The sequence below is a fragment of the Vulpes vulpes genome, chromosome 10 (assembly GCF_048418805.1).
Source record: "Vulpes vulpes isolate BD-2025 chromosome 10, VulVul3, whole genome shotgun sequence".
Classification (NCBI taxonomy): Eukaryota; Metazoa; Chordata; class Mammalia; order Carnivora; family Canidae; genus Vulpes; species Vulpes vulpes.
In genome coordinates, this window is record NC_132789.1 from 74,709,744 (window position 1) to 74,998,101 (window position 288,358).

Below are 288,358 nucleotides of genomic sequence, written 5' to 3' on the forward strand. Positions count from 1 at the left end.
TCCATGTATGGCTCTTCTTTCTGCTTGCTATTTTGTTCTGCATATACATTTATAACAGCCAACACTGAAATGATAGAATGTAATGGTCTCTCTCCAAGGTACTGGCTAATAATAAATTGAAATCTTTCCTCTTGTTTGTTTTAAAGAGTTGTTGAATAAAAAATTTAAAAAAAAATCCAAAAAAAAAAAAAATCTTTAGGGATCCCTGGGTGGCGCAGCGGTTTGGCGCCTGCCTTTGGCCCAGGGCGTGATCCTGGAGACCCGGGATCGAATCCCACGTCAGGCTCCCGGTGCATGGAGCCTGCTTCTCCCTCTGCCTGTGTCTCTGCCTCTCTCTCTCTCTCTGTGTGTGACTATCATAAATAAATAAAAAATTAAAAAAAAAATCCAAAAATAAAGAGTTGTTGTTTCAAGGTCACCTTTTTACTTAGTGTTCTCACTCACTGTCTTCTTGGCAGCCCCGAATTCCATCTCCAGGATTATTTGGACTTTCCTAAATATAGCAACTAAAAGCTTAATTATTGATACAGCATGGGGTCTTTAGAATCCCACCCCAGAACTAACTTCCAGTCTCTCGTTCTGATTGGCCAGTGCCCTAGCTATATAGTTGTTAAGTATTTCGAATTTCACCCCATTTTATTCCTCTGCAATTTATATAGAATATAGGCTCACAATCCTTTATCCATGGTTCCAAAATTAGAAAAGAACTAAAAACCAACTTTTCTTTTTCTTTCTTTCTTTCTTTCTTTCTTTCTTTCTTTCTTTCTTTCTTTCTTTCTTTCTTTCTTTTCTTTCTTTCTTTCTCTTTCTTTCTGTCTTTCTTTTTCTTTCTTTCTTTCTTTCTTTCTTTCTTTCTTTCTTTCTTTCTTTCTTTCTTTCATCTTTTTTCTTCTCTTTCTCCCTCCCTTCCTTTCTTTCAGTAAACTCACAAATCTTAACCTGAACTGATATATGGACTCTGCAATCTTTGTTATCTTATTTAGTGTTACACTAATATGTTTTGTCATAAAACTGTTAGCAAATTTATCATAAGCACTGTGTCAGACTGTATTGGGAATAAATTATGGAATAAAATTATATACATTGTTTAAAATCTTTAAAAAAAAAAAAAGGCGGGGGGGATCCCTGGGTGGCTCAGTGGTTTAGTGCCTGCCTTTGGCCCAGGGCATGATCCTGGAGTCCCGGGATCGAGTCCCATGTTGGGCTCCCTGCGTGGAGCCTGCTTCTCCCTCTGCCTGTGTCTCTGCCTCTCTCTCTCTCTCTCTCTCTCATGAATAAATAAATAAAATCTTAAAAAAAAAAATTATATACATTGTCCGATATTTCTGAAGTTCAAAAGAAATTTTGAATTCTTAAAACATACCTGGCTCCCAAGATTTTCTGATAAGAGATGTATTAATTCTCAGGCTGGTACCTTGGATTTAAACCCTACTCCTGCTATTTAAATTGTGTGATATTGATCAATTTAGTCAACCTCTCTTTAATTCAGAATCCTCATCTAGAACACGGAGTAGCTAACAGGATTCCATAACAAATACACGGAAATTGCTTACAACAGTGCCCGTCTCCTGGTAAGCACTCATTTATTGGTAACTTTTATTTTAAAATTTTTGTTGTTTTTATTTGAGAGTGAAGTGTGTGCTTCCAGCTTTATTCTTGTACCTAGTATGCAGTGGGGACTCCATCAGAGTTAATGGGTAACTGCATGAATGAATGACTCCATTTGCGCCAAGTAGTGAGTTTATCCCTTTCTTGTTTTTCCTCAGAATAACAGGTTAAACAGGTTAAAAGCTTGTTTCATTTTTCATACTTCTTACATACCTCAACTCAATCTGGCCTTTTTCTTCCTGTCTGAAGCTCTTTGCCTTCCCATTTTTTCCATCCTTGGATATATGCTTTTCTATCTTTTATATGTGCCTTTAATCAGTCACACACTTTTTTTTTAAAGTCAGCTCCACACCCAGTGTGGAGCCCAATGAGGGGCTCGAACTTAAGACCATGAACTTGAGACCTGAGCTGAGATCAGGAGTCAGACACCTAACTGATAGAGCCACTCAGGCATCCCAATCTCACATTTCTGAAGTGTATACTGTAAAGCAGTATTGCTTCCTTCAAATTTTCCTTGATCTCCCTCACCCTCCCTCTTCTTTTTATTTTTCCTCTGACTCCTCTTCCCCTTCTTCTTCTTCTCTTTCTTCTTGTCCTTGTCCTTCTTCCTCTTCTTCCTTCCCTCCCCATCCTCTCCACCTCCTATTCTTTCTTCTTCAGAATTGAGGTTTGGGCACCTGGGTGGCTCAGTGGTTGAGCATCTGCCTCTGGCTCAGGTCATGATCCCAGGGTCCTGGGACCAAGTCCCACATCGGATTCCCCACAGGGAGCCTTCTTCTCCCTGTGTCTGTGTCTCTGCCTCTCTCTGGGTGTCTCTCATGAATAAATAAAATCTCTAAAAAAAAAAAAAAAAGAATTGAGGTTCTAAGAATTCCTCATCATCCTGGAGACACCTTCCCTCTGGTGCTCCTCCTAGAGCCCAGAGTCCTCTCTGTATTTCCCTGGAGCTTTTTGAAATCTGTAAACACAGAGTACACATTTCTCTTCTGTGGCTTTTACCAATCAAAAAGAAATAGGATCTTCCTAGGATCCTATGATTTTAACCTCCAAAACATTATCTTTGGTACTTAGGGTTCATTTTTGGTTTCCAGCAAAACACATAATGATCTCAATACATCTCAATACATTTTGCTTTTAAAGAATTTGATGTTTCCTAATGGGTCAAAATGAAGCTTAGAGAATCTGTCCTCATCCCTGCTTATTGTATCATCTGAGAAGTGAAATTGTTGTGAAGATTGACTAGAAGTTATCAGATTGTTCTGCTTGGAGTAGAAGGAGACTTTCCAAACAAGTTCAGATCATTGGAGTTACTCATTGTCATCATCATATCTTTCCTCTGTAGTTACTTATTTTACAAATTGTCTTTTCCAGCAAGACACCCCAATGGCATTATTCCTCTTGTTCCTTTCTTCTTCTGCCTACCAGGTTCTTTGTACCTACAGGTTCATGCAATTCTCTACTGGTATCCTCTGTCTCGACATATTGTATTTTGTTTCCACCTCTTCCATTAAATGTATTTATTTTGAGCAAAGTATACCTTTTCATCATCATAATCTAATTATGACTGCTATCATTTCAATCATCAGAAATACTTTAGAATCATACGTGCTTTTTTTGTTGTTGAATGTCCCATTTCAATTTATTGTCCAAATACTGCTCATTGATAATCTGTGTATTGGAAGGTACATTTACTATTTGTGACATATTTCCCATTCCTTAAGAACTCAAGTACCCCTTGCCTGTCATTCACTAGTAAGCCTACATAGCTTCTCTGCATTTTGGGGTCTTTTTCTTTCACCTAAGTTATTATATCAACCTTAGGATCTGATTGGAACCTCTTTAAGAACATTCTTTCTAGAACACACTATTCTCTACCAAGAGTTGTTTATTCAGGAAATGTTTACCATGTTCCAGAAAAGCAACCAAGTCCTTGACCTCATACACCTCCCAGGTCCTTAACCCCCTGTTGCCAGTGGCCTATTTGTCCACTTATCTCAGTTATGTATTCTTATGTCATTACCCTTGACACTGATGGAAACTATACTCCCTGAGTGTGATATCTCAACTTCAGATATTTCATTTCACACTTCTGTCTCATATCCTTTCATCTGAGTTCTTTATTCAATTTCAACCTTGTCAAGACCTATAATTCATTGTCATTCAATCCCTAGCCATTATCATTCCTGAAAAGAGAGAGAGGCTTCTCTTCCCTACTTCCCAAAATAGGACTCCATAGTCCATTATTATAACCATGACCTAGCAAATGCTCCCAGTTCGTTTTATCTAATTCTCTTTGGTGTTTTCTCTTGGCAAAGACCCAGGCTGGTACCTTCTCAAATCAAGCAGATCAAGTTTGTTGGGGAAAAAAAATCAAATATGCATTCAGAATTTTTCTTCATTTTAAATTCAAAATCATAAACCTCAGACTTGCCTGAAAACCCTTCTATATTTATCTAGTAAGCTCATTTTTTTTTTACCCCATCAATGACAAAGACTGTCTCTATGACCAAATTCTGAGCAGCCTCCTCAAAGCCCTTTTGTGACTAGGCCCCAACCTTGGACTTTGTCCTTGGCTCACTTAGTCCAGTTTTAGCAAGAATCCTACTGAGTCATTCAGTGAAAATCTATGACCCTTGGTATTTGATTATCCTTGATACTTGATCAAATCCTTCAGCCCAGCCCCACTCTTGATATCTTATCACCTTGGACTGCATTCAACAAAAATCCTGTCAAGTTTAGATAGAATCCTCTTCACCCTTGATGTTTTCCTCTTAGAAATTTTCCATCCACTGACCACCCTCCTGCTCCTTGGCTATGAATCCCCACTTGGTCCTTATTGTATTCTGAGGTGAGCTGATCTCTCTTCCCTATTGCAAAAACAAATTGGAGTAATCCCTCTCAAAGAAAGTCTTCCTTACCATCTTTAACAAGTGTAATGAATAAATTTTTAACATAAGATGACATATTTTACTTTCTTTTTAAATTTTTCCATCATCTCTTCTCCTTTTGCTCTTAGCTGATTATCTTGACTTACTTCACTTAGAATAGAGAAGCGCTTGGCCAGTCAAGAATTCCTTCTCCTCCTCACCACCAAATCTACACTCATATCTGCTGCTTCACCCAGCTTCTCTTTCTTCTCCCATGTTTTAAGGGTTATTAGGATGGAAAAGACCCTTTTCCTAGAAAAGAGGAGTCCCTCCATTGATGCTATAAACCCCATCTCCCTTCTTGCTTTGTCAAAGACTTAAGTTCCTCTCTCATTCTCTTTCTCCTCAATCAGTGAACACTTTATTGAATGGATTAATCTCATCATTGTTAGCATACTCCAGAATCTTCCATATTGAAAAAAAGAAATCTCCCTTGACCTCATCTCCTCCCTTACAGCTACTGTACCATATACTTTCTTTTATGACACAACTTCTTGGAGATTTATCTAAACAGAGATCTCCACTTCCTTACCTCCCAGTCATCTCTCAGTCCATTCCAGCATAGCCTCTGCCTCCAACAATCCATAATGTCACCAGTGAACACTTGATTAAAAATACTCTTTTATGACTTGTCTCATCTGACCTCTTAGCAATATTCTGCACAGTTGACCATACCCTTCTTTCTTAAATAGCCTTTTTCCTTAGCTTCTGAGGTACCACAGTCTCTTTGGTTTTCCCCTCACCTCTTTGGTTGTTTCTCACTTCTTCCTTTTGTCATACCTTGACATGCTGATGTGTCTCAGATCTAGTGTAGGACTTGTTTTCTTCTTTCTGTACAGACTTTTCCCAGGTGATCCTTTTTGTTTCCCCCCTGGGAAAGAAGGAAATGTCTTTAAATACTATCTGTAATCTGATAACTCACAAATTTATGTTCCCAACCCAGACTATATCTTCATGGCATCTATAGATGTCTAATATCTCACATGTCTAGAACTGAACTTTTGCTTTTCCCACCCCATCATATATTTCTCTTCCTTTGTATTTCCCGTTTACAATGACCTGGGAATTGTTGGTTCCTCTTCTGACTCACCACCCACAGCCTATCTATCCTCACATGCTGACAATTGTACCTCCACTACCTACTCAAATCTATCTTCATCTGCTCATCTTGACAGAACTCCCTAGTCCAGACCATCAGCATGTCTTTACTGGGTCTCTGTAGTTATCTTTTAATTTATTTTCTTGTTTTTACATTTGTGTTGTTCTAGTCTATTTTATACATGGCATCCAGAATGATCTTAAAAAATAAAATTTCAGAGTGTCATTAATTTGTTTAAAACCCTTCAGTGATACTCTATTCTGCTTAGAACTAAATTAACGTCAACCACAGGCTGTGCCCCCCTAAACAACTGGTGAGACACCATCACCCTCACTCACCTTGCTGCTTCTTTTACTTTTTTCAAGCATGGAATGATCTTGCTGTGTCTGGGAACACTCCTCCCACATAGCCTGTATATGGCAGCTTCATTCTTCAGGTTTCAGACTACAGAAGTCCTTTTTAGAGATACTATCATTTTCATTAGTATAATTTATATTCTATTTGCTCTCTACTTCTTTTTTGGCTCCCTAATTTCTTCCCAGACTAGAAGCTCCATAAAGGCAAGGATAGTGTCTCTTGTTCACAAGTGGAGGTACACTCAGTATCTATCAAAGTGTCTGGTATGTGATGTGTTTAATAAGAATTTGTTTAACAAACAAACAAAAGACAGAAACAGACCCATAAATACAGAAAACAAATTGATAGTTGCCAGAGGGAGGGAGATGGGGGAATGGCCAAATGGGTGAAGGGAAGTGAGACATACAGGCTTCCAGTTATGGAGTGAGTAAGTCATGGGAATAAAAGGCACAGCATAGGGAATATAGTCAATGCTGTTTAACAGTGTTGTATGGTGACAGATGGCAGCTATACTTATGAGCATAGCAGAACGTATAGAGATGTTGAATCACTATGTTTTACACCTGAAACTCGTGTAATATTATGTGTCAACTATACATAAGAGAAAGAAAGAAAGGAAGGAAGAAAGAAAGAAAGAAAGAAAGAAAGAAAGAAAGAAAAGAAAGCAAGCACAAAAAAAAAAAAAAGAATATGTCCAATGACTGAATGTGTACATTCTAGTAGACAAGGTCTCTGGTGCTTCTTTGACTCTCATTTTAGTCTCTGTGAGGTTCAGAAGTACGAGTCTGAAGATTGGTATGCCAATTCTACGTTAATTATTACTTTGTGTCTTCTTAAACTCAACTATGACCTTAAACAAAATAAGTCAAGAGAATTTCTATTCCTTGACCCTCAAAGAGCTTAACTAAAATAGTGTTTGTTTACCATGTCTACATACCCCAGTATCTCTTGGAATTTTTACCATTTTTTATCAATTTATATTTTTCTCCTTCAAAACTCACTTTACAGCTTATTTTCTCTGATGAAAGTGAGATGAAAAGGAGAAGAAGAAATCTTATTATGGCACATAATTTTGTTCACACTGAATAAAAATTCAGAAATAGCTAGCCTATTTAGGCTATATGTTCTTTGGAAATTAAAAAAAAAAGCATGGGGATGGGATGAAATATGTGTTGTAATAACCATAGGGTCAAGCCCATAGATCTATATATCTTCTAGAAATTCAAAGATTTTATTATGAAATATATAAGAATATATTATATCTTAAGTACTTTCATAGGAATGTCCTTTTTTCTAAAATGACCATTATTTTTACATTTCATGCCATTTTTAATAGCTTATTATATATAAATAGAACATGAACTTTAGTGGTAATTGGCAATGGTGTTATTTTTGTCACAATCTTAAAAAACACATTCAGAGCTAAAAGTTTACTTGTAAAACATCTACAGCATCGTGACAAGAATTCAATATATTTGATAAGTAATTAGAACACAGACATTTCTCTTAGGATTATAGCAGCCTATGACCAGGATTATTCAGGTGCCAACATTATTAACTAACATGAGAGTCAAAAGAAAAATCAGTGCAACAGTTAACATTTAAATGCTCAGTGTTCATAGGGAGAAGAAGTACCTAAAACAAATGTAGAATTGACTTGAGAACAGAACCTCACTTTGTGAAGCCCTAGATAGACATGCGTGTGTTTCTTCCATAAATTTTGACTATTTTGCTATGGACAGCCTGGATTAATTGAAAAATGCAGTGTACTTTTTCCTAACATGAAAAAAAGAATTGAATCAGCTGAGAGAGATGAAGTAGAAGAATAAACACGGAAATAAACATTGTAGCCAAAAGTGAAGTAACTAAAGTGAAAATGTTTTCGTAAATGAACTTTTGTGTTTAACAAGCCCAGACACTGGGAACAGTGTAAGCTATATTAAACCCTTTTATGAGAGGATTATGTTTTGTATGATGAGTGTTTTAATATAAGTATGGTACACAGCATAAAATACTACTACATTTAACTCTAAGTAATTACGAGAATTCAGGCAAAATTATTTTCTCCTGTGCTTTCACACTGATGCAGAAAAAAAAAAATTCTCCTGGAACCTTTCACCAACATGTCTCTGTTTCAATTATTTTTGGCAGTATATATTGCGTCGCTGCCTCAGCTACCTTTTATATCGACAGTTGGTAGCACAAGCCTTTTAACGCACAAAGGGTAGCAGCTCTTCAGCCAATCTGTGATAAAAGGAAAAAAATGAAATCACTATGGAAACTGCAGGAAGGATCTAAAAGCTCTCTTTATAAAGTAAACGTCTGATGTTTGTGACTGCAGGGGTAAAAAATTCATAAATCTGTATGATGCTATCATTTCTGATTTGTTATCACTGCAAATGCCAACTCGAAGCAGCCTGACCTTAGCTTCATTAAGTGCCGGCTATTCAGAAATAGTTACTATTCAGCAGGAGGAAGACGTGGTCTGCGGAGAGGTCAGGGGTTTAAGGGGATAGTGTGGGACTGAGCGAAGAAACTAATTTGCTTAGAATGTCTCCTTTCTTTTCTTATTTAATTGTCGTTTTCTTTTAAATCACAGTGATTTGATGGAATCAGGCACACCGAGTTGTTCTGCTCTGTGTTTTATTTTGATTTGTTTTTTGTCCAGGAATGGACACATCTCAAACCCAAATTCAACTTAGAAAAACTCTGTCTTTTGATTTTGAATGGAAAAAAAAAAAGCTAACCACTTCCTTCCATTCTAAAAGCCAATAAATATCAGGGAGAAGCCGTTCTCACTTCAGTACCCTGGACCCCCAGGAGGAAAAAATGCAGGAAATTGTGGCTACCCAGGCAACTGATGAATCTGATCTGACCACAGGCAGCAGCAGACACCTGTGTCACGGAGGAAGTTTCAGAGCATCTCGTCAGTTCTCAGAAGTTCAGTGACTCTTAAAAGATAGTTGACTGGCTGTTGAGATGGGGAGCTTGTTATGTGATGACAATTTACCTGTGGAGCAGGGACTATGGGAGGAAGAGGATGTTGAAAAATTCTCAAACGTGAAAGTCTACAAATTCAAATGGTTTTGATTGAGAGGAAGACGAAGATTCAAGTAAGTAGACCAGTTTCAGCATTGCATATGCTACTACGCTTATTTCTCCAGTGTTTACAACTGAATTCTTCATTAGTGAGATTTTTCAGGCAAGAAAACTCTGGCTTTTTTTTTTTTTTTAAGTTTATGGCAACTTTGCTACAGTTATAATGCATTGAAATGTCAAAGATTGATGTGCATGGTAATTGATTTCCTAGCGTCATGCTGTATTTAGACAATTATAAACATTGCTAATCTAATGTTTCAAGGTACTTATGAACAATTAGTGATTCTGCACTAGCATCTCAAATGCACTTTTGATGATAATAATATACTGAGATAGGTTCTATAAATCCTAGAGGGGCTGTTGTGTAAATGATGATTAGAGAAAAAAAATCAAAAGTTTTTTGTTGTTGTTGTTGTTTGTTTATTTTTCCCAGTGAAATGATGAAGACTTCGAAAATAAAAACACAAGTATTCTGGTTGTGAGCATGCACAAATTGAGCACAATTAGCAGGGAGGATACATTGCTTCGTAGTGATATACATGCTTAAAATGAGGGAATAGGCCATCCACCGTCAAACTTTATGGAACTTCTACAACCACTCGTGACTAACTTGGCTGTTCATGCAGCTGTTCTGATTTCCACAATGCTTTCTCCCATGCTGGAAGAGTGTTAAGGGTCAGGGATACATAATCAAATGGAATTGTGTGTTTGGGCTCCCAAACATAAATACATGCATACTTTCATTTGGAAATATTTAAATGTCTCATACATATTGACTACACTGATGCTTTTTGTGCATCTAATGAAAACCAATTATCTGTGGAGAAAACTTGACTGGGTGGAAGGAAATTAAATCGGTTTTTAAAGACTTTCTTAAACAGCAGTAGCTAGGGAAAGCTCTAATAGCATTTTAGCTCAGGATTATAATGACTTTGCTGTATCAATAAATCATATCTTATCCTGACTTTCATCAAAAGAGTGGGATGAGGAAGACTGCAACATGATGGAAGAGAGAAGAGAAGAAGAGCACTTTCAGCTGGAGCTTGGCATGTGTTAGGCCACTCTCCCCATCCCTGTGAAGTTCTGGAAACAGCTGTTGGAGAAGAAGTCAGGTAGGTTTAATTCCCTCAAAGAATGGGATACAGGATAACATATGTCTGCTAACAAAAACTTCCAAATTGTAATTCTTCAGGGAAATAACTCATGTTCTGGAAGAGTCTGTGATTTTTTTAAAATGCTGTACAGGGAAATCTTTACCAACTTTTCTGCCCAGTTCCCTTCTGGGAGTTTCCCAATTTGTATGAAATGCTTTTATGTTGAATATCAACTCTCATCAATCAGCTCCATGTCTCCCCGCCCCCCTTTTTTTTCCGTTTTTGCTGTAAGTCTGAGACCACTCAAGAGGACATTTATGGAACCATGGAAAACATATTGTTTCATTTACACGTGCAACAATGCAAATTCTTGCCCTTTGTGATTATTCAAAATATTAACATTCTGTTCTCCCTTTGTGGGTTCTCAGAGTTGACTTCCAGCAGCTATTGTAGAACAGGAAGGCGGAATGCTCCACTGTTACCTCAGAATATCTGATTGCTTACTAACGGGTGAGTAAAATATGTCATTGAGTTTTTCTGAAACCAAACTTTTAACTCGTTTACACTGTATGTCAGAAAGTTGATCATGTGAACTCTGTGAAGTATATACATTATAGCATTACAGGGAGGGTGTTGTTAGGGGTCAGTGCTTACTTTTCCTCCTATTCATCATCAAATGGCGGAATATTAAAATGTTGCAGGTGTTTGGGTGATGTAAAGTAGTCCCTTATATCTTCCATTAGATTTTCACTGACTTTTCAGAACAAGGCTCTCAGAAGTAGTGTTTCACTCAGTGGATTAAATGGAAATGTAAGTAGCGTTTACCCCATCCTGGGTCTAAAGTATTGAAAGCTTTAGCTTTTATATTTCATGATGTATTTTCTAATTAACCAGGTTTTATGATCAGATTTTTAAACCTTCAGGTTGGAATGTAATCATACTAATACGTTCCCCGCAGAAACTGCACCTCTCTCGTACGTCTCTCTCCAACTCTCAAGAAATTCAAGTTCTGTGGAATAAGTCACCAGGGAATATTTTCATGGCATTAAACACCCATCATCAAAAGCAGGTCTTGGAAGTTGTTTTTAGTTTTGTATTATTTTCTTTCTATTAGAAATACTTTGTAACACGCCATTCATTTCCAATTGACAACCATCGGAAATCTCCATTCCTTATGAGCTTTCACTCTGCACCAGAATTCACTCTCTAATCTCGAATCGACCAACTGAGATAAGACAAAAACTTTTAATTAGAATTTTAATATGTAATCCAAGCCATTTATAGGTCATGCACACAGGTGATCTTCAATGTATTTAATAACTGTGTGGAGAACTTAGATAATGTTTAATTTGGTGCAGAGACTATTTTTAACTTTGCTGGAGTCGGGTTACCTGCAATGTTCCCGGAGAGTCTCTTAGAAGTTTTATCAGCGTGAGGTTTATTGTGTGAATGAGTAACTGAAGGTGTCTGTAGCAAGTCCTGGGGGTAAATTATAAAAATTGAAATTTTATTTAACACAAAGAAGGTATTCTGTTTTTCTTCCACATTTCTCCTGGAAAATCTGACTTCATGTCTCTCAGTTCAAGCTATGTGGATGAAAAGAGATAAATATAAATGCCCAGCAGAGTACCAAGGGAATTAGCCTACCCCCTTGTTATTATTAATGAGTGGTGCCCCTACCCTCATGTGTTTATTTCGTAAAAACCCAGCACGTGAAACAGTTGTTTTTTTTTTTCCTCTTTCAAGAAATAGTTGGCACTTTATGTTGGACTTCTGCTTGACATGAATTATTTGGCAAATTGGGGACTGAAGTGTGAATTACAAACTTGGGGCTGTGTAAAAGGTTTCAGGGATGTTCTAGAGACATCCGAGTAGGATGTCAAAAAAACTTTATTGAGAAAAAAAATTACCTTTACTTCTACTCATGAAACAACAAAAAAATGTATACTTTGCACAAATGCTGATATCCATTTATAACACACACATAGACTTTGCAGGAGTGTGTCCTCTGTTTTTTATTTACATGTGCACATGAGTCTCATTAACGTTGAATACCCTCTGCACATGCCTCCAGAAAATAATGGACCCCGACTGTGAGAACTGTCTGTATTCAGACATGTTAAGAGCTGAATATTTAAAATCTGTTTGGCACACGAAGCTTGGTTTTCTGAAGACAACAGAAGTTGGACAGAAAGATCAAAGGGAAAAAAAAAAAAAAAAGAAAAACCACCGTAAAAGATAATGACATCTGGATGGGGCCTGGGTAATGCTCTAATTAAATGTACTTACACCTAAGTCTTATCACATGCTCAGGAGTGAGAGCTTAGATGCCCCTTTTAAACTGCAGCTTTAGAGGCAGTCCTGAGAGCCTCGCATGGGAGCTGTCACCTCTTGTGATCCAGCTGTTCTACGTGTGGACCTATAATCTATCATCCTTTCGTCCATTGAATGGGCTTCTGCTATTTTGCTGTTAAGATAGCCATGATAAAAATAGGTTACCCCTTAAGCCTGCAAAGATATGCATGTTCTATGAAACAGGTTTGAAAAAAATTCTGTCTATCCCACTTAGGAAAAAAAATTAAAGCTACAAGATTGTCTTGTTGCTGCTGCTCACAGGTGAAGGTGAAACCTTGTATACTTTTCTCCCTGTTCAGGTATAAAGTCATTTGACATCCTTGCCCTTCTGAGCATGATAGAACCTCTCCCCAAGTACGAAACACAAAGTGGACTTTTCAAAAGTCACTGAATCAAGCAGTTTTAACTTCTAAAAGAGTTTCTGAAGTCTTTATTAATTGCACAGTGTTTTTGTTAAATTAGCATGACTTGAACTGGTTTCAGAATTCTGGGATTTAGGACAAGAAAAAGGAGACTGTCTTTTATAAGTCTTTTTTCTTTCTTTCTTTTTTAATGGAGTTTTGAAACATCGTGATGCAACCTCTTATTAGGATTTTTTTAATAAATAAAATAAACCCTAGATATTTAGAAGCAGCTGGGCAGTGCATAGATACATACTGCATATCTCATTACTATTAACAGCCATGCATGGTTAAACCTCCTCCTATTGCGTTGACTATTTACCCTCTGGCTTTGGAAAGTGATGCTTGAGTGTGGGTTTTACAAAGGAATTTCACAACCACTTTATAGACTGCAACACACCTACAAAGTCAGAATATGCACAGTGTTTCTTAGGTATATGGTAACAATTAATGAAATTGGTGTTCATTCTGGAAAAAAAAAGTCTGAAGTGTTTGTGTGTTTTAAGTCTTTGGGGGGAGTGTAAGTCCATCTCTTATTTTAACTCAATGAGAAGCTACTTTTCCTTTTTTCTTTTTCTTTTTCTCTTGTTTTTCTATGTTCTGTCTTCTAACAGTGCCAAACAGTCAAATACAAGGTATTTTGCCTTCTTCCATGCCTTAGAAGAAAATTAATTAATATACAAAGGTGAAAGTTAGAAACCTACTGTAATCCAGAAAGGTCCAAGAATTTCAACAATCGTATATACCCTCTGGATCTCAGAACCCATCAGGGATAATGTAGAAGAAGTTATTTTTCTCTGAGCTCCCTTGATTTAATATTACTGCCTTAGACATAATTTAAATACTGATAATTTAAATACTGTTGGGGTATTGGGGAAAGCGGATTTGGGGGGGAAGGGGGAGCACCGCTTGCAAAAGCAGTGAGGTCTAGAAACACAGAGTTCAAAAGATTCCAGCCCCTAGGAAAACAGGTCTGCCAAGGTAGCTTTTTGAGTGGAATATGGTCAATGTGCCACACCCCTATGCAAAAGATTGGAACCCCTTTGGCTAAGGTAACCTTATTCGTGCTCTGAAGTATATGTATTTATATTCAGGGGGCTTTGAGCAGCCCCAATTTCTGCCTTCCTTTTAAAATGGGCTGTGCTATTCATCTTGGATGTCAAGATTTTCTTTCCCTTGCTAAGTCTTTCCCGTTTAATCTAAATGTTTCATTTCCTCCCCGAAAAAATAAGATATAAGATATTTGCCTTACATTCAGCATTTCAATCACAGGAGTGAAAAGTCCCTCTTTGTAAAAGATACGGGATTAGCGCCTGCCAGGAGTTCATCTGCATCATCTCCATTTATTTCTCCTGGGTGATGAGAAGACCTTTGCATTTGGCCAAAAAGCGCTAGTAAATAAGGAGTTAAAACGAAGGCAGGCTCACTGGTTTGCTGAGATCTGTCAGAGTCTGACTGGCTGGCTACATATCTGTCTCTGGAACAATAGGTACCTGTATTCTGCACGGACTGCTGGGCAGCCCTGACACTCTGGAGAGGGTCTGCCTCTGTCTGCGCTCTCCTGGTGAGATTCCCCAATGACAGCTCCACTTTTCAGTGGAGGAGGAAAAAAAAAAAAATCTGTCTACTCTCTTGATGAAGGACAGAGCTTTGATCATTTTTATTCAGGCTTGTCTTGGCCGGAGGTTTTAGGTTCTTAGTCTCAAGTCAGCAGCTCTCTCTCTCTCTCTCTCTCTCTCTCTCTCTCTCCCTCTCTCTCTGACACACACACAAGCACGCGCGCGCGCGCGCGCACACACACACACACACACACACACACACACACACACTCCCTCCCTCTCCCTTACTCTCTCTCCCTCCCTTATTTCCCCTCGTAGGTTCTGTGCAGGCAGAGGAGTGCCACAGCTGCACCTGAGGCACAGAACCATCAACATAGTGAAGCCAGTTTCCACGATGGCGAGAGGGGGCACTGGAGGTGACAGCGAGGACAAGGACCCAAGGACCATCCTTCCGACAAGTTTTAGGTAAGAAAACGTGGATGCCCTGATGCTGGCGGGTTTCTTTTCTTTTTTTTTTTTTTCATCCTTGTGGCTGAGAGAGACGCTGAGACAGAAAGCGACTCTCAATAGGAAAATATTTTCAAGAGGCTATATCCTCTGTGCTGTCACTTGCCTGCAAACCTGTGTTCTCGGGGCTTTGTGTTAGGAGAATCTCTGGAGGTGAGGTGTGAGCAGGGCTGGTCGGAAGGGTGAGCTGCTTTTTATGTCTGTCTGGTGACATTTATCATGCTGTTTAAATTCGTATCTGGAAAAAAATCCTGTTTGATGATAGTTAGCAATGTTTTGTGCAACGTAGAGCATATGGTCGTTTGGAATTCAAGTGATGCTCTTTCATTCTTAATTTGAAATTATTTTTATACTCAACTGTACTGAGGTCAGAGAGTTTTAAAAATTAATGAGATTCCCTGTGGAGTTCAAATAGTAACGTCTACGTGAGCTGACACAAAAAGATAAGATAGAGCTGGTATATTTTTAACATAGATTTAACTGTCTTAATTGAACATGCTCTATTTGAAATGCAGGAATGGTACAATAGTTTATGGAAACCTAAGTCTTTAGGGATATTAGCCCTGAAAAAGAAATTTTTTTTAATGACCTGGAGAAATTTTGTGAAAACTAGACTGTAGAAGATGAATATATTGTGTGGAGATATTGCTGAAACTTAAAAGACACGATTGTCCTGGCAATAGAGAATACCTTATACTTTCGAGGAAATGACAAAAAAATGAATGAACCACATGCTAAAAAAAAAAAAAAAATCTGCAAGCGTGCTTTCATCTTAAGTAATATATAAGAATTCAGGAGATATTTAGGGTGAAAAACTGCTGGCACGAACAATGAGGCAAGTGTACCCACAGATGAGAATTCTTTGTCACAAAAATGAATCCGGGGCACGGATTTAGGAGGTTAAGTGATTTCTACATTCTCAGTGCCCCACAGAAGGGGCGACTCCAGACATTTAAAAATGTCCTGCAAACTTTTCATTTCCCACAATTTAAAAACATTGTTTATGTTCTTGATACAACACATTGTTTAAATGAAGGGGATTGAAAAGCAGTCTGAGTATACAGTAATCGGGCTAAAGATGCTTTTTATCCCAAGTTCCCCATTTACAAGACCCATTCTGAGCTTCCTGTGATATATTGTCATGTAAATACTGTGCAGCCAGGGAAAGCAGTACTATGGAGATTCAATTTACTTTGAAAGTTGTTCATTATGGCAGGGATGAATGTTATTTATTTGATGTGATTCAAAGGCTGGAAATGACTTTTTCATTGTGGCGCCTTTTGTAATGGGTGCAGGGTGATCTAATCTTTTTAATTTTGGCTTTCACACCAGTGGAGATGAAAAGAGATCTGAACTCATTTATCGGTTGCTAGGTCCTTCTGGAGACCCAGGTCCTGTTTTGGTTGCTATGGCCAGTCTGACCTCAATCTCTGTGGTTTTGGGGACTTAAGGAGTCTTTTTTTTTTTTTTTAAATTGAGGAGCATGTACCCTGATTTATATCCAAAATTGTGGCTGAACGTCTTTGTCTGTGAGTGATAAATGGTGCCGGACAATTCATCAGTTCTTACAAGTAAACACCGCTGTCCCACTAAAAATATGTTTTGTTCTGAGTTAATGGTATGGAACAAGGCAGCCTCCGCAAACAGCTATCTTTTATTGCAGAGGGACCTCTGAAACTTAGAGCAAAGTGGGGGAAATTGGCGTGTCTTTTCATGTGCATTAGCATCTCGCTGGTGCCTGGGGTGAGGCTGCCTTAGGTGGATGGGGACAGAGGGGAAACCTTCCCTTCTCTTACCTCCCGGGCACTTGGGGCCGCCGGAGGAGCAGGCCCTGCCCCGACGCCCTCCGGGAGGGGGTGCCCCGCCGGCTCGGCCTCCGCTTCCCCAGGGCCCGGAGCGGGGGCACAAGTGGGCAGACGTGCTGCGGCTCTGGCACCTTCGCTCTTGCGCTGGTTCTTTGAGGCAAACTTGTATCCAACGTTGGCGACTGCCCGGGGCCGTGCTGCTGCTGTGCCCCTTAATGGTCCCTGGCCGGCCTCGCGTTCTAGAACCTCGTTAGGGCGGGCGCCGCGCTGATTAGCAGGCTGTGGAGGCTGCAGCCCGGCTTAGCAGATGAGCCCCCGTGCGTTGGCCGGTCCCTTACTAAGTGCTTAATTGATGCTGCAGGGAGCATACAGTCTGCTCATCAGACGCTGCTCACAGAATAGGTATCAGGATGAGGCGTTTATTGCTTATAAGCGCTGTCAGCTTCTTTTCCGAGACACTGCAGCCCTGTAGTGTAGTTTTTTTATTTCCTCTTTTCATAGTAATATGCTAATGGTTTTTATTCTAAATCGGCCAGAACTGAGTATCTTCGGGAGATATGGGCTCCAAAAGAAGTGGCATCCTCCTCGAATGGAAAGGTAAAAATTAAACATTTTTCTTTAAGTGCCATTGTCAACCCATTCCATGTACTTGCCAGTAGCATTGGAAAACTGCTTCCTAAATAAAACGAAAATGTAAGCCATTCTTTCTAGCTGTGAAAGGTTTGGGGAAGAGACTGTCTTAGGGAATTCTATTGTGAGTCATTTTCTGAAGATTGTCCAGCCTTTGTTAACAAAATGCAACCAGGTACTTGATATGTTTCCTTCCAGCCTTGGAAACGGGCAGATTTTGTTTTTGTTTTTGTTTTTTCTTGAGAGGACATTATCATTTGGGGGATCCATAAAAGTGATGTTTGTTTTATGTAGATTTTATTCCTAAAGCTGGTAAATTAGAACAGGGATTGGGTGACATCGAAGGTCTCCCAGCTTGACAATCCCTCAAAGAGCACTAGTTTTTCAGAAACAAGGCATGAGATGCCTTTATTGCTGTTAATTGCGCTTCTTCCAGTGTTCAGCTCCTTTGAGTGGAGCAGCACTTTAAAAGTTCTATGCTCTGTGGTACCGTTAATAATTGTGGCTGGAAGTCATTTTCCAAAAACTGATTTTTTGAAGGCATTTTTTAAATTGCTACTCTCACGCTTTATGAAGACTGGGGTTTCGCAAAGCTCAGTGCTGACTCCTTGACTTGGGTTTCTTACTTAAGGTCTCCTTGAAGGTAATACTTTATATGAGTGGCTAATTTCACAAGAAATGTTTAATTCTAGGTATCCGGAGGCCGATATTCCCCAGTCTGTGGTATGTATGTATGTGTGTATGTGGACATATCTTAATATAAAATGTCTTATAAATTTTACATTGTGTTTTGCCTTGCTGTTATTTCAGAGGATTTAAGTGAATGTAGATAGCGCTCAATTTCCTGAAATGATTAAATTCAGTCTCTGAAGGATCTGGGGGAAAGGCCTGTAATGACATTTTGATGACTTTCATTTTAAGGAATAATAGAAATTGAGTAAAATATTTTAATAGCTGTTCTCTAATATCTCATTGCAAATACAATGTTTTTATTGCTCATTCTAGCTTACTGTTTTCTGGTGATAATAATGTTGGCTGGTAATTGTTTCTTACACAGAAATCATTTTATCCTTACGTAAAAGTTATTTCAGAAAAGTCTTCATGCATTTATCTCAGCTGAAACAACTGCATTGAAGTCTTGAGATAAACCAGTGAGTATTTCCAGATTCCTCCCATTTTAATTTGGGACTTCCTTACAAGAATTAAGTGTATCTTAAAGGGAGGAATATTGCAAATGATAGTTGGTGGTGTAAAGAGGGAAAACAAAGAGGCAAGTCAGGGAAAGGCTGCGAAGACAGAAAGAATCAATATTGTGCACTGTCACAGAACTGACTTCGCTTCGAGATGTCATGTGTCTTTTAAATTTAAAAATGGACTAAGAAATCAAATATGTGTATGTGAATATGCAGTTGTATCTGTCTGTACTGAATAGGTAAATGCATGTATAGAAACTTAAGGTAATTGCAGCGAATGTTACCAGGAACATCTTTGCACCTCAATTCTTTCGGGAGATGTAGACACAAGTAAAGTTAATCATGTAGCTTTTAAAGAATCAAATCTTTTGGGAACTGGAGTTGTGACATATTAGATCAATTTTCATGTAAGTCAGAATGAAAATCTTAAATCAGTTTTTCTGTGCAAGTTACACAGAGCCATTAGCTTCCAAACTGCGTTGTTTTAAACACTAATTAGAAAAATTTGTATGCAATTGAACTTGATTGTCATGAATATTTCCAGTCAGAATACCATATTATTGCTGGATCAACATACCATCGGTGTAATTTTTTAGAAAAGTGAAATTAAGTTCTGATATCTGCTTATTCTCCTCTCCTAATATGTTTGCTAGATTTCCCCAAGTTTACTTTCTTTTGGTCATTAATACTCCCTTCCAGATGCCAGTGTTGCAGAGTAATTGATTACTCTTAGTTTCTCTCTGCCCACTCTAATTTTGGTTTCTGTCTTTTTGGTGTGCCATTATTCTTATCTGTCATCGAGACAGTTATATTGGCTTTGAAGCTATTTGTGTGACCTGTCTGTGTTTAGGGGGTGGAAAACTGATTTCATTAGAAATTGTGGATAAAGTGCTGAAAGATTTGAGTTGCCTTTGGGATGTGCCAGGGCTTGCTATTGGGATATAGCATTTCCTAAGGGGTAGCAAGGCATTTGCATAATTCAATAAAATCTTTCCTTCAAGCTACCTTAGTTTATTTTCCACGGAGTGGCAAACCTCAGAGTTATAGTGAATATCATCTAGAAAACTTACAATTAAAAAAACCTGGTGGGGAAGGGACCCTTTTGGATAGCTGTTGAAGGTGTCACTTCAGGTTACTCGTCTAGCCTGTTGGCAAGGATACATTGTAAAGTTTTACCGACTGGCATTTTGTGTTTAATCACCTCTGTGATCCAAGAGCAGAATTTAATTTGCATTACCATCAGTTGGGTACTTTTTGTTTAAAGGATCCCAGAATGATTTCAGAAAATAGAAGTTGTGCTAAAACCTTAATTATACACTCTAGCACTCACTGATAATTAATTGAAGCATTGAAAACGTTGTTTAGATTTTTAAATGTGAAAATTGTAGTTTTCTTCGTGGTCTTTATAATCTTTTTTTTTTTTTCTATCAAGAGATGGCTTGTGTAGAATCAATGGTGCTATGTCTTTCTAAAGTTGATAGACTTTATGACCCTACACCCTGCGGTGAACAGAACTGTTTCACATTTTTAATAACATCTCTGAGCCATAATTTATGTTCTTAATGTTGCTTGGCATTATTTAAGCACAACATAGTTGTGATTTATAAATCTTTGAAAGTCCTGTATTTTTCTGACAATTGAATTCACAGTCCAAATGGAAAGACTGAAATACACCATAAGGCCAGGAATTTCCTTAAAGAAAGAAAGACAAGGTAGCAAGCACACCATGGTCAGGAACATATGGCGTACAGTTAATTATCACAATCTCAAGGGTTTTAACATAGTTTACTGCAGGCATCTTTGAAAATATTGGATTTTCGGGATATGTTTGAAGAAGGATTTGATTTGTTAGAAATTTGAAACATGGAAATCAAATAAATTATTTTTTAAATGTTCTCCCATAGGATTTAGAAAATATTCTTTCATTCATTCCACAGACATTTATTCAGTGCCTACCCTGTGCCAGACGCTGTTCTTGTGGCTCCTAATATGCACCATTAATTCAATATTCATTATTTGTCCGATTTTGCAGATTATAGGAATCTCGCCAGTTAGTCATACACTATCAGCTAATCACATGACAATCCAATATTATTTTGGAACTTGTACTTCACTTGCCTCTTAAGGGCTTAAAATATGTTCTAGGCATATACACCAATTTAGAAGATTCTATTGGCAAAGCAGTCGGAATGTGTTATAAGAAGTTACCGTGTTGATGTGTATTTAGAACTGTGGTCTAAAATCATCCTTTCCCCCTCACTATTTAGGCCCATGATGCAGCAAATACTAACTTGGTTCTTTTACATTTACTTCCTTTCATGCTGCTTATAACTATTTTAAGGGACTTCTAATTCTAATTATTAATGGTCAACGTTTATTTTCTGCATGCCAGTCAATGTACTAAGCCTCCCACCTAGGTTTTCTTGTCTAATCCTTTCAGTTACATTATGAGAAAGGTAGTACTGGTGTCCCTGCTTGTGGAAGAGGAAACCAAGGTTTTGAGAAGTTAACTCCCTCAAGGTCACAGAGCCAGCAAAGCAGCTGAGATGACTTAAAACCCGTGTTTCGGGCTCTATTCATTCTTCCCCGTCATTCAACAAGTATTATTGAGCTTTTATGATGTCCTAGGCCTCCTCGAGATGTTTAGAATAGAGCAGTGGATATAACAGGCAAGGCTCTGCCCTTAGAATAGGAGCATGCAGCCACCTTGATGCTTTCATTCTCTCATTTCCCTTTGCATCTGCAGATTCCCCAGAGCCAGTAGGGTAAAACATTGGAATGTCAAACCCTCTTTAGACCTCTCACTATTTGGCTTTGGTCTTTCTTTCCAACTGCATTATTACCTATTTCTAAATAGGAATTTGCTAAACCAGAAGACTAATCTACTCATTGCCCCCCATGAACTTTGCCTTGTGTTTTGTCTTACAGTTCTTGCCCCAAAACACTTTTGTCATCGTTCTCTCAGCACTTCCCGTCCTTCTGTGTCTGGGCCAAAGCCCATGGTGCCAATAAAGTCTGTCTTGGAAATGAAATCCTAAAGTTCTCTTATCTGCATCGATCATTTGACATGTGATGTGTGTGACAACCAAAGTGATTTGAGGCTAGGTAAGATTTCACAAATTCCCTCTGTCCTGGCTGCTTTAATGCTCGAATGTAGGACCAGGTGGTATGTTGGCAAAGAGTTCAGGGAACCAGTAGTAAAATAAGAGAAGAAGGTAGAAGAGGAAGAGGCCTGGAAAGCTTGGAAACAAGAGCTCCACAGCCTAGCACAGTGCCTGGCATAGAATATGCAGTTAATATAAGTTTGAGGCCAGGAAAAGGAAAAGAGAAGCACAAAGCGGGGAGAGATTGACAACAAGAGGAAACATAGCAGGGAAGGATAATATCATATTCCTAAATGTATAACCCCAGTCCAAGATCTTTAAATATTTAATTAGTCTCAGAGATCCCATTAAGAAATGTGTATTTCTTACACACATAATAATCTTACTTTCATATATGTTTTTGCCTTTTCTAGGAATAATCTGTCACTCTTATCAACATCAATACATTAGGTGTAGAATGAACTTTCTGGTGTTTCTAAGAGAAGGTGCAATGTGGGTTTATGTTTATCAACACTCTTCAGGCCCAGGGTGCAGCAGACTCTAAACTGGTTGTTTTTTTTTATGTTTCTCTATATCCTGGGACATTATTTAGTATCACAGAAGTTGCTGACCACCCCTCCCCAAAAAGAGACATTCTCTTAACCATCATAAAATTTTATTGGTTAATACTTTATGTTAGATTTTTTTTTTCCAACAAAAGCTAAATTCAGCATTCAAAATCCTAATGGATCTCTTCCTCTATCAACAAGCAGCACTTGTGGTTAATTTTACTTACATTTTTACTCAGTTGTAGTAAAAAAAAATGCAGCTTTGACATCTCAAAAAAAATTACACATCTGTATTTTGTGTGGGTTCTCAAATCAAGTGCATAAGGTAGAAATTTTATTTTGTAGGAAATCCAGGTACATATTTCTCAAAGCAATTCCTATACCTGAGCTCTGCTGTGGAGCTCTTTTACTATCAGAGCCATGACTTATATACATAGTCACGACTATAGGGCTTACTTCAAGGAGGTATTACTAACTAATACATAATATATAATCTAATGTGTATTAATTTCCCCAGGTAAAGCAACCTAGAAAGGTAAAGCAGGCCCCTGGAACCAGTGATCATGATAGCCCGTGTGTACCGTCTAATGTATATGGGAGTGCTCTGCTGACACAGCCCCGTTCTCTGGGAATCCCTATTTGCTAGTTGAAAGGAGTGAGGATGAAGCTTTGGCCATGAGGAGCTACATGCTGCTTTTAGGAAACAAGGAGTGTTCTGCAGTCTGTATTGTAATAGTAGCAGTTGAACAGCCCATGAGAGTTCCAAAAAGTGAAAATGTGCTCCAAGTACTCATCACATGCTGTGTTGGTGTCAGTGAAATGCTGAGGATGAGCTTGTCTCCCCTTGAACCCTAACTTTCTGTGGTCCTTTCATTTTAACGCTAATTTCAGGCATGAACCTTGGCACTTAGCTACAGTGTGTAATTGTTGGTATCTTGCTGCCACCTGGGTGCACAATGGTGAACAATATTTAGCCCCTGTGATCTGCCACACCACATGCAGTTGGAAAGGGAAATGTTTAATCAGCCAGTTTTTTCCACGCAGCCCCAATCAGTTGAGTTGGTTGTGAAGATTCTGTTTTCTCTGAATTAACTGTGTGTTTTGTCACTGCAAAATGAAAACCTTTGGCTCCTTCTCAAATTCATATCCTGCAAAACAGTGGACATGGCTTATCCATTTGAATGTACAAACAAAAAGAAGTTATTTTCAATGTATGCTAAATTAATAACTTGTTTTGGTCAAAAGATTTTTTTTTAAGTTCATTGAGTCCTCTGTTTTGTTCGCTTGCTATGGGTATAGCATATGAAAGGCTGTGAGTGACGCACAAATAATGGCATTCCACTTTTAGGCATCCCGTATGATGAGGCTGTTGATCTTTAAAATAAATTCCATTTGGTGACATATGCAAAACTAGTTTCACATTAGCTTTTAATTTAAATTTTTAAATAAATAACAAAAATGATATGACTTTCAAGTGACCAGGAAGCCACCTAGGAAGTGTGTACTTACATAATGGAAACAGGAAATACACGTGGCTTCCCATCAGACATTGTGCTTATAATCAGTCCAGAGAAATAGTTTTGACAGGTAGAAAAATGGGATAAGAATAGGATTATTTCTATAAACAGGCAGCATATCATCCTAGAGATCAAGATCTATTTTTTAAGCCTCGTGCTTTCCAAGTGCTGTCAAAATTTGAATCCAGAGCTTAGTCCTCATTTTGCTTTAATCCTGCTAATTCAGTGCAGTACAATAGAATCCACTCTAACCTACGTCAATTCATTGGATTTCTGATATTTATGAATACCTTAACCTCTTTCAATCAGTTATCTCTTCAATAGTATTTATTTCTTGGCTAGGTGAGTACAATAAATAGGAAATGTCAGCATATAGGGCAAGGAAGTTCTGATCTATAATATTTTAAAGAGTTCAGAATTTCTGCATAGTTTGGGGGCTTTATTTTTTCCATTCTAAGTTGAGTTAAAGTTGGTACAGTATATGACCTCTCTAAAATGGTATCTTTTTTGCTTGAAAATCAAGATTATTGTTATAAATTTGGGAAGACTTCAAATCATTTATTTACTCAAATATTCAATTGGCTTTTTCCCCCTTAATTATCTTGTCTGACCAATTTGCTAAAGGCACTGAGGAGGATTTTATAAAGGCAAAAATACAATGTTTCCCTCATCAATTATTGTATAATTGGAGAGAGAAAATAAATTTTAAAGAATTAATTGGATAATATAATAAAATGACTTTTAACAATCTTACTTCAGTTCTATGAAGGAAGAAGCTATGCCCTCACAGGTAGAAAGCAGTATTAACAATCAAATAGATGGCTTTTTGCTTCAGAATATTGTTTCAGACTATTCGTTGTAAGAATAGTCATGAGAATGTTTACAATAGAGGCTAACTCTTGAAAGTGATTTTTACCATTTTTAATCGATCTCATCAGCAAAAGGAAGATTTTCATTTTGTAAAGACTTAAAAAAAAATAACTGTGTTACATGGTTAGTAATTCACCATCCAAAACCTGCAAATACTTTACTAAAGGTTTATAATAAACTATGTATGTGTGGGGGAGGGATGGGGTTTACCTTTGCCTTCATTGTACTTCATGATACTCTTAAAATTTGGACACAAATGAAAATTGAAAAGTTTTTTGAAATGCTTAAACTTCCTCCTGCTATCTTGAGAAGACTAACTAACATATTCTGTGCGATGGAAAACTTCTCAAATCTGTCTTTAACAGCATCCCAGGTGTGTCAAGCCCTGCCAAGAGCATTGTTCTCTGGCAGAAATACTACACCATTCACCCACGTAGCTAAAAACACCATTCCAAACAACACCTAACAGTAGGCAAAGAGCTTTGGGATTTTTTCAGTCTTCGTTCTTATCACCATTATACAGTTTTAGGATTTTAAGGAGAAACAACTTTGTATTCACTTGTCATTTACCAGGGAAGCCAAAGATTGGCCACCCAAAAAAATGTTAAGGTTTTTTTTTTTCAAAGGTTGTATTTATTTATTCATGAGAGACACGGAGAGAGAGAGGCAGAGACATAGGCAGAGGGAGAAGCAGGCTCCATGCAGGAAACCCGATGTGGGACTCGATCCTGGAACCCCAGGATCACATCCTGAGCTGAAGACGATGCTCAACCACTGAGCCACCCAGGTGCCCCAAAATGTTAAAACTTTAATCAAAAAACCTTGAAGTTTTGCCCCTAGTTAGGCTAAGACCTCAGTATTGAAAAGTTCAGAAATAATTTAATTATTCTTTGTTTTTATCTTGTGGAGTTTATATTTTATAGATGTAGGGAGAAGAGCCTTCTCCCTAGAATACTATCTGCCTTCTCTACTCAGGGGAGGTAAGAATTGGAGGCAAGTGAGCACCCTATTCCCTCCAAACACCCCCTGTGGATGGGGTAGGGCATTCAGTAAGTGAGGAGGACAAATGCCCTAATGTGATGGAAATGGGCAGGGTGCAGCAAAGGACTGCCTCCCCTGAATATCCTGTTAGGTGAGTGGACTTAGTTTAGACATGTTAGAGGCAGCTTTGGGCAGAAAGATATTTAATGAGCCCCACTCAGAACAGAGGAGCTTCGTCTCTAAGAGGTGGCAGCTCATGGTTCCCCAGGTCTTTGGGAAGCAGGGCTCACCATCCACCTGTCTAAACAGATAAGGAGAGCAAAGACACTACCCGCCTTCTCTCTGTGACTTGTGAGTGCCTTTGGTATTCTCAGGTCAGGGACTCCTCTCACTGCTGGCTACTCTAAGCTGCGTTTCATTTTTGACAGCCATTTGCAGATGGCACTTTCAGACTGCATGGAACACAAAAGGTGTGGTTGAGAAATTCTTCAGTGAGATTTTCCCTGCCTATTCATCCCGCACCCAGTAGTAGGTGATTTGGAACATACATTTAGAGACTTAAATACATTCTATCTATCTCTACCTTTAAAGCTACACATTAGGGGCCCTTGGGTGGCTCAATGGTTGAGTGTCTGCCTTCAGCTCAGGGCCTGGTCCCGGGGTCCTGGGATCGAGTCCCACATTGGGCTCCCCACAGGGAGCCTGCTTCTCCCTCTGCCTATGTCTCTGCCTGTCTCTCTGTGTCTCATGAATAAATAAATAAAATCTTTTAAAAATAATAAAACTACACATTAAAAAGAAAACTACATATTTAGCCTCACAGCATTTGCAGAGAAATGAAGCAAACAAAAAAACCTCAAGAAGGTGAAAGCATTCTACATTGGGGCATATGATAAGTGGCTAAATTTGTGAATCAGAAAAGAGCAAAGACAATATTTAGGAACAGAGATCAAGTTTTTGTTGAATTTAGATTCATCTATGCTCAGTTTCACTTGCTAGATCATGATGTCCATTGTCTTCTTAAAATTTAGTTTTAGTGCCATACCTTGAAAACGAAGTCTGTTTCAGCATAGCATCCTCATCTTGTGTCCACTGTTTCTGGGGATGACACCTCTCTAGTACCCCTCCAGGTGCTCATTCATGACAACATAACCTTGGCATAACTTGCTCATTGTCATCCAGGTCTTTACCCCAGAAAAGTAGCCAGAGTATTTTGATGATAATGCTTGGCAAATACCAATTCTTATGCTTCATCTTGAAATATTTAAACGTGAAATCAATATTACAGTGCTGTATCACTGTCCAGGAGCTCAAAGCTTTTTTTCTTGCACCTATGGTGAATCCCTATATCTTGTCAATAATTGACTGTTAGCTTTTCAGGTTCATAGTCATTTTTTAGGCTATCTTGCCTGGTCATGTCATTTTTATGTTTGAGCTTAGCACTCTGTGATTATGAGGTTCTTGGGTGTTTTTTGAAAGTCTAATATTCTAATAATCTGATAGTTGAGCATACACATTAAAGAGAGGGTTATGACAACTCAGACTTCCTTAAATCATCCAGATGGCATTCGGAGCATCTTCTCAGTCACTGTGCCCTGTTTTTGTTCATTTTAGGGCCCTAAGTTAAGAAGCAGCCTTCAAGGCAGGAAATGATAGTCTCTGGAATCAGACTGAATTTGATTCAAAATCCAAGACATTAAAAAACAAAAAACAAAAACAACCCAAGACGTACTGTTATTACCTTGGACCAATTGTTCAGCATCTTTGAAACACAGTTTTTCCCCCTGCAAAATAGGGAGTATAATACCCACCTTACTAACATTTCTTGACCATTTGCTACATGCTAGGCATCTTACTCACATGGGCTATAAGGCAAGTACATTATTATCCATGGTTTGCAAATTATCAAACTGAGACAGAGAGATAAGGAAAATCCACCCAAAATACACACAGTTGTTAAGTAGCGGGGCCTCTGGTTGGTTCTTTTATTTCTGTGGAATTTCTTTGTAGGAAAGGACTTGCAGGGTCAAAAGGTATGTACATAGTAAATTTAGTTAGTTTCCCAACATTGTTTGGTTTTAAGCCCTTGACTAGGAGAAGCAGTATTAAAACTGTAATTTAGATTTCACTGTGTTGCTGCATTGCAGATTGTTGCTGGTTAAGAGCGTTCTCTGTAAGTGGCCTTGGAGAGCTATATGCTATGAGAGCTGCTTTATACTTTTCTTCTTGAAGATAGTGATGATGCTCTCATCTTGATGAGCACAACTCCTTTTCAGTAAAGATTCTGGATAAATGGCTGTTGCATGGGATTGAATACTAGTCTACAAGGCAATTGTTATGTCTTAGATGAAGAGTAGATGCCTTTTCCAGAAGAGTTTGACATTCTCAGGGAAGAGTTTTATAACCTTGAAGAATTTTATGTTTGTGATTTGTATGGCTCTTGATAAAGAAAAAAGAGGAATTATTTACTAGGAGCTTAAAACTTTTGTTCTGTTGTGCTTCATCTGCTGCCCGTTCCCCATTCACAAGACACCACTAACTTTAGTTTCTCCTCCTACTTCACCTGCAGGCTCTTGAAGTCTGTGGGATGCCCAAGTGTATACAGAAACACGGAAATAGCACAGTCCCTTTGGTTAAGAATAACATGTCAGTTTTCTTTTCTTGCTTTTGTGTGCTCTCTGGAGCTTACCCATGCATGATGTTCCAGTTGACTTCAAAGGCAAGTCTGTGGTTGGATTAGCTCCACAGGACAGAAAGCAAGGTAAGAAACAGGCTTAGTGCTTTCAAGGCCCACTGGGAAGCAGATAGAGCCAAACTATGTGGTTACCAACATGATTTGTTCATTTATGTCCTTGTGGAAAAACAGGTACATTCATATAAGACTTTCTATTTTATTGTCCCTATTAAAGTCATTTTTTAAATGGTGACTGGACAGTCCTGAAAAGATTGATTTATAGCTCTATCATTCCCATACTCAGAGAGTTTAAAGTCTAACGAAAGAATATAAATATAGTAAGTTTGGTGTGAGAAAATACTTGTAAAGTAATGAAGGCAGGAGATATGCAAATAGGGTCAGTCTAGGTATTAAAACAGGAATGACCTAAAGAATGGTATGTGCTTGAGAAATTGCAACTAAGGCACATTTGCTTTCCAGATATTACCAACAAAGGTAGAGTTCTGACAGAAGGCTAGAGCCAGGCATTTCTGAAGGCAGGATGGAGAAGACCTCATCACACACTTAGGACACACTTTGGGAGGAGTTTCAGAAATGAAAGAGGGATGGCTGGATGATGTGGACATCGAGATGCCTTGCCTGGGAAGAATATGACAGATTGGAGATGGTTAAGAGACAAAGCACATAGGGCAGGATGAGGTGCCCATAGGAACTCTGAAGCTAGGAAAACCTACCAGGTAAAATGTCAGCATGGAAACCTAAGAGGAAGAGGAAGTGATGAGGTCCTCGGGAAAGGGTGGGAAGCAACCCTGGCGGTTCTGCTGTGTATTGACCACAGGCTTATTATGTATGATGTCTGGAAGCCACACAAAGGCAGATGAAGAGTCTGAACTTCAGATATCAGAAAGCCAGATAAAAAGAGGCCACAGTAATCTTTGTGGGTGATCACCAAGCCCTGGCCTGAGGCTGAAGATATGATATAAAAATGGGTAAACGTAGTGGTGAAGGAAAAAAATAAAACAAAATACCAAATGACATCCACAAAACCCAATGTCAGTGAAGGAGGGCTCAGAAACAGGAAAGGAAAAAAAAAGGAAAAAAAAGGGGGGGAAAAGGAAACAGGAAAGGGTAGAAAGGAATTAGGTGTTTGAAGGTCTTGTTTCTCTGTTGTTGAAATTATAGCTAGAGTGAGCCCAAGGATACACAGAATCCCACCAAGGCCTAAGAAAGGACCAGAAATACTTATTGCATGTTTTTTCTTCTGTCTCTGGAAGAAAGAAGGAAGAGAAGAAGATTTCTTTGCATTAGGATTTTTCCTTTTATCTCCAGGGTCCCAGAATAAACTTTAGGTAAATTTCTATCAAACTTAAAGCACTTTTTAATTTCCTCATCCCCACCCACTATTCCTCATTCTTTGAGGTCACTTTATCCAACATCGTCTAAGGAGATACTACAGAGAAACTGCTGTCTGTGTGGTAACCAAAGGCATGGACTTTGTATTAGTGAACCTTAGACTAAATCGTGACTGCAGTTATGTTCTTCTGGTGAACAGAGCAGGAACAGAAATGAATCATTTGTCTCCAGAGATTGTCATTCTGACTTTGTTTGGAGACACTGGCATGTGTACTATGACTGGAACAATCCTGCTTTGATTTGTCATCAAACACTTGTTACTGGACTTTGAAAGGGAAGGAAAATATTGTGAGATTCAAATGAGCTTTTCATTTGGAAAAAGAGAAGGCAATGTGTATAGCTCTCTTTCCTAATTATTACCAGGAGGTGTTTCTCACCCAAGATATAGGCTGTAATTTTATGACCTTGATCTTGCTCAATATTGGCTATAGTAGCCACAAAAATGTATTTTGACTTAATTTTCCTCAATCTTAGAAAATATAAAGGGGTATTGATGGTAGTTTCCCATTAGCTGGAAATTCTGGAAGAGGGAACCATTAAATGGAAGCCCCTCATTCCACAGTTAGAATAGAGGCTGAATCTTGGAGAAGGAGCCTGGGTGAGGTCACAGGGCTAGGTGGTGACAGAGCCAGGAAAAGCTCAAATCTGCTCATACCTGGGTGACCCTCTTTTTAACTATTACTTTCCAGTGTAGGAATTTCCGTGCTCTTGAAAACTAGCTGCACAGATAATTGCCATCCACCAACAGATCAGATCTTATGTGTGACGTCTCCTAAGACACCTGCACATCTATCTCAAAAGCATTAGCTAAAGTACTGTACAAGCACTCTGATAACGATAGAGCTGAAGTAGGAGGTAAAGAGATTTTTTGTTTGTTTGTTTGTTTTAGATAGTGGCTAAGAAAACAATCACTTTTTCTCGGATTTCCTCAGGACATTTCATACAAAAAATTTTGAATCCGACTCCATCATGTTCATATTGTGCTCATTAATGAGCCTGCTATCCTGAGGACCAGGGCACATCGCCTGGAAGGGTTCTCAAACTGAATGTGGTGGAACAGAAAGGATGAATGAAAGAGGAGAGGACGTTGGCACAGCCGCTGACAGAGCCACAGCTGAGTTTGCTGCGGTCGGGTTGGTGCTTTGGGACAGACGGTCGTCTGTTCAAGTGTAATCCCTTGTTCCTACTGCCTCGAGTTTCCTCCCTTCGTCCTGCTTCCAGTCCATCTTCATGCCAGCCCCTGTCTCCCCTCTCCGTCTCATTCAGACCTGTTGCCAACCTGATGTAGGTATCCTTCGTGCATTTCCTTGTCTCCCCTTGGTGGTCCCCAGCATTGGCACCTGCTCTCAGTTCACAACTGGATGAGTGGTTCCTAAATCGCTAAACCTAGGGAAGGTTTTGAGTCTCTGCTGGATCTCTCAGTGCATTTGGCCACGTGGGTCACTCTCTCCTTCTTCAAGGTCCTCTAGTTGCTTGTTCCTTCCCTGTCTCTTCTGTGGCCTTCTCTTCCCCCTTCTTCCACAGGGTTTGTCCTCAGCCTGTTGCTTCCCTCCCATCCTGTCATCCATTGTCAGGATTTACAGTTATGCATACACTTCACTGAGCTCAGATCCCCTTCCTCAAATATCCAGCTGCCTGCTGTGTCCACCAGGCGCTGTCCACCCCGGCATGCGTACAGGGCCCTCATCACTGTCCTCCTCACTCAACTCTCTCACTCGGTGCTCTTCTACATCATGTTGTGGACCCGTGGCCAGCATTTACCTAGACTAGACACCAGAGACTCCATTTTGGTTTCCTTTTCCCATTTTTGTTGCCAGGACTGGCTCTCATCTTCCATCCTAATTACGTCTTGGGTCTACTGCCCCCATGGTGGTTCAGAACTGCTGCCGCCTGGCTGTGATTTCTCTTTCTCTTGGCCACCTGCACCAGGTAAACAGCTTTGTTACCCTCAAGTGCACCCTGCACGTCCCACTAGGGCAGACCTGCCTCTCGCAGGCTTAAATTAGGCCCATGTGTTCTTGCTCTGGATCAAGTCCAGAATGGTCCCAACTTGAGTCCGAGCCTTAAATACACTACATCCTGCCTTGCTCATCTTATCTCTAACAATTTCCTGTTTTAAATTTTGCTTTCCAGACACAGACAACAGCTGGGGATTCTGCTTATGAACCCTATCATTTCTTAGCTCTTACTGTCTCCTCTGCCTCTAAGTCACTTCTGGGTTCTCTGTCCTGGCTCACTCAGAGGCTTCTTTTACCAAAAACAAATGTGTCACCTCCTCTAAGAACCCTCTTTTGTGTGCTTTGCCACCCTTCTCCCAACTGTCCTCAGCTCTACCAGTGCCCTATGCATGTTCCACTCATTGAGTGAGCTGCGTCATTTTCTAGTTGGTGCTGGTGTGAGTTCCGCAGTCCATTGACAGCTGCTAGCAACTTGTTAACAACGTATTCCTCTCAACTTAATTCAGACTGACTTCTTTGGATAAGAATGTGGTGCAGAACTGGAAAGATCTCTGTTCCACTGTTGGTAATTGAGTCAGGAAGCTCCAATGTAAGGAGCTAATATGTATGTAATTTACCTTTAATTTAATTGTACCTTCCCTTCCTTCTGAGCAGTAACTGAGTCACAGCTATACAAGTATCTTGATTTTACCTTCTCTCCCAACATCCACACCTTACCTATATTTTACCACCAAAAGAAGCTGAAATTTAAAAAGACTAAGTTTTTGGCTTACACCAAACACTTCCTCTAGTTTAGAAGTGTCACAAGACTCCATTTTCTCAATTTCCAGATCTTTCCTCTTGCTGCTTTATGGCATTGCTTCTCTGTGATTTTTTTTAAGATTTTATTTATTTATTCATGAGAGACACAGAGAGAGAGGCAGAGACACAGGCAGAGGGAGAAGCAGGCTCCCTGTGGGGAACCTGATGCGGGACTCAATCCCAGGACCCCAAGATCACGACCTTAACCAGAGGCAGACGCTCAACCACTGAGCCAACCAGCTGCCTCTATTTTCAGTGATTTTTAAAAACATTTAAAAGTAAATTTTATGACTTTTATTCACTCACATGTCTAAAACACTGATTTTTCCAGGGTAGTCAGTTACCACACCAGAAGAAAAAAACTTTAAAGCTTTATTTATCACATGCATTTTTTTCATACCAAAATGTAGCACACTGAACTTTGCCATCCCCCAAAATACTATAAATGCTATTTTCTCAGGAAAAAGAGTGAGGTTTATTTTTTGTTAATGAAGTGCCAAACAGGCCCAGCCAACTTGCTGGGCATAATTAAATTGGAGCATCTTTGGCAGTACACTATGTAGCTCCATCCATGCAAATGTTTTGCAAAAATTTAGCTTAAGCAATTTTTTTTTTTTGGACAGATTCTCTTCAGGAAGAGACATTGAGGAATTGGGGGCAGTTCTCACAATATTATAAACATTTTCAAAGACTGGTTAAATAAGCTCCATTATTTTGCTAATCACTTAATTCTGGTCTTTCTTCCTATCCTTAGCATACACATTCAGATTTCAGCCCTTGACCCATCTGGGTGTGAATGAAGTGGTAGCAAAGTTTAGATTTAAAAAACATTGTAAAGTCCCTCCATTTGTAATTTATATATTTTTTTCTACTGATGCTTTACTGTACTGTTTTTTCGCCATCTCTTTTTGTTCTTAATCGTATCAGGGAGGAGACACACGTTTCTTAAGAAATCACTTGTAGACTATCCTACGGAAACAGATTCCCAAATAAGAACATACCAAAATGGAAGACAAACAAGTACTTTACGTTTTTTTATGTATACCTTCTGATGTACACAGTGAAGGCATTGGCTCTTGTTTCTGCTTACCTCTTCTGTTATAGCTCAAAAGCAGCCATAGATGATTTGTAAGCAGATTAACTGACTGTGCTCCAAAGAAACTGTTTACACAAACAGGTGGCAGGCTGAGTTTGGCCCACTGCATGCTTTGCCAACTCCTCATGTAACTTGGAACTCCCTTGTTTTGACTTTTAAAGTCATGGACATAAAAAAGTAATGCTTCCTTTATAATGAGTAATATTTTATAATCAAAGACAAGTACATGAATTCTTCAAAGGTTAGAAAAGATTGATAATTTTTAGGATCTTTTTTTTTTTTTAAGATTTTATTTTATTCATGAAAGACACAGAGAAAGGCAGAGACATAGGAAGAGGGAGAAGCAGGCTCCAGGCAGGGAGCCTGATGTGGGACTCGATCCTAAGACCGCGAATCACACCCTGAGCCAGGGGCAGGTGCTCAACCGCTGAGCCACCCAGGTGTCCTTTTAGGATCTTTTCTATACCTGAAGTTACTGCTTGGACGGTTACACGTTTCTTGAGGGGAGAGATGCTAATTTATGTCACGCCCTAGCCATGACCGAAGTGCTGGCTTCATCATACAGGCAGATTTTCAAACAAATGAATGAGCTCTTAGGACCCTGTATGCCAACCGTTAAGGCAAGTTGATCCTATTGCAGAGTATAAGACCCAATCTTTAAGACTCTTAGTTCTTTGTGCTCCGGTGTTTCAAAGGATCCCAGCTTAAATGCACTGACCGTGATGTAGAGAATGATGCTGTGGACAGTGGGGAACACAGTGTGTGCTTCCACCTGAGCTCATATTCTGAAGCAGCTGATTGGGGGAGTGTTATATGCTAAGCCTGGATGGATAAGATTTTAATAAGTACAGTATGATTTTTTTTTTGTCCTGTGCTTTCTATCTGTCCCATTAAAACTAAGAAGGAAAACTCTCTTAGCAGAGTTTGAATATAGTCTGAGGAGCAGGATGGATTTATTATTATTTTCACCTCCTTACATTTGAGGTTATCATGGACGTAGTGTTTGGGTGGAGCTTTGGAAGACCTTGTAACAGATTAGTAACCCTATGCCAGACGAGATGCTCTTCACATCAATTAAGAATATCTGCTCTGCAGAACCCGGTGAGCAGCATGAAAAGTAGAAGCTTCAATTACCAAAGACCTGTAATTACATTCACTATTCCTTTAGTATAGGTGCCCTAATGTGTGTTTCTTTAAACTTACATTTCTTTAAAAATTAATTATAAAAATGATAGTAATCACAGTGAAATTTAAAGAGAGGAAAGGAGCCCCCCCTCCCACCTCAATTCTACTTCCCTTCTCACATAGAACATCTGGTAACAGATGGATCTTCGTCTTTTTTTTTTAAATACTTTTTCTATACATACACTTGTCTGTGTGTGTGTGAAACCTGTTTGGGACTATGTTATGTTTAATCTTCTACAAGTCCTTTCTCACCCTATGTATCATCTACCCAACTATCCTTTATCTATCTATCTATCTATCTATCTATCTATCTATCTATCTATCTATCATCTCTCTACCTATCTACCTACCTAGTGATCACTCTATGCTAGCCCATATGAATCTCCCTCATTCTATTTAGGAAAGGACTGCCCATTATGGAGCCCCATTATACTTTTCTCCCCTTCCTACTTAAGCTCTGTGCTGTGCTTACAGCAGAATTCCAAAGATAATTGTATTAGAAATTAAGGAGACAAACACAACCCATCCCATGTGGAGAAATGAGTATCTACTTTGATTAACCTAGTTTTACCTTCAATTGTTTTACGGATGGCTATTGATAGCTTTGTAGAGCTTTATAGCACTCTGCCAAATGTGTCCAAGGTTCTTCCAGTGGCATAGTTTCGTGTAACTGTGTGTGTTTATAATTATACCCATGTCTTCTCATGCATGCTCATGTACATATGCAGATTTATTTATTTCAAGGAAGCAATTCAGATGGCTAGGCTCAGAGTGGAAATCGTTGTGACATGTATCTGACTTTTGTGACAATGGCATCCTAACAGATACAATGTGCGAATGCAGAGCTTTCAGAATATTCCACCATCCTGCAATAATTGCTACATGCTTTTTAGCTGTATTAACAAGAAGTATCTCTAACCTTCTACATACAGGAATCTTTATACCTTACTATGCAGAGACAGCTATTTTTAAAATTTCCAAATTCACTTGCAGCTCTGTTCTCTGCAAGATCTTCCCATCTATTCCAACTGTGTCAAACTCTGACAAAAACAGAAGAAAATAAGAATAGACTCTACATGTCACTCATGTTGGCTGAGAGATGAGCTGAGAAAGCAAGAATTGGATGATGGAGGAATAGATATACCATCGTTGGATAAAGAATTCTTCTCTTTCGAGCTATATATAACTTCTGTTGTAAACTGAGCAAGACTATTAAGAGTAATAATTATGTCTTATACTTGTCTAGTGCCATCTAACTTACAAAGTCTTCTTCAAATTTTAAGTCATTTCATTTTTTTTTTTTTTTTTGACAGTCTCATCAGTGAATCAGGACAGAGCTTATTGTTTCCTCCCTATATCCCACCCCTGCAATTACTTCCTGCTGTTCTTTCCAAACCTGGTGCATCAGATTCAGAGAAGTGAAACTCCCACCCTTCAGCACCACCCAAAAGTCATTATGTTGGGCAACATGCTTGGTGAAATGTTAGAATGTGGAAATTTCTGTTGTAGTTAACATGCCCCTAGAGAGAAGAGGAATCACTAATACGCTCAGGTCAGATAGCTCAGAATCATTCAGGTACTTCTACTTTTTGGCAGTAGAAACCTATGATAGTATTCAAAATAGGTAGCATAGATTAATGCCTAAAATTTATTCTCACTTATATCATAGAGCCATTTGGATTCCATCCATTTCTCTAGTCAATTAGCCACTGATAATCATAATTACCACCCTTAGGTGTGGTAAGACAATGAAATGCCTCCCAAATTATTAAAAGTGTTAATTTAAATCTACTCTATATGTGGTTTCAAGCATTTTACTGCAATTAAAAATTGGTCACCTGTATATATGATATATACATAAGACTAAGTTTTGAGTAATGATAATATTTCTTTAGAAGAAAGTTCTCAGTGCTAAATAAACATGATTATGTTCTATGTGGATTTTCCCCTAGATCTGTTTGATGTCCATGGTCTTGACCTATTTCCTCATTAGTCATAGGTAATTATTTGAGAAAAAATAATGCCAAGCATTTGTATGGTGTTATATGATGGATCATGCTTTGACTGTCATATACATTATCCAATGTATTACATAAGCCTCAGAAGATGTTTTATAAAATAAGCCTCAGGGAGCATAGGTGGTTGGCTCAAAGCCATGTGACTAATAATAAGTGGTAAAGAAGAAGCCCAATTCCATCTGCCTAAGCCAAGAACTTTGTCTATCAGTCTGCAGCCATATCAGAAACCCGTCTGCCAGAATTTGCATCAGGAGGTTTCAGGGGGCCGCAGACCTCTCCACTCATAAGCCCATCTGGTGGAGTTTGTTCTGAGAGCCCGTCAGTGGAGCTAATATCAACCAACAAATCAAAGATTCAGGAAATTTGCTATAATCTTGATTATCAGTGAAAAGGGATAATGTCCCCAGTATTAGATCTTTTCCATCCATCTGAAGAGGTGCATAGGATACATCATTTTGTAGAGAGATGACTTTATTTATCCTAAGACACAACCAAGACTGATTTATTTATCCTATGACACAACCAAGACTGACACAACCAACCAAGACAGGACCCTTCACTAGCTTTTTTCCTTCTTTTTTTCTTTCTTTCTTCTTTCTTTTCTTTTCTTTTCTTTCTTTTTTTTTCTTTTCTTTTCTTTCTCCCTTCCTTCCTTCCTTCCTTCCTTCCTTCCTTCCTTCCTTCCTTTCTTTCTTTTTCTTTCTTTCTTTCTTTCTTTCTTTCTTTCTTTCTTTCTTTCTTTCTTTCTTTCTTTCTTCTTTTTTCTTTCTACCATATATGAGAATAGTAAGCCTTGACAGGAAGTATAGGTGTGGGCATTCTCCATTTACCTTGGATACAAAACAGATTTTCTGCCTTTGATGAAAATGATAGGCAGTACCCCATTCGAAGGAGAGAGTATGAAATAAGAGCTCTGGGAAAAAGATCCTGCTCCTCCGCCACCCCCCATTGTAATCAGAAACCTGTTTTTAAACAAGCTGCCCTGATACCAAGAAGTAACATAGCGAAGTCACTGCCTTGAACATGTTTATATTAAAAGCGGCATGAGAAGGTGAAGGACACCTCTAAGGAAGAAGAGCCTTTGCCATTAATAATTATCTGTAAGGAACAAACAGTGCCTGGAAGGTAGAGCCAGATTCACAGAAAGAGAAATCCAAGACATTAGGGCAGGCCTCTGCTTTTTCGTGAGATATTGCTGATGCTGAATGCATATTTCCAACCAGAGTGAAGCTGATAACAAAGCCATCCTGCGCTCATCCATTCCAGAATATTAAAGAAAAATGTCTCCCGTATTTAGGAAGCCACTTATAATTATTTCTGACATGTCAAATATACTGAGGATAGAAAGAATAGTAGAAGATTCGGGGGGAACATTTTTTAATGTGATGTCAGTCTTCAAAGAATTGAACAAGTGGCCCCAGAAATGATCGTTTCTTTAAGTATGACATTGCCACTTAATAAACCAGCAGAGAAAATATTGAAAGGAATTCTGTCAACATTCTGGAACTAGTGTAATTTTGAACAATCAAGCATAATGGCAAGATCAAGCTTGGTGTCAGGCTGTATGACTTGTAATTCTGTGAAATTATAAAACTTGTGAACAAAAGGGAATGAGAAATATGTAACTGTGGAAGGTAGGTAAAATTTCAGGAAGCTTGAGATTCCAGGTCTGTCCCCTCTGACCTTACTGATATGCACGTTGGTTTATTATATCAAAACCGCAGAGGTGAAATGATCAAGGTTTCCCAAGAAAAGAATTTCTGGTTTTGCCACAGAAAAAGATAAGTTTTGCGTTTGGAATGACTGAGAGGATCTAAAGTGTTGTCTCATTAAAATTTATGATCAGAATTAATTCAGATTCATTTTGTTAAGAACCAAAGCACCTGGGTTGAATTTGTATGGGGACTTAAAAAAAGATAATGAGGAATGACAGCAGGTCTGCAGAGTAGCCAGTTGAGGACCCCTCGTAAATCTGATCTTTTTTTTTTTTCTTTTTCTTTTTCCTTTTTCTTTTGTAAACTTTCCACTTGGCGTTTGAAGATGGTTTGGTGTTGAAGAATCAATGTTATTTGTTGGTACTTGATTTGATATGAAATAAGTAGTATCTTTTTATTTTTTTTGAAATAAGTAGAATCCTTTTTTAAATCACTCATGTTAGGGACGCCTGGGTGACTCAGTGATTGAGCATCTGCCTTTGGTTCAGGTCATGATGCCAGGGTCCTGGGAGCCCGTCTGTGTCTCTGCCTCTCTCTCTGTGTTTCTCACAAATAGATGGATAGAAATCTTTACAAAAATAAAATAAAATAAAATAAAATAAAATAAAATAAAATAAAATAAAATCACTCAAGTTAAAGGATTTTAAGACCCTAACATGTAAAAATAAGACTGCCACAGGAAAATAAGAATTTTGCTTGCTGAGGGCAATTCTGTGCCTGGTACCAGGCTCAACTGACTTAATGATGCTTGCAGATAGAAAGCCTGAGCACAGAGTGAATACCCTTCCTACAAAGTTTCTAATGGTCCATTTCCTTTGCTATGGATGGTTCATCATCTCAGGTAAGAAACCAGATTGTGCTGTTTGGCCTCTTGCTGCCCCCTATTCTCCACATCCTCTTGGTGGCAGAATGGTGAGGAGAGCATCTCTTCGTGCCCCTGTCATTTGCATGGATAATTCCCAGTGGAGGGTGTGGCATCTCTTGCAGATAGGAGTCATTGTGCATTTCCTGGCCTTTCCATTTACCTTCTAATGACTGAGTTGCTGTCAGGAAGTTTACTTCTTCTCTAACCCTTGGAGCACCTTCTCCCTCCATGACTTCTCATGCTAGAACTGTCCCTCACTTCATGATGTTTTAGACAGGTGAGTATTTCTGGGACATGCCGTGCTCATCTAGAGAACTGGAGGCTAATCATTTGCTTAAAATCTCATTTCAGAACGGAAATCAGTTGGCCTGGGTAGTTTATGAGTCCATGCCTTCTGCATGTTGATGGCAGGAAGCTTTCCCAGGCAAAGATGTAGGATTAAAAATTGAGATTTTGTGTGCTTTCTTTCTCCATTCTATTTTCTGTCTACTTTCTTTATGTCAGATGAGGCTGCACATTGGACTCTTTATTCAAAAATTCATGTCTTGACCAAGGTGCTATTTTATCCGTCCATACTTGCTTCCCCTCTGGATCGCCAAGGAATATGCCATCCCTGAGGTGCTGGGGAATGAGGCACTCTCCTCACGCCTAGCCTCCTGGGGACCAGCAAGAAGTCCCCAAGTCCCATCACAGTCCTGTGTACCCTGGGATATCCGGGCAAAAGTGTGAGTTTTACCCAGAATGGCTTCTCCATGATTCTCCTGTTAGGCCTCCAGGCTTCTGTCTGTCTGCTGTCTGTCTGTCTCTCTCTGGTGATGGGGTTCATTTTAGAACCAAGAGGAAGAAAGGTTTCAATCTGTTTCTTTTCCTTTTGTCTAACATTTACCGAATAGCTCAATTGCAAGTGCTCACTCAATGAGTCGTTTTCCTCTAGTACTTGCATTATGCTCTCTTTACAATGGAAATTTCTATTTCACGTTCCTAAGCAGCCATTTCTACATCACCCATGTGGCCTCAAAGAGTTGGGACTTACACATAAGCCCAAGCTTTTAGAATATAGAGAAAGAAAAGGACTAAAGAAAGACACAGATGAGCTGAATGCATGGACAGTTTGGCTCCTGTTGAATTGCACAATTGTTAGAATCACCTCCCCACTGTCCAGGTCACTTTCACTTCAGTAACTCTGGGCTGAAATCTGGATTGTGACATAAAGAAACAACAACAACAACAAAAAACCAATTAGGCAAGCAATCCTTTCAAGTTACTTAAAACCTTGCCATATAGAAAAATCTGCTCCTGGTGCTTGAGGTTAGGTGTCTGACAACATTGTGAGCTCTGATAACTTTCTAAGTAGTTGTGTCATATTCTGTGATTTGCCTGTGCTCTCGCAAAATAAAGTGGAATGAAATTATTTGTAGAGATCTGTCACAGTGAATTCTTAAAGCTAAATTGTCCCTGGGCTGAAAGGATTTCCTGTGACTACAACCGATTTTCCTAAAATCCCTATTAATACTTTCACACCCAAATAGCAAAAACTTTTGATTGTTACGTGCTTAGTGGCAGCTGAAGGCTAGGCTTAGTTGCAGCGACCAACTAAATGTAATAGCAACAACATGTATTTATTGAGGGCTTGCTACGAGCCATGCACTGAGTCAAACTATTTTACATAGATTAGTTTATTTAATCCTCACGACCCTGAGCAATGGTACTATTTTTATGCCCATTTTATCGATGAGGAAACTAAGGGACACCTGGGTGGCTCAGTGATTGAGCGTCTGCCTTTGGCTCAGGGTGTGATCCCCAGGTCCCAGGATGGAGTCCCGCATCAGGCTCCCTGCAGGGAACCTGCTTCTCCCTCTGTCTGTGTCTCTGCCTTTCTCTCTCTCTGTCTTTCATGAATAAATAAATAAAATCTTAAAAAAAAAAAAAATGAGGAAACTAAAGCACAGAGAGAAAAACACAACCTGTCCAGCTTGTAAAAGGTAGTGTCAGGATCTGACTTCAGTAGGTCCAATTCCATGAGGCAACGATTAGGTTCATGCTCTACTCAGAGGCCCTATTTAATTAGCAGTTTCTACCTTTGCATTTTCTTCTTTATTTGCTATTTTCCACATTCAGTAAGCATCTTCCAAGATATAAGCTTTAAAGGAGTAAACGGTACCCTTGAAATGATGATTAGCGAGGAACAGTTTTGCTTCTGAGGACATCCAACTTATTCTGAAAGGAGGAGATGCTGGCTCAATATGGAAGAAAATGCCTCCAAGGAAGAAGCAGAAAAATGAGCCAAGGGGCCAGAACAGTTCACAGAGTAAAGCTTTTAGTTCCAGGCAAATTAATTCCACTTATATAGGAAAGAAAGCACCAATTTAAAAGAATCACCTTTCGACATAAATCCTTGTCCGTAATGACAGCAGTCTGGTTAGCATGGCTGGGCAAGGAGAGAAGCCAAGTAAAAGCATAGATGGGAGCCTGTCTGGATTCAAATCCTAGCCCCACCACTTCCTACCGTGTGATCCACGGCAACTTCCTCGTTGCCTCTGACTCTGTTTTCTCTTTCAAAGGAAGATAACAGAGCTTGCCTTATAGGGTTGTTAGCGGGTAGTCAGTGAGCTCATACGGTGTTGTAGAACAGTGCCAAGCACACAGAAAGCACAAGGACCTTTGTTTGCTTTATGTCGTCCTCATGAGGTACTCAACATTGTGTGCCCAAAACATTGACAGCGGTTTTATATCCAGACATTCTTGGGGGTTTCATACAGGACAAGGAGATAATTTGATTTATCTTGGATGGACCTTGCTAAATAAAGTGATTCTTAGACAGCCCAGATTTCTTTTTCTTTCCCTTTTTTTTTTAAGATTTTATTTATTTATTCATGAGAGACAGAGAGAGAGGCAGAGACACAGGCAGAGGGAGAAACAGGCTCCGTGAAGGGAGCCCGACGTGGGACTCGATCTCAGGTCTCCAGGATCACTCCCTAAGCCGAAGGCAGGTGCCAAACCGCTGAGCCACCCAGGGATCCCAGATATATTTTAATTTCAGAATTTGAGTGGTATTTTGCAAAGTCAGTCGACTAACTTGTTGCCGTGACTCAGTCTGAAGGTGGAATTTTGCTCCCAGCAAAAAGGAGCTTTAGCCTATGAACACTTGTCAAACAGAAACAGACAGACTGGCCATGCTCTTGAAAATCGGAAAATGGGAGTAGCAAAAAAATGAGAGATCATCCTTCCTGCAGTCCAAGGAATTAGAGAAACTGAGGTTTGGACTTCGATGTAGCAAATTTATTTGGAGGTGATATTGGTAGAAGTAAAGTATGGTTCATAGATGATGGTGTGGATGGATTCCCACACATTTAAATCCTGTCTCCTGCTTTCTTTGAAGAGTTGGAATGAGTGATCTGTGACAGCCTTTAAAGGCTTCCATGGAGGTGAGGGGGGCTTCCTTCCTTCAAGGCAGTTTGGTCCAGCCCTGCTAGTTCACCCATGAGAGAAGCCTGGTAAAATTCCAAAGGTGATTAATGTTGTATCTGTTATTTCACAGGGTGGAGTGTGTTTGGGGGGATGGAGGAAGAAACCTATAATTTCATAGCTACTAATAGAATATTTCTGCTAAACATCTTTTTATTTAAAAAATTGGTGAAAAGACCTCAAAATTCGAGGTGATACAAGGGCATTGACCTGTCCCCAGAATAGAATGCACCCACAGTTGTTAATAATATCTTGTTGGCGCAGGTTGGAAGGGTATAAAATATTTCCTGCAAAATATCAATTGCCGTTTTGGCCCATTGTTCTGGGAGGTCTAAATGAAGTTTTTAATTATCTGAAGTCTGAAGGCTTTCCCCCTACAAATGTAAAGTCAGGGGTTAAAGCCTAACCTAGACCATTTAGGAAAAAGTACTGCATTTTAAAATCACGCCACCACGGTCCTGTTTGGGAAGCATACAACCTGGGTCAGACTAAATGTTGAGTCGTCAACTATTTCAATGCCCATGTTCATCATGCCTAAGAAGTATAAGTGTTCTTCTTTTTTTTTCTTTTTCTTTTTCTTTTTTTTTAAGAAAGAAGGAAAGGAAAGGAAAGGAAAGGAGAGGAGAGGAAAGGAAAGGAAAGGAAAGGAAAGAAGGAAAGGAAAGGAGCGAAATTGTGTTCATGGATAGGAAGAGTCAATACATCAACTCCTTCCGACCGGATCTGTAGAGGCAGTACGGTTGCATTAGAGTTCCCAAAGGTCCGGAACGTTAGGCGCAGGCAGACAGAGGATGGAGACCTCTGGTGTCAGAGCGCCCCAAGGAGAACGAGGAAAAGACTGACTGGTAAACTCCTAGGCCAAAGCCTGGCTTGAGAGCCAGCCCCCTAGGGGCCGCACCAAGAGCAAGGCGTATCACCTTGAGCGACAGAGGCCCGAGACGAGGGAGGAGCCGGCCCCAGGCCCGACGACCGCCACACCCTCCGTAGGGTAGAACTTCTCTTTGACAGCCGGTCATTTCCCCCGAGGGGGTGCACCGTCCCTGGAAGTACTGCAATACCAGGTCGATGCGAGGAGTGGATGGAGCAAGCTCCTATTCCATCTCCCTGCTCCAAAAATCCATTTAATATATTGTCCTCGGATAGAGGACGTATCAGATATTAAACTGATAAGAACAGATACTACACTTGATCTTAGCCAAAAGGCCGAGAAGTGGTTCTTATTTTTTTAATAGGTTCTTTGAATTATATTCTAAATGACTGCCATGTAAATAAATTAGAACAACAATCATGCCATGCTTTTTTGTCATCCTGGGTCATTTTCATCAAATGCTTAGTAATTTCATTGCACGTGTGTAATTAGGTGAAGAAGCTCCACCCGAGCATCCATGGGTCAGCTATGTAGACTCTAGCTGCCAAAGGCGCTTCTCCTTCTGAACAGAGCGCTTTGCTCAGCCAGTGTAGACATGGCCTGATAAACAATGGAACTTCTCCCTTGAGCTGGAGTTTGGATTGATCTAATTCTTTAACTCAGAAATGTGCACAGGTTTGATGAGTGTTTAAATGACTGCATTTTAGTAAAACAGGAGCTTAAATTGACAGTAATGTGAGAAATAGCATAATTTATAATGAACTTGAAAGGCAGTAGCACTCACTGTTGCTCAAGCTAATCAAGGGACTATCAAATCAAGGTTTTAATATGAGCTTAAATATATGTGGCAGGAAGGTAGTTCTTGCGGGCTTCTGTCTGTCAGTTCCAAGCACTAAACCTGTCAGAGTGCAACATGGTCGTGTCACTTTTAACCAAGATGTCACATATATTGTGAGAAACAACCTGCTTTGTGTTTTCTCCTCTAGGATTTTGCTGGGAAAAGCAAATGTAAAAGGAATTTTTTTTTTTAACACTGCATTTTTATTTTGCAGATTCTCAGGCTGATGGAGTGAGTGACAGAGTGGGTTGCCAACTCGAGTGACTCCACTCAGCGTACACAGTGGCTACGGGGGATAGATTCAGACATGCCCAAAGAAGTCTGCCCAGGGGGAGACTCATACCTTTGAGGTTTAAATCAGGTGTGTGAAGAATGCTGGAAACATGACTTTCTGGAGTTTGGTCTGGGTTGGTTTGGTTTTTTTGTTTTTGTTTTTCAAGGAAAGTGGGAAGCTTGGTGGCTCTTGCCTGTTCTTCCAACTCTTTCAGAGCCATAAAATACTTCCAAAGTGTAATGTACTCTCTCTCCTAGGGTTTGGTCTACTCTATTCCACTGCTTGAAAGGGTCATCCTATATTTTTATCAAAACTTTAGGTGTTTAAAGACATGATGTGGTTTTTCATATGCAAAAAGAGTTTTGATTTTGGAGACATTTTTAAATTGGGGATTGAGGTTTACTGATCTGTCTCTTACCATGTGTCTATTTCCTTAGAAAAAATAAGTACAATTTGTCATACACAAGTTAGCTACCACATACCTGAAGAAATTATGTGCAGATTATCTTTAAAAGTAGGTGTTGACGTTATCTTTAAAAAGTTGTTAAATAGCTCCAAAATATTGAGCAAATGTAATGTTTCTTTTGAAAATACAACCCACGTTTCCTTGCAGGATGAAGTTATGCTTAATAGCCTCTGTTTAATTCATTCAGAAACTACACGATTCTTGTTGCTATATTTTGTTAAAAAGGAAGGAGAGGCTGTTTCTACAGGTGTTACAGAAAAATCAATACTGAGCCACGGATTATTGGATCCCATAGAACCATGGAGACTTGGCAGTGAAATTCTTCCAAAGGTGAGTAGAGGCATTGATTTTCTTTCTCATGCCTGAAGAAATATGACACGAGGAACGGAGGCTAAATTTAGATTGGAAGCAAATCTCATCTGAAGCTATGCCTTTAAAAAAGTTAGTGACAATTTAAAAACAAAATTAAATGAGCAAATTGGATGAGAATTTGAGTATACAAGATTTTTCTCATGTATTTTTTCTTAGGTTCACTTTTTTTTTTCTTCATTCCTTTGAATGCTTTTGAAAAAAATTTGACTGTTTGACCAACATTTTGTCTGTAATTAAGATCCAGTGATTTCCTTGTACAATATAAAATAGCCTCAGTCTTTTTTTTTAAGATTTTATTTATTCATGAGATACACAGAGAGAGAGAGAGAGAGAGAGAGAGAGGCAGAGACACAGGCAGAGAGAGAAGCAAGCTCCATGCAGGGAACCTGATGTGGGACTTGATCCCAGGACTCCAGGATCATACCCTGGGCCAAAGGCAGGGACTAAACCCCTGAGCCACCCAGGGATCCCCTAAAACAGCCTCAGTCTTAAACCCATAACCAGGAGTGCAGTAATCCTTCAGCTCCTAAGAAAAAGCATATTATTTACACAGTTTTACTTAAAAACACATGCTCATTACGAATCTTCTTTATTTGAACTGTGTATTTTTCCAGCCAATTTGTGCCATAATTTTTAGACACATGCTTGCTTACGTGTTTACTTATTTCACAGTTTCTCCTAGATTTCAAAAAGTTGAAAAGCTATACATAACGCACTGGTGGTTGTACTGCATTACTTAGCATTCCATCCATGCAGGCAGACGGTGTTCCTAGGTTTGGAAGTATAAATCCCAGGGGAAGTGAGCTGAAGAACATTTCATGCATCACTCATCCTATTATGAGCCCTGTGCTGTTCCATCTCTCTACAAGGTAAGAGATTTATTGCGAGCTGGCTTCCGCCAGTAGAAAATGACGTATGCTAATGGCTCATGCTTCTAAGTGTATGTTTTTGGAACTCATAATGGCCAGTATAGCAATTGTTTTATAAAGAATAATTGGAAAATTTAAGTTACTCATACATGCTCTATCATGTTCATCTGTCCCCAGGTAGCATTTGGTTGCTCTGTCCTGGGAACCACAGTGTATAGTATTGTCTTTTCCTCATGTGAAGTGGGATGGTAAATTGGTCATTTTTATAATGAATTTGAGTAGAGTAGATGATCAAAGGAAGATAATTCAGGTCTTAAAGTGGAAAATTGCCCAACTACCCCTGGCTATGTCTAGGGGTAGGTGTAATTTAACTTCTAATACTTGGGATCAAAAACTGATTATGAGAAAGTTAAAATGTAAACTGCTAGTGAGTACATGGGAATGTATAGAGTTATCTTAATAGTAAGCTTTTCTTTCTGCTCTTCAGTAGAACATTCTTGGTTCTTTTTTTTTTTTTTTCTTCCTTGTCCTGAACTTTCAGACTGGCAGAAACAACAACAAAAACTGTTTATAATTTACATTCTAACTTTGGATCACCTAGCTCAAACCCTGACTCTGACTACCCAGAGAGACAAGGCTTTGAAGGAAGAAGTAGCTATTAGAAGGCCGTTTCTGCTTTATTAATAAAATCACAGGGAAAATGCGACATTCTGGATGTCCCATCTGATGAGGTAAGATTTTATCATGTCTCATAAAATGAGATTACATTTGATCTTATTTAGCATTATCCCAGCCCCAAGAAAGTTTGCATTTGTCAATTTGACATGGAAATCTGTAATATAAAGCTTTATATACACTGCCTAAACTGTAACCAATTTGAGGCATTGAAAGCTAGGCTATTTAATAATGTATTTTATTTATGTACAAATTATATTATTGTTACTGTTTTTCTGTCCTCAGCTTGGAAAATTGTAACTCAGTATATCATACAACATTCTTAAATAAAAATAAATTATGTACATTGTAATTCTTAAGGGGGGCAAAGGCACACTATTTTCTAACCTTCCAGGAGGTTTAACTTTGGAAGTGTGAACTCTTAAATGTGAACAAACCAAAGACGATGGCGTACTTGGGAAGTATTCTAAAACTAAAATGGGAAATAAAGATTTCATGGTAAGTGCCAGCCTTGTGTTTACTATTGTAATACTTTCACATATGCCTGAGAAGGAAACAAGTACCAAAGACAATGGAGCAGTGATGAAGGAACTGGACGTATGGGAAGCTCAGGTACCTGTAGATACAATACGAGGAGACACAGGTCCCTAGGCCCCTTTATTTGGTACCTATCCTGTAATCCATCAAAGTGGCCAGGTACTCACTTTCCAGTTCAAAAATATTAGTGTTTTCACCATCACTGCTCTTTCCATTATACCCAAATCCTCTCCACTACGTAAAATATATCTTATCCATGTCTGAGCAACATGAATGTAGACATCTGTCTTTGGGTTAAGCACATTGGTATGACTTTTCCTAAAATGTCGCAAAGATGAATTTCCACAGATAATTTGTAGTTTGTGAAATATCATGAATTTTTCAGGGGAAAAGTGGCAATTAATGGAAGAGTAATTATCTTCAATGTGAAAATAGTCTGGGCTGCTGACTTTGGCAAGCACAATGTCTTTGACTCATTATCATTTTCTTTGCTTGCTTTGTTGTCATTCTTTGGATTCTTTCTGGATTCATCTCTCTTTTGTTCCCCTTCAACTCCTCTATTATATTCCAGTTGGTAGTTAAAGAACAGAAACAGAGCAGTAAGACTGCATGGCTACATTTTTCCAGTGCCACCAACTGGGAGTTAAGCTGGCTAACATTTTGAAAGCCCAGCCCATTTCATTCACAGCAGGGAAGGCAGGTAAAAGCATTTCTGTATTAAAGTACACACTTTGTTTCTTCAGGTTCTTCTGGTCTAAATTCTCATGTTTGCCAGTTGGAGGGAGAAATGGAAAGGAGGTTGGGGACCAAATACCTGGGGTATTTAATCAAATACCCAGCAACTCCTATTATAGGATGCAGAAATTTCACTTTTGAGGATTAACTAGAGTGGATTTTGTCAACCCAAATGGGTGTCCCCCTCTTCCCAGCATGTTATTGGGCTACTTCCTACCACTGCCTAAATACGATGCAGTGGGAGAACTCCAAATAGCTTTAATAGTAACTCCTGGGTTAGCAGAAACTAAATAGGCAGGGTGAGAATTCCCATAAAACATAAGTATATGTGAAGTTCCTCAAAGAGTACCTTTTACCTGTGATTGTTTACTTCTATTAGAACAAGAACTTGAGAATGGATTTTACTTTGTTCTGTTCATTTGATTACTATTTCCTAAGTGGTAAGTATACACCTTCTTAAATATTTTATGAAGCTCGCTTAATCAAGCAAATATCCCAACACACATCACTGTATTGATCCTTGACCTTCTGACCTGTCACTCTGCCACACTGGATGCCTTTTTCTCATGTTCTTGAAGATGAGAGTTTAGGGAACTGATAGAGTGAGGAGAGATGTCTGCCTTCTTTCTCCGCAGCAGCAGACCGTGGTGTCATCTCATTGGAGGGGACTTCCTTGCGAGTGGTGAAATTGGGATGAATAATATCACTTCGTGTTCATGCTGAATATATATACAAGCTTAAGAGCACTATGTAAGAGTAGTCTAGGAGGGATAAACGTAGTATATATTTAAGGCAGGAGGACCAAAGTTCCAAGATGTGTTAGATTATTATGATAATATCATAGCTTATTTTATGAATAAATCAACATGCTCCCCAGCTGGTGCCCACAGGCCATATATTGAAATAAACCCTACAGATCCTCTTTCATTGGAGTTAGAGCCTTTACACGCACCACCTTACCATGGACTAGAACCCTAGTTTGTTTTATGTTTTATGAGTGTCATAATATGGATATTTCTTATCAAACAAATCAGAAGTTAATAGAAGGTGCAGTGGGAAAACTAAATAACTTTGTCTTTGAGGTTTAAGCAAAAAAGGAAAAAGAAAAAAAGAAAGAAAAGAAATAAAAAGAAAAGAAAAGAAAAAGAATGATGAAAGGCCATGGATGCCTGCACCATGAGTGTACCTGGGGTATTTTCAAGAGTATGAAGTCCCTTCCAGTTTAGCAGTTAGACAGATTCTTTAGCCAATTTGGCTTCAGCTTGACAAAGATTTCCTACTAATAAATGTCTCTTAGGGTCCATGAGGAATCTCAGATACTAATTTATTTTGTAAAGAAGTGTTCAGGATCAATACCATCAAAATATTTCACAGTTATTGTGTGCATTCCTTGACTGAAGTGACGGTGCCAAGGATCTGGCCATATCCTGTCAGGCACCCGGCACAGCTAACCTCCACTGCACTTGAGTGCACTAAATGGCCTTCTGGATGTCCAGTTGTCTGAGGTCTCGCATTTGTTCACTTATTGCTTTCTGGTTTCGAGACTCTTGCCCAGGATAGTCATGGCTGGGAGCAAGGAGTAAATGGGTAGGGGATGATTTGTGTGTGTGTTTCTTTTCTAATTTGTTAAATGAAAAAGGCTGGAGAATAAAATGTCCTTCTTTTGTTGATCATTCAAATAAGTACGTGAGATGTACTAATGGTGGTGGTGAGGAGTGAGGGAAGGAGGCAGTTCCCTTTCAGCTGCTATGGTTCTCAGAGCCCCACTACACTATCTTAATAAGCTAAAAGGAATGATGTACCATTTCTATCTAATAAGACATAAAGATAGCAGTTCCTTTAAATGGATTCATTTTTAAACATGAAAGGCAGTGGTCCATGGTCTGGGTTAAATATGTGCACTCACCTATTTGCACACATATACTTCTTGTACACATTTTTCAACCAAGTAATAAGAATGGTGGAGGGGAAACCACAAGGACTCCCTCAGGGTCTAGGGGTGTGGGTGGGACCCTAAGCAGGTACCAAAGCAAGTGCATTTTTAATTCGAAGCTTTGGGTTTTAGCTTAGAAATTGGCTCACATTTTACATTATTTCATTATATATCGTGATTGTTTTATTAAAGAAAGAGTTTTAATTTGCTTACTGTTGAGAAAATCTGATATTTGAGATGTGTGTGCCATGTTTGCCCTTCCATGATTTTTTCAAAGAACACTTACTTAGCTTCTGCTATGTGCCAGGTACTAGTTCACCCCTCTCCCCCAACACTGATGAATATCCCAGAGGCTCCTATTCGAATCTGTAAAGTACAAAATAGAGGCCCACAGGGGTGTGAAACAGATGAATTGGCAATAGATATGTGAATTGTAAATTGCCATAGCTCCTTGATCCTGGGCACATTTTTCCACCCAGGGATTTTAGTTGGTCATTGTCAGAATTTAGCAGAAAGCCCCATCAAATCTGTAAATTTTTGTTGAACTTAAAGCAATCCCTTCACGCTTTAGACGCTTTCTAAAGCTTCTTTTCTACCTCCTACCTTCCAGAGGCACAGAAAGTTATTCATTTCCCATTTCTACTTTGCACTTGCTCCACACCTAAAGATTGACACACACCCCCACCCCCATCCGCCTTCCATTTTCACTCTTACACTCCTTGGTTCCCATCTTTTCTGAAGATAAACTGCTGCATGTTCTCCTTGTTTGTCTAATTCTTGTGTACTTGGTATGTGTTAAACCAGGAGCTTAAAAACTCAGTGGATGGTGGCTCTGTCTTCTCTGCTGCAGGGTCTGCGGTATTGATTGATGCGTGTGTGTGTCTGTGTCATCCTCTGAAAACATGGCAGCTTAAGTTAATGCATAAACATAGCAGTTAAACTGGAATCGGATCGACGGGTTTGAGTTCCTGCTGTACTGCTTACTAGCTGTTTAAACAGTTCTAACCCTGCTTCCTCAGCTATAAAATGAGGAAAGTAATCATACCCACCCCCCTTGGGTTGCTGTAAAGATTACAGGAAATAATGAGTATAAAGCACAGTGCTTGGCGTATGGTAGGAGGTCAATAAACGTCAGTAACCATCTTTAGTATCGCTCCTATTTATTGCATGTCTGTGCAGCTACTCACATACCCCATATATACAATTTTTCTATATGCATTAGTCAAAGAAGGATGGCTAATCTTAGACAACATCGTGAAAAGGCAATATCCGCCTTCCGCATTGCCAGCTTTTAATGTGCCAGAAGGTGCATTTTGTCCTCGCTGCCTCTCAATGCCCAGACCCTGCCTCTCTTGCCTTTCCTGGTAAAACCTCCTTTCAAGCAATGACCTGAAATTTATCCACATAAAGGTCTAGATGACGGAGAACATTGAGGTGTTGCCCTTGTCAAGGTCACTAACCTCTTATCAAAGATCAAATACTGAGCTGATGAGATTGCAGGCATCCAGCAGCAGCCGGAGAAGTTTATTTGACAGTGTGATCTCTCCCTTGCCTTCAGGAGATCTCCCCAGAGTGGGAGTGGTTAACTGGGCCAAGGAGGAAGGTTAGTCCTCCTGTGGAAGGTGCCTGCTGGGGCTCTCCTGGGGGTTGTCTGACATCCTCAAAGGCTGCCTCTCTAAGCCTGGGGTCACTTGGGAATGTCTGTCAGCTTTTCCTTTTTTTTTTTTTTTTCCAATTATGACTGAGTTTTGAACCTAGTTATGCCTTAGACCACAAGCTGAAGTCCTTTGAGCATTTTTTCCTAATGCTCTTCTTTATGTTCGGCTATACATCCACTTTTCTCTGTGCACACCCCATCCATACTTTCGTTGTCAGTTACCTATTGTATTTCTTTCACAAAAGGCCTGTATTCATGATTTCAAGTTGTTTGCACATCAAACTATTAGGCTGAGATGTTCTCCTAAAATACTCTCTGTGTATATGTAACACTTTCTATGCACATTTTTCAGAGTTTGAAGGGCTGGATTTAAGTTTAGAGTATGCCTTCAGCAGCAGTATATGCTTAGGAAACCATTTACTTCCTCAGCCTCAGTTTGTCAGTGAAGTGGGAATAAAAGGGTCTGCCAGAGGGTTGTAACAATCAAATCAAAGCGTTCTCTAAAGTCAAAAGTAGTATAGAAGCTTCTTGGTCTTCTTTTTTACCCATCATGCCTACCTCCTCAAGCAATTTTTTTTTAATAGAGGGCATGCAGAGACACATTATGTTTAGTAATTTGTGGAAGAAGAGATCAAATTATCTCTCTTTGACATTTTTCCTCATTACCTGACATCACTCTTCGGTGCCTTCTCCTACCCCTGTCTGCTGCCTCCTGTCAGGGCTTTGTCATTGAATCAGAGATAGCCCAAAGGAGAATGTTCTCCATGAAAATAGAGGAAGAGAAACAAATGTCCACTGGTAAACAAGGAGTCCACACCAATGGGCTAGATCCACAAATAGTTTCTCAAAGGGTCCGGATCATTCTGTAGACTTTCTGTATGTGGCATGGTCAGGCCATGCCACCAGGTCACTCAGGGGTTTGGAGTAAGGCCACAAGGCATTAACATTTTCAGAATCTTCTATGCAAAAGTGAGAAATAAAAAGAAGTATTTATTGAGTATGTACTATGGGCAAGATACTTTTCAATAATAATAACAGCTAACTGAGTTTTTGCTAGACACCAAATAGGCACTGGGCTGCAAGGCTACCCAATTATCTAATCCTTACAACAACTTTGCAGCAGTGGTATTATATCCATTTTATTGTAGGGAAACAGGGCTTTGAATCAAACCACTGTTTCCTGGGTTTCCCAAGGACCCTGCGATAGAGATAGCATTAGGCACATTTTGCATATGAGGCAGTTGGGTCACAGAGAAGTTAAGTAACTTGTCCCCATGGTTCTAGGTGGAATCCCACCCAGGTCAGCCTGACCCTGCACACTATGCTGCACTGCCATTCTGAGTGCTCTCATTCTCGAAGGGGACCTTTTTTCTTCCCTCTGAACTTACAATCTGTTGTGGATTGATACTTTGGTAAAAATATAATTAAAATAAATTACTGGAAAAATAAAATTAAAAAAGACATTCAAAACACAAACTCATCTATTATTAGATTCAACAAACCTGAAAATACCCAGGTTGAAAATAAAATTAAACGCCACGTCCCCTGTTTTTGTATTTTTTTTATCTCACTAAAGTTCAGCAGCATGTCTTAACAATATACCCTCGCAAATTGAATTTTATATGGGATATGTCTATTATTGGAAGGCCTATCATCTCATAACCTACAGAACCAAGAAATCTAGACTGCTATAAATTCATTTATTTGATAATGAAGATACCACTGTGGTTCGGGTGGGTACTCTGTCTCCAGGGCACAGGCTCATTGTTACATTGATTAATAATATTATCTCCCACTGCATCGAAGTAGGCTGAAGAAATTAAAAGAAGCATGATGACACAAAGCCAGCAAAGCAAAATGGTTAGTTCCCACAGTGGTTAGTGCTCTTCTGGGCAGAGCAAGTTAGCTGAGCAACTTCCCCTTTTCAGCATTCCTGAAAGCATATTTTAAAATAGAATGGCCATGAAAAACAGCAAATGTGTATTTCCCAAGGGAGAACAGGATCTGTAGCAGGTGCCTATCTCCATCTCCATCTGCAGAAGTGTCTGCAGGAAATAGATGAGAGAAAAAAGGCTTAATAAACAGAAAATGTCAGAGACGCTATTTTTGATTTTTATTTAGCAAAATCATGTCTCAGATTTCAAGACAAAACTGTTTTTTGCCTGATTCCTGGCCCAGCCCTCCAAACACATCACTACTGTTTGAAATGCTGCATCTACACAGCATACATGTTGGTTATGGTAGATCTCACTTGGACTTTGGCTTCAAGGAAGAGATGCCACCTTAGAGGACCTGTTGGCAGCAATCATTGTGTTACCAGTGTTACAGTTTGTTAATATAGAACTTTCTCTGCATTCGGTGAAGGTAAAAACGATGGCAGAAAATAGAGGATTCTCGTTTGCCCTTATAGAGGAGCCCTTTGCTGACCGTTACATTAGCGACCATAGTTTTCTGAAATTCAGATGGAGCTCCATTCTTGTTCTTAAGCAATGCCCTGCCCTGGTATCTAATCTATTATTTAAGCTTAATATCATCATTTAAATATTGATCATTTGTTTATGGAGCACCCATAAGTGCCAGATCCTGTGGGAGACTGCTAGATCTTGGAGAAACAACTGTGGCAATTTGGTTCTACCTCCAAAGAGTTTCTATTTCTAGCCTGGTTGGGGAGGCACAAGTACAGATTTAGAACATCATAGCACCGTAATAAACGGAGGGACCGATTGACCTATCAGTGTTGAAGAAGTGATGAACTCAAGCTATGGAGTCAGAAAAGGCTTCACAAGTAGGTGACATACAATATAGAGCTGGAAAAATAAGAGTTTAAGATTTAGTAACAGTGGGGCATCTGGCTGGCTCTGTCAGTAGAGCATGTGACTCTTGATATCAGGGTCATGAGTTCAGGCCCTGTGCTGGGCTGAGCATGGGGCCTACATAAAAAAATAAAAATAAATAAAAAATAAAAAACTCAGTAATGGTAAATATAGTATTTTTGCACAGTGTGGTTTTCCTCGAACTCTTCATTCATGACCTGTTTTCTGGGGACTCTTATTTGGTCTCCCAATGGAACTGCTGTCTTTATGGAATATTTTCATATTGTTTCTCTGCTTCTCCACATCACCTTTCTGTGATTGCCTATTTCTTGGGCAATATCTAAAAGATAGAGTGGTTAAAAGCAAAATTGTATTCATGCTCACAACATCTTCCAACTGTCTTTTCCACATTAACTGTTTCCTTCTAGTTTCAAAAACTCAGCATCTGTGATCATATTTGTTCCTTCTTCCCCATGAGAAAATTCATCAGTGGTTAATGAGCTCCCTACTATTAAATAGGACTTTAGCCTTGCCTCCAGGATCTATGAGACAAGGCATACCTAAGATAGCTTTTAATTTTTAAAAAAGTAAGCAATCTCTACTCAATTTTAGCTATGGGAATCTTGACAAAATGGAGGCTTTTGTTTTAGAAAATGAAAGTGAGTAAGTAATCTTAGGGAGATTAGATGTTTAAAAACAGCTTTTTCTTTTTCTTTCTTTTTCTTTCCTCCTTTCTTTTTTTCTTTTCTTTTTTTTTTTTTTAAGAATTCCAGGGAAAAAGAATGGTACTTATAAAAAAAAAAAAAACACTTTAAAGAATGAAGATTGTAACCATGCATTGCTAACTGGCAAACCAGACATCAGCAACAAGGAAAAAAGATAATGTGGAACAGCAGGAAGAAATTGCCCAATGAACCAAATAAGCTGCCTGACAATGTTTGGTTGGAAACTAGACCCTGGGTGGAGCCACACAGAATTTAGGGTCATTGGCAAGGAATCCCACCACTATAGTCCATGTCAACTAAAGGATGAAGGTAGCATATCCCTAGATAATAAGAAAGTGGCACAAGTGAATCCCTGTATCTTATTTTTGTACACATATACACTCTATTGCCATCCAGAATCATGTAGCTCTGATCTGAATAAAGACATCTGAGCATCCAAAGAAGTTGATAGTAAGTGCTCAATAAATGTCAGTTGCTATTCATTTAAGACAGACTGATGCCATTAAAACACTATTTTTACAATCAAAACCAAAATCTTGACACCACACTGTCACATACCAGCAGAGTTCTTCTAGGGATTGGAGACACTGCAAAAAATGAGCAACTTATTCCCAAACTTGTAGCATTCATGGCTCAGATAGAAACAAAGATAGTCACCTAGAGTTGAACATGTGACAACAGGGTAAGTAGAGGGCACAATAGGTGTAACTAAGAAGGAGAGATAGCACCAGGTCGCGGGATATGTCTGAGGAAGTTTCCTCAGGCAGTGAGGTTTCAGGTGGGAATTGGAGGATCCATCGAAGCTAGCCAACAGTGAATAGAGGCTGAGATTGGGCAGAGTTTGGAGTCCCAGGATAGAATGGAGGGGGAACAGATGTTGAGCGAATGTGAGAGATAGGGCTGGATGTCATAAAAGACCTGTTGGGGGATCCCTGGGTGGCTCAGCGGTTTAGCGCCTGCCTTTGGCCCAGGGCGCGATCCTGGAGTCCCCGGATCAAGTCCCACATCAGGCTCCTTGCATGGAGCCTGCTTCTCCCTCTGCCTGTGTCTCTGCCTCTCTCTCTTCCTATGTCTATCATGAATAAATAAATAAAACCTTTTTAAAAAAAAAGACCTGTTGGCTAAAACTCAAGATACAAGAATTGGGGTATAGCTCTGGGAGCTCACAGGAGTGGGAAGACCAATTAACAGGGGACAAAAGACGTGAGACCTGGTGCCACCTCAGACACTTGCAATGGGTCAGCTTACAGGTGTCTCTTGATCTGCTACACTTTCCTTTCTTTCATGCAATATGGTGGAAAATACCTTGCCTAGCTCATAGGGTGCCTGTGTGGATTGTATTAGGAAAGTTCTTTGTTAGCAATAATCCGTATATGAAGATAAGTTTTGTTTATTAGTACTTTCCATGGCTAGGGAAACCACTGGAGGAAAGTATCTCAAAATATAAATCCATTTTGGAAGATTGAGATCCAAGATTGGGAACTCAAATGAGCCAGGCAGGTCACATTAAAATTTGAAGGGGCCTCAAGCAGAGCAATGCCAGAGAATAGTGGGGACTCTGGCAAGCTGGAGAAGGCATGCCCTGTCTGAAAATCAAAATAATGTGTTGTTATGTAAGAATATAGATCTTGCCATGCTAGGTCTTCTAATTTTAACTTCTAAATTGGTAAAGACCTTCTAACTTTAAAGCTAGAAGTTCAAATGTTTATGTGAACCTAATTGGTGACTAGTTCAGATATTCAACAATGATACTTTGTGGGTCAGTGTGAAACAGTGTCGCCTTCCATACATACACCCCAAAGAGCTGTGAATTCTGACCTGTGGACTGTGATATCACGTTCAGAGGAAAAATGGAGAGAAATACATCCCTAATCACTTGAAATCAGTATCAAGGTCATATAAGTGAGCCACATTCTTTGGTGCACAAAGACAGGATACTGGGGTAAAACACTTCATGATGTACATGGCAGTCTTTATGTTCCTTGTCACTGAACTACTACGACATTTTACTCGCTCTTTCATCTTTTTTTCCCTTCTGTAAAACCCATTATAGCCCTTTGAGTCCTGCCTGCTGACTTCTGTATTGAATATGTCACTCCCTTGCTCAAGAACTTCAAGTGGTAGCTCCCATCACATACACCCAATGAAAAATTTGATCTTAGCCTACTTTCTCTTGCTTTGTCTTCCTCTTCACTCATCCCACCTAATTCTTTCTTTCTTTGTTCTACTCGTCATTCTTTACATCTTACTAAAAGCCAGCTCTGCACCTTTTCCCATGTGCTTTGAGCCTTCTGAACCCACTTTATTGGCTGTCCATTCTTAGAATTCTTTAAAACCACAGATACACAATTGCAGAGCTTATAGGCTTTCTTCATGGACTTACAGAAATTTTCTTAATCTGATCAAGAAATGTGGGCCTTCTTAATAACTTATTATTATGGCTCTATCTTATTAAACTATATTACATTTCAAGCCAACTGAAAGATGTAAATACCTGATTAAGAATGCAAAGACACACACTTTAATGACTAGGTTTAATCCAAACTGTAATGACTACGTTTCTTAAAATACACTTCTTATTTTATCTTAGCATTTCATCACAATATTAAAATATCATCCTAAAAATATTATTAGCACAATAACGTATGTGTTTAGTGGATGTGGTATCATAAAACCTCAGCTTTTATCTTTGGCTTTTGTATTACCAATAAAGGAGGAGTCTGAGTATTGAATTCCTTTTAGAAACATGAAGAAAACGTTCTTAAAAAAATTATATGCTTTAAAAGCGGTCATTTGTATTTGTTTTTATATTTATTTTCACCATATCTTGGATTTCCTAATACTTATGGTTTCAGACTTCAATTTACTTTATATCCAGGATATAAGGATAAGGAAAATGAGTAATTTCTTCTTGCTTATTGCTCTACTGAGTTCTACCCTTTGGAAATGGAATAAATGACTCTTAGACTTGTTCTCTGTGATTGTAGAAGGAAGTGTTAAAGGAAGTAATATAAGAAGGATTACCTTCCTGGAAACCGTGGTCACCCTTATTTGAGAGCCTCTCATTTTAATCTTCGTGGTATGTTCACTTTTATTCCACTTTGCTATTGATGGCCTATGAAAGTATTTTAATTGGAAGATACTAGATTCTCATTTCTTTCTGGGATTTATACTTTGAAACGGGTGAAATTTAGTTGTCAGATGTGTGCAAATTATTCAGAGGTGTCTGAGGCAAAATCAGTGTGATGGTTTCCCTTCAGATATTCAATTAGAAAAATATTAATACCCAACTCCTGTGATTATGTTACAGGATCACGAGTGCACAGGAACAGTTAAGAATGCCCCAGTAATCAGTGAGGAATACAAATTTCAAATGAATGACTGCTTGCAAAGAATTTGGGTTTTGACAAAAGTTTAAAACAGAACTTGACAGCTGCATGGGGCTGTGTTTAGACTTCTCCTACTGTAGGGTAGCAGATGCTCAGATATGACAACAAAGACTGAAAAGGTTTATAGTGAAAACTCACAGAGAGCAACACTTGTCTTCTGCAGCAATGAATACTTTAGGCTTTTTTCTGTGAATTCCAAATGGTTTCTTTCATGAAAACCATAAATATAGGTGGTGACAATGCCCTGTATTACTCACTCTCTCATTCTTCTTCTCTATTAACAAGATGTATGTAGTTGTGGATGCATGTTGGTAATGTAGTGGATAATACATGGTCGCTTCTGTTTTTACCAAAATCACTTTTATTTTTATTCTTCTAGAGTTTTCAGTATGGTCCAAAGAAAAATTTTGGAGCTGGATTTAATTTTTGATATCACTGCCATGACAGAGTGTTTCAAACAAATTTAGGAAAACTTCCACTTGTATCATTCTTACTGCAAAAAAAAAACAAAGCAGGTCAATACTTGATTTGTAAATTTTCAAATAGGACGGAAAGAAAATATGATTAGGTCTAAATATCTGAAAAGTACTTTATTTTCTTATACATTGACAACAGGATAAGTATACAATATATTTAAGACATGAAGGTGTGAGTCATTTAAAATATGAACATAAATAAATAAATAAATAAATAAATAAATAAATCTATTTTATTATTGAAAAACTATTTTGATAGAAGTAGACATTAAGCTATTTATTTTAAGTACATTTCATGATACATTATATTCTTAATATATGTCAGATAGATAGACTGAAAATATAAACATGCATGTCCACATAAGATTTTATATTATAATTGACAGGAATATGTTAGTCTTCAGGCTATCTTGTTAACAGTCCTAATTTGTCCCATAAATATAGCTTTATAAAATGGCTTAAAAATCTACTTTCTTTATTATCTACATGTTTAGCTAATTTGTAAAGGTAGCCTTTGAGTTTAACATGATAGACATGTTGAAATTAAAATAGTGGTGTGTGGTGAGTTTCTTCCCCTACCTGAATATTTATCATTAATTTTCAGTGATTAATATAAAATATGTATCAAAAATATCAATTTTATATGTACTGACTACTGCCTATCTCCCAGGCACTGTGCCACGTTCTAGAGTTATAGAGATAAGTGAAATAACTTCTCTGTTCTAAAGGACTATACTGTGGTATCAGTGACAGGAAGATGGATAAATTGCCACACAAAAAATTAGAGAAGATTTTGTTAGTTTCAATAGCTCTGTGGGGTAACTGGAAAAGGTTTTACCTAAAAAGATGATATTCAGTCTGATTATTAACGGATGCAGAATGAAAATGTAGGGGAAATCTTTCTAGGCAGAGAACCTAGCACCTGCAAAGTTGGCCCACAATTACCATGGAAAATCAGTATGGTGAGGTTTTGGGTAGATGTACATATGAAGGAGGGGAGGTAAACAATGAATTAAAAAGATGTGATGAGGCCAGATGGTGATAAGCTTTTTTTTTTTTTTTAAGATTTTATTTATTCGTGAGAGACAGAGAGAGAGAGAGAGAGGCAGACACAGGCAGAGGGAGAAGCAGGCTCCATGCCAGGAGCCTGACGTGGGACTCGATCCCAGGTCTCCAGGATCAGGCCCTGGGCTGAAGGTGGTGCTAAACCACAGAGCCACCCAGGCTGCCTGATGATGAGCTTTGAATGCAAAGGGAATCTGAATTTTAATCTTGTAGAAAGCGACCAACCAAGGTATATGATTACACTTTTTTTTAAATGGGCTTATGATTTGAAATGCCCTGTTTTTATGATTATTTTTTAAAGATGGCTTACTCTGTCAATCATGGAAAAAGGCTAGACTCAATAAATATTTCTGAGTTAGTATCAGTAAATGTTAGTGACCAACGAATGTGATGAGGCACAGAGAGGGAAGAGTCAGGGATAGCAGCAAATTGCTCTGGGTCAGAAGACTGTAACTGATAATAATGCCATTCATATTAGTACTGAGAGTGGGATAATTTACTGGAGATGGGGTGGGAGATAAATATCAAGTTTGAAATACTTGAAAGAAATCCTAGTAGGGATCTCCAGAGGCCATGGAACTCAAAAGGAATTTTAAGGCCTTTCGAGTACCTTTACAGACAGGTGAATGTTGGCTAAATAAAAGGGGCAATATTTATGTAACAACAGAACACCTTTCTTTCTCCTCAACCTCTAATCTAAGAGAATGAGGAGAAAAGCATTGAAGAGTGCCATCGAGGGAAATTTAGCAAACTAGCTCACATTGAAAGAATGAATAGGATGGGCGAGTCTACCAAAGGAGAGAGTGAAGCAAGGGAACCTTAGGGAAGAATGACACTGTGGGAGCCAAGGCAAAAAAAAAAAAAAAGGATTTTAAGCAGAAGGGAGTCTTACTGGTGCCAGATTTCACTAAGCTGCCAAGCAGTATGAAGATTAAGCACCCAACCTTTGGTTGGAAATAAGGAAGTTTATGGTCATGTCAGAAAGACTGAATTAGTGGGAATGTAAGCCATATTACAATGGATGCAATGACGAATATGACTGGAGAAAAGTAAGAGTAATGGCAGACAGCCTACATTTTCTACACATTTGGTGTTGAAGGAAAGGAGAGGAATAGAAGGGAAGCTATAAGCAGTGGTAGGATAAAAGGACGACTTTTGAAAAAGTAAAAGAATGAAGCACATTTGTAGGAAATATGTTTATAATGAAAGAGAGAAGCAGAAGCCGAACCGATTACCTAATGCTAGAAGTTGTTAATCCATCTGAAGGAGAGACCTTAGAAAAAAAAATGTTTGCTTCTTTCCTGCTAGAGAGAAAGAAAGAAGCTAAGGATGATTATCAGCTGGTAAAATGAAGATATTTGCACCTCTTGGGATCTTTTATTCTTTAGGAAGTAGGAAGCAAGGTAGTCAGCTGAGGGTGGACAAGAGAGGAGTGGTGAAGATTTGTCAGAGCACTCATGAGGACTAGGGCAGGGAGATGCATTGAAGGAGTATCTGAAGGCATCCTTTTGTAATGGCATCAATCTTCCCAGTGGTCTAAGTTTTTTCAGCATCATTGAATAGCTTTGGAGTGAGAACAGAGAAAATCTATTAATTAATTACCCAGAGTTAGAAATTAATCCGGGGATATGACAGAAAGACAGTGGGGCAAAATATAAAAGCCTGAAAGTGATAATGCAGTGATGTAAGGTGGCAGACACTAAATAATTGAGGCTTATAACACTGCTTTTATTTTTTACTACAATCTTGGAAGTTTCAGCAGAGAAACTTAATGTATTCTAAGTCAGCTTTAAAAGAGGACAAATATTTAGACAGGAATCAGCTTCTTTTCTTTACTAGATTCATCATTGTGTAAGGTGGCACAAGTGGAAGAAACCTAGACTCATTGGCTTAATTTTCTTGAGTTTTTATAGTAAAATGAGTTCTTAGAAGGTTCATCCTTTGAATAGGATCTTAACCAGGAGACCATTATTACTTTGTCTCAACAGCTATCTTTGTAATTGCTTGAATTCTCACTTACATCCTAGTTAGTAGGAGAGAATAAAGATAGACCTTTGAGAAGGGATAATTATAAATTTATTTGTAAAGATTCTATTGTAGGCATACAGCTGATTAACTAGAGTTACTCTATTCTGTTGGTGTCTTAAGTCAGATCTTTAATTTACTGTCACAGAAATTTGAAGTCTGCCTTCAAGTATAAAAAGCTTTTTCATTAATATGTTCGCTGGGGTGTGACATAGTGAATGATATACTGAACTTGCTGGCCCGGTTCTGCTTTCAACCACTTAAATCCAGATATGTCCCTTTATAACTTAGGGCTTCAGTGTGATCAGCATGAAAGTAACTGCGCTTTTTCTCCAAGGTACAGGCTCAGAGACTGCCATCTAGGAGAAATCACCTTAAAATAAAATCCTCTTAGATGGACAGTTAAGATGGCTCTATTTTCTCTTGCTCCCTTTCCCTTTCTCCTCCCCAAATGAAGCCAGAATATTCTGGAAACGTGCAAGTAAAATCAAACATCTCCTCCTCATCCATCACTCCAGTCTGCAGCACGAGTGCCCGAACTCAATGTAGGCAGGTAGCTCTTCTGTTTCTCAGGCAACTGAGATTCATTCAGTCGTTCATCTAGTCAACAAATATCTGCTGAGGGCCTACTATGTGACAGTTACATTTCTGGATACCAGTGACATCTGTGAACTTAGACAATACTCTGTAATTCTATTTTTACCCCACCACATTCACATTTTATGCTCATGTTTATGTCTTACCCACTAGAGTATACCTACCTGAAGAAAAGGAATTGTGCCTTATTTCTTCAAATCCCCGTGATGTAGCATGATGTTTGACACATAGTGGGTGGTCAATGAAGGTTTGTTGAGTAAGTTAATTAGCATTGTTAGATCAGTTAACCTAGGGATACTTGGGTGGCTCCGTGGTAGAGCGTCTGCCTTCAGCTCAGGGTGTGGTCCCGAGGTCCCAGGATCGAGTCCCACATCAGGCTCCCTGCAGGGAACCTGCTTCTCCCTCTGCCTATGTCTCTGCCTCTCTCTCTGCGTCTCTCATGAAGAAATAAATAAAAACTTAAAAAATAAATAAATAAAACTTATTAAAAAAACCAGTTAACCTAAGCACATTTATACTCAGAGACCCAACAATGGAGGAGACATATTTCCAGAAGACTTCCAGAAGACTTAGTGTAACTTATCTCTTAAGATGTTGCCATCTGCCACATTAAATACAAAGAAGTACTTTTAATTGCTTTGTTCGGGACCTCAGAAATGAAGCAACTTTGTAATTTTGGTGAAAGTTAACAGTTAAACTTCTATGAGGAACACTTATTGAAAGTGCCAAGAATAAATGGCATTAAAAAATTCTATTCATGAAAACTACAGAGGGGCAGTTTAAGCCCGTAAAGAAAATAAGATCTTTGGTTTGCATTGTTGCCCCCTAATAAGTGATTTCTATGAGTTGCTTATTTACTTTGTAATTGAGCAAGTTATGAACTGAATTGAGCATCCACAGATTTGTTACAAATGAAGATGAACCATCATGTGTTCTTATTTAATAAGAAATTGAATTTTCAAGATAGTTAAAAAGGTCGGTACATTGTATGGTTATAATGCCATTATTCAAGCAAGTGATTATGGAGTTTGTCTCAGTAGAATGTTAGCTAGCCTATTTGGAAGGAATATTTCTGTTGAATTGGCAGTTGTTTGAATTCATTGGTCAAAATTGCCTTGATCCTTTTAGCATACAGGGAGTTGTTTCTGGACAACAGATGATACAAATTATTGTCATGTATATTCACTCTATGTGACATGATACCCACCAAAATGGCCAACAATTTTTTTAAAAAATTTCAATTTACCACTAGTTTCTTCTGGCTCATTTTCATGAGCCAGAACAAACAAGTAGAAGTACTATTTCTGTGTGTGTGTGCACAGTTTTTTTAAAAAAATTTTTTCGTGCACAGTTCTTTAAAGTTGCATTTAGAAGTTGCCTTGCCATTGTGCAAACACAGTTTATTCACACAGAGTCCAGATTGGGGTCTTGTTTCTCCCTGCCTTAAATTTTTTGTTTTCTATCTCTACCAGTTTCTTTAGTCATAGGAGTGAAAATTAAAAATATGATGTAAATTTCAAAGTTAAAATTTTCTTTTAGTATTTTAATCTCTAGTTGTTGGAGACTATAGAGGAGAAAAGGGGAAATATCTTAAGGAAAAAATGGTTTTCTACTGGGAACTTATAATAAACTCTTTGGAATGGTACTTCTCCTTATCGGGAAGATAAGATTATTAGAGAGTATCTCTAATACTCTAAATTCCTTGCCATGATTTTTCTCTTATAATAAACTCTTTGGAATGGTACTTCTCCTTATCGGGAAGATAAGATTATTAGAGAGTATCTCTAATACTCTAAATTCCTTGCCATGATTTTCTCCATCCCATCATCTTTCAATTTTATAAAACGGGGAGCATGTAATGGTGGAAAACATAGGATTTGGTCAAGAGATACCTGAATTTGGGTCTTGATCCTGGAATTTTCCTTTGGTATGAGCCAAAGCTGGTTATTAATTTTGCTATGCCTCAGTTGTCTCATGTAGGATATGATGACTATCACTTGAAGGGTAATGAAATAATGACTTAGAGCAGGATTAAAAAGTGAAGTTAATGTACAGAGGGATGTTTACTTTGCAGTTGAAAAGTATAGGATATGATAAAAACCAAATGACTTTGAATCCATCAGGCAAATTGATGGAAGCCATTGCTTTACAGTCACACTTTTTTCATGCGTAGGTACTTGCATTCAGTTTCAGCTATCGCAAAAGCCTGATCTAATCCCAGACAATATTCAACAGATACATAGTCCTATATTTGGATTTTAAAAATCAATTTCATGAGTATTGAATGGAAGGGACGTAGCTTGTTAACAATGCAATAAGCAAAGATCTAGCATCCTCAAATGGCTGTTTTACTCCTTACATTTATTCACCAAATGTTTATTGAGGCCATCCATGTGCTCAGTGCTGAAGATGGAGCAGCGTACAAAACAGACAAGAATTCCTGCCTCTATAGAGCTTCTGCTGTAATTGATCATAAATTCAACGTAAAACACATCCCGTGAAGCTACTGTGAGAAAGAAGGAATTCACTTTTATGTTGTAGTTTCCAATCACAGTAAATCAGGGCTCTAATGGATTTTATGCTTATTGAACATACTTGCTTTCTTATATTCACTCTTGATGGTACAAATTAGAAGAGATATTGATAAATTGAAGTATCTTGGGAAGAATTTTATGAATGCACCGTGAATTTTCTGAGACTGTGTGCACAGTACGTGGTTTAGTAGGAGAAATGGGTGAAGGGCCTAGATGGGTTATGTTCAGAAAAGTAAAGGGCCAGAGGAAATGATAGTTGACCTCAAGCATCTAAGGGACTGGTACAAAGGCTGACTTTATGTTGTTCCAAATACAGGACTAGAACCAAAGAGTGGCAGTTTTTTTTAAAAAGTAGATTTCAGTTCAAGACAGAAATTTCTGTTTGGAAGAGTTATTCTAAAGACAGGAGGTTGTCGGGGGCAAGCTTCCTCTTTGCTGGAGGTAACGCAATAGAAGCTAGAAGAACAGGATCAGAGGTCCGGTCCTCTCTGAGTGGGAGACTGGCAGGATGTGCTTTGGGCCCTGCAACTCGACAATGCCATTGTACTGGTCATTAACCACTGGAACCAACAACAGCCCCCCAAAAACTCCAAGCCAAACTATTTCCAATGGCAATCTCCCTACAGGTCTCTAACCTTGAAGGTTTTTTTTTTTTTTTTTAACATTTATGCAGTTCTAAAAGCATCCCTCTAATTTGGTACATTTTATAGGAAATGAGAATGAAGCCTTCCCTATTTAACAGCCACATTCAAATCTTTTCTTGATGTTTGGATTTTGCTTTCATTTTTTTTTAAATGGTGACCCCTTGGAGATTTGCCTGTCTAAATCCATTTTCTTACCAGGATTGGAGATGACAGGTTATTCTACTGCCCAAATATTAATTTCTATGGCACATCTATATATTTCATTGGCCAACCTTCTGTGAATTTTCTGGATTTCGATTATCTTGTCCTAAACTCCTGGCAAGCTAAATTTCTCTAACGGTCTTCAATTCATTGCATTAAATGCTTGTTGAGCCTTGGATGATATATTGATTTTTTTTTTCTTAGCAAAGTGACAAATACCATTTTCATGACTATAATAGAGATTGATTACATTTTATAGAACACAGAGAGAGCTGGTCTCTCTCGAGCTTACAAAAATGAAAAAATGAAAAAATCATTTGAATTAATAATGAAGTTAATGAATTCATCTGTTGCTGATGAAGTTGAAGTTTTTTTGAGAAAAAGCAAAAAGTTCTATAGCGACACAATCGCTGGGGAGCTTTTAGACCAATTTCAGTACTTTGAAGGGTCTGGTTTGTGAAAACTTTAGAAAAGTTAATAGTGATTATTCTCACATCTAAAGCTGTGACATTAACCCTGGTTACACCTGGGTGTGTTGCATGATAGTATTCACATTGAAAGACACTTTTCAATTAAGTCCAGACAAAAGCAAATCTCAAACATCAACTAAACTGGGAATATAAAGAAGTCTCTGGGGAGCAGTTTAGGTTTCTGATATGGTCTCTGTAGCCTAAATTTAAAATTGAGCCAGTTTCCTTTTCATTCTAAGCTTTTTTACAGTTAGGCTTAAACTAGAACAAATGTTAATATGTTTGTATTGCTCTGTCTTTCTGTCCAGTAGCTCTCACCTTATGACCTAAGAGGTGTTTTGGAAACAAACAGAAAACCATACACACATGTCATAAGCCTAGCACATGTAAAGGCTACCTACTGTGGTTTTTAAAATAAACAAACAAGAAAAGAAATAAAGGGTATTTTAAGGTATTGAAATAAGCTATGGTGGACCTGGGAGACATTGCTAGGAAAGATAATTGGATTACTTTGGGGGAGAGGGAACTCTAAAAAAAAAGAAAGAAAAAACAAGAAAATCAATTCATGTCTGTTTAGAGACCTTATGATTTATTTATCTTCTGTCTCCGATTTCCCAGCATCATTCCAAACACAGTATCAAGCACATAGTAGAGCTCAACCGTATTTATTAAATGAGTAAACAAGTTTTTCTGATAGTCGAAAGAAATAAAAGTCATCATAGCAAACAACACCCTTAAGCTACTAATCTGTGCCATGGAACTTTAGTATTTTTACCTCTGATGTGTGGAATTCTTACATGGCTACAAGGTGATAAGTCCGGGGTGAGGTTGAAGCAGGGAAGCTAGCATTAAGGAAGCTGAAAATAAACGCATATTCTGTGATCTGTGCTTTCATGTTTGTTATACTTAGGAGGGAAAATGACCATACCTGAGGATTTGAAAAGTACCAGAGAAATTATGGATGTTTTTGTAGCTCACCCTCTTAGTCTATGACTGTACTACACATAGTGACACTCAAACATTTGAAAAATATTTTCTAATTTGTTTCATAGGTATATGCTTTATCTCTTCTATAAGCCCCTTGTTGGTGAATTATTTTTGGTCCTTCCTAGATGTTCTCCATCAACCTGAGTGTAATTTTGAATTCAAAGTATTTCTAACTAAAAGTCCTGGGTCCTTGATCCAGATGGTGGAGAAACCTCCAGTTGTATTTATGCTTAAGTGATGAAGAAACTATTCTAACAGGAGTTGACTATGTCCTTTGGTCATACATCTAGAGACAACATTTTATATTATTTTTGTCATCTTCTTGAACTTCCTAATTTTACATGTATGGAAAAGAGTACTTTAGCTCAGGAACTTAATGTTAGATGAAGTATTCTCCCCATTTGTAAAACATGACTTTAAAAGTAATTTAAATAAAGTAAGAGCTGTAAGATTTGCTAATTGCCATCAAACTCTAGGAAATTCTTTGGGTAAATAGTTTTCTCCTTATATCTTATATGAATAGTCTTGGTAAAACTGTTCCTTTCACTGTGTCATACACAGCAAAGGATGCATTCCACTGGTGCTATTGTAATGTATGCATTCCACTGGTGCTATTAAATATAAGAAAATGTGGGGATCCCGGGGTGGCTCAGCGGTTTGGCACCTGCCTTCAGCCCAGGGCGTGATCTTGGAGTCCCAGGATCGACTCCTGCATCGGGCTTCCTGCATGGACCCTGCTTCTCCCTCTGCCTGTGTCTCTGCCTCTCTCTGTGTCTCTCATGAATAAATAAATAAAATCTTTTAAAAAAATAAAAATAAAAATAAATAAATATACGAAAATGTGATTTCATTTTATAACATACAACTATTTATATTTCATTTTTCCTTTCATATTTCTTACAATTGGAAGGAGCAGTATTCCAATTAAAACCAATTGCTAGGGGATCCCTGGGTGGCTCGGCGGTTTAGCGCTGCCTTTGGCCCAGAGCATGATCCTGGGACCCAGCATCGAGTCCCACGTCAGGCTTCCTACATGGAGCCTGCTTCTCCTTCTGCCTGTATCTCTCTCTCTCTCTCTCTCTCTATATATATATATATATATTATATATATATATGCATATATATATATATCTTATAAATAAATAAAGTCTGGGGATCCCTGGGTGGCTCAGCAGTTTAGCGCCTGCCTTTTGCCCAGGGCGCGATCCTGGAGTCCCGGGATCGAGTCCCACGTCGGGCTCCGAGTCCCACGTCGGGCTCCCAGCATGGAGCCTGCTTCTTCCTCCTCCTGTGTCTCTGACTCTCTCTCTCTCTCTCTCTCTCTCTCTGTCTATCATAAATAAATAAATAAATCTTAAAAAAATAAATAAATAAAACCAATTGCTAAAAACTTGAAAAATGAGATCTGAGAAATACATAAATCTACCCAATTGTAGAGAATTTCATGATGAAGTTATGTTTTTTTCCCATAATGTTTAAGAATTTTCTCTAAGAGTAAAAAGACATTTTCTAACTTTTAAAAAATACGTAAATTAGCTTTATGCTAATTTTTAAAAATTGTGATGTTGGTTTAGGAAAAACCCCATCTTTTACATAGTATGAAGTTGGTACATTAAGTAGCAAATTTTGGAAGCATTTTGAAAACAGATTGCTATTATACGTAAATGAAAATTAGTGTTCATATTTAGTCTTCTCATATAAGTTGATATTTTGTGGGAACCACACATATAAATCAGAAAATAAGCGAAGGTGGGCTCACGAGATGTATCTAATGAATGATCAAGCAGCATAATTATATAATTTAGGCTATAAGCTCTAATATTATGTGTATCTATTTATTTCAGACTCTCGTCTTTAAAGATGCAAATATAAAGTTTTCCTCCATCAGATGGGAAGATTGATAGATTAATTAAAATGGAAAGGCTTTTGTAAAGTAGAAGTCAATACATGAATCGTTAACGTTTCTGAATGATTTTTAAAGGCTGCAAGTCCATTAAATTTTGAGAACTAATTAATCAAAATGAAAGGAAGCTGGTTTCCCCTCTACACCATCTTTAGAAGTGACACTTCTGAAGTGTCACTTATATTCAGAAGTTTTTAAAATTCTTGTTAAGTATTTAATAGATTTTGCAAATACTAGGTTCATTTTTGTAACAACTTCAAAAATAAATATTAAGTTATTTTTTTAAGTTACAGAAGAATTTTTGCTTATTGTTTAAGGAAATAAGTGATACAGACATGTAAAAATTAGAGTGAAACCCTACCCTTTATTTCTTGTGCTATTCCTCCATCCTACTACTGTTAATGAGCTTTTTTTTAAAAAAAAAAAAAGTATTTCAGAGAGAGAGAGCACACACGAGCAGGATGAGGGGCAGAGGGAGAGGGAGAAGCCGACTCTCTGATGAGCTGGGAGCCTGAGGCAGAGCTCCATCCCAGGATCCTGAGATCATGACCTGAGTCAAAGGCAGATGCTTAACCCATTGAGCCATCCAGGTGCCCCTAGGGGCTTTTTCTATAAATAAAGAGACACACAGCCTAGGGTGTGCCTTTTTCATTGAAAATTGGATTATTCTATACATATACATATTCCTATAATTTGGTTTTTAAATTATTTATCTTGAGCATTATTCCATAACACATAGATTTTCAGAATTTGTGACTATATCTGCACCATTTTCTGTAATATTGATGTAATTATTCCATTACTGAAGCTCTTATAAATTATTTCCATCTTTTTTTCTGTAAATTAATGATTACATTATGTGTGTGTGTATGTGTGTGTGTGCGTCCATGCACTATCCATCCTTATATACTTCTGTAAGTACTTTTCTAAACTAGACTTTTAGAAGTATTTTTGTTGTTGTTAAAGAGTGTGGACATTTAAATTTTTGTTAGGCATTACCAATTGCCCCTGAATAAGTGCATAAACTTATTCATAAATAGGTATTAAATAATACCTATATAAATAAATAGATATTAATAGTCCTCTTTTCTTAGTACCTCCATCAGCACAGAATATTATTTATTGTCTTAATTTTTGGCCAATAGAATAGTATGTATAGATGTTTTTCTGATGGGTTAGACTTGTGTGAGACCTTCTGAAAATGGGTACTTAAAGGAGTGATCAGCTGTAGATTCGTGTACTTTTAAAAGGTTTTTTTAAAGGTGACAGTTATGTCTTACAGAAATAAGTTGGATTTTCAAAGTCATTTTTAAAGACATTGGAATATTAATGTGTCAGAAATTGTGGTGAGACTTAGGATTAAGGGCTTCTGCTTTTGAGAGAAATGGAAGTTGATTTTTTTTTTTTTTTTAGAGCAAAGGTGATTATTCTTACCATGCATCTAGATTAAAACAAGGACGGTCTGATCTGGGAGCGCCTGGGTGGCTCAGTTGGTTAAACGTCCAACTCTTGATTTCAGCTCAAGGTCATGATCTCAGAGTCTTGAGATTAGACCCAGGCCCCTAGGTCAGCTGTAACCTTCAGGGCAGAGTCTGCTTGAGATCTTTTCCCTCTGTCCCTCTCCCCTCCCATGCTCCTGCGAGCTTGCACTATCTAAAATAAATAAATAAAATAAATCTTAAAAAAAAAAAAAAACTTCTGATTTGACTTCTTGCTCAGTGTTTCTTCTTGTCTCAGAATCTTCCCTTCCCAAAGTCCTAGCTTATCCTTCAGTTTGCTTCTTCCAAACTACTTTAAAGGTTCCCTATTGTCTCTAAGACATTAAAAATAGTCTCATTTGTGTGTTTATTCAAAATCAAGTTTCTCATTTCTTATCTCTGAAGATTCTGATCCACAATGTCTGGATCATGAGTTTTTGATAGAAATGCAAAGTGATTTTCCAGACTACTGGTAGAGAACATGTCAGGAAAGATGGGGCGGAGTGGGGGGAACCAGCAAAGGTTCCTCATAGTTACCTTTCTTCCCTTTTTAAAAAAAAAATTTTTTTAGGGCAGCCTGGGTGGCCCAGCAGTTTAGTGCCACCTTCAGCCTAGGGTGTGATCCTGGAGACCCAGAATCAAGTCCCATGTCGGGCTCCCTGCGTGGAGCCTGCTTCTCCCTCTGCCTGTGTCTCTGCCTCTGTGTGTGTGTGTGTGTGTGTGTGTGTGTGTCTCTCATGAATAAATGAATAAAATCTTTAAAAATTTTTTTAATATTTATTTATTTATTTTAGAGAAAGAGCAGGGAGAGGCCAAGGGAGAGATTGAGAGAGGGATTCTTAAGTAGACTTCCTGCTGAGTATGGAGCCCCAATGCAGGGCTGGATCTCAGGACCCTAAGATCATGACCTGAGCCAAAACCATAAGTCAGATGGTTAACTAACTGAGCCACCCATCTGCCCCCTCTTTTCCCTTTTTAACCTCATACATATGTCTCTATATGTCTCAGCAAAATGGAATGATATATATCTCTCTCTCCAAGTGGATTCTATGTTCTTTTATCTCTGTACTTCCCCTTGAAAACCAATTTCCTCCCCTTCACCTCATCCCTCAGGTCCTAAGTCAATCCCACCTCTTAAATAAAGACCTCCAGTTCTTTATCCCACAAGGTTCCACTTCTACAGAATTTATCCATGTCACACATTTGACACCTACGGTTTAGTACTGTTTCTTATAGTTCTCTGTATCCCTCATAGCATCTTACACGTAATCCACACTGTAAAAACAGTTGGTTAGTTGGTTGGTTGAGTGAGTGATCATGTAATTAGACTACTAGGGAGCAGGTCAAAGACTGCACTTCAACCCCACGAAGCCACTTCCTGATGTTTTGCAGCTCATTGTACTCCTGAGAGACTCTTGCTCTCGCTGCAAAATTGGATTGCTTGTTTTGGTGAATTAAACAAAAACTGATGCTTACCATATATTTGGGTCTATTAATTGCATGTTTAAATCACCGTACATGCTGTGCTTGAGAAAGTTAATCCATACCAAAGGTAAAGTTTTTAAATTTTATTTGAAATCTAATGTTATAACTCCATACGATCTTTTCCCAGTAGAGCCTAAAGGCCCAGCATGCTTAGCTTAGCTTTCTTAAAAGAAAATTGTATTTATGTTCAGAATAATTTCTTATCAGTAGCTACAACATAACTTGTGGTGAAGTCATTAGAATAAATGTACCATTTGTCACGGGCCCAGGACAATAAATGCATTTGATTTCTGTGCTGTATTCTTGCTGTATGGAACTGAATTGTGTAATTTAGCATAGCTCTGAGTAGAACTTGGCCTGATGTTCATAAAAATTGGGATCTACTACTAAAAATGATAATTTCCTAGGAATGGAAAATAGAATTAGCATATATTTACCAGTGTCACTCAAAGTGGTCTCAAGAAAACCACCATTTATTGGAAAGAAATTGATCATGAGGTAGGCAGCTCCCTAATACTAATACTGTCTCATGACATAGGAAAATACACACTTGATTTTGAAAAGCAAGCATTTGATAAGTCACCTTGAAAAATGGAGGTGATTTATTAATTTGTCATTTTCCTGGACTGAAAATATCTTGACAAATAAAAAAAAGACATTCTTAGGACATATATTCCGTTTTCTTAAAACTGGCAATTTTGTAGACCATCTTTGGCCAGGCTGGTCTCCTGTATGTTTGACTGTGGAGGAGCAGGTGCGCACTTCCAAAGTGTCTTTACAAGTGTCTCAGTGGGGCTTCCCTCCCACGCCTCTGCAGGAGACAGCTCATCTGTTTAATCCTTATGTTTTAGTCAACCTTTCTTATTATGCAGACAGGGCTCTGAGGCTCAGCTGGATTTTGACTCTTTGAATGAATTGATGGGGCTCTTTGATCTTAGCTGTGTATTGCATCTGTTTCATCTTTCCTCTTAATACATAGTCTTCCAAACTCATTCTGGCTGGTGCTCTTAAAATAAATGGATAATTTTACAAATAAATGAATAAAAATTGTCATTTAAAACTCAGGTACACTCTTCACTTTCTGTTTTGAACTTTTTTTTTTTTGATCATAGCGAACTTTTTTGAAAAAAAAACACGCAAATGATTTAATCATATAACTTTGTAAAGGACCATTAGAGTTGAGAGTATTTAACCATGTGCGTATGAATGTGCATGTGCTTTTTGTAGGATTAGATTTGCACAGAAAGTAAGAATGACCAACCTTTGCAATTTAGTAAATTGTGTAGTAGCATAATATCTTATTAATAGACCATATAAGAGCAAGAGTCATACAATCTACTTAGAAAAATCTACCATGTAACTAAAAGATCCTGCTGGGAATCCTTTTCTTCTCTTTTCTTCTTTCCTTTTCTTTTTCTTTTCTTTCTTTTCCTTTTTTTTTTTTTATGAAAGTGAAAAAGGCTGAGTTACAGAGAAAATCAGTTGGAATTAGAACAAATCCATATTGAGAAATCTAAGATGTTAAAATATCATCATTTCTTTTACACAAATCTTGGAAATGAGATGTATTTGTTTTTGTGTGATGTGGAAGTGGATGATTGTTGATGGCACAGCATAGATTGTTTGCTTATCCATATAAAGGTATGATTACTTGAATGAGAAAATATCAAATTTTTATCTGAGTAACCTTTGATATTCTAACTTGGTATTTTGGAGACTTGTATTAATTCTTTTTACTTTTAATTCTCCATGAATCCTTATTTATCTTTAAGTATACCACTATCTTGTAATGATAATGTGCTGTCAAAGCTGTCAGAATAATTTCAGCAGAGAGCAAAAAGCTGGCTTTTAATTAGAGTCAGGGGCCCGTAAGAGAGTTGTGGAAAGGTCTTTCTCTGAGAGGAGAAATATTGTGATATGGCCTTCCAGTCTGTTAAACATATCTTTATCCTAACATATATAGACTACTACCTATTAGCGAATTGTTGGAAAAAACATCTTCTTTAGAAACATTTAGGGGTAAAATATATAAGGCATATGATCTTTGATCATCACTCTAAAATATTGCTGTTGTAAAAATATTCCACTCTCTTCCACTGAAAAGTATCTCTTAAGCCTCCGCATGGTACCCAACTCTGAACTAGGGAGATTTTCTTCACTATTTTTGTACTCCCCATATGGAATCTGAGAATAACTGTGCAGGAGGAAGTATGAAAGGTTACCCAATCCTTCTTCACACAGAGCTACTCCGAGACCCACTAAAGATAGCAGTACTCCCCTCTCACCAGTTTGTCTGTCTTTTACCAACTGCGGTGCTGGTGTTCTTTCTCTTTGCTTGTTTGCTTGCTTGCATTGCAATTGGACAGAAGAGATCTAGCCAGTACCCAGGCATTGACATGTGGCTTCAGTCACTCCGCTTAGGTTCCATGACTTCCTTGGCTTTAGTTTCTTATCTTATACACCTGATTGCTGACTTCCTTCTACACAATGGAAACGAAAGTGCCTATGCTTGTTGTTTATAACAATTCAGTGCTGCTTGAATTTTTTGAAAGGTACAGTTTGGCCTTTCCCACCTGAAATGGATCAACACATACCAAAATCTCATTCTGTTTCCATGCTCTTTTCATGATTTACCAGTCCTTAAAAGTTCCAGTTTATGTTAGAATAATGTCCATTTGGCTCACTGGTGTGACTCCCAGATCAATGCAGCTTACTATATTCGAATGTGTTTAAAAGATGTAAATTGCTACCTGCACATTCCCTTGAATTCATCAATTCTGACCCATAGTCATCCTTCACTTGCTTCCTTATTACTTCCTAATGGTAATTGGGTAATTCATTTAAACACCATTATTCTACCTAATTGTGAAAGGTGATTTTCTTACATTATCCTCCAGAGAAGGGAGGGAAGAAAACATTTATACTGAATGTATTGGTGGAAACATGGTCTGTTATCGGCAATTAAAATGCCCTTGTATGGGCTCTTTGACCAGGCCTTTTGTCTGTGAATGTCAAGACAACGTGGCCTCAATTCTTAAACATCCTTTGCACCCATGAACTTCCACAGAACTAGCCTTAGCTCTCAGAAGTTTTCCAAGGTTGGAAGTTTGAAGGACCCATCAGTGGACTTTGAAATCAACTGAATAGGTCATAGCAGCATTAAAAATTAATAATTTAATAATTTTAATAATATTAAAATAAAATATTATTAATACTAATACCATTAAAATAAAGAGAAGAGAATTATCAGAGCATACTGAATGCAGTAAATATTATTTCATGAACACATTTTTTTCAAAAATATTCTGAGTGTGTGTGGTACTTCAGTCTGTGGTAAATATTTTCTTACCATGGCTATCAGTTTGAAAAAAAAAAAAAAGTGAGAAAAACAAAAACAAAGCTGAGTTGAACCATATAACTCCTAGTTACCTTTTGTCTGGATGCTGCGTTTTAGAATTCAGAGTATTATTTTGCCATATTCATTTTTTTTAAGAGTTTATTTATTTATTCATGAGAGACACAGAGATTGAGAGAGAGAGGCAGAGACACAGGCAGAGGGAGAAGCAGGCTCCCTGTAGGAAGCCTGATGCAGGACTGGATCCCAGGACCTCAGGATCATTCCCTGATCCAAAGCCAAGCCACCCAGGAGTCCCTATTTTACCATATTCAAATTTTATTGTTTTTTCACCATTTATCCTCAAGGGAACTAACTTATAGCAATAGAGACGATAATGAAAGCTTAGCAAATATTTCCAGAATTGTTAAGAGTTATGCAGTATCAGCTTACTGAGGGTACAATATTCTTACTGATTAAACCATTTAGCTTTGTTCTAAAAAACTGACGTAAATGTTTAGTTACACAAGAGTACCATACAGATCACAGAAAAAAGATTTTGCTAATACCTTATTTTGTTGTTGGGTCAAACAAAATGAGTATAAACAATGACTTGGGTTGCGGTAAGAAAGGAAATAATAGTTATCACTCTTTTAAAATATCTCAAGGGTTAAGGGCATCTAGGTAGCTCAGTCAATTTAAGTGTCCAACTCTTGATCCCAGCTCAGGTGTTGATCTCAAGGTCATGAGTTCAAGCCCTGTGTTGAGCTCTACCCTGGGAGTAGAGCCTACATAAAAAAATGCCTCGAGGCATTTTCTTTTCCCTTAAATTTTTTTTCTTTTTGTAAATGGGACCCTTCCTTTATGAATGATATAATTGATTTTTCCCCTTGCTTTGTATCCAGCAGGAGTCAACATCAAGAGGAAAGTAGTTGTACTTTTATTGCACACCTACATTTTATTTGAAGACTAAGAAATGTAAATTCAGAGAAATAAGCATGAGAAAACAAATATATCAAGGTTAAAATCTTTGCCTTTTCCCTTAAAAATTTATTTTATAAATGTGCCCCTTCCTTTGTGGATGATATAATTGGGTTTTTTTTCTCCTTGCCTTGTATCCAGCAGGAGTCAACATAGAAAGGAAATGAGTTGAACTTTCATTGCACACCTGCATTTTACTTGAAGACTGAGAAATGTAAATGCAGAGAGATAAGCATGAAAGAGAGAAGTAAAAAGTATTCGTTGGTTGCACACATAAATATTGCTTAATATTCATTGCATTTATTACCAAACGTGTCATTCTTACCCTTTGTAAAGTCCAGGGTCTACATAACCTTGATACCCCAAAGCCAGCAGTGGCAGGATCCCTCCAGAGTTCAGAAATGTGGAATGTCAGGCTGAACCAGACCTACAGAATCAAAATCTGCATTTCAACAAGATCCCTAAGTGATTTACGTGATCATAAAAGTTTGAGAAGGACTGGCATAGAGGATGAGTATTACCAGTTGCTATATGAACTTGTGTTCATTTCATGAATAACATTTACTCTGGAAAAGAAAAATCAGCAAGTGGAAAGAACAGCAGTTTTTCATATCCTACTGCATCATTTGACCATCTAATGGTGTTTAAAATTAGTGATGATGACAATGATGTTGCTACTGATGAGAACACCTGGTATTAAGTGCTCCCAAGCACTGGCCATTGTGTCTTGTACATCAACTAACCCCTTTAACCATCATCTTTTCACTATGAGTTCGATACTGTTTTTTCTAGAGAGGCAGCAGAGGCCACAGGTTGTCTGAACCTGTTGTAAATCCAGGCATTCTGATGGCTGACATCTGTGATTGGCAGATGAACTTTTTAAAAGTAGGAAAGACCATCCCATATAAGGAGGCAACATGACGCATGAACAATCCCTGTGAAAATTATCAACTGGTAGTCTGGGTGGCTCAGTTGGTTAAGCGTTGGCCTTCAGCTCAGGTCCTGATCCCAGGGTTCTGGGCTCCTTGCTCAGCGGGGAGTCTGCTTCTCCCTCTTCCTCTGCCTGTCATTCCCCCTGCTTGTGCTCTTTCTCTCTTCATCAAATACATAAATAAAATATTTTTTAAAAGTTATCAATTGATATATGTTTCGATAACATTTATAATTACCAGTGAGTTCTCAAATCTGCATATTTGAAAAGACAAGAAGAGTCTTAGTTGGAAGCCCATACCAAACTTTCAGGTTATTAGTGTGGAATTTACTATATGCCAGGAGTTGCATCTTGTGCCCCATTGGACACCCTCAGCCCTGGGCATTTCTGCTGGCAACTAGAGAACCTAGCCTTGAGAGCCAACTGCCTGTCTGAAGACAAACATTTGTCCATTTGTCACATGAAGAGGACGCCTTACTTGAAATGATTTCTAGAATCATCCAGAATGTAGGAATACAGTTTGTTTCTCATATACTAAGTTAAATCCTTTATAAGGAAGACATACTTTGAGATAGGAGAGACTGCTGGAAAAAATCAACATTTTGGCATTTATTGGGTGAAGAAAATTTACGCACGCAACAAATGCTACTGAAATAGCATTGAAATGAGAATTGAAAGGAAAAGGTCCTGTTATGATGCAAACAACCAACATTGTGGGGGCGCCTGGCTGGCTCAGTGGGTAGATGTGACTCTTGACGTCCAGGCTCTGAGTCAGCCACTGGAGGTGAACCCCCCATAAGCTTATGACTCTTAACATTTCTGTATCTATACATCCATTCCATTTTTCACTTTCTGTACAGTATCCAGAAAATCACAAGAGATATTCAACACTTAATTATAAAATAGGCTTTGTATTGGATGATTTTGCCCCACAATAGGCTAATGTAAGTGTTTGGCACATGTTTAAGGTAGGTGAGGCTATGCTATGATATTTGGTAGTCGAAGTGTATTAGATGCATTTCTGACTTGTGATATTTTCGGTTTTTGATGGGTTTATCAAGACATAAAGCCATGGTAAATCGATGGAGAGAGTTCTGTTCCTGTCCTACAAGCCCCACGTTCCCTACTGAAGCAACCACTGTTAGTGATTTCTTGTATATCTTTTCGGAGATTCTCTAAATATACAAACATCGTGTACAAACTTCTATTAAATAAAACGGTAACATATGGTACACCGTCCTGCACCATTCTTCCTTCTCTTAAGATGGATCTTAGAAATAATTTCATATCAGTACTTTTTCATTCATTTTAATGGCTGCCTGGCATTCCACAGTATGAATATAACCTTCTTTAACCGGTTACCTTTGATGATTTTTGGATCATTTGCAGGCTTTTGCTTTTGCAAATAGTGGTGCAGTATGAATATGGACCTCTGTGAATATATGTATCGTGAGGTCGTCACATTCAAAGTCCTGATTTGTTCTTACTAGACAATAGTTAAGCAATAGGGAAGAAATAACCAATTAGCACAGTAGGCAGAATAATAATAATATTTGCAAACATTATTTACTATGTGGTAAGTACTTTGCAGTAGTCATTTAAGTCTTACAACTCTAATGGGGAAGTTATTATTACAATTATTATTTCATTGTTGGTTTTAGTCATTGAAGTGAGAAAACCAGGATCTAAATTTACCCAAGAAGCTTGATTGCAGGTCTCTTACTCCTATGGCAGAATTCTGTTGCTTCCCAGTGATTCCCCTGCTACTTCAGCAATGGCAGAGCCTTTATCGAATGCCTACTGTGTGCTGAGCCATTGACATATAATTTAATCTTCACAACAGTGTTACAAGGTGGTATTACTGTTTTAAACAGTTTTTTTTTAAGATTTTAAAAATTTATTTATTCATGAGAGGAAGAGAGAGAGGCAGAGACACAGGCAGAGGGAAAAGCAGGCTCCATGCAGGGAGCCTGACATGGGACTCGATCCCGGGTCTCCAAGATCATGCCCTGGGCCAAAGGCAGGCGCCAAACCGCTGAGCCACCCAGGGATCCCTAAACAGTCTTAATGAGATTTGGTAGCTTGCCCAAAGTCCCAGAGCTGATAAGTGAGGAGCCAGGAATGGAATGGAAGCAGGCTCTCTGCCTTGTGACACCACGGTGCAATAGAGAGGGGAAGTAGGCATTTGGTTCTACATCCAGTGGGCCAGAAGCAGAAATAAGACAAACATGTGTGTGAGATTTAATTAAACACATTCAAGTGACCAGAAGGCATGTTGTGAGGGCCAACAGAAGCTGGTTGGTGGTACATGGATAAAAGCATAAGTAGGATTTACTGGTCCGTGTGGATCCGTGGTGAATACTTGTCTACAATTCTCTGCAGACAGGGCATTTCCAAGTCTAGATTGCCTCGTTCTCACTGTTTCCATCTGCACAAAAGTCCACACCTGTGCATTGCATTTATATAATAACCTGTTGTGAGGTGTGGCCCTGTCATCCCTAGAGAAAGAGCAGCTTAGGCAATGCTGCTCCGAGTCAGAATTTGTGCCCACAGGGAGCAGAAATAGTCAGAATTTGTGTCCACAGGGAGCAGAGATCAGCAGGTACCATGTTGGAAAATAAAAGGAAGAGCATGAAACTCCTCCCAGTCTGTTTATCCTGTTTCCACTCCACTATTCCCAGCAGGGCTGCTGCTTGCCTGGTGTGTCCCAAGTCAGAACTGGGACACGGAGGTCTTCTAAAATAAGAGAGGTCTTATAAGTCTTATACAAAGTATAATTTGTAACTGAAGTCATGTTTATCTGTTATTATTATTATTGCCATTAGTTCTCATCCTGAGCACAGTCACCATCTGTCACCACACCAGCAAATATGACACTGTATGGCAAATACACGTCAATGAAAACCTGAGTAACATACAGAATTCTCAAATCCACGTGTTGTACATCTGAAATTATTACCGTCGTTATGATTTTATAAATCAGTTTTATCACCTAGGCCATATTTCTGTGCTAGTTTTCCGTGTTTTAGATTGTGCCGTTTAATTCAGCGACTCTTTGGTGATGTTTCATAGACAAAAATAAAAGACATTGTATGAGGACCACTTATGTGGGGCTTATAGTAAAGATACTACGATATGTAGTGAGTGCTCACCACAAGAAAGATGCAAAAGGTTTTATATGCATTATCTGAGTGAATACCAAAGCTCTATCAGGAGGCTATTATTCTTGTTGTTCCCATTTTACAGATGGGGGCTCTTTTTCAGACTTTTTGAGATTAACAATTTTAATGCTGTCAAAGCAAGTGGCTATGCAAGAATAGAACACTTTCTAGTCCCATAGAACATATTTCCTCTTTGGGCATTTTTCTTTCCAGTCTCTGTCCAGATGTACTCAGTTATCAGTATATAAACAATCCCTATTCTGCTTTTTTCATTCACTATAGTCATAAGAAGTTAATTTTCTCAGCCATCTCCATTCTCATGTAATGACTGCCTACAAGTAATTGCTGTAATTTATTTAATAATTTTCCTCTTTGGGAATATTAGATTGTTTTCATTTTCTCTTACAGATACAACGGCAACGAAAAACTCTACATAAGTGGTATATTTTCTCTTCTTTGAATTTCCTGGGAAAAAGTCTTTCAGTCAAAGAATAAAAACTTTTGACTCATTGGAACTTTCTGAGTTAGACTTGTTTTCACAGGAGCAAATAGTGAACAACATTGAAACATTTATTTTGGAATCTTAAGAAAAATTATATCTCGAACTCTTTGCAGGTCTGAATTGTTTTTTTGTTATTTTAAAGATACAATTTTGAATGAATATATGATAATTGATGTATAGTGACCAACATGAGGCCTAAAGAGTGATTTTTTTTTTTTTTTTTTTTTTGGCATTAAGTTTAAAATGGGTAAATTGGGCCTTGGGGAGGCTGATGTGTGCAACAAAAGTATTCATTCTCTGTCAATGTGCACTTCTTGAGAAGCTACCACGTGCCAGGCCACATGGTGGTCACCAAGTCTGTAATGATGAAGGTGACAGCCCATGTCCTTTCCTAACAGAGTATCACTAAAAGTCAGGTCTAAGATTTTTGTTGTTGTTGTTGTCCTTGAGACTATGCCACATGACACCCTCAGCCTCTAACATTTTTGAGTCCTTTGTTCTTTTGCTTTCATGGACCCTGACATATTTCTTAAACGCAGCCCCAGACACCAAGGGTAGAGAATATTTTATTTTCAGAAAGACATATACATAGATAAAATGTCTGAGAATTTCTGGAAGCATATGTTTCCCCTCTCATCTCTGTTGATAGGATTTAAGGAACCCTTTTATCTTCCTGGAATGAAAGTATCTTGCTCTGTAGTTTTGGGGATCCCTACATCATCTTATCCCTGTTGTATATAGCTTAGATTGCATCTAAATACATTTATCTTTTCAGCACTTCATGCTAAATAAACCAAGTGCAGGGACTTTGGACCTTCCATTACAGGAACATCCTCATGTGAAAATAAAATGTAAATTTAGGATACATACCATGATTTATTAAAATAGTGTACTGTACCTGCAGTTTTCACAGGTAGAGAACTGTTTTGGTCCCTTTTGGAAGCCAAATATGTAGGATTCCTATTTAAAATGTAATTCAAATTGCATTTTAACTTTTCACTAAATTCTTCCATCCCTGAAAGACCTACTAATTTGTTGATGAATATAATTTTGTCATTGTGTTATATATTATTCTTTTTAAAAGTCTGCAGCATAAGTGTTATTACTTCACTGATGTTGAAACATTTCAATGGGGAAAAATAATCGTTTAGTAAATATTACATTGGTTTAATGGCTAACCATGCAGATCAAACTCTTCACTGGCCAGCTGAATGTTTCACTTTAAAAAGATATTGTAATGTCATTTTATGGGAATGTTAGTATGTGTGTTACCAATATGCGTTTCAATTTCAGTAAATTCATGAACGTATATGTGTGTATATCTACCAATCACAGTTCTATATGATTTGAGTAGACTGATTTTTTTGAAGGAAAAATTTATATTAGGATGTAAAGACATCTGTCTCTTTGTCTAAAGTGGTATAAGTTACTTTTGGCTGCGATGCCCAAATCAGTTTCTCACGTTATTCTCTATACATTTGATATCAACTTCTATGTGAGGATAAGTTCCAGGAATAGGAATTTATAGAGTACTCTTCTTGATGAAAAGGAGATGGGTGGAGACAACTTCATAATGTCAGAATCCTGTTTCTGTGGGTCGACTTAAAGTTACTGAGGCATGAAGCTGGCTCTGCTGGGTGGCAGTCTGTCCATAGACATTATTACCAAGGTAATCTTGATGTGGAAAAGAAAATACAAAGGCATCTGAAAAAGGAATTCAGATAGATTTTTTTAATTCTCTTTCAATTTCTAATATCCCATATCCTTAATACTGGGGTTGAAGTACTACTCTCTGTTGCAACTTTACACATACCCTACTGTTTGAACTCAAAACCCTAGGAACTACATGTCTGAGATCTGAATGTATTCTAGGTCCCAAATCAATCTTGTCACTCCTCAGAAAGCAATGCAAGATAATAAGTAGTATTCACCTGATTGCTTTCCTGCTCGGAGACAGCTGGTGACGCGTGTCTTCCTGATAACCAGGAGTTTCAGATCTAAGGCAGGGATAAAGGGAAGCTGGGAGCTCGCAGAATCTAAATTTGACAGTCGATGGCTGAGGAGAGGGTCAGAAGGGATAGAATCTGTGACACGTATGAGAAAGGAACAAAATTTATCTGCTCTGGTTGCAATGATTAGATGTCTCTTTGTCTGGCTTTCTTACAGCGGTTGACTGATTGTACCCGCCAGCTGGCTAATATCATAATTAACAAAGTTGCTACTACATCTGCAAAGTTTAATCGAAAAATTTGCCAGTGATATGATGGCATTGTCACAAAGATCACAAGGGACACGGAGTTGACTTTTGCTCAAGGTGGAATGGCAAAGCTGTATAGGCAAGACAAGAAATTGTGAACTTGTTCAGCCAAAGGTATGATTGTTGTGGGTTGTTTTGTTTTGTTTTCATAATTCCACACCTGAGCTTTCTTATTAAGGTTTTTGTTCGGTGGCTTGTGGGTTCGTTTTTATTTTTTGTTTTGTGATGAAAATGATTCCTAAAAAGATCCATATGCATCTTGAGCATTTACAGCATATTCTCTGAAAGCTTTGTTTTTTTTTTTTTTCCAAATCTGGAAATTCAGAAATATAATAAAATGGCTTTTGATACAGAATAGAAATATAAAGCAATGTTTTGACTGTCATTGTATCTAATCTTCATCAGTTTTCAGAATAACTGTTAACAAATATCAATTGAACATTTTATATCGTGTAACATTGGATTTATTTCTCTCAACAATAAAAGCCATTTCTCTACTTTATTCTATTGTGTCAACCTCGTTATGGGAGTGAAAAAAGCAAGCATAGCTATAGAAGATGTAGAGGTTCTATTTCAGTTTTAAGAAATGCTCAAAGCAGGGGGAAGGAAGGCTGGGGTCTTGACTTTCGTCAAAGTAATTGGGTTGTTTTTTTTTTTTATAACATTTAGAAAGACTAGCATGTCTTAAAATTATGTGCTATTCCTCAATGCCAGTCTGGCCATTGACTGTCATACCTGTATTTTCTTTTCACTGTGATTTGCTTTGCTTGATTGAATATTCAGGCTCTGGGGAGTTTCCCAAATTACAGCCATCACATATTGCTAATTAATGAACTTGAATATTGATGAGGAGGAGCATGTGCCTCTGTGTATATATATATATGCCTGTGTGCTTCCTCTGAGTACAAAGACAGAGAGAGGAAGGTTTCTCAAAAAAAAAAAAAAATGCAGAAGGTAGAGTTTGGGCTGTTTATGCTGTGTCACACCACTGCTGGAATACCAAAGCAATTGATTTGCAGGGTAATTGGGACTTACACTGAGGTTCTTTACTTTCCCTCTGCAGTCATGCAGATCACTATATCATGGCAAAAATAAAGCAATGTTTTATTTATTTATTTTTACCCATGCCATTCGTTGTGTGTGTTAATAGCAGTTTTTAAACATAATGAAATAATATTTGGAAACAAGGTAATACATAACAATGCATATTTTTTTAATGCCCATTTAAACTTTCTCATGGCTTTATTCCTACTCATGGGAGACTAGATACTCTGAATATATTCATAAATATAAGAATCCAATTTCATGTTCTCAAATTTTAAAAATGGTCCATTTATGGGATCGTGAATTTTAAACCCTTTAAGTGTCCAAATAATAGAAAAATACTGTCTGTTGAAATTTTGGTTAAAATTTGACCCAACACATTTCCAATCTTCCCTAAAATTTAATGACATTGATAAGAAAAGCTGAATGTGAAGGCTTAAGATATTATTTTGTTATATTCTGGATGTTATTTTCAGAACAGAGTGTTATTCTCATGAGAGAGACTCTCTTTTTTTTCGTTTGACTTTGCATTTCTCCCCTCCTGGTAAGTGGTACATAATAGGCACTCAATATATATTTATCGAGTGAACAAATTAATGAATTTAAGTCTTTCTGCTGCTATTCAAATATGGTTAACATTTGCTTCCTCCAAATCAATAACTTTTGAACACCGTAAACATTATGGATAGAAACAAGGAGATGAATGGCATAATCACAGACAATAGGGGGGATTAAGTTCCTAAAATGATATAATGTTGTTTTAACCTAAACCTCCATAACATTTTGTGTCATTGAGATTTCCTATTGTAAGAACTCAGTTGGAGCAGCGAAGGTCTATGAGGATTAGAAAGAGCCAGGAAAGTGGTTCACAGCTGATGCACCCGTTCTTTTAAACAGGATTATCTCCTGAGATGTGTAGAAATGAACTCTTGTCAGAGTTTCAAAGGAATTAATATTTTTGGTAAAATGTGCTAATGTAAAGAGTTAGAAGATTAGTGATGCATAATGAAAGCAGTGCATTCTTTCGCATGGAAATAGGAATATAATAAATGTCCTGCAGGTGATTGGGGCTGTAGCAATTTTATTGAAGATTAAAGTTTGATTGACCTTTGTTAGGGTGATTAACCCTTCTGAAATTAAAAGCCAGAGCTGAATTATTCTGGCCAATTTAAATGCAAACATTAAGCAGGTCGTATGTCATTTAAATAATAATAATAAAAAACCCTCCTATTTTAATTTTCATTTTTGCACATCTGAATGGGATGATGCTTTGGAAAGATCATAGCTCTGGAGAGAGCATCCCAGTGGCAGGAAACATGGGATAATGTGTAGATAATTGGGAGCACGTGGAAGAGTCTCAGGCATTCCTCCCCCCATCAAAGCATCAAAACCACCACCTCGCAAAAAGCAGGGAGCCTGAAGGCAATCTCCACACACTGAAAATGCGTGCTCTCAATAGAAAAACCAATCTAGAAATATCCTGAAGAGGTTAGAAATAAATAACAGTGACATCTTTATTCTAATCCACTGGCAGCCACCTAAACTGCATATTATATCCGTGTTAAATCTGTATGATGTCTCCTGAAAATGGGGGCTTTGTGGTACGGTTGCTTATGAAGCTGTTTGTAAAAGTTGATTATTTCCAACGTTTAGAATTTCATTGCCTGTAATCTCTGAGAGTCTATAAATATATTCAGTATCTTATATGAAGTCCAAAAATATTATAAGAGGAGCAAGCTCTCGTTATTTACAAAGTCACATAATGGTTGGGTTTTATTTTTCTTTGTTAAATTTTTCAAGATGCCCTTGTGAAAAGTTGCATATTCACATCACTTCAAAAAACTGTTTCCATTTTTTCATATTGTGTTAAATTTTTTTATTACAAGGTCGGTGGTCTTTTTTAAGTCCCATCACATAATGAACACATCTTCCTTTTATGTGTCTGTGGATTATTAAAATGATAATATGAGTTCTCTTCATTCTATATGTAATTTACTTCTCTCTCTTTTCATCAAAGCATTTACTCTGAACATGTCAAGGTACAAAAGTCCCAAATATTATAGTGTAAAAATTAAGAAGCCTGAGGTGCTTTGGTTTATTTTTGCACAAGCTTTTCATGTACCTTTTTTAACAATTTTTTTCTGAAAGATAGGCTTCTACTCCAGGCCTATGAGGAAGTCAAAGATGAAAATCCTGTGATAGAGTGAGAGAGAATTCAGCTGGCAAAGTGACTCTGGCATCCTCTAAAGAGCTGGATGATACCTTGCAGCATAGATTAATAATCTGTTTGACTAAGATCTGTTTGCTATAAAGATAATTTACTAATTCTTAATCATGGGGCTAGTATTCAACCATAAGCTGTAAACAAATATGTTGTTCTGTACCTTGCCTGATAAAGTGTAGATTATCGGCTTTAGTTTAGGTACATTAAATGTCCAACTTAAAAAAAAAAATCCAGTTGTTCCATGATAATACTTGTTTTCTTGTTAGAGACACTTTGCCAAAAAGAAAGAAAGAAAGAAAGAAAAAAAAAAACCCAAATACTACTGCTAAACTAAATCTCTAAAATAAGCACTATTCATTCTTCAGCTGTAATTCAATAATCTCCTCTAATTTGATTATTCTCATTTTACCTCTCACCAGAGCTGAATGAAAATAATCGGGAGCATTAAAATTTATTGTAAATACAACATCCTAAGCATAAAAAAACGAATATGCCAACCTACTGATAATATCTTCTATGCAATGCCATTAGTTACCAGCAATCTCTCCCATAAAAGAAAATCATGGCTTGAGAGGGTGAGATTCATATTGTCTTAGCATAGAGAAAAGACGTGCTGAAAGAGCAGAGGCAAATAAGATTAGATTTTGTTAAATCCCAAATCCAATCATTTGTTTTGCTTCAGTGTATTTAGAAGACATTTTTATTTCTTTGTTGCCTTTGTTTCTGGCAATCTGTTCCCCTCTAATCCACCCAGTCCCAGACCTGACATTTTCTCTTATGGCTGTGGAATAACATTCTTTACCATTAACAAGCAAAATTAATCCATTTGGTATTTTCTTGGGCCACATATTTCAGAGTCCTTGCATTTAAAAAAATAGACTGTTCAGAGAGTGACCAGTGGTGTCATTTTATTCATTGCATATTGTGTGGTTTGTGAATCAACAATTTAATTCCACAAAAATTAAGAGTAGATGTACTATGAGCCATTTTGTGGTGCCAAACAGAGATAAGTGGCAAATGCAAGGATTTTCAAGGTTTTTAAAATCACTAATGGTCAAGAAGTTGTCTGATTTTTTCAAAATGTTACTCTCCTCAACAGACAGTACTTATAGAATAAAATTATTTGGTTAATATTGGTCAAGTGAATTTTTTTCTAGGAATTTGTTTGACAAAATAATAAAGATACTCTAAACACAATAAATGCCCTGATGCTAACTTTCCAGCTAATTGTGAAAGCTCTATAGCATTAGTTTTCAGGTGAATTGGAAGGCAACCTAATGAAGTGGCATGTGGCCTATTGATGTATTCCATGCTACTTATATTAGCACCATCTCTACATATTACTGTGGAATATGGAGAACTGCTTGATAAAATAACTTTGACTAATCTGAGTTTAGCATTAGTATTTCTGGACCTATAACTGACTAATCTGCATTGGGTTTTGACAAGAATGATTTGGCACCTTCTATGTACCAGGTATTCCCTACAACACAGGGAGGTGGGTCAATGAGCCATGTTTTATGAACCAGAAGCTGAGACTGAAGGTGGAGAGTGATTTACCTGGGTTGGGAGCTGGTGCCGTATTTCAAGGCCTTCTTCATCAGAGCTAGTATTGCCATATCCGTTTTCCACTTTGCTAAAATTGGGTGCCTGTGAGCACAGGGGTTTTAGATGAATGTAAACTCTTCCTTCACACAAAGGAATTTACTAAATTGCAGGAACTACATACAAGGGAAAAATTGGCTCTCCCTTGATTCACTCCTAAGGAACAGAAGTGCTTTAGAATGACAGATTATTCACTGGCACATCCATGCAATGAACTTCACTTATTTCAGAGACACTAAAAATTGCCCTCTGCAAATATTATTTAGTTCATTGGAAGTCAGCCATTAGGCTCTTTTTTTATCTTTAAAAATGTAAGTATTTAGCATATCTTTCATTTGAAATTCATAAATAATTCTGTTTGAGTCAAAGTCAGAGGTATCCCTGTCTTGTCTCACACAGTTTCATTGGTTGAGAAGTTTAACAACCATTGATAAATGTGCCACCATGTTTGATGATGCCTGCTCTTGAAACTGGATATAAGCACAGGGTCTGTTATATTTCTATTCCATTGGGAATTATCCAGTTGCTTATGCCAAATGAGTTTAAGGAAATATGTGGGAAAAATCTTGTTGATAAATATATATATACACAAAAATACAGGTTGTATGAGGTTACTGCAATATGAGAGAAAGATAACATGCTATTTGGCAAAAACAATTTTGGTTCTCATTTCCTGATCTATTATGAGAACAAAAGAATTAGTAGGGGTTAGACAAAAAGTAAACCTTTGCAAAATTAGGATAAGAAGTTCCAAAAGTTAAAAAAAAAAAGAAGTTCCAAAAGTTTGGAATTGACAGATCAATTTTCAGTTGGAGTCTTGGTCCACTTTTTAAAAGTTGATTCTTTTGGTCTGTGAATCTAAAGCCATCCTGTATCTGTCCACAAGGGCCTAGGAGAGTGCCTGAAACATGGAAGGTATCAAGGAAATGTTTGTTAAACTGAATTGTGACTATTACCATTAAAATAAAATTAGGGACACTGAACTCAATATTTCATTATAAAGTCCTGGGGTTTGCACTAAGAAATAAATCTAAGTTTCAAAGTCAGAAAAGAGAAAGGAGAAATTGAGATGATAGATAGATTCCCATATCTACTGTAGAATGCTTTTGAAAATGACCCAATTTTTTCCTTTTCTTTAGCTTTAACTCTAAGCCTAATTTCCTCCCACCCTGCGTTTTTAGTTACTGGTTACTGATAACTTATCAACAGCTAAACTAGTTTTTCTGAACTGACTAGAATATCTAATCAAAATTACCAGATAGGTTTCTTTTTTTAGGAAAACAAGAAAATGATTCGCAATATTTGTTTTGAAAATGAATGAAAAGGCAACTGGCAACCAGAGGGCATTGTGTAGAATAGGGGAGGGATGGGAGAGTATTTGCAGGAAAATTAGAAATTCCTATTGTGATTTTAATGGCAAATGAAAGTCCTTTGTAGCAGAGAACAGTAAAGTGTGTAAGAAAAGGAGACCTACTGAGAGCATGTTTCCCTAAGAAAGACTAAGCAAAATGGAAGAGCAAGTTTGACCAACATCTCTTCTAAGTATATAAATACTTGAGAATTCATTAACCATTTGAGTCCTGCTTGATGATGATTAAACCCTTAGGCAGATGTGAATCAACTTCACTATGTGGAAACATTGAGAGAAACATTTATGAAAAATATCCAATTTCTGAAAATACAGACCGATTAAAGTTTGAGATTTAATTTAGGGATTTTTACTCTGTCTGCATGATGTATATATTAATGATGATTTCTCTCCCCTCATTCTTCATCTTCATAAGCAAAAGGAGATTTTTTTACTTATTGACATATTACTGAAGAATCTAGCTTTTCTCCAAAATTACACATTTTTTTGCATAAATGTGCCTAATTACCTGAATTCAGTTTTGATTAGCAGTGTTAATTGATGCAGCTGTGGATGGTATCTGTTTACCTAAATTACCATGTGCAAACAGCAATATGTCTGGAAGTGAATATGCTAAACTGAAAATACTAATTAGCTAAGACAGATTGTTATTCAAGTCACATCGTGGAGCTTTCTAATGAAAGCCTAGATGTGTCAGGGTTTTATGATATTCAGACAGAAATGTCTATATTACATATGATTTCTAAATTTAATTCGTAAGAACAGATGGGATGTCAGCCAGGGTTCTTCTGCCTTATTCCTGTATTAATGTGAATATTTTACTCAACTGGTGATATATTCATATGTTTTTTTTTGTAAGAAACTCATCGTGTGCTTTGACAGTGTGCCAGCCCTGCACATCCAGACTCATCTATTTCTTGGCCAATATATTCCCAGATTACATCCACCCACTGTCCCAAAGATGAAGATAAATTAACCACCTTGCAAATTTAACCACATCAACTGGTTAATTTAATGAAGTCCAGTAGTAGAAAGGTTAGTTAGCTTCCAGTGAGTAGTATTTTAGGGATTTTTTTTGCATCCCAAATAACTAATAATAATAATAATTTGATCATGGGATTCTTAGGAATCGATGAGCTGTTTGCAGCACTAAAAGGTAAGTTCTCGTTGCCTTGATGTTGTCGCTCATCTTCAGTCACCTAAAGATGGGTAGCAAAGCCATACTTATTTTGAAGTGCCCAGTTTTAAAGTATTACAGCTGTTACTGTGTCTTTGATTCCCATTACCAGTGTCCTAAAGCATGACCTGCTTTGCTTAAAGTTTCTCTCCAAAGAAAGCATTAATCTTTTACTGTCTGCTGTGGCACTCAGCGCTCATTAATGGCAATTTAACTTAGAGGTACCCAAAGATTATAGTACAAATCCTGCACATCATATCACCAAGAATAATGGACCCATCCTCCCGTTCCCAAGAGGCTGTATAACTGTGCTTAATACATAATAAGTGTCTTCCCAAAGGCTGTGAAAATAAGGCCTCTTGACTCAAACTTAAGAGTATAAGATCCCTTATTAGATATTTTAAGATGCCATGAGCAAAATGGGGATAATTTTCATGATGCAAATTTGAACGTAATTATAGTTTGGCATATTTAATTTAGGTTTAAGAGAGAATTATAATTACCAAAAATTGAATTATTTCAATTATGCTAATTTCTATCTCCAAAGTTTTGTGTCATTTGGGTTCTCTAAGATAGGTTTAGATCCAGCAAAATTACAATGGAATCTAAGACTAAACATAAGGAATTTGTCTAAATGATTCTGTTCTCATTATTTTGGCTACAAAAACGCTAAAATACCATGAACTGACTCAGGAAACCATGTAGTCCTTGAAATAGCTTAAATCAAAGTAGAAAAACCGAACATAAGTCCTGCTTGGACCGTTGGTCTTCCATTTTCTGTATCAACACCAGTTGTAGCATATGATTGGTATTTGCTGTCTAATCAGTGACGCTCATCCCAGTATTTTTAAAATAAAATTTATGTGTAATAAAATTATGGTTATTAAAAAAGTATGCTTTTTATTCAAAGTATGCTTTGAATAATCACCTTCAGAATTTTCTCGCCTTCAATGATCATTCTAGCATTAGTCTCTTCAAAAATGCTTATTGCCAAATTCCTTTATTCTTGAAATATTTTTATTTTTGAAAACTTGAAGCATTTTATTTCCCAGTACCTTGCCACATGTTCTGTGAATAGTCTCAGGGAGTTCATTGTTAAAAAACCAAAACATGTGTGTGTGTTTAAATACATTCATAAAAATCGCCTAAATGAAGAGTTGAATATAGACACTAGAGTCTGCCAACCAGTTTGGTCGTTAGGTATATTTACTTTTTGCTGCTGTGTTCATGAAAGTGACTGCTAAATAAATGTATGTCTGCTTTCAGAGCACAGAGAAAAGAAGGAAAGTTCTCCCTGCAAAGTTCAGTCATGTCTTCTATTCCAAGTGATGTTTGGGGCACTCTTTGCTCGTCATGAGATTCCCTAGATGTTTTAGTAAAAATTTTTGTTTGTTCTTTGTCTCTTTGTGAAGAGGTGAACTTGTTTGGTGTCAGAATCTTTTCTATAATCTTGCTGACACATGTTAGCATTTCTACACAGTTACCTTAAAATAAGAAAACAGGTCAGCGATGTGAAATGTGAAATGGAATTAGTTATGGAGTTTTATCAGACATTCCAGTGAATTGTCTTTAGGCAAATCACTTAACCTCTGTGTGCAAATTAGTTAATTTTAAGAATAAATATAGCTATCTTTCTGACTTATTAAGGATTTATCACTTGTGCCCAGGGTTCAATAGATCTGTAAATGAAGTGTATGAATCTTTTCTTTGAACTCTAATTGGCATGTGGGGGGAGCAGGTCAGACTGAGTTAAAGGCTGAGAGACTTAATCCTTTGAAGAAATTTTGATTTGGTTTTATTACTTCTAAGTATTGCTAATGTATTTTAAGATTAATTTGACTCTTTGGCTGCTTCGTGTTTGCTAGTTTCTTTTCAAAAGGGTAGATTGTAGACTTCCTGAGGGATATCTTTTGCTTCTTTGTGAAACCTTCTCCTGTACCTTCATGTAGCTCTACCACAGGAGAAGTGGTATGCCCACAGTAGGAGCACTCTTACGATGTCTCGAGTGAACTGTGGGGATCAGTGAGTAAAACTCATGGTCATTAACCCCATTCATAATTCAGCAATCTAAGTTATAAGATACCATGCATTACCTGACCCAGCAATTGTAAACCCTCTAAAGATGTGTGTAAAAAAATGTTTTAAACCCCTGATTATTCTGAAAAACTTGCACATTTTTGATCACTTTATGTTTGGTCAGAGGAACCCTAACATTTTACAAAGGGTAAAGTGAATTCATTTGAATTCACTCTCAGAGAAGCATAACATATGCTATACTTGAATCAATGCAAATTTCAGATGAATAGGATTTGATTTGGTAAGCCAAGCTTTGTAAACAGGCAGACCTGAATGCAGATTTTGCCTTTGTCATTTGCCAGCAGTGTGACCTTGGGGGCATTTCTTAATTCTTTTGGGCCATAGTTTACTCATATGCAATGGAGAGATAATAATACCTACTTAGAGTGGCGCTACAGTGAATAAACCACACAGTGTGTATCAACACCTTAACACCTTAACGCCTGTCTTTGAGTTGACACTTAATAAATAGTAGATACAATTACTTTTTAAAACACAGTAGCTCTGCATCAAAAACCAACAGAGATAGAGAAGTTTTCCTAATGTGGCATTCATTAGCTCTTGAAGTCTTATGCAGTAAAGTGATTCAAATATCCCACCAGTATATATACAGGTTCATTTTGTCCCAGGGGTAGCTGTACGCATGTGTGTTTTTACACATACACGTATCATTAACATAAGATTGAAATTAAACACCTGGCTGCTCAAGGCATGTTATACACGAGCATACTTTCCTTCTTTTCTAATAATGTCTTACAGCTGTGTAATGTTTCATGGCTCAAAAATAGTTCTGTACACGTTATTATATGTAATCTTCACAGTAACGAGATGGGACAAGTGACATTACGTTCTTCTTATTTTATAAATGAGCTATGCAGGGACTTACCCAGTGTCACTTACTACTACAGCGAGGGACAGGGAAGAAATGAAGGTAGATACTCAGAGACTTTCTGGACTGTTTGGGAAAAAGAAGCTAATAATGCTGTTTCTCCACACAACATTAACAGAGTGACATCCTATGTAAATATCACTACATTTAAGTGTAGGGCCCAGGGATACCATATATTGTGAAATCCAGGATATCATCCAGGTTTTGACAGGTGGAGTGGAATTTGTTTCCCCTCAATAAACATATGTGAAGATGCTCTGACTCATTGACTTGTTCACAGTAGTTAAAGATTGTTATTTCCACCGTTACTACTAGGACTTTTGTGGAAATGAGGTGAGCTATCGTTTGAAAAGCTGGGACCAGGAATTTAGGTCTCCCTCAGGCCTGGCCAAAAGCCCAGAGGTGGAAACCTGGGATGTCTTAAGCAATTAGCACCAAGAGCCAGATTTTAGAAAAAAATCCGTTCTTCCTGCATATAAAGAGCTAGTAACAGGAAAAGGCAAATGATTCAAGGAAATAATTTCATTCAGGTGCTATTTGTTATGTTGAGTTAAAATATATCACCGATCCCACAAATATTTAACAAATGCCTTGCATTCGTGAGGTATGGCAAAACAAATGTATCATAGGAATCTAGAAAGTATAAGACACAATGCCCCAAAGACTTTGAATAACTATCCTGTCATTGTATACCTACTGTTGCAACAGGATATAGTTTAAGTGGCAGATTCTTCCTCCTTTCATCCTAAGGGTATAAAAAATACCCTTATTTTTCATTTACATATTCATTCAACAAGCATTTATTCCTCCCTGCATTGGGGGTGGAATACAAATGTGGTCTCTGAAATCAGATGGCCTGAGGTAGGGCGAATTCTCTGAGTCTTCAGCTTGCTCATCTATAAAATTCAGGTGATGATAAGATTGCTATAGAGTTGACGGTATTTGTGAGGAGTTTTCCTTTGCGTGGGGCATACACACATGCTGTCACTTCATGAAAGGGAGTGCCTCCTCCACTCAAGGGATGTAAAAGTAGTTGGGAGTGGACACACTCCTAGAGCAACCAGAGAATTCCACCTGGCATTTAAGGAAGTAGAGTCTAACATGGCCCAGACCCCTTGGGTGCTGACAGAATTTAGAAATAAGAAAGGTCCTTTAGAGAAAGGGAAACAGTAGGAAAAATGTTTTCTAAAGAACAGTGTGGTATCTAGATGTCAGCGAGGCCTTTGTTCAGTTTATGCAGCCTGATGAGCATCTCCCTGGAGACCACTGTTAATTTAGGAACCTACAACATCTGTACAGTGGAATGGGACCAGAGCCCAAACCTAAAAACACACAGAACATGATTTGCTATTCAGTGTGGTTGAATAAGGCAACATCCATCCCTGGGCTTTGATTCGTGAACCACATGGACCTAATTGACACTGGGTTGTCGCCTTTTCAGATAGCAGGCATGGTCGAGTTTTGGTGTATTTGGACTTTTTCAGGGTTCTTAGGTCCAGAAATTCCAAAGTAGATTTTTGTCATTAGCTCACCAGGCTTGTCTTAAATCCACTTAATGAGGTCAGCGGTGGAATGTCTTTTATGTTCTGTGGCCTTTATGCTGAGTCTCAGCTACTCTCAGCTGTGGCAGAGAAGTTAATGAAGTTACCACAGTGCTCGCTTGTCTGCTGCTTTTGAAAACACACCTCGTATGTGTTTGGGTATTTAAATTCTGTTTTCTAGCTTTTAGGGTTTATATCCTCGTGGTGCATTCAAGTGCTATGGAAATAAGACCAGATGGATGTGACAACCAGCCATTCGGGAAATTACATACACATTACATTTCAGAAAACCAGTGTACATATGTCTATCTGGATGCGTTCATATGCTGGATTATTTTTGTTGCAGCCAAATGGTTGAGATTTCAGTGAAGCAGTTACCTTAGAATGTCAGCCTGAGAATTCCTTTCCGAGGAAAAGCAGGGCCTGCAGGGAGCCGTTGTGTCAAATATGGTGAACATGGGGACAGAGTAAAGATCACCCTGCATTTCTCCACCTTCCTTTAGTTTTCCCCATAGTATTCATCAGTACAGACATTATATTATTAATTTCTTTATTGTCTACCCCCCCCCCATGTAAACTCTATAAGGAGAGGGAATTTTTCTGCCTTGTTTAATACTGTAGTGCTTGGCATATAATAAGCACTCTATGTATGATAACGAATAAATTGGCTATTGCTGAGATAATGAAATGGCATTTAATCTCCTTCATGCTAAAAGTCAGCTTGATGTGGACGTGATCTTTTGTCTCTGAAACTATGAACCGATTCATTGGGCGTAATGGTGGTGATGGTCATGGTCATGCCCATCACTGACATGGGGTTAGCTATGTGCCAGGTCCCGGTCTGAGCACTCACAAGGGCCTTCAGTGTAGAGGCTGTTACTCTCCCTAGTTTATGGTTGGGGAATTTGAAGCACAAAGACTCTGATGAGACAGAGCCAGGATTCGAACCCACCAGCCTGCTCTTCTACATTGCCTGTGTTGTCAGAGGTTACTTTCAGGGTTTGAAAATAAGTCATCTCAGGAACTTATCGATCCTTTTGATTAGCCAAAATCATCCCACAGCCACAGTCTGTTAATTCTGTGCTCTTCTTAAATACACTGTTGAGTGTAACCAGGGGTGCAAGGGCAATTGTTCCCATTTTACTCTAAGAGGTAGAAATCTGGAAAGGCAGTCACTTCTCTTATGCTGTAATATTCTCTCCAGTGAGTTGCCCACCTACTTGCTCTTCTGTGGAAAGGGAAAAATGATGATAAATGCTGTAAATAACTACTCTGGGTTTCTGTACTGATTAAAATATTGTGTTAACAAACCCCAAAGCATATTGTCAAGCCAATGGAAACAATGAGTATTGGGGAGTCTATCTTGGCTTACTCATACTCAGGTTTCATTCTCAGTGATGCAAATGGTGACAAATTTAGACCTGAAATTGAGACACATTAGAGAACTTTCAGCATCAAACGTGTCTGCACAATTGGGGTTGGTTAAATTAAAATTGAAGATTAGTTTCCATACCTGAGCACAGCCCTCCAAGGGTAGTATAGGCTTTGTCCCAGGTGAGGGCCAGAAGAAATGGAGAAGCCAAAATAGAATTATAAATCCCCTACACATTGGTGAAAATCACCTCTAGTCACAGAGGCAATCAGGGAGTGGACACTGCAGAGAATATAATGACTACTAAATCCTCAGAAGAATTGCACAGCTTTCAGGGATGATTTATGTAGTGGGGGGACAGTGTTCCACAGCAAGAGGGACACTTGTTGGCGGGAAATTTAATCTTGTTCATCAAGAATGGGGAATTTTGTTCCTGACCTACACATTTCCTTGAAACCTTTCCTGTTGTCCATCCACGCAGCCATGTTGTTTTACCAGCTCACTTTTCTGATACCTCTTCTCATCAGTCCAGATGTACCCAAATCATTCTTCCTATATCCCTTCTCTTGAATTTATCAGTTTCATGAAATCCCATTCAAAAATGAAATAGCCTTATTTGGGGCTAACTCTGTTGGGTTTTTTAAATATAATTTGCATTTCTATATTAGACATTCTCGGTATTACCTAATATGGTACAATATCAGTTCCTGCCCCTACTATCTAAATGAGATCATTCATGCAACATGCTTAGCAATAATAAGTATATGGTAACAAACCCCAATAAATGGCATCTGTTGTTAGGCATCTATTACCTGTAATCATATTCAAGTACATTGGAAGAAACTTGGAAAAATTCATTTTACATAAGAACTTTTGGATGAGCTAGTGATTTTTTCCCTTCTGGGTCAGATAAATAAAATCTTATGTTTCTATTAAATTGCACTCTTGGACTTTGTCATTGTACTTCCTCTATGTGCTTCCTCATACTTTCCTTTTCATATATTATGAAATCAACTGGTCTTCATGTAACAATTATAATTATCATCATCATCATCATCATCATCATCACTACTATCATCATCATCACCATGATAACTATGTCTCAACCCCCACCCCCACAATATTTAGAGTACCTACCAGTTTATAAGGCACCTCCCCTTATGTTTTCTTCTACCCAAAACCCTCCATAGTTGACATTGCAAGTACAGAGGAAACAAATCATGTTGCTAGTGTGGGACAGATCCAAGATTCTGATCCTCAGATTGCACATCACAGAGATAAATGGGAGATCCACATGAGTATCAGTGTTGCAGAGAATTTTTTTTTTGAGAATTTTTAATAATACCTGCATGTGTGTCCCACCTTCAGAGAACAAATTCTGGAAAAAGTATTTTTGAACTAATCAGTAATTGAGTCTGACCTTGACGAATGTAGACATTCTCTCCTGTATCTCTCCAGCTGGTGACTGTGGAAAGGGCTCTCAGACATTGGCTTGCAGCTGCCCCCAAGCTCTTCTTGCAGTCTGAAAAGCAAGCAAGTAATCAGGGTATAGAGCTAAGAATATTTGCTTTTTTATCAGGACTGCAATATGACAAGGCCAGAAATATAGCAGATTGTGGCATTTTTTTTAAAGACTTAATTTTTCTAGAGCACTTTACAGTTTACAACAAAATTGAGAGGGAGGTACAGAGACAACCCTGCTTCACACGTGCACAGCCACTATCAACATCACTCACTAGAATGGTATGTTACTTTTTACTGGGGATGAACCTACACTGACATATCATAATCACCCAAAGTCCATACCTTTACCTTACGGTCCACTCTTGGGGATGTACATTCTGTGGGTTTGGACAAAAATATAATTACATCTATCCATCATTCGAATATCCTACAGAATATTTGTACTGCCCTATCAATCTTCTGTGCTTTGCCTATTCACCTCTTCCCCCTCCTCACCCCACCTTTGGCAAACACCAATTTTGTTTCTGTGACCAGTTTTGTCTTTTCCAGAGCATCATACATTTGGAATCAAACAGTATACAGCCTTTCAGACTGGCTTCTTTGACTTAATAATCTGCATTTGAGTTCTCTCCATGGCTTTTCATTGCTTGGTAGCTCATTTCTTTTTAGCACTGAATAATACTCCATTATCTGGATGTACCACATTTATTTATCCATTTACCTACTTGAAGACATCTTGGTTGCTCGGGTCATGGAATTTGATGAGGAAAACATTCTAGGGATGAACAGGTCTGTTCATTAATGTGTCTGATACTGTGGTGTTACCATGACTCCATGTAAATAGGTCTAATGGCTTTAAAGCTGAAGAAGAGATAAATGAGGTGTGGATTTTTAGAAATTACTTGTGTTGTTGGATGGGATGAGAAGTGGGAATATGCCAGTTTCTTATTGAATCACCAGTTCAGGAGGTGACAAACCATTCCAGTTAACAAGAAGGACGGTCTGTGAGTGCAGTATAAAGGCTTAGTCATTGCCCGGCAAGAGGAAGTAGGAAATGGAAGAGGATGATTTAAGTAGAGCTGAAAGAGATAATGCCTAGTCATTATTATTGTTATCAACTAATCATTGTTGTTTTTCCATCATATACCCCGAATCTGAATGCTGTCTTCATCCTCCACGAGCTTATGTCTGAGGTAGATGAACTGCTATTTCTGCCGACTTGTTTTCCTATTCATTGAGAGTATTTGAAGAATATGCCTGTGTGTTGGCGGGAAATTTAATCATCACACCTCGGTTTTTAGTCAAGGAGATGTTAGTTTCAAAGTACCTTTTTGTGATTTTTGACTTTTTTGTATTTGAGATATTTGAGAATATCGACAAAACAGAAAAGGATTTTAGAGTTTGCAGGAAGACGGGCCTGCCCATTCCCTGCTAACTCACCTCAAATGGTTTTAAACTCTGAAAACAACATAGAACAAACACATCTGCACATCATTAGCATTAAAACTAGGCCCTGTAAGAAGTCAAAATTTCCTTTGGGAACAAATTGGTACAGTCTCAAATCCCTTTGAAATTGCAGAAGAGAACCTGTTTTACCTTAACCGTGATATGACTGGTAGACCGTTGAGACTACCTTCTGTATACATATGTATTTATTTGATTTGTGAAATAGGCCCTTTTCCTTCATAGCCAGAGGAGTCATTCTCAGAAAGCATGCAGGCAATAAAAATATTTTCAAATCCCAAAAGCCAAAGAAAACTAGCTTTTGGTTTATTTACCAGGGTGTGTATCTCTAAACATTTTCTCTTTTAAATTGGCCCTCAAGGGCCATAAGCCCTATTAGGCCCGAGTGGAGAAAAAAGAGAAGGATTAAAGGACATTCAGCAGGAGTGTCCTGAAAAAGATGTCTGCCTGAAGGTGTATGGTCAGTCAGGTAAGTCTAAACAGGGAAAAGTAAACATAGGATAGTCTGTGTTCATGCAAAGCAGCCAAAACATTCTCAGCAAAATGCTTATCATAAACTCAACTGGGTGACATATTTGTCAAAAAGAGATACAGGAGGGGTTTTCCCCATCCCAGTCTCATTCCTAGGTGTCAGCAGTGTGCTATGTATTGATGAGGGAATACAAAAATTCAAGAAATTAATGGCTGTTTTTTTTTTCCGGGACATATAAGCAGGTATTAGATAATAAAGGGTAAATTCAAGATCTGTGCTCCACAGAAAGAGAATGAAGTGACTTAAACCAAGTTGGAGTTTCAAATCTCTACAGAGTTCCACATTTTTTTAAAAAGTTTCCTCCCCACTTTATATGCTAAGAGACCAACACACACAACGTTTGTTAAGTAATTAGCATCAATCAAAAGTTCAAAGTTGAAAACAAATTGAGAAAAGCAAATGGTATTATTGGCAAAGGACCCGTTTTAGTGTTCTAAATGCTATATAAGCGGTCATCAACTAAATATTAAAAGAAGTGAAGGGCAGCCCGGGTGGCTCAGCAGTTTGGCACCACCTTCGGCCCAGGGCATGATCCTGGAGACTCGAGATCGAGTCCCATGTCGGGCTCCCTGCATGGAGCCTGCTTCTCCCTCTGCCTGTGTCTCTGCCTCTCTCTCTCTCCTCTCTGTGTATTCTCATGAATAAATAAATAAAATCTTAAACAAATTTTTTTAAGTAATAAAAAAATAAAAGAAATGAAATAATGTAAATAGTATCCAGATATAGAGACATTGACTGTGTTTTGACAGTCCAACAAGGGCTTTCTTCAGGAAATTTACCTGTATCAGATACTTTAAGGTATGGCTGGAGCCCAGGGACCCAGAACAAAATATTATTTTGTGGCATCTCTCCTTAATAAATGTCTTTAGACCATATACTCATCTACATACATATGAAGTGGGGATGGGAAAGGAGGCTTACCAAATCCCAGAATTTAAACATTTATGGAGTTCTCCCTGAAACTATTGATGAAGGAATGGGGCCGTCTTTATTGAGCCCCACTATATTCCAAGTGTTTATTATATAACCTCTATGTGTCACAAGTATCTGGAAATTAGACAACACCATCGCTATTTTGTAGAAAGAGAAATATGAAGCTAACTATGGGTTTTGTTTTGTTTTGTTTTACATCTTTTAAAGATTTTATTTAGTTAAGAGAGAGAGAGGAACGGAGGGAGAGGGCCAAGCGAACTCCATACTGAGCATGGAGCCTGATGCAGGACTCAATCTCAGGACCCTGAGATCATGATCTGAGCCAAAACCAAGAGTCACTTAGCCAACTGAGCCATCCAGGCACCCCTCAAACTAATTGTGTTTAACGGATTTTTCCAAGGTTACCCAGATCAGATTGTTAAGCGAGTTTTGCTTCCAAAGGCCATATTCTTCCTTTCACACCACATATGGAAGCTTACTACCTTGAGAGGCTGTACCAACTTGAAATTTAAAAATAATCAGTGGCGTTTATGGTCCATGGTTAACAAGTGCTAAGTACCATCCCCCTTTCATCTGAAGCTTCTCAGTCCTCTTGATAAGTGAATTACTGTGCCTGGCATTTCTTATGCCATCTACGGAAAGATCGAAAATTAGCTAAAGGAGGGGAGAAAGATGAGAAATAATATTGGATCTGTCCAGTTGGTGGTTGCTGTAAGATGAAGTAAAAGGAAGACACTTGTTTTCCTACTGGGTTGTTTTGTTTTGTTTTGTTTTCTGTCTATAAAGGAAAAGGGGTAGCATGGAGTAATGGTAAAGAGAGAATATTGATGTGGTGATGATGAAGAAGACAGAGCATAGGAGAACTGGTTTGTGTTATTTCTCCATCTCCCTGGCCATCCCACCCTTCCCTGAATGAGAATATTCTGTTTAGCTTTCAGGCTGAGGTTGTCATGCGAGAAGTGTATATTAATTTCATATTTTCTCATAACTTTCTTTCGAGGATAAGCGTTTTGGTTTTCTGCTGTTTATTATTTCAAAGGCATCTATATGCTAATATATCTTATGCTAATTATTTTCATGTTTTCCCCTTAGGTTATGCTTCATATCACCCACCGGGGAGGATCATCTCTCATGAAAACTTTCAAATTTGATTTTGAAAATTATTCAGAAAAATTTAAGCCACACTGTCTCCCAATATAGGAAAGAATATACTCTGGAGGTTCCTATAATTCAAAGAAAATGGACTAGGATAACATTTGGGTTCTCGTGCTACCAAAATCCTCTTGAGAAGGATAGCCAGGTACACAAAGCATTTAACATTGTGACATTGAAGTGTTGGAATAATAATTAAAATAAAAATCTAATAATGAGTTTTTAGAAATTGCTAAATTGCTATGTTTGATCCAGAGTTGAGAAAGGAAAGGCTATTTTCATTATCTTGACATCTGAGGTGTAACTGCTTCTACTGCTATAAATACTATAAATATTTTAATTGTATGTCATCATTTCTTATCATCATTGCTAGAAAGTTAATTCTAATGATATTAATGCCTGAAGCTGAGTTTCTGCTCACAGGAAGAATCCAGTAAAGGGGAATTTCATATGATAACCCAGTTTGATGTTTTCTTCCAGTATTTTTTTCTTTACAGAGATCGTTATTGTTGTTGTACTTTGAGAGTAGGTTGCAATAAAAAACAAAAAAACAAAAACACACACAACATAAGAAATTAGCCAATTAACCTATCTTAAAAAATACATTTTTCATGCATCTTCTTTGGAAGATAATTAAGGCTTAAAAAAATGACGTCTCAACATGAGTTATTAAAACTTAGATCCCTTTGGAGGGTATTTTATGTTTCTCCCTTGGTGAAGAATTAGACTCCTTGTGTCCCTGAGCACTTCAGGGGTGCAAAGGCCCCCATTTCACACTCTATTTTTTTCTGCCCTGTTCTGCACCGAGGGAAAGCAAAAGAATCACAAGCCCTGGGGCATTTAGACTCCAGACTTAGTTCATTTCACGTACCAGCCTCCTCTTCACCTGCTCCTCTCTCTACCCCTCAGTAGCTGCACCTAATCTCATTTCTAGTTTCTAAATGCTTTCACTTGGAGGACCTCAACAATGACTTCATTCTGTAAGAAGTGCAGCCCAGCTGCTGCTGTGTCTCCTCTTGGCTCCTGTTAGTACCTCTTGAGTTCCGAGACAGCTTTGTCAGCAGGAGAGTCTCCTTTCAGGGTTGGAAGAAAGGTCTCCCTCTGTGAGGGGGCCTGACAGGTAAACGAGGTTCTCCTCCAGACAGGAGGGGCTGAGAGGGTCCCTACTGCAGACAGGTGTAGACAGGTGCCTGGACAGTGTGTGCTGGGATGCCAGCTGGCATTTCAACACTTTCATAGTCATCACCTCTCACACATAGGTAGAATTGGGGCTGGGGACACATTTGGTGAATTGCTTAGGATAAATGATTGTCGGTTAAAGGTACCCTAACCGTTTGTTGGAACCTGGCTCTGTTTGGCACATCCTGTTGACATAAAAGACCTGCAGTAGTTTCTGTGCTAAGCCTTTGTGACCCATCATTCTTTTCTTCTCATCCTACTTACTTGCCTGTGACTATCACAAAATAGCTACTGCCCATCTTCCCTTTTAAAATCCTGTTCAAAGAAGGATTCGTGGAACTAACACATTCGACCTTAATGCGGCCCCAGCTAGGAAGAAATTTGCTCTTCTTGCTCTTCTCTGAACATAATTTGACAACAATTCAAATAGAAAAGCAATTTGTGTTCAGTTGGGCTCCGAAATTTATTCGGTGGAGGTGAACCTCGCCAGCCAATGAGGGAGGCTGCTGTGAAGGAGGCTCCCCTTCCTGTGCTGCATTCCATGAGGACAGGAAGGGGGTTTGTCACCAGCTGTTAGCCTGTAGCTCTGGAAGGTGGCTGCCTTGTGTGCACTGTCAGCAAATGTTTGGTGGGCGTGACTCAGCCCATCTTAGCAATGAAATCTGGTTCAACATCACTCCAGAAATGCTGGGAACTGTGAGGAGCGGCACTCCTGGGGCCTGTGAATGCTCAGGGGGCATGGTTCAAAGCACACAGCTTTGAATAATAGGGACTAGAATCAAGTAAGCCTGGAAGCTGAGTTCCACATCAGTACTTTCTAGTTTTCTGACCCAGATGAGTTTCTTGCTCTCCTTGAGCCTCATTCTCCTCATGGCTAATATGGGAAGAGAAAGAAAAAATCACCTTTATCTTACTTCAGTTAGCTGTAACGATTAAATGAGACAATGCATTTGCATGGTGCCCACACCTAGTAAATGCTCAACCAATAGTCACTAGTTCTATTATCATTATTATTGTTACTCGTAATACTACTTTTAGGATTGTTATTATTGTTGTGATTAATGATATTAATGGTTAGGAGAAATGCTTAAAATTCTTTCTCATGGAAAACTTAGGTAGTGGAAGTCAAAAGATGTGTACATTAGGTACGTTTTCCACTAGTAACACAGGGCTTATGAAATGAAGATGTGGAAAAGCTTGAGTTTTAAGTGTGATTCACTCAGAACTTCTGTACCATCATGAAGTGTCTGTAAGCATTTTCTGTGGTTAAAGCTATTATGTTGTACAAGGTGAAAAAAATGTTTTTTCAAATCCACCAATACCAATCTAACCATACCAGATATATTCAGGTAAGATAGGAAGAAGTCACTTGGAAGATGGATATTTTATCCTCCCTGCCAAGAACTCAGATGTCCAGCTAATGAGCCGGCTTTTCCACTTGTCTTGGGGGTACCTGAGATTATGCAAAGCAATTCTGTGGTTGGCTTCTTGTGTTGCTGGAAGTGGTGGCTTGTGGATGGCAGGGTATAATTTAATACTCCTGAATCTCATGAGGCCTGGCATGGATCAGAAAGAAGGTTTTCTATAAGAAAAGCCATCCTGCTGATTGTAAAGCCCTAGTGAGCAGCCAGGCCATCATCATGGAGCCAGACCATCATGTGAAAGCATGCAGTTGGGTCTGCAGGCCATTAAAAAGTTCCAGCCTCGCTGCTAAACAAGAGGAGAGTAAATAGTCTTGTGTTTGTGTCTGAAACACATGGCTCCTCATAGACAGAAAAGTCAGATGTTAATTAAACCTTCACGGGGTTAGAATGGATCATGCCATTCCAACAGTTCTGACTTCTAATTGCATGTCAAAAAACAAACAAACAAACAAACAAACAAAAAAACAAAAAAAAGACCCGCAAATGTATTTGCTAACAAAGTTCTAACTGCATGCAAGTCGCATTTAAAGTAAAATGACAAATCTTTTTTTCTTTGTATTCGGAAGGGTTCTAATCCCCACAGAGCCTTCATTAAAACAATATCTTGAGTCTATATTTATATGTTTCATTTACTTCTTATGTTTCCTGTGGATTTCCCTCTTCCTGAAGCCATTCCTCAAAGGAAATGCTGACAATAAATTAACCTGCACACCCTGGTGTGTTTTATGGTGTTTCATTTTAAATATTCACACTTGGATTAAAGTGCAGCATCCTTTACCTTTCGATGCTTACCATATAGTAGAGGCTAAATAAACAGCAATTAAGAGAGCTCACCTTAGGAAAATTGCAGCAGTACTTTCCTAGATTCTCTTTTCATCCCGTCATTCTTCTATGAAGTGGTGTGATTTCTCCTCTGATGGGCAAGATTTGGGATTGTTCACAGTCACAAGTGAGAAAACAAAATACAAGAGATTTTCATTTAGAAGATGGCCTTTCTCTTATCTAGTGGTCTTGCTTCCCAGACTGTCTGTCTGTCTCTGGAAAGCAAAGTCAATAAAAATGATTAGAGCTGGCATCTCACAAATGTACACCCTTAAACCATGAAGCAGTAATGCTGTGCAGGAAATATTTTTCTGACCTTTTCAAATTGCATCCAACTGTCTCGGGAATTTCTCAGTGACTAGAGGTAATAAGGTTCAATCCGTTTTACTGGCTGGCTTCAAATTTAGTTCCTCCGAATCTCTAACTTATCTATTCTTTGCATCTTGGCTCTGGCATCCATTCAACACAGAAATCCATGCATCTTATCTTCACCTCGACCCCCCTCAGGTTTTGCTAAAGGATCACACTGTGGCCCCTACAACCGTGACAACTCTGCACTTACTGCCCCTTGAAAAACAAAATATCAGCCTAGGAAGGTTAGTGGGCATGTTGTCTTTTCAGAAGCCCTTGTTGAATTTAATTAGCCTGTAGATCCCGTCTCTGTCACACATCTCAGTTCTTACCTATGTGATTTATGCCTCAGTAATCTTCATTATGTAAAACTTTTTCAGTGTAGCTATACCACAGACCCTCTGCAGAATAGCAAAGAGGCAAAAATATGTGAGTGTCTTTTATGTTAACTTGATTTTTTTCTTTCCTGTGAGTCCAAATGCAATGGACATGTTCCCCTCCAACACCCTCCCACCCCCCCTATCCCCCCGCACCCCCCGTGAGGATGGGAGTCATCCAAGTGTGACGTGCTAGAAGGCAGCTGGGCGGCCCCATTCTTCACCATGTTCCCTGGAGGAGAACAGAAAACAGAAGCTGGGGACACATTTCTTGACCTCCTGAAAGTGGTGGATGTCAGGAAGCCTTGACAAGGAGTTAAAAAGCTTGTCTTACTTTCCATATCAAGAGCATCTCTGTGCTGAATGTGATTCTGGGGAAGACACCCGTGTTCCCTCATTTGTAGGACACACCAAATCCCACACGCACCATGTCTCCTTGCTCCCGTCCATCGCCTTCACACTGCCTGGCGCAGCGGTGATTAGAATCTGGGCTGGAAGTTCCTGTGGCCCGCGCAGCTTGGAGCCTCTTTCTGGAGCCTCTCTGTTTGTGGGCAAACAGCCATCAGCAGGAAGAAATCCTTTTGAAGTTGCCGTTCTAAGAGTCTGTGTTTGCTTGTGTGGTAATTGTCAAGTCTGATCATCGTAAGATATTTGGCTTTATAGAAATGAGATTATTTCAAACAACTCTATTCAGAAAATAGGTTTAGAAGGAAGAGGTTGGAAAGCAGGCCATTTTTTTTTTTCACTCACCGCGATGTATTTTTAAAAGAAAGTGAGTGTACTTGTGCAAAAGTTCATCTTCATAATACAGCCTAGTTTTTTTTCATTTTAGAAAACAAAAGTACTGGAGTTGCTGAAAGTTAAATGGAATCATGCAAAATGTGTTTCAGAATATGAGTGGCTTTGGGGCACCTGGCCGGCTCGGTCGGTTAAGCATCTAACTCTTGATCTCAACTCAGGTCTCGATCTTGGGGTCATGAGTTTAAAGCCTGTGTTGGGATCCACGCTGGGAGTGGAACCTACCAAAAAGAAAAGAAGAGAAAAGAAAAAAGGATATGAGTGTTTTTTGAAGTTGCTGTTTTGTCTTATGAAATTCAACCCATCCTGATAATAGATGTTGACCTTGAAAGGGACATTAGGGCGGTTGTCCCTTTATAACCCTGAGTGTGACTGCCTGGTATTTTGTTTCAGAAAGATGAGGTATTTGGGCAGTTTGGTAAGATCAGACTTACCCACTATTTGCGGTGTTTTCGCACCAGCTGGGGTAGAGTGAAGATTTCCAGGTGAGGCCCTAGAGCAGGGTCTGTTCCCTGACAGGTGGCGTTCCCAATAGGTTATTCATGCAGGTGTGTATATGCCTGTGCACATGTGCACAACCAGGTGTGGGGCATGCAAGGTGTGCACACTAACTTGAAATTGGGCTTGGGGGACAACACTCTGGTTCAAAACCAGATGGATTCTAAGTTCTCCCCGGGGACCCCATGTCTTAGTGAATGGCAGACTTGGCTATGCCCACGATCCCTCTCAGAACAGGGGCCAGCTTGGCCTCTGGGGCTGGATTATTACACATCTGGCACCTCCTCTCTCCCATTTCTACCTGCAGGTCCTGGAGGTAAAACAAAATCAGTGTCCAGCCCTTCCACTGCAAGCGTGAAGTGATTTGAATTGGGCGGAAGAAAGAAATGAGGCAGAGCAGGGGTCCATTTGTCATGGGTTAGTTTTGCCAGGTGTTCTTAGAGTTTGGAGCATGATAGGGGACTGAATCAGGAATTTCCAGGTAGAGAGGCACAATGGGGATGAGAAGCCCAATGAGTGACAACCCTGAATGCTAATGGTTGTTCCTTCTTGGGTAAGTGCTGTTTACGGGGTGCATCCTATGTAGCTCAGAACCACACACATCATCCTCTGAGAAGCCCAGTGAGACAGGCCCAACTAGCCTCAGTTTACTGGGTCACAAAGTGATGCCTTAAAAGGGTTGCAGCTGAGTCTGCTTCTAAGCGGCAGGGGCGTTGAGTTACGAGAATTGTATTTGTGTAGAAAGAATGGGAATGACTCACTTGGACCCCACAGGCTTCTGACATTTCCTCTTCCTCTTTTCCCTTCTTCTGTCACTTCCTTCTTTCTTGCTTGGCTTCTCCCCTTTTTCTTTTCTGAAAGAGAGAACGGAAGGAGACCAGATTGTTGGAGCACCCTCCCGCTGTGTCTCAGGCCACGGGGCAGGCATTCCTCTCTGCTTAGTCATAGGGTTACTTTCTGTAGAGCTACGGACTTAGTGGTTTTGAAAGTTGAGTGAGGGCCAAGGGTTCTGCCTCGAGTGGCACATATTACCTTCACCAGAGGCAGTTTTTATTACCTGAGAACAATCATACAGACAGCGGAGGATGGTGACTGTATGCTGCCCTGACAAGTTCACGTTCAGCCCGGCCTAATCTGTCTGTCATCTGGGTTCATGATTTACCAGGGTCAGGGAATGGATTGAGGGAAGCAGAGGCACAAAGATATTTTTGTGAGTCATCCAGCAGAACCGATTTCCGCAAAGATTATGCTTCTAAATCAGGACTGAACTCCTTCAATTAAGGTCCCTTTTCTTCTTCTATTTGCCTCACATATCAATATTACAGAAATAAACATCCCTGATTGCCGAAGCAGGCTTGTCATTGTGGCCGTGGCTCAATGGAGATGTCGATGCCCGAGGATTCAATTTCACTCTTACCGAGATAACTAATATACTCCAATTTGTTTCTCAGTGAAGGGGCCTGGTTATTTATTCCAGGTAAACTGGGCTGCTTCTGTTGCCACAGCATCTAGTAGTCACCGAGACTGAGGCTGGCGTCCTGATGGGCCTCCTTTGTTCCCAGGCTTATCGGAAGACAGGAAATGGATGCAAAGCTTTGGCAGGAGAGTGGACTCTCAACAGCCCTGTCACCACCGTTAACTGCAAATATACCTCTTGCTAGAGTGGGTGCCCTGAAAAATCGGGGCTGCATCTTGCTTGTAATAAGTATCTCCCTTTAAAAATTTCAGACGGAGCTGCATAGGAGAGGCAGCATGGCTTTAGATGCAAAGATGATTTCAAGGCACCTCTCTCTCTCTCCCTCTCTCTCTCTCTCTCTCTCTCATATGCATGTGATCCCAGCACAGAGTTCTTCCATGACAGCATTTATGTTTACACAGGTCCCCCTCGATTGCCCACTATCATCCTTCCTGGAAATAAACTCAAAATGACCTAAACAAGGAGAAATTGTTCCAAAACTGTCTGCCACACACAGTTCATCTCCAGCACATTGCTTTCCATTACTGCTGAAGGAAGGGAGCCGATGACATCGGCTTTACATCCGTGGATTTAGTGGTGGGCACCTGCCTGTGCTTCCTGACAGCCTGGCCATCCCCGCTCGCTGTCTGGGCTGCGGCAGTGTTTATTCTCCCCTAATTGGAACCCCACTGATGCCCCGTGGGAAGGCCTCCTGTTGGCTAGGTGACACATCCATATAGATGTAGGCCATAGCCACTGTGGGCCACGGTAGTGCTGTCCTCAGGAATATCAACGTCGGGGTCAAAATTAAAGCAACATCGAGGCTAATGGAGTTTCTGGACTGCTTCTTGATATTATTAGGAGCTCCCCCATTTTTCTCAGTGTTTATCTTTGGAGTTAAAGCAATGTCAGCAGAAATTCTCATCGGAGAGGCTTTATCGCAGCGTTTCCTCTCCTGTTTAATTCTTCAGCGCACTGCTTCCAGAAGCAAGGGATGACTGATAAAATTACCGACTAGCACACGTAATGAACAAGCAAACGAGAAACACATGAGGTTAGGGCACTCTGTGGAAATGTTACCCTCTCATTATGTCTTCTTCCTTTTTAAGTGAATGGGTATAAGGAGATCAGCTTTATGCTGATGCCTGGGAAGCTTAATTTTGTTTAAAATTACATTAATTAGAATGAAATGAACGAGTAAATCCCCTTTATCTTAACTTTCAGTGTCGGAACAGGACTCGTCACCTTGGACGTCGGAGGGCCCCTTCATTGTCTCTGTTTGTGGTTACAGCGTTTGCCTATTCCTTGTGCTATTTCTATTTTTGTCATTGGAGTCCATGAAGACTTAATCATCAGCCCTCTCTAATTTTCCGGAAAGAAAAAAGAAAAAGGAAATATGTTGATTTATTGAACTGGCTGCAGAAAGAAGAAGAGGAAGAAGAAGGAGAAGGAGAAGAAGATCAATCTGCCATTGTGGGTTAATAGTAGGGAACAAAACACATTCATAATTAGAAGAGAAAAGGACTTTCCTCGTCCATTCCAATTTATAACAAAAAGCCCCTCGCCAAAGTGTCTTAGAAAATAATGCATTCAGACTGAGTCGAATTACCGCCTAGCAGATTCTATTTATCTGTAGCTTAAAAAGCAGCTGCGTTTTTGTAAAAAGCAATGAATGTGGCAGTCCTACTTAAAGGTGGAAGAAAAAGAACACCCCTTGTTTTGTAATAAGGGGATTTTCAATTTAAAAGAGCGAGCGAGCCCGTTGTGCGGAGAGCGGTTATTACATTCACTGTATTCTATCTCGCCCACCAGGAGGCTAATAACGTGCGGCCGGGAAGGAGGCCGCGCTCCCAGGGTTATCTCGCCGCCTCAGATGCCGGGAAGCCCAAGGAGCCCAGTCGCTTCTGGACGACGTTCAGCAAGGCCGCAGTGATCCCTGCGCGGAGAAGAGCCTGCCTGCTCTTTTCCAAGGTAAACCGCCCATTTCCTCCGTCGGCTGCATGGTTCGGTCCGAGAATATGTTTCTGTGAAGATCTCTATAAAGTTTGCCTCCGAAAACATCGTTTTAGGTGCTGGACACCCCCGCCTGGCCGAGCCCGGGCCCCAAGGAGGTGCCAGGCTCACTTCGCATCACGGGAAACGAACTGCCCAGGAGTCCGCGGAAGATGGGCGAGCGGAGCCCGTGCTGCCCGGTGCGGGTCGGGCTCCACGCCGGGACGGCTGCAGCCCACGGAGGCTTCGCTTAGGATAATCACGTTCTCTCCTAGGAGCCCGCGGCCCGCGCCGGGGCTCGCCGAAGGGCGCTCGCAGCAGCGCCGGCAGGTGCACAGGTTCCCGGTTGTTACTTCCCGTGCCTAACCCTACGTTCGCAAATAGGCAGAAGGCGATTCGGGCGGTCGCTCTGTGTGTCTGTGTGTCCCGCTGTGAGTGCACGTCCACTCCCGTGTCTGTGTACGTCTGTGCCCCCGTTCCTGTCTTCAATCCCTCGTGCACGTCCCTCCCCCCGGTCGGTTGGTCCGTCGGTCGGTCGGTCGGGGAGGTTTGGCCAGCCAGCGCCTGCTCAGATGTGGTCCCAGGCTCTCATTTGATTTTTGGCCCGGGACAAAAGGAACGTGTCACATCGTGATGAATGGTCAATCTGAATTTTCAATTCATCTGAAAGGAGGAGGGGGAGGAGGATATGAGCCTGCTGATGAGACGAACCTTTTCCCTTTGGGAAGAGCAGGATTCAAATTAAACATCACTTTCAGTGTGAAATGAGTCTGGAGGCTTCTTGTCTCCGCCCCCCCCCCCCCCCCCTTAACTCCTTGGTGGCCACTCCTTCGGAGAGGACCCTTCGTGGCCAGGTCCATCCCCAGTAGGCCTCAGCTCCTCTTCTTTTGTTTTATTTTCTCTCAAGACTGGGTCCAAGAAACTAAGAAACACACACACACACACACACACACACACACAGTGGATGTCTTACTATTTTAAAAGTGATATGATTTTCCCCAAGATGTGTTATTCCCTTGCGTCCCAAACTAATGTTTCCAACAAGTACAAATAAACCAACAAACCAATAAGTCAATATGTAAATAATGTCCTTCTTTTAAGCATAATTTTGCCAGGAAGGAGGAGGAAGAGGGAGAGCAAGGGATCCTTTACAAAGACCCTTTAAGTGCCCTGTGCTGTAGGCCAGGCTCTGCTAGCCCGGTGACCCCCAGAGGAAGGACAACAACCAGAAACCTCGAGTCCCAGGATTGTCCTATCGACCTGCAGCAGGTTTGGCTTCAAGTCAAGCCTCTGCGGGGACACCTGGAAACTACCCTTCAGTACATGCTGGTCCAAGGCCTCAGGCCCAAGCTTGTAGAAAGAACCCGCTGACCATGACAGTGCTAGGTGGCTTGCCCACCTGTGCACGGTCCGGATGCCGCAGTCTGGCATCTTCCATCCATGCTCTTCCTGCAGTTTGGTGGCTTGTAGGGAAAGGGAAAGCCTAGAAAAGGCTAAGAGACAGGCTTGTTCGTCCTGTATCTTTTCAAAAGGAAGATGTCGGGGCTTTTTCATCCCTCTTCCTACAGGAAAAGAGGTGTGGCAGGGGAGGGGAGGCAGCTGGAGTGGGCTGTGGCAGGGGAGGGGAGGCAGCTGGGTGGGTGAGGCAGGGGAGGGGAGGCAGCTGGGGGCAGAGGTAGAGGTGGAGTGGGGGAGGGGTGGAAGGTGGAGGCACATGAGCAGCTGTGTTTATTTTAATACATATCATTTAACCCTCACCTAAAAACAAATTGGAGAGGTTTGGGAGTGCATTAATCTGGACCCAATTAGCATGTCTTTCTCCTTCAAAAGTGCAACCTGAGATTAATGAATATAAAGTAGAGTTTCAGATGCAGTGCTTACATCATTTGCATGTTTCATGCATGATAATTGAATTTATGTATGCACTTCCTTTCATTTAACTATTTCCAGTCTCCTCCCTGTGATTCACATACACCAAGATTTCATTACAGTAACCTCCAGGTGGAAATAGCTTGCCTAGACTTTACCCCTCACGAGAAACTCGGGTTCTTGTTTCTTTTATTTGACTTTGAATAATACAATATTAAAAAAAAGAAAAAGAAAAAGAAAAGGGCAGTGCTTATTAGTCTGGGACATTGTTTTAGGAGTTGGTAAATAGGCATTCCAGGCTTAGTTTGGAAAGGCCAGCGAATCCATCGGAACTTAGGGCATTGAGTTATTAGTGGTCACAGGGAACTAGTTTCAGTGTGGTCACTTAAAAGTGCATCAACAACTCCAAGAGCAGTGTCACTTTAATGCAGCATAAAGAATGTTCTGGGGCCCTGGGCCTGAGTTATTTAGATCACTGAGAGCTGTAGTACACCGGATTGTTTCTGGCATAGATATTGGCTTCTACAGATGGGGGGGGGGGGGGGTTGTCAGCCTCCATGGAGGTCTGCAGATGAGCTTTTAGTACTCATGGTCTCTTAGCAAGCTGTAGGGTTTCTCTCTCTCTCTCTCTCTCTCTCTCTCTCTCTTTCTCTCTTCTTTTTTGTTATTTAGGTGTAGAAGGCTTAATGCTGACTTAGGCTAAGCAGGTGCTAAGGTCCCCCCTCTGTCCACCTGCTCCAGAATGAAAGGTCTGAAAGCTGGCAGTGGGCATGTAAGAAAGCTTCCCGAGGAAGAAAGTGAAGCAAGAGGCTTGAATGAAATCCCCTGGTTTCGGTTCGTATCAGTGATTTGTCTGTCTTCCGTCTTTCCTCCTGTGTTTCCAAGTCCAATGTCAAAGTGATGAGCTTTTCTCCAGGAATTCTTCCCAGTGTCCTTTGTTTTCGGTGAATTCAATGGTTGAGTGTTGTTGAGTGTCTCTGGTCTTGTTTCCTGGTCCTTGTAGCTAAGAATGTCGTTGAAGGATAACACCTTGTTAATTTGTGATGTCACAATTTAAGTGTGCTTCCTGTCACTTATGTGTAGTTTAAAATGTTCCTTAATGTAGCATGAAATGATTGGTTAGCTTTGAAATGGTTGTGAAGTCATGTGAAGAAAATAAGTTTTGCATCCGACCAAGATAAATTCACTCTAGTGCTTTATGGCTTTTTATTCCTATGTGATAGTAATAAAGTCTCATGTAGGGATGGAAGCCATGAAATACATTGTGAAAAATCATCAACTAAGAAGGGGCCATCAGGATAGAAAACGTTAGCCTGTGCAGCTGTGAATGTGATGGAGCACTGACTTAGCGTCTAGCTCTGCTACATGCTTGGTGTTTGAGTCTCTTTATCCTTGGGTTTATGACAGCTAAGGAATCTAGGTTATGAGAGTTGATTCATCTTCGTGATCATCGATTGACATGCACATTTGGGGTTGCATGTTTCTGTTTATCATACATTTTTCTCCGTCTTCGATGAACCAGTGCACCCTAGGAGAACTGTTGATAGCCTGCCAGCCTGGTAGGTAGTGGTCAGTCCTCCTATGGCTTCTTTCTCCTGTGGGTCTTTATTCTGAAACAAAGAAGAAATAGTCAAATCAGACTTGCCCTCTTGGAAATGTGGTCCAGATTGCTCTACTCCCAAGCTCCAAAAAAGGTATACGTTTCATGGGCTAGATCGACACCGCCTCAGATGCAGCAGTCCGCTAAGGCCTGTCCGGCGTCCAGGTGTAGTGCGGTAGAGAAGCACCTGCTGTCAGAGGAAAGGAGAAGGGCTATGGGGTGGCGTTGGGTTCTCCTCTCTCAGCCCCTTCAACTTTGAGCCCTGGGGCAAGTTATTTAACCTCTGTGAACCTCTTGTAGTATGCCTCGCAGGGCCGCTGTAAGGATTAACTGAAGTCACACACACAGGACCTAGTAGCACATTATTGAACGTGTTGCAAAAAAGGCCCATGAGATATAAGTTGTTCTGTTTTCCCCCCTTTCTTTCCTCTCCCTTTCCCCTCTCTCCCTATCTCACATCCTCTCTTCCCTTTAGACATTGGTCTAAAAATAGTATCTCTGAGAGAGAAAACAGTTCTTCTAGAATGTCGAGTTGCACCTCCTTTCCATATGTGGCTTAAATGTCTCGGTTGGATTCATAGTTTCCTTTCTTCTCTTCTTTCTTTCTTTCTTTCTTTCTTTCTTTCTTTCTTTCTTTCTTTCTTTCTTTCTTTCCTTCTTTCTTTCTTTCTTTCTTTCTTTCTTTCTTTCTTTCTTTCTTCTTTTTCTTTCTTTCTTTCTTTCTTTTTTTTAAATGAACCGTTTTAATGTTCATGACTGACTTATTTCACTGTTCCTTTTTTTCTGTATATATATTTTTCCTCGAACTGTTTTAATTCTGACTGTTGACCTATACCCCTTTTTACTGGTGTTCTGTATTTTTTTCAATGAGAATTCTAATAAAGATTATTTTTGTAATCTTTTGCCTCTCTGTTTCCTCCACACAATGGGATTTTAGCTTGTGCTCTGAAAATGTCTGGGCTGCCCCAGTAAGATAAATGCTGCCTTTTCTGCAGAAACTGCCCACTGGCAAGGCTGAACCATAGCCTCCCTACATTTGCATATCAATGCACTTGGGGAATTTGTCAGTTCAGTTGTAACTTTGGTGCTGGTTTAACTTCTAAACACAGAGGAGTTATCATTTGACTTTATCACTAAGGTCTATGGAATACTTGTGAATGAAGAAAAGCACCACACAAGTACACAAATGCTGAAACTTTAAAAAAAAATTACACAATGGTATAAGTGTACTGCTGTAAAAAATAGAAGATAGTGAAAGTCAGTGACCCCATATCTGTATCCAGGGTTATTTTATTATAATTAAATTTATTTATCTACTTATTTATTAAGATTTGTTTAGAGAGAGAGATTGTGTGTGTGTTGGCGGGAGGGGCAGAGGGAGAGAATCTCAAGCAGGCTCCCTGCTGACCTTGCAGCCCTACATGGGGCTCAGGCTCATGACCCATGAGATCATGACCTGAGCTGAAACCAAGAGTTGGCTGCTTGACTGACTGAGCCACCCAGGTGCCCCTATTTATTAATTTATTTTTAGAAAAGGAGGAGTGGCAGTGGGAGAGGAAGAGAGAGGATTTTAAGCAGGCTCCATGCCCAGCGCAGACCCCTCCATGGAGCTTGATCTCATGACCCCAAGATCATGATCTGAGCCAAAATCAGGAGTCTCATGCTTAACTGACTGAACCACCCACGCGCCCCGAATTTATTCTTTAAACCTCATGCTTACCTCTACGTATCCAGAACCCCGTCATGTCCCTGATGCTTAGAGACATTAGGTAACTCTTCAGATGTTTGTGAATAAATGAATGAGAAAGAAAGGAAGGAGGAAGATGGAAGCAAATACAGAAGTAGAAAGCCATATCACCTTAAGAAGTTTATTGTACAGTTAGGGAAATAGAGAATAGCTGACACACATACACAGTTAAAGGTGAACTGCAAGAAGGAGAGCTTAATTCTGTAGGGGGGTCAACATTACTAGTCATTCAAGATGGCATGTAGTGAACGGTGTATCCAGAATTACGATAGGGATCCAGAGCAGGAAAAGTTCCCTAGAATCAGGGTAAGATCCATGTGAGGGTTGAAAACAGCCAGATTTTCATGGGCAAGAGTCAAGGATTTAAATATCAATTCATCAAGGAATTTATGAGAAGCTCAAATGAGTGGTTCTTGGAAAATTTTTCTGGCCTATAAAGTATTCTACCCCGGAGAACATATTTACTTCTAAATATCTTCACAAGGACTGTTAAAAGCAGATCGTAGATTTAATGGACACACTTGCTTAGATGAATTAATCACTGCTGAGTCTCAGTGGGCTGCAATTAGTATCACCCATGGGGGCACGATGAGTCCAAGTTACCAGCATGCCCGTGATTTCCAGGATGGACATGTATTCGCTCAGTTTCTCCCCTCCTTTATTCTTGTATTGAAACTCTAGTACTTGCTGGAATTATGAGGCCTCTTGTGCATTAGTGGCTGCCTTTGAGAAGGGCTCAGCATCCCCCAACAGCTCTGGATAGTGAGCCTGCCACTGGCCTCTTCAGGGTTATTGGTTGGCAGTAAATCTCTTCGTATGCCAGGGTAAAGTGCATATAGGTATGTTGGCCAGTGGAACAGAATGCTGCAGTAAAAAGGGATCTCACTCCTCAAGTGAATGAGTCCATCTCCGTCTTGCCAGTGGTCATGGCGCAAGTGGAAGATGCGAGCTTTCACCACCAACATCACCTTACTCTACAGAGGATAGCATGCACGGAATCTGGGATTGGGCAGGTTGAGAAAAGTCAGATTGTCTTACACATTCAAATCCCAAAATGCTACAATTATTGGAATTGTGAGTCTCCCAGAGAAGATGAAATAAAGAGTTCAGAATCCTTCTCTCATTTTTCGGATGGTCCCAGGTACTCTGAAGCCATGGTTCAAATAGCAGAGCCTGATCTTTTTGTCACAGTTTGGGTCTCACCAAGGAGATGATGTGTCCTCTGAAGTGTCTTTGCCCGAGTGGGAATGGTTTCAGTCTGGCCCACACACTCACTTGCCTACCGTTAGCACCACAGTCACTCCCATGGGTGTGTAAGGCATGACTTGGGGGGAGATCCAACCAATAGCTCTGGATCACAGTGGGGTCTACATGGACCAGAGCCCTGAATCTCAGTGAGCACCATAACATGACCCTCTTGGTCATGAGCTTCAGATAGTCATGACCATCTCCAAACCCATTCTTGGAATCAGATTTCCCAAGGGTAGCTATGCCAGAAAGAGCTGCCCCAGACCCTGTTATTCTAGATTAGATTGGATTAGATTGGATCTGAAACATTGATAGTCCAAGGGTGGAGTGGAATGGGATTTAAGAAAATCTCTTATGATTTTACCGAATGGCTCTTCTCCTCACAACCTTTTCATAAAGCAGACACCAAGACATATGATGATCTGGGGATGCAGGCCACTGATGCCAGGCCCCTCTTACCTTTCTTTCCACCTTCGGTCCTTATCAAGAATATAACATAAATTGGTTGTTTTAAGATAATAATATCAGCCATGTTTCATTCTTTCATTCCATCGGGGTTTTTTTCCCTCTTTTATGTGTTTAATTAGGCACTAAGAATAAATGCTTTCTAGCCAAGAGATTTATAAATATTCTGGGAGTATGTTTTAGTAGAGAATATGTAAGCAACATACTGGTCACCTAAAATTAGTTTACAAAAGAAAGGCTCAAAATATATTGATGACTTAATTCCTTGCTTAATTAAGTTCAAAGTCTTGGCTATCACCCACAAGGCCCATATGGCCTATACTCACCCCCACTTTCTAGTCTCATCTCCTGTCCATCATTCATCCAGTCCAGCCCCAATGACTTTGAGGTATTTCATGAATGTACCGAGTTGCTTCTACTTCACAGTCCCTTTACCCTTATTCATCTTTCTCCACAGATGACACTTTTCATCATCTGATGTACTACATATTTACCTGCTTTTAAAATATTGATTGATTATTTTTTCACACTAGAAAATCAGCTCCAGGAGGCCAGGACCACTTTACCCTCAGAGCCTAGAATTGTACATAGCAGGCACTCAAATATTTGTTGAGTGAAGTAACACTTAATCTGGCACTTCCTGGCATCTCTGTGTTAAGATAGTGGCATCATATATCACAACAAGAAAGAATCACTAATATTTCTCACTATTTGAATTAACCATGCTTTAAGCATTATATTCTTGTAAGACATATGGCTTTGTTTTTCCAGTTTTCCCCTGTTAGAGTACTGTGACGTGCATTTTCACCTATCACTTTTATGCCAATTCTTACTTAAGATAAATTTCTTAATTGTGGAATGACTGTAGTTTATGGGCATTTTTATAGTCCCTCGTATATATTCCCAAATTGCTTTCCAGGCATGATGTACCAGTCCACATTCCTATTAGAAAGGAGATGTCAGAAACTTACAGCTTGAGACTTCTTAAAATTGGTATTAATGCTGTTTCACCAAGTTAACTATATCCCCTTGCTCTTTTGGTGTCTTTTGCCTATTCTTTCCCGGAGTATCAAACTGTGCTATTTCCTTTTTCAACTTTAATTTCTATGATCAGATGAATTATTTTAGAAATGGAAGTCAAAAGTCATATTCTTTAATTCCCCTATTCTACATATGAGGAAATGAAGTTCCAAGATCATTCTGCTGGTTGCAAGCAAGGCTAGCAAGTCTAGGACTGAGGGACTCAGCACTGCACTCACATCAACACCTGAAAGTATTTAAAAACCATGAGTCAGCTAGTAGGAATCAGAGTACACCATGCTCTTACCTATGAGAGCCTACCTGTTCCTTATTAAAATGAATGTCAGAATGTCCACAAGAGAATCTCTTGATGTTGAGAGATTAGCTATATTTGTAGTGCGTAGGATGTAACTCTTAAGTTGAACTACCTGTTCCACTTGCTGTGTTAACTTGTCCTGGAATCTTTTATTTGTCTTAGTCTCTCTTGCACAATCTGGCTCCTTCTCATTTATCTTCTTTCTGAATTTCATAAAGTTACAATCCAACCAAGAAACTAGTAGCATTCATTCTACTTCTTTAAATACAAGTAAAAATAATTAGATTGCTGGTCTTTTTAACAAAGAAAAAGATTGTGTGCTTCTCTGAAGCTAGCACAAAATTGTCATTTGGAGATTTTGTGGGAATGACTATTCAAATCAGCATATACATTTGTAAAAACCTATACACCTTTGAAGACATCTGTCTTCATGGATAAACACACATGGTCTCCCATTTCTCAGTAGAGAAATGTACACTAATGAAAAACTTTGGAATCCTATATTGCCTTTCCTTTGAAATCCTCAAAACTGGCCCCACATATTTTTTCTCCCATGTATATGCTTTCATAAGATTTCAGATAAGGTGTTCACACCTCATTCATAAGTTGAATTGTTACGAGAATGCCATAGCTAAAGATCAGACAGTGGTTAACATCCATGGTAAACAAGAACAATGAACAAAGCTCTATTTCCCGACAGATCTTGAGGGGTGAATCAGTTGATAGCTTAAATAGGACACTGCGACCTGATAAAAAGCATTAGTATACAAATATATGTATTACCCTGGGTACCTACACTAAATTCAGGAAGTCTGAAATTCCAAATGGCTTATGGAGAATACACTGTTATTTACCGATAGGCTTTAATGGCTCTAAAGAAAATGTAAGAGCCCAGGTGAAGTAAATAACTCAATTGACGGGAGATCTCCCAAGGGAACTAGCATGACTGAGTTGAACAGTTGTTCACCATAGTTGTATGGGGCAGATGTGTACATATGGGTGAATCCCTTTGTTTCAGGGGAACAGATTTGTTAAAGGGCAGGAAGTAGTGAGGCTCACCTGAAAGAAACCAGGCTGTGCAAACAATATACATGATTTTGCAACTTTTTTTACTTTGAATATGTATTTTCTAGTTGTGGCCCCTTCTTACGAGATTGTAGAAAATAATTTCAGTAAATATTTTTTCTCAGTTTTATCAAATCCAAATCTTTAAAGCCAGGTGTACCCTCAACATCTGTTAGCGGGTCTACCCTCTCAAGTCTAGAAATAGCCTTCTCTTAAGACACCGATGGCCTCTTCCCTCCTCACTTCATTTCTATACTCTGTCCTTCTCCGAGGTGCCTAGGAACTAAGAAAACAGTAGTCCACCAACAACCTGTCTTCCAACCATGTCTTCAATGTACATCATCTTGATTAATCCTCTCAACAATCTCACCAGGAAGAGTTTATCCTCATTTCTATTTTTCATGTTTGGAAACTGAGAGACGGAAAATTGTGATTCACCAGGCTGCTTCTCACAGGATTCTCGTTATCCCCCCAGTGTCAGTCCTCAGACCTGGGGCATGACTCCTACTAGGTGTGCTAGTTATTAACATACTGTCTCTTAGCTCCAAACCCACCTTCTGTGTTTTGTATATAGTGATACAACATGATTCTCTTACTCTTACTTCTTAGAGGTTTGAGATGGGAATGAGTGTCCAATACCACCACCACACCACCTCTACACACACACACACACACACACACACACTCACCCATTTCCTTATTTCCTCTAATGGCTAACTTGCCCAGGAAAGAGAGGCCTTGGGACCCCCAATCACAGCTCCCATAGCTGATTTTTTTCTGTCTGCTGTTGGCCAAAATTTTCCTGTAATTCTAGCTTAAAGATCAGAATGATGCTAGAAAAAGCAGGGATGGCCCTATAGGGGCAGAATGTCCTCTGAGTACCTGAGTGGTAATCTTCCTGCCTCCCACAAGGGAAACAAAGCGTCAAGGATCATTAGGCCCTCTTGGGGACATTTTCTAGACCTTCCCCACTTTCTTGTGCAAATAGTGCGATTGTGGGAGGGTCTATATCCTAATTCTACTAGAGCAGGTGACAGCAAGAAGAAAGAAGTAGGTATTTCAAAGTGACCCAGCCATCCTTTTGCAACATCTGCAAGCTTTTGATAATAGAATACAGAGCATGCTGTCAATAACAGTTGGAGAACATGAGAGTAGAATTACAGTCAGAGTTCCCATCGCTGCCCCTGGCTAGATGCGTGACCATGAGACATTCATTTCCTCTCTTGATGCTGAAATTCTTCATCTGAAATCTGGGTATAATTTCCATCCTTCTCATTTCAAGTTGTTTTGAAGCTCAGCTCCAGCTATGCATGAGCAGAAATGCCTTGGTGAACTACGTGCTTTGGAAACGTAGCATCTCGAGGGTTGTTAAGTTGGAAATTAACACAAAATGGCAAAAACATAATTTCACTTGAAACTTAATGTGGAGATTTTAAGTTCATTCACTGGTTCACGTGCCAAGCCCTGTGCCAGGGGCTGGGGATAGTGCCAAGAACAAGACAGGCACAGTTCTCAGTGGAGACTAATGGCAGGGGGGATGACCCAGACTGAACAAGTGATCAGTAGGATAAGTGCTATGAGAACGCCTGCCCAGGGTTGGATGGATACATGGATGTGTCCTTGGGGGAATCAGAGAAGGCCTCCTAGAGAAGCGATATTTAATCCTGGTTTCAGAGGTGAGAGGCCACAACTTCCTAAATAGCATAAAACTAGAGTACACAAATACTGATACTCTCCCATTATGATGATTTCCACATCTTAACTAAAGATTCAAGTCATTCCTTTTACTCTCACACAGACACACACATAAAATTAAAAGGAATTCTTAGGCTAAAGATAACTTTACAAAAAAAATTTCCCATTCTGACCCTCTTTGGCCAGCTGTACAGGGTTCAGTGTCTCCCTGAACCACAATTGGGAGGTGCACCTCCATTTCTCCTGATACATACAACTGGGAACCATCTCTCCACTTCTCTGAGGGGATAAAAGTACATTTTCCTATCACCACATAAACATATCAGGGGCTTCCCTCTGAGGGTTAAAACCAAATCAACTTAAACTTAAATCAATTTAAAAACAAATGAACTTGATGAAAGGGGAACCCTCTTACACTGTTGGTGGGAATGCAAGCTGGTGCAGCTACTCTGGAAAATAGTATGGAGGCTCCTCAAGAAGTTAAAAATAGGGCTACCCTATGACCCAGCAATGTACTACTAGATATCTACCCCAAAGATACAAATATAGGGGCACTTGCACCCCAATGTTCATAGCAGCAATATCCACAATAGCCAAACTGGAAAGAGCCCATATGTCCACTGACGGATGAATGGATAAAGAAGTTGTGGTATATATACATTGGAATATTCCTCAGCCATCAGAAAGGACGGATACTTACCATTTACATTGATGTGGTTGGAACTGGAGGGTATTATGCTCAGCAAATTAAGTCAGTTAGAGAAAGATAATTATCATATGGTTCCACTCCTCTGTGGAATATAAGAAACAGCACAGAGGATCATAGAGGAAGGGAGGGAAACCTGAATGGGAGTCATCAGAGAGGGAGACAAACCATGAGAGACTCTTAAGTCTAGGAAGCAAACTGAGGGTCTCTGGAGGGGAGGGGATAAGAGCATGGGGTAATTGGGTGATGGGCATTAAGGAGGGCACATGATGTGATGAGCACTGGGTCTTTTATGCAACTGATGAATTATGAACTCTACTTCTGAAACTAATGGTGCACTATATGTTGGCTAATTGAATTTAAATTAAAACAATTTAAATAAATAAAATAGTGCCTGAAACATAGGAAAGATACAAGTGGAGGCCAATGTTACTATGACCACAATCGCCATTTTCTTTGCCTCCCCTCCTGCTTGCTTCCAGTTTACTTCAGTTTGCTTAAACCTCATGACTCATAGCCATAAACAGCTCTTAAGTTCACCAGTAGCTTCTATGTAGCTGGATCTGAAGAACTATTTCATTTCTCATTTTACTGACCTCTCCATGGCCAGCTACCCTGTTGATCAGTACCTTTTAAAAATCAGTACCTTTTTAAAACCTCTCTTCTGTTGACCTTATGAGACAACATTTTCCTATTTTTCTTCATATGTCTCTGGCTATGGTTCATTTCCTTTGCTGGCTTTTCCATCTCTGCCCATACACTTAATATAAAGTTATTCCGGATTTAGGCCTGGCTCTTTTTCTCCTCTCCCCTTAAGTAAGTCTTTTTAAGCCCATGGCTTCAATAACTTCTTCCCAGATGACATATATTCATATATGTCACTACCTCCTAGACACCTCCACTAGGATGTTACAAAGGTATGTCACTTGCAATATGTTCAAAACATATCCGTTATCTCCTGCCCTGAACCTGGGACTCCTCTAATTTCCTATGTCAGCAAATAATATCCATTGCATAAAGTAGAAATCCAGGAATAATCCTTGATTCAGTTTTCATTCCGTTTTTAAACGATTTCAAGTTGTATGTCACATGTATCTGTTGAATACGTCCACTTGCCTTTGTCCCCACAGCCACGACTCAAGGTCAATGTCCTCTCTGTTCTGTAGTCTCTTTGGCCTCCAGCCTCAGTGCAGCCAGATATGGTTCTTCAAATTCAAGTCTCACATGTCAACTTGCTCTCTTGCTTAAAATCCTTTAAGGGTTTTCCACTTGCTGTTATAATAAATAACAGTCATTACCATGCCTTCCAAGGTACTGTGGGGTCTGGACCCTGTCTACCTCTCCCACCTCGTATCTCCAGTTGACCTGTGCACTCTGTTCACTGTTTACATCAGTCCCTCAGTCTTTCAAACATGATAGTTCTTTTGCACCTCTTTACACTGATGGCTGTCTCCGTCTGGAAGCTTCTCCAAGCTTGCCACTCCACCTTCTTGTTTCCAGGGAAGGACTCCTATTCAACCTCCAGATTCTTCTCCTACCCTATGCCACCTTCCCAACTTCCCAGTCTAGATCAGTTTCATCTGTTATACATTCCCACCAGTGTTTCTTTTTCTCAAGAGATTTGACTCAGTTTGTAATTATTTACTAGGTAATTAATGCTCTTATTTCCAAAGATAATTTAGGCTCCATAATAGAAAGGCCTGTTTTTGGCCTCGCCCCTGTTTTTCCCCAGCACTTACATAGGAGGGCCTATTATATGGACGGAACTAACATTTGTTGAATACTTGAATGAATGTTTTCCCGCCCTAGCTTAAATTATCAGAATATTTCATGCTTTTTTTCAAAACTCCCAAATCTTCTCCAGATTGTGATCTTACCACATTCCAAGAAAGACTTGAAGATTATAATTGAATTTTTGGCTAAAACATAGCAACAATTCCTTTTTTAATAGATGTGGCTTTCCTATAAACGTGAGATTCATTTAAGCAGAAGTTGAAAGAATTTGTGTAAACATCCTCAAATCAAGTATACAAGATTCAAATAGGATCGCAGCTGCAATTAATTTGAAACCTAAATTGCATTTTTACATCAACAAAGTTACAGAAAAAAGAGTCATTAAGTAATTGCTATTGTGACATAGATTCATGCTATAGTTGAAATACTTTGCACAGTTGTAATCTCAAACTACCTTGAGGTTTGCCACATTCTTTAATTTTCTGATTGATTAAATGGATTATTTGACATTTTGGCAGATCGTAGAAATTGCTGAATAACAAAGACTCCTTTCATTCCTCATTATTTGCTCTCTCTGAGCTTAATGCAAATTCTTTAGAAACAATGGTGTGATATTTCCTTTTCTATAATTTTATTTCAGTGTTGTAGTTTTACTGATAACAGTAGCAATTCCTACACAAAAATTTCACATCATTAACTTAGCATTCTCTGTAATTAAAATGTAATGCAGGGATCCCTGGGTGGCGCAGCGGTTTGGCGCCTGCCTTTGGCCCAGGGCGCGATCCTGGAGACCCGGGATCGAATCCCACATCAGGCTCCCGGTGCATGGAGCCTGCTTCTCCCTCTGCCTGTGTCTCTGCCTCTCTCTCTCTTTCTGTGACTATCATAAATAAATAAAAAAAATAAAAAAATAAAAAAAATAAAAAAATAAAATGTAATGCATAATGAGATATGAACTTCATATCACTTTCAGACTTTTTTATTCTTGCCATTGTACAGAGGAGTTAAAAAAAAAAAAAAACAACGAACCGACTGATGATGGAAAATTTCTTCAGTTTTGGCTGCCAATGCATCCTTTGGGAAGCTAGGTATTTCCAGGTGGCCGGTTAAATGATGGTTTGGACAGTGTTTACATTGACTGGACTGGCCAGAGGAGGGCTTTTTTGTTCCAAGTTCATTTTTTTCTAGTCTATTCAGTTAGTACTGGTTATATAAATATTGCATTATTTCCCCTCATTCACTGGGACACCCACAGGCCTTCCTTTACAACCTACATCCAACTTTTGACTTGTGTAAGGTTCCCTGGGTAGACTCTCTAATTAGATTATCGTGCCTTCTCCAGGAGAGAACATATTTGTTATGGGGCTGATGGCCCAGATAGGCTACCCCAAACAAGCATTCACTGGGTTCCTACTAAGTGATAGGAGCTGTGCTAGTCTTAGAAATAGACACTGAAGAGACGATGACTTGTCTTTAGCACAAGATACTCAGACTCAAGTGGGGAAAGCAATTACGACATATAAATAACTGCTATATTGGAGGATTTAACCATCCCTTACCCAGACTTGGCAAGCAGGGAAGCCTTGTCAAGGAAGTAACATCTCAGCTAAGATTTGAAGGATAAGTAGGAGGAAGCCTCGTGCAGAGGAGTGCAGGGGAAATGTACAGCATTCAGAATGAAGCAGCAACATATGTTCAGTGTGGAAACATCATCCACCTTGACAAGATTCAAGATCGACAATCAATTCCAATCCAGTACATCCCAAGCGCAGGCTATAGAAGAGGTGGCTTTAAAAGAGGTGATTCCTGTAGACATGACGGGTGTGTCAAATATGGAACTCTATGTTATCTTTGTATGCAGTCAAGAGCCACTGAAGATTCAGAGACAGGGAAGGCTATGATCAGCTTTGATTCTCAGGAAGATCTCTCTGGTGCTTGAGTGGGAGGAAAAGATAAGATGGAGGCAGGGGAACCCAATAAGAGGCTGAAGCAGGAGACAGTGTTTATCAGGACCTGAAGTATGTGATAGCAATGGAAGAGACAACGGGGGACAGATGAGAAAGCCACTTAGGAGTATTAGGCAGGAGTTTTCAACCATTGAATACAGGTGGGGAAGGAGGAACAGGGTTGAGGACAATGCTTAGGCTTTCCTGGGCTCCTGCGTGGATGGCATTACATTCCATGAGATTACACATGCTTCCTGTTGGTAGGACTAATTAAAAATAGCTGGACACACACCTGGATTCTGGGAACTTTAAGCAGAAGTGATCCATAGCATTCCTTAGCTGGAAACTTTCCTCTCGTGCGAGAGGTTTGAGACTGTGGCCTTTTCCACCACAGGGAGTCTTCTGTTAGGTGGCCTTTTATGTTCTCGTGCTACCCTCCTCCATGGGTTTCTCTCTTTTATACCACATAGCAGACTGTGCTGCAGTTGTCTCTTTACTTAACCCTTTCCCCTGCTAGACTGTGAGTACCTTTTGAGCAGGGACCGTGTCTTAGGAATTATTACTCAGACATCCATGAACTCTACAGTGTGCTCAGCATTCATAGTGTGTACTATGTGTCAGGCACCAATTCACTGCAGACTCAGGACCTTCCATAGTGCCTGGGACATAGGAGACCCTTAATGAATGCTTGAGGAATTGAATTCAGCCCAACATTTGATTCAGTTGGCTACTCTTCAAAGATTTTTGCTCCAATGTGAGCAAATCTCAGAGTGTAAGTTCTGCACAGACAGTTTGGTTGAGACTAGCCTTTCTACTCGTGGAGTCTGAGGACCAATAGCATTAGCATTACCTGGGAGCTTGTTAGAAATACAGAATCTCAGTGCCACCCCCTACTACCCCCTCCCCCCACAACACACACATTTACTGAATCATAATCTCTGTTGTAACAAGGGCCCCAGGAAAACTGCGTGCATGGTAAGGTTTGAGAAACCTGCCTCTGGAGAGTCAGTGTGCATTGCTTTAGTCCACAGATGAGTAGTGTGCAAACAGTGTGCAAACCCAGCATCCCCTGATTATGCCTCCTACATTCCAGTCTAAACTCATCTTTCTTCTCCACTCTGCCCCCACCAAACTTCAGTCACAAAGGGGCAAGTTTTCCCCCTCTCTTGTTTTATCAATCTGTTACCCATCTGGTCTGGCTGCACTGTGGCAATACCCTATATAACAAGTCGTAGTGCCTACCGTTTTTCCAGAATAATAGTGAATAACCATGGGTGCTTTGCAATTAAGTTCAGTATGTATTTAAATCCTGAGTCTGTCACTGACTAGTGGACCCATTTTCTCATCAGTAAAATGAGGGTGACAGTAGTATCCACATCATAGGATCATGGTGAGGAATACATGAGGTATTGAGTACCTGGCTTAGTAATTGACACACAGAACTTGTTACATGGAGCTGCAATGATTCCTCTCATGCAAATCCTTTCAACTTTTCAGTAGCTATTTAATGACACTTATTGAAGACCTTTGATGTGTAAAGCCTTGGAGCATGGAGGTTGCAAAGATCTACACCATAAGTCCAGTGAAGGAGATAAAATAACAAATAAATTACTGTACTGAAAGGGAGCATCTACTGAGTGCCCCACGTATGATCGGTTGCTCTAGGTCAGTGGTCCCTAATGTGGCTTTTATAAAATACTGATGCCAGGACCTCCCCCTAGAAACTTTGATTTAATTGACCTATTTGGCACCTGGTATTTTTTAAGTACACCCTGGATGGTTCTATGTGCAGCAGGTTTCAGACCACAGACAGGAAATCCAATGAGAAGAAATCACTTCTAGATGAGATCCTTGAAGAAATCTTATAGAAGGGGTTAGTTATCTGGAGGGCATGGCATGGTATTTTTTAAAAAAGATTTTATTTATATATTCATGAGAGACACAAGGAGAGAGAGAGAGAGAGAGAGAGAGAGAGAGAGAGAGAGAGGCAGAGACACAGGCAGAGGGAGAAGCAGGCTCCATGCAGGGAGCCAGACGTGGGACTTGATCCTGGGGCTCCAGGATCACGCCCTGGGCTGAAGGCGGCGCTAAACTGCTGAGCCACCTGGGCTGCCCTGGTATGATATTTTCTAAGCTTAATTAAGAATCATACTTTTTGTTATAAAAACTTAAAATGGTGAAGACTGTTTTTTTTAAAAAGCAAAATATCCACACCAAACCCCATCATTCTTTTTATTGTGTAAAGTTGTCTCCCTTCTTTTGTCCATATGCATATGTATGTGTCATACTGAAAGAGAACTATTCAATAGAAATATAATGTGAGCCTGAAATTCAAGCCACATATGTAATTTTAAATTTCCCAAGATCTGTATTATAAAAATTTGAAGAATATAGGTAAAAATAGTTTTAGTAATGTATTTCATTTTACCTAATAATGCAAATATTGTCATTCCAACATGTAATCAATATAAAATTAAATAAGATATAATTTGTTCTTTTTGCACACTAAATATTCAAAATCCAGTGTGTATTTTACAGTTAATACAAATCTTAATTCAGACTAGCCTCATTTCAAGAGCTCAATAGCCATACGCAGCTGGTGGCTACCATGTTGAACAGTATAGTTCTAAAAAGTCTGATTTAAATAAGACATGGAAGCAATTCAGAATTAGTGGATATTTTGTAACTATTATTATTATTTTTGTAGTTATTGCTGATATAGAGATCTGGTTCAGGACAAATCTCATAGAGTCAGACCACATTGGGAATTTACCTCAAATACTGGGTTAAGGTATTTTAATTTGATTTAATGGTCATGAGAAAGGACAGGCAATTCCTAATAAGAACATTAATTTAGCTGGAATATGTTAGGTGAATTGGAAGAAAGGCCAGTTGGAGGTGAGAAGGGCAATTAGAAGTCCAAGGGAGAGCTAATTATGTCATGGATTCCAGCCAAGGCAGGGGAAATGGAAAGAAAGAAATAAATAGGGTAATGTTCACAAAGACATGGTGATGGATTCCATTTGGGATTAGAGTAGAGAATAGAGTCGATGATGACTCCTTGACAGATCAGAAAGTCAAAGGGAAGAGTTTATTTAGGGGGTACCAGAGTGATTCTGTTCAATTTTAGTGTTGTTGAACTTGAGATGACTTCCTGATCCAAATGTCTAACTGGTGATGATTGGAACATGGGCTTGGAGTTTACAAGAATGAGGAGTGAAACCACAGAAGAGAGTGGAAAGCATAACAGAGGAGTGCTGTAGGGCAATAGGAACGCTATCTTTAAACACCTAAAGAACTGGTGTCTGGGAAATGGGCGCCAATGTGACTCTGCAAAGCAAAAGCAGCATCAGTCGGGAAAGTCATAGAGAGGCAGAGTTTAGCTTCAGATGAAAATAACACTCAGATTATTGCCCACACATAGAATACGTGGCTTCAAAAGGTAGCAATCCTTGGGCTTTTTTTTAGAGCAAACATTGAGAAATAAAAGCACATATAAATTCATATGACTTTCTCCCTAAATAGACTTTGCGTCATTTCTATAAGACCTTATTTAAACTCCAGTCTTTTTTTAAAAATTATTTATTTATTTATTTATTCATGAGAGAGAGAGATTGAGAGGCAGAGACACAGGAGAAGGGAGAAGCAGGCTCCATGCCAGGAGCCCGACCCAGGACTCCGGGATCGCGCCCTGGGCCAAAGGCAGGTGCTAAACTGCTGAGCCACCCAGGGATCCCCTAAACTCCAGTCTTAAACACACCACCTGAGTAGACTGTTACTCTCTATGTAACTCCTTTATGCATAGGTTTCTGGGCAGAGGCCATACCACTGGTAGGTTTTATTAGCCATCCTGGATTCATCCTTCTTCCGCTTGCTCCTTGAGTCTTTCTGACACAGAGTATTTCTCTCAACACATGGTTACTCTGTTTTCTAGCCAGGGATCGATCTTCTTTGCCTTTCTTCTCTCTGTCCTACCAATGGTAACTATTAAGAGGGCATATGCGTTTTGGTTTGTAGGGAGAATCTATTATTCCCTTTTCTCCTCCTACCTCTCCTTAGATCGATCCGGAATCAATAAAAAGTACATTTAGTCAATTATAGGGTTAAGTTGTGGTATGATTTTTGTGTGATGTGAAAAGAAATAAAATCTGAACCTGCATGAGGGTGCATGACTTCCCTCCCTCCCTCTCTGTCTCTCTCTTTCTGTCTCTCCCCCTTCCTCCTTTTTTCTCTCCCTCCCTCCTTTTCTTCTTCCTCCTCCTCTCTTGAATCTTTTTTTTTTTATTTTGGCTTGATATCGGACATATTATTGGTTATAAAGGGACCTCAGTCTTTCTCCCAAAAGACATAGGGGTTCTTTCTCTTCATCTTTTTAGAAAACAAGCAGGATTCTGGGAGGATTTGGAGCATTCCAGATGATGCCATTCTGTTTTCTCTTTTTATTTTAGCCCCAGATCCCAGAAGCAGAAGAAGTTGTGTGGATACACATGGCTGAGTCTATTAACTAAGACCTCTATTGGAGAGCGTACAATGTCGTGGTAAGAGCACAGAGTCTGGAGCCAGGCTGCCAGATTTAGTCCTAACAATACCACTCACTAGCCATGTGCCCTGGGTCAGTGTTATTTCACCTCTGTGTTTCTTCCATTCCTAACCTGGAAAATAGAGATGTGTTATTTCTACAGTTATGTGGCTGGTGATGAGGATAGAGCAGTGATGAAACAGATGACATCCCTGTTCTGATAGAGGTTACATTCTGGCAAAGAAGACAGAAAGCAAACAGGTATATGATTTGTTGAGTGGTGATAAGAGCAAAGAAGAAAGGGAATACAAGGTAAAAGGATAGAGAGTGATGGAAGGGTTCAATTTTTATGGAAAAAAATGTAAGGAAAGGAAGAGAAAGCCTTTGTGAAAAGTGATGTTTCAGCAAAGAGTTTGTACATATTTGGGAAAGTGTATCCACACTGAGGAAAAGCAAGTGTAAGGCCTTGGTGAGGAAAGCTTCTTTGAGTGTTCATGAAAGTGAGGGGGCTAAAAAGGCTGCCAGCAGATGAACATAGAAGACAGATCATGTATGGCCTTGTAGGCCATGGTAAGAGATTGGATGGTATTCTGAGCAAAATGGAAAGTCATTGGAGAAGAGTGAGAAATGACTGCAAAGTATTTGCCAGCACAATTAGAATTCTGTAGAAAGCTGTCATTTACTGAGGTGAGGCAAGATTGAGGAAGAAACAGAATGGGGACATCAAAAGTTTATGACCAGACATATTAAATTTGAGATGCCTATTAAATTTTTAATTGCAAAAGTCTAGTAGGAAGTTTAATGTATATATTTGGAGTTCAAATGCTGCTGTGAGTCCGTGGGGGGTGAGAACTGAAAATTGACCATTGAATTTAATAGCACAGAGGTCATTAGTGACTTGGACAGGAATATTTCAATATTTTCATATTTCACCATGTCAGTGGGAGAATGAATGCCTGACAGCAGATAGGGAGACAGGATGAGAAGATTCTGCTTCTCGCTGTGACAAGTAACCTCCTGCTGAAATAACTAGAAAAGCTGGATTTTTAAATCCTATTTGAAGATATCTGAGATATATTGAGACTGAAAGTATTTGAGAAGCCAAGATGCACAAAGGAAATTTATTGAGGCAAGCTCAATATTTAATATGGGTGTTCTTTTCTACTTAAGGAATTTGCCTATTCCTAAGTGGTACTAGAAATAGAAGCTGGGAGACCAAGCAGGAAGTCATAGCAAAGGAACTAAGAAGCTTGTCAGACCTGTGGACAGTGTAACAGAGCTGTAAAGACCAAAAATTAGAGGGAGGAGGATGGGAGAATAACTCAGGATTTTATTTGGGACCCGTGATGGGCTTTCTCTTGAGTAAGAGGAACCAGAAATAGGCCAACCTTCCCAAAGAGTAAAACCCAGCTTCTCCTCACCTCAATCACAGACTAGAGTAACTGTCTTCCAGAAGTGAAAAGAAATTCTCTGGAGCAGATTTGTCTAAGAGAACTTTACGTGCTGATGGAAATGTTCTAGATTTGTTTTGTCTAATGAAAAAGCAGCCACTAGCCACACATGACTCCTGAGCACTTGCATTGTGACTAAGTATGACTGAGGAAATAATTTTCAATTTTTTAAAATTTTAATTAATTTAAGTTTAAATAATCACATGTGCTCAATTGCCATCATATTAGACACTCTAACTCTGGAGGAAAATAACATCGTTCGAAGCCTCAAATTATCTCTCTAATTTCTAATAGTCATACATCTTGTCTACTTTTGAAAAATGGCAGGCATATCAGAATATAAGGATAAATGATTAAAAGACAAGAGAAAAAATTAAGAGAACCATAGATGATCCAAATGTATCAACTATGATTGATGTATTTAAAAAACTTAATAAAAAATAGGAATTTCAACAGAAAATTGGTACTAGAAACAGAAATAAATGGAAATTTGTGAACAAAAAATTTTAAAATTCAGTAGATGGGTTTGGTTATAGATTAGAACAGCTGATGAGAAGATTAGTAAACTGGAAGATTGGTCATTAGAAATTGTCTGTATTGAAGTACAGGGGAAAAAAAGAATGGGAAAAAATGCAAAAGCTCCTGTATGACATGAAACATAGTGACCAGGTCTAGCCTGGTCAAGTGAAGTACCAGAAGGAGAGGAGAGAGAATGAGGTTTGAACAATCTTTCAAGACATAAGAATTTTCAGAACTAATGGAAATCTTCACACCAGATTCAAGAAACTGGACACATTCTAGGTAAGATGAATGGTAGTAGGTATAGTTACACCTGGGTACACTGGGAAAAAAACTGTTGAAACTAAAAGACAAAAGATCTTTAAACCGTCTAAGTCTGGAAAAGTTTCATTACCTTCAAAGGAGCAACAGTTAAGACTTAAACTGACTTCTAGTTGAAAATTATGGAAGCAAGACAGCAACAAAGCATCTTTAAAGAACTGAAACAACAACAACAACAACAACAACAACAACAACAACAACAAAACCCTGCCAACCTCACATTCTATACTTCGATGAAGACATCTGTTTAAAAGTAGGCAGAATCACAATGTTTTCAGACAAATAAAAATGAAGAGAACGGATTCACAAACATAGATGAAATATTAAGAGAAGATTTTTAGGCAAAAGGAAAATCCCAGATAAAAGTGCAAGAAGGAACAAAAATCACTTGAAAGGATAAAATCTGGATGATTCACATAAAACAATGTAATGACACCGTCAAGGAGCAGTGAGCTACTATGGTACAAAGTTAAGGGTCTTGGATCCAAACCAAGCATACATAATTCCATTTCATATATCCTACATCAGTGCCTGGCCTAAATGAATCAAAACACCATATCTCTTACCATACCAGTAGAAGCTGGTATACATCCATGTACAATGCCAGGTTGGTTATCAGGTTACCCCTGTAAACTTAAGTATCTTATTAGGATAAGCAAAGTTAGAAAATTAAATGTGTTGAAGAGAACATAAGTGAAAAACAAAGAATTATTTTGTGTTGAACCACTTACCACATCGTAAACTGCTGGCATAAAAAGGATGTAGTAATTCTAGATGTTATTCACCTCCATTTTGCCTTAACACAAATGACTGGACCATCTACTTAAGAAACCTGCATCCTACTTCTCTTTTCCATATTAATCAGAAGTACCTCACTTCTCTGAGTTTTTAGTTTAGCAGGGGGGTACAGAGAATGAAAATACTGACAACAAATCTGACACTTGAAATGGAAGCCATACACAGAATAGAATAATGAACTGAAAGTTGTTGAGTCCAGGGAGCTCTGAAGGTTTGGAGGAGGGATCATGCTAGGTAGGGGTGGGCAAGAGATTGATAGGGCTCTTTAGAGTTCCTCCTTTATCCAGAGCTATTCCAGTTCAATTATGATTTTATTTGAGGGAATCTTTCTATTGATTACACTAAAGAAAAAAAAAACTTTTCCCAATATTTTTTTTATTTTTTATTTTTTTACTTTTCCCAACTAAATGGCAGTTACTAGTCTAGTCCAACCTACTCAGTGAGGAAACTATGTCCGAGAAGAGACCAACACAGATTTATTTTTTATTTATTATTTTTTAAAGATTTTATTTATTCATGAGACACACACACACACACACACACACACACACAGAGGCAGAGGGAGAAGCAGGCTCCAGGCAGGGAGACTGACATGGGACTCGATCCTGGGTCTCCAGAATCCAACCCTGGGCTGAAGGCGGCGCTAAACCACTGAGCCACCTGGGCTGCCCCAGATTTACATTACAATTTTGTGGAGCTTAGAAGCAAACTTTTTTTTTCCCCCTACAAAAAAAAGACCCCAAGCTTCATCCAGTATGAGTACTCATGTGTGAAACTCTACATTAGTCAGTTTGAGGAAATTACCTGGATAATTTTAGTGGCAAATAAATCAGTAATCTGAAGTGATTTAGCGTGGGACTAATGACACTTTATATCATTTTAAGTACAGTTAAATTTCTTAATTAGAGATACTCTAGAGACTTAGAAAAATGTCTACAATTAGGGCATGTCATTAATTCTAAGGAAATACAGCTTCCTGGGCAGCACCTGCTAGGTATATGCAATTGCCAGGTTAATATGGATGATTAGAAATTACTAGTTTCTGGGCTCTAAAGCCAATTAACTCCTGAAATCCCAGCTACACTGGTGTCCACAGTGGTTTGTTTATTTATTTATTTATTTATTTATTTATTTATTTATTTATTTATTTATTTTTAAAGGCTTTGTTAATTTATTTGAAAGAGAGAGAACGAACATAAGCTGGGGGAGGCAGGGGGGCAGGCAGAGGGAGAAGGAGAAGCAGACTGCCTGCTGAGCGGGGAGCCCCGACGAGTGGCTTGATCCCAGGAAGGACCTTGAGATCATGACCTGAGTGGAGCACAGACACTCAACCAACCAAGCCACCCAGGTGCCCCAGCAGTGACTTATTTTAATATTCTATGCCAATGTGCTTACATTTCATAACTATCAGAGGTTGAGAAAATTCAGTACACGTATTAAGTATTAGCCACAGAATAGTAGAAGCTGATTCCTTGACTCCACATCTTCTGAAAATGCATCTTTTACGAGAAGAAATATGTTCACAGTGATGACACTCCCTTTCTGATTTCTTCACTTCCAACCACAAAAGTTGAGTAAATGGTAATGTACTTTTTTTTTTTTAACCATTTCATATGTGTCTGATGGGCAAAGACATATATTTATGTTTATTCTCTTCAACCTAAATCAAATTATCCTTCAGCTTTAATTTGAAAGCCTCTGGATATTCTAGTTCTTAGCATCCCAGCAGAATTTTGTCTTCATGAGCCACCCGTACTACATAACTTTAAGAAGGTAATTGCAGTCATACGATGCATCCGTGTTCTTTAAGGTCGGGACAGTGATCATAGTTAATGTAGAGAACCAACTCGACAGCGTGCCCAACCATTTGCTTTACACATGTTATCCCAATGTCACCTATCCTGCAACCCCATAAATACTCCAATTATACATGTTTTATAGATGTAGAAACTTAGGTGCAGGGGAACAAAAGAAGAAATTGTCCGATGTCACAAAGCTCATTGGAGTTAAGCTGGGCTTTGAATGCTGCTTTTACTCCAAAATGCATGCCTGGAAGACTATGATTTCTAACTCTGCTTGCAATGCTATGGCCAGGAAAAAATACTGTCTCATTTGAATGATGCTTTGTATTTACAGAGTTCTTTATCCCTTTGTCATATTAGATTTGAAAAGTTCTCTAAGGAGGTAGGAAAGTAAGGAACCTGGGACATAAAGAGGATGTGACATACTCAATATCCTATATTTTACTGTGAAATCCAAGTTCTTCCCAAGAACTTTGTTCCCGTGCAGTAAAATACATAATAATTATAATGATAATAACAATAATAATAAAATAATGTAAACATGTATTGAATGTCCATCTTATGCCAAGAGGCTTTTCTCCTCTCTGTCATCATTCTGTATGAAAATCTTAACATTAAAAAACAAAACAAAACATATGAAGATATCATTAACATTTTTATGTCTATAGTAATGTCAATGGGCCCATAGTTGTCTCAGCTTTCGATCTGGAATTACTTTTCCATTAGGCACTGTCCCAACAAACATCTACACATACTCATTTAGGAGCCCTGAAAATCATTCCTTTACAGTTTTCTGTCTATTCTCGACAGTAATACCTCAGTGTAAGATCTCTTCATTTCACACCAGAGTTACAACAGTTTTCTAGTCAACCTTTTTTTTATTTTAATTTTATTCATTTATTCATGAGAGACACATGGAGAGAGGCAGAGACACAGGTGGAGGGAGAAGTAGGCTCCATGCAGGGAGCCCGATGTGGGACTTGATCCCGGAACTCTGGGATCACAAACTGAGCCAAAGGCAGATGCTCAACCGCTGAGCCACCCAGGCATCCCAACATTTTTATTAAAAGACCTAATTTTTTAAAAAGTAGTATTAGGTTTACAGCAAAATTGAGGTGACAGTACAGATACTTCCCATAAAATCCCTGCTTCTATACATGCAAAGTCTTTCCCATTATAAATATATCTCAGCAAAGTGGTAAATTTTTTTTTAATCAAGAACAAACTCACATCAATACATCATAATCACCCAAAGTCTATAGTTTCCCTGAAGGTTCACTCTTGGTATAATATACTCTATGGCTTTGGACAAATGTATAATGACATACGTCCATCATTATAACATTGTACAGAATATTTTCACTGCCCTAAAATCTGCTGTGCTCTGCATATTCATCGCTCCTACCTCCTCTCACCCAGCAATCTCTGATCATTTTACTGACTTCATAACTTTGCCTTTTCTAAAACATCATTTGTTTGGAATCACACAATATCCAGCCTTTTCAGATTGGGTTCTTTCACTTGGTAATATGCATTTGAGGTCCCTCCTTGTCTTTCTGTGACTTTATAGCTCATTTCGTGTTAGTGCTGAATATAACGCCATTTTCTGGATGTACCACAGCTTCTTTATCCATTCACCTACTGAAAGACATCTTGGTTTCTCCTAATTTGGGGCAGTAATGAATAAAGCTGCTATAAACATCCATTTGCAGAATTTTTTGTAGACCTAAGTTTTCCGTTCCTTTGGTTAAATTCTAGGGAGCGTGACTGCTGGATCATACGTCAATAGTATGTTTAGTTTGGTAATAAGTCACCAAACTGTCTTTCAAAGTGTGTACCATTTCTCATTCCCAGCAGCAATTAGTAAGAGTTCCTTTTGCCCTACATCCTCTTCAGCAATTGGTGTTGTCAACATTCCAGAGTTTGGCTATTCTAGTATGCATGCAGTGGCATTTCATTGTTTTAATATGCATTTTTTCTGATGATTTTTGATATAGAGCATCTTTTCATGTACTTATCTGTATGTCTTCTTTGATGTATGGGTGTCTTCTTTGATGATGGATGTCTGTTAGGGTCTTTGGCCCATTTTTAAATAGAATTGTTTGTTATTGTTGAGGTTTAGAAGCTCTTTGTTTATTTTGGATAACAGTTTATCAGATACATCTTTTGCAAATATTTTCTTCCAGATTGTGGCTTGCATTGTCTTTCTCTTGACATTGCCCTTCACGGAGTAGAAATTTTTAATTTTATGAAGTCCGGCTTATCACTTATTTCTTTCATGGATGATGTTTTTGGTGTTGTATCTAACAAGGCATCACCATACCTAAGATCACCTAGGTTTCCTCCTATAATATCTTCTAGGAGTTTTATAGTTTTGCATGTTACATTTAGGTCCATGATCCAGTTTGAATCAGTTTTTGTGAAGGTCTAGATTCCCTCTTCTGCACATGGATGTCCAGTTGGCCCAGAATCATTTGTCAAAGACATTATTTTTCCTTCCTTGCATTGCTTTTGTTCCTTTGTCAAATATCAGTTGAATAAACGTATGGAAGTTCATTTCTGGGCACTCTATTCTGTTGCATTGATCTATTAGTCTGCCCTGTCACCAATACCATGCTGTCTTGATGACTACAGCTTCATAGTAAGTCTTGAAGTTGGGTAGTGTCAGTCGTCCAACTTTGTTCTCCATCAATATAATATTGGCTACTTTGGGTCTTCCAAACCATTTTGCCTCTTCCACTTTTTATTATTTTTCTTTCATATAGTGTTTTCCTTTAGCTGTATGCTTTTGTGAAAAGTAACTTATCTCGCAAAATCTAGTTCCTCTACTGTAATCAAAGCATTTGTTTTGGGAATAAAATGCTAAAGTTTCTTAAAATTCTGATATTCTCCAATTCCCAAAATACTTTTTTTTTTTTTACCAGATCACCTCCCTGCTTAACATTCCATGACTGCCATTACCTATATTTTAAACTCCAATATTTTTAAATGTAAGGCAATATTCTTCTTAAATTATATCTCAACTTGTCTTTCAAGTCTTTCATCTCTTTGTTTTAATCACGATTTACTCCATGAATGTCAAGTTGGTTGCAGGCTGCACACCATGTTCTTCCCACTCCCATAATTTTTCTCATTAAACCTTATAACCTTCCCCACAGAGAGTACCAGGAGACCACTACAAACAGAAGAGTACAATCTGAGACAATAAAATAAACATGCTTAAAATATTTAAAGAGATAAAAGAAGGAACAGAATCAATAATGGAAAAACAGGACCTTATGAAATATGATCAGAAGATGATTTGAAAAAGAACCAAGTAGAGTTTCTATAATGAAAACCTAAATGGACAGACGAAAGCATACATTAAATGCTGAAAAGAGAATCAGTGAGCTAGAAGATGCATTTGGAGAAATGATGCAGCATGCAAAATAGAGAGATGAAGAAGTAGGAATTTTGAAAAAGCATTTAAAGATGCAAAAGCCAGAATGATAAATTTCAACTCTCAGAAGAGTTTTACAGAGTGAGAGAGGTGAGAAGTTAATTTCAAAGAAGTAACGGCCGACAATTTTTCTTAATTAAAGAATACATAAACACACAGGCTAGCGAAACACTGATTAGAAAGAAATTGCAGAAAATAAAAATAAATCTACTCCTCCGTGGGTCCTAGTGAAATTGCAGAACATAAGAGACAGATAGAAAATATGATATGGAACAAGGCAAATATACAGATTACCTCCATAACATCTTGACACCAACAACCTAAAATCCATATCCTGCTAAATTCTCCTCCAAGAATTAGAGTAAATTAAATGCCTATTCAGGAAACAATAAAATTACATGAAACCATGGTTGTACCCGAACAATCATGAATCTGTAAATGTATTCCATCCCTGTAAGGAAGTATACACCGCCAGAGAAAATACTGCATACATTTTCTAATTTCTTTTCATTAATTTACTATCTTATACAAGCTCTATTAGCACAATTCTTTCTCCACATTGTTGTCTGACCAACACACCTAAAAATCAGCCCTGCTCAAGGCACCTGCATGGCTCAGTCACTTAAGCGTCCCAGTCTTGGTTTCAGCTCAGGTCATGCTCTCAGGGCTCTGGGATCTTGCCCCATGCTGGGCTCCCGGCTCAGCAAGGAGTCTGCCTAAGGATTCTCTCTCTCTCTTCCTCAGCCCCACCAGCTGCACACGCACGTGCTATCTCTAAAATAAATAAATAAAATCTTTAAAAAAGATTTGCTTGCTCATTCTACTTGCTCATACTACTTTTACTCAAAAACTCTCAAATATAGGCTAATGCCATCTGAATCAGGGATCAGCAAAATTTTTTCTGTAAATATTTTAAATATTCTGTAAATATTTTAGGCTTTGAGGACCATATACATCCTCTGTTGTATATTCTTCTTTATTGTTTTTTTAATCCCTTTTAAAATATCAAAACCATTCTTAGCTCTTGTGCTGTACAAACAGTGGCTCTAGGCAGATTTACCTGGGTCATATATGCTGAGCCCTGATCTAAACTCTGAACTCATCATTCAAGGACCCCTATTCTTTTTGCAGGGTTTCATTTTAATACTGTATAGCAGAGACCTTCTATCCTGATGTATTTAACAGAATAAAATATGTTTACTATAAATAGAAGAATATACATTTTCTTTCTAGACTCTCTCAAATACTATATAGGTTGATGGGGCTGAGGGCAGCCTACTGGTCAGCGGGATTCAGAAAATGTTCCTCTTTAATGAGGTTATGATTTAAAAGCAAAGCAGTCAACTGGAGGTCTTACTGGTTCATAGTTATCCTTGGAATTATGTTCATATGTACTAGGCTACAAGAATGAATAGGGTTCTCCTCCTGAACGTGGACAATTCAGTTTAACATTTGCATTTCACAAATACCCTGAGCAGATCGCGTACACACTGGTCTAGTTGCCAAAGTTGCAAAGATGAATATAACAGTACTTCCTCGGAGGACCTCAGAATCTCTGAAAGAAGAGGGTTTGGTTGAATTCGTCAAAGAATGACATTTAAGTTCGTGATCATCAATTTCTAACTCTTGTCTGCCAACGGGACATTGCAAGCAAAGTCTAGATGTTAATCTTGAATGCTTGCCATGTAAGTCATTTAAAAAGCAAAACCAAGACTCTTGTGTCATACAGAAAAGTGCCCGATTACTTCATGATTCTGTTTTCTTTGGGCCATAATGTATCACACAAACATTTAAAATATCTGTTATTTCCTCGGGTTCTTGTTTTTCCAGATACAATCCTTGATCTCTGTGGCAACCACTAGGTTTAGGAGACACTTAGATTAAAGACTGTTCTAAATTAGCCATGCTTTCTGTGAAAGGTGTGGTTATCTTAGTATGTGGGGGGTGTGAATGTGTGTGAGCGTGTGTGAGTGGGTGTGTTTGGTAAAGGCTGGGGGATGCATATTACTGTTGGTATACAGACAGGAAGGTCTCCCTTAGACAAGGAAACTGCTTTGTTTTTCTGGATCTTTTAAGCAACTGAGAAATCTCTGAGAGTTCTGTCCTCCTCGCGGTCATGGATCACATCGCCCAGTCAAACCCCCAGTGCAGTCACCTTGGCCTCCCCGTGTAGCTGCTTGGCAGTAACAGGACTGCAGCCTCTCGGTGCTGGAGCCGCAGCATTAACGGAATGGATCAAGTTGTTTGTGATGCTTCATTCACAGTAATCAGAAAAGGAAGTCAGGCGGGCACATTTATCATGGTGACCGTGGAGTTTGTAGGTTAGCTGCTCCGAAGGGAGAAGATACCTTTGATTAAGTTAAGACAAACTATAATGGATGAGAGTTCTGCTCCAGTCCAATAAATCACCAGAGCCTTTCCAAGCTCGCAGGACTAGGGATCGTTGGTAAATTAAAGCTTGCTGCAGTGGCTGCGCTGGTGCCTCTGGTTTGGCTGGCGCCTGGACCCCTCTGCAGAGGACAGCTGGCTGGAACAGGGATTCTGAACGGTCTTGAGAGGGTGTCGGTGATGGACGACTGCAGAATATATTCCCCACTGGACTTGTTCAAGGGCCAAGCTTTCATAAACCCCGGGCCCTTGTAACTGTGGGATGCGGTGAAAGGTCGCTGGACTCCATCTGAGCAATCAGGCTGGCCTTGGTGTTGGGGTCCTTGTGTTTGTGGATGAGACTCAGGACGTGTCGCTGGAAATAAGACTGTGGTAGCCTTTTTGTTTTGGATTTCTCTGCGTCTATAAATTTTTGGATTTTTTTTCCCCTGGGATTCTGAGGCCATGAATAAAATATGAGTATGTTCTATTTCTTTTTCCTTAATGAGAGATTGCCTTGGATGGTAGGCCATTCCCTGCACAAAGAAAGCCACACGCCGGATTTATTAACTCTTAGCAAATGTTTGTTCGATGCTGAGTAATGAGGAGGTGTGCCGGTGCAGCAAGATAAAAGGCTTCCCTACTTTGTGTTTATCCTCTGGGTAATGAAAAAACAAATTGACGATTTTGTATTTTTCCTGTTGGAAATTCATAAGGTCACCCGGGGAAAACTGAGAAGGTTAAGTGGCCCGAGCACTTGCCTGTAAGCACGGCGTCGGGAAAGCAAGGTCACAAACGGATGAGGTGTCCTAAACCTCGACCAGCGCCACCGCAAACGCAGGGCTGCAGGAGAACAAATTGCGTCCGGCGTGCGCGGAGCCTTGGGAAGGGCCCTGCGGGCAGGCGCCCCACGCTGCGTCCGCGGCAGCCCGCGCCGAAGGGCGCCTTCTGCAAAGCCAGCGGGATGAGCTCTCCCTGCTTTGAAAGCCCTTCGGTTTTGTCCGCCTTCCGTTGTCTCCCTCCGTGGGCGTCCCCCCCCCCGCCCCCGCCTCTGTATTCTGTCCGTCGACCCCCTTGGCTTCTCCCCTCTCCCTGCAGGGAACAGGGTCCGCGGGCGGCGGGCGGCTGGGAGCAGCTGAAGCGGTGGCCCCGCGCAGGGTCGCACCTGCAGGCCCGAGCCTTCCCACCCGCCCGCCCTTGGCCCCACGACTTTCCTTAGTGTGGAGCAGGACTGGGTTTTCTGCCTTTGTTTTCCCGTCCCTTCGTTAGGCGCCGACCCCTAAGGAACCGGGGAGATGGGATCTCCTACCAGTTTGCAGAGTGTTTCAGGGGGATGTTTCGCTACGAAGTTGTACCGGCCATTCCCCCCTGGTTGGCTAAACGGGTCTGGCTAAGGATCGTGTTGACTCAGAGAGCAGAAGCCAGGGGCCTTTCCTGCTTATTTCCCCACCCGGGGGTGGGGGTGGGGAGAAGCGCCTTTCCTCCTTCGCGAGTCCCTCTTCTGCTCTCTAAGGACCTAAATTGGGTTAAACTTGGAAGGTCACTCTCTTCTGATTGACCAGTTACTTTCCCAGAATGCAAAATAATCCCTGCCTTTGACGGGCAGGCGGTGATGTCTGTCACCAGAATCGGAAAACTGGAAGAAAAGGAGAGAGAGAGAGAGGGAGAGAGAAGAGAAGAGAGAGAAGAGAATTGAAAAGAGAAGAGAAGAGAAGAGAAGAGAAGAGAAGAGAAGAGAAGAGAAAGAAGAGAAGGGAGGGGAGGGGAGGGGAGGGGAGGGGGGAGGGGAGAGGGGAGGGGAGGGGGAAGGGGGGAGGGGGGAGGGGAGGGGAGGGGAGGAGGGGAGGGGAGGGGAGGGGAGGGGAGGGGAGGGGAGGAGAGGAGAGGAGAGGAGAGGAGAGGAGAGGAGAGGAGAGGAGAGGAGAGGAGAGAAGAGAAGAGAAGAGAAGAGAAGAGAAGAGAAGAGAAGAGAAGAGAAGAGAAGAGGAGACGTAGTGAGAAGAAGGAAGGAGAAGGAGGGACAGGAAGAAGGAAGGAGGAGAGGAAAGGCCGCGGGGCGAGGCGGCAGTGGTAGTTCTCCCACCTACAGGAAGGGGGGGCGGGGGGGCAGGAGCGGCGGGGAGAAGCCGAGCTGAAGGTCAAGTCAGTCAGGCTCGAGGGGCCGGGGACTGTGGGAAATACCCTCACTCCGAAGCCAGTAATGCCGCGTTCCAAGGATTCCGTAGACCTTCTGTCCTTCACAGGTGGGGGAGAGCGGGGTCCGACCGGGAAACTGTCCCCCCTCGTGCTGGACCCGGGAGCGAGGGAGGCCCGGGCGCTCAGGGGCCCGCCGGCCGGCGGTGAGGCCTCTGGGAGCGCGGCGCCCCGCGGGGGGCGGGCGGCCTGCTGTCGTCTGCAGCCTGGAGGGGCTCGTCCCGAGGGGCCACAGCTGGCGACAGTGCCGCGTTGGGAGCTGCGCCCCGGTTCTCGGCGGGAGCAGGCGCCACCTCGGGCGCCCTGGAGCGCGGCAGGCGAGCGGGCCTCCCGCGCGCTGCGGCCGCGGACTGACGGGAGCGCGCTGGTGGCAGAGGCTGCGTCTCGCGGCCCGTGAGGTGCGCGGAGGCTGAGGAAATCACGACCCCACAGGGCCCCTCCACAGGCCGGCTGCTCCCTGCCTTCAGCTTCCTCCGGCGAATCCACGCCGCGGGAGGCGCCGCGCCTCCCTTTCATGCCCGAGGCCCCCGAGGCCCTCGAGGCCCTCGTGGCCTCGTGGCCCGGCTGACAGGCTATGGCGGGCCCGGCGCTTGCCGCCCCCCGGGCTGGCCACCCAGGCCCTCGGGCGAACCGGCCTGACCGCGGGCAACTCCGGGCCGACCGTGGATCAGATGCGGAAGAGGCCGAGCGCACCCGCGGCTGCTCAGCTCTACTCCCCTTGCCGAGGGGATGTGACCCCAGGTAATCGCCATAACGTCGGGAGAGTTGGCACAGCAAGAGACTCCCCGCGGGGTCCCCCCCCACCCCCGGGCCCACCAGCTGGCGAGAATAGCCCCCGGGGGTTCTGGCTAAAATAGTTCAGGATCTAATTGAAGGCATGGAAGTAGCAGCTAATTCTGACGCGGGTAACACTGTCGTCGTGAAGAAAACCCAACCCCTTAATTATTTCAAACCGGTTGCTCTCCTGTTTTACATTCTGGAAGATACAATTTCAAAGAAATGACTGTCTCTTGGCAGAACTTATCCTTAGGAATCCGGTTGATAAGAGGCCATTACGTGGAAAGAAGGGGTCAGTAATGAGGCTCTGAAAAGATAGTTCTTGTCATAGAAGAAGACAGAAGTGTCTCCCAAAAGATACAGTGTTATATGGGGAGTATTGCTCTAATGTTTTCAGAAATGTCGTGGGTTGTTCATAAAGCGTTCTCTGAGGTTTGAGAAAAATTAAATTGCCAAGGCTAAATCAACAAACAGATTGGGATATTTGATAAACACGGGGAAACTAAACCAGGATCTATTATTGGATAATTGAACTTAATGCCCACAACAGATAGGAGGAGGACCGAAAAATGAAGGCAAGGGAAATGAATTTGCCTGGAAGGAAGAAGTAGGTAAATACTGAATGTCCGCCCACTCAGAAATACAAGAGTGTGTGTCTCTAACTCAGTGATCAGCCTGAAGAAAAACAGGGTTAGGAGGTGTCATTTGTTTCACTGAATTATGTTTTCTTGAGAGGCATTCACAGGTCAAATCAGAGAATCTGATTACTTACAGAATTCTGGAATCAAAATGATTTTCTGAGAACTTTGAAGGCTCTATTCTATTGTTTTCTAGCATTCATGGTGACCTGTTTGATTACCAACTTCTTTGTCTTTTGTAGATTGTCTTTTATTTTTTTCCTCTTTGGTAACTTTTGAGATCTCTATCTTTGGTGTTAGGAAATTTTAGAAATTATACGATGTTCCTTGTAGATCTTTTTTGGCATCTGAAAATTTCTTTAAAATGAAGCTTCTCTCTTTAATGCTGGAAATTTTTATCCATATTTATTCATTATCTTTATTTTAAAATTTTATTTATGTATAATCTACTTAGAGAAAAATGCATAAGTCATAAGAGGACACTTTGTATTTTTTCACAAGCTGCAAATATCCTTGGAACTAGCACCGAAACCAAGAAATGGAATGATTCCAGCACCCCAGAAGCCTTTTTCATGTGCTCTTCCAATCATGCTGCCAGTGTAACCACTACCCTGATGGCTAATAGGAAGATTCATTTTGTCTGTTTTGCCTTTTATATAAATGGAATCTATATATTATTGGAAATATTTTTATTCTCTGGAACCCCTAGTAGTCAGATGGTGGACCTTCTGGATTTTGTACTTTATATCTATTATCTGTTGTCTTATATTACCCCTGCTTTTTTTGTACTGGGACATATTTTTAACTTTCCTTCTAATATTTTGTTGTAAAGCCATTTTTTTTGTTCTTTGTTACTTTTTCATATTATGTAAACTATTGATGAAAAGTTGAGTTGCTGTCATAGTAGTTCCCCAAATATGGTGACTTGAATAATACAGAACAGTATCTCATTCTCATATAACTGATGTGACATGGGTGGGGTGATTGTGCTACCTGAAGACATTCAGGATCCTAAGTCCCTCCATCTGTCACTGTGCCAGCCTTCAGGGTGCTGTTCTCATCTGCATGCTAAGTCAGAGTGAGGTCCTGGCCACATCCACACAGGGAAGGAAAATGAAACTACAGGACATGGCTGCACACATGATTTCTTGCATTAAGTGGGCTAGAACTTTGTCACATGTCATAACCAACTATAAAGGAAGATAGAGAATACAACACTGAGGTGGATGCCATCAGGAAGAAGGATGGCATGGATTCAGGGAGGAAAAGTAGAAGTCTATCATACCATCCTGTATTTGTATTACTGATAAGATCTTTTTGACTTTCTCTGAAAATAATTAGAATATTCTTTTTTTCTCTTTTCTTCATTCCTTCATTCCTTCCCCCCAGTCTTTCTTTCTCTCTCTCTCTTTTCTTTCTTTCTTTAGATTTTTCTCTGTTTCCTAGATTATGATTATTCCAATGGTATATTTTTTTGTAGTATATTATTCTTTCATTCACACCAAGGAAAAATCAATTGACTGATACACCCAAAAATGACACAGATAATAGAATGAAGAAACAAGGACATTATAACAGTTAACAGTATTTGATTTATTCAAGAAGATAGAGGAGTGATTTACTATGTTACATAGAAGTTGGAAAGACATTTTCAAAAGACCTAACTCAACATTCTAGTAATGAAAACTACATTATCTAAAATGAAAAATACTCTGAATATGGTTAATGGCATAATAGGCATTGCAGAAAAGAGTGAGAGAACTTGAATTTTATTTATTTATTCATGAGAGACAGAGAGAGAGAGGTGCAGAGACACAGGCAGAGAGAAGCAGGCTCCATGTAGGGAGCCTGACATGGGACTCGATCCCGTGTCTCCAGGATCACGCCCTGGGCCAAAGGCGGCGCTAAACCACTGAGCCACCTGGGCTGCCCAAGAACTTGAAAACATAGTAGTAGAAACTATCCAAAATTAAACACACAGAAAAGGGACTTTTTAAAAAAGTAAACAGACTTGTTATTATTTAAATTAAAAAATTAATTAACTGCTTAACACAAAAATAATATTGGGTATTGTGGGGCTTAACATATATGTAGAAGGAAAATTTTGATAGCAATTAACACAATGACTAGCAGTGGAGAAATGGAAGTATACTATTGTAAAGTTCCTGTAATACATATAAAGTAGTATAATATCACTTGAAAGTAGACTGTAAAGCAATAGATGACCTCTATAGCCCTACTCAATACAAAGCAATTGATTTTGAAGGGGGAAAAAAACCTTATCACAAAGAAAACTCCAGGTCTAGAGTGTTTTACCAGTGATTTCTACCAAACCATTAAGGAATAAATGACAACAATACTCTGGTATCTCTTCCAGAAACTCTTCCAGAAAACTGAAGAGGAGAGCATATTTCCAAATTCATTTTATGAGACTAGTATTACGTTGACACCAAACCATAACGTTATAAGAAAAGAAAACCAAAGGCCATTATCACTGATGAAGATAGATACAAAAAATTCCTAAGGAAAGTTTAGCACATTGATTCCAACCAGTGGGGTTCATTCTAAGAATTTAAGATTGGTTTGACATTAAACAATTAATAAATACAACTTATTAACATTAATTTATTAAATTATGTAACATTAATTTTTAATAGTCAGAAGTTAAAGCCATATGACATAACAAATGATACAGAAAAAGCATTATATAAAATCCCACATCCATTATTAATATAAAAATTTCAAACTAGCTAACTAGGACTAGAAGGGAACTTCCCCAATCTGGTAAAGGGCATCTAATAAAAACCTATAGCCAACACCAAACTTCAGAGTGAAAGACCACATTCTTTCCCCCTAAGATCAGAAGAAAGACAAGGATGTCTGCTCTCACCACTTCTATTCAACATTGTACTTGAGGTTCTAACCAGTGCAAGCAAATGAAACAAAATGCTTCCAGTTTGGAAATAGAGAACAAACTTTCCTTTATTCTCAGGCAACATGATCATTCTGTGGAATCCTATAATCCTATGGAGCTGCTAAAACTAATATGTAAGTTTCATATGTGAGATCAACACACCAAATCAGTTGTATCCCTTTATAATATTAACAATCATAAATTAAAAATTAAAAAACATACTATTTCATAATGTCAAAACTCTGAAATAGGGGATCCCTGGGTGGCTCAGCGGTTTAGCACCTGCCTTTGGCCCAGGGCGTGATCCTGGAGTCCTGGGATCAAGTCCCGTGTCAGGCTCCCTGCATGGAGCCTGCTTCTCCCTCTGCCTGTGTCTCTGTCTCTCTCTTTCTCTCTCTCTCTCTCTCTCTCTCTCTCTCTGTGTCTATCATGGGTAAATAAAATCTTAAAAAAAAAATAAAACCTCTGAAAACCTCTGGGGAAAAATTTTAAAAGATGCATAAGCCCTATGCAATAAAAATTAGACATATTGCTAGAGAAAGCAAAAGTCACCTACCTAAAATAAGAAATATACTGTATTCATGGATTGGAAAACTTAACATGTTGACAGTTCTTCACAAGTTGTTCTATAGATTCGGAACAATACTAATAAAAATCCCAGAAGGCCTTTCTAAAAATAAAAATTGGTAAAATACATATGAAAATGCAAAGGCCAAGAGATGCTAAAACAAGTTTGAAAAAGGAGAATAAAATTCTGGAAAACTTTATTTCCTGATTTCAAGTTACTATAAGGTTATGGAAATCAAGATATCAAGACAATGTGGTATTGGCATAAATGTAATCAAATATATCAATGGAACAGACTAGAGAGTCCAGAAAAAGAAACAATATATGGTAATTGTTTTTTGAAAGAAGAGCTCAAGATAATCCAGTGGAGAAAGGATAATCTTTTCAACAAACTGTTCTGGAAAAATTGGATATGCTTATATAAGAATGGAACCTCAATCCATTTCTGACACCAAATGCAAAAACTAACTTAAAATGGATTATAGACCTGAAAACCTAAAATTATAAAACTCCCAGAGGAAAATATGGAAGCAAATCTTCGTGGCCTTGTATTAGTCAAAGATTTCTTAGATATGACACCAAAAGCATGATAAAAAAAATTAATAAGTAAAAAATCATCAAAATTAAGAACTTCTCATAAGACATTCATAAGACAATGGAAAGACAAACTACTGACTGGGAAAGAATATCACAAATTACATATGTGACAGAAGGCTTGTATCCAGAATATATAAAGAATATTCTAAACTCAATAATAAGCAACGGAACAACCCAATTTAAAAATGGGCCAAAGATTTGAACAGACATGTCACCTAGGATGGTATATGGATGACAAATAAGTACACAAAAATATGTTCAACCTAAGTAGTCATTAGGGAAATGCAAAGTAAAGCCACAGTATGATACCACTGCATACCTGTTGGAATGCCTAAAGTTGAAAGACTAACCCCACCAAATGTTGGCAAGGAATTCTTGTACACTGTTCCTGGAAATCTAGGATAATATCATCATTTTAGAAAACAGTTTAAGGAGTTAAACATACACTTACCACATGATCTAGCTATTCAAGTCCTATGTTCTTAGCTGAGGGAAAGGAAGTCATATGTTCAAATCCAAATTTATGTTCATGTATTTACAGCAGGGTTTTTTTTTTTTTTAACAGCGAGATTTGGCAACAACCTGAATGCCCACAAATAGGTGAATGGGTAAGCTAATTGTACTATATCCAAACATGGAATGATAATAAGGAACAAACTATTGATACACACAACGGATTACATGATTCTCAAAGTAATTATGCTGAGTGAAAGAAGCCAGACCAAAAACGACCATATCCTGCATGATTCCACTTACAACCTAGATTTCCTAGTATATGGTGAGAGGAAGGAAATCAATGTCTGCCTGGAAATGAGGTGGTGAGGGGGACGAGAGGAGAGGATGGCACAGGGGCAGAAGAAATCTGGAGTGATGGGTCTGTGTATGGTCTTGATTGTTGTGGTTTATGGATGTGAGCATCTGTTGTAAAAAAATCTTACTCTCTTTCCCTTAGAATTTTGACAGCCTTTTTGTCTTCTCTTTAACCATTCAATAGATGTTTAGAAAACTATTGCTTTTAGGGAAATCTTTCTTTGCTGCCAGAGGTCCGAGGGTATATATTTTGGCCCCTATATTCCCTTATATCTATTCTTTATATCTCACAGAATTTACCAGATAGACTTTATGATTTTTTTTTTTTTTTTTTTTTTTTTTTACTTTGGGGTCATGTTGTTTTCTGACTTAATTTGACTTTTTTCACTTTTTTTGTGTTGTTGTTTTTGTTGATTTTAATGAAGTTCAGGGGAGAAAGCACAGTAAAATGATCATACACCATATACCTCCACCACCTTTAAATTTTTCTCTGGAAGGTGTATTTGTAAGACATATTTAAAGCCTCGAGAAATGGTGTGATTCATATAGGACATACTGGATTGGAATTATTACCAAAAATTAACCTAGATCTGTCTAGCAGTGTAACTGGTATAACTGGAAGACAGCAGAGCAGCTGAGACAAAACTATGTTTATGTGTAATTGAAAAGAAAAGAGAAGAAAACAATTAACATCCTACTATTTTTGAAATCTGGACATTTTCTCTGCCCTGAAGACCAAAGTTCAAGCGAAAAACCTGAACTGTTTTGTTAGTTGAAAGTTAAATAAGGTTTGTAACTGGCCACAAACTTGGTTTGCTATTGTGAAAAGCTACCATTATTCTGGGTCATGTTAAATAAGTATGAGGCAGAAGAAATCAGAATTTATACTTCTAGCAATCCTTGTCATACCATTACTTAAAAAGGCATCTGGTTATGCATCTTCTGTCTCCTCCAGGCTCTCTGCTGGGCACTGATGATATTTAGTGAGGAAAAATTTTATCCCCCCTCTTGAAGTGCCAAGTTCCCCCCAAAATCTGTATTGTGAGTCCTAATCTCTAGAAATACGTTGATCAAAATTTCTCAGGTACCCCTTTCTCTGCTTCAGGGGGTGCTCTTCAAACCAACAGCTGAGGTTGCTCAGATGCCCCAAGAGTTCTGGGAATTAGGCCTGTGACATAGTCCTGGGCCTCAGAGCTGTCCCCTGATTCCAGGAGGGAGACCTGGCAAGCAAATCTCTCTTGCTGACCAGTATGACATTTCCTTCAGGATCACATGAGCTTCCAGGGCAGTGCTGATATATATTGTTTATATAGACAGAGATCCATGGGAATTTTCTAGGACCCTGCCTACCTTCAAGGCAAATCTGGGAAAGGAGCATACTTTCTGTTAGCAGAACAAAGAGTTCAGAGGCTGAGTGCAAGGGAGAGCAATGGGACTAGGGCAGGTGACTTCCATAGTAGAACATGAAGTGCCTTGTATCCCAAGGAAAGAACATTAGACTTTATTTTAAAGGTCAGTGGGAGGGGTTTAAGTAGGGAAGTTACCAGATCAGATTAGTACCACTCTACTCCAAAAAACAAACAAGGACAATATCTAAGTCAGTAGAGCAAGGAGGAACAAAATGATCAGAGGAATCAAGTCAGTCTTTAAAGATGAGATTACAGGGATAACTTAAGTTTTCTCTTCTCCTATATGACAATTTGAGGGGGAGAAGGACATGGAATTTCTCTGTGGCTTTCTGAGAGGAAATGAACTTAATCTAAATCAGGAGAAAAAAATTGAACATTAAAAAGATGTTGTCTCCTAGGAGAAGGAAATACAGGAATAATCTGCTTAATGGGTGGCTGGCCTATCCCTGGAAACCTACAAGAAAGCATAGCACCTGAATTTGGCTTCTATCTTCTCCTTGCCCCAAATATGATGACGAGATAGAGAACCTTGGGAATTAGAGGGAGCTTTTGGTTTCGAGTGACAGGCATGCATCTCCAATTAGTTTAAATAAGAGGGAAGAATTTACTGATTTACGTAATTAAGAAGTCGAGGAATCCACATACCTTTAGGCATGGCTGGATCTAGAAGCCCAGAATGTCATCTGGAATCTATTCTGCTCTGTCCCTTCCCTCTGCTTTTGTTGTTGTTGTTAATCATGTTGCCCCACGCAGCAGTTTCATATTTACATCCTACTTCTTTAAAAGCCACAGTGAAATTATAATAACCTTCTCCCAAGAGTCCTGGCAAAATTCTAAAATTGACTGATTATCTTGGTTTGAGTCAGGGGCTTACCCATGAACCAATTACTGAGAGGAAGAAGTTTGAATAGCCTGACTTGTCATTCTCGAGTCATATGCTTAACTGGGAGCCAGGGGGATTGGGCCAGCCACACCTAAATTAAGAGCCTGAGTACGATGATATGCTGGTAGTGAGGGACTCCCAAAATTACACTGGAGGTTTTTTTTTTTTTTTTTTTTTTTTTTAGTAACAAAAAAGGAAGACATGCTGGACAGGCAGGACAAATAAACAACAACAACACAACCCCCACCCTCATCCCATCCCCACACACAGATGCTCTACTTTTAATGTCTCTTTCAAGCCTATTTTTATTGAGTTTGATATCTTAAGATGAACCCAGCCAAGAACATTCCTTGATTGACTAAATTTTACTCTGTGATTATTTATGCTTTTGCTGTCAGCTTCCAAAAATGTGTTTTTGTTTCCATCCTGCACACTTTACAATAAAACTAACTTCTTGGCTGTGGGTCACCCAATAAAATGTGTTCCCCATATATGTTCTGGGCTGGAAATACCTCTTGGCAAGATGCAACTAGCTGCCTTCATCATAAAGGAGAAGAGCCATGTGTAGCTTATGTATGAAATAAAAGACCCAGTGTACAACTTTCAAATAACAGATTGTCCCCAGCAGTGGTGAGCCATGGGCAGTGACAAATAAAACCTTCTCAGACTGTCCCCTGTACCTTAGCTGTTTTCTGAACTGAGCGGAGCCACAGCTGAGAGTCATCGAGGCACGGTGCCCAGTCAATCCTTAGTGCTCATGCCAAGACTGTCAACAAAGGGTCCCATTGTCATGGCACAGTGGGGCTACGGGCACCAGTATGCTAGGAACTGGATAAAGACGACCAACTCATTGACTAAATGCGGCCTGCCTCCCACTCCCTTCCCAAAATGGAAATCAGTGTTTGGCACTTGGCATTCATGAGCAGCCTAATAATACCATTCTTGATGTGCACATGCTTGTGAGAAGGAGAAATGGATATGCTAAGAGCAGACTCCACTTTCCAACCGCAGAGGGGTTGTACACATCATAGAGAAACATTTATTTTAACAAAATTATGGGCAATCCTGTCTGCCCTTTTAATTGCATGCTGAGTTTGGTGAAGATGTATCTGATTTTCCTCATGCATTAAAAAGAAAAGAAGTAGAAAGAAAAAGGATGGGAATCAAGACTCCCTGAAATTTCCTTTAACATTCTCAGTCTCAGCACTGTCATGCTGGCTGTTTCTCTTTATTCCTTGCTAAATGGTCTCACTTTCAGCGTTGGAGGTTATTCTCTTGAACCCTTTCAGACAGTTTTCTGTTATTACTTTAATTCTCAGTAAGCTGTTGGCAATTGCTATCAAATTGCTTCATGGATCAATTCTTCCCTCATAGCCCATTAAATTTTGCTTTTTTTTTTTTTTGTCCCAGGTAAGAAGTCACAAACACATTTGGTTACAAATGGTTGGTGGGCCATAAGCCCTTTCTTTAGAACTTATTGCAACAGACTCACATTTGGATTCCTGAATGCCCCACATTTATGGGGCTTTTCCATATTCAAACCTGACCCTGCTATTATGGAAAGGTCTGCTGGGACTCCATGTATGGAAAGGTCTGCTGGGACTCCATGTTATTTGCTTGAATATGTAATCGAGGAGGGGCATAAGTCTACAGGATGTACATATCTTGGTTAAATCGCAGGAGTCTTATCGATCGTAAAAAATTGGCCACAAGTTAGTTTTCTTACATTATCCAGGCCGCTTGGCCATGGGAACTTTGCAGCTCCTTCTACTAAGAAGTGGGTCTCTTTCCTCATGTCTGAAGTATGAGTGGGCCCTGTGACTTGCTTTGATCAGCAGCATGTGGCCGAAGCCCTGGGGTGCCAGCCCCAAGCCAATGCATGCTTCTGCTCACTTTCTGGGAAGCCTGCTGGCCCCAGGTAAGCCACCCCAGAGACTAGCGTGCGGGAACATGGGAAGACTTGGAGGAGAGACACGGGCCCCCGCTTAGGATAAACCAGTGCCCCCCGGAACTGGCAGCTGACTCCACACACAGCTAAGACCAGGCCAGATTGCCGACCACAGAGCTAAAGACATGCTATCGTTTTAAACCACTGAGATTTTAGGGCGGCTTATTATTGCTACAAGCATTAATTGATAAAAACCTCATCTTCCTGGTTCTGGTGGTCCTCAACATACTTATCCTGTGAAGATCATTTTCCAACTTTTACCCACAGTAAGAAATCCTTTCTCTTTGCCTGGTAAGGAAATGAATGAAGTATCCAGAACTATACATTTCTGTCGACGATGACATCAATCCTCGGTTAGAAGACTACGAGCAGCTCCTTATTGCCTTCCGAATAATACTCGAGCTTATCAACCCCACACTCAAGGCCCTCCATGATCGGGATTTAGCCTGCCCTGTCAGCTCTATGAACATTTTCTTTCACTGAAAAACACTGTTTTCTGGACTGCCTGGATTACTCTATTTTTCTCAAACTGCGATGCTTTCCCCCTCCTTGTTTTTCCTCCTACCATATTTCACTACTTGCACTGCTTTTTTGCCTCATCTCTGTCGGCATGGTAAAATCCCACGTATCCGTCAACGTGCTCCCCCCCCCCCCCCCCCCCGGCCAAGGGTCAGTAAATAACACAATTGTTTTCCCTTTAAAGTCTATACTCAAAGTATACATCATTCAACTCCTTGGGTAATCATGGAGTTTTCCAAGGTGCAGCCGTGAGGGCATCACAGCGTTGCTTCAACATCATCGAGTTGCCCAGTGGGGAAGATCCCTCCCTCCGCGCAGACGCCCTCCGAGCCACGAGTTCGGCAGGTGCAGGGCGGCCCAGGGGGGTCGCGGGGCGGGGGTGGGGTGCGGGGGAGGGCGGACCGCTAGGGGGAGCGGAGCGAGGGGTTGGAGGCTGCGGAGCGCCCCTGACCTCCCGGGGAGCCGCTAGCGCCCGCAGGGCCCGCAGAGCGAAGGGAGCCCCGGGCTGGGGCAGCCGAGGCCTGGGCGTGTGGGGGCGGAGCACCGGGCAAGGGCGCGGCCCGGGGCTCCCTCTGCCCAGACCGGAGAGGATGTGATCCCGGGGGCCCGAACGGGGCAGTCCCCGCAGGGCCTCAGATCCCTGGGCGCTGCAAGCCGTGAAGGCTCTGCCCGCCGCCCCAAAGCCTGGCCTTCGCCCCGCAGTCCAGGGCCCCAGGCGGGCGATGCCCTGTGTTCCCGGCCCTCCCCAGGAGCGGGGGCCCCCAGGCCGCTGGGCAAGCTCCCCTGCCTCCCCCGGCCTGGCAGGGCAAATCCAGGCCTTTTGTGTCTCCCCCTGGCGGAGTCCGTTTTGGATGTTGCCTCTTTCGTGATGATTTTCCAAAATATCCTGATTAGAAGGGATGATTTCTTCCGTCCTTGGAATGCTGAACGGCCCTGGCACCCAGCCTTCAGAAGTGGCCAGAGGGTCTTGGGTTCTCCTTGCTTGGTCCCCTGTGATGCCCTGGTACAGGATACCACCTCTACCATTGTCCTCATAGAATCTGTCGCATGCTCATCACAGGCCAGACCATCACAGATGAGCTCCTTCAGTCCTCTTAAATACCCTCCTTGGTAAATGTTACACCTTGCAACTCGTGGATGATAAGGAGTGAGACTCAGTAACCTAAGTAATTGGTCTAAGGTCCTATATCTCTTGAGTGGCAGGTATAGCATTAAACTTGGGCTTTCACTTTGTCCCTTAGGCTTCCTCCATAATTCCTTGTGCAGGGACACACAGGGGTTGCCAAAACAATGCCGTAGAGCATGATGAGAGCTTTGGCCACATTTATTGGCCCTCAGAACTGCTGTACTGAGTTAGGGAGTCAAATGAAGAGAAGATATTGCTGAGGTGACTCAGTGGGGTAGCTGTTTAGAAATATTGAGCTATATCAGGATTTGTTTCTTCGGTTTCTTTTGCCTAATCTAGAATGTTCTGAAATATTTTATGAGCTATTAATGTCAGACAGTGGCTCACCACTATAAACAGTTGATAAGCTTCTTGCTGTTTGCTGCTAATTGGAAACTAATAACATGCCCCCCCTCCTTCCAGTCATAATGAATTTCTGTTTGTGTAGTCTGACTGTCTGTAAGATTGAGTTTGTGACATCCAAGAGGTTGGCCCTGATTGATCAGATTTCAGTATGGTGGCTGTCCTTCTACTCAGGTACTGTGTGCAGAGCAAGTTGGCAGCAGAGATCCAAGGTAAGGGGGAAAGCTTGCCACTTGGGAGGTGCAAGCAAGCCTCGCTCCTTCAACCTAAACTTTTACAAGGGCCTGATTTGTTTGTCTGGAAAGCCATGGATTATTCTCTCACACATATGAGGGAAGTGGGAAATTTCCCCATATTTGCTAGTGATTTCCTTTTTAAAATAGTGAAAAAGAGAAGAAATCAAGCGACATTACATTTTGGTTCTTATAGAGAGAGCATCTGGATTCTAGTGTTGAATGGCAGGAAAGTAAAGTCGATTTCACAGTCCCACAGCCCACTGGGCCACCGTCTCGGCCGTTAATCTTCAGTTCAATTGGGAGGTGGCATCTACCTGATGGGCAGAGCTCTGATCTGGGGTCTTGCACTGGGAGATATTTTTCCTTGAACATGGCTCAGTCTTCCTGACTAAACCTGTGTCCCACCGAGGAGTTTCCCAGGCTCTATCTCCAACCATCCTCCCCCCTGGCCAGAACTTTGAGTTCTTTGAGTCGCTGCCTCAGAACACAGCGCATGTTCCTTGAGGACCAAAGCTGGATTCCATTTCACCTAAAGAGCTGCCCGCTGAGGAAGGCTTTGGGTTGTCTGTAGATTTTGTTATCACCCAAGCACAGTACCTAATTGGGTAACGGTGATCCCTGCCAAGTTCGCTCCCTGGCTTCTTGAAAGTCTCTTCCCCAGTGGAGTTGGAGCTGGCTGATGCCAAACATGCTCATGGTTCAATTTGATAGGGCGAATATCTGTAGGCATTCTGAAGGCCTGGCAGTGTGCTAGGCCCAGAAGGGAATTAGACTCGAATTCCATTCTCCAAAATATATTCAAGGATATGATATAAATACATGACATTAGAGAGAGAGAGAGAAAACAAACAAAGCTTGTAGTACAACCTGCTTCACATTGTGTTTCCATGCTTTAACTCCATCAGGTTTCATTTGCTTCCCCTTTCATGATGCCACTTTCTCATTTTCAGTTCTGAGAACAGCAGAGACAGTGTTTCTTTAGCATCTTCTTGAATCTGTCCTTCACTTTAAACTGATAACCCACCATTTGAAAAAAGCTGTTACTGGAAGTTCAGGATTGGACACTGGCAGTGCCTTGCACCTCATAGGTGTACAGGCAATACTGGCTGAGTGGAAGAATTATTTAATATACCACAGTAGGATGGCCAAGTGGTCAGTGCTTGTTCTTTAATATCAGGATGTCTGAGTTTGACATAGGGCCCTGCTACTTGCAGTGACACTATGGGCAAATGTCTTTTTGTTTGTTTGTTTGTTTGTTTGTTTGTTTGTTTGTTTGTTTTAAAGATTTTATTTATTTATTCATGAGAGGCACAGAGAGAGGCAGAGACACAGGCAGAGGGAGAAGCAGGCTCCCTGCAGGGAGCCCAATGTGGGACTCAATCCCGGATCTATGAGCAAATGACTTGACCTCAAAGTCTCACTGTCTTCATCTGTCAAATTAGGATGATAACAACAACAACAACAACAACAACAAAAATACCTAAACTGAGGATAGTTATGAGGCTTAAGCCATAAGCTCAGTGTGTAGGACATATTAAGCACTTAATAAATATTATAATTATTACTGTGATGGTGATCATCACCAAACATTACACAAAGTGCTTTTTCTGCAGGTTTTCACTGAGTGTTCACAACATACACATTGAAATAAATATTAATATATATTTTTAAAATTCCCCAATGGAAAATCAAAACTCAAGAGGTAGTAAAGTTATCCAAGGCCATAGAAGGGACTGACTTTGAAATCTATTCCCTCAATCCCCAGCAGCCACAGAAGGTGAAGATGTGAGAAGCAAAAGGCTCTTTATGAACTTAAAACATTTTTTTAAAATACTCTGTAAAGTTGGTGGGAGGCTTATTATTTCAGAACTGGCAAAGGTTATTCTACACAACTCAGTTGGTCAATAAGTTTGGCTGCCCTTGAAGCAGGATAATTCAGTCCAGAGCTGTTTTCTCCAAAATCTCTTTGCAGAATGCTAATGTTATTTCCCATCGAGTAGAATACAAAGCTCTCATTTCCTTTGTTACTGGAACCTTCCCTTTCTCGGGCCACTCATCACACCAAGAACCTGTGGTCAGGTTATAATTTAGGATCTCTTTAGCAGTCCTAGGCCCCATTCACATTTGGGTCTCATAAGGGGGTGCTGAAACACTAAAATATGAACTCTCTCAGCTTCCTACCCAACCACATTCCAGACACACAGAGACATATATGCACACGTTCACCATGTCTCTAGGGGCCCAGAGGGTCTTTGGTAGAGTGGAGTGCGCTGGAGCTCCTAAACAGTAATATTTCCTACAGTACTCAGATCTGGAATGTGGTCACTCCTGGCCTCTATGACTTTAGGCTTTTCAACAATGTCTTCTTATATATATTTTTAAAGATTTTGTTTATTTGAGAGAGAGAGAGAGAGCAAAAGAGAGACAGCAGGGGCAGAGGGAGAGGGAGAAGCAGACTTCTCACCAAGCAGGGAGCCCAATGTGGGACTCATCCCAGGACCCTGAGAACATGACCAAAGGCAGATGCTCAACCAACTGAGCCACCTAGGCACCCCTACAGTGGCTTTTTATAGAAGAGATTCCAAAAAGGCCCAGCTCCAAGAGGGTCTCCCAGTGACGATTGTGGCAGCTCCCAAAAGCAAGCCTTGTTCATGGACCTCCTGTGCCTAGGATATCTCAGGCATAATACCATGCCTGCCCTCGGGGGGCTCCCATTTAGTGTGGGACTGCTGCAGATAGCTTCCTTCAGTAATGGCATGTACTAGTGGCCATGAACCATTCTCCTGGCAACAGCACTGACCTCCAGACCTCTTAGGTTTTATCGGATCAGAGAGCCCACCCTGAGCATCATCCCTGAGGGCAGCTTCCAGCTGGGCCTCTGCAGAGCTCTCTACAGCAGGAATGAGGCACACTCTCTTAAAGAGCTCCAAACTCAGCTTTCAGAACTGCTTAAAGAGTAACTACTACTACTACTACCACTACTAATGATGATAAACTAATATTAACAATATTTGTCATTTTTATACACTTCCTACATGCCCTATATTAATCCATTTTATCTGCATCACAATATTATGAGGTAAATACCCCAATAACCACTTAAGACATAAGGAAACTGAGGACCAGAGAAATTAAATGACTTGCTTAAGGTTACTGATTGGCAGACAGCAGAGTAGGTATTGGAACTTAAATTTGTCTGACTCAGAAGCCCTCACTTTTATCCTCAAACTGCCATTTTGTTAAGTGACAGGTACAGTTCCAAGAGCCTTATACACATTGCCTCACATGAAGACTGCAGACAGTGGGTGCTGTGCCAATTCCCATCCTTCTGGAATGGGCCATGTATGCCTCTCACTCAGCCTGAGCTCTCAGTATTCTGAGGAGGCGTCCTTACCTCCTAGAAGTGCCTGTCAGGCCACTGGCAATAGCTTAAACTCTACATCACATCCCTATTCTCTTCTCTGCCACCACCCCTGCCACCAACCTCTACAAAACAAATCCCTGTAAAACCCATTTTTCCCTAAGACATACAAACCACACTCCCAATTTTGGCTGACCTAAGTTCCCTAAAAACTGGTGGCGATGAATGCATCTTACACTGAGTAAACCAATTTGTGGATCTCCCAGGAAGCAAGCTGAAGTCAAATCTCATAACGAGCATAAAACTCCAACTCTGATTATCCATGAGTGGAGTACCCATGGCAAATGTTTAATCCCACATGAGGTAACATATGCAAGAGGGCTTTGAAAAGTATAAAATATTCTACAAGTGTCAAATGTGATTATTCTTGTCAATGCCATATTCGCCCTCCCAGCAGGTATGTGCTGAGGGAATAGAAATGATCTTGGGACTAGTCTGAACCAAGCATAATTGGCATCGTAGACTGCATGACGGTTAAACCTGGTGATGTCAGGGTAAGATCCCTCATGAAACAGTCAGGAAAACTGGTTCTGAGCCCTGACCCTGCCATTAACAGGCTGGGGGAAATTTGGCAAGCCACTAGCCTTCTCCGATCTTCAATTTAGTAATCTAATAATAATAATAATAGCATATAGAATACGATCACAACTATTATCAATTGATACACACTCACTGTAAGCCATGTGCCTTGCAAAGAGCTTGACATGCAATAGTTCATGTAATTCTCACAACAATCCTCCATGCTATTAACAACCCCATTTTACAGATGCAGAAGCAGAAGCCTAGAGATGTTAAGTGCCTTACCTCTGGCTTCATATCAAATAAGAGAGGAAGCCAGTATTGGATCTAAGCCAAATTCTATTTTGCTATTCATTAAAAAATGATTTGGGGGTCATTTGTGCCCTGTTTCTAATTCACTTGTAGAGAAAATTAGCTATGGTTAGATTTAGAATTCCTAAAGAAGAAGGAAGACTCTTGTTAGAATCCCAGAGAGAACAAATAGACTCCTAATAAGTGAAGCAGGCACATGATTGATTATGACGTTTTTCTAATGCATGATCTATGCTTGCTTTCTCTGTAGAAAATTCTTTTCAGACTAAGGGCATTGCTACCAGAAGGGGCTATTGGGAGAAAATGGAATATTGTTCTTAACTCCTTGTGTTACAGATATTGATTGACCCTTCTGTCTTGCTCCTTCTAGACTGAATTCTTTACGGAAAGTACTGGGACTCATCTCCATCCCCAGTACCTATCACAGTGTTTGTCACATCAACGTTTAATGGCAGGATGAATGGACATATGTTTGCAGGATAAATGAATGTATAAGTGAATGAATGTCTGGCTCCTTGCTCTTATAATTCTTTGTTCTTTCCTAGTAGAGATAAATGACTCCCTGGGAGAACTAAGTGACTAATCTTGTCCTTAGCCACTTGGAGTCTAAGAAACTTAGTTCAGCAGCTCAGGTATTGAGTCAACCTTGGTGCTCATGTGCCTCAGCTCTGTAGGTCTCTGCCATCTTGTAAGAGTAGTGACATTTGTTGGTCATGAGTACCTGGAATCCATCTTATCTTCTTTCAGAAATATCTATTCCCTATTCTCAGTTCATGTGATACTGACTGAGCTAACAACACTCCTTTCTTCCCTCTAGCCCTAAGGGTAAACCCAGGGCCCAGGTATGAATATCCTCTGGTCAGAATAACTGCTTAGTTAATAGAAAAACAAATCATTCACACTCCCCACATTCCCCAGTGAATCACAGGATTTGTATCAAGTCAATAGGGAAAAAAAGTTCTTTGCCACTAGGGATACTAAGCTAGTTCAGTGTAAGCCTGTAGCTGCTAGTGGCCATCCTGCTACCACAAGAGAATAAACATGCCTGAGAATGAAGCCAAATTAGGAAGAGTTGTGTCAAGAGATGAAAGAAGCATCCTTACCACAATTTATATACAATTTATATACAATTTATATACTGTTTGAGAAGTCATCCATGCTTGGAGCCAAGTCTGTTATTGACTTCTGGTTATGTAATTCAATAAGCCTAGCCCCTCCTGTGTGTGTGTGTGTGTGTGTGTGCGTATTTGTGTGTGTGTGTGTGTGTGTGTGTGTGTGTGTCTGAGAAAGACAGACAGAGAAGGAGAGAGAGATTTGACCACCAGCTTGGGCCACCATGTAGCCCATGTCCATGTTTGTTGAATACTATGCTTTAAGGATCTAACCTAACTTGCTCCCACTTACAGGATATAGACAAATCTTTGGACCAATGTCTGCCATTGGTGGTCATATGTAGTCTCCAGGTCTTTGTTCCCCGCACTGTTCCATCACTGATAGAATCCTGACATTGTGGTTTTGACACATGGTAGTGGAGAAAACTCAAGGTTTTCTGTTAAAGCTACAGCAGTCTTGCATAATAGGTAAGAGACTTCAGACTCAGGTAAAACTGGGTTCAAATCCCACTTTCAGGAGCTATATAACCTTAGACAAATTGCTTTTTCTCCATGAAACTTTGCTGTCTCGACTATACATGGGGATAAAGATGTCTATACTACAAGGAATTCGATGAGACATGTAAAGCTTGGAGAGCTTGGCAGTACATAGCAAATGCTCCATAAATGGTAGCTATTACATAATTTTCTTTTTATAAGTCTTAAAGGCAATCTAGAAAAAAAAAAAGAATTCTCTCTGGTCCCCCTCAAAGCTGTATACTGTTGTGCAAAAAACAGATGCCAAATGCACACGGAAAGAAAACACTGTCATAAAGAATGACTCTGACAACAGATTGTGTGATTACTAAGAACTTCAGAAACTGGAGGTGATCTGGCCTATATTGTTGTGTAATGTGGACTTCAGAAAGAAAACAAAATGCCCTGAGGGGCTTTTTTAAATTGAGCGTTCTTGGGCAGAACAATAAAGATTTTACAATTTATGAGGCATCAAATAATTTACATGAATACAAAGAAATATGGGAAGCCATTTTAGATTTCATTTAAAAGGATTAGAGAAATATGGGTAGGACTTCTTGATAGGATACCAGCTAAATCAAATATCACAAGTAAACAAATATGTGGAGGGCTTTATTACAACAATTTATTTACAAGTATGTGACATTGTACTATAAAATTTTTGAAAGGCAAGCACATAATGTGGAGACAAAAATAGTCACTGCACAATTTTTTGAATGGAAAAAATAAAGATAAAACATGCTAAAAAGGCAAAAGAGTCACGGTGCAAAAATATTAAGAAAAATGTGAGGATATACCGTGTATCAACTCTACTTCGATTTTAAAAACAATGCATACGCATACAAACTGGTACACAGAGAGAACACTATTTTTAAAGGCAGGAAGGTCCTTAGAGAAAGAACAAAGTGTGATTGGCAGAGGTGGTAAAAGGTAATTAAGTAGCTGAAGACCAACTTGCCTTATTATTGGGGCCCTTAAACTTGCTTGGGAAGGAAACTCTGATCTGGAGCAGAGGTTAAATGGAATGAAAAAAGAAATCCAGGTTTGAAAGGTGACAAAGTCATAATGAAAAAAAGTGGGGGGCACATAAATAAGAATACTAAGACCACAAGGTAAAATATGGAGTAGTCAGTGGAGTGGAGATGCAAAGAATCCAAAAGACCAAGGGAAGTGGAGCAGAGAATAATGAGATGGGAGAGAGTAGGGAGGAACCAGAGCTTTCCCAAGCGGGCAGCAGCGTAATGACAGGTGAAGGCATCTCTGAGGTAATCCAGCACTTCCCACAGGTTCTCTTCAGTAGGACGCAAGATCACCCGGTATCTGTGGGTGTTCTGCAGAAGAGAGGGCCTATGATGACGGTAGGTTACTGTGGGCTGCATAGGTTCTTCAGTCGGCTACTTCAGAGCCCTTTTATGATTGCTGAGGGACTGTCTAAAAGAGGAGTAGAAGAATGAGGAACATAACCTTTTACCAAGATAATTTCCCAGGGAATGGTGTGGGGATGGAAGGAAGAAGGACAAGAACTCAACTTTTTTTTGGCGGGGGGCGGTCAGAATTCCTCTCCTTTCATGAGGACTCAGGAGTGAGACACACTGTTGAGATGAAATTTTGCCCTGCCTATGTTTTGGCCTGTGGAAAAATGTTCTACCATTGATCCTAGAGTTATCATGGGACGCAGAATGGATTCTTCATCCTCCTGAAACCCCCAGTCTGGATTTCGGGAAGATTATGGCCACGATTTGAAAGTGGCTCTTAACTTAAGCCCAGCAGCCTCGCCGTTTCCAAACACCATCCACACTGAGTCTTCTCCTTGACAATACATTTCTGTTTTTATCTGTAACCCTGTACATTCCTGCATGTATCCTAACAAGCGCTTAATGTATTATAAATGTAACTAACCCATGGTCTGACACCACCACCCAAAAAATCTTCTGCATGTTTCTCAGAGCTAGATTTTCCCAAAACTTTTATTTGGGAAATAAATTCCTCCTTTGCAGGAGGAGGAATGGAAGCGGGGCACCCTCCTAGGAGCCCCATCGATTAAGAGATGAGGGTTTTACAGTAAAATTGGTCTCCTTTTTGAAATAAGGCCGAATTCCATCTCCAATTGCCTTTGGCCCTCTTCATCGTCCCTTTAAATGTCACATCTGCCCTCATCGCTCAATATCTTTTGCATAGGTCAAGATGTTTCCCCAGCTCAGCTGAGGAGGGATGAAGTCTTGGGCATGAGGATTCATCATCTTTATAGATGTTGAGTGCGCTCAGCATTAGGAAGAAAAGCCACAAAGAACAGTATGTGAAATCCTCTAATCCCAGGGATTTGGTCCTAAGAAATATTTTGGAAGGTGTACTGAGGCTACTTCAGTGGCATCAGAGAAGGCTGACCACAAACTGGTTAGTAAGACCCTCTTGCTAATGGCTGTATGCCTAGGGTGTCATTATCATATTCTTTTTACTCTTAGGCAATAAATGTCCCTCAGATACATACAACCAGTGCCTCAGACATTGATGGGTGATCAATTTAGATTATTGGATAGTGGATCAACAGCAGTTCTCCTGCTCAGCTACTAGAGCAGTGTGGCTGAACCCATGCAGTGCTCCATGTCTCACGTGGGCTTCAGTAGGAAAGTTACCCTTGAGCCCCCCTTCTACTGCCCCATCCCCCTAAAAAAACTTGTAATTGGTGTGTTGGGTTTAAATCATAGCCTAAGTTTTGTTTGCTCAGTGATCTCTCCCAGGATACCTATTTTGAACAGAAATAGCAAGAATAGGAGGCGAGTGTTTTGCCTAGAGAATTAATCTAAGAACCCAAACAGAATCCTTTCCAGAGGCAAGAAAATTGACAGAAAATGATGGGTGAGACACAGCTTGCTGTCAGAGTAATCATCTTTAGTTGTGGGAAGGGGGGTGGAGGGTGAGAATGATCACCATTAAATGAAACAGGTATCACAGAGAGCGCATTCCTGGGAGCACATTTTGATGGAGATGCCTCATCAACCGCCAAATCTCTCAGCGGCTTTGCAAGGATCATTCTGCAAATGGCCATTGCGGTCTGGATTTCATCGTTTCACATTTGCACCTTGCAGCTTTTAAGGGCTATTAGTACCTAAATACTGCCCCATCAAAGCTCGACCTAAAAGGGGTTGTTGCCGGCAGCCAGATAGCCAGTGGAAGTCTCAGCCTTCAACAGTTCTTAATAGGTAAATACTTTTGCTTATGAGAGAAAAGGATGCTCTGGAAATGCCTCTGCTCTAAAAGTCTTGGAAATTTGACTCCGACTCCCACGGCAATCTAATGTAACTCTGCTGTCCTGTGGGGTAGGCTTGAATATCAGAGACCTCATCCTTTGAGAAATTTGCATAATGTGAGATGTTAAAATTAAGGCTGGTGTTTACTGTTCAGTTCTTACAGAGATATTCCCAGATTCACAGTGAGATATTATTTCCCTTGGAAATGCTTTCTGTCCCTGCCAGTTACTGAATGCAATCAGATAGCTTTGTGTGGGCTAGCATACCAATTAGAGGCCTTGTCTGGGTTACGTGTGATGTCTTCCCTTCTAAACTCAATGACACGTCTGCACATAAACAGATGCAGGGAGCAGAAAGCCCAATTCCCATAAAAACCAGGAGACTATTTCAGTTCTTAAAACTACATGTGTACATATACTCAAGGTGGAAGACAAAATAGCCATAAAGCATCGCAAATAAAAGAAGATTAATAAGGGAAAGAATCTGACAAAAATATTTAATTAGAAAGCAATGGCCTGGCCCTATTATCTTGTATTATTATATATCTTGTCATTAACCAAATCTGTAGCTAAACTGTGGACATTTGTCTTCATTATGTAGTAAAATGGTATAACAAGCAGATTCCAAACAATGAAGAGCTAGCCTAAAATGATCACAAACCCAGAGAATGGCAAATGTTTCTATTTCGATTCACTGGGGTCTTGTAGCTAGAGCTCAGCCCTAGAAGCAAGAGGGATTCTTCTGTGTTCAAAGTTGTGGGTAGATTCATAAAACTAAGTCATCTTTGGTGTGACATCTGACAAGCTTGGCATCCAGAAGCCCAGAGGCCTGCCTCCGCCGTGAGCTTACCCGGAGATCTTCTAGCCTTGTAGTTTCCTCATCTGTCAGGCGTGATGAATCTCTGTCATCACGAAGGTCCCTTCTGGTGCTAATATTCTGTGTTCAAGAAAATGATATGAATTGTTAATTCTTGTTTGGGGTCGAGTTTCACTGCTCTGCAAAAAGTCATTCTTCATTCATTCATTTGTTCATTTGCTAGATATTTATTGAACATCAATAGGACGCCAGCTGCTGCCTGAAGTAGGAATAGTCCAGAGATAAAATTTCTGCCTGTAAGCTAGTTCTGTGGTTTCCAATCTTAACTGCACATCAGATCAACTGGGGAAATATTTTATGACCCTGATGTCTAGGTCCTGGCCCCAGAGATTCTAATGAAATTGGTTTGCAGTAGACTCCGTTGTAAAGTGTGGCCTGATTTGAGAAACTCCTGGTCTAGAGGCAGATGCAGAAATTACATTATACTGCACATTATTGCTCTGTTAGGTGTGGTATCTCCTAAACACCTCCTAGTCCCTGAGAGAACTAACTGCACAGAGGAGTTCTTCATACATGCAAGAAGTGACAGTTGACATAGGCTTTGCAGGATGAGCAAGAGTTAAGCTGGCTGACAGGTGTACTCCTGGGAGCAAGAGCTGCATACCCTAGCATAGAGATATGAGACAGCAGGGAGATGTCCAGAATCTCAAGAAATTTAGTGTGGCCAGAGCGCAGGGGAAAAGGCTCACCAGGTAATGTTAAGGAAGAAAGCCCTTTGGTAGAACTGTTGCCAAAGTTACCCAATGTCCCGTAGTTTTGATGGGGGCACTTGGCTATCTAGTGAGCAGCCATGTGCCACAGCTCCCTGGCAACTAGGGATTGCCACATAACTAAGCTCTGGCCAACAGGGCTGTGAATAGAATTGATATGGACAACTTCTAGGTCCCATCTTCAGGAAGAAGTCTGCTTACCTCCTCTTCTTTCTTCCTTTCCATGAGCTGAAACACAAAAATAATGCCTTAGCCATGTTTGTCAACAGTATCTGAGGGCATGAGAGATCAGCAAAGCAGAAAAAAAAAATCCCTTCTCCAACTGATGCGTGGATCATCCACCAGCTCAGGCTCATTATACCCCAAGAAATAAATAGACCTTTTATCTTGCTTGAGCGATTGCTTGGTATTCTCTGTTATAGCCGTGTAGACTGTTCTCTAATTAATATACCACTAGAAGGTTAAAAAATATCACTTTTGGAAGCATTGGCTTTTTAGGAACATCTGCTTTTGAGAAGTTCTGTTGTATAAAGTGGAATTTTTAAAAAATCCTAGTAAAGGAAGAAATTCTCTGAATGATAATTTTTCACAAACCACCCTCTTATTCTCAATACAATTTTAGCGTGTCTAACATGTGCTGTGTTTCTAAACCTCTCAACATTATAGATAAATGTTCTTCATTCAACAACCAAGTGTGTCTTTAGTTGATTAAGGCTCAGCTATAATTCCCAAGATATGTATTGTTGGAATGGGGCCGGAGTTGGGCCTTTTGTTTGATATTCTGGAATATGATTTTAGTACAATTCCCAGCCTTCAGGGTAGTACAAGCTCCCAGACATTTTATTGGGTTTTGATTGAGAATATTTACAGGAGCAATTTCCAAGGGAACATTTAGGTGATGTGCCCCAGGAGGCAGCAGAGCTAGCTGCAATCTCAGGTCCCAAGGGGAAGGAAATCACCAGTGGAAACTTGACTGTTACTGAGGAAATAGATCTTCTTGACAGGACATAAATCAGAAGCTCTGACCAGACATGGCAATGAAAATGCCCTAGGTTGTCCTACGAGACCAGAGGTGTTAACATCATCAGGACAGGATAGCAAAGAAAACCAGTTTGACACCAGCGATCTCCCTCCTGCCTCAGACTGGCATTCACAGACCTGCTTGCAAACACCAGGCAATTGGTGAAGTCACTCAGAACTCAGAGGTGCTGTGGGGCCTGTTTCCTCGATGGATGGTGGTTTCCACCTTCCTTTCTCTGGAGCTGAGAGCCCTCATTCAGTCTTACCCCTAAGGCCTCATCTAGGGTAAAGATCCTCTCCTTACCATCTCTGAGGCTCCTATTCTTTCAGTCTCTCTTGCTGCAGTCTTGGTTCACATTCCCCTGATCTTTAATCTGAGCTACTGTGGCACTGGCTCCTAACTGGTCTTTCATCCTCCCTTGGTTCTCTGTGCTCTAACGTCATACCGATGCCACAGACCTTTTAAGAGCACAAATCTAATTGTGCTTCTCTCCTGCTCCAGGCTTCCCATGACTTCCTTTTGCCTGGACCAGATCTGTGACTTCCTACAACTCCCCTGGTCTTATCCCTCATTCTTCTTCCCTTAGATTGGCAGGTGCACAGCTTCCCCTTGCCTTTGAGAGTGGATGCCACCATTTTTATTACAGGGACTAAGGAAGACACTCCAACCCATCGGGACATTTCTGAGCCCAGTGTTCCCTCTCTGCTTCCATTTGTCCCAGCTCTTGGGGAGCAGCATTTCTACATTGCAAATGCAACCAAAGTCCAGTTGCTGCCAGCATACTTGTAACTGGCTTCTTGACATTCAGGGTACTTTTGCTCCCAGGGTGAGACATCAGATTGATTGGCTGTGGATGGTTCTTATGATATAACTGGCAAGTGGCAGTGGGTGCTACTTTCATATGTGGTATGATTTTAAGAAGATTAATGAGTTCATTAATAAGCATTAATCAGTGTTGGGTGGACCCAACACACACATACACACATACTTCCTAAGAACCATATGGTTATTTAAAACACCTAGGATATGGAATAGGGAACAAGATAATATTAAATGGGATGAAGGAATGTCAAAAGACAAAAATGGAAGAGAATATAGTCCTGAAAGATAATTGAAGAGACCAATACCAACACTGAAACTTTGAATCTGTCACAGTTTTGTCCAAAGCTGCCCCTTGGCCCAGGCACACCTGTTTTATAGTCAGAGTCCTTTGGGTTCGGGTGGTCTGTGGAGCAATGACTTCAGAGATGCTTAACATTTGTAATAACCTATGAAAAAACCCTTTAAGGAGTTATGATTCTCGGTCACTAGTCCTCTCTCTGAATCTCTTCAGAAATGAGGAAGCAAGATATTAAAATGCAAAGAGCACTGCACTGAGGGTGAGAAAAATTGGCTTGCAGTCCTAGCTTTCCAATTTACTACCTCAGGGCCCACAGATAAGTTGCTTAACCTCTTTGAGCTTCAATTTATTTAGTGGCAAACATGGGAACACAAACTCCTACTTACTAGGCTACCATGAGTCTCAATGAGATAAGGATGTTCAATAGCCAGTATTGAACCAACACATAGAAGAGATCACAGATACTTTATCTCATCTCTTCTGAGCATGAATCCCATCTATGTCAAATGGTAGAAGGATGATTTGTTTTGTCTCTTCCAGGGCTAAGATCTATAATTAAATAATGCACATTGAGATACCACTGGATATTATAAAGTACTATATAACATAAGTAAGATTTTATGCTGCTACTGTGGCTTTGTTAATTGTGGTTCTGATTCTTGAGATATTTATGGGGTCCTGAAACGTAAAATTCTGATTTTAAAATGCTAATGATCCTCAGTCAAAAAAAATGCAGCTATCTGGTTCATCAGCAATATATGTCCCTTCTGGGAGCTAGGCCACCTGTACTGAAGAGAAAGGAGAAAACCAAAGTCAGAGAAAGGCTACCCTGGGAAGGAGAGTGAATGGAGACTTGGTGGGTTGGGATGTAGTCTTTGCTCTAGAGTCTCTGGTTCCTGGATAATGGGAAAAGCTCACGGCTGCTTTGCTGGAGCACGGTGATGGTGAGATCACAATATAGCATCACTCTCATACGGTGGTTGTCAATATCTGGTGAGCTTCTACCTCAACTCAAAAGTCAGCTCAAGCATCACCTAGTTTATGTGGGTTTGGTTCCTTCTCTATGTTCCCACAGCACCCCATGCTTATCTCTGCCTGTGTAGCTATCATCCTACATACTCCACCCATCCACCCTTCCACCCATCCACCCACCCACCCATCCCATCCATCCATCCATTCAATAAATATCTACTTCATGTCTTTTCATGGGCTGGGCACTGTGCTATATACTGTCCTTATATAATTAGTTCATTTTCCTCCTTCCTCCACTAGTCTGAGATTTCTCTGACCTTTTTTTATTCGTGGCTGTATCCTTGGAGCTTAGCCCAAGGCCTGGTACATAATAGACACTCAGGAGATGGTACAGCATGGTGATTAAGAACATGGCAAGTCCTGCACATGTTGCTTAAGCCTTAAGCCTCATTTTCCTCATCCGTTATTATAATACCTACCTCTGTGGTTCCTGCAAGGATAAAGATGATGTAGTCACTTAGTGAAACACTAAGTCACCAAGTGAAACACTTAGAAAGATACCTTGGATCTACTAGGCACTATGTAAATGATAGCCACAATCATAATTAATAAATTCCTTAGGCTTACAGTCCCCGGCATGGGAGACTGGCCTATCACAGTGGATGGCAGGAGCTCATGTTTCCTTGTCCTCCTTTCCTCATCCCCGTCTGGGTGCCCCTCCCTACCGGCACCCCTGTGACCATATACAACTACTGCAGCTTCTTCCGGGCCCCTCTCGCCCAGGGGCTCAACTGGGATGTAGAATTTGCTACAATCTCTGACAGGCCTTCCCAGGACCAGGTGTCATCTGTCCACTTCTTAGCAACTTGATTCCCTCTTTCTGTTCTCATGTCAAGGAGTATCCCAAGGGGCGAAACTCATATCCGAGCACAAAATGCTTCATGGTAGAAGCAATACTGAAACAGTCTGGCCACGAACAATGTCCCTTTCCCCAGGATTAATGTTTCCTTTTCATAACTGCTGATCAAATTAAGACTACAATGTGAGAAAGCAGAGAATGGCAGAGAGGAAACCACAGAGTATAGAAAATTCACCCCCTCCCCGGCCCCCCCAGCCAACCACACAAGTCGTGAAGCTAAAATAAAATTAAAGGGAAAGAGAAAGAAAGGGACCAAACTGATTAGGTGCTGGTATGCAGTTTAGAAAACCCGTTTAACTGAAGTTAAAAAAATATAAAGTGCTGTGGTGGTTTCTGTGATTGGATTTAAAAATTCATCTTCTCAGATAAAATCCACTTTGTCACTCTGCTGCCCTTTGCCCTACCACCAACTCATCCTGATGCTGGCTCGATCTCTTTGAATCCTGTTTCCTGCCTCCCTGGCCAGAATGACTGTGATGTGTCAATGACAGTCAGGATCCCAGGGTCAGCAGGAAAAACTGTAAACAAAACCATGGGCTTTGGGGTCAGTTAAACAGATTCCATTCCAGATTCATCTCTTTTGCGTTCTGTGGCTTTGGGCAAGTGTTTGAACTCTTCTGAGCCTATTGCCCCATCTGTAAAATGTGTTTAATGCCTACCTCACATCAATAGTCCTGAGAATTGCATAAGATATGTAAACTACCCAGCACACAGTAGGTACTCCACAGTCAGTAGCTCCTTTGTCCTTGACATCCAAACATGTTACTTTTGTTTTTGGTTTTATACAAATCCCCATGAAAACAGTAACTGTAAACAATTATCAGTTCCTTGTTCCTGAACAGATTCAGGTTATCATTTTTTTTCTGAAAACAGACTTTCATAGAGGAAATGGAGCACAGATAGAGTGTGCTGGGGTCCAGAGTAAACGTAGGATCCTGGGGAGAACACAACTTGAGACCAGAAGCCCCCAAGACAATCACACTTCCTTTAAAATCTTAACACTGCCTGGTATGTCCTTCCTCTCTCCTTCCCTGTTGTCTTGTCTTCCTCTCTTCTTCCTTCCTTTCTTTGTTTTTTTTTTTTCTCTCTCTTCCTAAACTCCAGTGTTGCAAATAACAGTGGTCAGATTGTATAAAGAAGTGAATGAGAAGTTGTGAAAAGTGATCTGTTAGCTGTGGGCAGAGCCATGGCTGGAAGAAGCTTTGCCTATTTTTTCTGATTCTTGTCTCTTTGGTCAACTTTCTGGTGCTACAGGGAGCAACCTATACAAATACACACACGCATACTACATGCAGATACATATGCATGCAACACAATGCATGACACATTTAGGGAGCTCTTCGGATATACTAGAAAATCTTGTATAAATTATCCTTATTTCGAGGAAAATTCTCAGAAATCCGATTCAAACAGCTCAGTGCAAAAAAAGAGAAATTGTTGACTGATAGAACCAAAAAATACAGAGCTATGGCAAGACCCAGTATTTAAATCTGTCTCCCTCTACCTCCCATCTCTTACTGTCTCTGTCAGGTTCATTCTTAAACAAGCTTTCTCCAAGGATTCCAGCAGCTTTGGGTCTAATTCCTATCAGCTCAGTTACTCGAGCACCCAGAGATCACTTTCCACAATATTTGCCTAAAATATATTTAGTAGGAGTTTCATTGTCCCAGCCTTGCATGACTTTGCAGCAGCTCCCATGGCCAACGGTTGCAGTGCTCTGAGAGTCCAGGTGCAGATCCCACACCCCATCCCAAGAGCCTGAAGTGAGGACATCCCCCAAAACTACAGGTCTGGAGGGTGGAAAGACTGCTCCTCCAAAGATAATTAAAGGTCTGTTACCAAAAGAGTAGAAATGGATGCCCTGGCTGGTGAAGATAAGAGATGTTCACGGCAGCACTCTCCAAGGTAGGACTGTTTTACGGATGATGAACTTGAGAGTTCGAGAGATTATTAACTAACCTGCTCAAGGTCGCAGAGTTGGCCAGTGACAGAGTCAGGCCTGGAGCTGACATCTGCCAAGTTCAGAGCTATGCTGCCTCAACTAGACGTTGACACTGAGTGGAACAGTTAAATATTGAATGGTCTGTAAATTGAGAAAACTCACTGTTTTGTTTTTAAAGACCATATGAAATGAGTGTCCCTTACCCCCTTCACGATGTTAGATTCATCCTTTTCTCATTTCTTCCTTCTGGACAGATAATGGCTCTTCCTATCTATCCTTCTTGACAGACACAGCCTCTATGTAAATAAGTTCTTATTAGTAAATTTTGGGGAATATTTATCTGCTGCCAGCTTAACAAAAAAAAAGGGAAGAAATTCTTCTCAGCAATGTCAGCCTTGTCAAACTGAAATGTGTGGAAATCTGTGTGTGGCAGCCAGGGGTCCATTGTGGGGATAGATTTTTTTTTTTTAATTTATTTCTACATTTGTGTTAAGGTCAGTGTATTCATTTCACAGTAGGGAAGGATGAATTTTGACATTTTTATAAGGGTGATTGATTGGTTTGTGTCCATTTGTGAGATTCAACATGGCAAGAGGCCATGGCTAATGGAAGAGAAAAGAAAAAAAAAGAAAAAACAACTATTTTTGTCAGAAGTCTGCCTATCACCATTTTGGAAGCTACCCAGAATTGTTGAACACGGACACAGATCTGAGCAGGAGATAGAGAAGTGTTCGACACACATTAATTAAGGTACAAAGGGAAAGTTATTGACAAGGATTTCATTTGACATATGCATCCCAGTCGCCTTGAGATAGAGTTCTCCAACTCCCCTGACCCCTATCCCTTGCTGATAAACCTTCGGCGTTGCTCAAAAGGAATCACTGCAGAGGACTGAAATCCTCACAAAAGGACAACATGCTAGACCTTCTGCCTAGAACCCTCTTGTCCAACTTCATAGTCTTCATTTAAATTCAATTTACACAGATATTCCTTTCAGGGGAGAGGGAGCAGAAGACTTTCTAAGCTCCCAGACTAATTCTGTACACCCTGACCTTTGGCTTTTACCTGATGGTAATCAGAGCTCAAAACTACTCAGTGGTTGTCTTCCTAGCTGGCCTCTAAGTCTAATGAGGCTAAGTGGCATGAGTATCGTGTATCTGCTCATTACCATATCTCATGTTGAGGATACGGCACAATATTTATAGAAGGCATTACCAAATATTTGCCAAAGGAGTGAGTGAATTTCAGTGTCTCCTTTGGAGCTGGAGTGAGAACTTGCTTTCATTTTGAGGAGATGTAACCTGGTTGGTATTACTCATCCACACTCTGGCACCATGGATGAGGAAGCAAACTCACTAAATAGAGATAGGTTTTCAAGAACCCATAGAACCGTGAGGAAACTGTACTATGAGTGCTTCTTATTTGGTTAGGTTAGCAAAGGAATAAGCAGAGGAAGGAAGTTAACATAGAATGTTGCTATATGACAGCTCTAAACGATGATTTCTTCCTGTCTCATCAGGGATAAGAGCAAGCTGCATCTCAAGTAATATGCTTATAGATTAGTGATAGCAAGTTACAGACATTTCACTGGAAAGCACTTCTCTATGCAAACAGAATACAGTTCCTTGGTAACTCACCACATGTTTTCTGTGATGACCTCACTGATTGTTTAATCACAGGGAAACTTCAGTTTGACTCCAGGATTATTGCTTTTCCCTGGGAACCTGTGTGCACTGGGCCTTGTTTTAGAGCATTTTAAGTCAGAAGACCTCTGTGGATGTCAGTGTTGGTTATCCCAAGGTCCTAAAGCTGACCATTCTCATGGTGATGGTCCCAGGTTTGGGCACTCCATGATTTTAGTTATATTCTTATAGGACCAGCAAGTGGAAATTACTTGGTTCTGTTAGCACCATAGGCAGTTCCTGAAATAGTTAATACATGACATTGTCCAGGGATTCACTGGGGTCAGTTATGCTTAGAAGAGTAGTCTCAAATGTTGTACTTTCTGCTTTGAGATTTATCTTGTATGTCTTGCATAAAGAGATGAAGGTAATATGGACATTTCCAGATTATTGCCTTACTACTCTTTTCCCCAAAAGAAATTCTGGTTTTGTGAATCAGTTTTATTTCTTCCTCTATTCTAAAAACTCCTAGAGTGATCTTTGAACTTCTGTGTTACAGAATCTGAAGGGGTAGAGTCGAAAACACCTCTAATTCAGAAGGTAGGTTATGATAGCAAAGTAGGCCTGATTAAAGTCCTCTCCTCAGAGGTGGGGAGTTGAGTGAAGGGGGAAAAGAGTGTGAGGAGGGAGCACGTTGTGCATTCACGTGTGCCTTATAGGGTGGGATGAAGGTGCAAAGAGAGAGGAAATGAGTTAGAAATTCCCAGAAATGATAAGATATTGGAAAAATGGAGACTAAGGTCACTTCTAACAGCTTCCATGAATTATGTACAGCAGCCTGCTTTATGATTTTCGAGAGACATGAGGATGGTTGGAAATTCTGTTCAGACCCCCTTCTTAGCTGAGAGCTCTACAAGTAGATCAGGACCCACACAAATAGAATGGACCCAAAGCATTCCTGCAACTTTCCACAGGTCTCACCAAAATAAATGGGCTTCTTCCATGCCTCATTTCAGGCCCTTCTGTAGGATTCTTTCCCATATTTCAACACCCTCCAATCCATATCCCTCCTTCCAGCTCCTAACACTTGAACCAGCTTTAGGATTAACCAGTAGACTAATTTGAATGTGGACCTACAATGGTGATGGATATCCCAATTGTGAACCTTCTCTTATTTTTCCTTATGAGTATAACTAATAACATGAAACCAAGGCTTGTCACTCAGGGTCAGACTGCTGCTGACTGCCCAGTGGAATCTGTACCTGAGCTGACCCTTGGAGTTGGCTTGACAAAGTACATGGATCTCATCCTTGATGGCCACTTCAAACGAACCTCGTGGGTTCGCCCCGGTAACCCCTTCCGTTACTACCTCCCTGAGCATAACCTAAACTTCTGGGACAATGTTTTACTACTACATCCTAAAGCATCACTTAGGAAGAAATGTATTCCCAGTGCACAACATGCTCTGTGCCCTTTACTAAATGCGCCCTTTTCAAAATTCAAAGGATAGTTAGTCATGCATCTATTCTCCAAAGGTTTAGCCAGGCCCACTCCTGTCTTCTTCAGTAGCACAACCCTTCCTCCTTCTCCAAATTCTGTTTATATCTCCATTCGCTTTTCACCTATCAACAGGGTTTCTACCATTCTACCTTTTGCCCACAAGCACTGCCGTACGCCGCAGGGTGAGAGCAAAGGAGCTGAGAAGCTTCCCTTTCCAAGGTTCAGCAGCTGGCACAGTATTTGACACACCGCGGGTGTCCAGTATATCATTATGGAATGAACAGTTCTCCTTCAAAGATTCTTTGGGTCTGTGTCTCTCACAGTATCAGGTGGAATGAAGAGATAAATTCTTTAATTAACCTACTTATAGATTGCTCAGCGGTATTGCAGAGGGTTTTATTCATTCAAACAACGCCTAGGCTCCAGGCAACATCTGGGGCCAGTCTTATCTCCATACCTCTTTCAGACAGATAAAGAACTTGCATTTGGGCAAGTCAAAGACTTTGGCTTAGATCTGGCTTTATCACAGTAGGCTCGAGTGACTTTAGGGAAACGATCCAACCACACAGACTCTTATCTTGCCCATCTGGAAAGTGGGGATAAGAATGCCTTCCTCACAGATTTATAATGAGAAGGAAATGAGATAAGAAAGCATGGCGCAGTGGAGAATATTCAATAAATGGGCCCCGCTGGTATTGATTGATTCGCTGAAGAATCTCTTCAGGAAAATTAGGAGTTTTGAGCAGGTAAGTTAGCACAGATTCGTTTTAAAGGGAACCAAACATTTATTTTTATTTCGATTGCAAGAATGTTGCTCCTACCTCCCTCTGCAACTCATCAATTCTGTTTCGAGCCAGTCTCACTGCTGGAAAATTCAGGCTCACCTTACTCAGGCAGGGGCTAATTTCCTCTGTAGAAAATGACTTCTCATAATCCTCGGCAGAATAGCTTCTCGTAGCTTTGGAGGCCATTAGTTGACATAAAGCTCTGCAAAGTAAAATTTTCATTTCATTCGATGTGTTTGTTGTTTTCCTAGGCATAATGGAAATAGGTCTATGGTCACGAGTCCTGCATCCTGGGCCATTGCCCGTAGAGGAAAACTATCACTAATTAGCACCTTTGTGCTGGCCCGTGGAAGGGCTGCTGTGTTTTTTTGCTGCTTTCATCCCTTTGGCAAATGTCTCTGGAAGGCTAGTCGCAAATGCTAACGAAATCACAATTTCTGTTGGAAGATGCAGTCCCAGAACATTTGAAAGCTCAAGCACTCTCTTTGCTGTGTGATACATTGTCATGTATATTAATATGCTTTTGAAACCTGCTTTTTATGTAATTTAAAAATCTATATAAAGGGCATTTGTCCAAAAGTAAGGCATTGCCTATGACGTTGCTCACTTTTTCCATCAATCAGCAGGGACAACGCATCCTAATCGCCTCGCATGGGTAGAAATTATCGTTTGAGTTTTAGAGTGCCTTGGTGATAAGAACTACATAAATACACAGGTGTATAGATGCAAACTGTCAGGCTCTCAAGAGGGATGTAAGATGAATACCTAAAACAATCTGATCCAACTATTTCAAGTGGCACATCTCCCTCCTCAGAGCTGTGGTCTTGATTGGATGGAGCACCCACCCAAACCAGAAAACTGAGCACCAGAAACAAGACCTTGAACATTTCACATTTAGTATTAATTTCCCCAGTAAAGAAGTCAATATACTTTCTGATCCCTAGCAAAGACATGGAGGGTATCAGGCTTAGAGGTCACACACGCATCCCACGATTCTACTTGAGGCTGAGGAGAAGAGAAGAAAAAATACACCCTAGTTTATAAGTGACTGGAACATGGGCTGGATCCTCTCTGAGGAGTCAGTTGGTCTTGGTTCCTTCTGCCACATTTTAAATTCCAGCTTCCTGGTCTCTTTGAATTTTGTTGTTCTTGGTTCTCCTACACACACCCCTTCCCTCCCTTTATCTGGGAGTACACGCTGGTGTCTGGTGCTTCACTACAGTTTCAGGTCTTGACAGTGTTTCCCATCACAGTGTGAGAATTTTCTATTTTCCCAGGCTCTTGAGATCAGCTCTGTCTTTTGTGAGAAGGAGGCTTTTAAAAGACAGCTGAAGTGGATAAGAGCAGCGGCCGGCTCGTCAAGGAGGGGCCGTGCATGAGCTGCCAACCGCAGCATTAGCCCTGCTCCAGCTCAGCTTCAGAATGGCCTGTGCTGAGGGGTTTGGCTTAAGCCTATGGATATAAAAAGACTTTTCAATTTTACCTGTCCCCGGGATGGGCCAGAGTTACCATTCAGTGAGCAGAGGAGGCCCAGCCAAGAGGAGAACCAACAAAACTTATTTTAATTGAGCAGCAGAGTCCCACAGCACAGCGGTTCCAACGAGGTCAGACGAATGCAGCCCTTCCTTGCTTGGCCCTCTGATATTTCCTTGGTTTATTTGTATATTCAATAACACCATGAACAGCAACATGAACTCTTCTTAAGGCTTTGGTGCCGGGGGTAAAGTCCCAAGCATGAGCTTCTGCACATCAGTCAACAAGATTGTTGTCCAGGTTAAGTGAGGAGAATGTTGTCATGTGTGTCATGCCAGGGAAAACCATTATGCAAAATCAATATCTCCTTAAATACAAATGACTCTAATTAGGTTGGGACAATAAAGGGACTGATCTGTGCAGAAGTGAACTGGCTTATTGTGATGATTATTTATCCTTTCAAAATAATCTCAATAGGTGAGTCAAGACATTTGCCAAGTCCTTCTTTATATCCCACAGTTGGCTTCCTTTTACTTCTCTGTTTTTTGAGCTGTTGTTGAAGAATTAATATATAACAAGAAGATCATTAAGGGTGGCCTAGCAATGGGAAGCCAGCATTAATATGAGCTCAGACTGTCCCTTTAAGTCACTTGTGAGATAGCACAGAGGACGTGAGGACTAGGGGCTTTTATTGCGTGGCTCTGTGGGAAGCAATGCAATAGAAGGAACATTAGTATTATTTTTGGCTTAGGTTGCAGTAAGATTAATCTTCATTTCATTTGTGCTGAAGAGAGCAAGCAAACACAAAGGCCTCTATCAGAAGCATTACTTTCTATACGATAATGCTTTGGAATAAAATCTTCGTTTTGGTGGAGACACATTTCCGCATAGAGATTTTTGAGTTTCTGCCCTGAGTAAGAAGCTATACAATAATGTAATCAAAAAATGCAAAAAGAAACTCACAGGAGACCTTTACTACCATTCTTGCTTGTGAAGAAAAACTTAATCAACATGATATTAATGTTAAAGCCTGTATTTTGGCAGTGTTTGTCACCCTGTTCTCCAATGGAAACAACAACTGTGCTTGGAACCAGAGACTAAAACATGTAAACAGTTAAAGTTCTCCAAAATCTGAAAGGAAATAATGCATGACAGCTCCCTGGCATGATGGTTCACAGCTGTCGCAATGTGACGTTAGCCTTACCATAGCCGTGGAAGTGGAAGGGGCTCCAGCATGGCTATTAAGAATGCCAGGTATTTGATGTACGTCCTGAATAGCATAAGACTGAGCAAGAAAGGCCTAGGGCACCGGAAGAAGGCTAAATGGTGGAGGCACATATTTATACTTGAATGTGGATATGGTAGGCAGCTTTGGAAATGGCCCCTAATTATCTCTGCCTCCTGGTATCCTGCCCTTGTGTGATATCCTCCCCTTGCGTACAGTGACTCAATTCTAATGAATAGTGTATGGCAGAAAGGACGGGATGTTACTTCCAAGATTAGTTTACAAAGAGATGGGTACTTCTGTTTCACTTGTGCTCTCTCTGGTACTGCCTGCTTGTTTGCTCTGATGAAGCCAGCTGCCATCTTGGGAGCTAATCTGTCAAGAGGCTCAAGTGGCAAGGATCTGAAGGTGGCCTCCAGCCAACACCCAAAGGAACAGAAGCCCTCAGTCCAACAACCAGCAAGGAGGTGAATCCTGCCAACAACCCTATGACTGAGCTTGGAAGCACCTCTCTCCTCAGTAGAGCCTTGAGATGACTACAACTCAGGCTGACGTTTTGATTACTGCCTGTAGACATCCTGAGCCAGTAGACCCAGCTAAGCTGCACCTGGATTCCTGACTCACAGACACTGTGAGATAATACATGTTGTTCTAAGCCACTAAGTTTCAGGGTAATTTTTTACACAGCTCTCTATAATGAATAAATTGGAGAGTTGAAAGTTCTATCAAATCAGGCATCATTTCTGGAATGACTCAAGCTTTTCTATTCCTCTTTTCAAAGCACAACACACAATAGCAATCTTGTTTATGGCTGGGCCCTCCTTTTTTCTCTTTTTCTATCATTCTCAGGCACTCCACTAGGTTAGGGTCTGGTTCTGATCATTGTGGTCCTGTATCTGATCCCTTGGACCTTCTGGATCTTTTTGATGGCCGATAGAGCCAGTGATCACATGGATCAAGATGATAATGAAAAGTTACCACAGATGGGGAAGCATTTCATTCCCAAAGTTCTCAAGAAATTGATTGTAGTTTCCAGTAGTAAGAGCATTAGACCAAATCCGGGGAGTTCAGCTTAACAACTGAAAACCTCCTGCATTATCTCCTTGATAGCTGTGTATCTTGTGCCCACCAAATGGAAAGCACCACACCAGGACTCTGAGGAATACCAAAGTAAATAAAATATTCCTTGCTTTCAATGAATACCTAGTTTAATCAGGGTGATAGATATATCCGTAAACAATTCTAATATAAAAATGGAGTAAACATCTGTGTGAAGCAATCTCTGGCTACTTCTAATTAAATGACCAAGAATAATTTGGGGAAATTATTTGCTATGAGACTGTAATAACTTTGAGACAACCAGAACAGTGCTTTTTATCAATGAGGTTTAATTTTTCTGGGGGAAGCTGAATGGGAGGGCACTCAAACTTAAGGTATTAGCATACCTCCGGCATCAGGTGGCTTGAGCCATGCTGTCATGCAATGATCATTGTGTAACCTCCAGAAAACCTGATTAAATGCCAAAGCTGAGGATGACTTCTCAGTATAAATTGGGATTAAGCTCAATAAATATTAGAGAAGGGAAGATTCATAAACTTTAAAAGACATTATCCCAATATATAGTGAGTATAGCTTGAGATGGGAAATAGAATGGCAGTTAAATATTGCCTAGGATATAGTATGATCTTGGAGCTAACTTAATTAATGTCCTGTTTCTCCCACTTTTAGCAACTTGTGAGAGCCACAAGTAAAATGTCATTGGTTTTAGTTCTGGAGCACAAAGAAACTGAGTTAAATGTCATGGAGCCCAACTTCCCTGATATTACCTTGTTTTCCTTCTCCAAGGAGGCAGTCAGGCACCTCATGGAAAATGGACTTTGGCTATAAAGTCTCACAGGTTAATAGGATAAAAAGATGGGAAATAGAAGAACATGGATTAAATTTCTGTTCCTTTCCACAGTTATGTGCCCACTCCTTTAATCCTCCCTAGGATAGAAAATACTGATCATATTGGAAGGATCACAAGATGCTAATTAGATCCCATTTGCTAGATGGTAGGTTTGCTTTTGTGTTGTCACACATATACCTTGGGCCTTTCCCCTCTTTCTCATTTCTCTATGAGACTGGGGGTTAGGTTGAGGAGGATTTCAAGCCAAGACTGGCCACAAGGGATCCCCACTGTCTTGCCAGTATTCTTTCTCCTCAAATGCCACTTGGAAGTTCTCTTGAGATTTAACTGAGAGAGGCCCTCCTTAAGCCCAGGGACTAATCTATAAACTGCAACCAAGTATTACTATAGTTCTGAATCGGGGCATAATGCTTTGTCTCAATTAATTATTGATACCTTCTTTTTTATTTGGCTGTTGGTTCCTATGTATGTATTTATGTGTATTCTTTCAGAATTTCAAATCTGCTATCATGAAGACGTGCAGGGCTATGGAATTTAGAGAACAAGGAAATTAATTTTGGTAAGAAAATTTAGGAAGACTTCATGGAGATATAAGGTGATTCTTGAAGAACTGGTAAGATTCAGTTAAGTAGATACGAAAGGTCAGGGCATTCCAACCTGTTTCAACTTTAGCAGGATAGCCCTGGTGGCCATATGGAGAATATATTAAAGTTGGAAGCAACTAGAGCTATTAGGAGGCAGTTGTCATAGTTCTGAGATGAACCTTTCAAGAGACAAAGAATAATGCTAAACAGAGAGTGTGTGATGTCATCAGAAGTGGCATGAGATGAGTCATTTTTTGATCGAAGAGACATCTTTGAAACATCTCCAACTTGTGATTTTATTTTTTATTTTTTTAAACTTGTGATTTTAAGATATATCTTAGGAGGAACACCTGGGTTGCTCAGTGGTCGAACATCTGCCTTCGGTTCATCATGCCCCAGGTCATGATCCTGGGGTCCTGGGATAGAGTCCCACATCAGGCTTCCCACAGGGAACCTGCTTCTCCCTCTGCCTCTGTCTCTGCCTCTCTCTGTGTGTCTCTCATGAGTAAATAAATAAAAGCTTAAAAAAATAGATCTTAGGCTAGAAGAACATGAACTGTGTTTAAAGCATTGTATTAGACAAGTGTGATAAAAAGAAAACAATGCTTGGAAACCTTCTCTGAGGAGACTTATATATATAGCCTATTCATACAGAAAATACCAAGATGTTCAAAATGAATGAAAAGCACTTCTGAAATCATTTACCTTACAAGAGATGTTTCTTCCATTGCCAGTTTTGAATTGAGAAGAACAGCACTGAATGGAGATGGTGAAGCAGGAGAAGCTGAGGATGAATGTATTGGTATACTCAAATATGTTCAAGGACATGGAAGAGTACATTGAATTGGTGAGGATTATTTGTTTTTATTCCTGTGCATTGTACTCGCCTATGAAGATTCAAAGCTTAAAAATAAAGAGTTCCTACCCATAAGAATGTTACATCTAGTGTGTGTCATCTGGGAGAAATAAGTTCAAAACAACTTTAAGGAGATGAAATGCATCAGTTCGTGGAAAGAAATGTATCGTTCCTGCTAGAAAAATAAGATCGTTAAGTGGAAAGAATACAGAAGTGACCGGTATATTCCCTTGGTTGTAGATGATGTTTGGAAAGAGTTGAGGCTAGATGTTAGTAGAGTTAATGGCCACACTGAAGATGTTGGTAGAAGTCTTGGTGATAGGTAGGTCATTACATATAGAGTAGCAAGTGGCTACTTTCTACTGAAATCTGAAGGATGCTAAGAAGGTTTCCCTCTTGAACTAAAAACATCCTCTTTGAAATGGGCCATTACTTTTCATAGGCAATAAACTCTCTTAAAGCATGACTACCTTAGAAAAGCTAACATATTAAACTGGCCTTCAATCATTCATACTTATACTGGCACTTGAGACACTATAATGCTCTTTTTTTCCTGAGAATTTCTCCAAGGTCAAGAGTTTTCAGAAACCAGGGGAGGACTGAGAAAAAAAATTTAGAAGTTGTAGGTATTTCCCAAGAGAGATATCCTGATTTGGGTACCTCAGGAGGACCTATTCCATAGAGAGCAGATTGATGAGACTGGGCGGAGGTGGATTAGAAAGTTAAAGAAAAATGGAAGTGAGAGATAAACCCAAGTTTGCAGAAAAATCTCTTGGAGGAACACAGAAGAAGCACTAGCCTCTCCTCTTGGAATCAATCCTGAAAGAAAAGTCAACACAGTTCTTGGTAATTGACCTCTGCTACCTGGTTATCAGTGATTGCCAACTAATGGGTTGTCATCTCTGAATAGAGCAGGCCATGAGAGCTGTGGGTAGTACCAGGCCTAGCTGGAAGGTCAGGAAATGGAAAAGCAATATGAACAGAAGATCACATCTGGGGTTTCTGTTAGTATAGTAGAGTGGTCAGCAAAGTTTTTCTTTAAAGGTCCAAATATTAAATATTTTAAGTTTTGTGGACTATATGGTCTATGTTGCAAATAAGAAACTCTTTTTATTGTATTGTGAAAGCAGCCGCAGACAACACAAAAATGAACGAGGTTGTTTTTATTCTAATAAGACTCAGTTTACAAAAATAGTCTATAAACCAGATTTGGCCTATAAGCCATAGTTTGCCAACCCGTGGCATAAACAAAGTGTCCTATTGCTATGTATGTATGTATAAATAAATAAAATTTAAAGACAGACAGACAAAAAGAAATAAAGAAAGAAAGAAAGAAAGAAAGAAGAAAGAAAGAAAGAAAGAAAGAAAGAAAGAAAGAAAGAAAGAAAGAAAAAAAAAAGAAAAGGAAGGAAGGAAGGAAGGAAGGAAGGAAGAAAGAAAGAAAGAAGAAAAGAAAGAAAGAAAGAAAGAAGAAAGAAAGAAAGAAAGAAAGAAAGAAAGAAAGAAAGAAAGAAATAAGGCCAGGTTCAGCACATCCCAGATAACCAGTAGTTTTAGGTAAGGTGAAGAGTCTGGAATCATGACGTAGGCATCAGAATTAGGCAGGATGGCCCAGACAGCCTCTGTGTCTGACCTCTGGTAGTACTTCTTGTTCAGAGTTCAGAAAGGCTAAGAGAAAATGAGGGAGGTTGGAGACCAAGGGAAATCTCAAGATAAACACTTAAGGAGCGGGTAAGGAGGAGAAAGGACTAATTTGGGTCAAAGGGAAAACAACATATAACCAAGTGCTCTCTATGGCACTAACATTAAGTACCCTTCTCTATGGACAGATAGGGGCTGGCAGATATGACATTGGCTGGAGAATGCTTCACAAGCAAAATGGCACCACACTAAAGCATCCTGCCCATTCTAACAAATAGTGATTTCTCATGTCTCTATGTCTCTGAGCCCAGGAGTTCAACCCCCTCACCAGAAGTGCATTTATTGATATTCCACATGGTTAATTTGTTTCTAAATTTCTTCATAGAATTCAAAAGAGCAGTTTGATTTGGGACATTCCATTTGTACTCAGAGAATGAGACTGTAATTCATCTTTTATGCCTTTCTGCCTCGCTTGCCAAATAAAACTCAAATTGTAGTTCTTTGTTCAGAACCAAATGCCATCTTTAAATTGTTTATTCTTATTGTTTAAAATAATTTTTATTCTAGATGGCTTTTCTATCTCAAGTAAACAATACACATTTAAGAAATTAAAAATCAGATTATTTTTTCAATTGCAATAATTTGTCTAAGAACATTGTTTTGTCACAAATTGGAGTGTCTCAACACTTTCTATGGTATTTTTTTCAGAGAATTCTAGTTGCAGTGTTAGATAATTGCCCAAAATCAGAGTCTTAATTCTAATTCTGCCACTTATTAACCTGTGTGATCTTGAGGAAATTGTCTAATTTAATTTTGTTTTATTTCATTTTGTGGTTTCTCTTTTTTATCCTTAGAGGAAAAGAGAGATATTATTTCTTACTCTGGCTCTCTAGTAAGATTTTGTTACAATCTGAGGAGTTAATATATACAAAAGTTTACTATAAATTGTAGAACTCTATAAGAATGGTAGATATCACTATTGATGAAGAGGGGGGTTTTGTTTTTATTTAATACCAAAAACTGTGCAATGGAAAGGGATATAAAATCAATAAGATTAATCTATTCTGTCCAAAAGCTAACTACATAAAATAGATAATTATGAGAGCTAACACTTTTACAGTATTCACCATGTTCTAAAAAAAAATCTATATATGTTTCATTTAATCTTTATAATATGAAAAAGTATAATCATTATTCCCATTTTAAGATGAGAATTATAACACAAAAAGAGATTAAGTAATTTTCTCAAGCTCACATAACTAGTAAGTGTCTAAGCCAGGATTCCAATCCAGGGTGTCTGATTCTATCATCCATGAGCTTCACTATTATGCTATACTGAATATTAGGACTGCAAATACTTAACTGAAAGTGATTAGAAAGTCATTACTGATTTAGAAGGCAAATAATTCAGAGAAATAAAAGTGGGGATGGCTAGAAGGAATAAATATCTCCCTAGGTGTATACTTTGGAATGCAAGTCACTTGGATGCTCAATGAACAAAGAATTATGTAGTCAGAAGTGTGGAAGACATCTCGACCCTCATTAGAGTCTTAATACATGTTAGCTGGTAAAGTCCTGCTTAGAGGTCCTACAAAAAAAAAATCTATCTTTTGTTTGGTTCAGTGTTTCCCAAAAATATGTGTCCTCAGGATCCTTTTTCACCAACCTAGTTAATTGAGTTATGCTGAATACAGTGTCTCCGTGAAACACTGGTGTAGAACTTCCTTCAAAAAAAATCTGGCAGAGGATAGAAGGATACTGATACAAAAGAGCTAAATGTAAATGAGAACGATTTCTAACAAGGGGCAAAGTAAGGAATTGTTAAAGAGCCTGTGGGCACAGCTGGTCTTACAAACTATCCATTGCTCATTGTGACATAGTTATGAGATCATCTGTAGCTACACTCAGCAGTTGTAGAGTAGGAGCAGAAAAAGTAGAAGTTTGGGTTGACCCCAGATTGAGAACTGGCAAGGCAGATGAAATAGACCATAAGAAGGGAGGAAATGAATTTACTATTTGTATTTTCAAAGGACAAGACAAAAATGTTGTTAGGTTTCCTTCACGTTGTGCAATGTAACAAGCTTACAGTATTCAGAAACGTTACCAGAGACATAACTTGACAAAGAAGACGGAGAAGCATGCTCATGAATTTTGAGGGAAAGATGGCTCTCTCCCTTAGTTAATTGGTGTCTCTTATGCATTCTCATTAGAGTTACAACTAAGACATTGGAAGCACTGGCGCTTAGACACCTCTGCCACTACACCTACTACTTGCAGAAACTGTACTATTATATTAAAATTCATTGAATCCTCTTGGACTTTAAGTGGATGTTTCATCCCTGTGAAACTTCATAACATCATGCATTGGCCATTTGGAAAATGTTGGTTCATGAAGATATACAGATATTTATAGTTTTTAGTGTTTATAATGTTTCATTATACAGTATAAAAATCACATTTATTAATATCACTTTCATCTTGTCAAAAAAGTCTTTAAGTTTGGGAAAGCCATAAGTTCATAATAGTCAATACGAATTTTCAAAATTACAAATTTTGCCTGAAAGCTCAAAATTTTATCATCAACAACAAATACTATCAGTATTTTCCTTGAAATGGCAGGTTCCTTTAGGGTGACCAACCATTGTACTTTGCTCAAGGTTGAGGGGCTCCTGGGAAAGTGCTAGGCTTCCAGCACTAAAACCAGGGAAGTCCCTGGCAAACCTGGATAGGTCACCCTATGTTTATTCTTTGTTGTTTTTGTTAGGAACCCATGCTGAGATCAAGACTTGAGCTGAGATCAAGAGTTGGATGCTTAACTTAGCCACCCAGGCACCCCTGGGTTCATTTATTTTTGAGAAAATATCCATCGACTACTCAAATCAAAGTAAAAAAGTAATTGCCATTCTTTCCAGCAAAAAAGTGGTATTCCAAAACAAAAGTGACTAGTTCAAGTAGCAAATCAAATGATCACACAAGTGCTTTTCCCTTAGATAGTTGTCACCCTTCAGTATGCAGTAGATGTGCTTTGTGGGTATTTCCCATTTTATCATTTAGAATATTTAAAAGACATGTACTCAAGGGTCAATGTTTAATAAAGATATTTGTACAGCTCATTAAAGGCATTCTTAAATAAAACTGGCATTTTTGTGATGTAAGCATGTAGCTATGAAGAATATCCTAAATACCAGTAGTTTGGTGTACTGCTCTGATCCATGCTTAGGAGGAAGCAGTTTGTCCCACCATGGCTTTTCCACTATGTGGGTAAATGTCAAAATAAGGGAAAGGGGCAAATAATGTCTTACTCTATTATGAATATAGTTTTGATCTCATGGATTGTCTGTCCCCAAGGGTCAATGAGCCATACGTTAGGAAGCCCTGTCCTGGGCATAAGCTATGCCAAAGGATCTAAAAAGTGGTTCGTGCATCTGCCTCCACGTAAACCCAGAATTACTGTCCTGTTTTCTTCCCCTTCAAGGATCTTCCCATGATTTGGGACTATTTTCCTTTTAAATTCTTAAAGCATACAAAAAAAATTCTTTAAGCATACAAAATTTGAATATGCCTTCTTTCCTTCTTTTTGATAATGGACTGATGACCATGTGCTCAAACTTCTGAATAAAGTTATTTTTAGTGATTTAAAAGCCTTCTATCTTCATCTTTCTGAGAGAATCTTCCTTCTATGATTCCAGCATAGTTTTCTGGCCCATCCATCTAAAGAAGAGTGAACATAAAACAGAAATTTAATCTCCATTGGGTCATCATCCTGCTACACATTTAATAAATTTTAATTTCTTAGTAGTTCTAATCAAGGCAGAAAACTAGCTTTGAAAAGACTATTTTCAAATTAGTGAAAGTGCTGGTTTTTATTATTTCACTACAGACATTAATATATTTTATTTTGGGCTGTAACATATACTTAAGACTTAAGACTGATATTGCCACTAAGAAACCTCAGTTGGAATTATAAAAATAATGACATCTTGTAACCTTGAGGCTTCTGCATAGAAACAAGGCTTTGTAATAAAAAGTAGAATCTGAGCCACTTTTGCTCAAGTCTTAGAGCTGTTCAGGGTTCTCATTATCTATCAGAACATCTGCCATAGGATGATGAAGAATGAAATAAATGTAGTTTAGTGGTGACATTTTGCTACATTTAGGGTTTGAGATAGCTTTTTTTTGGTTAAAAAAAAAAAAAAAAAAAAGGATAGATAAAAAGAAGTCCAAGACAAGATTGACAGGTACATGTATTCCCTGGAGAGGTACATCGCTATTCTTTGGAGTGAGAAACATAAACCAGAATTAATTTGTCTACATAGTTCTACTTTCATTTTGTGTGGCATTTTATAGTTTATTAAACATTTAACATGCACTTTCTTACTTCTCTTCACAGCATTCCTAAAGTAGTTATTTTTTCCTCTCTTTTTGACCAGGGGAAGCCAAGGCTGAATGATCTGCCCACGGTCATACCACAATAGGAATCCTACCCATGTCTGTGGATCTAGAATGTAGCGTCCATCCAGTGGGCCACAGGGGCTTTACGGAAACCTTGATGGTGGAGAGGAAAAGGTGGAGGTGAGTGGAAAAATTAAATATGGCAAATTGAACTCACTCTTTCATCTGGTCTAGCCCTCTGCACGAGGCTGTTGGTAATGCAGCGCCATTCCCCTTCTGAGCCTCTCCTCCCGGGGAATACACTTAACAGAATCCCTTGCCAGAGTCTTTCCAGGTTGGGTGGAAGGGAGAAGACAGACAAATGTGCGTTTTATAAGACCTTTAGCAAGAATGTGCAGAGATGGAACCTCCATGGGCCTGAGGTCTCCATGGACACTGGTTTGCAATGTCGCCCTTAATGCAGCATCGTAAAATCAGCAATTACTGCAGATGGTTTCCTGTGCTTATTGCTACTTCCTGCCTCTGAAAGCTAATGATGAACCTGAGAACAAGCAGAGGCTTTACTTGATCTTTGAAATGCTAGCCTTTACCACAGTCTTCTAAACATAGATATTTCCTAAATTAAATTCCTTTCTGCTTGAAATGCCTGAGTGGCTTATTATTTTCTGAAAAGTACCAGCCAGTAAATTCCTGAATCCCACAAAAATGGCAGTAAGATAAGAAAAGAAATATCAACCTTTAGGAACAGTGAGAATGTGCGTTAAAATAGCAGCAGAGATATCAACATTTTTTTTTTTGGAAGACAAAGGAAATGATAACTGACAAAGCAGAGAGGAGAAAACTGAAATCGAGTACACATCATGGTGAAATGCTGATAAGAAGTAAGTTGATTCATACTGTCCCACAGGTTCCTGGAAAGTTTCAGGAATACAAGTCACAGGGTAATTTTGAAGTTGGTAGTGCAAGATGAGTTAGAAATAGGTAGATTGATTGAAAGTGTGTTCAATATAGGTCAAGGGCTGGAAAACTTTTTCTCTAAGGGGCTGGAGGTAAATATTTTAGGTTTTGGGCATCATGTATCTGTCACAACTGTTGTACTTAGAATGCAAAAGCAGCCATAGATAATACTTAAATAATGGACATGAGTGTCCCAACAGAACTTTATTTACAAAGAACAGGGAGCAGGTCAGATTTGACCTGGTGGGCCTCAGTTTGATGACCCTTGTTTGGATCATTAGAACCTTTCATTAGCTTGCGTATTTCTTCCCATTCAAGATAGGACAAGACTCTCTGGGAAGATTGGAACAAAGAGCTTTCATAGTTGAGGGTGTGATGTAGCTGGGGTGCGGACATGAAGTGAAGAACCATACAGAAAATAGAAGGATGGCACACAAGCCTGCAAACTCTTTGGGAAGGAGGAGTATAAGGTAACAGATTAGGATATAAACTTTGATGTTAGATAGAAACCATGTTCCCTGCATAGTATCTATAGGATGTCGGGCAAATTATCTAACTTGTCATCATCCTGGTTTCCTTCTTTATAGAATGAAAGTCCACCCCTTTTTTTCATGAGCCTCACATTTTATTGAGGATAAAATGTGATAATAATAAATAATCTCTTACTCAGTTAAGGGTGGCCATTGTTGTTAGAGGTCAAGTGATTACCAAGACCACTTACTTTGCTTAATGAAGATAGGGCCCCAATTTAAGTGTACTGGCCCTTCAGACCTAGAGCCTTCTACTTTATCAGAACTCTTGTGGTTAAAACACCATCCCTGGTTTTGCTGGGTAAGAAAGAATTTCTCTGGTGTTGCTTGAAATTGAATGCACACTTTTCTACATGACCTTCCTTAACTGTATACTTTTGCTAAGAGAAAGGGGCCTTCTTTGGGCATGAGCTGTTTCTTTCCTCCGCTAATCACTGAAGTAGGGCTGTCCCCTAAAGACAGCCTGTGATCCTATGTCTTGGGATCCTTTTAATTAAAGCTCTGAAGGCTAATAACCAGCCTGCCAGGTGTGTTGGGTGGGATGTAGGGTATGAGGAAGTCCATATGAAGTAAGATACTAGAGACTACACAGATTATTGAATATCAGGCATCCAAGATCACCATTCATAATTGCTCAAAATCATTTCTTGGACCTGGCACGGGTGTCTCAGGTACACACCCACCAAGACCCCACATCTATCTGAGGCAGCAATGGTGCACTTCCTTTTTCAAAAGGTAGATGCCTTCTAAGTCCACATAACCCAAGAAACTTGAACTTCTGCAGGTCAGCAGCAAACAAAGATAATTTGTTTCTGGATAAAACCCTGAATATGTCATCTTGTTGAGAGTATTGCACATTCCCTGGAATGTAGGACACAGCTTATCACAGCTCTGTGCAGTTTTCAAGAGTGGATTTGATATGCTGATATGATGAAGAGTAGCTCGGGTCACTATTCCACGTTTGATTACAAAAGAGTCCCCTTGATGCCTCCCCTCTGGGTAAATGAGTGCTTTGAAAACTGTGGAAGCATTTTAAATGATTTTTATCTTCTCTCACATTCTTCCCCTTCTTCCCCTTTTCTCAGTACTATCATTTTATAAAAATAAATTCATCTTTTATATTATAATAAAGTATCTAGATCTATGGTTCTTAACTTCCTTGGGGAGGCAAGGCTCACAGATTCCTTAGGCCCTCTACACACACACACACACACACACACACACACACACACACACATATTTTGGATTTAATGTTAAAGAATCCATGTTCTAAGAACCATAAGTTTGGGTAAAGGGATGGAAATAGACTAAGGGATGATATGTTTAGGGAGATATAAAAAGGATTCCTGGGAAGATGACCAAATCCTGGTAGGTACTTTCATGACTCAGCTTCTTGAAGAGTCGTTGAAACTTCTAGATTTAGATCCTAGAAGAGGGGAAAGAAAAGAAGAAGGAGGGAGAGGGGAGAGATGAGGTGTAAGGAAGGCAGGTAGGCAGAGGCAACCAGAAAAGTTCAATAAATATTATTTATCAATGGCATCCTCTACACCAGGCATGGCATTAGGAACAGGCCACACAGACCTACATAAATGTTGTTTTTGTCCAGCACGGATTCACAGAATAGAAAGGGAGCAAACACATAATCATTTAGCTCTGAAGAAGGGTGCACACAGTGTTCAGGGAGGACAGTGGGGGACATTCGGGAAAGGCTTCAAAGCAGAACAGATATTTGAGTTGGGCCTGCAGTATAACAATAATTTCAGCAGGCCACAAGGGTTTACATTTTTAGACCTCCTGAATGCCTGTGGATTTGTGCTGGCAGTGTGACTAATGTCATTGTTTATAACTCCTATTTCAATTGGAATCACTCAACAAATACATGTGAGGCATCTGCTCTGAGGCAGGGACTGAGGAAGACAAGGAAGCAGCCACATATATGGTCTGCATCCTGCAGGCACTTAAAATGTGGGGGACAATACATGTCATTGATGTTGGCGAGCACAAGCCAGAGAGGGAGGCCAGAATGGGCAGATAAAAGCCTCCAACAGAAGGCCTCTTCTGGGTTCACGGCATCAGGGCAGGAACTGGCAGCTGAACCCAGATGAGGATACACCTGGTTCCATGTCTGAACACCCGGGTTTTTCCTAGCAGTGAGAGCCTCCATTAACTTAGGTGCAGAGGATTTACTTCTATGCCCCTTCTTCCCCTTTTCTCAGTACTATCATTTTATAAATAACCATGGTTGTTTTTTGTTCTAGTTTTTATTTAATCCCTGGAAAAGGTCAGTATGCTCATGTGGGTTAAGAGATCCTTGGAGCCCAGCCTTGGTTAGGTTAGCAGAGGAAATAGTAAATATTTTTAAAATGCAACTATGGTGGTTTTATATTTTTGAAAAATCTAATTTTGGTGTGTAGGGGAAGGAAGAAACCTCTTCCATCTTCCCTTCTAAGTTCTTAGCTGGGGCTCTGTAACAAAAGACAGATTAACAAGAGAATAACATACAAATTTATTTAACATTGATTTTATGTGCATGAGCCTTCATAAGAAATGAAGACCTTAAGAAGTGGTTAAACCTGAGTGTTCTTATGTGAGTTTTGATGAAGGATGCAGAGTCATGGGAAGATGTGACAGGGCAAAAGGTATGAGCTGAGAGGGGAGTAAACTGAGGAAACTTAGCAAGGCCTATTTGTTTGGATTTATCTTGGCGTTCTTCTGTCAATATTCCAAGATGCCATATTTTGGGATGGTGTCCTGAACTCCATTTTATTACACTTCACATAGAGTTCCTGTTCTTCTCAGTCCTTGGCTCAACTTCCTTAAAAGAGAGGGAAGTGAATCTTTGTGTCATTAGGAGGGCCGCTAAGGAAGATGAAATAAGAGTTCTTATCCTCCTCAGGAACTCTTTGAGCTCCTTCTAGGACTGTATTCACTGGTTTGTCATTCTAAAAATATTTATTGAGAGCCTATACTATACTCACCACAGCCCCAGGAAAGAGCAGAGCGGAGCAGTCAGGAAAAGCCTTACAGAGAGTGACACCTGGGAGCGAGTGGCAAAGATCCTGAAGAATAGACTTCCATGAATACACAAAGCCCTGTTTCACCCAAGAGAAGCATTTCTTTGGAATGTCCTTTTTTTTTTCTTTTTGATGCTAAAATATATATATCATAAAATTTACCATTTTAACCAATTTGAAATGTACAATTCAATGGCATTAATTACATTCACAATTTGTGCAACCATCACCACTATTTCTAAAATATTTTTATTATCCCAAACAGAAACTCTGTAACCACTAGACTATTAAGGATAACCTCTCATTCCTCCTCCCCCCTGAACTCTGGGTAACATCTAATCCATTTTCTGTCTCTGTGAATTTGCCTACCCTAGATATTTCGTATAAGTGAATTGTACAGTATTTCTCCTTTTATGTCTGACTTATTCACTTAGTGTGTGTTCCAGGTTCATGTATGTTGCATCATGTGTCAGAATTTCCTTGCTTTTTATGGCTGAATAATATGCCATTGTAGCCATATACCATGTTTTGTTATCCATTCATCTATTGATCATATTTGAGTTATTTCCACCTTTTGATGATTGTGAAAAAGATTGTGATGATTATTGGCTTACAAGTATCTGTTCAAGTGGCTGTTTTCAATTCTCTTGGGTTTATACCTAGGAGTGAAATTGGTAGACCATATGATTTTCCATGGTAGATCATATGATTTTCCACGTTTAGTGTTTTGAGGAAGACACCAAACTATTTTCCACAGTGGCTGCATCTTCTGCATTCCCAGCAGCAATGTATAAGGATTCCAAGTTCTTCACATCCTTGTTGACACCTGTTTTGTTTTGTGGGTTTTCCCCCCAGTTACAGCTGTCCTAGTAAGTATGAAGTAGTATCTCATTGTGGCATTGATTTGCATTTGTTTTAATGACTTATGATATTGAGTATCTTTCATGGGCTTATTGGCCAGTTGTGTATCATCTTTGAAGAAATGTCCATTTAGGTCCTTTGCCCATTTAAAAAATTGTTACTTGTCTTATTGTTGAGTGTTAAGAGTTCTTTATATGTTCTGGATATTAAATCTTTATCAGAATATATGATTTGCAGATATTTTCTGTTTGGAGAGATGGTTGTAATAAAAACCATATGATAAATGTTAAGGAGTGAGGCAAAATAAAGAAATGCAGGAGGCAGACAGCAGACCAGTCTTTGAGAAATTAGGTAGTAAAGAGAAGGAGGTAACTAGGGAAGATATATTTTATAAAGCTGAGTGATAGTTAATCATAGTAGGAGGTAGGATGGAAGGAGACCACAAGAAGTGGCAGATTCAAAGACAGAATCACAGATGGGATGGGATGGTGGTAGTTCCAGAGAAGGGAGGGGGTACAAGGATATAGAAGGATATAGCTGGAAATAAGTCTTGTAAAAGAGTGCCAGCAAAGAGTGACCTCTTTTTCCTGATTTAAGAAGGAAAGTGACAAGGCAGGGCTGGCTCTATGTCCTCTCTGCCAACCTCATGGATGTGAAAGTCGATTTGAAATAAATCAAGTCAGTATCATCTAGGATTTATAATTTCTCTCTCATAAATTCAATGTGAGGAATGAACAGTTATTTATCTTCCAAACAGCCTCAAAGGAGGCATAAAGCCTATGCCTGTACATTACAAACACGAAATCAAGTCTTTTAAAAACCCTTAGATTTTCTGTGCATCTCAATTTCCAGGCCAAAATGTTTTGCAGAGGACTGCCTCCTGCTGCTTTTTGTTAATGGTGGCAATGATGAGACTTTTATTTTGATAAGCCTATCTCTGTAATTAAAGATCTTGATTAGTTGTTCCTGGAAAACCAGCCTTGTGTTGCCTCTGCTCTTGCCCTCTCTTAAAGTCTAATTGTCCATTACAGTGTTAAAAGGCCTAAGAAGAAACCAATTTAACTTGGTTAACCCAGGTTTTAAAAAACTCATTTGAGCCCAAAACACTCTGTTTATGTTAGCACCTATTAACCTCTGAAGGACTGAAATTCTAGATAATATACTTTTGGAAATGCTGACCTGGCTGGACAATTCCTTCTCTGGAATATTCCACTTCTCATTAGTTTTGTCTCACAAATCTTAGAAGAAAACCTGCTTCAACTCTGCCAATGTTTTTCTTGCTCTTTATAGTGTTTGCTTTGCTCTTTGCTTTTCTCTAGGAAACATGTAAAGTGACATTTCCATGAATGGTATTCTATAGAATTGAGTCTCACACTGAAAGCTGAAATAAAATGAGATGTATATACCACACACATATACATGCATACATATTGTTGTTATTATTATTACTGGCTCAATTTCTTTCTACTGTTTCAATCGCTGGAACTCCCATGGCAGTTCTGTGGGCACCATTCCCATCACATGGGGTTTTTAAGCAGAGATAACTCAGTGGGGGTGTGGAAATGTGCCCCAGGGATGCAAATTGAGCCCCATATGAACACACAGCCTAACAGCAAGGTGGTATTGGCAGCAGGCTTCCAGCTTGCCCATATGTACTTATAGAGAAAGGGGCAGTTATAATGATCTGATTTGACAAGCCTATAGCTTCTTTCCTGCTGCTGTGATCATGAGCCCCTACTGTAATTATAACGAAGTGATTCCATAAACATTATTACCATGTATTAAACATATGTGATAGCGTCAGATAGACACCATAATAACAACAGAATGTTAACAAGCACAAATGTTTTTGTGTTTGACAAGGCATAGCACAAAACTTCTTTAAGCAGTGCCTTTCCTTTCAAAGGATGCCAGTAAGTCTGGAACATAAGATTCATATCGGATAAACAACCAAACAAGGAACAATACATGAGGAGAAAGAATCCCTACAAAATATGAACTTGAATTCCAATTTTAAGGGAACAGATTGAGTTTTTTAATCCTCAGCCTGGAGTCAGAATGACAATACTATTTAGGTGAAAAAATTGAAATTGAGTGTAAGAAGGAAGCACAGTTGATGGGAAAAGAAGTTCTGGTTGAGATATTTAGAGGACAGGGAAAGATAGAACCAAAAATCAGGTCAATACGAAATGGCAGGCATCCATTACAAGACATGGATTCTGCTGTTGCTGCTACAGTAAACCTTGCTAGGCATCAGAATAAATGAAAATGGAGAAGAAGTAATCTCATTAAGGTAGCAACACATAGAAAACAGAGGCATTTGCATCTGTGGCAAATATAAAACTGGCAGGAAATCAAATGATCAGAACTTGAGAAGCATGTTTTGGAGAATACATTTTGACTCATTGTGCTGAGTAGTGGAACAAACTGTCCATGCTAGGTTACCTCCGGTAAAAAATAACCCTCAGATTTGAGTAAGTTAGCATAATAAAAGTTTCTTTCTTACACGTATCACAGACCAGTGTGGTAAGCATTGGGCACTACATCACCAAGACATTCAGGGACCTAAGACATTTCCTTCTATTGGATCCACAACTCCTAGGACCTCACAGTCTTCTAGGCCATGTCTTGCTGGGAGAGGAAGAAAGAAAGAGCATAAGAGACTGTAGGAGAAGTTTTATGGGCCTGGAACCTGGAAGTTGCATGTATTATTTCCACTTATGTTCCACTGGCTAGAACTCAATTTTATGGTCCCATCTATTTTTTTTTTTTTTTTTTTTTTTTGCAAGGGAAACTGGGAAATGTGGTCTTCCTACATGTCAAGGCAGAAAATAAAATGGGTTTATCTCTGCCACGTAAGCCTGCAAGTGAAACTTTTCTGTCTCACTTTTCTCATCAGTGGTCAGGTCTCAAATCAGACAAAACTGAATTCATAGCCAGGTTCCCCCACTTACTAGCTTTATGGCTTTGGGCAAGCACTGTATAATTTTGAGTCTCGTTCTTTGCTTCTAAATTGGATAATAATAATATATACATCACAGAATGCCTAAGAGGTTTCAGTAAATGAATTATAAAACAATTTAGCAGTTTCTGGCCTAAAATAAGCACTCGTAAAAGGATAATTATACTGTAAGATTTATTTCAGGTCTGGAAGTTTAAGATTTTATTTTTCTTAAATTAGTTATTGTCAGGTCAGCCCATAGCCATCGTCATCAGAGAAGTAAAAGTTTCTAGGATCATCAAACATTGGAAATCTGTGTCACTGTCCTCCTCTTCCATTAACATGGTTGCCATTGCTAATTGATAGCCACACTTTTCCCTTCTAAGCTTAACAAATCCTCAGAGTCTTCATCAGCTCAGCATTAGAGTTGGCCTGCATGATACAACCTATCTGCCACTATGCGTTTAATTCTTATCCTAATAAGAAGAGAGATCAAAAGCTTTGGGACCAGTTGCAACATATAGGTAACAAATTTGGATGCAAGAAACATCTTGATTTCCAAACTGAATTTAGCACTACCCAGAGAAGAGAAGAATGTAAAGTAATATCCAGTTGTGTGCATGGTAGGTCTTATACAGGAAAACAGAATGAGGATAAAGGATAACTGAAGTTGATAAAGGGTGTTAATGACCAGTTGAATCCCCAAATCAAATGCTAAATTAAATAAAATCAGGGCTGATGAAAAGCTATTTGATTTGAGTAGTAAGAGGTTTTCAAGTAAATCTCTGAATGCTGTTTGTGTGCTTTGATTAGTTCAGGAATGGGGGTGGGGAGAGGCGCTGCAATTGTATGCATCTGCAGAAAAAGAGGGTTGAGCTCCATTCTCGAGGAAATAGCCAAAAATACAAGTGCAGAAATTGGCTCATGCTTAGGCAGAAGTTGATAATCGAGGAAGGATTTTTTTTAATAATAGGAATCACAAAAGTATGCTTAAAACCCTACGGAAAGAACCCCAGAGTCCAAAGGTCTATTTCATAATAGCAGCAGAAAGAGATGGAAAAATCCCAAACAGAAAACCAGCAGGGGCATAGCGGAGTGACAAGAAGTTAGAGGAAATTAAATAAGAGGCCAGACATAGCCTTTGCCAACCAAGACTCCAAGTGGCAGGAGGAAAAATTGCAAACTTTCTGAAAGTTAGGAATGCTGCAGAAAACCTGTGAAAATGAGGGCAGATTAATCTAAACTGAACATTTCAAAGTGAAGAGCATGAATTCCATTTTATTAGGACACGGGCTAAAACTGGGAAGTCTGTGAGTCATGGAGCAGAGAGAGGCTAGGCTACCCGTATACAGCAATTTTGCCAGGCCATGCTCTTTCATCTTCTAGTTCCTTCTTTAACCCTAAAATTTTCCTTCCACTGTGAGAATCCCTCAAGGATGGCCACATTATCCTTCTTTCATGCATCTCAAAAGGAGGAGAGGAACACAGGGTAATGGACCAGAACCAGCATTAAGACAGTCCCTGGTCTGAACCTGAACTCTAGTCCCTACTGCTTATAGCTACTATTTCCTCCCTTGTTAAGTGATAATAATACATCTCTTTAGAAGCTATTATGAGAACAAAATAAGAAAGATATATAAAGCATCTAGCCCTGTGCTGTGTACTCATAGATTCTCAATAACGAATAGCTGTTATTAAAAAGCAGAATTCCACTCTGTAGTCCTATAAATTGGTACTCTAAATATTGTATTCGATTGCTTAGCACAGCCTTGAAAAAATAAATTAGACAACTTTTGTGTCTGGCCACGAGAGAGTAACAGGATTCAGACTCATCCTCCCACTATAAATAACTAGAAGACTGGACAAAATGTGGAAACAACTGTTTTCAGACACTGGACCACAGGCAGCATAGGACTGTGAGCCCCAATAAAAAACAGAGTTAAGCCCTAAGACTGCCTCAGTTTCCCCCTTAAAGCTAATTCCTATATCAATATGCAGAAAGGAGAAGCCTAACCAGAGCCCTGCAGTGTCTCAGAGTTAAGGCAACAGAGATTATATACTGGACAGTCTGAGGGAGCTGACATTCTCAGAGGAGGATATCAGAAAAATGGAGGCACAAGCAAAAGCTACTGAAATCTACATGGGGGTCATGTTGAGTCTTTGGCTGAAATCAATCTGCCATGAGTAAAGTGAAACTATGAAATTCACCAAAGAACAACTTTCAAGGAAAAGAATTTTTTTTGGGGGGGGTTATAAGTTAAAGTTCCCAGAGCTCACATGAGGCTAGAACTTTTTGTGTTTTCAGAAGCCAACCAATGTGGAGAGACCATATTGAATACACCAGGCATTCAGTAGACACTTCAGAACACTCACAGCTTACAAGTATGACTAAACTAGCCCCATGCTTAATATATATATATATATATATATATATATATATATACACACACATATATACATATGTATATATATATCTTAAACATATATATACTATATATGTTATATATATATAAAAAGGTTAAAATCAAGTCTCACAAGGATTGACATGATCCACAAGTAACTTAACAGCTTACTGACACTCAAGGAAGAGCAAAACAATAATAATATAAATAAAAAGCAACACTTAACATTAGAAAATTTATAATGTCCATTTTTCAATAAAAACATTCTGCTAGACATGTAAGAGCTGGGAAAATGACTTTGTACAGGAAAAAGATAATCAGTCAATGTAAACAGATCCATTTGTGACAGATGATAGGATTGGCAGACAAGGATGTTAAATATGCTCAATATGCTCAAAATTTTTAAGGAAAAATATAATGTGACGAAAATATAAATAGATGATATTTAAAAAGAACAACATTAAATTAAAAATGAAAAAATATATAAAATGAAATTTTACTGGACAGGGTTTATAATAATTAGACATTACAAATAATCAATAAACATACTTGAAAACATGATAATAGAAACCACTCCAAAATTAAGCACATAGAGTAAGAAGACAAAAACAAAACAAAACAAAAACACCTAAGAACCTCAAAGAAAATGTCAAATGATTTAACTATAATCAAAGCCCCAGGTAAAGAGTTTGTGGGAAGAACAGAAATTATACTAAAGATATGCTCACCAGAAAATTTCTAAGTTTGATAAAAATCATAAATCTATAGATCCAAGAAAGATAAGAAATAGTATACAGGAAAAAGAAAAAAAGACACCCCCAAATTTATTATAATTGAAGTACTCAAAAGCAGAGATAGAGAATAATCTTAAAAGTAGTCAAGGAAAAAAGTCAAATAGATATAGAAAAATAAAGATAAGAATTATTTCAGATGTCATGGAAATTATGTAAATTAGAGGCAATGGAATAATGTATTGAAAATATTGAAAGAAAAATAGCACTACCAACCTAGAATTCTATACCCAGTAAAAGTATATTCCAAAAAATAAAGTGAAAACAGGTTGTTTTTAGACACAGCAAAGCTAATAGAATTTGTTACTAGCAGACCTAAACTATGAGAAATATTAAAGGAGATTCTTCAGGAAAAGGGAACATGATGCCAGATGAAAATTTGAATTTACAAAAAGGAATGAAGAATGTTGGAAGTGGTAAATATATTGGAAATATATTTTTAAAATTGTCACTTTTAAATTTCTTTTAAGAATACTTATTTGCAGTAAATAAAGAACAATATATCATGGGGTCTGTAATGTGTAGGGAAAAGAATGCATGGCAACAATAGAACAAATTATGGGAGAGGACTCCTAGAAAGTGCTTCCATTGTAGATGAAGTGATATATTTTATATAGACCCTGCTTAGTAAAAAATGTAGATTGCAAACCCTGGAGAAACAACATAAAAAACAAAGAAGCCCAGAAAAGTTAATATAAATCATAAAGATAAAATATAACCATAAAAACAATAAATCCAAAAGAAAGGAAAAACAAAGAAATGAACAGAAACAAGTAGGACAAATAGAAATCAAGTTACCAGATAATAGATACAAACTGAACCATATTGATAATTACATTATATATTTGATCTTCTCAGATGGGATAAGAAAGCTGCTATGGGGGTGCCTGGGTGGCTCAGTTGGCTGAGCATCTGCCTTCAGCTCAGGTCATGATCCCAGGGTCCTGGGATCGAGCCCCAAGTTGGGCTTCCTTCTCAGTAGGGCACCTGCTTCTCCCTCTCCTGCTCCCCTGGCTTGTGTTCTCTCTCTCTCTCTTTCATTCTGATAAATAAATAAATAAATAAATAAATAAATAAATAAATAAATTTTTTAAAAAGAAAGCTGGTATGGTCTGAATGTGTCCCCCATGAAATCCATATGTTGAAATTCTAATGCTCAATGTGATAGTTTTTGTTTTTTTGTTGGGGGTGGGGGGCTTTTGGAGGTAAATAGCTCATGGGGATGGAGCTGCCATAAATGGGAGTAGGGCTCTTATAAAAGATCCTACAGAACTCCCTAGCCCCTTTCACAATGTGAGAACACAGAGAAAAGTGTACAATCTGGAAAAAGGCCCTCACCTGATCATGTCAGCACCATGATCTTGGACTTCCCAACCTCAGAACTGTGAGAAATAAATTTCTTCTGTGTATTAGCCACCTGTCTATGGTAATTTATTATAGCAGCCTGAACATATTACAACAAAAGCAAATCTCAAATACATGCTGACTACAAGAAATTGACTTTAAATATAAAGAAACAGTTTAAAAGTACAAGTAAGGGGAAGATATACAACACAACACCAATTATAGGGTAGCTAGAGTGGCTAAATTAGAATCAAAGAAACTGGAACAAGAGATATTATCAATAGTAAAAGGGACATAACCCAATGATAAAGCACCAATTCATGAAGAAGCACCTAACAATAGAATTTCAAAATACATGAAACAAAAAACTGATGAAATAAAGGAGGAAATAAATTCACAATTTTTAGTTACAGATTTTAAACCCCTTTCTTAACAACTGATAGAATAAATAGACAAATCAGGAAAGATATAGGAGACTTGAACACTCTCAATGAACAACAAAATCAACTTGGCCAAATTTTAAATTTTAGAACACTCTATCCAATAAGAGTAGAATATATATTCTTTACAAATATACACATATATTCACTAGGACATTATATTTTGAGCCATAAAGGACAAAGATTGCAATCATAGGATATATATTATATAACCATGCAGAATTAAATTGATATCAAAAAATAAATCTTCAAAATCTTTGAACGTTTGGAGACTAAGTAATATACTTTTAAAAAGCTTATTGGTTAAAGAAGAAATCACAAGAAAAAAATTGAAAATATTTTGCACTGCAGGAAAATAAAAACAAAGTCTATCATTTTCTGGATGCAACTGGATGCAACTGGATGCAATTGATTTCTGGATTGCAAATTTGAAATTGCAAATTTTCTGGATGCAACTGGAGCAATGATTAAAGAAAAATGAATATGCTTCCATTTGAAAACAATAAATGTCTAATTAAATTATTTAAGCTTCCATATTGAGAAAATAGAAAAAAAAAAACCCACCCCACAAAAAACAAAAACATCAAACAAAAGACACCAAGAGTAAAATAAGTGGAAAAAAGGAAATAACAAAGATAACATAGAAATCAATTAAAATAGAAAAATGAATGCCAATTAGAGAAAAACCAATAAAACAAAAAGTTGGCTTTTAGAAAAGATCAATAAAATTAATAAATCTTAATTAGACTGACCTTTAATGGGATAAGGGGGAATGAGGAATAAAAGGGAAGACACCACTGCAGAAGCGACAGATATTAAGAGAATAATTCGGGAATATTTTAAGCAATTTCATGACACTGAAGTTGACATCCTGGGTGAAATGGATGCATTCTTTGAAAGACACAAATTACAGAATTTAAGAAGAAATAGAAAACTTCAAAAATCCTCAATTTTAATAATTAAATTCCTAAGTTGAATTTTTTCTCAAAGGAAAACCCCAGACCCAATGGATTTACTGATAAGTTCTACCAAATATTTAAGGAAGACATAAGACAAATCCTAAAATACTGTAAGATAGAAAAAGCTACAGAATATTCTTCGTGTACATAGAATCAAAAAGTGCCTCAACAAAGCATTAAAATCAAAGCTAGCTATATAAAAATAAAAACATATAATGATCAAGTGCAATGCCAGATTGGTCTAACACTTGAAAATCAATTAACTTAATTCACTGCCGTTGTAATTCACCAATGTAATTTCTTTAATGAAGAGCATGGTTACCTTAAAAGATGCAGGAAAAGCATGCAAAAATTCAACATCCATTCATAATAAAAACTGGAACTATATAAAGAAACCTTTTTAATTTGGAGAGAGGGCTTCTTCCGCTAACACTGAAAATTACAAGATCAATTGTTTTCTTACTAAGACTGGGAACTACTAGGCAAGGATATTCATTCTTACAACTTCTATTCAGCATTGTCCTGGAGGTGCTAGCCAGTGCAATGAAGAAAGAAAAAGGAATTACAGGCACACCAATTAAAAGGAAGAAGTAAAATTCTGTTTTTCCCTGGACACATAAAAGATCCAAACAAATTTTTTAAAAAAATGTTAGTAGGACTAAGTCATTTTAACACAACGCTAAAATACACAAACCAAAATATTAAAATTAAGCATTTCTCCATACTAAAAATAAACAACTGGGATATTCAGTTTCAAAATACTCAACCATTTAGAATTTCAACATGAATGTTCATAGCAGTTTTATTTATAATAATAAAAACATGAGGAATGAGCCATTTATCTATGAATAGGTGAATAGATTTTTTTTGATAATTTTTTTAATGGTACAACCATGCACTGGAAAGCTATTTAGCAGAAAAATAATAACAAAAGGTGGGTGAACTTCAATTACATTTATGCTAAAATAAGAAGCTAGATATATAAAAGTCCCTACTGCTCAATTCAACTTTTATAAAACTCTAGAGAAGACAAATCTAATACATAGTGAATGAAAGCAGATCAGTGGCCTGGGGCTTGGGGGTGAGGAGGATATTAGATGAAACAGGAAAATCATTAAATCTTTTGTGTTGGTAAAAATATTCCTTATCTTGATTTTATTGGTGGTTACAAAAATTTATCAAAACTCGTTGAACTGTATAATTAAGATGGCCACATTTTATCTTATATAAATGCTATCACAATAAAGTAGGTTTAAAAATAAGTTGAACTTGTTATTCTTTCTCTACTTAGGCCCAGTCTTCTGAGTCCCTATTGCCTCATGCCAAGCCCACTTCATTCTATGACAGGGCCAGGATTAGGGTGAGGCAAGAAGAAAGGAGAGGGCTAAATGTAAGAGGCACTCGTGTTCAGTGTCATGCACAATCCTGTTCTTTGGCATTATCTGCCTTGCTCTCCATGACATTGCAGTCTGGCTTCCATTCTCACTGTTCTCTCAAAGCTCACAAAAAACAACAGATATTCTGTGCTTCTACATGCCATCTCTCTAACTTTGAGCAATGTTAACTACCTCATCTATCCTGAAATCTTTTGTCATCATCAGCTCCCAATTATAGGTAAGCCTTGGTTTTCTGTACACTCTCCATTGGCCTGTCCATCCACTATTGTGGTGACAACTATTTGACTATTCAGGAGGCTTCTATATCTTCTTTGAGCTTTGACTTCTATCCTCAGCACTGGATCCAACTGTTCTCTAGCCAGTGTACTGTTACATAGGAAGTCTCATGTTTATATTACATTTCACTGTATACATTTGAGTTCACCAACTCTGCTCCAGATGACCTTCTGACTTCACTCCTCAGATGTTCTCCTGGTCTCCTTACTCCTTTCCACCACCTCATCTAGTCAGTCCCATCACTTATGGATGTTACTTCTTTTCCATTCTTGCCACTGCCATCCACCTCCCCTCAATCTCACAATTCAGTATCTTTTACAAGTGTTGCCTAAATGGCCTCCAGAATGGGGCACCTGGGTAGCTCAGTGGGTTAAGCATCTGTCTTTGGCTTTGGTCATGATCCTAGGATTCTGGGACTGAGCCTTGAATCAGGCTCTCTCCTTAGTTGGAAGTCTGTTTCTCCCTCTTCCTCTGCCTTCTGCTTCCCCTGCCTGTGCATTCTCTCTCTCTCTCTCTCTCTAAGATTTAAATAAAATCTTTAAAAAAGATGGCCTCCACACTGCTCTGTGCTTCCTAGTCTTTCCTATGCTAATACGTCCTACCCCCATGAAAATCAATTCACCTATTCATAGATAAATGGCTCATTCCCCATGTTTTTACTATTATAAATAAAACTGAAGGACCCATCTAACAATGCCATTCTCCATTAAAAAATTCTTGAATGACATTCCTTTATATACTGAATAAAATCCAGGTTCCTAGTCTATGTCCAAGGTCTTCCATTCTTTTACTTAAATCCCTCTTTTACTCTTATCTCTCCCTAATCCCCTACTCAGATTAGCTAAAAGAAAAATTGTACTTTCCCTGAATATGCACCCTACTATATTCTAGACTTTGTTGATGATTGTGTTCATTTGCCTGGGCTTCCATAACAAAGCTCCACAGACAGAATGGCTTAAACAACAGAAACTTGTTTCCTCATGGTTCTGGAAGCTGCAAGTCTGAGTCAAGTCAGCAGGGCTGGTTTCTTCTGAGGTCTCTTTCTTTGGCTCAAGATGATCAGCTTCTTTCTGTGTCTTCACATGGTCTTCCCTCTGTGTGCACCTGGGTTCTAATCTCTTATAAGAACATTAGTCACATTGGGGTGGAGCCACCCATATGATCTCATTTTTATTTAATTACCTATCTTCAAATACAGTCATATTTTGAGGTAATGGGGGTTAAGACTTCACTATATGAATTTGGGTGGGGATACAATTCACTCCATGACAATGCCTATTGGTTTGGTATGGTATGTATTTGTTCTATATTACAGCCAATCCAAATCCTGCTCAGCCTTAAGGGACACATCAGATATTACCTCTGTCTTAAATTTTTTCCATATAGAAAACCAGATAGTCTCACTTACTATTTTCAGCCCCTATAACATTTGGTTTATACATCTGTCGGTACATGAATCACAATCATTATGCAGAAGAGCTACTAGTGAGCTTTTCTTCTTTCTTCTCTAACGTAAGTTCTCCATAGCCAGAAAAGATGGTATTTTTGGCGTTGTAACTCCTTTGACTACTAGCGTTGTTCTGGTACTTATAAACATTTGTGGTTGAATGTAATGCTTCTGGATAGGTCAACCTTCAAGATAAGGCTTCAGGAGCCGAGAGTAAAAGTTCCTTTTACCTCACTTCCTCATCTACTTTATTAGTACTAGGTCAATTACAACATCTTGGCAAGTGCAGTGATATTTTAGGCTATTAGAATAGACTTTAGTTGTAAGAAACCATGAAGACCTTCAGGAGTTAGGGCAAGAAGACGGCAAAAGATGAATATAAATAATTATTGACATCTTATTACTGGATAGGACTTACAGAAACTTTGTGTTCATTGAGTCCTCAAGACAGTGCTATGGAGTTAGGCTGTGTTTCCCACATTTTACCAAGGAGAAACCAGAGACTCAGAGAAGTTAAGTGACGTACTGAGTACCAGCTATTGTTGAATTAGTTGTACAACCAGACCTCTAATGCAGGCCCAGCATGTCTCTGGTACTTAACTTTGACCTCTTTCTACCATCTCCTACTCAATTTTAGCTTGGTTATCTAATAAGAGCATGGTATATGGTGTTTACTTAGTGGAAGACACTGCTCCCAAGGCCTTAGGTACAGTAATTCATTTCATCTTAGCAACTCAGTGAGGTAGGCCTTTTATCATCATCACCATTTTACATATGAGTAAATAGAGACCCAAAGATGTTAAATGGCTTGCCCAAGATCAAAGTACTAATAAGTCGAAGGTCCAGAATTTGACCCCAGCTGACTGATTTCAGAGTCACAGCCCTGAACTACAAGTTGCCGACTGCACAAGTTTCCTAGCTTCCCTTAGATTAGCACCTCTGCTTGGAGTTCCTGTCCATCAGCCATAGGATTAACAGCCCCTTGGAGGACAGCCAGACATAAATGTATGAGTTAGTTAAACCTTTTTTCAGTTTCTTTCTTTCTCAAACTTTTCATACTTCAGGTGACTACTAAAATAATAGGCACTAGACTCTCCCTTTTTACCCTTTGGGAAATGTCTTTCCTAGTCCACATGCCAGTACACATACCATCTCAGCCCAAGCTGGGATGAGAATTGGGTTTGTTTTATTTTGAAAAAGTGAGTTTCACACATCTAGTTGATCTCCATGGGGTTGCCTTTTGGATTTTGGATTTATTTTTACCTTTTTAAAGAGAAAATATAAATTGGGAAGTTGTCCAAAAGCATATCAATTATTTACACTGCATTGGTGCAGACATTTTCTCCAGCTGCTGCTAAAAGTCAAGAAGACATTTTACCAAATGTTTTACCTATGGTAACTCTCTGTACCCTTGAAGAAGAAAATTGAATTTTACCAAGAAGCAATGTAAAAATGTGTTCTGAGCATCACATCTCCCCTTCTGGTTTTAGGGTAGGGGGAACATTTCAGTCTCTCTTTACTCACTTTTCCCCAATAGAGATGAAATAACTTTTCATATAAATAATAATTGGTAAACTTGGGAAGAATAGCTGGATCAAATTCTGTTCCTCCTTTATACTTCCTTGAGCTGCCTTCATGGCTAAGAGAGTGAACCATCCTTAAATTCATGTGGCTGGTTCATACCTCAAAAGATACTTTTCCTACAGGAGTTCAAGCTGATTTTGAATTTAGTAATTACACAGGAAGTCAAAAAATTTGGGGAAGGAAGATCTCTGAGGCCTAACCAATTTCATGATAGGAATCGGCAGTAATGAACATAGCAACATAAAACCAAAATGTTCACAAGATTTTGTGAAGGCCAGAGTACTAAACAGAGTTCATGAGTGACTGGAGCTGCCACTATCCAAATTCCTAAACCATTGCTAGAAGGTAGGAAGTTCTCCCATGACTACCTCTGAGAATGAAGTCAACAGAGAGGCGAATTCACTTTATCTCTAATGGTAAAAACAGAGTGCCAAAATTAGGCTCTTGTAGGAACATTTCTTCCAACGGTGTTTAAAAGTCCATGGATTGTAACTTGGGACAGCTGACACCCGTATGGTGTTAACATCCTGGTGAGGATAAAACTTATCAGAGACCATTAAGTTTCTGGTACCATTTTTGCCAATACTAATTGAAGTGATACAGAAGGCATGCTAAATGTTGGGGTTTTGCTTCTGCTCAGGTTTTGAATAATTTGAAAACGTGAAAGAGATAAAGAATGAAGATGCTGATGGAGACGAAGTTGGAGAGACAAATAAGTTCTGGAAGCCAAGTGGACTTACGACTATTCAGTTTTGGAGTTAGGCAGACATACGTACTGGGTTGCACCAATACTGGAGCCAGTAGGCCCCCTGACCCTTCTCCTGCAGGAGCAGCAGAGAAGCAAAGGCAAAAGAATGTTCCCTGTGGGCAGCCATCTCAAGAGAAACAGGGAGCTAGGATGAGCATACTCAGTTATTCTTTTTCTCCAATATAAAAATAAAGAAGCCAGAGAAACTCTCCTCCTTGTGGGAACCAAGAGTGGGAAAATGGAGTTTCTATTTAGCAAAGCCCCAAATAGTCCAATTTTCCTATTTCCCATTTCAGGTCAATCTATAAAGCATTTTATTGTAACTGGTGCGGGGGAGATCAGTTCTTCACCCATATTTTGGACCATTTGTTAACTCCTGTGTTACAAAGCATGGCGATTGAGAAGGGCATCAGCCCTTTACAAGTTTGTACCAGGACTGTCATAAGTTAAGGTCTTGCTTTCCTGTGGCTGACCTCGAACAATACGTGCCTCATTTTCTATTGTTAACATTTCACTGCAAACCATTCCAGACTGCCAAGTCAGAAAAGGTGAAAAATACCTTCTCTTATTCATCGGTTGGGCAGTCACAATTTAAAAAATAGCCTTCAAACACAGGCTTATGAACACAGAAACAAACGTCACTTTTGCCTTTGGTCACCAGGGAAGGGGATTTCCAAGTCATTTTGTTCCCTTTTTCACTCATTTGTATCTCCAGGTTTTTCTGTTTATATATCAATACCTCATTATTCTACCTTCTAAACCCCGTAAAGTCCCTTCTACGGAAAGTAGATTTATTCTATTTTAACATTATTTATGCTGTGCTTTCATTTGTGAGTAAATATCATAAAATAAGCTATAACTTAAAAAAAAAACAATTGATGGTTGGGCTCAAAGCTAGTGGAGTGTGTCTTCAGTGCTGTAAGACAATGAGTCTTGTTCCTCTTCATTGGAATGATGGGTCAGTGACAGGCATGACCATTAGCTGATGTCCCATCTGGACACCTCAACCATCACATATGACACCTGCCATAGTATTTGCTAAGCTGATTTGTCAATGTTGAAAGGTTAACCAATTTGATTGCTTAAATTTTATTCCTAAGTTAGCTCTTTTCAGGTTATGTCACATCACTGGGGCTTGGGGAAGATTAACAACATGAAAGGCTGAATTTCAGAAAGCATGCCAAGTTTTCCGGAGTTACAGAGGGCTTTGAAACAAATTTTTTTTTTTTTTTGCAAAACTTCAACTCTCAGTAAATGTTTATCTTTAATTTTAACCTGAAACTAAGTTTGAGAATTCCAGCCCACATGGATTTTGTTTTTGCAAAACTCATCAAAAAGGCTTATGGAAGACCAGCTCTGATAAAAAAAAAAAAAAAAAAAAAAAAAAAAAAAGAAAAAGATGATGAAATTACTACTTCAAACTCCGAGAAAGTCTGGAGAGCTTTATTTATTACGACCCCATTCACTGACAAATCTCCAATTGGTTGAAATCCAGTTTAAATAGATGCAGAAATGTCTACACTTTCCAAACCAAAATATAAAGAAGAGGAAGGAAGGGAGGGTGGTGGAGAGGAGACAAATACAAATCATGCCTTTCAGCCTCCAGCAGCCTCTCTGCTGGTCACCAGGCCTTTATTTCTCCTGCCAGGCCAGAAGGTCAGACTGGAGACATAAGGCCCATTTTTGGTGAGCCTTGGGCTTATGCTGCCCCATTCGGCTGCCTTCCTAGGAAGCACAGGGCAGGTGGTACAGCTCACCTGCAGGAGTCAGCCTGCAGCGATGCAGATGCCCAGGCTTCTAGCCCCAGAGAGTTCGAAGCTTGAGCCTAGCTCTTGATTTCATTAACAATACAGCTCAAACCAGTCAGTTTTCCTTCTGAGAAACAGTTCTTACTGGGTACTTGCCCAGCTTAGAACTCCTCAGTGGCTCACTCGAGCTTTCTGCCTGAAGGCCAAACCTTGCATTCTGGCTCATAGGCTCTGAGGACTCTGGGCCCCGACTCCCCCTTGGCTCCTGCCCATGCCACTCTCCAGTTCACGCTCCAAACTCCTGTTCTCTGGCATCTCTCTCTGGATTGTCAGCTCTTCTGCTTGATTCTAGAGCAGAGGACCACACACATCTTCCCTGTAAAGGGGCCAGATGGTCAATATTTTTTTTCAGGCTTTTTTAGGCCAAATGGTTTTTGTCACAACTACTCATCTCTGCCATCGAGCTGCCAAAGCAACCAGGGACACACATAGACAAACGTGTGTGGCTGTGTGCCAATAAAACTGCATATGGGAGGGTGGGAGTAGTTAGTGGGGTGCAGATCCCACCCAGGAGCTGTAGGTTGCTAACCAATGCTCTACAACTTTCGTTCATGCTACTTGTTCCTTCTTCCTGGGATACCTTCAGCCAGCCCCTCATGTGAGAAACTCAATTTTCGGTAGGTTTTCATTTTTCTGGCCTAACCTCAGCTGCCACTTCCCTCAGGAATTTTCCCTTGTGCCTGACTCTGGGTCATATGCCTCCTCCCCATGAGTTTCCAAAGCCCTCTCCTCATCCTTGGGGATATTCCCTGTTCCATATTATAATTGCCTGGTTCTGTATCTGTATCCCTCCCTAGACGGAAAGTTTGCACAGGGGATAAAATAAGCAAGGCAAACTGTGCCTAGTAGGATTCGATATCTTGTTATTGTCATCACAATAGTATAAACGGACCATGGTTGTGTGAGCCTGAGAAATTAGCAACTCTAATGTCAGAAAAATCAAGCCGACAGACTTGCAAAGGCAAAATTTTCCCCAATCAGGCTTGTCTGGGGGTCTTCATGGAAGTGAGTTTAGTTGGTAAGCAGGTGTGATCACCTGAGCCAAAGTCACTGGCTGTCAGCCTTTGTGTACACTGGGATCGCCTGGGAGGACTTTAAACCTCTCTGAGGCTTACAGCCTACCTGCAAGCCTTCTGTGGTGCAGCCTGGAAGAGGAATCTTGACTCTTTCCCCAGGGATATTTGTTTCCCAGGGAGGCCACAACAAATTACCACAAATTAGGTGGCTTAGAGCAACCAAAATTTATCCTGAGTTCCGGAGACTAAAAGTCTGAAATTAAATTGCTGCCGGCTCTAGGGGACAATCCTTCCTTGCCTCTTCCAGCTTTGGGTGGCTGTCAACATTCTTTGGCACCTTGGCTGGTGGTCACGTCACTCTGATCTCTGCCTCCGTCCCCTGTCACATGCTCCTCAGTGTGTCTGTTCTCCTCTATATGAGTTGAATAATGCCACCTGTCATTGGATTTAGGACATACTTGGATAATCTGACATGATCTGACCTCAAGGCTTCAACTTCCTTACATCTGCAAAGATCCTTTTCCAAATGAGGCACGTTTGTGGGGTCCAGGAATTCGGACATGGATCTATCTTTTGAGGTGGGGGCCAACATTCAACCTGAAGCACCAGGTAATTCTGATTTATAGCCACTCTGATTATACACACACCTTTGTAGGCAGGTTCACACATCTGTGCTCAGGATTGCTTGGGAACCGACCACTTCTTGTACCAGGTGAGAATTTCGGAGCATTCTCCATCCTGAGAAAAGGAGCAAAGCACTAAAGAGGGATGGTGAGGAAATGCCAGGCAGGTGGGACAGGGGGATGCAGAGCATGGCTTGGATGAGTAACTCCTCTCTGTGTTTTTCACTGCTTTCTCCATCTAAGTTCTCTTTCTACAGAGGGATCTGTAATAGCCAGACTTTTCTTCACTTCTTTTTTTTTTTTCTTTCCCCTTTCTTGGTTGAAGCATTCTGTGTCAGATGGAATATCTACAGTCCTATCATCTCCTCTTAACCATACCCCGCCTTTGGGTCATGCTTTGAGACAAAACTACAAAAATGTTTTTGGTTCATCTCTTTGGATAATAGAGACATTTGTAATTATGAAAAAAGAAAATTTTCTCCTCTTTCAGACCAGTTAAGGATAGAAAGTCAGAGGTGTGCCTATATCTCAGTGAAGCCAGAACTGCCTCACACTGAGTCTGAATCCTTTAAAAGCTTAAAAAAAAAAAGAGGGTTGGGGAGAAAGGTGTAAATCTCATGAAACTAGGGCTCCTTCCTGCTTCTTTTTGTGGTTTAATTTTCAAACATCATTTTACGTTAGCTTTTATCAGAAATAAGTTAGAAATTCTAACAGTGATGATTCTCCTATGGAAGGTCACAAGGTTGGGAGTAGAATGCTCAGTTACCTTTTGATTTTTCCACTCTCCCATCTTTGGGTAACCCGACATTATTAGAAGTTCTAATAATTGCAGTACAAAGAATACTTGCATGGCAGTCCTTTAGCAAGCCTCCTTGAAGAGAAATGTCTTGTCCTTATTTATAATAACATAATGTGATTTTTGAAAGAGGCAACATGATTGTGGGTTTTGTTTGGGCTGAGAAAAAATAGACACTGCATTTTTTTTTTTAAATGGAGGAATGTAAGGCTGTTAGATGCTGTTTGGATAAGAAGTAGTAGGGAGAGTATACTCATTAATGCATTCTGCCGTCTGGCATGTGGGCTAATACTGACTGCTGGCACCAACTTGCCTCTGCTATTTTGTTAGAGAAAAAAAGAAAAAAAAAAAGAAAACACCCATTCTGCCCATTTTCACTTTATTGTCTCATTCTTACTCTAATCCCCAAGTAGAAAGTGCAAAGGCTTTCTGCTGATTCAAGACTTTTTGCAATTTAGAGAAAAAAATCCCATTTTTCCCCTCCCAGTTTTGATGGGATGACAAGCAATCCCGCTAACTTTTCAGGTGTTCTTACTGAAATGAGAATTGCCAGAGAAATGTGAAAAATGCTAGCACTTACCGAGAATGCAAATGCAGCATTTGTTCAGCCTAATGTGAATAGCCTTGCCCAGGCAACAACAGAAGAGACAGTTAGAATGCAGTCGTGGTTCCAAATATTCACCCTTTCTTCCAACTAATATGACATTCTTTTCAAAAAGAAAAGAAAGAAAGAAAAGAGAAAGAAAAGGGGGGAAATATGTGGTTTTGCTTCAGTTACCAACACAAAAATGCCAATTTGGTACGGGTTTTATTTTAACTAAAATAATCTGTTATTGTGCAAGTATTGTCAGAACAAAGTAGCAATAAAGGAGTTTTATGTCTGTGCTGCCTTCATTATGGCTGGGTTTTAAGAGCAGTGGAATACAGGTCAACCCATGTTAGGAGTGACGGTGGGTGTTATTCTCCACCGAGGACTGCAGCGCAATAGCCATGTTTATTGCCCATCATTTTTCAATGATTTTATGCCATCATTTGGGAGATGAATAAAATAACTCTGTAGCAGGCATGCATGTAAATAAATTAAGCATTAAGAACCAGCCAGTTGTAATCATCTTTCTTTGAGAACGTACTAAATAGTTGCAATCAGTGAGATGGACTAGAAATTGCATTAAATTGCAGTCCCGGTTACGCAGCACACCCGCTCAAACCAGTCTCGAGGTGCAAGGGGAGGTCTAAAGGGGAGAAGAATGTGGTTGTCTTCTGAGTGTGTTTTAGGCTACAAAACCAAGCCGCCCAAATAACGCATGGGTCACTTAACCTTCCTGAGTGAAAGTATCTATTATTGATGAACAAACAACAATGAATGAACTCTTTAGCAATATATTACCATTTCTCTCACTTGAGCATTCAAGTCTCCTAGGCCTGAGAACCTTGGCAAATATAAAACCAATTGTCTCCTTGTATCATAATGCCTCTTCCCACAATGACCAATTTAATTATTCAGAGGATCCTTTTAAAAATTAAGATTGATTGGGAATAAGAGGAGAGAGTTTAATGAAGAGATGTGGATTTCCACGCCCTCCCCCTTCTTCTTTTAGGAGGAAAATGAGAACTGGGGATAGAGAAGCATTTTCTTCATTTTCACGGAATTAATGGTTGGGCCTCAGTAGTGTAGATTTTCCGGCATCTTCTCCAAAATAAGAAATTTTTAAAAAGGGCCCTCCAAACCTTTCTTGATTTTTCAATTGAATAGATTGAATAGGGATAAATTTGGCCTCCCTAGATATGTGCTATAGTCAGGAGACAGGTTCAAGTTACCAACTTGACACAAGTGAGCCAGTCTATCTGGGGAGGAATTTCAATAAATGGGGGAAAGTACAGTCTTTAATCAGTACCAGCTTTGGTTCAAATCCTGGTTCTGCCACTTGCAGGCTGTTTGACTTTAGATTACATTTCTTTACGTCTCTGAGCTTTTTGTCTCATAGGAAGAAAGGTCTACTATGATCACATGATGTTAGCCTCCTAGTATCATGTCTGGCACATATCATGTCCGGTATTTGCACAATTAATGGATGTTGAAGCTGTTAGTCTTATGATTCAGAAAACTGCCAGTCAAAATGCTGTTTTTGGTACAGGGCAACTGGCCTGCAACTAAAGTTTTTTTGAGTTCCTACTATGTGCCAGCCATGCCAATAGATGCTTTCATGTATCTTATCTCATTTGCAACACTCAAGCTATTTGGCACAATTCCTGTCTTATAGCGGGACAAAGCAAAGTTTAGAGAATGGGTCACCAGCTCAGAAACTACTTAACTACTACTACCTGCTGGGGCTGGAATTTGGATCCCAGTCTTCTAATTCCACGCTAGGACCGCTGTCTCATCAATGCTCCCTCAGCCACATATGCCAGCAAAATTCGGAGTTCTGAACTTAGGATTTGATAAATGAAGCTTTTCCTAAGGCTATGTAACTACGATTTATTTGGTAACTTATTGTATCAGTTAAAATTCTTTAGACCTAGGTAAGAAAAACCCAAGGTGTACTGGATTATGCAAAAAGAAGTTATTGGCTCAAATAATGGAAAAGCTCAGGAAAAACTCTCTTGACCATCGACTCCATGCTGCCAGATTGTCCTCTCTTCAATTGCTGGCAAGATGCCCGCTAATAGCTTCACAGTGGAAATAAAGATCCTCTCTTCTCAATGGAAAAAGATTCCAAAATTAAATATTTTTAGGCAGTTGGAATCACATGCCCACCCCCAAACTGATCACTCTTCCAGGACAGTGGGCCAGAACTGAGTTGTATACACAGTCCTGGATTTAGAAGTAGAATTCAACAGTGTAAACAGGTGTTTGGGGAAGGGGAGGAGCCTCACAAGGAAAGTGTCTGGAATTCATGTGAGTGAACTAAGCTATACAGTTGCTTTTCTGGAAGGAAGCTGAGAATCAAGTCTCTCATCCACAAGCCATGTGAGCTTGAACCAGTTGGGAGTCTATTAAGGATTAGGACTCTAGTACCAGACAGACTGGATGAATTCTGGCTCTAGTGTGTCTTAGGTGTGACTCTGAGCAGGATACATCATCCCTCTATAACTCAGTTCCTTCTTCTCTATGATGGCTCAATTCACAGAATTTTTGATGAAGACTAAGTAGATTAAATCATATAGATAGTAGAAAAAATATTTATATATTCTAGGAAAATCCTTGGAATATAGTAAGTGCTCATTAAGTGTTATAGGCAGGCTAACATTTCTGAATGATTAAGCCTAAATTTCCCAGAATTTAGCATAGGACCTTGTCTTCCTTGAGTAACACATAGAATGAAAGTGAGAACACATACACGATGACACACACAAAGAATACAAGGTGTCCTACAGCCATTCTCTGGTGATGGCATTGTGATCACACTTGCAGGAGTCACATGCCCTTCCTTCATGTCACCTCCTTCAAGTAAAATTTGTGCAACTGTACCTTTGTAATGATTTTGCAGCATCATACCATACTGGCCATTCCCTAGTGCACAACTTCACTCATGAGTGATAAAGGGGGAGTGGGGCATGGCAAGCGTTGGGTAGATCCCACCTCTCCTCTGCTTCAGCTTTCCTGTCTTATTTAGAAGAAAATGCAAAATCCTCACCATGGGCTTAGGATCCTATATAATCTGCTCTTCTAACCTCTTTCTCTCCTCTCACTTTGCCTCACATCCCCCTTTTCTCTCATTGGCTTCATCCACCCTGGCCCCCTTGCTCTTTTGGAAATATGAACATGCTAGGTCTATTACAGCCTCAGGGCCTCTGCATAGAATTTCAACTGTTTCTGACCCACTTTCTCTTCAGTCAAGGATCTGAGCAAATGTCATCTTACACGTGAAACCTTTTCCAATCCACTTGACATAAAATACATCCTTCCTGACACTCTAATTCACCTTATCCTGCCATAGCTTTGTTAGAAATGCTCATCTTCACTTGCCATTTTATGTATTCAGTCATTCATTCACTTATAATGTTTCCCCTAACTCGAAAAAAAGTTCCTCAAGGAACTTGGCTCCCTCCACAACACCTCGAAGAGTCTGGCTATGATACTAGAGATTCAATAAATATTTTTAGAATGAATGAATAATTAAAAAAGGGATATAAAAGTCCTTGCTACAAAGCTTGGAACATAATCAGTATTCAATAAATATTGGTTTAAAAATATATTTTTGGTTAACCCCTCAATGAGATTTAGTTGGTAGTTATTAAAAGTTACTAGATACCTTATCCAGAAATTGCACTCCTAGGTAATTACCCGATGGATTTGAAAATTCTGCCCATACAAAAACCTGCAAGTGAATATTTATAGCAACTTTATTCATAATCATCAAAAACTGGAAGCAACCGGTATGGGTTTCAATAAATAGATGGTGGCACATCCATATGATGGAATATTATCCAGCAATAAAAAAAAATGAGCTATCCATCTGCAAAGAGACATGGATGAGTCTTAAATGCATATTGCAATGTGAAAGAAGGTGGTTTAAGAAGGCTACACTGGATGATTCTGATTATATGGCACTCTGGAAAAGGCAAAAATCTAGTAATAGAAAAAAAAAAATCAGTGGCTTCCAGAGATTCAAAGGAAAGGGAAGGAAGGGTTGAATAGGCAAAGCCCAGGTGATTTTTTTTTTTTTTTTTAGTGTGGTGAAACAATTCTGTATGATACTGTCATTATGGATACATGATATGCATTTATCAAAAACCATTGAATTTTACAGCACCAAGAGTGAATTTTCATTTTTGCCAGTTACTTAAAAACCATTTTAGAAGGTCTGGTAATCACAGGATGGAAAGCAGAATGTCACAGAACATTCCAACTGTAATACAAATGCTTGAAAATGACCTTAACTAGAGGAGGTAGGGTGGGGGGAAAGGCAGACTGAAATAACACTAGAATGAGTGTAGGGAAGCACTATATTCTAGTTGACAAAGCCCTAGGTTGACACATAAAGTTATGCGTCAACAATTCTGATATTGCTGTATGTGTAGCCTGGAATCGAACAACTGAGTAAAGGAATGGTGGGTGATGGAAGCCAAGTTTATTACCACTGGAGTGGAAGTCTACAGACACACACAGCCAGGAGGCCAGGCTGGTCCATGTAGCAGTGACTTAGAATTGGAGATATCGCCATGAACCCATGGTTAGCTTAACATAGATACAGATGGTTACATATAAGAATATGTATAGATATGTCTGTATCTGTGGATTTATACACACATACATGTCCTTGCTATTTCAGCTAAGGGGGTCTAGAGGCAATAATACTCTAGTAACAGTGAGTACATTTAACAGCCCTCTCTTGGTTTCAAATAATGTTCTCCAGTAAAAGGAAGAAATGCTCCTTGAAGAAATGGCTGAAATGCTGACCCTAGGGATAGGACAAGGTGAGCCTGGAGCATCTTATACTGCCAGAAAATAAGTGCTTCCAAAACCAAAACCTCACAAGGACGAGGTTATGTCAAGGGATACAGGAACCAACTGAAAAAACTCTCGGTGGCCAAAGCTAGAATAATTTAAGCAACAAAATAAATAGTGTAGTGTTGGATTATAGCCTTAAGTACAAGATAAATATTCCTCGTCTCTATGGATATAAATAAAGAATTGAATAAGCAAATAAATGAGGGAGAATAGGCAAATTTCCCATGCAGAAAAATCCCAAAAAATTTTAGAAATTTTAGGAATATTTTAGGAAAATATTCCTCTCAAGAGTGTGGAGCAGAACTCCCAGATCTGTAAGTGTAACTCACCCCGTAGAGAAACGTGGCGAATACAACCTCAGCCAGGGGATCAGCCTTCAGCCACCTCAGCGATAAGTCCTGTGTCTAGTCTGTGCCGTTGGCTCCATGCGATGAAAATGGCGCTTCTCTTCTGTGGTCTTCCTCACTCCAGTCCGTAACCCCAGGCTCATCATGAGACAAATTCAACTCCGATCCCAGTTAGAGGGCTAGTCTACAACATACCTGGCCAGTGCCCTGCCAACTGTCAAGGTCATCAAAAGCACACACAACTGGTACAAGCCAAGAAGAGCCTGAGGAGATTTGATGAGCAACTGCGATGTGGCACCCTGGATGGGATCCTAGAACAGAAGGAGTCCTCAGGTAAAAACTATGAAAATCTGAATCAAGTATAGGCTCCAATTAATAATGAGATTGTTAATAAGAATAGCATCAATATTGGTTCATGAACTGTTAACAAATATGAATATAAGGTGTTCGCAATAGGGAAAATGGGTTCCGAGCATATGAGACCTCTGTTGACATATGTAAGAAAGTTACTGAAGACAGTCCCTTAAGGAGCACACAGATTAAGGATGTGGTGACCAGAAAAAAATTGCTGAGGAGGTGCAGGTAGTCAGGGTGTCAATCTTTTATTTTTTGAAAAAAGATTTTATTTATTTATGTGAGCGTGAGAGAGCATGACCAGGGGGAGAGGTAGAGAAAGGAGGAGGCAGGTTCTCTGCTGAACAAGAAGCCCACTGTGGGGTCTAATCTTGGGACTCCAGGATCATGACCTGAGCTAAAGGCAGATGCTCCACTGACTGAGCACCCCCCAGCGCCCCGGGGTGCCAGTCTTTGACTTGGACTAGGTAATGGTTTTATCTCCCTCCATGGCCACCTCACATGTCTGCATTGACCAGGGCCGCGCTAGGAGGTGGTGGGGACACAGTGGTGAACCAGGAAGAGGCACATCCACCGTCCCTGGGGAGCCAAGCCAGAGGGTGACACAACCATGACTAAAATAATGGCACAAGTCGACATCAGATTCCCGTGGTAGTTACTGTGCCAGGGGAGAGGCCCACGGGCCACTAGAACACAAAAGGGAGCCCGTGAGAGGAGCTAAGAAATGGGATCCTGACTGGGTGTTCAAAGGGCAGTGGCACTTAGAGAGGGCGGGCAACTCCTGGAGCCACCACTCACCTCACCAAGCAGAACTACCTGAGATGCCTCTGTTTTATTTTGTCTGCTGCCCTGGGTGTGAAGGCACCGCCTGCCGGGCCAACAGCTGCCTCTTGGTTTCCCCTTGGCTACCTGTCATCGTGGGGTAGACCACTCCTTGTCTGAGGGGAGAAGTTGGTGAGGAAGAACTAAGCCGACTTTAAGACTACCTGACAGGATGGCTTCATGACAACAGACAGGGCCCTCCAAGATGTTTCAGGGGTGAGACTGTTACTTCCCTGGGCGGGGGGTGGGGGGGGGGGTTCTGTTTTGTTGTCTGGTCTCTGTTTTTCTCTGGGCACCCCCTTCCTCATAAGCCCTCCATACATAAGCTGCACTTGCTTGTTTTGGGGCCCTAAGGAGAAGGAATATCCCAAGTCTGCTTTCCTCGAATTTGGTCTGAATGTGACTAATGTCTATTCTAATCCTTGAGGCGTTCTTAAAAAGAGCCAGCATATGAATTAAAAAAAAAAAAAAATAATGTCTTTAACCTTTTCCCTTTGCTCATTATGTAAATTCTATTGTTCTGCTTCCCTTTTCCCCCTTCCGGTCTCAGTGCCTTCTCTCCTCCCCTTTCTTTTTCTTTTTCTTTCTTTCTTTTTTTTTTTTTTTAAGATTTTATTTATTTATTCATGAGACACACACACAGGGAGAGAGGCACAGACACAGGCAGAGGGAGAAGCCGGCCCCACGCAGGGATCCCAACGTGGAACTTGATCCCAGGTCCCCAGGATCAGGCCCTAGGCTGAAGGCGGCGCTAAACCACTGGGCTACCCGGGCTGCCCGCCCCCCTGCCCCACCTTTATTTTCCTGAGTGAGCCTTCCTCTTTTTGGTCTCTTTCCCGGGGTAGGTGTTACTGGGCACGTCCTTTGGGGGAAGATATTTCAAGATGATTAATACGTTTACCTTTCTACCTACTGAGACGATGGTGAAAGACAAGGCCAATAAAAGAGGAAGGGCTGCGCCCCCAGCCCCGCAGCTCGCAGGAAGGGCGGGGCGGGCTCGTCCTGGGGGTGAGTTGAGCACCCAGCATTCTCCTCCTTTCCGGGTAAACACAGCCCAAGTTAATTAATTTATAACCCGAGAAATCTACGTGAGCCTGTAACACTCCTCCACGCAGGATGAAGCCGCGTTAGCATAGAAATAGAATCATCCTCAGACTCACTGCTAACCTTTGGCCTCATTTTCATTCCTGGTTTTATGCGGGAGTAACTAAGCCGGTTAATGCCACGGAACTGGCTGTGATTATTTTCAGTTTAAACAACAGTGTCTGCCCAAGATAAATACCCGTGCGAGCTAGATTTCACCCCTGAGAGCAGTTCATCTCCTCCTTTTGCCGGGTTTTCCCTTTACTGCCTCTCCGATGGCTTCTGAACGTGTAGATTACATTATCACACTAGATGGGGATGAGGAAGCTTCAAAGGGTTCCGATTGCGATGGACCTGGACTTTGAGATTCCGACTTGAAAGCCAGCTCTCTCTAACTGATGTAGAAGCTCTGGTGGAGACACCTAAGGTGGTTGTCACAGTCCCCTTGAGTAGTTGTAAAATGAGACAAACCAAACACAGCACTTCGGGGCGTTTGAGTTAACCTCTAAACTAATGCTGGAAAGGGAAAAGAATGCTTTAAAATCTTTCTGAAATCGTGCATTTCTATCAATGTATCCGTAAGCCAACCTTCTGTCTCGTTGAGTCTGGTTCATCATTAAATAAGAAAAAGAGGTGTAAACCACTGTTTGGGGCACATGGAAACAACACTATATATATATACATATATATATATATATATATACATATATATATATATATATATAGTTGTTTATTGGTTTATTCCTTCATTTATTCATTCAACAAATGAATCTTGAGCATCCACTCTATCCAGACACTGTGCAATCAGGTGAGATCCTGAGACTCACTTTAGCGACCAGGCTTTGGGCTGAAGTAAACCCGTGTCACTTCTGAGCCAACGGTTGTGACGGCTGGTGCAAGACTCTCCAGAGCAACCCTCCTGGGCTGGGGTGACTGAGATGGCCTCCTGTCTCACGTGACTAGTTACAACATCGAGGAGACTGTCAGCCTGGCCACCTACATATGGCCCTCACCAACCCAGAGTGGACATGTAGTACGAGTGGAAAGATTTCGTTGTGTTGATCATGGGATTTTGAGATTGAGATTGATTTATTATCGTGGCATAACGTAGTTCATCTTGACTAAGTGTTAACTGCTAGACTAGTACTCGTGATCGCGAAATAGTGATATGAAGTCCACAGCAAAAATCCTATGAGGCAGCTATCATCATTTGCACTTTACAGGTGAGGAAACAGAAGCTCAGGAGGTCCAATAACTTAGGTTCACACAGTTTATAGGAAGCAGAGAAGGGCTTTGAACCCAAGCCCCAGGTCCATGAGTTCGCTCCAAGTACCCTCATTAGGGGCTACACATAAGAATGAAGCTCTTTCACAATATTAGAGCAATGTTTCCTGATGAGCCCATGTCATTCAAGCTTTGTTCAGTACTCATGAAACAGATACACACTTATACCGGTGCAACCCTACCGGTGTTCTACACAATTCTGGAGCCTCCACATGTCAATAAGTCTTGTTCTGTGGTCAAATAATGCTGTGAAACACTCTATACAATTTAACTGTACTCATCTCCCACCTGCCACTACCGTCTTTACAGTGACAGCTGCCACCAGCCTCCCAGCATTACCAGCTCTTCTGCCAAGGACTGGGCTCCAGCACGCCTCTATCGCTCCTGCTGTCATGGAGCTAAGACATAGTTGATAGATGTGTCAGCGGGACACATAGGTGCCTGCTGGAATGAATTGCTGCTGTGTGATAACCTCACCACGGGTGGGCCTGAAGCCCTTCCAGCGTGCACAGTGGCAGGTCGTAAGCTACTATTGGCCATACACTGGCATGGAGGAGAGATGCCTGGGGTATGGGTGCATAGTGACTTCTGGGCAGTACAAATGGGCTTCCTGGTTGGCTCGTGAACTGGAAGAAACAAGACTGAAGGATTAGTGACAAGAAAGCCTGAGATCGAGCTACACAAAAACTCCTATGGAAATGGGCACAAATGAGCCAGCTTTGGTAGCTTTAGGGATAAAGGGAGAACATCTCTTCATAAGATCAGAGTAGAGGGAACTATAGTAGGACTTCCTTTGATACCGATTGCCCTCTAGTTACTCATCACTATAGCTCTTACCATAGTTCCCTGTGCCTTTCCAACCTTAAACAGGACTAATCTATACGAATTGGAAAAGCCAGTTTACGATGTTTAATGAAGTTAATGTGTCACCCTGCCCAATGGCATTGCTATTTGACTTCATAAGTCTAATGTTAAGAAATGGGTAGTGGAATGATTTCCACTCTAGCAGCGAAATAGTCAAGAAAAAAAATCCCAAGCAAGAGAGGCTTTTGGTGCTTCTTGTATTACATTCATCAACTTTGCCTAAGGAAGACCAGTTCTTCAGTGGCATCAGTATCTCCCACAAATATACTCATTATCCTCAATATACTGGGCCCAATGTAGGGATTTACTGAGGAACTTTAAGGTAGCACAGGTCCGTGTAAGAGTAGAGGAGGACTATAACCTTTGGTGGAAGAAGGAAGGGCGAGGGTAGAGGTGCCACTACTAGCATCTCCTGAATCATTACCCCACCGTTTTTCTGGGAAGTAAGAATTCCCAAAAATAGGACAGTAATTCTTTTTTATTGTTTTTTTGTTTTTATTTTTTGTTTGTTTGTTTTTTTAGGATAGTAATTCTGTAGATAAAGTGGTGAAGTCCCCTCAGATGACCTGGACTTGAATCTTGGCTATGCTACTTAGATTTAACTCTTTCCCAGAGTTAATATATTAAGTCTCTGTTCTCTAATCTGCAGAGTGGACATAATAAATATCATCCACTCTGCACATATCAAATTATCATGAATTTTAATAAGATTGTGGTACTTCCATTGTTTGTATAATCTTGGGAATGTAACTTAAATTGTCTAGGTCCCGTTTTCCTCTGTGTCAATTCTACATCAGAGGCTTAGGTTAGATAATCACCAAGAACCTTCTAGCTTTGGTGAAAGCATCTGTGCATGTGAAAGCATTAACTAGGAAGTGTTAGAGAAATGTAAATTTGATTGCCCTTATGATTTATATTCACATCAGTATTACTATTTTGAATGCAGTAGTCCTTGGGAACCAGCTATCTCTAAGAAGGGAGAAAGCCTGGTTCCTGATACCCTCCACACGGGACTATTGCCAGTGGCAAAGATTTGTCTTTGTAAAGGCCATTGGTAAGAAACATAGAGCCCTTTGCTCCTCCTGCTCCAAACTGATGCCCTCCTGTTCTAACCACCAGAAGGGAGACATCATCTGTTTCATGCTCTGATTTACACACAGGAGCTTCTAGCGGCAGTTTTGAAATTAATGAAGCCACAGCCTCCAAAAGTCAGAAGCAGCAGAATCATCAATTTCTCATCGATTTCAAGAAGGAGGAAGGAAGGCTCCGCCCTCTTAACTCCTCTCCTCTACTGTCCTTGCGGGGTGGATGCAGTCCGGCAAAGGAAACCTGGTTTCCAAAGGGTCATAAAAATGCTCTTGGAAGTCACTGCACATTATCACTCCTTTACAATGATGATAAACCACTTATTAAGGCTTGACTGTGTGCTCAGCACTGAGCTCCGTTCTTCATCCATATTTTCGTATTGCATCCTCACAACAGCTCCGTGAAGTAAACGTCATTCTTATGCCAGGATCCCTAAGACTTAGAAAAGGGTAAAATCAGTGAAATGGGAATTCTAACCTACGTCTGTTTGAGCCAATGTCTGAACTCAACGTAATTCTCAAATTTTTTGGTCTCAGCATGGCTTTACATTTTTGAAATTTATTAAGGACCCCAAGAGGCTTTTGTTTGTGTGTGTCATATCTATCGATATTTGTTGCATTAGAAATTCAAGCTGTGAAAAATTCCACCCACAAGGATACACAAGCAAACACTTCCCTAGCCATTAAGGCAATGATATCCTCACATTATTTAGCCTGTGGAAGACTCCACTGTACACTCAAAAGAGAATGAGACTAAAAGAGACAAATAACATCTTAGTATCCTGTGAAAATAATTTTGACCTTGTGGATCCCCTGAATGAATTTTAAGGACTGGTAGAGGTCCCAGAACTGTACTTGGAGAACTGTGCTTGTCAATGTTCACCTCCTCCCCTCTGTGATAACATGCCTTGTATGTCTGATGTAATGCTCAAACTGACAATTTCTGCAAATCAGACAGAGATCTACAATTCTCATACATTTTTATCTCCATAGTGAGTTCAACCCCTCTGTCCCTTTTGAAGATGCGACTTACTGTTTGAAGAAAAAACATAAAAGACTAATTATGAAAATTCTGTACAAAGGAAAGGTGGTTATTTTTATTCCCAATTTCTGTGTAACTCTTCCTTGCTCCCTCTTAGAGTCCCGAAATCCTAAGTATTATCTGATGACTTTTACCATCACATCTCATTCAAAGAGATGCTGTTAGAAGCAGTTCCTTTTTACTTGCAAGATATGTTTATCCAGTGTCTAACTATGTGCCAGGCACTGAACCAGGCCTGAAGTTGACAGCAAGGAGTATAACCCAGTTTTCGTGCTCAAGAAACACAGAGTCTGATGAGGAAGGATAGACAAATCCAAAGGTTATTTTATAAAAACAATGTGATGTGCTAAGGATATGGGAGCACGTAACAGCAACACCTAATTCGTCTTTCAGAGATCACAGATTAAGAAATATAGTAGTAATTTTACTGCTCTATTTCAAAAGGCCCATTTGTAAATTTAATTTCATTATCCCAACTTGATGTCACTTTCAACATTGACTTCTGGTTTTCTCTCCTCTATTTAAATGTTGGAGATTTTCTTTTTTTATATTCAGACATACCGCTTTGCATTTTCAAAGTCAAGTCTCATTGTTATTCCTTCTCTGGGTCCTTTTGTATCATTTTTTCTGATATCCTGGTATTCATAATATCTCCCAAATGAGTACCATCTGTGAATTTCATCAGTCTGCTGTCTGTTCCCTATTCTGGCTTGTGAATGAAGATATTAAATAAGAACAGACATTGTAGGGCAGCTGCTTCCTGCAGCACCCTACCAGGAGTCCTCTCAACATTTATGACACCTTCTCACTGGCATTCATTACATTTTGTTTATAGCCCTTCAGGTAGCTACGAATCCCAAGTGGAAAGGATACTATTCAAGTGAATGTAGAGTTTTCTGATTAAAATTTGAGGTAAGATGTGGTATACTTTCTGCTAAATTCTGAATTCTGGAAGGCTGCTAACTAACTTCCTCCCCTTTCTACCTCTGGCCCCAAATGACTCCAGTATTTTCTGATGAAATAGTCTCCACATGCAGATTTTTCAGTTTATGTCAATGAACAGAATGATAAAATGAAAATAGGTGTCACATTTTAATGTGAGGTGAGAAGCCACAATGTGGAATTTGCAAAAGAATGATCCAAATCAGTTAAAAGATTCTTAACCCAGTACACCAAGTTGGGTATCAAGGATTGGGTTACAGGAGATGATAGAGGGATTTTTAGAGGCAGGTGGTATATGGTAAATCCCATCCATTCACTCAAGGGCAAGAGGGGTATTCCCCATTCACCTCAAGCCAACAGAGAGGAAGCTTAAAGTGATTCCAAATGTTTGATAACTAGGCTCTGAAGATTGAGGGATATTACACATTGAGATCTCTTACCCACAGCAACATCTAAAAGCAAGAAGGAATGACTGTGGTAAGCAACCTACTGTCCTACAATCAATCTGTGCAAAAAATATGGAACCATGTGTGGGATATGCACAAGAGAAGTCCACTTAGGATCATTGCCTTATTATCTAAAACTGGGAAGTTTGCAGAAAGACGTTAAAGGGACCACTCAGTTCCTACTGATGATAAATGGAGATATAAGCATTCAGCCAGAACGGCAATGAATTCATTTAAGTCAGTGGAGCTACTGAGTGGGAATGGTGTAACTTGAAAGAACTCTTATGTATCAGTTAGCTTTTGCCACATAAGGAAAGACCCCAGAATTTAGTGGCTTCAAACAACCATTTACTTAGCTCATGACTCTTCTGGTTACTGCTTTAGGTGGAGGTTCAGCTGGGCAGTCTTCATAATCTAGGCTAACACACACAAGTGTCTGTGGCTAGATGTGGGTCAGTTGGGGGCTTACTGATCTAATGTAGCCTCCACTGACACAGCTAATCTCTGATACACATGGTCTTTTTTTCCCTCTAGATGGTTGTTTTAGTCATATCAAAGCAGGTTTCCAAGAGAGAGTGATAGAGTGCAGGACTTCTTAGCCCAGGCTTGTAAATGGAATATCTTTAATTCTTTCATCTTCTTTTGGTCATGACAAGTTACAAGGCCAACCTTGATTCAATGGATATAGAAATAGCTTCTGGCTCTTGCCAGAGGAGTGAAGTCCTTTCCTTCATCTTCCTGTGTGTAATATGAGCATGAGCCTAGAAGTGCAATGGTCATCTAGTGACCAGGAGATTATAAGTGTGCTGAGACAGGCCTCATCCTGTGGGTAGCAGAGAGGGAAGATGAAGGAAAAGAAAGGATCCTTAATGACATCACTGAGCTACCAGCCTGCCCTTTATTGCCTACTCCTGTGCTTTTATTGCATTTTAAGACAAATAAACCCCTTTCCTGCTTAAGATACTGTTTGTTGATGTTTCTGTTACTTTCAGGCAAACACATTCCTGACTGATACAATAACAAATTTTTATATAAGATGAGCTAAACTGAGCTGCACAACTAAAGAGGGATCAAATTAGGAGAAGAGTCATAAAAAATGGATTAAGAGTTATGTGAGAAAATATCAAAGCAACTAGAATTTTCCTGGTTAGAAACAAAAGAACAGAACTTGGGGAGAGTTTAGCAAAATTGCATGAATGGTTGAAACATAAAAGATTATGCATAAGCTAGTCTTTTTTTTAGCAGGAACAAAACAGAAACTGAGATCACTCTGTAAGATAGTTAGATCCATGAATTCGTCTTTGAGAGCAATGTAAACACTAGCGTTCCATTTAAGGATAGCTCTGGATGTCTTTTTCTAGAAATCTTTGAGAATGGAAAAATGTTTTCTATCTAGGATTGGATATGTTTTTATCCCAAAGAAAAATAGGTAACCCCATTTTGACATTATTCAGGCCTAAATTTCTTCAACAAATTCTTTGTTATATGTATGAGAAATAGATAAATGTATAAAGCAAATCTGATTCTTCCCAATAACTTGAAGTAGGCTTTTGAGAAGCAAAAAAATATGTCCAAGAATCTTTATCTTGGTAACTTATGCTTCTATTTTTCTATATTCTGAGTTGGAACCTTGACTTCCTGATTCTTCATGTCTCACATATAGTCTTGTTCAATAAAAGAATTTATTTTTCTCACAAAGATTCATGGTGTTTTGATAACCCTCCTTCATAATAGAAAAGTGGTTTATTTTACAACAAGGAGTCATGGAGCTTATAATTGTCATTTTAAATCTCACTTAAACTTTGTCATGCTGCACATCCATCAGTTGCTTGAATCTATTGTCTTCATTTTCTTCATCTACTTGGTGTTAAAGGTAAAAGAAATTATTCTAAACTATTGATAATAAAAATATCAACAATTCTAAATGACTAATTGTTTTATTTTTTTCTAAGAAAAATTACATTTCAAAATTATTGTCATATGAAGAAGCCATCAGAGAATATGCAGCCAAAAGTAACATACAGATATGTCAGGCAGCTAATTAATAAAAATCATCATTAGTTTTGAAATTTTTGTGGTATTTGGCAGCTGTCAAAAACTTATAATTTGTTGCAATTTCTATTCTTGTTCTAAATAAGCATTTATTATGATAACCACATTTCATTTATATTTTTGTGTTCTTTTTTTTAAAGTGGGCTCCCTACATTATAAAAGTTTCAGGTTTCACACAATTTAAATTCACAACTGATAGAAGTGTCTCTCTCTTTCTCTTTGTGTGCATATCTCTCTTTCACACACACACACACACACAGAGTTTAGTGAACTTAAATTGTGTTTATGTTCTTGATGATACTTCTTTTTTGTTTATTAAATCAGACTTCTTGATGTTATGGTGCAGAGAGATATTTTAAAGCTCTTTCTTTCTTGGGGAATATCCATCCACTCATTGGGATGAAGAAAGGTCTGAGCTGGTAAAAGGCTTTCCCACTGGGTGACTCCATGAGTTTTCTTTTCATCAAGTGGTCAGGATGTTTAATCACATCACATGTGTGATCATGTTAGTAACCTTCACATCAGTCCTTTCCTGCAGGTTGAACAGCTTCATCTTCTCCTTCTCCTTCTCTCTTCCTCCTCCGATAAGTCCTATGCATTTAGGTTTCATTTTGCCCAAGAGAAAGAGATAAGGTAACAAATGCACCAAGAAGAGTACTTTCAGCTAATAAAAGGTCAACCTGCACCCCAGGTAGGGCTGCTCTTTTGTGGTACCAGAGGATGGCACAGGCTATGGAGCCCCTGCCTGATTTAGACTGCGAGAATGTTGAGGCCAAACTGCAGATAGTTGGTTAAGGTTTCAGCCAGTGCCCCAACTGCTCCAAACCCAGTGCTCCCCACTTTGAAGGATTGGATCTGGCTATTGCTGGGCTATAACAGAGATAAGAGACTTCATCTTCTGAGCAGCAGCATGGACTCCAAGAGACAGATTAGAAGTGGAGTTTCTGAAATCTTCATTGAGCAGTGATTACAATTTCAAATAGGCTTAAGCATGAGTCTGGTGACATATTTGGGAGGAGATGAAAGACTTGAGGGTTCAAGTTGCAGTCCCCCCATGACAAAGTCCTTCAACTCAATGATTCTCTCCATTAAACCAATGGCAACATCTCTTTACATTGAAAGTTGTTAAAATCATTCATTGATGTTAGTGAGGGGAATTTTTACAAAATAATTTATTGTATTAATAGTGTTAGCCTGCTTTAGAGGTTTTTACATTCTCTTTTTTTTCATTAAAGGAATGTAGCATATGCCTTAGATGTTACAGTTGCTATTATTAGGAAGAATAGCAGCATCATTTAATTTTACTTACACATTTTATTATGTTTGTCCAACTGAGTGCTATTATGTCCCAGAATAATGGAGGATATTCATAACTTTCTCCAATCTTAAAATAAACCAAAGACTTAAAGTTTTCCCCAGGTACCTCTAGCCTTGAATTCAAATAGTATTCCTCCTTGTGCATTCCTCCATTTTATTCTATCAGACCTTCCAACTTTAAATATTGCTTTCAAAACCCTGAGGGTTTTATAAGCTCAACCACAGGCTGCATTTAAGCAGACTTCACTCACAATTAATTAGTTGAAAGTGTTAACTATTACTCATTGTCCAAATAAATGACAAATAAGGCACCTCTACTTAAGTGTACAAAATAGCCATCTACAAAATCATAAGCAATAAAGTCATATAGTTGGGTTTATTCCACTTCTTTGGCTAAGATAAAAATAGAATGTTAGCTTCTAAGTAATATTTTCTTATACTAAAGGAAGATATAGCACTTTTGATTGCCTATCAACTTTAATATTTGCTGATACAGGAAAGCACTAGTCTCTGCTAAATATGGAGAAGGCTTGACCTACTTTATTTGATTTTAACATCTTGCATTTTAAAATGCAGGATCAAGGACTGTAGATTTTTATCATCTTTCCTCACCTTCTCTACAATAAAGGAAACACAGGGATTCTCTGGAAGGAGAAAAGATGCAGGACTCTTGAGGCCAATTTGTTAGAAAGGATTACTTTAAATAAATTCTAAAGTGCAACACATGGAGACTTGTGCAAGGATAGACATGGAATTCCCCATGCCTCTTATTGCTTGTCTGTCAGATCCTGAGGGGCATGATGGGATCAATGGGAGAGAAGGCTGTGTTTGTCTTGGGGCAAAACTTACTTCTATGTGTCACACTTGGTGACTGTTGATAGAGTACTCAACAGACATGGGTACCTGAGCAGATTGACCAAATATAGACCAGAGAGGAGAAAGACAATAATATAACTTTCAACAGACACAGTTGGGTGACGAGACAGGACAGGAAATGGTTTTGCAACTATCAGTAACCTGAACAAGAGATTGCATAAGAAAACTCAACAGCAGATAATGATAAGAGGGAGAGATCTATGGAAGGAAGGAGATGACTGGGGTAAGTATTGAGCATACATGATCCTCAGGATGCTTACATAGATATCTGAGAGTGGGAGTTGATTAAGAAAGGAGTTGGTGCTCCTGCAATGATGTATGGCTGAAGAGCCAGAGAAATGTGGTTTAATAACACTACTACTCATCATAGCATGAACTGAGAGAATATGGTCCCAGAATTTTGGAAGAAATAATGGAGTTCCAAACACTGCTTCCATATAACTTGCAGAATCTGAAATACTGAGCACTAATCTGTTACTCAACTAATTAAAGAGTCTTTAAATTTCTTCTGGTGTGTGTCTGAATGGCAATGGCATTCAAATAAAAATGTTATGGCCACTTTTCCTGGTTTGAGTTTCCCCAAAAACAGATCATGAGATGAGGACTTCTGAGCATGTAACTCTTCAGCCTCCTTAACTCAGATTAAATATTGCAAGTGGATTGATGGAGAAGTATATAGTAATAGTTATAGGCAAAAGCTCTGAAGCCAAACTACTAGTTTTGTAGTCTGAAGACATTTACTAATTATGTGGCCTTTGAGCAGTTACTTTTCTATGCCCTGATTCTCTTATTAAAAAAAAAAAAAAAAAAAAAGTTGAATCTACTAGGACCCAACTCCTAGAGTTTTGCAAGTATAAAGTCAATTAATACAAATACTGTGCTTAACATAGGGCCAGAGGCATGACAAGTGCCCAATAAGCATTAGCTCTCTTTATCACGGATTTATTTTCACACAGCTTCAAAAATCCTTCTCAAAACCATGTTTAAGGCAGCCCCTGTCAATCAGGGTTAACACAGAGACAAAACCAATTTATCTAGTCTTCATTTTCCATAAAGTGAGAAGATGGTTTTGTGTCCATATGGCTTTAAAGATTTATGAAATCATAGGATCTCAGAGGAGAAAGGGACCATAAATATCAGCCACTCCAACATCTAAACCACTCTGGAAATGCCTTCTATCATGCACTCTAGCACACATGTGTCTGGGCCTCTGCTTGCTACTCAATGCTCATTAAATCATTCAATTTCAATTTTTAAACATTGTCTTAGTTTTGGCTGCCATAACAAAAAACCATGATGCTTCACTTAAACAACAACAGAAATTTATTTTCTCAGAGTTCTGGAAGCTGGGGAGTCCAAGATCAAGATTCTGGCCCATTGAGTTCCTGGTGAGCAGACAGCCACTTTCTCACTGTCTTCACATGAATTTTCCCTAGTATATGCACCAGAAGAGAAAGTATTTATCTCTCTTTTTATTTAAAATGCCACCAATTCTATAGGATTACCATTATAATCTCATTTAGCCTTAACTACCTCCTAAGAGCCCTATCTCCAAATATAGTCACATTGAGGAGTCAGGTTTTCAACATATGAACTGGGGGTAGGAGGACACAATTTGGTCCATAGCAAAAAAAATTATTTTTATTGAAGTAAATTTGGCCTCACTATAAGTCACAATTTTGTTACCAAGAGCAACAGAGATGAGACCTCTTTCCATATGATAGATTTCTAAGAATTTAAAACATTTGAAGTGTCCTTCCTGGTTCTCATCTTTAGGTTTAATGTTTCTATTTATTTCAATGATTGCTCATCTAGACTTCTCACCATCTCATGAGCTATATCCTTTGTTAATTTCTATATTTGGAAAGGGTGTCTACAATTGCAATATAAAACACACAGGAATTAGTATCTTTTCTGTTCTTGTAACTATTCTTGCTTCCCTACAAACTGAGATTGTGTTCGTTATATTAGTCATTGGATTTCAGTTTATGGGCAAATAGCTTACTGCCTGGTATTTTACGTACTCAATAAGCATCGGTTGAATTGAGCTGGAGTTCACTCTGATGGAGTTCTTTGTTACACTGAGTCTTAGATATTTTCTGAATCATCTTCAGTCTAAAGAGTTCATAGGACACTGGAAACTGGACCATTCTGGAGTTTTGATATTTTTGCATTTACAATGGAGGATAGTAGTAAAGATCTGGGCCAGCATGGACAAAAATTGCAATGGGCAAATAAAGAAAATGCCTGCACTGAAGAAAAAACTGAGAATTTTTCCCATCTCTTTCCAGAATAGCATGGACATAGAGATAGAGTGAACAGCGGCCATGCTTCTGTTATGTGTCTTTAGTAATTGCTTTAACATGTGACTTGCCATTTAAGCAATAAATGACATTTACTAAGGGTTTAATATATGTCAGCTACTGTGCCAGACACTTTCACATTATCTCATTAATCCCCTCAGCAGCCCTGTGGGGTAGGTCTTATTAGTCTCACTTTACAGAAAGTTATGGAGCTGGCCTAATTTTACATGCTCAAGATCATTCTTGCTTTGGCTGCCAAATCCCAAGTGTTTTCCACCACACCTGAGCTAGTGAAACTGGGATGTGCCAGGGGACACTGGAAACCACGGTATTATATGACACATCACCCTGGGACATTAATATTCCTGATGACAGGTATATTAATTTACAAGGGCTGTCATAACAAATAGCACAGACTGTGTGTGAAGCAGTGCCTGGAATGTAATAAGCCCTGTGTATGTATTAACTGTTGTTACATAATGGTATGGATGAAGTAAAAATGCAGAATTCTTTTAATTTGAACATTAAAGCATATCATAGAATTTTTTCGCTAATGGAGGGCTGCTTTACTAACAAATATCCATTGATATTTCTTTTGGTCAACAGCCTTCAAGGAACTGACACCCCTCAGGTCAAATTCCTGCAAGGAAATGAATCTCCTCACAACTACGTAACTGAATTAAGTGGATCCCTCACCAAGAGAATTCTTATTTTCCAAGCCTTGGAATGACTGAAGCCCTAGTTGGCATCCTGCCTGAAGCTTGTGAGGTGCTTTGCAGCAGAAGATCCAGCTGAGCTGTGGCCACACTCCTGACCTACAGAAGCTATGAGAAAATAAATACTGTTGATTCAAGCCACTAAATGTTGGGGTCATTTTTTAATGCAGCAATAAATAACTAATAGACTCTTTTGGAAGTGGAGGATGTTGTGGAAGAAGATGGCCCATCATGATTCAGATAGAAAACAAGATTCATGTGAATACAGCAGAAGGACCCAAAGAATAGAGGGCAAGAAGTGAGCTGTCTTCAGAAGATCTCAACTATTTCCCCATGATCACTCTGCTCCAGTAGCTTTTCCCCATCAGCATGTCTGGAATCAACCTTTAATTGGATAGTTTGCAATACCTTTGCTTTGGACTAGTTGTATTTCAAAGCACTTAAATTGCTCAACCTGCTCCAATACATTTACTCCTACTGTTTTCATCATTAATGAGGCATTCAGCTTTTATAATCTAGGAGACGACCTAAAGATTAGAGTTAATTTAATTTAAAATCCATATACGAGAGAAAAAAGCCCCTGCCTGCATTATTGACGTCAAACTGTGGGCATCTGTAAACTCGGGAGCAAAGACACACACGACAGCGTATGCCATGTTATTATTTCCAACAGGTGCCCATAGTCACACAGTCACAAAGTTCTACCAAAGATATTCTGAAAATTGGTCCCCAACTGATTTAATACTACTTATCAGAGGCTTTTGTTTGATCAAGTAAGTGGCAAACCACTTCCTGGATTCATTATGAAGTCTTAAAAATCCCACTGAGAAGCTAAGACCAATATCAATGAATCCTACATCCCTGATATTTTGGAGAAAGTCATTCATGACTGATATAATCAAAGAGCTTAGATTTATTAGTAGTGGCTCTTATAAAGTATGTGTTTTTAACTGAATTTTATTGGCAAAATTATTTACTTCAGTATAAGAATAAGGCTGTGGCAAGCAATCCCTGGAGGCATCTATTTCACATGTAATTTTTTTTTTATCTTCAAAGTCTGTTTTCTGATTTGTCCGCATCTACAGTGAGATAGTTTCAGGTAATTGTTTTCTATTCACTCACTCATTCATTTGTTCATTTGGCAGACACTTACTGTGTATATCTTCTGTGCCAAGCATGATGCTTGATCTTGGAGATTATAAAAATAATAATAGTAGTCTTTCAGTAAAAACGGATAAGTTATGCTATTGTAACAAGTTTAAAATAATCTCAATAGTCTATCCCAATAAGTCTATTTCTTGTTCACAACCAGTCTATGAGGTCCATGTGAAAACCTCATGGCATCTTGGGCTACATTTGCTGAGATAAGGGAAGATGAGACTAGGAAGTCCAGTAGTAATAACTAAATGCTTCTATTAGAAAGAGACACAAGCTATTCTGCTTGCATGACCATGTCTGCCTGCAAGTAGGAGTGCAATCCCCAAGAGTTTCATTAGGAGAAGCAGAAATAAAGCATATCATGGTCTGCCATATGCAGACTTTACCTCTGACAACCCAGGCCCAATCTGGTTTTGTTAGCATGTACAAGCTTGTCATAGGCATTTGTAGAACTTTCATCAAGCCTTTAAAATACTAAACACATCATGGTAATCTCCCATTACTATTCTCATGGACAGCTAAAGGAACAGGGGCTCTGTATTTACGGTGACCCATCTCTGTTTCTCTGATATTACAGACTTTATTTCCCTCCCTTCCTCTCTGGTCCAGGTAGGAGGACCTGGTCACTCCTTGAGAGTGAAGAACAAAGGATGACATGGCGAGAATCAAGTTAGACTTGCAAAGTTACCATTAAATTCCCATTTATGTATGTACGCATGTATGTATGTAACCAGTGGAGCATTTGACAACTATATATTAAGCATCTCTACTCATGCTGTGTGTTAGGAATGAAATGTTGATCAAACTAGACATGGTTCAAGCAATATAATGAGGAGATTGACAAACAAATGGGCAATCACAATGCAGTGCAGTAAGTTATGTTAAAGAAGTGCAGAGTGCTCTGGGAGCATGCTACTGGGGTGATCCAGGGGGTGAGAGAAGACCCCTGGAGGTAATAATGACTGAGCAGATGTCTAATGTAAGCTTGGTGAAATAGCTGGGGGCAGAGTGATTATTCTAAAAGAAGAATAAAGACCCAGAGGAGAGAGGGAGACAATGACAAGAAAAGAGCAGAGGAAACTTTTGACAGGATCAAGGAATTGCAAGAAGAGAGTGTAGAATCAAGGTGTGGGCATTTGGGGAAGTGAGATGAGAAACATGAAGAGGAGCCAGATTTCCAAGGACCTTGTGAGCCATGAAAAAGAATTTGGACTTTTTCCTAAGAGCAGTGGGAAGCCACTGAAAGGTTTCAGACAGAAGAGAGTGATATGATAGGTCCTTCAGATTTGAAGTAACAGTGGCCCCTTTACAAAAGCCTAGCAGTTATTGCGTTGCCAAAGGACCCTGCCCAACACTTGTTCACAGCGGTCCTAGTCTTTGGCTGGTTTCCTTAAAAGGGCAATCTATGAGGGAGCGGACTGGGGATTTGTGCATTTGGTATGATCAGGAGCCTTCGGAGAGCCCTTGTGACAAAATGGTTCTTTTCTCGTTCTGCCATCAATACTAAAATCCCACTCTGGGCAGCCCTGGTGGCACAGCGGTTTAGCGCCGCCTGCAGCCCGGGGTGTGATCCTGGAGACCCGGGATTGAGTCCCACATCGGGTTCCCTGCATGGGGCCTGCTTCTCTCTCTGCCTCTCTCTCTATGTTTCTATGAATAAATAAATAAAATCTTAAAAAAAAATACTAAAATCCCACTCTTAGTTCCATCCTCTTTCCATGTATCTGTTCATCAAATATGCACCAAGCACCCACTTTATAAATGGAATGGAACTTATGCCATAAAAAAGATAAGGATGAGGATCTTGCTTTCAGAAGTTCTGGGGGTGGGGGAGTGGGGAGGCAAAACGAGTTTAATAGCATCATGTATGGGAGGAGAATAGAGCTGTAGGAACCCAGAGAAGAAACCAGCCTTTCAGACTGAGGAGCCCAGGGTAGACACTACCATGGCTGGACCTCGGGAAGTTGGATATGATGATCTCAGTGCTGAGCAGTGTTTTCATCAGAGGCATTTCAGCTATCCATGACAGAAACTTAACTCCAATGAGTTTAAACAAAGAGAGAGCATTTATTTATTGGCTCACACACTGGGAAGTCCAGAGGTGCCCCTGACTCCATGCCTAGCTGGAACCAGGGACCCAATATTATTATCAAAGCTCATTCTCCCTCCCTCCATTCTTAGGGAAGATTCTCTCTGGCACTCAAGATGGCTCTCAGTGAACTCAGTATATTAGTTCCATTGGGCTGCCTTACCAAATCACTACGAAGACTGAATAACTTAAAACAATAGAAATTTGTTCTCTTCCAGTTCAGGTGGGCCAGAGTCCAAAATTGAGGTGTCAGCAGAGTTGATTCCTTCTGGAGGCTCTGAGGAAAAATCTATTCTATGGCTCCCTCCTAGCTTCTGGTGTTTGCTGGAAATCCTTGGCATTCCTTTGACTTCAGAGGCATCCCACCAATCTCTGCCTCCACCTTCACATTGCCTTCTCTGCATTTCTCCTGTGTCTCCTTACCTAAAATCTCCCTCTCTTTTCTATTGTAAGGACACCAGGCACTGAATTTAGGAGCCACACTCAATCTAGGCTGATCTTTCTTGAGATCCTTAATTACATCTACAAAGAATTTGTTGCAAACAAGATCCTACTTCAAAGTTCCAGGTAGACAAGAAATTTAAGAGGACGCTATTCAACTTGCTATAACCAGCAAAACCATCTTTCCCACTATAACACAAAGATTCCCCTCCAGCTGGCCCAGCTTGGGTCATGTACCAGATCTGGGATGGATGGGGGTGGGCTATGGAGTTCAGCCCCACCAGAACCACATGAATTGAATTCCCAAGGGGGAAAAGCATTCTGGTATTAGAAGAACAGGAGAAGACGTGCTAAAGAAATATCACTGATAGGATCCTGAAACAAGCAGGAAAGAGCTTTCTGGGGGGATGATAATGGAAAGGTCTTTGGAATTAGAGCTGAATAGATTCTAAAGGCTAGTCTATTGGCTGCATTCTCTTCTATAGATGAGGAATAAAAAGCATAGGGAGGGACTTTCTGAAGGCTCCTATCCCTAACAGTCAGTGAAGGGTGTTCTGTTGGAGGGCAGAGGCCACCTGACCTGAATATGGGGGGAAGGGAGGTACCAAGAGAGCAGGATAAGCCAGACAGGGAGAAGGCCAGCACTAGGAGACATGGATGGACCTTTAAAACACATTTCATGATAATTCCCACATCTATCTCTGCCTTCATTTACTTAAGCATTTTAGCCATACAGCTACAAGTTAGACTATTGGTTTTCAGAGGCTACTCTGAAGACCAATGTTGAGGTAATGTTTGCATCCATCTTCTGTGATATTAGAAAAGTAAGAATAACATGGAACTTTTTTTAAAGCTGCATTTCCATTTAAAGGTCTGTGTTTTCTTTCTGAAATTGTATCCTCTTTACCTTTTTTGATATTTGTTTGCTATTTTTTATTTTATTAACCCATGATCACAGTGGAAAGTAATTATTAGTTTATGTCATTTAATTTATGGCCTATATTTGGCAAATAAAAATGTTGGAAACCCTATGGTGGTTTTCATATTTTGGGGCAGGCAGGAGATTTTACCGATTCATGAGATCCAAAGGTCTTGGATTCCTGGTCTCAACCAACTGCTTCATCTTGTTGGGCAGCCTTGGAATTGAACAACCACAGTGAAAAATTACAAGAGACTTCTTGGAATATTCATTTTTTAAAAAGAAAGGTGGCCTTGACTTTGACTTGATTTTCACTCTGTTTGGCACATTTTAAGAAAGCTCTGCTTTGCTCAAAACGAGATGTAGCTTGTTAGTTGCATTACTGGTTGCTAAGGGATGTGCCACTCTGGAGTGGTACCTCCTAAACTCCTGTAGCCTGGAGACCTCTCCATCATTATCCCAAGGGTTCAGAAACACTTGTTAGTCAAAGCAGCTGAGCTGGTTGAAAGCCTCTGATTCATTTGAAAACCTTTACAGGTACTTTTTCAAAAAGGAAAATTAGTAGGGCATTTTTCAGAGTAATTGACCTGTGAATTTTACTTTGATTTGTTTATCCACAACAGCCATCTCTCCAAGTTAGCAATCTTCATGCTTCAGCAAAACCTCATGGCTGGCAACGTTTGAATTACACATCATCCGTTATACTGCAAGCACTCACGGCCCTTCCATTCAAGCCACTCCTGTTAGAATAGCTGTTTGGAAGTGGGGAGAGGGAGGGTGTGGCATTGTGAAGGCTTATTTAAGGAGCTGGTCAATTCCTTCCTGGGATTTGAAGGATGAGTTTTCTTTGTCTCTGTGAAAAGCAAAGAGGTAGCCAAGAGTAGTATATACATCACTCTATAGAGTAGTGAATTTTTGTTAGGTAGTACTATTGGATCCACTTTCTCTACCTCCCCCAGCTTCTTTGGGTTTTGATCAGTTCTTGAAGAATGAAAGAGGTAAATAATGCTGAAATGCCAGCAAAGAAAAGAAATGCTCTAGAAGATCTAGAAGATAAATGCCTCCCCCTCCAGGCCCTAGGATAAAGAAGATAGTAAATATCTCTTGTCTGTTTCTTCTTCATTCATTGGTTTATTCATTGATTGGCCGATCCATTCATTCATCAATCCATTAAAAATCAAAATTTTATTAGGACAAGATATGCTTAGGACAGTGAGATAGAGAGGTAATTAAAATGGATTTAAATGAAAGAGGCTTTTAGGAAACTCATTTTAGCCTAGTGTTAAGGAAGTTGCTAGTACCCTGAGGGCTTCTGGGTATCCTATTGGCCTCAGACGTGTTGAGTAGGTTTTAAGCTTCTACTTCAGAAAAGGTGAAGCAGTTCAACTGGCTGATTAGGGCTTGCTCTGGGCCACAATATTGATAAGTGCTTCCCAGGGGCAGTCAATTCCGCAGGGAAGGAAAGCAGACAAGGATATAAGGTACAGCGTATGTCTGTCCAGGAAGTGTGTCCCCTGGAACCTAAACCCAGAAGAAAGCTCACTGAGGAAGAAAGGAAAAGAGACTAGTCACTAATCACCCTGATTTTTCATTAATAAAATTTATACTTACTGATATTAAGAACCATTACTGATTATGGGATATTAATAACCAATCCAAGTCTGCTTTTAATGATCATCACTGGGCTGGAGCTACAGAAAGAAAAAATGCAATCCTTACCCTACAGGAGCTCATTATCTAGTCAGGAAGTAAGATTGGCTTAAAAAAAAAAAAAAGAAAGAAAGAAAAAGAAAAGACAGTATTGCTTTCAATTGAGCTTAATGAAACATATGAGGGAGTATAAAATCTTCATCCTTCTGGCATCTCATTGAAGGGCTGGTTCTAGCTATTATTGAAAGCAATAATAGCCATATTTATTGCACACTTGCTATGTGCCAGGTACTATTCTAAGTGCTTTGCATAAATTATCTCACTTACAACCCTGTAAGTTAGACAGTGTTATTGTTCTGGATTTGCAGATGAGGAAATTGAGGCACAGAGAGATTAAGTGTCTTGCATGAGGTTAGATGGTTATTAAATAGTGGAGCTAACATTCCAATCAGGTAGCTGCTGGGACGACTTTTGTATATAAGTAATGTGCTATTGTGCTCTGCATCTGAGAGATTGCTCTGTCAGAATCAGGGCTTGACAGCACCAGAGTGGGCAAAACTAGGTGGGACTGGTTTCTAGAGATTGGATGGGGGACAGAGCAGGTGTTTCAGGTCAGATTACATTAGTTAGAAATGTCATAAATAGAGATGGTTATCCAATACTCTGTGAGATGAACTGGGGTGAGAGGGCTGAGCTTTGGAAACTAGACACACTGACGGGGTAAAGAAGGGGCCTGAGGAGAAGCTAATGTCCACAGGGGTAAGCAAATGTAGTTTCACTGACAGATCACGAAAGATGGAACCAGCTGGTACTCTAAGCAGGTGGATGATAATAAAATTAATGTATGGATGACCTGCAAGTGACTGTGAATTTGTTGAGTTTTTGTGTGGTTCTAAATGAAGGAAACTTAACATAAACCATTTTATATAAGCAAGGAAATGTATTAGCTCATAAAATGGAAATGTGCATGGGTTTGTTTACTTCAAGCACATTGGATTCAACTACTCAAATCAAGAATCTGTTTCTTTATCTCTGGGATCTCTTGTGTGTGTGTGTGTGTGTGTGTGTGTGTGTGTGTGTTGACTTCTCAACCAGATTTTCTTCTTGTAGTAGTTTTTGAGAGTTTAGCAATGACAGTGAAAAAGAAAGCTTCTTTCCCCAATCATTTATTATTTAATTAAATCAAATATTTGTTTAACATCTACTATGTACCAGCATAGGGAATACAGTGGTGAAAAGAAAAGGGAAGTTTCCTTCCTCATGGAGATTATATCCAGGAGGGGAAAAATGGGCAATAAACAAACAAATACAACTATAATATTAAATAATAGTAAGTGCTCTGAAGAAAAAAAAAAATCTGGGTAAAGGTTTGGTACTTTGTTTTCGCATCCCAAACGGACTGAGACAGTGATCAAAGGAAGTCTCACCAAGGAAATGACATCTGAGTAGCCACATGAATGAAGCCAAGGAGTGAGCTAGGGGACAGAGAAAGAACACTCTAGGAGGAAGGAAGAGCAAACCAAACTCAGCTCTGCTGAGGTGGAGAACCTGGCTTTAGATGTCATGTTGAGCATACAAAGATGAATAAGACTTGGACCCTGAAGTCCAAGGAGTAAACAATCAAAGAGGAAGAAATAGGAAGATTTAAAAACGTAAAGAATAATGATGGGTTGACACGGTGATGCTCCTGACAATGAGTGTTAGTGCACAGTAGGGGCATGGAAGCAGGGATGATCAGGGAAAGCCTTAGTTTGGAATCAAACCTAGGGTTAAAAACAATAGCACTCTGGTCATCACACACAATAAACAAAATCACGGCTATGATTTCCATACTGGAGTCTTCAGTGATTTGTTTTCTTTTCCTTTTCTACAACAAAGCTGGTTAAAAGTAGCAGGTTATATCTTGATTTGTGCTATGGCCTGTAGCATCTTGTCATTGATGTGGTGATGAATCTGAAGTCCATCAAGAAGGAATGGACAAATAAGCTCTGCTTCACAAAGGTTAACCTTAAAATCTGATGTTGTCATGGTGCTGTGAATAAAGGGACATTTGCTAAGAATCCCCAACCAGATCCACCAATCAAGCTCACTTGCCCTTTCTGGCTCTCTCTCTCTTTCTATCACATGCACTGAAGAATGATTTATCTTTTAACTTAGCCTTAATTCACAATTTCACAATTAATTAAATATCAGCCTAATCATTATACCCACAAAGCATTTAAACTGATGTTGGGAGAATGATGGGGAAATGAATAATGCTTTGAAGGTCCATTTCAATTTAGTTATTTGATTAATGAATATTCCACAAGGGCATTTGGGAGATGACCTCTGTTGATGACTTAAAAAAAGACATGTCTGTTTAGATAATGAGAAGACAAAGCGAGCTTGAGTTATCTCTGGGTGTACGTTGTGTAGAATTACAAGGATTAATCCATACAAAATGTATTACTTTTCCCGTGGCTTGTTGAAGATAACAGAGAATTGGAAGATCAATAAATAAAGTTTGGCATTTCAAAGATGCTGCTGGATGATAAACTGTGCACCCCACACCGCCAGCCTTGGTGGTTCTCAGCATAAGACACCCACCGGAGGCTTATGAAAGAAAGCTGGGCTTGTTTCTGATAAAGCTTGTGGTGGGGAGGGCTGTTTGCCTCATAAACTTTCCCTAATCCCTCCTAACACCTGACCTTTCGATTACTTAGATGTAGAAAGAAAGAAAATTGGTCGTCACCAGCTTCCTGTATATTCAAACAAATAAGGAACAGCTTACCTTGTTTTGTGGTTTAGAAGGAACCTTTCCCTGGCACTTTCATGATCAAATGCGCATATTGCAAAAGGGAATCAAATATAGGTCAAAGATGCTGACTGCAGCGCCTGATAAGAGTGGGATGCGAAGAGTGGGAGGAGGTGTTTCAGTCACAACCAGACAGCCTTCTGCAGTGAGAAACACTTATCACAAACTCGACATTGTAATCTTGGACAGTTAAGTTACTTTTCGTCTTTAATTATGCTAAATCTTAGCACAGTCTAAGCTGAATCAAAAAAATTGGGGTCAGCAGGGTCCCCAAAGGATTGGAGTTGTTTGAACACGAAGTGAATGCTAGAGAATATTTTTTTATAGTAAGGAAAATAGTACTTCTTTCCCTCCTGAATTGTTTTTCGTTTAAAAACACGGAAATGACTCTTCGAAAGCAAGATTTGCGTTCATTCAATAGATAACTGATAATCCAGAGCCTCCTGATGCTAAATTTCCTGGTAGCAAGTTGAGAACCTGAACTCTCATGGGCCTCAAAAGATCTTTGGATGCCCAGCACAGATAGTGGAAAACAGAGCCTACAACTTCTAAGCCCAGGGAGAGGTTGGGGGGGACCAGCTACTGGTGCCCACCTCCTTCCCAATGTATAAAGGATGAGTTAACACTTTCTAAAGCCATCTGTTGAGCAACTCTGAATGAGTCTAATTGGAAGGGAAGAAAGATGGGAGTACTCTTTTAGAAACAAGAGACTTTATGATATGGTTCAGATTTCAGGGCTCTAGTTGGGATTAATAGAAATTTTGGAAATTACAAGGTCCCAAATCCAGTGGTGGCACTGAAACTGATTAACTGTTCAGTTTGGGGCATGACATTTAATTTCCTTCTTCTGAAAATAAAGGAGATTTGTTCAGCTCAAAGTTTCCTCTCAGTGCAAAAATCTCTCTTCTTCTAAGTGTTATTCCTTGCATGGGCAACAAAATACGGGATTGTGGCATGGGAATCATTTGTAGTCATTGTCACATGACCATCAGGAAACTACTCTTTTAGTCTTTAGTTGTTTCTTCAACCTGAGTTATCAAGTTTTACTTTTTAGATGTCCTTTGACATAAATCACCCAGCAGGAAGTTCTTACACTCAGCATTTATTTACACTCACTTCCAAAAATTACTTAAGAGCCAGGTTTTCTCATATCCTTTGTAGTATTGCATGATGATTGTGGCATTTTTTTTGGCATACACTCATTTTGGACATGAAAAATTCTAGCTCATATGGTAATTTCTAAGGTTATTGTCAATGGAAAATTCTTGCTTTAATTTTGACTTAAAAAGATCCCCTTATGCTGAATATTTCCAAGATAACCTTCCTCCAGGAGATCATTTAAAAGTCAAATGACAAGACTGGCTTTCATTTTCCCTTGTCAAGTCCAGAAAGACTTTCTCAAAATGTTTAGCATCCTGCTCTTTGGCAAAGCAGCATCTGGGGATTGCCTAGGATGGCAAGCACTTTTTTTTTTTTTTAAATCTGCTCTTCTCTTCTTACAGATGGGGACCTCCTTGCTATTGGGACCAATTCAGATCTGGGGTAGGAGGCGTTTGAGTGATTCTAGTACCTCTTTCTGGGCCTTGCATTGTCTTTCTCAATACACCTTTAGTTTGGATTTTGAGTTCCATTCCAAGGACTGATAGTTCTATCATTGTACCTTCATCTTTGTATTGTCTCTGGAGCCTCAGTTCCTGAGACCTATGGCATCCTGCTCCTTGAACTTGTGCCTAGTGATTGGCTGGCTGATATTACCTGACATTCTTTCCTGATACCAAGCCCTTCCCTGGCTTTGTCAATAACTATTAAACCTTGTTCTGATTCACTAAAAGGTTGCAACTCTTCAGGACTGTTCTCAGAGACAAATGGCCACCAGGACTCCAGAAACCTGACTACTTCCTTATCTGTAGCTAGCATTGTACTTCTGACTTTGGTCACTTCTTGAATTCATTTCTTGATTTTAGTCCAAGCAGAACTGATACCTGGCTTTAACATCCTTGGTGATTCCATACTCACCAGTATGCATTACAATTTTAACAAAGTGCAACATTGGGCCTCCTGGGCTTAGCTGGTTAAGCATCCAGCTCTTGGTTTTTGGCTCAGCTCCTGATCTTGGGGTCTGGGGATTGAGCCCCCCACTGGCTCCATGCTCATGAGGGAGTATGCTTGAAGATTATCTCCCTCTGCCCCTCCCCCCAATAAAAATAAATCTTAAAAAAAAAACCCTATGTACAACATTATCTTTAGTCAACTAACTTAAGTATTTTCCTTACTAGAAACTGATCAATATGCCAATTCTTTTATTATCTATTGTAACCAACTCCATCTTTCAGAGTCTATACAGGGACCTGGATCTAACCATTCCAGATGTACCTGGACTGTGACAACCCCAGGTTGTATTCTTTCTTTTTTTTTTTTTTTTCCAGGTTGTATTCTTATAAACACAATTGCTGTACAGCCAACTTAGCCATCATAATATTCTGGTACTTCCTCTTTCTGTCTGAGAAACTGCTTCCTCCATCAGCAAGCTCATTCTGTTGGGAATATCTGGTTTCTTGTTTTAGGGCCTCCTCTTTTTGGCCCCAGTTACGCTCTGCTTATCCACATGTTAATAAAGCCACAAAACTTGATGGAATAACATTTTGAAATGGGGCAGTTTTGCTAACAGAAAATGCCCTATTACTCAGAAATTGTAATGCTACCAAATGTCTTTTCAATTTTTCATTTGCTTCCATTTTTTTCCCTTACATAGCTGGTGCTACTTTATCATTAGCATCCCAGTAGGAAAGGGCCTTCACAGAGAAAGGGTACTGAGGCTGTCCTGGTGGAAACCTGTTCCCCTGCTTGCCTTTTCATGGCTGAAACCGGTGATTATATTTGCTACCTACCCTTTATCACTTGGGCTTTCATGAAAGAAAAAGAATTTAAGAAGCAAATGTGATAGGAATCTAAAAAGACTAGAAAGTGTACTTAAGGACCAGATCTCCAGCAGAGCGGAGGTGTTTGGGAGAGTAGTTGCAATCTTTATTCAGAAACGGACCCAATTCAGAGGGCTTTTAGTGCAGTGAAATCACACAGTTGATAATCATCAGACATAATTTTTACATTGAACTACCATTGTGGAGTCCTTTTTAAGACACCAAACTTATTTTTGCCACTCCATAAAAGTTCAAAATCAGGGCTATTGTGAGTATATCCTACCTTTAAAGTTGGTGGGAGTGGAGGGAGTTTCTCCTATTCCCTAAAGAAAACGGCAAATTTACACATACAGATAAAATGCAAGAATTCTTAGGATCTGGGCATATGGTAAATGTTAAATTTGGCCTGAGGAGTAACACCTCCCCAGAAAAAGTGAAGTGAGGGAAGCCTTGCCAGATAATGTTTTCAATGCAAACTTGAAAGTCAAAGCCTGGGGCTACAGGTGACTATGGGGCAGAAATCTGAGTTTATCTCATTTTGGATCACTGTGGAGAGTCTTGTACCCCTTGAGGCTCAGATGTAAATAGGATGAGGCAATCTCTAGCATACTGAGGAAAATTGATTGTGAGTATTGTGATTGAGGAGGGTACTACTAAGTCATTCCTAGCAATTATTTCTCCCCTTGGATAAATTCTTAGGATTTAGGGGTAAAAATGAGAGTAAGAATGCACAGAGGTGGCACAAATACAGTAATCTATACCAAAGGTGGGTTATCTTCAAGCCATCACTTATGTTTATTTTTAAGTAGATGTAGCACTCTCCTATAGTAGGAAAAAATGTAGATAAATTTTTCCATTATGGTGCCACTGGAGGGACTGATTGGGGCACATTTTAATGAAAATAACAAAAGCTTTGCCAAATTAATTAAGAATACAGAAGCACCTCACAGGACTCATTTGCTGGTGGTTCAGCCTTGCTTTATACTGGCTGGCTCTGGAGTATGAAGACAATGTCTCTGCAACTGTCTTTTCTCTTCTTGCCCACGTCGTAGTATGGCTTTTGTCTGTTCATGTTGCCATAAAGATAATCCAATTCATTCTGTTCAACTTTCGGAGCTATTCAACCTCTGTTCAGCCTCTGGGTCCCACCAGCACTGGCCAGGAAAGGACTCTTATATGCCTTGTCACTAGCATGGTGGATACTCAATCAATGTATATTTGTCGGATTACCAAATACGTCAGTCAAATAAACTTTAAGTGAACTGGAGAAATATCACTGCAAAACCCTTTATCCAACCTATCAGTAAAGCAAATGGTCTCAAGGAAAACAAAAATTGACTCAAATGAGGAATAGACACAAAAGTTCATTAATATAAGAATCTCTGCATAATATCCTGGTTGTATTACAGGAGGAGGAAAACAGAATACAGAAAAAGCTATAATGCCCGAGGAGATTGGGAAAGAAAGGAATGTGAGGGGTGAGGATCCCCAAGGCTGCCTAATACAATGGCTTCATGTTTTAGCTTTTTCTGAAACATTATATCTTAAGATTCCCTGGGAAGGACCACAAAAGATAAAGGCATAAAACTTCTTAGTGTGGGAAACATTGGTGCACAGCTAGACTCCAAAACACAGTCCTTAGGGATGCTTCTGATGGACTCCCTCTTTAACCAAGCTTCAACCTTGACCTGCATTTAGCAAGAAATGTGCTAGGTCAGTTTTAATGAGACTCCTCCACCCTTAATATTTGATCAAATTCTTCATTCCACCTTTGATGTTTAAGTCCTTGGCCTTTGTTTAGCAAAGAAATTTGTTAGGCCAGGTTGGCAATAATATCTAACTATTGACATATACATACTCAGGAGCTGTCTGTCTACTGAACCCCTCACTCTGACTCCAGCTGCCCTTACTGAATTTGGAGCTGAATTCGATATTTTTCTCCTATTACAATAGCCTTGAATAAAGTCTTCCTTACTGTTTAAAAAAAATATTGGACTGATGTATCTTTCATACCCTTTCTTCACTTCCTAGTCATCTTTCCCCCTCCCACAGGCTGCCCTTCCTGGCCTCTCTGGGGAAGAAAAGATGATGGCTGCCTCTTCCTATAGTATCATCCAGAATGTAAGATATAGGTCCTTACATTAGTGAACTCATATGCCTCTTCCTGATTCAAGTCAATTTTTGTTTTCTTTAAGATCATTGTTTCTCTAAAGTTTTGGGTGGAGAGATTTTGCGATGATATTTCTCTAATTAATCTAAAGACTATTTGATTCACTCATTCAACAAAAATATATTGAGTGCGCACCATTTACTCATCACTATACTAGGTACTAGCCATATAGGAATAATTAAAACTCAGCCGTGTCTTTTGTTTACTTTTTAATTAATTTTTAACTGTTTTTAAAAAGTAAAACAATAGGAATGAATGAATGAATGAATGAATGAATGAATGAAAGTATAGTAAGGAATGACCTCATGTACATCTTACCCTCCTCTCCCCACTTCTCCTCTCCCAGAAAGAATCTTATGGAATTTTCTTTAAATCCAGACATAAACATGGGTTCAAGAGGCCTAACCAGATTATTTCTTTTGCTCTTTGAAATTGATATATCATGACAGTTTGATTTCCATTTCCTTCATTGAAAGTTTTCAACTAATCTTGATGTCATGGGAGTCAACTTTTATGCACAGTGTCTAGAACATTGTACATGCTCTGTAAATATCTGCTAAATGATAATTCTCCACCCAGACACCCTGGCTGTCCCCATGGAACCTTCTATTTCTACTTGGCCATCAATGACCATTCCTTCATCTGGTCTACTATTGTATAATAAATATACACTTATATGTATATTTTCCATACTATTGGGTTATTTGTATATCTAGTCTTATTTGTATATCTTTTCTCCCAACTAGAACAAAAACTTCTTAGAGTTCAAGGGTACAGCTCACATTCTTAAAAGACAGAAACATAACAGACTTTGGACTAGGTTCTGGGTAGATATGATAACAGCAGGTAATATTTATCAGCACTTACTATGAGCCACAGCATTAAGCACTCCACATAAATGACCTCAATCCTCATTACAACCCTATGAGGCAAGTACTATAACAACCAACATTTTGTTGATGAGGAAACTGAGGCACAGAGAGGTTAAGTAACTTGACTAAGGCTGCCTAGCCAATAAGTGGTGACACCAGGTTTTAAATGCATACAGTCCAACTCTAGACTCCATGCTGGGATCTTTGTTTTATAGTCTGACTCATAACTCCTGGTTAATTAATTTGAATATATGGGAAGATAAAATTTTTCTACCATTCACTCAATCTTAAAAGAACTATGTTGGAGAAAATAGGTTGGCAAGTTTGACATCCTTTTAGCTGCTTTGCTAGAAGAGATGCCTGCTGTTCTGGAAATAACTTCAGCATGACACTGTGTTTTGCCAGCCTCCCAGCTAACTTTAAATCGTGTGGGTCACAACTATAAATGCTCTGTCCTTTTTTTTTGTAGGGATTTTGAATTTGCAGAGCTTACATAAGTAGATGTTGTTAAGACAAGGATGAGAGATGATTTGATTCTGGTATATTTGCTCAGGAAGGAAGTGCAATAGAGAATTAGCCCCGAGGGGAAGGACTTCTGATATCAGTTTTTCATTTTCTGGAGAATCCACTGTGCCTCTAAGCAAGTCATTTTACTTCTATCTTCCTGTTTACTCTTCTCTAAACTGTGTGAGATAATTCCTATGCCTCCCAGAAGCAGATAAAGAGGCTAGCTTATTTAAATATCAGAAGAAAATGGGTTGAAAAACTTTATGATTACATGTTCTTGTTATACTAAACAACAGCAGAGTCATAAAAAGTTTAAATCACTCAATGCCTTGATGTGTATGTAGCACACTGACAAGATTAAGCCCGTTAAATCCATGTTCTGAAAGACACTGCTTATCTGCTTATCTGCAGCCATTCTGGATCCCTGAAGTCTAACAAATGGCCTTTGGGGGTCTATTCTAGAGGAATCAATATAAAATACCATCAGGAGGGACTTTAACTCGAGACCTCATGAAAACAAAAGACATGGTTTAGAATGACATGAATACACACTGTAAATAGACTAGGACATTAAATGTCCATACGAAATGATAAATTCTGTATGTTCTAGATTCTGAGATAAACTACCAATTCATCTTTGCTTAGAAAGTGCTTACAACCCTTCAACAATAAAGTTCAAAGAGAAGTCTCACGCATTATGGACTCCTTATTCAGACTCCCCTGCTTTCATGTATGTTTTTCATCATCTGTGCTGAGGTTGGTAGTATTGTTGTATTAGACCTTATTATTATTTTTTTTGAAGATGATTTTCAGCCTCTGTGAATGCATTGGTATAAAGTTAACTATTATTAGTGGCCTTTATCAATTGGTAAGGACTTTAACGTTCTCTAAAAGGCTCCTCAAGATGTCTGCAGCCATGATTTGTTAAACCCAGACTGGTGTGTCTAACCTCCTCTGTGTTTTGTGCCCTCTACTCTGCCTGTGATGAGCAGACATATTTGGACATTAGGTTAGGGTCCAAACTGGAGAAGACAGAAAGTCTCATTGTTTAGCACCATGAAAATCTCCCGACTCAACAGAACCCTGAGCTTGCAAACAAAAGCAGGAACAAACACCTTTATGACTAATATCATTATGCCTTTCTCATTAAGTTTTTATTGCCTTAACATAGATGCCTAGGGCATCTTGACTTTCTTTTGGATAATGTAATACAAAACCCATTGTGTGTGAGAGAAAGTGAAGGAATAGAGGGAGAAAGGGAGAAACAACTTCATGGAGTGAAGGAGAAAAAAATGTGCATATCATATCTTGTTTTGCATTCAGACTGTGATGAGGTGGTTTTCTTTTCTTCCGTGCTCCTGAGGAAATACGTATTTGAGATGTGTCTTTGATGCAAGAAATTACGTTTGTTTACTTCTATCCAGGTCCACTGGCTCAGTCTTTTCAGTTATCAGGAGCTGTTGGGAATATGGGAATAAGAAGATAATTCCATGTTGAAATGCAATAGAATAAGAGGGTTGGATTAGGTAAGAAATAAATTCAAGCCCTTTACAACATGGCTTTCAGATAGGGCTATGCTACATCTCAGAGTATACCAGATATCCAACCGTACTTTGTAAATGATGGAGGGTTATCTAAATGCAAGATAGCTGCTTTGTTTTAAGTAGAGTTTGGGTGTTTGCACGGTCTTTGGCGTTTGGGTACATTAGCAGTTGCCGATTAAGCTCAAGAGCCTAAGAATGGAGGTGGAATATGTCTTCTTCCAGTCAGTGTACAGTAAAAGCCCGTTCTCCATTCAGTCTGGACTACTCTTTCTAATTTGCATCTTGGTGGAGCTGGTGTTTGTTTGCCAGGCAGTACTTCCACGTGATCATACCCAAGAAAGCACCCTTAATGAACTGTCTACATGTTGACGATGCTTTTGTGCAAATGTTTAGACAATTAGTTCAGTGCTCTTTGTGACGTGGAGAGGATGAGACAGTCCTGGAGTTGGGTCAGTTCAGTGGTGGTCATATCATTACATTCTTCCCACAAGTGGAGCCGCGCTGTCGTGGCAAGAGGTGGTTTTGATCCCACCTTCTTTCTCACTATTCCGCAGAGCAATCAACTCTCCCTTAAAGTTTTTAAGTAGAGCTAGAACTGGAGTTTTTCAATCATTTTGGGATGGCATTACCATAGCAGGATTGCTCCACGTCTTTTCACTCAACTGTTGCTTAATGAACGGATTAAGGCTCCCCATTGATGACTGCGAGTGTGAACAGGATGTTGTCATGGAGATACAGAGCAGTCTGCACACTTACATTTCAGCTCCTCTGCTTCCCAGCTGTGGAAATATGGACAGGTTACTAAAACTTGTGCAACTTCTGTTCCTAATCTACCAGAGTGAGAATGCCCACTTCTTAAGACGATATGAGTGTGGGTCTTACCTCCCGGTGCTACCTTGGCAGACATTTCCCAGAAGTCTCAGCTTACTTTCAATTATTGTAAATGTAATCTCTTTGAAGGCTTCTAACAGAGAGAGATTGATGCTGGGGGATAACCATCAGCCCTCACTTTGGCAAACAAGGGGCCAGACACCCATGCATATGATAAAAAGCCCCAAGAAAAAAAAGTGAATCTCATGTCCAGGTGGGATCGTGATGGTGTGAGCTTGGAGGATGACAGATGCATGGTGGCCTCTGGGAGCCCATGCTAGTGACTCCCGTTTGGCCAGTGCAGGTCCTGGCTCAGGGCTAGGGCACAGCAGGGTGCCTCTTTCAACTGAGAGCCTCCAAGTATGTCCATATGCATTTTGCTCTCCTTCCTGGGCCCTCCTAACTGTGTCTCTAGGCCGGTAAAACCAGGTTAAGCCTCACCAACCAGGCTGGAGCATGAGAATTTTATGAGTGCCTGGTCTGAAAGTTTGTACCCCTCCAAATTCATATACTGAAGTCCTAACCCCCAAAGTGATGTGATTAGGAGGTGTGGCCTTTGAAAGTGCTTAGGTCATGATACTGGAACTCTCATGAGTGGGATTAGTGCCCTTATAAAAAAAGGTTTCAGAGAGATCCTTCTCCCCCTTATACCATCTGAGGACACCTAGAAGACTACGAAGTCTACATATCAGGTCAAAGGCTCTTATTAGACTCCAAATCTACTGGTGCCTTGATCTTGGACTTCTCAGGCTCCAGAACTATGAGAAATAAATATTTGTTGTTTATAAGCAACCCAGTTCATGTTATTTTTATTACAGCAGGCAAAACAAAATAAAACAATGAGAAAACCAGTATCTTTAACACCCTGTATCTACTCAAGCCACTTAACACCAATGGTCCCAAGTTGACTGTTCTTGAGAAATCTGTTTCTTGTTATGCCATTTGACATTTCAAATCAGTGACTATGTTCCTGTAATATTCAAAACAACTATGTTAAGATTGTGATAGAAACTGTGCTTTTTGGAATATAGTTCATACACATATATTACTTGAATATTGTTTGAGATCACTAACTTGCCAGGGCAGTTCCCACTGATCTAGATGGTCCAATATAATCTCATCCAGGAGGCTTGAAACATTAATAGTTTGGTCTTGTGAATTTTAACAGTTCCCTGTCATCATTTAACAAACTCAACAACTGGCACAACTTTTTGCTGTGATTTCAGTCTCTGCTAGTTCATATTGCATGTTTATTTTGGACAGTCTTCTGTTAGGCATGGTGCTTGTACTGGTTTAAATAAAATGTTAACATGAAAAAACAAACTGTATCTACAGGGTGTTAAAAAAAATGTAAGTTTCCTTTTCTTCCCCTCCCTTATTATAATGCTCTTGGTTCTTATGTTACTATAATCATGCTACTCACAAGAATAACATTGTTTGAGTACAGTATTTGGTGGTTTTCCTTAGATCCAATTTTTGCTTACCCAGTGTAGATACTTTATCCATTCTGGTTATGGACTTAAATAGCACATAAGAAAAATAAGAAACAGCCATTTATCCTATCTTTACTATAATAGAACTTTTGTTTTAAATTAGGGAGTGAAATTATGGGTATATAACAAAAATAAAATAAAAATAGGTCAGTCTTGCTACCAATACTTTTCAACCTGGAAACTAAACATTTCATTTAGTCCTTATTGTATGGCATGTTCATTTAGTGAGACTGCTTGGAAGGTATTTTTAAATTCAGCCACTTAAATCATCATGTCTCACATACTGTCTAGAAGATGCAATGTTTCATTATCAAACAAACATTATGTACTGTGGCATATGAGTCATTAAAGAAGCAGAAGATATGCTGTCACTCCCAAATAATAAGGCTTGTTACTATTATTGATGAGAAGTCTTTATAGAGCCTCTTACGTGAGAATCTCAAATAGCATTATAATTGAACTACATAAAATTCTAGTAATGTAGGTATTTTAAGGATTTTCATATCCATCGTCCATGTTTTCATTTACTTAGCAAGCATCTATTGAGCATCTACTATGTACTAGATACAATGCTAAGCCCTGAGCCTCAAAAATGAATAAGGCCAAAACAAAGCCTTATGCAAATCAATTAGTATTTAGACAAATTTAGTTAGAAACTATTTTAAAGTCTGTTTTATTATAACCTGTCGGGTAATCTTTGTACTCTAAAGAACCTCCTATTATGGCAAAATTAAAAACAGAAGTGGTTGGGAAGCAGATTTAAAACAAAAAATAAAAACAAAAAATGATTTCTGAAAATCATGTCACTTGGAAAGAACTGAGAGTTCATTCAAAAATCTCCCTATAATCTGTTTAAATGTATTTTTAGCCTAAGGTAAGAAAGGAGAAAGTTGGAGAGCATCTCAAATTGGATTTTTTTCCTTTGGTTATCTTAAAAGCTGTCAAGAAGACTATGCCTGAAACAAAGACCATCATGAGGTTTATATTTGGACAAGTGATTCACACTATGTATGCTGTCATTTCTCTATTTCAGCTAAGAAAAGAGAATATTGATAGAGTGAAAATAGCCAAAAGGACTATTATTAAGATACTTAATCTATTTTTTCTAATAAACGTGAAAGTAACTAGGATTCTACTGCTAAAGAGAATCTCTTTAAAAGCTTTTGATTCTGTATAGCTCTGAAACCCCAAAATAATCTCTACACCCAATTGTGGGGCTTGAATCCAAAACCCCAAGATCAAAAGTCACATAATCTGCCAACCGAACCAGCCAGGAGCCCCAAATCAACACTTACTTTTAATAAATTTTAGATTGTTTTCCATTTTTATATTTTAAAATGTTCCTCTGACATGTATAGGACACTTTATTTTAAAGTAATGTATTTTACACATATGTACTATAATAAAGGTCAAATTTTTCATGGAAAAATGATAAATGGATAAAAAATAATGCTTTGTAATATGTCTTATCACTGACCATACCTTTGGGAAACCAAACAACATGGATCATGAGAACAAAACTGAAGCATTATTGTCCACTCAGTGGAAATTTATCCAGAATTCAGACTTAGTACCATGGAGAAAATGAACATTCTTGTAGGTATCTCAATAAACAGAAGTATTTTATACAGCCACTTAACATTTATGAAAGTTCTACTATGTGCAGGCATTGCCCTAGGTGTTGGATATTTAACAATGACTTAGACACATTCCCTTATTCCAGGAATTCACTGTATGTCAAGAAAGACACTCAAAGCACAATATGACAATGAACAATGGAATGTCTACAGCTTTGTGAGACTATACAATCCTTATTCAGGCAGGAACATTATCTTCCTGGAATGTCCATATTTTCCTTTTCTGAACTAATACTTAATCATACTTCTGATCTCAGTTTGTTATTTATTTTTAATCTTTTTTTTTTTTTAAAGTAGGCTCCACTTCCAGCGTGGAGCCCAACACAGGGCATAAACTCACAATTCTGAGATCAAGACCTGAGTTGCGATCAAGTGTCAGACACTTAACTGACAGAACCACTCAGGTACCCCTTCAGTTTATTTTTATTAAGTTTTTAATTTTATTTTAATTCTAGTATAAATAATATATAGTGTTTTATCAGTTTTACATGTACAATATAGTGATTCAACAATTTTACATATTATTCAGTACTCATCATAAGCATATTCTTAATCCCTTCACCTATTTCACTCAACTCCCTACCTACCTCCCCTCTGATAATCATCAGTTGTTTTTTTTAATATTTTATTTATTTATTCATAAAGACACAGAGAGAGAGACACACAAGCATAGGGAGAAACAGGCTCCACGCAGGGAGTCCGACATGGGACTCAATCCCAGGTCTCTGGCATCACGCCCTGGACTGAAGGCGGCGCTAAACCGCTGAGCCATCCGGGCTGCCCAATCATCAGTTTGTTATCTGTCATTAAGAGTCTGTGTCTTGGTTTGTCTCCCTCTCTTTTTTCCCCTTTGTTCATTTGTTTTGTTTATCAAATTCCACATATGAGTGAAATCATATGGTATTTATTTTTCTCTGATTGGCTTATTTCATTTAGCATAATACTTTCCAGCTCCATACATATTGTTGCAAATCGCAAGATTTCATCCCTTTTTATGGCTGAATAATATCCATTGCATATATATATATATATATATATATATATCACATCTTCTTTATCTGTTTATCTATGGATGGACACTTAGGCTGCTTCCATATCATGGCTATTATAAAAAATGCTGCAATAAACATAGGGGTGCATGCATCTTTTTGAATTAGTGTTTTTGCATTCTTTGGGTAAATACCCAGTAGTGTGATTACTAGATCATAAGGTAATTCTATTTTTAATTTTTTGAGGAACCTCCATACTATTTTCCAGAGTGACTATACCAGTTTATATCCCCACCAACAGTTCATGAGGGTTTCTTTTTCCCTACATCCTCTCCAACACTTGCCATTTCTTTGGATCTCAGTTTAAGTAGTACTTTTCAAGAGACATTTTGTCTGATCCTGCAGCCACGGGTGAGTCCATCTGTTTTATCTTTCCATAGTATTTTGTACTTTCTTTCTTTTTCCTTTTTTTTTAAATCACAATACCTTATGATTATTTGTTCACCTATCTTTCCTGCTGTTGCATTGGCTTCACAAAAAGAGAGCTTGCATATCTTCTGGTTACTACTATACTTCACAACTAGAGCAAAGATTTCCATATCATAAGTCCCTGGAAGAGGAAACCTGAGCATTTATAACTTACTGAATCATCTGAACTTACCATTTTTATTGAATTCCAGGACTTTACCCTCTGCTCCTGGTCTACTATCTCCTTTTCCAGAGACTGATCCTGTACTACTTGCCTGAGGGTTCATCTAATCTTTTTCTTCATTTCTAAGAAGCATTTGCAATCAAAACTATTCTTCAATTTGGACCCAAGCTCCTCTCAAGTATCTCTTCAGAGTGGCTGGCCTTTCTGTTGTTACCCCATGTTTGTATCATACAATTCCCTAGAGGCCTATGTTGTGTTCTAAGTGATGATTTCTAGTCAGAATTGATGGTTGTTTAAAGTTGCAGTCCTGATGATAAGCCTGGTAAACACAGATCCATAAAGAGACATTCCACATCAGAGGTTTTGTGTTTGAAATTTTATTTCTTTTAATATTTAAGTTTAAATATTAATGAAATTTGTATTTGTACAAATTAGATGAGAAAACAAGGGGAGAAAAGTGCTTCCTAAATCCCATGAGACAAATCAAGCAAGAGTGTGTTTCCTTCCACAAAGAGGACATGTTTTGAATTTCCCCCCTCATAAATATTTAAATTTGAAGTCTAAGAGCACTTATGTCTGGACAAGGATGACCAGCTTTTAACAATAGGAGGAAAAAAATACATTGGCAATCCAACAGATTTCTTGGTCTACTGGAAAAGTACTAAAGCATGATTAATTTCACCAAAATGAAACAACCAAGACAATGCATTGAGGAAGTGCACACATAAGCTCTATAATGATGTTTGCACACAGGGATATATCATAAGCATGATATGTAATATAAATATCCTTTTATTTGCTACTGCTTATTTTGGCAAGTATCTGTAAGGTACACATTTCAAGTTGTATATTATAATGCCTATCCTCAATTGTAAAGGAGTCTTGCCTGAGGAAGGAATTTTTCTGCCCAATCCTCCTTTATATCTAGGTTTGGGCCAATATTGTTCAAAAAGCAAAAATAATTAATGAGAAAAGTTAAGCTAGTTCTTAGGGTATTTCTTAGTTTAGTCTGTAATTCAGAGTAAAGAGACAATTTAATATCTAAAATAAGTTAATTAGCTTGAATCTTACAGTTTCTTAAAATGTTATCTTGTCACCTTTCTTTGAAATCATTAAATGTTAAATATTCAAAAGGAAAGGTTACAGGAGTTGTGATATAATTGTTTTCATGTATCTAATGAGGACACAACCAATTATTCTCATCTCAACTCCACAAAAAAACAAATAAGGCATGCATTTTTACGCTGACACAGCAGAAAAAGTAGAGATCTTCTCAGGAGTGGCTGAAATACCAGAAAAGATTATCAAAGAAGACCTAGAAATCACTTTTAATATAATCACATATTTTTCAGATCATAAATATCATATAATTATATAAAATTCAAACATTATGGAACCAATATCATAAAAGGGACTATCCCAAAAGTAACTACTCCAAGAAGTTGGTTGCATATTTCTTTGATGTTTTTCTCTGTGTAATAAATTACTATTTTAAAATGAAATAACTGTTGAAGAGTGAGAGAATTTATTAGCAATATACAAACCAGCAGAGAACTATATCCAAAAATATGTAAATAATCTCTACAAATTTGTAAGAAAAACAGAAGCTCCACACTCCATACTATTAACCATCCTGGTGTATTTTTCTTTATGAGTGTCTTGGTCAGTTCAGACTAGTATAATAGAGTACAGTAAACTGGGTGGCTTAAATAACAAATATTTACTTCTCACATTTTGGAAGTTGAGAAGTCCAAGATCAAGGTGCCAGGAGATCCAGAGTCTAGTGAGAGTCCCTCTGGCTCCTAAACAGCTGCCTTTTCGTTATATTCCTCACATAGTGGAGAGAGAGAGGAACATGCTCTCTCAGGTCATGTCTCTTCCTACAAGGGCACTAATCCCATCATGAAGTTCCTATCCTCATGACCTAATTACCTCCCAAAGTCCCCATATCAAATACCTTCACATTGCGGTTTAAGGTTTCAACATATGAATTTTGGGGGCACACAAACTTTCAATCTGTAACACTGAGATTTTCATAGGGTTTTACTCTCTGTTTTTCAACTACTGGATTCAAATCTCAGGTTCATCATTTACTAGCTATGTAACTTTAGAATTCTTTACATATGCCCTCATTTGGCTCTTGTCCCTTCACCTGGAAACTAGAGATCACTATATATCTTTCATAGAATTGTGATTAGAATTAAATGTAATGCTATTAGCAAATGTCTGTATTCGCAAATGTCTGTAAAGCTGTAAAAATCCTAGGTAATAGACTAGTAAATCCTAGGTAATAGACTAGTAAATAGAGTCAAGCAATATAAGTAATTCATTACAAACAAGGATTTATTCCCCAAATGCAGACATACATGTTCATTATTAGAAAGTTAGCTCTATAGTATGAATATGATTACTATTAGTTGGAGATAAAATAGTATTATATAATATAATTGTTATAAGAATTAAACAAGATATTTTATTTTGTGTAATGCTTAGCTTAGTACATGGCAAGTATTAAATTTCAATAAATTTGACTATTTTTATTTTTACCATTATTATTATAGATTGTAGGTGAGACAGCATATCAGCATCCAGAGAAATGTTGATCTTTTGTTAAAAATCTAACAACCCTTCTTTATTTAAATATATTAACTTTTATAAGGTGTGAAAAGAAATTTCTTTAATAAGCTAAAAATAGCTATATAAAGATGGCAGGCAATATCATATCCATCAATGAAATATTAGCAGAATTATAATTAATCCTAATACCAAGAATATTTTCTATGCTAGATATAATTATAATTATTCTAGGAAATGTTGCTAATGCAATAAGTCAAGAAAAGTATGAAATAAAATATCTGAAAAAAGTGAAATAATTCCTTATTTGCTTATGATATGTTTTTACCAAGAAAACCCTAGAGAGTCAACTATAAGTAAAGTTAGTAAGGTGGCTGCTGACAAAACAAGTAGACAAGTGAATAGCTTTTCGTTTTTTACCAGCAATAGGCAGGTAGAAATCAGAGTAGAATAAGCCTTCTTTTCTGAAAAGGAAGGAAAAACCCTGGCAATGAACTGAACAAGCAATCTGCATGGCCTATGTGGAAGAAAGATTTGGATGTTGTTGAGGTAAAAAAAAGGGGGGGTGTTAAGTGAAGATGAAAATGTGATCTGCCTGGATGGAAATAAAGTTCCTTGTGAAGATACTAAGTTTATATACATAAGTCAATAAATTTAATGAAATTCCAATAGAACTTCTGAGGATATTATGTGCTGAGTAAAATCATAATTAAAAGAACATTATATAGCATGGGGAAACTTTCTCAATACAATATGAAGTGAGGAACATAGGATAGAAAATTATATGCACTGTATATATTGCTCCTGTATTTTGGTAAATTAAAACACAGGAGCAATATATATATATAAAATATCCAGAAAAAAATACTATAAAATGTTAACACTAGGATGGGATGGTGAAGACAGGGATTACTGATAATATGATAATATTTTCCTATATTTTTTCAATTTTACACAATTGGAACATATTACATTCTGTATATTTTTTTAAAAGTATGCCACATAAGTAAAATCTAATGTGATTTTATCAGTGTGAAATAGGCTGATGAAAACATTGGTTTTCTGTCATTCACACTTGGGCTCTGCAAAAACATCATTATCCACAGTGTGGTTTTTGTGCAATGGATAATATATTTAATAATTAACTCTCTGCAGTGTGTGAAAATTATGTTTCAATACTAAGTTTTATTTCACATAATAGATTTCAGTAATGTGTTTTATCACACAGCATAATTTGTTAATGAGGTTATATTCATAAAGACTTGGTCCAACATAGAATTATGTTCCTTTTAAGACCTCTTCCTTTTGAAATTACACACTCTGCTGTGCTTGGATTACACGCACACGTGCTCTCTCTCTCTCATTCAGATGACCATAATTTGTGGTTTTCAGAGAGTACTTTCTATTTTAACTTCTATTTTATCTTGTAGTAGAAAAATGTCAATAGATTGAAAATCTGGTGAAGTTTAGAAATATTAGTAAGGCTGTTCATTAAGTATTGTGTGTCTAGAATGAGGTAAAAGAAGTTCTCTTCTAGAAATACTATAATAAATTTTTAAGAATGCACTTTTACACATTCTAACATAAAACATTTTATTCATACAGATATTGTTTTATGTTATAATATTCTTATAGAGGATTCATCAAAATATTTTCACCATACCAAAAAAAAAAAGAAGCTAATTACTATCATTCTGGTTTCAATAAATGTGTTCTTTCAGAATACAAGGCATTAAGAGACTATCTTCTGGTAAAAAACAAAAAATGGATATGGAATCTTATTGGTCATTGATACAGAAACTTCCTTTATATGTTGACATAATAGAATGCTCATATGTAGAAGTCAGGTAAACCATATGAAAATATTTTAATAAAGCTTATTTCTCTCCTAGTACTCCATATTACACTTTCACATATGCTATTTTAATAATTTCACAATAGTTTATTGTATTTGACATCACTGCAATGTTACAGAAAAAAAAACCTTTAAAACAAGGATACTAAGTAATCTGCTGAATAACAAAATAATAGTAGAATTGAGGATCAATGCCCTGCTAATTATAAAGCATAGTACTTTTGTTCTCCATAGTGTACTATGTAAGTGTCTGTAATATTTCTTCTGAGTTTATCAATGTTAAAACTTACATTGCCTTACATCTTACACTGTCAGGCATTTACACTCAACAAATTCAACCGTTATGTAATGTACACCCTTGGGAAGAGGAAAGTTTGTCTTTCTACTCTGCAAGTAAGGAAGATACCCAGCCTCAAACCCAGGGACTACTTTTGACCCCTTCCCTCAAGCCTTTGGTATAAGTCCTGTCAATTCTGCCTTGAAGTTACTGCACATCCATTATTTCTCTCTATCTTCATTGGCTCCACCCCAAGTCAAACTCGAATCCCCCCTACCTGGACCACTACAGCATCTGCTAACTGACCCCTCCTTTCCACTTTTTATACTTGAGACATTCTCTGCAAAGTAGCCAGAGTAATTGTGTCAAGCTTAAATTCATGTATCTCACACCTCATTCTCACAAGAAGGCCTCAGTAGCATCATAGTGCTCTTAGAATAAAATAATCACATCCAAACTCTTCACCTTGCTTGTAAGGCTCTGAATGACCATGCCCTGAGCTTCCTCTTCAAGTGTCCACTTGTGCTACTCATGTGTGGCTCTCCATTCACCTGCCACGTGGTCTTCTGCTTATGCCCAGAACACCACAAGCTCTTAGCTACCTCAGGACCAATTTACTTTGTACTCCTTCCACCTGGATCATTCTCCAAATGACCAGTTTCTTATCCTTCAAGTCTCATCTCAAAAGCCACTAACTTGGAGAGGCTTTCTTTAAGCACTAAATCTAAGGAGGGACCCATCCTTTTTATTCTTGACCGAAGCATCCTATGTATTTCCTTTCCGAACACAACATAATCATCAATACTTTGCTCATTTGCTATTTCCCCCCTTACTGATAGAACTTAAATTCAGGGTGAGCAAGGGCCTTGAAGTCTCTGTCTCCACTGTAAGCACTTTTCTCGGCACATTTCCTAGAGCATAGTGAGCTCTCACGGAAAACTGAATGAATAAATACTTGCATGATAAACACATGAAAGCTGTATAGAGAACTTCAGACATGCACTCTTTCAAATGTTTCTTTCTCATGTGAATTTCAATAATGCAAAAAGTAAATTATAAGCCAGAAGATAGGACAGTATCCCACTCTTCTCTAAGGAAAATATGCTTATGAAATATTCAAAGAAAAGCAAAATTTTAGTTAATCTAATTCAGAAGGAAATCTGGCATTAGTTTAATTGCTGTTACTGTAGTGAAAGTCACTTTAAAAAGATACCTCGGTTAAATGGATATTGTTAACATTAATATAATGATTTCTTTTGATAATTAGTTTTTTGAAGCCTGTGGTTAGGAAATCTATGTTTTCTAATTAGTTTTTTTGTTCGTTTGTTATTGGCTTGTTTGTTGTTTGTTTTTTCATGGAGAGTTAATTACATTTCACACTATTTAGGGTAGACAATATATAATCTCTAATATATAATCTCTTATATTCAACTCTAGACTTAACTTTTCATTTGCATTATTGTTCTTCTATGCTGACTTCTCCTGCTTTGGGTCATCTCAAACTGTGGTTTAAAATTAAAAATCTAGTTACTAGACTATGTAAACTCTAATAGAAAAATATAACCTGCTAGAAGTTTAAAACTTTATTCTTAGAAGCGGGCATTTATTCTGCTCCTACAGTATGCATGGTTCTAGCAAAGAGCAAAAATAATACAAATGGCTGGAAGAAAATAGTGTCTTTACAACTTGCCATTTTTTAATAAGCATCTTCAAAGAGATAACCCCCTAAGAAGAGCTTATCTATCTGAATTTAAGACATAAAGGAGTTTTTTATAAATGGATTGACTTGCCTTGAAGTTGATGTCAGGATTAATTATTAAAATAACGTTTTATTTATAAAATTTTGTAAGTTAAATTATTCCAAAGCAAATAGAAAGAAGAAATGAAATTAGCGAGGCAGTTTACCACATTAAAAAAAAAAAAGCAAAACACCAAATTGCACACAGTATCTTTCTGCCATATCTCTCTTTTACACCATTATTCAGAAACTTAGGACCTGGGCTTTGTTCACAAGCCAGCAGTAAATATATTGGCTATAATGTCAATGAACTTTAAAGCAAGCTCACCAAAATAGAACTCATTATTCTTTGAAGCACATCACTATTGGCATATGGTACATTCGTTCATTCCATGACTTTTCATTGTGTAAGTGGATTATATTTCTCAAAACAATTCTATTTTTTTAATGCCTAAACAAGCATGCATTTTTTTTTACTGCAGTTCTGGGAAGCTATGTGTGGAGTGACACATCTTTAACTACATGTAAATTTTGTCCTTGGTGACAAGCTAATACATATTACACAAGAGAATTTGGTATAGATTGATTCCTTTTAACGGGTGAGAATAATGCTGGCACCTTTATTCCTCTTATAAGTTAATGGGGAAAGGGGGTAAAGAAAAGGTGGATTTTTGGCATGGTTCTAATTAAAGATTACAACATTGGCATTCCATGACAGTAATAGAGAAGAATATTCTTCATTTAAGAGTTGACAAAAAAAATGGTGGATTAGGGCCCAGTGAGCTGGTGAATATACGTCAGAGGCAAGAATGATTTAGAGAGATAGTCTGGAGTTTCTAAATTAGGCACAGACCGAAATCAAGCAATGGCCTGAATAATTCTCTGTCAGACTTGGGGCATAGGATTGATCAGAATCAGTTGGTCATCTCGATGAAAACAGAATGGAAGTGTATTTGCTCTCTAGGGCATATGTACTTCTGCAAGGCAGGAACAGCTGGAAAATTACATTTTTGGTCATAGGAAATACATAAGACATAAAAATACCATTTCTCTTTCTCATCTTGGACCCAGGTCATCAACAAACATATGGTTTTGTCTTTTTTTCCCATCCTATGCACAATGCTATAAAAATATAAAATGAATATAACCAAGACATATTAGGCATAAAAGGACATAAAGGAAAAGTTATGACAGTACTGCAAACAAATGCACCTTTTGGCTATTTTTAGTTCCTGATATGTGGATATTAAGCATTGTTTTTCCCTGTAGAAATATTAAGTTGCCAAATTCTCATTTGGCAGAAAACTGCATAAAGCGTATCTTTTCTTCTATCACATTACAAAAGGCTGTTTTTCTGTTTTAAAATTACTTATTACATAAACCACTCCAAATATTTTCTTGCCCCCCTTTCCTCAGATGATCCCAGCGTCATTCACCATGTACCTCCCCAGATACAATTTGGTACTCCAAATTTCTATTTTTACTTATTTTTAAAATCACTGATATTTGACATTTCTTATTGGGTCTCTAACTCTACTCAGTGATCCTATATCAGACTCATACTGGAGACTGCATTTGCCCCAAATTTCTGTTCCTTTTTTGTTTTCTTTTTCATTTTAACTTAATTAAGCAAAACAAGAAATGAAACCCAGGACCAAAGTTTCAAACTCTTAATTTGACAAGTAGCCTTTAGTCTCTCCTCCTAAAAAATACTTAACGAATAAGTTAACAAATAGGTAAGTGAAGACATAAATTAGAAAGAAAAGGTTAAAAGCAAATTATGGCTGCATTTGAGAATAAAGGTCAGCTATCAGTTTATAGCAGCGACTTGCACATCATGACTATTGTTTCTGCAAGCCCCTTGCTGGGGAAGGTATGTGCTTTGATGGCTCTCCTCCACTAAGCAGAATGTCCGAATACTGCAAATATTTAAAACTTCAGTACCTGCAATTTTCATGAATTGTAAGTCTAGGAACCTCGTTAATTCTCCTAAATCAAAGGGTTACATTTTAGTAGATCTATATATGTGAAAATTCCTATAATGCTATTGCAAAGAAAATTTAAAAATCATTTTGTAATTCTCCGCTATGATAAGGTAATGATAACTATATAAGCTGATATTTGTTGCACTTACCCCTGCAGCAGGTCTATTTTATAGTCATTGTCTCATTTGATTTTCTTAACTGCCTTGTAAAGTGGGTTGAATGAGCAGGGTTTACAGGGTATAATCGTAAGTATTTTTGTCTCCTACACAATGTTTTTTTTTTTTTAATTTGTGCAATGAGATTGAAAGTTCCTTTCACCCCACCTAGAAACATGGTCAGGCCCCATAGTTTCCCTGGCTTCTCTTAAGAAAGAAAAACTTAAGCCAAAAAATATAATCTCATTTTTAGTATCTAATTTGTGAGGAATATTTGTGGGGGAAGCTACTTCTTCCTGACGTCCCAAATCCCATGGCTCATAGGATTCCTATGCAGGCCTACCAGCCCATTTACACAGATAAGATAGGACAGATTCTAGTAATATCTCCACACCTGGAAACACTTATGTCTTCCTTTAAAAAAATAGCTTAGATCCGGTATTTATTAAATCTAAAAGGATGGTTATAAGGTATGTATAAGATAGAATAACAGCATAACGAACACATATATATACAATATCCAGTTTAAGAAATAGAACATTCAGTGTGTCTTCCTAATTCCATTATGCCAATGCATCTTTGCATTCATTTGATAATATTTCATTGTTTGAACTTACTGTAATTTATCCATTTTACTACGGAAGGACATTGTGCTTTTAAATTGCATTCCCATGACTATTGATAAGGTTGAATGTCCTATTATCACTTGTGTCTTTTGTGTATTTTTCTACTGTTTGTCTTTCTCTTACTGATTTTTGGAAGTTGTCTCCTCCTCTCTCTGCTATCTCTCTATCTATATAGATATCTATGTATCTATAGGTATAGGCACCAGAATATAGAAATCTGTATCGATAGATGGATAGAGATAGATGATAGATAGATGATAGATGATAGATAGATAGATAGATAGATAGATAGATAGATAGATAGATAGATGATAGATAAGAGATAGAGATACATAGGTAGAGATACAGGTATCTATATCTATATTCTGGTCCCTAGTCCATTGACTGTCATAGCAGTTAATGTTTTCTGCCAATGCATAGCTTGTCTTTTCATTTTCTTTATGGCTGTTTTTGATGAAAAGAAGTTCTTAAACTTAATGCAATCAAATATATCAATAATTTCCTTATGCTTTATGTTTTTAAAGTTTTAGTTAATAATCCTTCATCTCAAGATTACAGATCTATTTTCTTATATTGTCTTCTAAAAGTTTTATAGGTTTGACTTTCGTATTTGTCTATAATATCCATGGAATTGATTTTTGCATATGATGTAGTATAACAACTCTCCAAGCACCAATAACTGCAAGATCCATCCTTTTCTCACTGTTCTATAGTTTCCTATCTATCATTAGATTTCTATATATCTGTGAGTCTGCTTAAGGAGTTCTACATTTTACTCTATTGATCAATTTACCTTTTCCTTGAAATAGTAACACCTCATCTTAACTATTAAAGCTTCATAATAAGTTTTGATATTTTGTTTGCCGCCTCCCCACATAGTTCTCCAGTAGGAATATTGTGGCTATTCTTGGCTTGTTGCTCTTCCATATAGATTTTACAACCAGCATGTCACAGTTCACACACCACAAAATAAAACAAACAAAAGCCCCATCAGATTGTGACTGCGATTACCTTACTTCCATAGATGGAGTCAAGCAGCACTGACATCTTCACCTTGGCTTGGTGATAAGTCTCAGTATCAGTAAGACAAGTTATTCCTTCTTAACTGTAGTCTTTCATGTTGCTTTGATTATTTGGAGATATTTAATTTTCCACAAAAATTTTAGACTTAGTTTACTGAGTTCTTCAAAACATTCAATGGAGATTTTATCAGGACATTGTGTGGATTAATTTAGGGGAGAACTGACAGCTTCATAAGGGAGGGAACCACCCAAGAGCAAAAAATGTCTCTTCACTTATTCAGAACATTTTCTCTCTCTTGATTCAAGTTTTAAGGTTATCTCCATGTAAGTCTTATGTATGCCTTTTTAAGAGTGTTTATACTTATTGCTTCAATGGTTGGTTTTGATTTTAATTAAATTTTCTGGTTGCTTATTGCTTTTGTAGAAACTCCTATGAAGGTTTGTACTTTGGTCTTGTATTTACCACTTTGCTAGACTCTCCCAGTAGCTTGCCAGTTTCAATTATTATTTTTAAAATCTTTACTCTCATCCTCATTTCTTTTATTTCTTTTTTTCTTTCCTCACAACATTGGTCAGGACCTTCAGTGCTATGTTTAATAAGTAGTGGTACTAGTCTCACATCAAGCACTCGTGGTCCTGATATACCCTTTCTTTAGGTTTTAGGTAACAGGAGTAGGAGTAGTGATACCATAGAACATTCAGTAGGTTTCTTCAAGGTTTTATAGCTTGCAGTAGTTGGATCTGTGACACAAACCTGCATCATTTAATTCCAAAGACTTTGATCCCTGTGTTGTATGTACAATAAACACTAGAATTTAATTCACAATAATAAATATGTATGGGTACAAAATAAATATACTAAGTGACAGTGGTTTCTGTCTGAAACGTGTGTTATAATTTCATGGGATACCCATTTATTTAAAAAAAAAAACAAAATATAATATGCCACTTGATCTCATTAACTCCCTCAAAAAAATTAAAAACAAACCCTTGGAATGTTCTCAGCAAGGAGAGCCCTCAAACAGATTTGTTAACCAGAAGATGGAATAGGAACACTGTCATTTTTCAAAGCATGAAATTATCTAAGGGAAATCATAATGTCGGTTTTATAAAAAATGCTTTCCTCTTGAATAGTAGGCCTTAAAAGCTAAAAGTTAGTCATTTCAAGTTTGCCCTTCCTTCAGAGTAGTATTTGATTATTCATAATGAGAAGGCCATGCCTTTGAAAGTAGACTATGAGAGAAAATAGACCTTCTCTTTTCATTTTCCTAGTGACTACACAAATGAAGGACCTCATTAATCAAGATGATTCCATTGAAAAGTTGGCATTAGACACATGTCACCATGTAGTTGTCATTTTTATCCCTCTGTGATCTATTTAAGTTTCATTCACTTGCAAAACAAGTTTTATCCTTTTGTACCCCATCAAGAATCCAATTGTTTTTCTTCAAGTATTTGAAAAGTATTAGAGGAGGGAAAGGCATTCAATGAACATTTATTAAGTACCAACTAGGTCCTACATGGCATCAAGATCTCAACATATGGAGAAAGATGTAATCATCTCCCTCACACTTCTCCAATGCCAGAGGGGAGAAAGGAAGTAAGGAAGTAAGCAGACTTCCAATAGCAAGGGATAAGAGCTGGAATCAAGGCCTATTACAGTGATTTGAGAATACAGATAGATAACATACTGAGTATCTATTACTACATAATATCACTTCAAATTTAGCAGCTTAAAATTAGCACATATTTATTTTTGCTCAATCCCTGTAGGTCAGGGCCCATCTTAGCTGGGTTCTCTTCAGAGCCTTACAAGGCTACAATCAAGAAGTCAGCTGGAGCTATGGTCTTACCGGAGGCTAGACTGTGGATGAAACTCTTCCAAGTTCACAGGATTGTTGAGAACACTTGATTCTTGGTAGGCTGCTGAAATGGTGGTCCCAATCTCTTGCCAGGTGACAACTGGAGGATATCCCCAGTTCCTTGCCACCCGGCACTCTCCATCATTACAGTGTGGATTGAGAATTTGTTCAAGAATGGAGATCAGCAAAAGGGAGCAGCAGGAAGATAAGGGAGCATTTTTACTGTTGATCATGGCATCTTGGCTGGGTGGGAGGCAAATAAAGCCAGAACAGAGAAGGGACTAGAAGAATTGGCAGAGCATCTGAAGACAAAGGGAAGTCCATTTTCTTCTAATCACGGAGGGAACAAAATCCAAAGCCTTCATAAAGACCCATAGGTTGTACACAATCTCACCCTGGATACCTCTCTGAAAGTCCCAAGCTGTACCTTGACTAGTATAATAAATATGTTCCCGCAGCATGGTCCTGGCCACTGTTATTCCCTCTCTTCAGATCACTCTTTCCCCAGATATTTGCATGCCCTTCTTATTTCATTCAGTTTTGTCTTTTACTGCTCCCTACTCACAGTGGCCATCCTTGACCTCTTACCTAAAATACTACATCTTTCACCTTCCATCCCCTTACTGAACTTTCCTTTTAAACCTTAGTAATTTTAATCATTAGACACTATGTTATATACTTATTGTCTCATTTTCTGTCTCTACCCCTAGACTCTAAGTGCCAAGAGGACAAAGACTTTGTAACATCTTTGATTAAATGATTCTTTCATATGTTTCAGAAATCAAATGATTTTAATGTACATTGAGGTCTTTCAGTCCCACAACCTTTCAGTTATCACTCTCTAGAAGATGGCCACATTTATGAAATTCTTATTGATCTTTCCAGGTTCCTCATACAAATATATGCAAATAAGAATATATATGCTTAGCTTTCTTCTGCTTTTATGCATTAAAGGACACATATTAAACACACTGTTGGGCTCATTGCTCTTCCATTGCAGGCCTTCCCCAGCAGTGCTTAGAAAAAGTCTTCATTTTACTTTTATTTTTGAAATTGAGACTTTTGGGATTGTTTGATTTACAGCCACATAGTGTTCTGTTATATAACTATACCATAGTTTATTGGACATTTGGGTGTTTTCCATTTTTTCCTATTAAATAAATAAGTAACTTTGTACATATATCATTTCATCTGTGTGCAAATATAGCTATAGTCCAAATTCCCTAAAGTGATTCAATGGCTACATACATTTATAATTTTGATAGATAATGCCAAATTGCTCCCCATGGGGATCGTACCAATTTAAAATCCTACTAGCCATGTGTAAAAATGCTGTCTCCCCTTAGTCTTGCCAACAGTGAATTTTTTTGCCACTCTGAAAGGTGAAAAATGGTATCTAAGTATAGTGTTTTGTTTGCATCTCTCTGATTATGAATGAAGCAGAGCTTCTTATATAAACGTTATTTATATATTTATATACATCTTTCTTTTCTTTGAACTGTCTGTTCTTGTCATTTATGGAAAGGACTTTGTTTAATCACTATGTCCTCTGTGCTTAGAACAGTATCTAATCTATAGTAGGCTCTCTAATTATTTGTTGAAGTTAATGAATGAATGGGCAAAATGCTGGGCTCAAGAAGTGAAAGAAAGAAGAAATGAAAGAATAAAGGGGAAAACTCAGAATCATAATTGTAGAGATGGAGCAGTTTGAAATGATGCTGTGCTCCTGGGTGACACCATGGCAGCAGGGTCATAACCATAAATCCTTGAAATGGAGAAATGTGACACCTCGTCAACATAGATGAAGATACAAAATAAAGCATCACACTGCGATCTGTTCTGGGCAGAATATGCATCCCTGGGCCTGCCAAAGAATGTAAGTAAAAATGATACTGTGACTCTAATTGGCCATCCAATAGTCTACTTCCAAGATGATCCTCTGGGCACCCAGACCTGCCTGCTTTGGATCTAAATACACTCCTCATTCTATGCCTGATCCAGCTACCTTAGTTTATTAGCTCCAATAATAATGGGTGGAGCTATAATGACTGGATCCAAGGATCCAGTGTCTCCTCTCCTTCTGTTTATTGTTGTTCAGATTCACTCTGTGTCTCATCAACTCCCTCTTGGACTAAGAATTCTAGGACCTGCCCCTCTTCCTGCCATTGGCTCCAAGGACTTAGGTATTGAATACAGAAAACAAATGTTCTTTTCTTGCCTGCTCTTGTCTTTCAGCAGCAAATGAAATTATTTGTAATTACTAAAGTCATGTCGTGGCAAATTCCTCGCTCTCAGAAATGTGGACAGCTGTCATGAAAATGCTTTCTTAAATTCAGATGACTCTTTAACTAATTGAAGGACAGCAATCACTAAAATGAAAACATATCTCTCAAGTCTTTGTGGAAAAATTTATAAACTATTTTTGAACTTTTGCTATAGTGTCATTGTGTTGTTTAGTAGATATTTCTTTTGTTCACTATTTATATTATGAAAAACAACTCTATTACTGTAAATTTAATTGAATTTAGCAAGAATTTATTGAGCATCTAGTAGTGTTCCCAACATTGTGGTAGAGGTTGTGGGGAAAAGGATAAAATATATGATATATCCTTGCCCTCAAGAATTGTAGGATTTTAGCAAGAAACAATATGTATGCAAATAATCCAATTAGCCTGGAAACCCACAGAGTACAAATATGGAAAAGTAGGGAATAAGTCAACTGGATATAAATTATGCTGCAGATACATGAAAGTGTTCATCTATACTGGCAAGTCAAACTTATCCCTTCTGGACTTGTGTCCAGAAAGCACTATCTCTAAGCCATGGCATGACTGGCTTCTATTTTTGATCACTCAAGACTCAGTAAGGCCTTCTGCATTGACTCATATAAATCACCCAGATCTCTCCAGCTCCAATAATATTTTCTTCTTTTTCTTCATACTATTTCAGTCTCTGAAATGATCAGGTTCATTTATTTGGTTAGTTATACATTGTCTTCCTTCTCCCACCAAATATTAGTTTCATTATAGGCATTTTGTTCCATTCCCTACAATATTCCCAAGAACCATACCAGTGCCCAACACATGGTAGGCCCCAATAAATCCTTAAATAAATGAAACAGATGGACAAAATGGATGGAACTGGCACTAAGAAAAAGGAGAAGAAACCAAATTCTGTTGGTGTTGTTGGTAGGGCTTTATGGATGTGGTAGGACGATAGGTAATATCTAAAGATAGATAATATTTCAATTGAGGGGGGGAAAAGTTACTGATTATCCAGTTAGCTGTAGGTGTCTTGCTGGAGAAAAGATTTAGTAGGCCTTTAGAATTATTTCTTTTTACCATAGAGATGTGTCAAAACTGACATAATCCACTCCCAGGGGGGACAGCTGTGCTTTTCAAAGTTCTGTATATTGAAGAGCTTCCTGAATTGGATGGAGGGCTCCTGTGGCCACTGATAATCCATAAATGCTCATCAGGATGCTTGATTTTTGCCAATGACAGGATCTCCTTCAGGGTTCAAAAGTATACTTAATATTATTAGAGGACATTAGCCCGGGAAGAAACTTCAAGACTTCAAAACAAGGAGTTTAACAAGGAAAATTAAATTTCATGTGGCGATGCAATTGAGTATATTTCATGGAATTTATTTTCAAAGAGATAGTCAAGCTCTACTGCCCACGAAATATCATAGAGACACTGTTCTCTTTTTCCTCTTCCAATCCAGTCAATCATTAAATCTCATCAAATCCACCGTCTTATGAATCCTTTGAATCTGCTTGCCCCATGCTCTTCTCACTACTACTTCCTTTGTGTAATTCTCCAGAGCTGCTACTTGGCTGCTGCCATGGCCTCGGATTCCCTGCCTCACTCTGATTCCCCCAATCTAGCCCTCCGCACTGCAGCAGAATAACTTTGAAAAAGCAAAGCTGACCACACCACACTACTCCTTAAACCCGTTAAGGTCTTGCTATTATCCCGTGGATAAATTCCAGACTCAAATCATGATATTTGAGCCTGTTGGTGTTATTCCTAAACCAGCAGCCTTGTTTCTTGATTCTGAACATAAGTTCTTTTACCCTGTTGACCCTATCCACCATTCCACTCGTGCTCTTAGCCAAGCAACTTCTGTGCCCCCGAGGCCTCACCTGGTTGCCTAGGTGCTCTGAGATGCTTTTCTTAGAACTCTTGACCAATGGCAGCCTTCCATTCATGGTGCCTTCCTCCTCTGTGCTCCTATCACACTCTATACTTTCTGCTGTTGTGCTAACCATATTACCTTCTTCTTGGATTCCTCCAACAACCCGAGAGATTCTTAAGATCAGGATAGGTGCTATTCACCTTTGTATCCACATCTCACATAAGTCTTTCATGGTTCTAATGGACACCTAACATATACTCGTTAACTTCCAAAGTAGGATACCCATCTCAAAAGGCAAGAAGAAATTCACTGAAGAGTCATGTTTGCCAGAGGTGAATAGCTGCAGTCTTACAATATCAGTCAAAAAAGTGAGGAGTGCAGAGGGATGTTAAGTATAAAAGTCTGGTTTTGAGTTCTGGTCTGGAGTCTTGGGTATGAGTTCAGTGTCATGAAGGAGCTGAAGATGCAGCCAAGAGTGGTTTAACTTCTTTTTCTCCCAGCAAGGCAGCAGCTGGTACCTTACACAAGGAGAAGAGTGTTGCCATGTCACTGAACAGCAGTAGTGGAAGGGCCACTGAGCCAGCAGCCGAAATCCTCTTCTCTGGGCCAGAACGGGGCTTCAGGGAAAAGGTAGCTGCTCAGCACGCATCAGCTGGAGGAAGCAGCAGAGCTCATGATGGCATACTGGCAGGGGAACAGTTTCTCCAGATGAAACAAGTTAATTAAGACTAATAGGGCACAAGGCCAATCTGAATGGCTAAATACCCCAAATTTTAAAATTGGCTAAACAAAACACACTGTTTATGAAATCTCCCATGCAAAGAACCCCAACACTCTTCTTTTGCTTCCTACCACCTATAACCATCCAGTCACTAAACTTTGATGAAAATATCTGGTAAATGTCTTCAGACATCCCTTCCCTCCATCATTCTTACCACAACTGTTACTCAAGCTTTCATCATTTTAATATTGACTATCCTCAACAGCCTATGAGCAGATTTCTGTGTTCCAAAATAATCCCTTCCTTCTATCCTCCATACTCCTGGAATTTATATTTCTGTAGAAACTAAATAAGGTCATGTTGCCTCCCTTCTTAAGGATATTTCTAAGTGTCTAACTGCTGACAGAATAAAGGCCAACTGCTTAGAATTGTTAAGAATTTGTACCCTGATTTTCTCATTTCTAAAATTGGATAATAATACTTAGCTCATAGCACTTGGAGGATTAAGGGGTCCAGTGTATGTGAAGCTGTAGATTTGTGTCTGGTACAGTGTAAAGACTATATAAATGCTAGTGATTATTAATATTATCATTTTATTAGTATAGTCTCCAAGATTTCTTAGGATTTAACTCAGCCTAATTAGAGAAACAGCAGATTATATATCAATACAGACACAAAAGTCAGACTTACCTGGATTCAAACCAAGACACTAACTGTATGACCTTAGGCAAAACACCCCTTTGAGTCTCGATTTGCTCATATGCAAAATAGGAGTTAGCTAATGTTACTACCTCAATAAGTCATTTTGATAAATGTGATGCAGAAAGAGTAGTTGACAGAAATGACCAAGAAGGAGGTATCTCAAAGTTAGGAGGAGGGCCAGAAAGGAATATTCTTCTAAATGCCAAAGAAAAATAATTTAAAGAAGGAGAATGTATTTGAAAGTTGTAAATTCTCCAGGAGAGTTCAAGTTGAATGATATTTGAAAAAAAAAAAATTAGATTTGGCAAATAGGGAATTATAATGACCTCAACAGAAACAGTGTTAGAAAAGCGATAAATGTGAAAAGCAATGACAGCAGCTTGGAATCATGAAAGTATAGCAAGCAGTGCATTTGAAAAAAGTTACTCTGAAGCCAAGTTGCCCCGAAATCTACAAATGTATATGGAAGTTGAATCCCAGAATTTACCGGCTCAGGACTGGCCATTGCCTAAGAGACATGAGTAATATTAATCATAGTAAATACTTGCTCGGCATAGCATTACTGTGTGCCTGCCCTTGGCTTAAGTGTTTTCAAAATATTCTAGTAATCTCATCTTCACAACAAACCTAATGTTCCATTTTAAAGAGGAGGAAACTGAGGTTAGGTAGGAGCAGAGCTAGGATTCAAATCCAGTTAGTCTGGCACCAGACATGGTATATCTCTTATATCACACCCCTCAATTCAATTCAATTTAACAAAAACTTTTTGAGTGACTTTCTAGTGCCAGAGACTGTTCAAGTCTCTTGGGAAATGCATTAGAGAATAAAAAAAAGACAATGACATATCTCATAGACATCAACACTTTAAAAATATTTCTTGCCTAGAGAGCCCTCATCTACTGTTATACTTTTGGTGTCATTGGGTATGAGCAGCATGTTAAGGACATACTATCATATATGAGGATGGCCAACTTTCCTACCTAAGGAAGGAACTCTTGTTTTTTTTCACCTATTAAAAAATACTTAAGGTCATAGAGTCGTCCTAAGAAGCTGTTTCAAAATGATATGGTGTTAGAATGGTCAGCCCTCAGATGCCTTCATCCATTGGTAATTTTGTTATGCCATTAGCTATTCCAGACAGAAGTATGCATTACCAAGGGTTCTCTGCTGTGTAGGGACATTGAGAGGCAGTGAATCCTTTCCTAGGGACTGGAGTCACTTCTCAGAAAATCAGCCTCCGTGACCATATCTGGGAATAGTATCTACCGCTGTCTATACCTTTGGTCTGACTGTACTTCCGCTTCAGCAAATAACTTCAGTTTTCTGTTGGAATAGTAGCTTTTTTGCTCAAGGACAAATTCTCTTTAGTTTCTATGTGCTTCCCTGCTAAAGTCTGAAAGCTTTGGTTTGGTGGGGGGGTTGATTTTGTTTTGTCTTCTTCAGTTAGAAGTTAAATCAACACCTAACCTTTTCAAAACTTCTCTATGAAGCCTGATTTCTTGTTTACCCCAGGAATTACTGTCCATCTGCCCATAAGTCACCATTATAACTTTTATTCAACTTATTTATTCTTCCTCTCTGAGCGCATAATCTTTTGATCCATGGAACCTAGGATGATGACTGACACATAGTAGTTTAAGATTTAATAAATTATAAAGGATGCTATATAGTGCCCATAACATCATAATTCTCACTAAATGGCGTCTCTTGGGTATATGAATAAAAGAATAAGCAAATGAATGAACAAGTAAAACATAGCTGCTAGATGTTTCCATCAGGGACAAAAATACATAAGCTGCTAGAATTTCCAAGGAAGACCTGGTGGGTGGTATGTTTTAAAATCAGTAGTAGGATCTGGTTCTTTTTGATGTCTAAGAGAAAAGAGAAAATTATCATTCAACTTGAAAAGCAACTACTTTGCATAATGATTTTATTAATATTATGAGTGATGCTGGGCCCATTTGTTGTAAAATGACAACCATTTCATAGAAATTGCTTGGGGCCAGTTTGGGGATGAAAAGTACTCCTTTTCAATGTGTTCTTTTATGTGCCATCCACAGGGGTAAGGGAGAGACAAAGAACTGACTTGGATCCTGTTTGGAAGAATCAGTCCATTATTAGACACTCCAGCCTCTTTCCCTAAAACCCCTGAGGCACAGGACTGACTACACAGAGTATCTTTCCATAGTATATAAACTACAACTGGCCCATGTTAAAATGTTTCTGAAGGAATAATCTGTGGAAGCCACAGGAAAACAAAAGGGAGAAGTCTCAGTCATGATAGAATACAGCCCAGCGGCGTGATGTTAGCAACTGCACGTGAAACCCTAAAAGCAGGAAAAGAAGGACCACTATGGTAAAGGGAAATTGTAAGCCAAACACAGCTGCATCCATAACAAACCCCAGAACATCTTTCCTTTGCCTGACTAGTACCTTATCTCTGACATGCAAGGTCTTGCCTTGGGAATTCACCTTATTTTTTATTGTTTACTTGATTTGGATACCAGACTCTCAAATTTGCAATTCCCAACTTGACCTATGATGCTAGCTACTCGCCAATTTCTGGCTAATTGATCATTGCTCTTAAAACTCAGACATGGGGTTCACCTTTCCACGTGCTGGTTTTGAGCCATCAGCTCCCTCACACTACTCTTTCCCCCACTTAGATTTCAACTTGAGCTTGACACTAAAGGCAAGGAATGTAAGCATTTTCTTCCTTTTGACTCCTGTTTGCTTTCTGTCAAAATAATAATAATAATAATAATAATAATAATAAATAATAATCTTCAGATCTAATAAAGCAGAACTTGTACTGAGAAGAGTGAAATGGCTAAAGGTTAGACTAGGTCAAAGAATATAAGACAGGAAGTAAGAGATATTAAACTATTATTTTATTAATTTATTTATACTTTGCTTTTCTCTAAAATAAATATAGAGACTTTTTCAGATGCAAAAATATATAACAAAGTTAGGCAAACAGGCAAAGAAAAGACAAGCTAGAACACTTGGCTCAAGTTATCAGTTGGAATGATGATGACAAAATATGTATCCTAACTTGCCAGAGGTTAAGGATAAATCTGACCTTCATCTTATCTTATATAATTTTTATTCTACTTTTTTCACTTTAACTTACATCATAAAGTTCACTATTTTTATGATATGTCTGCCATAGTAAAATTGTTGAGAGACCCATCATATTCCATTGTATGGTATTACTGGCACAAATCTCATTTTTCTTCCCTTTTTTGTTCTTTTTCTACATTATCAGTAGGATAATATAAAAGACACTGATTGTAATAATTTTAGGCCATTGACTAATAAGACAAAATCCAATTCGTCAGCCTCAAAGAAACTTTCATCAGAACTTGTGTAAGCCCCAACGCTAGAGCCTTCTCTAGTTTCTTTCCTGCTCTTTGCCTTTCTGTTACCACAGAAACTCATGCAATTAAAGGGAGGAGAGGACCTGGAAACCATCTTATTCTAGAACCTTAGCTGGTTCTTTGTGATTCCAAGATCTACAGTGCAACCAGTTATGTTCAGCTTAATGGATTGAACATCTCAGATAAGGTATAGTTTATATACCCATAGAAAGTTTACCTCTGAAAAAAATAAGAATGGGAAAATAGTTGAGACTACTGAAAGAACAATGTAAAAATCTGGGCAGCCAGTGCTACCCTCCCTTTAGGAGATATTGCCAGGTACCTGCAGACGCTAGCATGAGAAGAATGAAGTAGTGAGTATTTGGCTTCTAAATGATTTTCAAGATCCCTCAAGGTTTTAATGTACTAACACTTAACATTCTCTTATGGTTACATGTGTTGGTAATCCCCAAATTCATGCTTTCACAAATATGTCTACAGTGGACATCTTTAATCATAAAAGTTTTCTTCAGGGGTGCTTGGGTGGCTCAGTTCATTCAACAACTGCCTTGGGCTTAATCACGTTCCCAGGGTCCTGGGATTGAGCCCTGCATCCTCCCCCTCCCTCTGCCCTTCCCCTGACACTTGAGTTCTCTCTCACTCTCTCTCAAATAAATAATTAATAAAAATCATTAAAAATAAATTTACAAGAGGGTTTTCTTCATTAAGATAATTTTTTGAGAGATTCTTGATGGAATGAGAAGCTTTAACACTGAATTCAGATTACTTATTTTTGATCTTATCTTTACCATTCACAAGCCATGTAGCTATAGACAAGTCAGTTTACTTCTGTGTCTTATACATAGTAGATGCTCAAGAAACACTATTATAATTTACTACTTGTGGAGGTTAAACTATGTGCTTCCAGTTGACTGTGAACTCCCAAGGGCAAATGCTCAGCGTTGGATATATGCATACCTTCAGATCCCAGCACAGAGCGAGGTATACTGTAGGCACTCAGGCAAGCTCCAATGGTGCTGTTGACCACTGCATATCCAGAGCCTATAACAGTACCTGACACCCAATAGCACTCATTACATTGTTGTTGAATGTCTAACTATTTCTAGAACTAAAAGTAAGTCATTTGAAACTCATTAGGCCCTGAGCAGGAAATAGTCCATCACATCTGCTATCGTTGCTTGGAATCTGAGGACTAGGGACAGGGAGGGATTAAGTGTAAGTGTGCAACAGGGACAGGGAGAAAGGGAGGAGCCTTTGTATAACCATGTGGCATAAGCTGAAGTCTCCAGGAGAAGACAAACCAGCTCAGAGCACACAAGGCTGCAGGTTTGCATTGCCAGGTAGAGTGGAAGCCCAGGAGACCTCAAACTCCCAGAGACAGGGGTGGGTGAGGAAAGAAGAGGGGTAAAGCTAACAGCAGGTGAAGGTATCAGGAAAGTAGACTTTGTTTCTTTCCTCTAAGACACGCATAGAAAGGAATAATGTTCTTTTCCAGAACAGCAGTTATTGATATGGTCCAGCTGTGAAAAGGATTAATTAGGTAGTTTTTGTTAAGATGAGGGAGGCCCTGTGGCACTGTAGAGTGAGGGGAAGAAGGGTGTTAATTAGACCAAAAAAAGACCTGGTGTGCAGTTCTGCCCCTGCCACTCACCAACACACGATGCGAAGGTGAGCCTCAGCTTCCCAATCCACAAAATTGGGCCAACACAGCCTCACTTAGAGAGTAGTGGCAAGGGTTAAAACTTCCATTGAGACAGGCAGCTTGAAGCTGTGCTGTTCAGTGCCTAGCACCGAGTGGGGTCCTTCATAAATGGTAACGAGTAGGATTAAAATTAATCACAGTAATCAGGCCTCACAATAAAAACTGACGTAGGGCTTATCAAACGAATTCTCTCCACCGTATGAAAGAAACATGAGAACAAGCCCAAATTAGCTTCCTATTTCCCAGCAGCAAGCAGAGGAGTCTGCTGAAGGTCATAGCAGCCATCTCATAGAGAAAGAAAATGACATGGAACACTGGGTCCCTGCTCATCGGCAGTGAATGCCCACCCAATTAAGCAGATTAAACATTCACTCCTTGTGATGAAAAAGTCCCGTGCAGCTGAGCTAGGCCGCCTTCCCTGCTTCCTAGTCCAGAGCTTCTATCTGTTAAATCACCCTTCCTTTCCTTTCCACATTCAGGAAATAATTGGCACTTGTTTAATGCCAAATTTACATTTGTTTTGCATGGGAACAAAATTTGCTTGCAAACAGCTATGTGTGTGAGCAAATGGGCATTCGTGCTGGTAAATAAAATAGACATGCAGTTTTCCAGTTTGCAGATGTATTATTCAACAAAACAAGCAGCAATAGCCTTTAATTTTCATGATTCCTAAGTACTTAGGCACAGATCGTAGCAGACGAGCCCTCCCCCCTTTTGTCATTTACGCCTGTTTCGAGGTTTTTCACATTTGTCCTAGATGCATATGTTAGAAGAACTGACTATGTTTTCAGAACTTTTGAATTAAATCTCCAAAATGAAGCTATTTCCAGATTTAATAAGAATTTGCTGAACACCTACTATGTGCTGGTTTGCAGGGATTCAGAGATGACTTCATGGGATGGCCTTTAGGGTATCTTGCAAGTTGAGGAGATTAATTTGTGAATGGAATATGACCAGGAAATAAAAGCATTACTCTAAGAGAGCTCTGTGTGATAAGTTAAGGGGGGCAAAAAAAAAAAACAAGTATTATTTTTGTCCACACGATCAGAAGAAATGGTATCCAATTCTAGCAATGAAAGCAAAGCAAGAAAGAAATGGGTTTTCTGGGATAAAGAAAAAAACATGAGAGTTTTAAAGGATTTTAAGGGATTTAAGGATCAGGATTCTCTGAGGGCTTTTAGTGAGGGGACTCAATGTGACAGGGAAAGGGTAGCAGGAAGATATGAAGTTGCATTTTGAAAGTTCTTAAATGCCTTGTCAAGAGCTTGGACTTTATCAATGCTTCTCTAATATTAATATGCATATGGTTTACCTGGGGGTCTTCTTCAAATGTTCATTTTGATTCATCAAGTTTGGGGTAGAGCTGGAGATACTGCATTTCTGAGCAGCCGCTGAGATATGGCATGTTGGTAAATATTTAACAACTGGCTCTGGAACCAGAGGTCAGAAGGGCATTTGCCAATTCCCATGGTGTATATACCCTTACCCTCGCCTATTTCAACCTACCAACATGATGTCACCGAATGTGGAGTTGGAAACAGACATGTACAATTTGTTCTTTCAAGCCTATATATATCTCCTAGGTGGTGCCCAGTGCTTCTGGCCCAAGGACCCCACTTTGAAGAAAAAGTCTCTGGTACAGTGATTCTCAACCTTGGCTGCACGTGAGAACTACCTGCAGGAATTTCTGAAAGTCAGGAAGGAGAAAGGAAGAAAACAGGTTCCTGTCAACTCCAATCCACATATTCAACAAATCTTTGAAGACACAATGGCAAAATGGTCAGAATTGCTTTATATTTTCCCTTCTTCCTTTAGGTTCCTTCTTGTGTTTCCTTCTACTCCCTTAATCCAAGTGCCTAGAGCTTCTTATCCAGCTCCTCGTTTTGCTGACAAATACTGGTTTTCCTTCTTCTTCTAACAGGCTATAAATTCTATTTTTCTTAAGCCATTCTCCGTTCCCAGTCCTCTTAAGGAAAAAGAAAATCTTTACTTCTTTACTCTAGACTCTGGCTAGACATTGGTCAGATATGTAATCATCAACTCTGTTTTAATAGCTAAGTATTATTTAGGTTTTGTAAGGCCAACAGCCAGGACATGCCTGTCATTGACACGATATTTTATTATACTCACAGATTCCAAGAGAAGGGGTACACATCACAGCATTAAAGGCTGCATGGAAACCAGTGGAGCAGGGCTTGAGGCAGAGAGGTGGGAACTGTGGGCTAGAGCTTTTATTAGGGAAGAAAAAAACAAGGCAGGCTGAACATATTTATGATTGGCTAATTCAAATAATTTCAGTGGGCTCTGGAGCATAGGGGCTGTTCCTCATTATCTGGTCCTTACTCCTGGGTGACTAGGGCCAGTGGATAACGGCTCAGTGTCTGAGTACCCAACAACAAAGGTGATTGTGGGTATGGACTCTGAATGATTGGTTTGTATTTAAAAAGGATGCTCCCTGGTAGAGGACTTCTCTAGAGGAGCAAGTGGAGGGTTGAACAGGGAGGCCGGAGGTCAAAGCGAGATGACTCAGACATATGATCAGATTGTCCAGAATAAAGCATGTCCAATACAGGCCTGTAGGACAGATGTTAAAGCATAAAGTTTGCAGAATCTAGAAACATGGTTAATACAAACTCATAATGAGCTATATGTTTCTCAGGGCCCCTTTACCTTTCCTTGTAAGGCTTGAATTTTAAGAGTAGATACTTGTTAAGCCAAATGATGCTGGTTGGTGGAGTCTGTCCTATGTCATTATCAGCATTTATCTTATTCCATTCAGCAAAACACTGAGTATTCACTACATGCTGGGCAGGGTGGTAAGTGCTGGAGATGGGGAAGGTGTGCCAGGAAGAGGGAGTGATAGAGGAGGAATGGATACAAAACAGTTTTGAGCACCCTGTGTCCTACTGTCTGATGGGAGAGACCAATATGCAAATCGCTGCCTGTAAAGCAAGGCAGAAGAAATTGAGGCTTAGAAAATCTATAGATAGAAGATTTAATAGGCAACCCAGGAATGCTGGTGATTGTCTCAGCTGATCTTTAACAGATGCTTCAGCAGAAGACAATTAAAAGTAGAAATCTGGGACACCTGGTGGCTCAGTGGTTGAGTGTCTACCTTTGGCTCAGGGTATGATCCCAGAGTCCTGGGATCGAGTCCCGCGTTGGGCTCTCTGCATGGAGCCTGCTTCTCCTCCTTTTTCCTGTGTCTTTGCCTCTCTCTTTGTGTCTCTCATGAATATATAAATAAATTCTTTAATAAACAAATATAAATAAAAATAGAAATCACCCAAAAGCTCAAGAAATGCATATTTTTCTGGGGTGTTGACTGAAAAGAGGGTAATTTCCTCAGTATACCAGCACTCCAAGTAGCACACAGCGTGTTTTTGTTCTGAATGAAAGAGTTTAATTTGTAATTTTGTCTAGAATGAAGGTTACTTCCTCAGCTTCAGGGTCAGCTGCTGAAATGCTAGAGGGCAGATTGGATCAATTAGAATGTATTGGCAGAAAGTAATAAACTGTTTTATAGTAGTTTAAACCAGAAAGATATCCGATGGCCACACAGCAAGAAATTCAAAGGCAGGAGTTCCAAGGTTGTTTTGGCATTCGTGGCAGGTGAAAAAAATGGCTGCAGTTCTTTGTAGCAACTCCCATCACAAGGGTGAGCCTATTTCTACCTCCTGGTCTGGAGTGTGTTGCCTTTTTCTGGGGCTAATCGAATGCAGCAGAAGCAATGTTGGACCAGTTTTGAGGCTAGGCTTCAAAAGACTTCACACACTTCCTCTTTTACTCTTGAATTCTAAGTAACCACCATGTGAATAAGCTTAGACTAACTTCTCAGAGGATGAGAGACCATGTGGAATAAAAATGGGCTATCCCAGTTGTGCACACTCCTTCATGTCTGCACATCAGTCAGCTCTCCACTGATCTGGCCGCTGGCCGCAAATGCATCAGTCAGACCTCCTGGATCCAGAAGACTCAACCAGCTGAGCCCAGCCCAAACTGCCACCTGTAGAATCCTGAGCTAAATAAATGGTTATTGTTTTAAGCAACTACGTTTTGGAGTGATTTATAGCAGATACAGCATCTTTGTGACATCATCAGGAAGTAGGATTCTTTCTCTCTTGCCATCAACAGTGGATTGTTAACAATAGCCTCCATTATGGTTAAGGGGTGGCCATGGTATCTCCAAGCTCTGTATCCTTATACTACAACACCACAAGTATGAAAGAAAGGAAAGAAAGGGAGAAAAGGAGCCCTCTTACAGCTCCAAACTTTGCACAGTCTGTGCAAGCGCAAGATCTCTCAGAAAGTCCCTTGCTGACTAGCCATGACTGAATTACATGCCTCCCTAGATAATCCCAGCAAAGGAAAATGAAATAGTTCATATAAAGTCATTATATACTTATAAAATGTTTGGATTACCAGTATATATTTTTTTCTCTTTTTCCTCTCTTCAGCTCTGGCGCCAATCCTTAATTCCCCAGTTTCTAGATAGGCTAAGTTCGCTTTAGAAAAGTTATAGGAGGAAGTGAGTTTTGAAGGAGGAACGAGATGTTATTTAACAAATTAGCTACCTGTGGAAGAAAGACCTTATGGTGTTAAAGAGAGAGAAAAATGAGCTCTGAGAATGTGCACAATTCATCATAAAACTTAAGAGCAGTTTATATAGGGGCACCTGAGTGGCTCACTGATTGATTCCAAGGTCCTGAGATCAAGTTCTGCATCAGGCCCCCCACAGGCAGTCTCTTCTCCCTCTGCCTGTGTCTCTGCCTCTCTCTGTGTATCTCTCATGAATAAATAAATAAATAAATAAATAAATAAATAAATAAATAAATGTCTTTAGAAAAAGAACAGTGTATATATAATGAAAGTCAAGTGAAAAGAGCAGTAGCCAGAAAATTGAGAGAATTGGAAGTTGATTTTATATGTTTGGCACTGGCATATGACTGGTTCGGTGTATGATTGGCATTTAATGTCAAAGTAAGAACACATTTGCTGTTAGTAGGATATCTACCCATGGCTAGATCTAGTTGACCCAGGCTCAGAAGCATTTGGCACTACAGAAGGCACCTCAAGTATTTGGTTTGCGTTGGCATCTAGGGAGAAAATTTGAGTGTGTATACCTTTTTAGGGCAAGAAAGTCTGGGAGGAAGGCATTTTATGTGATGAGCAACACAGCAGGGAATATCCTATTCACACCACCATTAATTTGATTGGTGCCTTAAAAGTTATCATTCTGATGATAGAAAATCTATACAATCACAGCACAGTTCCTATTTTATTATAGTAACATCCCTGAGAACCCAATAATCTAAATACAGCAAAAACATAGCGTTATTAAAAGAACAGTTTATAATTGAGATTCCAATAGCAACAGAGGTGTGGTTATTTTCTGTAGGAAGCTGTCAAAACAAAAGAGTTTCCATCACCTATGGAGCAAAATCAAATACTTGGAGGCAAAAGAAACTTGCAAGAAGATAGATTATATCCCATTTGGATTGAAATGAGCATCTCCCCACTGAATGCTTCTAGACAAGCGTGAAATGTGGGCATAACAGGTAGATTGCATTTATAATATGAAATTAAAAGTAATTTGTGATTGCAAACACAAAACAAAACAAAGAGTTTAACTCTTGTGACAGCTTGGAGCAGGGTGAGGGGTGTCATGATGATAGGTCTTCAATACTTGAACTTCACATAAAAGAAGACTAGACTCATTTTGGCCCTTTTATGTCAGAAGGATGGAGAAAGGGAAAGATGGAGGGAGAGAAAAGAGAAAAAATACAGATATGAATAAATATAGAAAGTGTGGGCCTGGAAATCAAAACAAAGTTTCGAGAACACAGATCCGGCTCCATTCCCATGAGGGACAACTTAATTAAATTTCAATCTTGGCCTCAGGGTGAACTTCAGGTTGCCTGCAAAAGTCAAGGGGTGCATGTCACTTGAAATACTCAAGGACAATATTCAGCATGGTCACTTGTTTAGGAGTATTATAAGGAACTTTCATGTAATAGATGAGGGTTGGACAAAGTGATACTTAATTCCTTTCTAAATCTGAGATGATACGCATTCTAATATATACAACACTGGTATATTTAGGTACCAGGGCCAGACCTAGTCATAATTTGTGATGAGCTGACAGCTTTTCCTTTTCATTTTTTTTCCAAAATTCCTACTTCTATCTTTCTCTATATCAAATTATTTTTTTCAATGTCCCCTTTTCTCTCTGTACCAATTTTCCCTTTCCTTAACCCAAACCAATGTGATCACAATAATCACGGTCTCCAAAGCAGGAAATAAAATCAGTCTCATTCACTGACTTGCGTTGTGTGCTAGAGATTCAACCCAGTGATTTCCCCATTAAATATATTCCCATTCTAAAAGGACCATAGAGGAAATACGATGCTTAGAGCAAAGGAATGAGAGAATCATTGAGCGTGGTGTTCCACACAACAGGCTTGCAGACATGTTCCTCATTTGCAAAAAATACCTCCCCTTTTAGCCCTCAAGGCTATGGTTGACCACCCACACTTGACATCTGCCCTGTCAAAAACTAAAGAATACTAGGCAGTCATCTAGATGCTGTTGGGGATAAGAACTGTGGGTTTGGTTGTGCAGATGAACTAATAGCATCATGATGTCTCCTGCTCCTTATTTCAGAAAAGCAACCATGAATTCAGTATCCACTGGTGTAGGTAATTTGTGTTTGATTTATATTGGCTGACATAACTAATGAAGAGTATAGAAATGGACCAATAAGAGTAATCCATATGCCCTCCAGCTTCTTGGAAAAAAGAGTACTTATTTAGGTTCTTTGTAGGTCATATGTCCTGAACATACGTAAATGGTAACATTTTCCTATTTGTGACCACATGTGAGAAGAATATATATTAGCTCTGCAACACATAAATAGCCCCTCCATGATCTCATCGCTTTTTGCCTAGACACCTAAAGTCACCCCCTGACTGTGGTCTCATCCCTCTGTGATTGAATTCTCTCAGTGCCTCCAGTCACCTTGTGAGATCACATCAGATCATGTCACTTTGCTGCTCACATTCCCCAGTGTCTCCACATGGCCAGCAGAACCAAGTCCAGACCCTGCTGCCTGCTACATGGAAACCTATCACAGAAAGCTTCTTTTCCTAACAATCTCAATATAAAAATCCCTGCCCATTGTATATTCTGTAACTCATAGTTCCCAGAAATGTCAACATCTGCCAGGTTGAATTTCATTCCTCAACAGCAGCAAACACACACACACACACACACACACACACACACACACACTCCTTTGTTAAGCCATGGGTCTCTGTTATTTCTGGAAAGTTTACTACAGTACTACAAAATCACTTTATAATTGATTCCTTTCCCATTTCCTGCCAAATATCACTGCTTTCACCTACACATATACCTGGTAGTGGAGCCATCCTTCTATCCTCTACTAAAAAGGAGAAGGAAAGAAGGAAGATCATGACTATCTCACTGCACCTAGGATAAAATTCAGAACTATTACCATTTCACAGGGTCCTTCCTGACCTATCTCCTTTCCCTCTCTCCTTTTCATTCCCCCACATAACCTGGGTTCCAACCACACTGACCTTTTTGGTTTGTCCAAATTTCCACATTCTTGTCTGCTTCAGGAGCTCTCTCCCCGGAGCAGCTTCTCCCTACTTTCAGCCAGGCTCAGTTCCTCAGAGCTGTCTTTACTACTCCTATAGTCTTCCTTGAAATCACTTATTACAACTTAAAATACTAAAGGAAATTGTTGGGTTATCAGTGCTTATCTCCTCCACTGTGAGGACAAGTGTCAAGAATATTCCTAATTTGTACCCCAAGAGGAGCCAATATACATTTTTGAATGAAAAAAAATAACAGATGTTAAAGAATGAACCATAATTCAAAGCCAAT

General features: G+C 39.3%; 1 long non-coding RNA gene and 1 other non-coding gene across 12 annotated transcripts; one reads left to right on the forward strand and one right to left on the reverse strand.

The window, feature by feature from the left end:
- The first annotated feature begins 8,307 nt into the window (after positions 1-8,307).
- LOC112930647 (uncharacterized) lies at positions 8,308-237,846 on the forward strand. Of its 11 annotated transcripts, none has more exons than XR_011994926.1 (18): positions 8,308-9,104; positions 10,068-10,202; positions 10,613-10,694; positions 14,818-14,964; positions 17,348-17,408; positions 44,765-44,911; positions 45,438-45,620; positions 46,419-46,531; positions 47,073-47,262; positions 81,676-81,707; positions 81,810-81,882; positions 83,936-84,140; positions 102,809-103,016; positions 111,586-111,744; positions 131,625-131,714; positions 183,932-184,044; positions 190,125-190,266; positions 234,896-237,846. It is a non-coding gene; the product is annotated as an uncharacterized lncRNA (long non-coding RNA). The 11 variants fall into 11 exon arrangements; XR_011994924.1 differs by lacking the exons at positions 131,625-131,714; positions 183,932-184,044; positions 190,125-190,266; positions 234,896-237,846 and adding exons at positions 47,601-47,704; positions 48,315-48,443; positions 110,998-111,246; positions 111,843-112,840 and having other exon boundaries at positions 45,516-45,620; XR_011994918.1 differs by lacking the exons at positions 131,625-131,714; positions 183,932-184,044; positions 190,125-190,266; positions 234,896-237,846 and adding exons at positions 110,998-111,246; positions 111,843-112,840.
- Positions 43,869-44,059, reverse strand: LOC112930742 (U2 spliceosomal RNA). Its single transcript, XR_003237203.2, has one exon. It is a non-coding gene; the product is annotated as a U2 spliceosomal RNA (small nuclear RNA).
- Positions 237,847-288,358: the final 50,512 nt, after the last annotated feature.